At 43.4% G+C, this 241,133-nt stretch overlaps 2 protein-coding genes across 6 annotated transcripts in view; both read right to left on the reverse strand.

Annotated features, from left to right (window-relative positions):
- Window positions 1-1,867: 1,867 nt before the first annotated feature.
- Window positions 1,868-148,345, reverse strand: rnf128b (ring finger protein 128b). Of its 5 annotated transcripts, none has more exons than XM_072595569.1 (8): window positions 147,998-148,345; window positions 147,413-147,884; window positions 52,307-52,554; window positions 16,544-16,615; window positions 14,610-14,692; window positions 7,990-8,086; window positions 5,012-5,192; window positions 1,868-2,393 (listed from the first exon to the last, which is right to left on the reverse strand). In XM_072595569.1, exons 2-8 carry the CDS (start codon window positions 147,825-147,827, stop codon window positions 2,275-2,277), a joined length of 1,215 nt encoding a protein of 404 aa, XP_072451670.1. In that variant the 5' UTR covers window positions 147,828-147,884; window positions 147,998-148,345; the 3' UTR covers window positions 1,868-2,274. The 5 variants fall into 5 exon arrangements, with proteins under 5 accessions (XP_072451670.1, XP_072451669.1, XP_072451673.1 ...); XM_072595568.1 differs by having other exon boundaries at window positions 147,979-148,345; XM_072595572.1 differs by having other exon boundaries at window positions 148,275-148,337.
- A 26,334-nt stretch (window positions 148,346-174,679) lies between these two features.
- The window catches only part of radx (RPA1 related single stranded DNA binding protein), an 88,227-nt gene continuing 21,773 nt past the window's right edge, over window positions 174,680-241,133 (reverse strand). The window contains exons 5-17 of the mRNA XM_072595573.1: window positions 230,620-230,728; window positions 227,776-227,867; window positions 227,567-227,689; window positions 226,090-226,203; window positions 218,366-218,533; window positions 215,350-215,507; window positions 207,522-207,682; window positions 203,540-203,608; window positions 203,335-203,418; window positions 184,997-185,082; window positions 182,428-182,718; window positions 180,851-181,039; window positions 174,680-175,026 (exon numbers count right to left, since the gene is read on the reverse strand). Coding sequence (XP_072451674.1) covers window positions 174,902-175,026; window positions 180,851-181,039; window positions 182,428-182,718; window positions 184,997-185,082; window positions 203,335-203,418; window positions 203,540-203,608; window positions 207,522-207,682; window positions 215,350-215,507; window positions 218,366-218,533; window positions 226,090-226,203; window positions 227,567-227,689; window positions 227,776-227,867; window positions 230,620-230,728 — 1,769 coding nt within the window. The 3' untranslated portion in view covers window positions 174,680-174,901. The remainder of the gene's footprint in view (window positions 175,027-180,850; window positions 181,040-182,427; window positions 182,719-184,996; window positions 185,083-203,334; window positions 203,419-203,539; window positions 203,609-207,521; window positions 207,683-215,349; window positions 215,508-218,365; window positions 218,534-226,089; window positions 226,204-227,566; window positions 227,690-227,775; window positions 227,868-230,619; window positions 230,729-241,133) is intronic.

Below are 241,133 nucleotides of genomic sequence, written 5' to 3' on the forward strand. Positions count from 1 at the left end.
AGATTTGATTTCTACTTTGCTCATTAGAAAAGCAACTCCTGCACAAGTATTCCACTTTTGTCGAATGTTACTGCCTTTTTGTAATAAGAGTTATTCTGCATTCTACATTCAATCAAAAAAAAAGCTCTTCATTCAAAAACAAATTTCTGTGGATGTCATCTCAAGCCTATGCATGGCTCATTTGATTCATGATTAATCGAGGGAAGCAATTTTTACTTCATTGATGTCTGGAAAACCAAGCAACTCTTAAGAAAAAAAACGTTCTTGTATATAAAACAAAGATCAACAGCAGACAACGGGCAAACGGCATGACTTAGCAAACTTTACTGAACAAATTACTCACTTCTGTGATACTCCCTCCTATCGTAATCAGTTATAACATGTCCAACTAGCGGAACGTCATCCTACTGAAGTAGCACAGAGCAGGAGTTGTTCATTATACTGGAACATTAATGCAGCGAGTAATATGCACTCAATTTTGATGGTTTGCATTTTCCAGCTCCCAAGACCCCTCCCACACAAATGTCAACCATGAAGCCGCTGATTTTGGAAAGCTGCTTGGTACTAAAATCAAAAACTCAAAAGCACATCACCAGGCCAGTACATCTGGATGTAAAATCTCCGCTCACTTAGAAAAGAGAGAAGGCCCTGTGCAAAATGTCCAAAACATCCACTAAGACTGCTTCCACCCAATTGTGCAACAGCACTGTACAAGCCAGATATAAATCAAGACAGTAGTGGAATCACAATTTAAAAAAAAAATTAAGTTAATCTGAAATTCCACACTTTCTTACCGCTTCTGAACCTGCACTGTGTTAGCAGCTGCAGAAACTATTGCTTTCTTGCCCTGCCTCTTCACAAACAACTATTCTTTGGAATTTGAAGAATTAGACTCAAGTTTACTTTGGGAAGTGATAGAAAAACTAGTCAGTTGCAAAGACTCCATTGCAACTTCTTCCTCTCCCAGGCTTTCCTCCCCTTTTATTCTTGTTCAACCACATTAACTACTCAACGCATTTCAATAAACTATCCACAAAAGTGATTTATCTCCAAAACAGATTGACTTTATTGAGAGTTAAGAGGATTGCTTTCAAATAAAAAGGAAGAAACAATAATTTGTATAAAGGAAGCCAATTCTACTTCTGATCTGTACTCAGAGAAAGGTCTTTGACCACGAGGTGTAACAAAAGGCACCTGAAGCAGGGGCCAAATAGATTATCAGTTTGTTTTAGGATTCTGAAAATAGATGACTTTAAAACTCAACCATTCCACTGTTTCAGAATCACACACAAACTTCAAAAAGAATGTAAAGATAGCTATTCCTTTCAGTTGAGCAGAACATTGGTAAATGCATCACTAATCGTGCAGGAAATCTATCAACTGCACTGCCTTTTACATAATGCAAATGATAAATCAAAAAATCCTGTTCACATCAGGGATGCAATTAGCCAGGAGGGACATCAACAGACAGCACAGGCTTTGTTTGCATTATGGTCGACTTATATTAATAGGGTGACAATTAACCTTTTGCTTGCATTTTCATCAACATGTAGTGTAGTGTAATTTAGTGCAGCAGTCAGCAGAGTGCAGGAAATAGATTAAAAGCGCAGAACTAATGGATTCCACTTTACACACTTGTTCAAGCCATAGATTTTCAAAATGGGGTTTTCGACAATACAAAATTATTGTCAAGAATCCTATCAGGGCTGTAGGACATATTGTTGTGTCCTTTGTTACTGATGACTTACTGGCATATTATGCACCTTTCAGTTAAAAATAAATGGCATTTTGTTTGCAAGGTTTATTTTCCCTGATGAAGTTGGAATCAAAAGTTCCCAGGAAAGCACTGGCATTTGTAGAAGGCCCATTCTTCTCTTTCCCAACCTCAAACCCTCTTCTCCCCCACCTCCACACAGAAAACAAGAGGTTTCAGCAAACTGTTATTGTCTTAGCTTTGTGTGTTAAAAAAATAATGTTCAACAGTCTTGGTCTCCATTGCAGCCTTGTGGTCACCAGACATCAGTTAAATTAACTGCAGTTATTGCATGAAGTGCTGAGAATTTCAGCACAAGGACTAATTACGAGCTGCCTGTTATACTATTGAAAAATCATTTGTCTCTTTATAACATTGGCATTAAAAAATGCAGAAAAAATGTAGACTGTGGGTCACTCCAAAGTCTTTGTTTGAACAAAGCAGTTCATTTAAGAGATGCTCCCTGCACATTCAGTTGATAGTTGGCTTTATTTTTCAGGGTTTTACTTCTTTGGGACAATTCACGACTTTACTTCATCCTGTAGATCAATCTCTTCATATACTGGGTTGTCCTGTGGCAGAACATATACAGACAGAGAATTCGCTCGCGCATCATTATTGACCAATTGCTGCTCTTCACCTGCAGAGAGAGCAGAGAAAAAAACAGCATTAGTAAAATGAAAAATAGATCACTCTTTAAACATCAATGAGCATAGAGATACAGGTTTGTAAGCAAAGGAAAGAAATAATCGTTTAATCATGTCTGAGGAGATGCAGGTCAGAGCTTTATGTCTTAACCCAACTTGAGAAACGAAAGGAGGACGTGTGAAGAGAACATTGATTGGTTAGATTATGGTGGGCATGGGGATGCAGCAAGAACTGTTAATGATAGTAGTTAACTAAATAAATTCAAACCAGGCAGATACTTAAACACATGAACCAACAGGTTCAAGAACAGCTTCTTCCCTGTTATTAGACTGCTGAATGGACCTCTCTAATCTCAATCTAATGTTGACCTAGTTTGGTGCACCTCCTGTGTAGTCGTCCTGGTGTGCCTTGCTCTGTCTAAGCACCCTATGATCTGTGTACATCTTTGTTTGCTATGATCTGCCTGTACTGCATGCAAAACAAAACTTTTCGCAGCACTTAGGTACATGTGACAACATTAAAGCAAATCAAATCAAATCAAATCATAACTAGGATCGGTCAAGGTGATGCCTTCAGAGCCCTTTCCTCAGTGAAAATGGTGGTGTTTGGATACACTGTTCTTGCCTACAAAAGAAAAAGAGCCCTTTATGGGAATAAATGTAACTTAGGCCATATGAGTTAGGAGCAGAAGTAGACCATTCTGCCCATCGACCCTGCTCTAGCATTCAATAAGATCAGAGCTGATCTGACAACCCATCTGCATTTCCTGCCTTTTCCTCCTAACCCTCTATTCCCTCAGTGGTTAGAAATCTGTCTCACATCTGGAACTTGTAAATGAGTCACATCGTGAGCCTGGTAAACATCAATGAATTTCCCAGCACAATCAGGATTATTTAGCAAAATGTAGTCCAGTAGCAGTATCCGACATTAAAATGTGATTATTTATGCTGGGTTTGAGCATGGTCTGGACGCTGCTCACTGTTAAAAGGGTTGTGTTATTCTTTCTGCTCACAAAGAGCATGTCGACAAACCAACTTCCTAAATGAGGAAAGCACAAAGACAAACATCCCTTGCTGCATTCCCATGGCAATTCCCTGACCAGAAATTGACTTTCCTGATTTGAATTTAAATCAGTGAACTCAGGATGTGAGCAGTTCAAGCTGCATCTCCATGCCAACCACAATCAAAGCAAAGCAATCAGCATCCTCTCATGCTGAATGAATGGTTACTCCTGTTTGAAATTGGTTTTTCTTGTGTTTCAGTCCCTGATGAGTGCGAGGTGAAAACTTTCAACTCCACCTCTCTTTGAAGAATGTGAGCATTGCTAAAATCACCAGCAAGTGATTATCAGTTAGCATTTATAAACAGGACAGTTAGAACATATTGTCAAACATGTATGAAAAAGTTGAATATTCAGATGGGATATATTCCTCTGTGCATAGGATATTTTGAATACTGCACCACCTTGTTAAGGAAAATCAAGTAATTTTTACATCCAGTTTTGAAAACAAAAGCACTCAAATACATGCCCAGTGTGACAATTTTTAACAACACAGGGGCAGCACGGTGCCTCAGTGGTTAGCACTGCTGCCTCACAGCGCCAGGGACCCGGGTTCAATTCCTGCCACAGGCAACTGTCTTTGTGGAGTTTGCACATTCTCTCCGTGTCTGCGTGGGTTTCCTCCGGGTGCTCCAGCTTCCTCCCACAATCCAAAGATGTGCAGGTTAGGTGAACTGGCCATGCTAAATTGGCCAGTAGTGTGAGGTGCAGGGGTAAATGTAGGGGAATGGGTCTGGAGGGTTGCTCTTCGGAGGGTTGCTGTGGACTTGTTGGGCCGAAGGGCCTATTTCCACACTGTAGGGAATCTAATCTAACCTAAACCCTATTGCTTAATTTAAACCAGCAACACCGAAAAGATTTATCCTGCGCAGTACTTTGTGAAAATTCAAGAGGCCAAGAACTATTTAAAGTAAACATTAAAAATTTCATTTATTAAAGTATACAGAGAATAATTAACTAACAACTATTTACAACTCCTTTCTCTAACCTATCTTTTACCTTCCCTTCTATAATGGTAGTCTATTAAAACCCCTGATTAAGATTTACCAAAAATTCAAGTTTTTAAAATCAGCCAGATATCAAATCTTTTCTTCTGCTTAGGGATTTCTGTTTCACAGGTTACTGATCGATAAAGGTACCTTTGAGAGCACTTTTTTTCAGGCAGTCTCAACATGTTGGTGGTGTGGCAGTTCTCCTCCCAATTGTTCAATTGTCCCCAGTCTTATACTCCCAAAGCATTGGATTGTCTCAATGGCTTTTAAGATTGTCAATATACTAAATTCAAACTTGATGATTGGAGTTTGGTTTTTTTAAAGAAAGAGTGTAATTTAAACTGACTGGCCTAATTTGAATCTATTTTTGTCTCTAGGCAACCAGCTATCCTAGCTACTGGATCACATGTTACATTATATCTTATTCAGAATACCTGGTGCTGTCAGGTAGTTTTGCTCACTTTTAACTCTCTTAAAGGTACAGTACACTCACATCGTTGTAACACAATCAATCAATCTCAGTTTAACCAGACCCACCGGAGACAAAAGATCACTCACTGAAATTGTGATTATCCTCAGTTACAGGAGATTCATCCAATCGACGCTCAACATCAAAAGCAGCTGGTAGAGTATAAATGGCACTCTCGGGAACCTCGGTGTGTCTGTCCTGCCCTGTTCTTTGAGGATTGCTGGATGATTGCTCAGGTGCCGGGGTCTCTTCAGCTTTTTCTATGTCAATCTGTGCCAAATAGAAACAAATGAAACAATTGGGGAACAGAAAAGGCTAGGTGGAACGAAGAAGCTTATATATCAGATTTGAAAGCTGTTGAAGTCCGTAAAAGACATTTGGACATGCAATTCCTAACTGGAGATACTCAAAAGGAGGCTTCACTGGCCACATTAAATCGACAGATTGACACAGAAGTGGCGCTGGATGGTTTCAGTAAATATTCAATGCTGTCACTCACATCTTGGAAATAAAGGACCTTGGGTTTCAGGCTGACTCCAGAATATTGACGGTGACTTAACTGAAGTATTTGAGAACCTTAAAACGGTCGTGACAAGGTGAGAATGCAAAGAGTGTATTCCCTTGTGGGGGAGTCCAGAACTAGGGGAGCTATGTCTAAAAATTAAGGACCACCTTTCTAGGTCAGAGAGGAGGAGAGACTTTACACCTCTCTGCATCAGAAGGAGGTGGAGTCATGGAATATTTTTAAAAGCTGGAGGTACCCATAGATTCTGATTAGGGAAGAGAATCAAAGGTCATAAAAGAGCTAGATGGGAATATGAAAAGAAAAATAAAGAAAGAGAACAGATCAGCATGACCTTTTTGACTAGTGAGCAGGCTTAAGGGGCTGAATGGATTAATGCTGCTCTTAATTATTTCACACGAGACAGGTGATTCTGCCGCCACGAGCATGAATTCAAGATGGTTTGTCACCTCCCTGGCATCAGGGTCAAGACAGCTCAAAGTGGTTGCAGCATATTGTCAAGGCAGAGTGAGAAGCCAGAAGTGGTTGTTAGAATGACACAGTTAGGGAAAGAGTTGAGGCTTTGCAGAGTGAATATAGGAAGTTAGGCAGGAGATTAAAAAGCAGAACTTCAAAAAGGTAGTAATCTCTGGATTACTCCCTGTGCCACATGCTAGTGAGAATAGGAGTAAAATAGGGCAGATAAATCAATGGCTGAGGAGAAGGTGCAGCAGGCAAGGATTCAGATTTTTGGATCATCAGAATCTCTTCTGGGGCTGAAAAAACCTGTTCAAAAGGGACGGGTTTCACTTGAACTGGAAGGAGATCAATGTCCTCGCAGGAAGTTTTGCTAGTGCAATTCGGGAGTCTTTAAACTATTAGGGAGGGGCATGTGGGGGATCCTAAGTAGTAGTGAGGGTAGAAACAGATGAGGGTGGTTCTGAAGTTAAAGGCAGCAAGTTAATTAGAAAAGGCAGACAAGAACAAGTCAGAGAGCAAGGTAACTCTGAAAAATTAAACTGCTTTTATTTCAATGCAAGGTGTCTTACAGGTAAGGCAGATGAAGTCAGGGCATGAAGGGGAACAGGAGACTGGCACATCACATCTATTACACAAACATGGCTGGATAGGACGAGTAGCTCAATATTCCAGGGATTCTATAGGAAGGATAGAAAGAGGGGCAAGAGAAGAGGGGGCGTGGCGTTTTCAAAAGTTGATTGAGGTAGTCTGTTTGCAAGTAAAGGTACAACTGGCAAGTGAGAGGCTTTCAAAAGTGAGATAATGAAGAGTTCAGAGGTAGTATGTTCCTGTTAAGAGTGAAGGGTAAGGATAAGGAAAACATCGCTGCTGTTCTCAGAGAAGATAATTCTGAAGAGTTTCCTAGCAAAGCTAAAAAGAAGAAAGGATGATCACCTTGATGGGATTGTACTATAGGCTCCAAATAATCAGTGGGAAATTGAGGAACAAATATGTGGGAAGATCTGAGATATATGTAAGAATAATTGGGTTGTAATTGTAGGGGCTTTTACCTTTCCAAACACAGACTTGGACTGTCATAGTGTTAAGGGCTTGAGCAGGAAGGAATTTGTTAAATGTGTTCAAGAAAATTTTTTTCATCAATACATAGATGTACCTAGCAGAGAAGGAGCAAAACTTGATCTTTTCTTGGGAAATTAGGCAGGGCAATTGACTGAAGTTTTAGTGGGGGAAGCACTTTGAACTAGTGATCATAATTCTAGTCTTTTCAAAATAGTTATGTAAAGGGATAGGCCTTGCATACAAGTTAGAATTCTTATTGGACTGAAGCAAATTTTGACAGTGTGAGACAGGAACTTTCAAAAGTTGACTGGAGTAGCCTATTTGCAGGTAAAATGTACAACTGGCAATTATGAGGCTTTCAAAAGTGAGATAATGAAGATTTCAGAGGCAACTTGTTCCTGTTAGAGTGAAAAGCGAGTCCGGTAAGAGTAGGGAACAATGGATGACTAAAGATATTGAGGCTCTGGTCAAAGATAGGGAGTCGTATATTAGTTACAGTCAATTAGGATCAACTGAATCTCCTGAAGAGTATAAAAGGCATGTGGGGGCATTCTTAAAAGGGAAAATCAAGAGAGCACAAAGGGGAAATGAGATAGCTGTATCTGCCAAGGCCACATCTAATACAAAGAGATTCTACAAGTATGTTAAGAGCAAAAGAGGAACTAGAGAGAGAATAGGGCCCCTTAATGTTCAACAAGGTCCTCTAAAGAGTAGATAACCTAGGTATCCAGGTCAATATTTGACCAAATCCTCTTAAAAAACAGACGACCTGGTCATCATCACATTTTGGAATTGTGCAGAGTGTAAATTGTCTGCTACATTCTCCTATATTGAAAGAATGCTTACACTTTGCCTCATGGGAAATTGGTTAGTGATCAAGAACGATCACAAATGGTGCCTTGCAAATTAAAATCCTACTCTTCAGTATGTTCACCCTTAAAAAGATGGAGTGCACCACTGCAGTTATTTTAATTTCCTTACTGACAGCTTTAAATCATGACATTAATGAACCCATTATTAACTTACCTCAATTCCAAGAGCTTTCAGGATGTCACATTTACACATGGGGCAGGTTCTGTGCTCCAGAAGCCATGGATCGATACAATTCTTGTGGAATATGTGGCTGCAAAGAAAGATCACTGAATATGAAACATAGTGCCCTGGGTTTAAGGGCTGACAACATGCATTACCAATCCTTAACTATCTTATTATATGGCTGTGAACAACTGAATGCGCATATGAACATTTCTTCATAAATTTCTGAACTGTTTACTTGTTGTGATTAAAAATATTGAAACGATGGTATGTCCATTTTCCCAGAATAATTTAAACATATGACATGCATGGGCTATTTAAATCTTGACTGGGTATTGTCTTGGCCATTACTGGTCTCTCTTACTGGTGAGCGGCATGGTGGCTCAGTGGTTAGCACTGCTGCCTCACAGCACCAGAAACCAGAGTTCAATTCCTGGCTCAGGCAACTGTGTGTGGAGTTTGCACATTCTCTCAGTATCTGTGTGGGTTTCCTCCGGGTGCTCCAGTTTCCTCCCACAGTCCAAAAATGTGCAGGTTAGATGAATGCCCGTAGTGTTAGGTGAAGGGGTAGATGTAGGGGAATGGGTCTGGGTGGGTTGCGGGTCGGTGTGGACTTGTTGAGCCAAAGGGCCTGTTTCCACACGGAGTAATCTTATCAAATAGTACCTTCAGGAAGATCAAAACAGGCCATACTCTCACTTCTTTTAATACTGTTTGTACCATCTCCCTGTGAGTACATTTGTTGCCATGGTCACAGACATTAAAAAAAACACAGTGGTCGCATTTCAAAAGCGATTCATTGGCTGCGTAGCATCTTGGGACGTCTGGAGGACAAAGTGACTCAATTTATTTGCTGTTCAAGTAGGAACTCTCTCTAAAGAAGCTGATGTCACAAACAAAAGCCGTTTGGCAAAACTGTGTAGCTTGCCCGGCCATTTTTGAAGCATTTACTCCCATTGCTGTGGGTCTGGTGTCAAATCAGGACGACGAGTTCCCTTCCCCAATTGTGAACAGGTTGGGTTTTCTCCACATTTGGATAAAATGTCACATCCACAATTACCAATAACTGGCTTTTCAATCCAGACGAATTCAAATCTAACCTGATAATGTGATTTCTCACAATCCCTGTGCAAATGGATCTTTCTTCAATGCTTTTGTTTTTCTTATTATAGAGTAACTTATCCAAGTGCATCTCAATCGGGATCTTATGGCATATTAAAGATTTCTCTATTTTTGAGCAGACCACAACAAATACATTCAACTGCACTGTTAGCAATTTTAATCCTCTGTTAACTTGTGCTATAAACTTCATGCTTCAAGATTTTAAGGTTGTTCGGCTTTGTGTGGCTGAATTATAGAATCCCTACAGCGTGGAAGCAGGCTATTCTGTCCATCAAGTCCACACAGACCCTCAGAAAAGCATCCCATCCAAACCCACTGCCTACCCTAACCCTGAATTTCTAATGGCTAATCCACCTAACCTGGACGTCCCTAGACACAATGGGTCAATTTAGCATGGCCAATCCATCAAACCTGTGCATCTTTAGAATGTGGGAGGAAATCGGAGCACTCTGAGGAAACTCACACAGACGTAGGGTGGCACGGTGGCTTAGTGGTTAGCAGTGCAGCCTCATAGAACCAGGGATCCAGGTTCGATTCCAGCCTTGGACGACTGTGTAGAGTTTGCACATTTCTCCCCATGCCTGTGTGGGTTTCCTCCCACAGACCAAAGATGTGCAGGCCAGGTGGATTGGCTATGCTAAATTTCTCAGTGTTAGATTGGGCAGAAGGGCCTGTTTCCGCACTGTGGGGAATCTAATCTAATGTGCAAATTCCACACAGTCACCTGAGGCTGAAATTGAACCTGGGTCCCTGGCATTGTGAGGCAGCAGCGCTAACTACTCAGTCACCATACTGCCTGATTGCATTTGTAAATTCAGGAAAAATGAGGCTGGATCCATTCTGAAATTTGCCTCAGAGCAAGCCTGGGTTGGATTTTGAGAGTTGAAAAGGGACGCTCAGGCTGTTATTCTGGGAAAGTAGCTGCAAGGGATTTATATTTGGAGACAACGGCAGCAGCATTTGAGCCAGATTGGAAGGTGGATTAAGAATCTTCAAAGTCCCCCAACAAACTGTTGAACATGTCAAACTGTAAGCTTTAAACTGTCCATTTAGATCTGAGGTGAAAGTAGATATTTTCTAATCAACCTGTGGAGAGATGTAATTCCACAGTGAGGGCTCTCCTGGAGTATTATGTCCAGTTCTGATTGTTCTGTTATAGGAAAGTTTAATATTAAACCGTTGAGGACTCAGAAAAGATTTACCAGAATGGAGGACTTGGGTTATAAGGAGAGGCTGGGATCTTTTTCTTTGAAGCACAGGAGGTTGAGGGGTGATCATGTGGAGGTTTCTAAAATTATGAGGGGTATAGATAATGTGACTGGCAGATGTTGTTTCCCTAGGATTGGGAACGCCATGTTTTTTAAGTTGAGAGGAGGGACAACTTTTTTTTAAAAAAAACACAGTGGTTCATTTTCGGCATGAAGGAGAAGGTGGGACTTGAAGCTAGGTCTCCTGGCTCAAAAGGTAGGGACACTACCACCACATTACAAGTGGCTGTCCAAGATGCAAGTAAGCCGGGCTTTCAAGGATGGCTAATTAATGTTGAGACCTGGACACTAGAATCATGTGATTCACATTTATCTCCAATAGTCTCACTATGGGGACAGAGAGCAGACAGAGAAAGGAGAGCAATGAAGCGATGGAGAGAGGAGAGGGGAAAGAGGAGAAAATGGTCTGATTATACTACAGTTACATCCCGATTTATGCTGACTTGTGTAAGATTATTGCTCAGAGATGTGTAACTTTAATTAAATCCAAATAACAGATTGAAAAAAAAATCAATAAAATACATAAAGTTGTCACCGAATTGAAAACTTTCCTCAAGGGGTTGCCTTAATTCATGAAGTAAAAGGGGCATAGCTTCACAGGTAATGGAACTGACTAGTAGGCCTCCCTAAATCCTTCTCAGGAAGGGTCACTGGACTGGAAATGTTAGCTCTGCTTTTTCCTCCACTGATGCTGCCAGACCTGCTAAGTTCCTCCAGCAAATTCTGTTTTTGTTTCTGATTTCCAGCATCTGTCGTTCTTTGGTTTGCTTGTCCCTAAACCATTCCCTGATGGATCCATACAACACCTCAAACAGCAAGCTCCTCTTGCAACTAATGAGAATAGTTGCGATTTGGGTTTTACACACACACACACACACAGCCAGACAGACAGACAGACAGACACGCGCGCTGATGCACGCACACACAGTAGTATCCGCCTCCATTTCACTGCACTGAAGTTTTACTTGTTTATAGCGAAATAAAGGTTTTACACCTGGATCAACAAAAATTGCCAGAATTTAGGGCAGATTTAATCCTTTCCTTTAAATGGTAATATATTTTATAAACCTATCTTCTTATTAAGCAGCACTATGTTTATGCCTGATAGACGCAGAGAAAATGATTTCAAAAATAGCCAACAGATTGTTCGATAAACCCATCAGGCGTGGGGAGGGGATAAAAAACGAGATCTTAAGATGTGCACACATCAGTGTGGCAAGCCTTTTACACGATCACACTCATTGCTTGCCAACAGGTAAACAAAATATTTTCCTGACACATTATGATGATGCAGCAACAAGAATCTATTTGCAAACAGGCTTGTGGTGATCTTGTGGTTGTGTTGGACATCACTCACACTTTGGCACTCCTTTTCGGTGTCTTACACACGTCATGCATGGCATTTTCACCTGTAGCACTTGGCATAGAGACAAAATAAATACTCAAAGCAAGCAGGGGTTGCCCTAAGTCTTGAAGTAAAAGGGGCATAGCTTCGATGACTTGAAGCTGATTGTTAATGCTTCAATGCACCACAGGTGCTTTAAACAGGGCAATAATGATATTGGGCACTTCTGGCTTTGATGTTGTTGTAATTCAATCACAGGATCGCTCGGTGTCAAACCTTCAGTCACAAGATTACTCCCACTCAAACCTCCAGTCACACGGTCAGGCCCCAAGCTGATTACGTTTTTGTTTAGATCACTAGAACAGATGAGGGCTTTACATAAGAGACCAGTTTAGCAGGGTAGGCTTTTCCCCACAACTCACAAGGGGCTCAGGAAATAATAGCACCTATTCATTTGATTTTGCCTTAAGACAGGCTGTTAACTGCGTTTGAAACCACTTACGGTGTATACGAGGCACAGCATTCAAAGGAATAACTGTTTGACAGTAGGATTAAAACGGAGACAAATTGGCCTTTGAGCAGAAACACGGACACCACTACAAGTGTACAGTTGTGCAGATACTCTCAGTCAATTACACTGAAATATCAGATGACTGAGTAGGATATAGTTTTCTTCGTAGAGTGTAACTAATTCTCTAAAGAGAAAAAAATCACTGGGTCCCTTGGAACAGGCAAACTGAAGCTGAAGTTTTACATCACAAAAGAATTTGCATATTCTTTTCAGGATTTTGCATACTGCTGGACCAACCAACTGTAGCAAATCCTAATCACCTTCTATCTACCACATCACTATGAATCTGGAGTCACATGTAGACCAGACCAGGTTTCCTTCCCTTGAGGAACATTAGTGAACTAGATAGGTTTTTAACAATAATGGATGATCACTTCCTGACCACTATTTAGGCTGGCTTTATATTCAAGATTTATTTGTTGAATTTAAATTCCCCGGCTGCCATGGTGGGATTTGAACCCCTAACTCTCACGAGCATTAGCTTGAGGCTCCAAATTACTTGTCCAGTGACAGTACTACCATACCAACTGTTGAGAACTGAATGCAAGAGACTGAAATAGCTAACTCTAAGTACATGCACACGTGTTGTTGAGCAACAATTAACTACAATGAATATTCGGTCAGAAGGGGAACTCAGGGTATAGGAGCAGTCTCTCTCCTGGAACCAAACTATAACTAGAATAGCAAAGATCAAATTAGCAAATTAGGCATCATGGTTATTAAATAAATGAACATAATGCACTTCAAACGTTTAACTGGTTGTGTATCACGTTGGAACAATATTAAAGATATAGTAAGGTGCTGTAAAGTCGGTCTTTTTTCGGTTCTTAGTTCCGGAATGATTCTAGCTTTGTAAGTCTACCTGCCAACAGGAGACCCGTGCTGGAGCTGGCTGACACTGGGATATGTAAACAATGCTTCAAACCAATCTCCATAAAAGCAAACAATTAGCAGTCAGCCTAGACCAAGTGAGCTCTCCAATTTACACCATTTCACTAGCACTGAGCAAACAAACACAAGGGCATAATGATCTTTCTGAAAATGCCATTTTTTAAAAAATGAGTGACCTTCCTGACCCCCCCCATACACATTGCCTCAATCTGCATCCCTTATAATTAGTGTCCCGTCCTCACCAATAGTCACATACCATTGTCATTGCACGTCAAAATTTTTAATGAGGTGGAGGTGCCAGCGTTGGACTGGGGTGGACAAGGGCAGAAGTCACATGATGCCAGGTTATAATCCAACAGCTTTATTTGAAATCACAAGCTTTCAGAGGACTACTCCTTCATCAGGTGATGTCACTTCACCTGACAAAGTTGCAGTGTTCCTAAAGGTTGGGATTTCAAATAAAGCTGCTGGACCATAACCTGGTGTCATGAAAATTATTCACATTTAGTATTTCATGCTATTTCTATTTCTCTACCTCCAATACCCTGTAAAATGTTCCTACTTCAATAGGATTTCATTTCAGGTTTTGTTCATTCCTGGATACTAGTCACTACACATAAGTATGCTCCATATTCCAAGTTAAAAATCACATAGCACCAGATTATAGTCCAACAGGTTTAACTGGAAGCATTAGATTTTGGAGTGCCGCTCCTTCATCAGGTGGTTGTGGAGGATAAAGCAGTGGTGCTCCGAAAGCTAGTGATTCCAATTAAACCTGTTGGACTATAACCTGGTGTTGTGTGATTTTTATCTCTGTACACCACAGTCCAACACCAGCATCTCCAAGTCATGGCGCCATATTCCAGAACTGGCCCAATGAGGTTTTGCTCCAGCCAGCTCTTCCTCGGTGATTTGACCACTACGCTGATCAACATCAGCTTACAGCACCCATGCTAACCATTTATGGATCTGACTCAAGCATCAATTTCTGCAACTCGACGATACAACTTGTAGCTGTCACAAGAGTATTGGCAAGGTCCAGAAGCATTACAGCTAACCTCATCTGAGGAAAATTCAATTCTCACCTGGATTTCAATCACATTTATTGTGCTGCCCCAGGAAAATCTCTACATATCTATTTCACAGCACTCCTTCATGAGTTAATTCTCATGCTTGAGTTTCAACACATCAGCATTAGCAACATATTTCAAATGTTCAATGGGGGAAGAAATCATTCACAGTTATTGATTTTATTTACTCATACACAAGTTTCCTTTTGGCATGTTATAAATTGGATAATTTACCGTTTGGCATCAATCATTAGATTATAAAAAACAACTTACTTAATCAATTCCCTCCATATGATGGATTCTGGATGCTTCAAACAATTACATATAAATTATGGAGTACTTACTTGCAAGTCAAGATGCGAACAATATCATTGGGCTTGTAAGCTTCAATGCACACAGCACAACTATCAGCATCCGGACCAGTCTCCTGAAGATCAGAACCAGAAAGATTAAGTTAAATCTGCTTTCAGTTGATTGCTGATACAAGGTCCATATCCACTAGACACCAGCAAGAGCGGCGACAAACACATTAATGACCAGAGACCAAACTGTGAGGAAACTCAAAATCGCCAGCTCAAAAATCAGCATATATACAAAAGTAACAACAATGGAGTTCCAATAATGCACTTACTTGACAAATTGTGGAAAGACCCAAGTGAAATATCTAAACTAAGAAAAAAAGGGGCAAGATTCTCTCTTGGTAACGAGCTCTGAACATGGTCACAACAGAACCTCTTCTGCACAATTCTTAAAACATCACTGAAGAGGTCAAAGCTATCTCTCAACTGAAGACAGAGCTTCACACAAATCAGACAGTAAACACAAAATGCAGGCAAAACCTGGGCAAGCACCAAACACATCCAGACAAATTTGTTGGGACTGCACAGACCTGTATTGTGGAAATGTCAGAGACAGTGCACTGACTTCCAAACAATTCATCAACCTAACCATCCAAGCACCTCAACGCCCCACCTCAGACAGACAGTCATCGAGTCATAGAGACATACAGCATGGAAGCAGACCCTTCGGTCCAACCCGTCCATGCCAACCAGATATCCCAACCCAATCTAGTCCCATCTGCCACTACCCGGCCCATTTCCCTCCAAACCCTTCCTATTCATATACCCATCCAAATGCCTCTTAAATATTGCAATTGTACCAGCCTCCACTTGGGTTCAGAAATGACTGATTAATCCATCGAAGTCCATCTGAGAGTGGACATAAGTTCAGCTCAATGCTGAGGACACACCTCATAAGGGCAGTGGACCCCACTCTGGTGAATCCCAGACTCAAGAATGAACAAGCAGAAAGGGAAAAATAGTCTCATTCTGCAGCTGGGCTTTGGAAGCTAGCCATTCCACCCAAAATGTGACCCTTGCAACTGGATGAAATGCCAGTTGCTCATTCACAGTAATCACTTTTTGAAAAGGTCATGTGTATTTTATAGGACTTCTTCTCTCGAGCTGCATATCATACAATAGCTCCCTTACCCACCCAACGTCCCGCCCCCCTCAAGGTTCTAATACCATATAATGCAATCATGGGTGATAGAAAAGGTGCAACATTGCATTAAATCATAGTATCCGTACAGTGTGGAAGCAGGCCATTCGGCCCATCAGATCCACATGGACATTCCAAAGAGCAGGTCATCCAGACCAACCCTCCTTGTAACCATGCATTCCTCATGGCTCATCCACTTAACTGGCCTATCCCTCAACACTATGGATAATTTAGTATGGCTAATCCACCTAACCTGCGCATCTTTGGACTGTGGGAGGAAACCATAGCACCTGGAGGAACCCCACACAGACACGGGGAGAATGTGCAAACTCCACACAGACAGTCGCCCATGGTTGGAATCAAACCCTGGTCCCTGGCACTATAAGGCAGCAGTGCTAACCACTGAACCACTGTGCCACCCCTTAAAATGGTCAATTTCTGATTTAAGCTTAAACCTGCATTGATGCAAATTATTTCAGACCACCCAAAATTGCACAAGTTGATTAACTCCCAAAGCAAGGACTTTTCTTTTGGCTCTTTTAGAGAAATACTGGCTCCATTTCAATAAGAAAAGCATGAGCACACACGCCATACAAATGTTTGAAAATGATAATTTTTACTCATTTTACAAGAAGATAAATTAACTTGTGAACTGGCTCTCCGTTTTGGCACCCATTTGTACTCAGACACTACTTCCCTGCCAAATGCCAAACAAAAGATTCCATGAATATCCAGCATTTATCCTTCAGTCATGTTCAGGCAGCTTATTAATACACACCTGATCTCCATGCTTCAAGACACGTAGGTCCAGTTGGTTAATAGCTTTCTTGGCTTCATGTTTTAGTTGCTTCTGCAAAAATATTAAAAATACTATGACCGAAACATGACAGAAGCAAGTTTCCAAAATATGTCACTCAATTTTGACTTTTGTGACACATTGTCTTCATTAATAGGACACACATTACATAAGTAAATTTTAACAGTATTCTCTATCGAGAAAAAGTTTGAAAACAACTATATTCATTTCTACAATAACAAAAGCAAAGTACGGCAGTTACCAAAGATCTGACATAAAAACAGAAAATGCAGGAGAAACTCAGCAGGTCTGGCAGAATCTGTGGTGAGAGACAGCATTTCAAGTCCATTAGGTCACTTCTTTGGAACTAAAGGGATTGTTTTAGGTATGTTTTAAAATCAGCCTGTCTTCAGACAGGTTATGAGACACTATTAGAGTGGTGCTGGAAAAGCACAGCAGGTCAGGCAGCATCCGAGAAGCCCTGATGATGGACTCATACCTGAAACGCCGATTTTCCTGCTTCTCGGATGCTGTGCTTTTCCAGCACCACTCTAATCTTGACTCTAATGTCCAGCATCTGCAGTCCTCACTTTCGCCTAGCTGATTTTAACCTTACTGCGAATCCTCTTGCAAGGACGCCTACCTTGAAGAAGTTCTCCTCCACTCTCCACAAAGATCTCAGTGAGTGTCTCTCTCACTGCAACCCCAGGTTGTCTCCTCTGCCTTGAAGCTCTTCAACCACGTCGTGAAACAGACTCGCTACCACAGCCACATCTGCTTCCTCAGTGCCTGCCTACGCAACCGACTTTTCCCGCATGGTCTCCAGACTACATTCAGACCTGCACAGTTTGGATCCGGACAAGGACAACCAGTACAGGCACCTGATGAAGGGCTCCTGCCCGAGACATCGATTTTCCTGCTCCGCGGATGCAGCCTGACCTGCTGTGCTTTTCCAGCACCACACTAATCTTGACCCAAAGCTCCAGCATCTGCAGTCCTCACTTTCACCTATGTTATGAGACATCGTTGGAGCAGACAGGACTTGAAACTAAACCTTGTGGCTTAGAGGTAGCGATGCTGCATCACCAGAGTATTCAAGACATGGGTTGTACACTGTGGAAAAACAGAGTGGAGGAGCAGGAAGTGTAATGGATGGTAAAGACACTCCATAGCAAAAGGCAAAGGGGGTGCAAATAGTAGAGCAAATGAAGAGAGTAGATGTCAATAGCTCAGCTTCACTGAAAGCAAACCCACACAAGCAAGAAATGGAGTTGAGTGATGGGAAGGGGAGGGAAATGCAATCAAAATGGGGGATGGAGGTCACTGTCTAAAATTGGTGATCTCAATGTTGAGTCATAAAAGGTTGTGGAGTGCTTAAAATGGATGAAGCCTCAATGTTCTTTGTGTTGGGCTTCACAGAAACCCTGCAGTGGATCTCGAACAGAAAGGAAAGCAAGTACTAGCTCTGCCCTTCGTTCAGCAGCATCTCGACCATCTGTTCCTCCTCCTCTGATTTTTCCACAGCTTAAAACCGGTCACTTTTACAGCCCCTTCAGTTCTGATACAAAGCCATGCTGCACTTTCGAAATATTAACTTTTTCTCTCTCTGCAGAAGCTGTTCGACCTGCTGAGTTTCTCCAGCCTTTTGGGTTTCTCCTTGATATTTATTAAGAAAGCACCTTTAACATCAGGAAGCATTCCAAGGCATTTCCCAAGAGAAACACAAAATTTAACACCGAGTAACAGAGATATTAACCCAGTGACCAATAACTTGGTCAAAGAAATAAATTTTCATGCATGCTTTGCATATACATAAGAATGTTTGCAATAGGAAGTGAAAGCCAAGATACACTTTGGTGAAATAAATAATTGTTTTGAAAGAAGGTGGAGGAGTACGTAGTTACTAAGTTTGCAAGTTATTAAACTGCATTTCTCTGGCTCTTTAACATCTTTGTCAGAATGTCCCAATGCACATCAAGTGCACTTGATTATTTCAAATGCAGCATATTATTGCTGCATATTCAAATACGCCAATTATTTTGCTCAGTAAAGACAGCAGAATTAGTGAAGCGAGACTTTCTTTGGTAGTGTTAGTCTAAGCAATCTAGGTTTGTTTAATATATTGTACCAGTTGCATGCATGACGGTGTGATCTTTTGCCATAAATTCTGTGTCTTATGATCTTGCTCCACATCCACCTGAAGGAGCAGCGCTCTGAAAGCTAGCACTTCCAAATAAACCTGTTGGACTGTAACCTGGTATTGTGTGATTTCTAACTTAGTCTAAGCAAAAATAGTGATCACTTCTCTTCTGAGCTGTTGAGCTTTCGAGTCTACCCAAACAGACAGGAGGGGCACAGATTTTTCACAGAATTGTTACAGCACAGGAGGCCATTTGGCCCATTACACCTGCACAGGGTGTTCCACTGGGTTTCATTACAGGTAGAAGAGCCTTTATCCAAAATGTTCGGGACCAGCTGCTTTGCAGAATTCGGAATTTTTCGGTTTTCCGAATAAGTGGCAGTTTAATGGTGAAATTTTAAAAAATCTTACTGGAGGAGCTGACTTCTAAGTAAAAAACAGGTGCTTGGCCACGTACGTTTCCCCCCCCCCCCCCCCGCCCCCCAAACATTGCACCTGAGTGACACATATCGAGTGGGTGTTGATTTGGGTTAACTGTTTGCACGCCAAACAACCTTCAGAAAAACCCTTCAGATTTCGGAGCTTTTTGGATTTTGAATGTTCTAATAAAGAATCTTCTGCGTATTCTTTGGGCCAGTTGCCTACTTCCTCAGAGCCAAATTTTTTTGAAAAATCAATCTGATTTAATGGGCAGTGCAGCAAAACATGAAAAATTGCATTTCTACAGAAACTCTCAATGTGTTTTGCAGCAAATTAGGTACTTGAAATACATTTACAAAATGTAGGAAAAGCAATAACAGCAAGGTTTCGCACAGCAGCTCCCCACAAATAACGATGTGATGGCAGCAAGACAATCAACGCTCATGCCTGCGGTTGATCAGTCAATGTTGGCCAGGACACCAAGGGAATCCCCCTGCTCAACTTCACAACAGTGTCACGGCCAACTTTGAACTCCACCAGAAACGGCATGTGGTACTCCATTTGACAGCTCATCTGACTTACAGCATCTTCATCAACTCAATGCTTCTGTGGCCGTGTGCTGGAATCCTGGCCTGGAACCAGCAAAATCTTCACTGAAGTCGAGTGTGCTATCATGTGAATGTTACATGAGAAAACAATTCTTTGTACTTGCCCTATCACAGATCTCAACACTTCAATAAGGCATTTGATAAGATTCCCCATGGTCGTCTGACGAAGGGCTTTTGCCCGAAACGTCGATATTCCTGCTCCTTGGATGCTGTCTGAACTGCTGTGCTTTTCCAGCACCACTCTAATCCAGAACATGATGGAAAGTGAAGTCGCATGGGGTCTAGGCTGTACTAGCTAGATGGACAGAGAGCTGGCTGGGCAAGAGGAGATAGAGAGTAGTAGTGGAAGGGAGTTTCTCAAAATGGAGAACTGTGACCAGTGGTGTTCCACAGGGATCTGTGTTGGTACCACTATTGTTTGTGATATACATAAATGATCTGGAGGAAGATATAGGTGGTCTGATTAGCAAGTTTGCAGATGACACTAAGATTGGTGGAGTAGCAGGTAGTGAAGGGGATTGTCAGAGAATGCAGCAGAGTGTAGATAGATTGGAAAGTTGGGTGGAGAAATGGCAGATTGAGGTCAATTCGGGCAGATTCGAGGTGATGCATTTTGGAAGATCCAATTCAAGAATGAAATATAGAGTAAATGGAAAAGCCCTGGGAAAAATTGATGTGCAGAGAGATCTGGTGTTCAGGTCCATTGTACCCTGAAGGTGGCAACGCAGGTCGATAGAGTGGTCAAGGCGGCATACGGCATGCTTTCCTTCGTTGGGCGGGGTGTTGAATAGCAGAGTTGGCAGGTCATGTTACAGTTGTAGAAGACTTTGATTCAGCCACATTTGCAATACTGCGTACAGTTCTGGTCACCACATTACCAAAGGATGTGGATGCTTTGGAGAGGGTGCAGAGGAGGTTCATCAGGATATTGCCTGGTATGGAAGGCACTAGCTATGAAGAGAGGTTGAGTAGTTTAGGATTATTTTGATTAGAAAGAGGAGGTTGAGGGGGGATCTGATTGAGGTCTACAAAAATCATGAGAGGACAGACAGGATGAATAGCAAGAAGCTTTTTCCCCAGAGTGAGGGACTCAATTACTACGGATCATGAGTTCAAGGTGAGAGGGGAAAAGTTTAAGGGAGATATGCATGAAAAATTCTTAATGCAGAGGGTGGTGGGTGCCTGGAACGCGTTGCCAGCAGACACGGTAGAGGCAGGCATGATAGCATCATTTAAGATGGATCAAGACCGATACATGAATGGGAAGGGAGCAGAGGGATACTGATCCTTAGAAAATAGGCGAAAGATTTAGATAGAGGATCCGGATCGGTGCAGGTTTCGAGGGCCAAAGGGCCTGTTCCTGTGCTGGAATGTTCTTTGTTCTTTGCTGGCCTGGGTCATCAGATGCATGATGGCAAGAGCACAGCAGCTTCTGAGCCTTAAAAATCCACCAGATGAGGCCTACTCCTTGGGGGAATCCACTGACAAATACTATTTTGTAGTCTTCTTCTTGTGGGGTAGAGGTCAGGGTAAGAGGGAGGGTCAGAGATGAGAGCAGGCTGCCACCAGCCATGCCTGTGATGTTGGGGGGGGGGGGCAATTGAAGATCCCCAACATCACAACCTCAGGTCACCACTGATTCCTAGTCTGGAATCCGGTCACCATTCTTACCTGCTGGGGATTTTAGGAATTGGAGACATGTTGCATCAAGGCTTTTAAGTGGTCATTAATTGACCTTTTAAAAGGACCTCAAATCGGTGAAATTGGGAAAGCAGCCCTGGGACCATATTGCCTGGTACAGAATAAGAGGGAAGGTGGAGAGTTTCTCTCCAAGGCCAGCTCACCCGACTATTTCCACTCCTCTCCACCTCCAGGGAAAACTCTGCCCACTGTTTTCTTTTATTGGTACTGCCTCTAAATGACTGCAAGTTTCCATTAAAAGCACATCAGGAGAAGATTCAACTCACTGACTCACTCTGGGGAAATTCCATACACTTCCAATTAAAAGCTCAGTGCTAATTCAGACATCAAGCCTCGTAACAAAAGGAGGTTACGCCAGTGACGCAATTTCTGGAATTCTCCAAATATGGTGTGACCCCCTCAAACTTAAGAGATAAAATTGGCACTAGAGGAAAAATAATCCCAAAGATTCAGCACATACATGCAAAAACAATCCATGATGCTACCTAACCTACTGAGATTTTCCAGCAATTTCTGATTTCCAGCATCCATAGTTCTTTGGCTTTATTGTCAAAGAAAATTAATTTTTTGGGTGGGTATGAGAGAAGGAAGAAAAAGTACGGGGAAAACCAACTTTAATATTTGAAAAGATACAATGTCTTCTCGCAACAACAGGATCTGATGCCTCAATGAACACATTCTGTACTTTCCAATACTTTCTGCCACACATGCTAGAGTTGTCAGAGAGTCTAATCCTTTCTTTAAAAATATACGGTATCATGGTTTATAATTACAGAATGCATATCTGTTTTGCATTTGAGTCCATGTTTCCCTGGCCTGGACAATGATTATCAAGTACCCTACAGTGTCATTGTTTATCTTAGCACAAATTTTACTTGTTTATTTTTGGAAATATCTTTTGCGAACAAAAACTGCAAAAGACAAATCTTGTGGGTACATGTACATTGAGTCATTAGCTCATAATTTCAGCACTAAACTAGGAGTGACAGGGCTACAAGGCATGGGTCACATACTCCACAAGTTCAGGGACACAGGCCTAGACTTCTTTATTTCAGTTTGCTCAGACTGAATACATCTTACTTTAAAAAGGGTTATTCTTAGCAGTTTTGCCTTACTGAAAGGTTGTCAAGACACCAGAAGTGCAGTGGCTTCTGTAATCCCACATGTATAGAAATTCTAACAAACATGCAATGCAACTAAATGGCCCATTGGACTGGAAGGTTTGAAGCCTTGTATCAAACCATCAGTAATCGTTAGTCACATATGAAAGATTTCTTTCCTGTTTCTAGAAGTGTTGGTGGTGGGGGGAGGGGGGGGGGAGAAAGAGAGAAGGGGGTCACCTAAATTGATGTGCAAGCACCGAAAAGCTCTCTCTGGAGTGAGTGTGTTTTCAGAATAACACAAAGAACATCTCTCGAAATCCACGAACAAAAATTAAATAGTTTGTGGCAGAAAATATCTTGGCATAGCTTGCAGATTCAAACAAAATATAATTTGAGTTATGACAAATTCACTATAGTTCAAGCTCTTGCACATATAGATATTAGGGCAGAAAAATCTACTGTGAACTTATTGGATTAATCAATTAATAAATACTGTGACTATCAGACACATGCAGTCAAGAGAAGATAATAAGTTCCGAATAACTCCCACTGAAGTTAATTCCTTTCCACGCCTTTTGACTTGAGCATACATTCCCTTGGACTTTCTGGTTGAAGCAATGAGGCTATCGGTGCTCAGAAGTTTAAATGTGCAAAGCAACTTCATGTGACTACAGAAACTCAGTCAAAACAGAACCAATCAACAAGCTGCTGTTGACATTTCCTGTTCTTCCAGAGGTCATTGTGCTGAAATAAGTATCTAATTGTCTTGCCTTTGCCTTTGCATGCAAATACCGACAGAAAATCCCAGGGCAAGTTTGCATGACAAAGGGCTGGAGGCATTTGCACATCAGTGACCTCAAAATCCAATCCATGGAGTCTAAGCCTGAACCCATTTAACACAAGTCCACTCCATTGGGGGTGGTCATCATGTCAAGGAGTTTCCAGATCAGTGGATGCCAGCCTGCTAATGAAAGGTCCTCTGTAAACACCCAGTGAGCGTCAAGATAATATTCTAGCAACAAACACGTCTCACACCTCTCCAACCACTTGACTGAGCGCTGTGGGAAATAAAATGAGGTAATTAGGAAGTAAGCTCTTCAAACTTGCTTTGCTTAGCATGTTGATAAACAATATTTAGGTTACTGTTTCCAAGTGCATATAAATGTAAAAAAAAACTTGATTCTTAATCTCATGAGTAGCCATATTCTATAGCACAAACTCAAAGATGAAATTATTACCAGTAGTCAGATTGCTTTAAGTGTTAAGTGTTATAATTGGCGTGCATGCGTGTGCACACGTGCACATATATGTCCTTACATCCACATCTTCCTCTAGATATTGGTACTCGATGATAGAGCTGGACACAATAGCCGAGCCAGTGCAGGTACAGTGGGGCTGAATAGCCTCTATCTGCAGCATTACCATTCTATTATTTCGGGAATTGTAGTAGCTTTACACATTGAAGATGAAAGATCATTTCACCTAAATTGAAAACATTGTTTGGAAGGAAATACAACTTTTTTTTTAAGAAAGCTGGTTTACACACAGTTTAAAAGCTTTTTGTAAAAGATTCAAAACAGTGTTGTTAAGAGGATCAACAGAAACTGTAAAAGTAATTTAACTGAAATGGATCCAAGGTCAGAACTGGCGTATTGCAGAAGAAATGTTTAGTAGTCCAAAATATAACAAGGTATAACTAATCAAAACAAGAAAAATACTTTTGATTCTTGCACAATCTGATCATAGAATGTAAAAGCTCAATTCTGTGTACAAACTGAAAAATCTGTGAAAAAAAAAAGGATAGTTTTGATTGCTGTTTAAAAATCCTTCGAAATGTTTTGATAGGAATGAAGGACAAGGTGAAACTGTTACCACTAGCAAGAGAATTGGCAACTAAAGGACACACAGCTTAACAGGATCAGCAGGGAGGTGAGTTTTCTTTTTGGTTAAACATTTGAAAAACACAATGAGTTATGATAATTCGGAAGGCACCAAAACAAACTGCATAAACACTTAAATAAAGGAATAACAGGGAACGAAGGGGCCATCATACGAATTGAATTGCTCCTTCATAGTGACAGCATGGGTATGATAGGTCAAGTGGCCACCTTCTAGATAAGTATGTCCTGTAATCTTGGCACTAAATGTAGTTATGTTGCATAACACAGAACCGGATTTGTCAATTTATAGAACTGAACCTGGTAAAAAAATTCATTGTATAATTGAAGAATCTACTCACGTTCCTGCATTGCTTATAGAATCAGAGAGTCATGGAGCATGGAAAGAGACCCTTCGGTCCAACTGGTCCACACTGACCATGTTCCCCAAACTAAACTAGTCCCACCTGCTGCATTTCGCCCATATCACTCCAAACCTCTCCTATTCATGTACTGTTCCAAAAGTCTTTTAAATAATGTAACCGTACTCACACCCGCCATTTCCTCTAGCAGCTAGTTCCACACACGAACCACGGTGTGTGTGAAAAAGCTGCCCCTTGTGTCCTTTTTAAAAATGTTCTCCTTTCACCTTAAAAATGTAATCCTAGGTTTGAGCTCCCCCTAACTTGGGAAAAGACTGTGGCTGTTCACCTTATCTATGCCCCTCATTCTTTTATGGCCAGGAAGAAAGGTCCCAACCTATCCAGCCTCTCCTTATAACTCAAACCTGCCAGTTCCGGTAACATCCCAGTAAATCGTTTCTGCACCCTCTCATACTTAGCCACAGCCTTCCTAGAGAAGGGTGACCAGAATTATACACCAGACACCAAAAGTGGTTGCATCAAGGTCATCCTTCAAACTCCTACGCTCCAGTGAAATAAAGTCAAACAGTTTAATTTGTTCAGCATCAGTCACTTTTATAGAATGATGGTATAGCAGATCCATCTTTGTAATGTAGGCTGTAACAAGCAGGTCAAACTAAACAACATCATTGTAAAAATGGCCATTTGAATCCATCTAGTACCTAGTATTAGGGAAGTAATCCCAAAGTAAAGAATCCAGATCTTAAATGTTAACCTCACACTTCAAATATTGCCTGAGCACACAAACATTTTTAGTATTGTTTTGAAAGTTTTCTTAAAAAACATTTAACATAAAATTCTACACTGTATTCCTGATGTCCAGGAATTTGCTGAGATGGTTTATTCTAGGATATCTCAAGCCAAATTAATCAAATTAAGCAATATTGTACAGGGATATGACTTTCAGTAGCTTCACGATTGACAAGGGTTGACACAGGGACAGGTAAAGCTGATCCTATCCTTATCAAAATGTATGCAAACACAAATAGCCAAGTTGATAATACTGCCGCACAGAGAAGCTGTAACCGTCACAAAAAACCTACACAGATAGAGCCATCCAAACAAAACATGAATATGGGTGGACACAGTCATGTGATCACCTTTAGCAAGGTCACGCATACTGTAAATCCAATAGAAACTTGTAGCACAAGATGTAGAAAAAGGTACAGTTCGATTAAATGGTTTTTTCCCCAGGGAGGGGGAGAAACAATTGCTGGGAGGTAAATTACCCTGACAAAGTACTTGTCTAAAAGTGCACTATCAAAACCTGTTCAGCGAACTTACAGCAAGCTATCTGCCTACACAAACATTTTCACTGTGACAACCTGACAGGAGTGGAACGGGAACAATAAATCATTGACAAGACTGGTTTCTGCTTCCAAAGATTGCTCAGCCTTACTCAAAACTTACAAAAACAAGGTTCTGTCTTTTAACCATGATGTGGAGGAGCCGCTGTTGGACTGGGATGGACAAAGTTAAAAAAAAAATCACATAACACCAGGTTATAGTCCAACAGGTTTATTTGGAAGCACTAGCTTTTGGAGCGCTGCTCCTTCATCAGGTAGCTGTGGAGCAGGGATCATAAGGCACAGAATTTATAGCAAATGATTACAGTGTCATACAACTGAAATGATACATTAAACAAACCTAGATTGATATTAACATTTTCTTTTTTAGAATGGGTTGCAGGTTTCGATTCATTAATATGTACATTCTGAGATTTACATATTAGTGAACCGAAATCTGCAACTCATTCTAAAAATGAAAGACTTAACAACAATCTAGGTTTGTTCAATATATCATTTCAGTTGTATGACACTGTAATCATTTGCTATAAATTCTGTGCCTTATGATCCCTGCTCCACAGCTACCTGATGAAGGAATAGCGCCCCAAAAGCTAGTGCTTCCAAATAAATCTGTTGGACTGTAAATAGGTGTTGAGATTTTTATTTTGTAACCATCACATAGCTACTGCCCTGATTTAATGATTGAGCATTTTATATGGTATTTTGTGGTTCAGCTGAAATGTAAAGCATGAGGAAACAATTTAAACCACAGATTGCGCTGTAATCCTTTCAATTGCTTGTGCCCCGACTGAAGTTCTTTTCCGTATCTCAGCAATATTTGAAATTGGCAGTTCATTAGTTTTTATTGGTCTTCTGAATAATCCTTCATCAAACCTTTAAAAGGGTAAATCTATATCACAAGTTAAAAAGAGTTGACCAGTTCCTCTTGAAGAACCTCAAAGGCCACAGTATATGTACCACATGGTTACAGACAGTACTTGTATCATTTATGAAACCACAACGGATTACAAAAGATCACTGCAAAACAAAAAAAAAGCTGGCTATCTTTGTAAAGCCAAGGAATGGCAATCTTCAATAACAAGCATGGAGAAAGTGAGGGCTGCAGATGCTGGAGGTCAGTGTCGAGAGTGTGGTGCTGGAAAAGCACAGCAGGTCAGGCAGCATCCGAGGAGCAGGAGAGTCAACGTTTCGGACAGAAACCCTTCATCAGGAATGAGGCTTGTGGGTCGGGGCTGAGAGATAAATGGGAGGGGGTGGGGTTTGGGAAAGGTAGCTGAGAAGGAGATAGGCTTCAATAACAAGTGTTGCTGGTAGAAGTAGCTTGAGGAAAGATTATGAGAATATGTGAATAGTTAATTGCTTTGAATGAAAGGCTTGTACTTAAGAGACTCTTTCACAACCTCCAAACCGTCAAGAGTTGCTTATGTAGTGATTGCAGTGTGTTTTGAAATGTAATCACTACTAGTGGAGACCTTGTCTTGCAGTGACTACAGTCCCTACCTCTGAACCAGAAGCATCAGGTTTCAATTTGTGCTGCAGGACTCATTGACCAAGGAAGGTGCATTCAGAACATGACCAAGCAAGCATCAAGGTACAAACTCATCCAAGATGTGCCTGTGGCACACAGTAAAAAACAGGAGACACACCTGGTTAGTTAACACGCAGAAGACAATGGTAAAGAACTGTAATATCTTGTCAAACATAACCATGGAGTGACCATGGTTGGCAATAGACTGTGCCCCCAACATGCTGAAAGAGACATGGCAGCCAATTTTCTAATGGCAAGATCCCACTAACTGCAGTGGGATAATGACTAGATCGTCTGCTTCCAGAGGCATTTGTGGATTGAAGCTATTCATCAGGTCTTTCTCATGTAATGGGATCCTTTCCATCCAACTGAGGGAGCAGACAGATTTAAAATCCTCAAGTCAATCCTGGTATGGATTACAGACAAAACAAACTGCAGATGCTGGAATCCAAGGTAGACAAGCAGGAGACTGGAAAAACACAGCAATCCAGGCAGCAGCAGGAGGTGGGGAAGTCCAACGTTTTGGGTGGATCTCTCCTTCAAGGCCTGCAGAAGGGTTATACCCAAAACGTTAGACTTCTCCACTTCCTGATGCTGCCTGGATTGCTGTGTTCTTCCAGCCTCTTGCCTGTCTACCGTGCTGCGGATTACATACAGACAAGGGAATCAAAGGCAATGGGTGGGGGTAGGGGGAGGACTCATGGAATTGAGGCCACAACCAGAGCAGCCATGAGATTCCTGAATCGTGCAGCAGGTGAGAGGGGCGGAATGGCCTACTCTTGCGCCCAATGCCCGTGTACACTCAAATGCAACATAGACACTGAAGCTCTGGTTTTAAGTAGCAATCTTTAAATGGAAAGCAAAGATGGAGAGTGTTCAGAGGACTGGGTTTGCTCTCCAGTTTCATCGTGCAGTTGAGACGGTGAAAGCAGCTGCAATATCATGCTGTTGGGTTCAAACACAGTGAAACCTCTCACTGGAGGGTAAAGCATGGTTTAATTTCTAGGCCGCTGTGACTGTAGTGATTAGCAAAAGCTTTTTTGTGCGATCAAGTTTGTTCTTTTAGAGGGAAAGGCATTTTTGCTTTGTCAGTGAAACATCTTGGTGGTGGAAAGAATATTACACTTGTCAGATTAACAGCAGCTTTCCTATGGCACAGGTTCCCAGAGATACAGTTCATGCCACAGCTGATTCAACTCCACTCTACTGGTTCGGACTGGATGTTTGAACAGAAAGGAGACTGCCTTTTGTTGGATTGCTAATGTTTCCACAGAGTGTCCTGTTACTCAGTGGGAACAGTAGATACACCAAGGGGATATGTCCACTTTAATAGACAGTAATGGAATTGTGAATTTGTCTATGAAGACTGGCCTCTCTCATTACGGGGGGGAGAGAGAGAGAGAGAGACTGTGTGTGTGTGTGTGAGAGAGAGAGAGAGACTGTGTGTGTGTGAGAGAGAGAGAGAGAGAGAGAGAGAGAGAGACTGTGTGTGTGTGTGTGTGAGAGAGAGAGAGAGAGACACTGTGTGTGAGGGAGACAGAGACACTGTGTGTGTGTGAGAGAGAGTGAGTGAGAGAGAGAGAGAGTGAGAGAGAGTGAGAGTGAGAGAGTGAGAGAGAGAGAGAGAGAGAGAGAGAGAGTGAGAGAGACTGTGTGTGTGTGAGAGAGAGAGAGAGAGAGAGACTGTGTGTGTGAGAGAGAGAGAGAGAGAGAGAGAGACTGTGTGTGAGGGAGACAGAGACACTGTGTGTGTGTGTGAGAGAGTGAGAGTGAGAGTGAGAGTGAGAGAGAGTGAGAGAGAGAGTGTGTGTGTGTGAGAGAGAGAGAGAGAGAGAGAGAGAGAGAGACTGGGTGTGTGTGAGTGAGAGAGAGAGAGAGAGAGACTGTGTGTGAGGGAGACAGAGACACTGTGTGTGAGAGAGAGAGAGAGAGAGAGAGAGAGAGAGAGTGTGAGAGAGAGAGAGACACTGTGTTTGAGGGAGACAGAGACACTGTGTGTGTGTGTGAGAGAGAGAGAGAGAGAGAGAGAGAGAGAGAGAGAGAGAGAGAGAGAGAGAGAGAGAGAGTGTGAGAGAGAGCGCCTGCCAGCTGCTTTCATCCTAAAATACCCATATAGTGGAAACAGGCCATTTGGCCCATTGACTCCATATTGACCCTCTGAAGATCATTCCAGCCAGACTAACCCATTCTCCATATAACACCACATCTCCCGTGGTTAATCCACCTAACCTGCACATCCCTGAACACTATGGGCAATTTAGCACGGCCATCTACTTAACCTGCACACCTTTGCAAGAAACCCACACAATCACTGGAAGAAAGTGCAAACTCCACACAGGTAGTTGCCCGAGGGTTGAATCAAACCCTGGTTTCTGGTGCTGTGGGGCAGCAGTGCTAACCACTCAGACATAGTTTTCCGTACATGTTTAGATCATTACAGAGACTGATGGGAAAACACAGAGTGCAAGAGAATAGGAGGGAGGTAAAGGCAGAAGATGCAGGGCATTGTGAAAAAGTGAACCTTTCTGCTTCCAGAGAAGGCAGAAGGATTTTTAAAAATATCTTCAGTCATAGATTGGAACATGACCATCATTTGCGAGGTTAGCAGTTATTGCTTCGCCAAAATACAAAACCCAAAGGGACTGTGGATGCTGGAAATCAGAAACAAAACAGACATTCTGGAAAACATCAGCAGATCTAGCAGCATTTGTGGAGAAAAATAGAATTAATATTTCGGGTTGAATGAGCCTTCTTCAGAACTGAGTTCTGACATTTCCGCCCCCCCCCCCCCCCCCCCAAATCATGGCCTATTTCAACTTGTGAAGTCAAATGTTGAGTGGGACTTGTCTAACATACAGACTGAACTCTGGCAGATTATTGACACTATTCAGCCAGATGGGCTTTCTGTAACAATGCCACAATTACCACAAAGGGTTTAGAGGGATATGGGCCAAATGCTGGCAAATGGGATTAGATTTATTCTGGATATCTGATCAGCATGGACAAATTGGACCAAAGGGTCTGTCTCCGCGCTATAAGGTTTCCCATGGGAGACTGATTAGCAAGGTTAGATCTCTTGGAATACAGGGAGAACTAGCCATTTGGATACAGAACTGGCTCAAAGGTAGAAGACAGAGGGTGGTGGTGGAGGGTTGTTTTTCAGACTGGAGGCCTGTGACCAGTGGAGTGCCACAAGCATCGGTGCTGGGTCCGCTACTTTTCGTCATTTATATAAATGAATTGGATGTGAGCATAAGCAGTATAGTTAGTAAATTTGCAGATGACACCAAAATTGAAAGTGTAATGGACAGCAAAGGAGGTTACCTCGGATTAAAATGGGATCTTGATCAAATGGGCTGAGGAGTGGCAGATGGAATTTAATTTAGATAAATGTGAGGTGCTGCATTTTGGTAAAGCAAATCTTAACAGGACTTATAAACTTAATGGTAAGGTCCTATGGAATGTTGCTGAACAAAGAGACCTTGGAGTGCTAGTCCTTAGCTCCTTCAAAGTAGGGTGCCAGGTGGATAGGATAGTGAAGGCAGCGTTTGGTATGCTTTCCTTTATTGGTCAGAGTATTGGGTACAGGAGTTGGGAGGTCATGTTTTGGCTGTACAGGACATTGGTTAGGCTACTTTTGGATAATTGCATGCAATTCTAGTCTCCTTCCTTTCAGAAGGATGTTGTGAAATTTGAAAGGGTTCAGAAAAGATTTCCAAGGATGTTGCCAGGGTTGGAGGCTTTGAGCTATAGGGAGATAGGGAGAGGCTGAACAGGCTGGGGCATTGGAGGCTGAGGGGTGACCTTATAGAGGTTTATAAAATCATGAAGGGTGTGGATAGGGTAAACAGACAAGGTCTTTTCCCTGGGTGGAGGCGGGGGGCGGGGGGGGGGAGAAAAGAGTCCAGAACTAGAGGGCATAGGTTTAGGGTGTGAGGGGAAAGATATATAAAAAAAGAGACCTAAGGGGCAATGTTTTGAAGCAGAGAGTGATATGTGTATGAAATGAGCTGCCAGAGGCAGTGGAGGAGACTGGTACAATTACAGCATTTAAAAGGCATCAGGATGGGTATATGAATAGGAAGGGTTTGGAGGGATATGGGCCGGGTACTGGCAGGTGGGACGAGATTGGTCTGGGATAGGAGTTGGGCTGAAGGGTCTGTTTCCGTACTATATTACTCTATTAACACCAGCATTTCATTTCTAGAATTCTTCAATTCACATTTGCAGGCTAGAAATTGTAAACTTGCCCAAAACAATTCATGGACCCTACGGGCCACTTCTCATTTTGTCATGTCACCCTGCCAACATACCCTTATGTTCCCTTCGTCCATCAGTACTTCTCTATTCCACCTGCATTCGCTGGCAGCTGTGACGCAGTTGCTGATACCCTCGAGCAAGAAGGTATGCACAAAAAACAGTCAGGGCTGATGCCTCTTACAGTACCAGGAACAGCTATACTTTTGGAGGTGGACTTAAACAGTCCTACTTTGAAGAAAAACAGTAAATGTCCAAGCCACTATCTATGTGGAAATCAAAGGACAGAATATCTGTTCATTATCACATTGCAGTTCATGGGAATTTACTGGATACAGATTTGCATGTTTCCTTTATTTCTAGAAATACTTAATTGACTATCAGATGGTTTGTGATGTCTAGCGGTCATAAAGAGGTGCCTCCTAAAAGTCTCTCTTTCCCAACAAGTCATAGGGAGTTTCAGCATCTTGCAAAATCCTCTGATAGCTGTGGCTAGTAAACTAGGCTGTCCAAATATTTGCTGTTGTGTCTCATTATCCTTCAGTTTCCCACTGTCTGCAGCTAGCTGAATACCTGTGGTCATTATTAAAAGCAGCACAAATAGGAATGCTATTGCCAACAATCCTTGACTGGTCTGACTTCTGCCAAAGCTAATGTAGCCCTGTGTTACAAATCAACAGACAAAAACTGAAGTAATTAGTGCCATTTATTTGTCACCATTAATATCATACCTTGGCTTCGGAAGTTAAAAAAACTCGCTAAGGCTGATTCATTATCCCTAATGTTCATCAACAACTTCAATTTCGAGATCAATTGTTCCTGTTACAAGAATTTTCCATTTAATATTGCACAGTTCTATATGCTTCACACAAACCTCTCTTTACGTAACCAGTCACGTGTCCATAAGACTATCAGACAAAAAAAAGTTAGGCCATTCAGCCCATTGAGTCTGTTCTGCCATTCAATCATGGCTGATAAGTTTCTCATCCCTTTTCTCTGCTTCCTCCCTTAACCCTTGATTTGCTTTGACAATCAAAAGCCTAATGTATCTCAGCCTTAAATATACTCAATCACCTGGTCTCCACAGCCAACTGTGGCAGTGAACTCCACAGATTCACCACTCTCTAACTGAAGAAGTTTCTTCTAATCTCCACTCTAAAAGGTCTTTCCTTTACTCCAAGGCTATGCCCTCAGCTCCGAGTAATGGAAACATTTTCCCAACATCCACTCTGTCCAGGCCATTCAGTATGTTTTAATTAGATCCCCCCATATCCTTCTAAATTCCATCGAGTATAGACCCAGAGTCCTCAAACGTTCCTCATATGTTAAGCTTTTCATTCCTGGGACCATTCTCGTGAACTCCATGGAACATGCTCCATGGCCACTACATTCTTCCTGAGATACGGGCCCAAAATTGAGTCCTTCTGTACCATTCCCCCAAACTGGGCAACAAGTGATGACTTTACCAGGAATGCCACATCCCCCAAAAGAATGCAGAATTGATAGGCTGAATGGCCTCCTTTGGGACTGTAATATTTAGACCATAAGACATAGGAGTGGAAGTAAGGCCATTTGGCGACATCGAGTCCATTCCGTCATTCAATCATGGCTGATGGGCATTTCAACTCCACTTACCCTCATTCTCCCCGTAGCCCTTAATTCCTTGTGACATCAAGAATCTATCAATCTCTGCCTTGAAGACATTTAGCGTCCCGGCCTCCACTGCGCTCTGCGGCAATGAATTCCACAGGCCCATCACTCTCTGGCTGAAGAAATGTCTCTGCATTTCTGTTCTGAATTTACCCCCTCTAATTCTAAGGCTGTGTCCACGGGTCCCAGTCTCCTCGCCTAACGGAAATAATCTCCTAGCGTCCACCCTTTCCAAGCCATGTATTATCTTGTAAGTTTCTATTAGATCTCCCCTTAATCTTCTAAACTCCAATCAGTACAATCCCAGGATCCTCAGCCGTTCCTCATATGTTAGACCTACCATTCCGTGTGAATCTCCGCTGGACACGTTCCAGTGCCAGTATGTCCTTCCTGAGGTGTGGGGACCAAAACTGGACACAGTACTCCAAATGGGGCCTAACCACAGCTTTATAAAGTCTCAGTAGCACAATGGTGCTTTTATATTCCAACCCTCTTGAGATAAATGACAACATTGCATTTGCTTTCTTAATCACAGACTCAACGTGTATGTTTACCTTTAGAGAATCCTCAACTAGCACTCCTAGATCCCTCTGTACTTTGGCTTTATTAATTTTCTCACCGTTTCGAAAGTAGTCCATGCTTGTATTCTTTTTTCCAAAGTGCAAGACCTCGCATTTGCTCACATTGAATTCCCTCAGCCATTTCCTGGACCACTCTTCCAAACTGTCTAGATCCTTCTGCAGCCTTCCCACATCCTCAGTACTCCCTGCCTGCTGACCTAACTTTGTATCATCAGCAAACTTCACTAGAATGCCCCCAGTCCCTTCATCCAGATCATTATTATATAATGTGAACAGCTGCAGCCCAAACACTGAATCCTGTGGGACACCGCTTGTCACCGGCTGCCATTCCGAAAAATAACCTTTTATCCCAACTCTGTCTTCTGTCAGACAGCCAATCCTCAATCCATACCAGTAGCTCACCTCGAACACCATGGGCCCTCAGCTTGCTCAGCAGCCTCCCGTGTGGCACCTTATCAAAGGCCTTTTGGAAGTCTTGATAGACCACATCCACTGGGTTTCCCTGGTCTAACCTACTTGTCACCTCTTCAAAAAACTCCAACAGGTTTGTCAGGCACGGTTACTAAATCCATGTTGACTCATTCTAATCCGACCCTGCTCTTCCAAGAATTTAGAAACCTCATCCTTAATGATGGATTCTAGAATTTTACCAACAACTGAGGTTAGGCTAATTGGCCTATAATTTTCCATCTTTTGTCTTGATCCTTTCTTGAACAATGGGGTTACAACAGCAAACTTCCAATCATCTGGGACTTTCCCTGACTCCAGTGACTTTTGAAAGATCTCAACCAACGCCTCCGCTATTTCCTCAGTCACCTCCCTCAGAACTCTAGGATGTAGCCCATTGGGGCCAGGAGATTTATCAATTTTAAGACCTTTTAGCTTTTCTAGCACTTTCTCTTTTGTAATGGCAACCATACTCAACTTAGCCCCCTGACTCCCTTTAATTGTTAGGATATTACTCATGTCCTCCACTGTGAAGACTGACACAAAATACTTATTAAGTCCTCCTGCTATTTCCTTATCTCCCATCACTAGGCTTCCAGCATCAGTCTGAAGTGACTCAATGTCTACTTTTGCCTGTCGTTTGTTTCTTATGTATTGAAAGAAACTTTTACTATCATTTCTAATAATTACTGGCTAGCCTACCTTCATATTTGATCCTCTCCTTCCTTATTTCTCTTTGTTATCCTCTGTTTGTTTTTGTATCCTTCCCAATCTTTCCCAGTGCTCTTGGCCACTTTATAAGATCTCTCTTTTTCTTTAATACATTTCCTGACTTCCTTTATCAGCCATGGCTGTCCAATCCCTCCCTGGATAATCTTTCTTTTCTTGGGGATGAACCTCTGTACAGTGTCCTCAATTATACCCACAAACTCCTGCCATTTTTGCTCTACTGTCTTCCCCGCTCGGCTCTGCTTCCAGTCTATTTTCGTCATAATTACCTTTATTTCTCCCTTTCAAACTGCAAACTATATTTCTGCTGACTTTCAAACTATATTTCTGTGTTTATAACTGTGGTCATCCTTAAACATGTTATTCATCTCTTATTGATGGGCTTTGCTATACACGCTTCCTGCAGTGCCTATGAAAATAACCCTGTTACAAATCAACTGAAAAAAAACAGAAGTAATTCGTGCCATTTATTTGTCACCATTAATATCATACCTTGGCTTCTGAAATTTAAAAAGTAATCTTACTAAAAAGGGAGAGCATTTTAAAAATAATACTTGATTTTAAATTTGACAGGTTAAAGGTGCAGTTTAGAGTTCTCCCTGTGCTCTGGCCAAACCCCGCCCCCCCAACTAGCATATTTGAGAGAGATTATCAGGTTATTTACTTTGTTACTCAATTGTTAGGATTTGGAACGTGCTGCCTGAGACAATGGTGGAGACAGATTCTTTGGGATGTTTCCAAAGAGAGCTGGATATACATTTGAAAGTAATGAAGTTAGACAGCAACGGAGATAGGGCCAGAGAGTGAGATGAATTGGGTAGCTCTTTCAGGAGCTGGTACAGATTTGATGGGTTGAATGGCCTCCTTGTATCATCGAATTTGCCAGTGCACAATGATTTATCTCAGTGCATTGGAGAGATGACAACAGAGGAACAAAGGGGGGATATGGACTGAACGCAGGCAAGTGGGACTAGTTTGATTTGGGAACATGGTCTACATGGACTTGGACCAAAGGGTCTGTTCCCATGCTGTATGACTCTCTCTAAGGCAGGAGTTTCTGGCATTATTCGGGTGGTACAGCAGAAATTTCTCCCAAAGAGGGGGAAACATACTGGAGGGAGGACGATTCAAGAGTGTGGCACTGGAAAGGCACAGCAGGTCAAATAGCATCTGAGGAGCAGGAAGATCAACGTTTTAGGCATAAGCCGTTTATCAGGAATTTGCAGGGAGAGGAGGAGAACTTCAAGGTAGCATTCTGGAGAGAGGAGGAGAATCTGAGAACCTGAGGCTGGCAAGGGAAGGCAGGGACAGCACAAAAGCAAAATAAAAAGCAGAGAATGTTGCGGAGCTTCGTGGGAAGCCAGAGATTTGGAAAGTCTTTAAAAAAAACGCATAGGATAACTTAAACAAAAAACAATAAGCAGGGAGATGATGAAATAGGAGGGAAAGCTGGCTAGCCATACAAAAGGAAGCTTTAAAGAGGTTTTTTTTAAAATCCAAAAAGGTAAGACCGAGGCAAGGCTGGACATTGGATCACTGGAAAATGCGGCTGGCGAAGTAATAATGGGGAACAAAGAAATGGCAGATGAACTGAATAGGTACTTTGCAACAGTCTTCACATTGGAAGACACCAATAGCATGCGGGAGCTTCAAGAGAGTCAGGGGCAGAGGTGAATGTGGTGGCCACCATGAAGGAAAAGGTGTTGGGGAAGCTGAAGCATCTGAAGGTCGTTAAATCACCTGAACCAGATGGACTGCATCCCAGAGTTCTGAAGGAGATAGCTGAGGAAATTGCGGAGGCACTGCTAGTGATCTCTCAAGAATCACTGAAGTCAGGGAAGGTCCCATAGGACTGGAAAATGGCTAATATAACACCCCTATGTATGAAGGGAGAATACCATAAGACAGGAAACAATAGGCTAGTTAGCCTGAACTCTATCATTGGTAAGATTTTACAGTCCCATTATTAAGGATGAGATTGCAGAGCACTTGAATGTGGATGATAAAATAGGGCTAAGTCAGCATGGCTTCTTCAAGGGAGGTCATGCTTGACAAATCTGTTAGAATTCATTGATGAGGTAACGAGCAAGTTAGACAAAGGAGAGCAAGTGGACATGATCTATTTGGATTTCCAGAAGGCCTTTGATAAGGTGTCGCACAGGAGGCTGTGAAATACAATAATAGAACATGGTATTGAGGGCAACGTACTGGCAAGGATAGAGGATTGGCTGACTGGCAAAAGGCAGAGAGAGTGTGAAGATAAAGGAGTCTTTTTCAGGATGGCAACCAGTGGATTTCTGCAGGGGTCTGTGTTGGGACCACAACTATTTGCATTATACATTAAAGATCTGGATGAAGGAACAGAGGACATCATTGTTCAATTTGTAGATAATACAAAAGATAGGTGAAAGGACAGGTAGTGTTGAGGATTTGGGGAGGCTGCAGAAGGACTTGGACAGGCCAGAGGCGTGGGCAAAGAAGTGGCAGATTGAATACACTGTGGAAAAATGTGAGCGTGTGCACTGTGAAGGGAAGAACAGAGGTATAGATTATTTTCTAAATGGGGAAAGGCATTGGAAATATGAAACACAAAGGGATATTGGAGTGCTAGTTCAGGATTCAATTAAGGGTAACATACAGTTTAGTTGGCGATTAGGAAGTCAAATGAAACATTGACAATCATTTTAAGAGGATTAAAATACTAGAGCAAAGATGTACTGCTCAGTCTGTATAAGGCTCTGGTCAGATTGTATTTAGAATATCGTGAGCAGTTTTGGGCCTTGTATCTAAGGAGGGATGTGCTGGCATTGGAGGGGGATTTGGAGGAGGTTTACAAGAATGAGCATGGGATGAGAGATTGCCATATGAGGGGCTGTTGAGTATTTGGTGTTTACACTCCGAGTTTAGAAGGATGGGAAGAATCTCATTGAAACTAATGGAATATTTGGAGGCCTGGATAGAGTGGAAGTGCAGATGAAGTTTCCACTCGTAAGAGAGAGACTAGAACCTGTGGCCACAGCCTCAGAGTGAAGGGATAACCCTTTAGAACTCAGATGAGGAAGATTTCTTCAGACAAAGGGTGGAACTCACTGCCATAGAAAGCTGTGGGGGCCAAGTCATTGAATATATTTAACACAGAAATAGATAGGTTCTGGATTAGTAAGGGAATCAAGAGTTTTAAGATTAGATTACTTACAGTATGGAAACAGGCCCTTCGGCTCAACAAGTCCACACCAACCCTCCAAAGTGTAACCCACCCAGACACATTCCCCTACCCTATATTTAGTCCTAGCTAATACACCTAACACTATGGGCAATTTAGCACAACCAATTCACCTGACCTGCACATCTTTGGAGTGTAGGAGGAAACTCACGCAAACACAGAGTTGCAAATTCCACACAGACAGTCGCCCAAGGCAGGAATCGAACCCTGGCACTGTGAGGCAGCAGTGCCAACCACTGAACCACCGCGCCACCCTATACAATACAATACAGCCTATCAAGCCTGCACCAATTCCTATTCCTTATTTAAATATGCTACTTATTGCCCACACAATTTCTATCCCTCTGTTTGCCTTGTTTTCATGTGTTTATCAAGATGTGCTTTAAATGTTGCTAACATGCCTCCTTCCACCATCTCCATTGGCAATATGTCCCATAAACCCAGCACACAGAGAGAAAAACTTTCGCCACACTTCTCCCCTAAACGTTCTCCCTCTCGCCTTGAACCTGTTCCCCCTTGTAGTTGATCTTTCCACCCTGGGAAAAAGCTTCTGACTATCCATCCTATCTATGCCCCTCAATTTTGTAGAGCTCTATCAGGTCACCTCTCAGCCTCTGTCTTTCCAGTGAAAACAATCAGAGTTTATCCAGCCTCTCCTCATAACTAAAACCTTAAAATATCTTGGTAAACCTTTTTGGCACCCCCTCTAAATCATCCATGTCCTTCTGGTACATAAATGATAGAATTTGAATTCAATAAAAAAAAATCAGGGAAAAAAAAATGGCTTTTTAATATTACATAGACCATTATAATCCAGTACAGGCCCTTTGGCCCTCAATGGTTTCACAGGTCAGCGCAACAATCTGAAGCCCAACTAACCTACACTATTCCATTTTCATCCATATGTTTATCCAATTATCATTTAATGTCCTTAAAGTTGGCGAGTCTACTACTGTTCCTACTCTGAGTAAAGAACCTACATCATTCCTGAAGAAGGGCTCATGCCCGAAACGTCGATTCTCCTGCTCCTTGGATGCTGCCTGACCTGCTGCGCTTTTCCAGCAACACATTTTCAGCTCTGATCTCCAGCATCTGCAGTCCTCACTTTCTCCTACATCTAACCTCTGTTCTATATCTATCACATTTCAATTTAAAGCTATGTCCCTTCGTACTAGCCATCATCATCTGAGGAAACAGGCTCTCACTGTCCACCCTATCTAATCCTGATTATCTTATATGTCTTATATGGGGAGAAGGCAGGAGAATGGAGTTGAAAAACATATCAACCATGATTGAATGGCAGAGCAGACTCAATTCAGCTTGTATACCTTATGGTCACCCTGTCTATCCTTCTCAAACAAACACTGACTACAGATTCAATTTTCAAAAAAAAACTGATCCCCAGTCTCAAAAGTATTTTTCAAAGGGAAGAGTTGGAAAGGCATTTGGATTTACACTCCCTTTCAAAAAAAAGTGAAGTGTTTCCAGTTCCAGGCTTGATAAAACTTTGAGCTGACATTTAATCTTCCAACATGATCACTGATTGGATCAGTCCACTGCAGTTTACTTGTGCAGTGAATCTTGTATTGCAGTTTATTTTACTGATGCAATTATCAGGACAGAACACAATTCTCAGAAAAGGTGACAATTATTGCTCAGATTCCCACATCGCGTCCTGTACCCAGTTTCAGCTCGACTTGGATAAGAACACCCTTGACGGTGCCAAAAAGCCGGTGGCTTCAAAGCCAGCTCCTGGATTTGACTACCTGGAGTTCAGCCAATGCAGTTTCTAAAGAATATTGCACACTTCTCAAAGTTGCTCTATTGGTGAGACATTAAAACCAAGATTTTCACAGTTTAAAAAAAAAATCTCACAGCACCAGCTTTCGAAGCACTGCTGCTTCATCAGGTGGTTGTACTGCACTCTGAAAGCTAGTGCTTCCAAATAAACCCGTTGGACTATAACCTGGTGTTGTGTGTTTTTAAACTTTGTCTACCCCAGTCCAACATCAGCACCTCCACATCAAGATTTTCAAACAATTTTTCACATCATCAGATTTTCACAAAGGGTTACACCTTGTATTTTGGCCACTATCTGTCTTTCCAGTTGGGTAAACTAACCTGTTTTAGTTATGCTTATAAGGGACCTGTAATTGTGTCAGCCAATTGGTGCACACTTTCCATAGCTGAGAGATTACTTATTAAAAATAAGTAATAGTCATTGTCCCGGAATTAAGAAAGATGTTGCATTAAACAACGGTCTTTTTTCCAATCGAACATTTCTTAATAAAACTACAACACATTATGAATTTAATAAAAGCAAAGTGCTACAGATGTTGCAAATCTGAAACAAAAACAAAATGCTGGAGAAGCTCAGCAGGTCTGGCAGCATCTGTGGAGCAAAAAGCAGAGAGTTAATGTCTCGAATCTGATGGGATGCTTTGGCACTGAAGAGGGCTGGGTGAGGGATGGGTTTGAGAAAGTAGTAGTAGCAAAGTGTACCAGATGGTAAAGTTGGCCCAGAGTAATATAAGGAATTGCTGATGGTAGTACAGAAGCGCGATACAGAGGGTAGAGTTTGGGATGTAGGTTTGCTCGCCGAGCTGAAACGTTCATTTCCAGATGTTTTGTTACCTTACTAGGTAACATCTTTAGCAGACCTCATACAAAGCAATGCTGAAAATTCCTGCTTTCTCTTTATATGTTTGGGTTTCTTTGGGTTGGTGATGTCATCCCCTGTGGTGATGTTATTTCCTGCGGTGAAGTCACTTCTTGTTCCTTTTCTCAGGGGGTGGTAGATGGGATCTAACTCGATGTGTTTGCTGATCTAACTTGATGAGTGTGTTTCCTGATGAAGGGCTTTTGCCCGAAACATCAATTTTTCTGCTCCTCAGATGCTGCCTGATCTGCTGTATTTTTCCAGCACCACTCTAATCTTGACTCATGAAACAATGTGGGCACATTCAAATTTCCAGCTTCTCCTTATAGCTCCCTTCCTCCAGACCCAGTAACATCCTTGTAGATGTTTTTTGCGCCCTCTCCAAATTAGCAATATCCTTCCTATAGCAGGGCAATCAGAAGTAGCCTCAATGTCCTGAAACATGACGTCTCAATTTCTATACTCAATGCTGAGAATTGAAGGCAACAGTGAGAAAGGAGGTGGCAAAAGGGACATGTGTTACCATCAGCAACTGCCTGGGAATGTACCGTGGAGGAGCTGGTGTTGTGAGTGACAGAGGAGCAGACCAGGCTGCTAATTTAATTAATTTTAGGGCCGCTGAGAGGTAGGGTAGGTATGAAACAATGTGGCGAAAGTGAGAACTGCAGATGCTGGAGATCAGAGTGAAGATTAGAGTGGTGCTGGAAAAGCACAGCAGGTCAGGCAGCATCTGAGAAGCAGGGAAATCAATGTTTTGGGCAAAGTCACTTCATCAGGAATGAGGCCTCTATTCCTGATGAAGGGCTTTTGCCCAAAACGTCGATTTTCCTGCTCTTCAGATGCTGCCTGACCTGCTATGCTTTTCCAGCACCACTCTAACCTTGACTCACGAAACAATATGTGCACATTCAAATTTCCAAGGCATCATTTGACTAGTTAGGCCAGATAACATCAGTCACGTGAAAGTAGCACAGCTATTTACATCAGGTACATTAGAGTTTGTACAAGCTTATCTCGATCTCTATGGCTCCATAAATTTATATGATCATAATGAATTATTTAAAAACTTGGACTTCCTTATCTAATTGCTTGAACAGTCAGCAATCCATTAGCTGAACAGAAGTATTTCAACATTGTTCAAAATGCAAGCATTATGATTTAAAATCTTTAAAATAATCAGTTGGTTAAAAATGTCAAGCAAAAGGACAGATTGTAGGATTTTCTGTTGACTGTAGATATTTTTAATTTCATTGCATCTACAGAGTCACCCTTGGTCACTCAGAACAGCTAAATACAGGAAAGAGACACAGAGTGCATGGTGACACCATGTCAAGATAACAATCTCTCCCTCAGCCCCACGAAACAGCTGACCATTGATTTAAAGGAAGCAAGATGGAGGACACGCCCTTCTGCATCAATGGAGCCGAGGTGCAGATGGTGGAGAACGTCAAGTTCCTCAGAATGATGATCACCAACAATCTGTCCTGGTCCACCCAAGGTCAAGATGCTATAGTCAAGAAAGCTCAATAATGCTTTTACTTCCTCAGGAGGCTTCACCCAATTTGATTGACAAGAAATGGTTGGAGCCACTGGGTAGTGCTAAAACTACAGGTACTGACAACATTCCAATCACTCTCACCTCACCTCTTGACTTCAGATCATTCATTCCATGATTAGACCAAGGCTGCAAGGAGGTTTCAGGATTTCAGGCCTTTCCTTTAGTTATTTTGCCATATCTAGAACATGTCTCATAAAATCTTTTGAGTCTGTGCTTACAGTTGTTTTGTCAGCAAAATCAAACCAAATAACTGGAATTACTCAACAGGTCTTGACAGCATCTGTGATGAGATAACAGAGTTGATGTTTCAGGTCAATCAAAGGTCACAGAACTGAAACATTAACTCTGTTTTTCTTTCCATTGACGCAGCTAAGCCTACTGAGTTTCTCCTCTACTTTGTCTTTACTTTGTTTTCGTTTTGATTCTGCCACGTGATGTGATTGCCTGCAAACGGGGGAGGGGGGGGGGCTTACTGGGCCATTTCAGAGGAGGGGTTAAGAGACAATCATGTTTTTATGGTTCTGGAGTCACAGACAGACCAGACCACGTAGGCATGGCAGATTTCCTACCCTAAAATGGACATTAGTGAACCAGATGGGTTTTTACAACAATCAACGATCGTCTCACAGTCAACAGAGAGACTAGCTTTACATTTCAGATTTATTAATGGAACTCAAATTTCACCAGCAGGATTCAAACTCATGTCCCCAGGGTTTTTGACCAGGCTTCCAGATTACTAGTCCAATGACACTACCATTGTCTCAGTCCGAGACTTTGACTACCCACTGCATTTTGCTTTTAAGCATTGCCTATTTAAATTATGATGTCATACATAATGTGTAGTTCCTGCTTACAATATTTCATTTTCTTTTCAGCCATCTCAAATGAAAAGTGTGTATAAATAAGTAAATTCTCCAAGAGCTCAAAATATCTGAGTCGGGACATCTCCCGTCCCCACAAACTCAGCAAGTCTCATCGTGGCAGCAGTTTCTCAATTGACAGACAAAAGAAATGAGATTTTATAGCCATGAAGACATACTCATCGCGTTCACAAGGTAGAATGTTCTCTTCCATTGTAAATCAAAGTAGAATCAACAATAAGTGATCGCTCAAGTACAGGTCATTCTTCTATAGCACGTTTCATTAATTCACGAATTCGCTATAACACGATTGACGAATTGGGGAGACTGTTTCTAAAGCGCCAATTTTGGTTATAATGCAATTCCCACCCCCTAGGTTCAAAAGGTGCTGCTGTTATGTGACTTTCTTACAACACAGGATTGCATGAGACTGGAACTACGGTATTATAGCAGAACTGACTTGCTTTAAAAGCAGAACTAGTCAAACTAATGTTGGTAGAACAACTTTTCTAGAACAAAGCTGCTCACATTGTGACAGTGGCCGTTTAACACGTTCATTTGTGTACATTCCCTATCTGCATTACTCACAACTGTTAGAAGTCCTAGGCCAGGGATTCTTGGAACCTGGTTGTGTGACACCCTCCCTCAGATTCAGAGATCATAATTCATCCCAGACTAACATGCTTGGGAGAGACTTGTGCAATGGCAGAGATTACTTTGCAGCAAAACAAGCTGGACTGATCTGTATACAATCGATAAGTTAAATATTATCTAACTCACTGGAGTTACCTTTGAATGCAATTGTGGAGTGAAAAAACAGTTTAATTGTGATGAGTAGTGGTCTGGGACAGTCAGATAACCCACTTTTGAACAGACCGTTATTGCAAGCTTTTGATTCAGGAATATTGGTCACACTTGAATTTTTGGAATACTGTATTAGTTGGCGTGCCATTGTTGCACACTTCATGTTTTCAGTCTGAAGTCTGGGCAAATAGAAGGAGAAAGAGGAAATGGATAAAGATTAAACAGGTAGCAAGGGGAGACCTGGAATGGTAACAGTCTCCACAGGCATTGCCTGACCTGCTGAATCTTTTCGAACAAAGAACAGTACAGCAGAGGAACAGGCCCTTTGGCCCACCAAACCTGCACCGATACATGATGCCTTTCTAAACTAAAAGCATCTTGCCTCTACGTGGTCAGTATCCCTTTATTCCCTGCCTCATCATATCTGTCAAACTACTGTTGTAATCACTTTCACCACCTCCTCTGGCAGTGCATTTCAGGAACTTACCACCCTCTGTGCGAAGACTTGCTTCTCACATCCTTTAAACTTTTCCAGTTTTCCCCTAACCCTATGACCCCTAATAAATGACATTTCTATCTTGAGAAAATAGAGATTCCGACCATCATCTATCTATGCCTTTCATAACTATGTTAACCTCGATCAGGTGACCCCTCAGCCGCCAATTATCAAGTGGAAACAAATTTTTCCAATTTTTCCTCATAGCAAAAACCTTCCAAACCAGGCAGCATCCTGGTAAACCATTTCCATACCCTCTCCAAAGCCTCCACACCCTTATGGTAGGGTGGTGACCAGGACTGTGCATAATATCCAAACTTGGCCGAAAAAAAGTTCTATACAGTAGCAATTCGTCTTGCCAACTTTTATAGTCTATGTCCTGACCATAGAAGCACAAAACCCCTGGAGTGTGTAAGCAGGCCATTCGGCCCAAAGAGTCCATACCGACCCTCTGAAGAGTGTCCCACCCCACCGACCCTATCCCTGTAACCCTGCATTTCCCATGGCAAATCCACCTCGCCACACATCCCTGGATACCACAGGGCAATTTAGCATGGTTAATCCACCTAACCTGCACATTTTTGGACTGTGGGAGGAAACCGGAGCACCCAGAGAAAACCAACACAGACCAAGGGAGAACATGCAAACTCCACACAGACAATCGCCTGAGGCAGGAATCAAACCCATGCCCCTGGCTCTGTGAGGCAGTAGTGCTAACCACTGAGGTACCGTGCCACCCTTTGATGAAGGCAAGTATGCCATATGCTTCTTGACCATTTTATCCACTTGCATTGCCATTTTCAGGGAACGGTGGACCTGGATGCATAGATCCCTCTGTATATTAACGCTTCTAAGGATTTTGCCATTGACTGTATATTTCCCTCCTGCATTTAGACCTCCTAAAATGCATCACTTCACATTAGTGTGGATGAAATTCCATCTGCCATTTCACCACCCAGTCTCCATCCTATCTATATCCTGCTGTATCCCCTGGCAAATCCCCTAATTTTGCGTCATCCACAAACTTACTTATCAGACCACCTACGTTCTCTTCCAAGATCTTTTAAATATATTACAAACATGTGCAGCGATCAGTGCTGGGACTCCTGGAACATCAGTGATCATAGATCTCCAGTTTGAAAAACACCCTTCCACCTCTACTCTGTCTATGACCAAGCCAGTTCTGTATCCATCTTCCCAGCTTACCACTGATTCCATGTGACTCCACCTTCTGTATCAGCCGGTCATGAGGAACCTTGTCAAAGGCCTTGCTCAAGTCCACACAGACAACATCCACCACCCTGTCCTCAAATCATCTGAAAGAAAATGCTATCAAGTTTGTGAGGCACAACCTCTCTTGCACAAAGTCATGCTGCCTGTCACTAATTAGTCCACATATTTCTAAACGTGAATAAATCCCAAGAATGTCTCGAAGAATTGTCACCAATAATTTCGCTACCACTAACAAAATATTCACCGGCCAGATTGTCCCTGTTGGCCTTCTTAAACAATGGAACAACTTTGGCTATTCCCTGGGACCTATCCTGTGACTAAAGAGGATACAAGGATTTCATACAAGACTGCAGCAATTTCCTCCCTTGCTTCCTTCAGCATTCTGGGATAGATCCCATCAGGTCCTTGTGATGTGTTTACCTTAATGCTTTTTAAAAGACCCAACACCAACTCCTTTATTATAATGACATGCTCCACAATATCAAGAAACCCCTCCCAGGCCTCACCATGCACCATGTCTTTCTTCTTTGTGGATATCGATGCAAAGTATTCGTTAAGGACCTCACCCACCTCATCTGGCTCCACACCCAAATTCCCTCCTTTATCCTCGAGTAGCCCGACTGTTTCTCTAGTGACCTTTCTGCTCCTTATTCAAGTTTAAAAAACATTTATCAAATCCTCCGGTTCTTTGTGGATCTCCATATGACTACTCCCCACTTGAACTGCTGCTTCTCTGACCTTTAACACATAACGCTCATCTAAATAAGTCATGAGATGCCTTAGGATTTTCCTTAATTCTATTTGCAATTTAGCCCTCCTAATACCTTGCTTAAATTCTTTTCTGTTTCACATTCCTCGAGGGCTGTGTCTGTCTTTTTTCATCTCTCTATTTTTACTTTAAGATGGGAGCTGTTTTACCAGCATTTCTTTTCTGAAACAATGTTCGTTATGAGCATCCATTCAGTTTTGAGTCACAATTGACTTGAGTAAAAGGCTAATCACCAATTTATGGCCAATAAATTGCTAAAGGTCAAGTGTATTGTGGTGAAAGCCTTTCTGGTAACAATTAGAGTCAGACATGTACAGCATGGAAACAGACCCTTCGGTCCAACCCATCCATGCTGACCAGATATCCCAACCCAATCTAGTCCCACCTGCCAGCACCCAGCCCATATCCCTCCAAACCTTTCCTATTCATATACCCATCCAAATGCCTCTTAAATGTTGTAATTGTACTAGCCTCCACCACATCCTCTGGCAGCTCAGGCCAAACACGTACCACCCTCTGTGTGAAAAAGTTGCCCCTTAGGTCTCTTTTATATCTTTCCCCTCTCACCCTAAACCTATGCCCTCTAGTTCTGGACTCCCTGACCCCAGGGAAAAAACTTTGCCTATTTATCCTATCTATGCCCCTCATGATTTTGTAAACCTCGAGAAGGTCACCCCTCAGCCTCCGACGCTCCAGGGAAAACAGCCCCAGCCTGTTCAGCCTCTCCCTGTAGCTCAGATCCTCCAACCCTGGCAACATCCTTGTAAATCTTTTCTGAACCCTTTCAAGTTTCACAACATCTTTCTGATAAGAAGGAGACCAGAGTTGCATGCAATATTCCAACAGTGGCCTAACCAATGTCCTGTACAGCCGCAACATAACTTCCCAACTCCTGTACTCAATACTCTGACCAATAAAGGAAAGCATATCAAACGCCGCCTTCACTATCCTATCTATCTGCGACTCCACTTTCAAGGAGTTATGAACCTGCGCTCCAAGGTCTCTTTGTTCAGCAACACTCCCTAGGACCTTACCATTAAGTGTATTAGCCCTGCTAAGACTTGCTTTCCCAAAATGCAGCACCTTGTGTTTATCTGAATTATACTCCATCTGCTACTTCTCAGCCCATTGGCCCATCTGGTCCAGATCCTGTTGTAATCTGAGGTGACCCTCTTCGCTGTCCACTACACCTCCACCTCCAATTTTGGTGTCATCTGCAAACTTACAAACTGTACCCCTTATGCTCACATCCAAATCGTTTATGTAAATGACAAAAAGTAGAGGGCCCAGCACCAATCCTTGTGGCACTCCACTGGTCACAGGCCTCCAGTCTGAAAAACAACCCTCCACCACCACCCTCTGTCTTCAGCCTTTGAGCCAGTTCTGTATCCAAATGGCTAGTTCTCCGTATTCCATCTGACACAACATCTAGATAGTTTTACCAATGTCCTGTAGAGCTGAAGCGTTGCCTCCCTACTCTTGCATGCAATTCCCCTCATAATAAACCATAACATTCTCACAGCGTTTCTGATTACTTGCTGTGCTGCATCCAACTTTCAGCAATTCATGCGTTAGGATCCCCACATCTTTCTGCATCTCAGAACTATGCAACGTCTCACTATTTAGATAACACTGTTATAATTTTCTTTATCCCTGATCACTGTTACTTCTCAGTCAATAACCTCTTTTTACAATAATTGGACAGGGCAAAGCCTGCTTACATCCGTTTACAGTGGACCTGGCTAACAGTTTATTTGTTAAAAGAAAGAACCCCCTTTAATGTTTTGAAGACAATTTTGATTTGTCATGATATCAAACTGGTCACCATTATAAAAAAAATGTTGATTTTTCTATTCTGAGGGGGAAAGATTGAGTATAAAATGGATGCTAGTTTGACATTGGCAATTCTTCAGGATCATTCAAACAATTATACAACAGCAGACTGTGACGCGGGTGCACAGCTCATTGTGCCTGCACACACCAACCCACAAAGTCACGGGTCAAGTCTTTTGTGTGCTGCAGTGCTCCAGTGACCAGCCAATCCCAATACCTAACACGGTAACCGAACCATCAATGAGGGAGAAGCAGATATTCAGCCTAGTTCAAACCTCAAATGTTGTTCAGACTGCACAGCAGACAAACAATTGTGCAGCAGCTTGGAACAATGTTAGAGCTTGGAGCTAGTTTAAAAAAAAAGGAGTTTTACGCACAAACCAAAGGAATTTTGGCACATTGCTGCCGCCAAAAGATGAAATTGAAAAAATGTGTCAATGAATATTGTCAGAATGACTCCATTTCTTTGACGTTTGTTTTCCTGAAACCAGCAAAAAACATGGTGCAGATCACGAAGGCAGCTCTGACTGATGTACCAGTCTTACAGCACAGGAAGAGGCCCCTTGGCCCGTCGTGTGTATGCTGGTCATCAAGCACTGATCCACTCCAGTCCCATTTTGCAGCACTTTGGCTCGAAGGTTTGTGAAAGAGTGAAGAGACACAATTTTGTCCTGCCACAGAAGACCGGGATTTCACACTGTCACTCAATAGATCTTGATGACATGCTTACACAGCCACTGCATCGTCTGCTATGTCATATTGTTTTCCGGATGTGAAAAAAACTGAATGACATTATAAACATCTGTACATTTTTGTTTTTGAGCTTGATATGTCCAAAGATGCACAAATCAGGTGAATTGCCCACACTAAATTACCCATAGTGTTAGATGCATTAGTCAGAGGGAAGTGGGTCTGGGTGGGTTAATCATCGGAGGGTCAGTGTGGACTTGTTGGGCTGAAGGGCCTATTTCCGCACATTCATTTTTTTGCACTACTTTGGTGGACAGGGTTGGCAGGAACAGTCTGAGCTGTAAGTGCTGGGATAGCAAGGTGATGGGAACACAGTAGATTTCAACTCTTCCAGACTATTACACACAAAGAAGCTGATCACTTGCTTTTTGACTGAAAATTTAGGTCTTAGAAACTTGATTTTTTACACAAGGAAATGGAGTCGGTAAAACCAGGTCCTTTGTGGGATGAATTTTAAAAAAAGATGCTAATGGTGACCTGAGTAGCTTAAGAAATGAGAGGCTGGCAGAAATAGTTTCAAAATGACCACTATCCAGGATGTAACAATACACGTGGCCAGGAATCAGTGGAGAACAACATTCCTAAGGAGAGGATAAACCCATAATGGGTGGAGATGGGGTATCCACAACATGTGTGACCTCACAAGCAGTTAAGTTCCGATTGATACGACAACTCACAGCTTCCTGGAAAACTGTGCCACCGATGAGAAAAAGACTCAAAACAGAAACAAAAACCACAGTTTGAGCAGTCTCATAGCTCCTGCCAAGGTTTCCTGTGGAACATTCAGGAATGTTCCAGTTTGGAATCACGTCATGCCAAGCAAGATTCCTATTAGTTTTCCAAAGCTGAGATGCAGTGAGCCTTCGCTCCTGGGGCTGAGAGTGGGGCATTTCTCTATGCAGTGATATCGGTGAGGAGCACTTACTGAACACCCTTGTGATAACTGGCTCTTGGCCCAACAGCGAGAGCCGTGTGGCTATCCCAGAGTGGTGGTTTTTGTTGCTCAGCAGAGCTGGCTCCTCCTGGGAAGAGATGGTCTCAACACCAAATCAGGAAAAAAAACAAATCTGTGCCGCTTGACAGAAAATGTGACACAAAAATGTGTTGCTGGAAAAGCGCAGCAGGTCAGGCAGCATCCAAGGAGCAGGAGAATTGACATTTCGGGCATGAGCCCTTCTTTACTAATGAGGAAAGTGTGCCAAGCAGGCTAAGATAAAAGGTAGGGAGGATGGACTTGGGGGGAGGGGCATTGGAAATGTGATAGGTGGAACGAGGTTAAGGTGAGGGTGATAGGCCGGTGTGGGGGTGGGGGGCGGAGAGATCAGGAAGATGATTACAGGTTAGGAAGGTGGTGCTGAGTTCGAGGGTTGGGACTGAGACAAACTGGGAAATGAGGAAACTGGAGAAGAAAATGTGACATTCCAAGCAATGAAATCTCTGGCAGTGTTGATGATGAAACAGACAGGAGAAAAGGCAACATAGATGTTAAGCTTAAACCCAAACGTTTCTTCACTTAAAACATCAAAATCAAAATAATTCATGAAGTAAAGCATTTGATTTCAGAACTAAGCTTCTAGCGAGCTCTTCTTCAACAGGAGAAACAAAGTACTCAACATAACCAGACAACCAGCGACCATAATTACTATGTACTAAATTACTACATTTGCTTCCACTGCATAAGTCAACTTAAATCTTGTTGTTTGGAACTCGAACCAGAAAGCATTAGACTCCAAAATCAGTTTTATTCAGGTTTAAAGAACCTATCACTTCTCTCTTCAACAAACACCAAAATAAAGTATTTTCAAGCAATAGGGTTGCTCAATTCAACTGGAGTAAGTCAATCAGCCCTTCAAACGTATTTAACCTAATCATCCACACCTTAGGCTCCAGTACATACCCCAGGATCTTGGCACAGCCTGGTTTGGAAGGAAAAAGAAAATCGCCAATATGCCACAAGGTGAAAAATATTATTTTCTTCATAATTTTTTTAACTTTTAAAATAGCCAATTTTCAAAAGTTTTACATAAAGCAATCACTAAATATTCACATTTATGTTTTTGATGATAACTGAAGTCGTCACAAGCTGCCTTAAAATAAAGAAACCATACTTTCTGCTCTTAAAATACAGTGTTGTGGCCAAAACATGGCTTGATTTACAATGCAAACCTCAATGCTGGCATGAAAGCAATGCTGTCCTAGAATAGAAGCTGCAAAAATCACTTTGATAAATTCATACATTCAACAATGCAAACAAGAAAAATTCCTGACCAATGCGTGAGCTACACAACATTTTGAGTTGCTGTTCCTGTACATGTAGACCTTGATTGTGTGCTGTCTTCTGGAAATGTGGTAGAGGCAGGTTCAGTTGTGGTATTGGATGTTTATTTAGATAGAAATGGCTGGACTGCTGGTTTGTGAGGCACCAACAGTGCAGGTTCAATTCCTGCACCGGCCAAGGTTACCACAAAGGTCCCTGCTTTTCAATCGTGCCCCTTTGCTTGAGGTAACTTTCAGGTTAACCCACCAGCAGCTGTCTCCCTCTAATGAGTGACCCCTCCAGTGGTCCTCTGGTAAGGTCATGGCCTTACCTTTACTTATTTAAACAGAGGCATGAATTAATTTGAAACAAAAGCTTGGGGTTAAAATGTTGCAGAAACAAAGTTGACGCAAGCTTATTAAACAGTCAGGAGATCAAGAAGGTAACTTACAGAATGTCTCCATAGCTGGAGCAAGAAAGAGTCAAGCTTGCCCAGCATCGTGTCACGTTGCTCCAGAACTGAATAAACATACCTGTTTCCTTGACTGAGCCCTTGCAAGCCGCAGTCTTCTTGCGGAGTAGAAGATGAAATATCCCACCGTGGCAGCGGTGACGACGAAAAAGGAAACTGAGACAAAGAAGATGGAGTATTGGCTCATCCATGGTCCATGCTGCTTCCCAACTTCAATCACCATGGAAACGGCAATACCTTCCCTCACCAGCGCCAAAATCTCACTGCCTTTGATGTTGCCAATCATTACTGCAACCATGTTGCCCGTCCCTGTGAAACAAAAGGGCAGTAAGCATTTTGCAAGTTTTTATATTGAATATTTTGCATTAATATACTGCTACACACAACAGGGACATATTCTTATACAAGGTACGAGCAACATTGGGAGTCTACAGGGAGACATCTGCTGGCGTTCTTCACTGGATTGCGTTTGCATCCCGCGAGTGTGGCTGAGGCAGAATTAGTTGAGGCTTTCAAATGGGATTGGAGGGTTAACTGAAACTAGCAGCTGACATTAAGGCTGCAGCATTATTACCCAACAAGTTTAACATAATACAGAGGAGGGGGGTTAAGCAGCGGGGAGTATGGATGATCAAACAGTAGCAGGGATTCATTCAAGTTGAAGTCAAGTCCTAAATTAAATTTACTACAAAATAGGTCACTCTGATGGCTAATCCTCTCAAATCAGATCTGGAAAGAAATAATTTGGCGGAAAATCATGCTGTAGAAGAGCAAGTCAAAACCATAGCAAACAGCCGGTTAAACTTAAATAAGAACACAATTATTGAGGAGACTTCAATCAACAGTTTCTTGGGTAAACAATGTAGGGTCAACTTTACAAAACTGCAGTAAAATTGTTCAAGTATCAAATCACAGTCTCAATCTCGGAAATATCAGGAACAAACAGCTTGAAAGAAAATAATTTGAAGTTTCTGAAACAACCTCAAGTCAGAAGATTTACACAAGGACCTGATTTAAGCAAATGGATTGTGTTCAGTATTTCTCAGACAAACAGGAATTCAAGTTAAACTCAAGTAAAACTATATCTTCCAGTACCTTCACTCTCTGCATGAGAGAAATTCCTCATCTCAGCAAAAGCCAAATATGGTACAAAATGGTTGTACATGAGCCAAGGTTAATATGCACATGCAAGGAAGGCAAGTGGTACTCCAGCTTTTACTCTGAGGGAGTTGGAGAAAGAAAGTTTTCTTGCAATTATAAAAGAGCTGTGGTGAAAATGTGTTGGTTGTACTATGCACCATTTTGATCCCCTTATGGAAAGAAGACTAATCCTGGGAAAAAAGATAGGACGGTCCTAACAGACTGTGTGTGTGTGTGTGTGTGTGTGTGTGTGTGTGTGTGTGTGTGTGTGTGTGTGTGTGTGTGTGTGTGTGTGTGTGAGTGTGAGAGAGAGAGAGAGAGAGAGAGAGAGAGAGAGAGAGAGAGAGACTGCGTGTGTGAGAGAGAGATTGAATAGAATACTGGAGTTCAGGAGAAAAGGGAATCTCATCAAACTGCATAGAATTTGTACAGGCCTTGGCAGGATAGATGTGAAATGCTGCTACACCCAACCAGTAAGAGGTTATGCTAAGATAAGGAGGAATTTCACTAAGGCTTCTGAACCTTGGGAATTCAGTGTAGAGTGTGAGAGAGAGAGTGAGAGATTGTGAGAGAGAGAGAGATTGTGAGAGAGAGTGAGATTGTGAGAGTGAGAGAGAGTGAGAGTGAGAGACACTGCGTGTGAGAGAGTCCACATCCAAAAGTTTCACTTGCACATCCACTAATATCATTTATTGTATCCATTGCTCCTGATGCGGTCTCCTCTACATTGGGGAGACTGGACGCCTCTTAGCAGAGCGCTTTAGGGAACATCTCCGGGACACCCGCACCAATCAACCACACCGCCCTGTGGCCCAACATCAACTCTCCCTCCCACTCTGCCAAGGACATGGAGGTCCTGGGCCTCCTTCACCGCTGCTCCCTCACCACCAGACGCCTGGAGGAAGAACGCCTCATCTTCAGCCTTGGAACACTTCAACCCCAGGGCATCAATGTGGACTTCAACAGTTTCCTCATTTCCCCTTCCCCCACCTCACCCTAGTTCCAAACTTGCAGCTCAGCACTGTCCCCATGACTTGTCCAACCTGCCTATCTTCCTTTCCACCTATCCACTCCACCCTATCACCTTCATCCCTGTCCCCACTCGCCTATTGTACTCTATGCTACTTTCTCCCCTCCCCCACCCTCCTCTCACTTATCTCTCCACCTTTCAGGCTCTCTGCCTGTATTCCTGATGAAGGACATTTGCCCGAAACGTCCGATTTTACTGCTCCTCGGATGCTGCCTGAACTGCTGTGCTCTTCCAGCACCACTAATCCAGAATCTGGTTTCCAGCATCTGCAGTCATTGTTTTTACCTCGTTAAATTTACAACAGTAAACCTAACTCAGTTTTCAGGCATTGAGTCTTTCAGAGCAGGCAAGGTCAGAGCCAGTAAGAGTGATGATGGTAGCTCACAGAATGAAAAAGACAAACTTTTTTTTTAAAAAAGGTCAATCTATTTGTACTTAAAAAAGGAACAAACAAGAATCAAATGGTACTTACGGGAAGTGGTAAAACACAAAGCACTGAAAGTTAAAAAAAGACTAATTGATGAGCCTTGCTCACCAGTGATATGACTTCCAAGGGTTATAACAGAATTGAACCAATGTGTCTCAGTTAAAAACTGACAACAAAATCAATCTGTCATCATGTACTATAAGTGCAGAGGGAAGCAAATGTTTTGAACGAGATCTGAAATAACTGCACAGAGGCTGATATTCCACACCAAGTCACCTTTATTCACATGTGCATGGTACATGGACTCTGACCAGCCAGCTCAGAGCCCATGTCTCATTCCAATCACTACAGCCTCCCTTTACAATCTCCCCAGTACCTGGCTCTCTCTCTTCCTCATCCCTTTTGTGTTCAGACAGGAATAAGAAATAATAGGTCATTCAGACCTTTGAGACAGTTCCACAAAAGGACAGAATGGCCTCATGCTATGCTGAGAAATTTTATGCTGGGTTGGCAGCCCATACATTCACAGTAGAATTAGTAGGCCCTATATGGGCCTTTGTCCAGATTTTATTCTGTGACCTACACCCCTAAAGTTTCTGGAATTTAGAAGCGTAAATTCAGTATTTTTATCAGGGTGACATGGTCATGGCCCTACAAGTTACATTAGCCATATGTCAGAGATGATGGACTATTAATCCAGAGACCCAGGTAATGTTTTGGGGACATTAGATGTCAGATTAAAGAATAAAATTTGGAATTTGGAGTCTAATGATGATGAGACAACAGTCTAATGAGAAAACTGTTGCTGAGCGCAGGGTAAAAAACCCAGCTTGTTTACTAATGTCTTTTAGGGAAAAACAACTTCTCTGGGCTATATTTGACTCCAGGCCCACACAAAGTGATTGATGAGGGAGAGCAATAAAAGCTGGCCTAACCAGTGATGCGCTCATCGTGTGAATAAATATGGCAAAAATACTCCAGGAATTTCAGGCCCAAGGATAGAGATTATTGGAATCCCAATACTTTATACATTAAAACTGAAATGGACAACATCTTTTCTGCCGAGGTGAGGGAGTCCAGAACTAGAGACCGAAGGTTTAGAGTGAGAGGGGAAAGATTTTAAAAAAGGTTCAAAAGGGACAACTTTTTCATGCAAAGGGTGGTGCGTATATAAATCATAGAATCCCTACAGTGTGGAAACAGGCCCTTCAGTCCAATAAGTCCACACCGACCCTCTGAGAAGATCCCACCCAAACCCCATTCCTTTACCCTGTTACTCCACATTTACCTCTGACTAATGCACCTAACCTACACATTCCTGAACACAATGGGCAATTGAACATGGCCAATGCACGTAACCTGCATATCTTTGGACTATGGGAGGAAACCGGAGCACCTAGAGGAAACCCACAGAGAATGTGCAAACTCCAAACAAACAAAGTCACCAGAGACTGGAATCAAACCCAGATCCTCAGCGCTGAGGCAACAGTACTAGCCACTGAGCAACCGTGCCGCCATCACAGAATGAGCTGCCAGAAGTGGTGGTGGAGGCTAGTACAATTACAACATTTATAAGCCATCTGGATGGGCATATGAATAGGAAGGGTTTGGAGGGATATGGGCCAAGTGATGGTAAATGGGACTAGATTAATTTAGGATATCTGGCCAGCATGGACGAGTTAGACTGAAGAGTCTGTTTCCATGCTGTACATCTCTATGACTGTGACAAAAGGAGCCTAGAGCCAAAAAGAGCCTCCCATTAATGTGGACTTAGCTCTGAAGATGCACTGAATAAATTCACAAGTGCCAATGATCTTTCGAGGGGTCTTGGTCCCCACCCTCCTCTATGCTTCAGATACGTGGACCGTGTACAGCAGATCACTGGAGAGTTATCAGCTTTTGTAAAATCCTGTAAATCCACTGGCAAGATAGCTGTACCAATGTGAGTGCCTTCTCCCAGTATCAAGGCACTGGTCACACACAACCAGCTATGAGATGCGTGCCACATTGGTACGCATTCCCGGCACAACTCCCTGAACACAACTCCCTGAACAAGTGTTCTCTCTTTCAGTTCCACAATGATTAAGCAATCACTAGGAGGGCAGAGGATACACAACACAGGACACCCTCAAAGCTTTCCTAAACAACAGCAACATCCCCACTGACACATGCCTGCCCGAGAATAACACAAACTAGAGAAGACGTGTCCGTGAAGGTGCCAATCATAAACTATGGAAAGAGTGAACATAATGCGAATTATGTTACTCATCCACCTGCCATGGTAGATAGTATGCAGCTAAAAAGATTGTATTATTCAGCTCCCGTTGAGCCCATCCTGCCCTGGAGTGGAAGTAAGTCACCCTTGACCCTGAGGGACTGCCCAAGAAGACGACACTTCATCACAAGATGTGCGACAGTAACTCCACAAGGCTCCACAGATAGCAACTCAACAAACAAAGACAGGAGCTCAAAGTCTCTACCTAGTGCCCGAACTTGGAACGGTATAACCATTCCCTCATTGGCGCTGGGTTCAATTCCTGGAACTGCCCACCTTAACGGTATCCTGCTGCAAGAAGTGCAGCAGTTCAGGAAGGTAGCTCCCCATCATCTTCTCAAAAGGACAATCAGAGACAATAACCTTGCGGTGGTGTCTCAGATCCCATGAATAAATGTAAAGAGATGTTAGGCTGGGACCTCAAGGCCACGCTGATATGCTTTTACAGAAAACAATTTTCATACAACAGAGTTTGATTTTGTTCCAGCGTTCTGGCATCTAGCTATTTAAACACCTGCAAATACTGATAAATGTCTACAATTAGCATTCAGCAAACTTATTTCTCAAATTCAGCTGCCAGTGTAAACATATAACTTGCATGTGATTATGTAACATCAGTTGCCGTAGCAATAATCAGCAGAAGCTTATGTTGATGAGCTGATTACCAACTTGCGAAAACGGTAACAGGTTGTCGACACAATGGCTCTTAGCAACAGGCCACATTATGGCATTACTCACACCAATAACTGCTAACGTTTAATGTCGGAAAGGTCAGTAACCCAAAACATTAACCCTAATTTCCCCTGTCCACAGATGCAGCCAGTCACACTTGGCGTTTGCTATATTTTCTGCTTTTATTCTCAGATCTGGAAGATTTTAGTTTGAAACAATCAGGAATAAAGGCCTGAATTTATGTATGATACCCCAAAAAATTCTATAGGCAAAGTACTGAGAAAATGCAGTCACTGCTGTCATGTAGGAAATAAAGCAGCTGAACTTGCTCTGTGTGTAAGCTCCCACAAACTGCAATGCTTTAAACTGAGGGCTGTGTTAGGACACGGGGTAATTTAAACCCAGTGTCTTAATTTAAACCTCTGCTAATTTAAACCCGACACAGAGAAGCTCACCTCACGCCATAATCTGGTAAATTTCAAGAGGCAAAGATCTTGCCCAGAAGTCACTATTTAAAGTAAAAATTAACAATTTTATTCTGTAAGTCCAACAGAGACCATTAAAACCAACAACTACTTACAACTCCTTTCTCATAAACCTATCTTTTACCTCCCACTCTACAATTCTGGTCCGATAAGAGCCCCAGTTAAGACTTACAAACAAAATTCAAAATTTCAAAACCAGCCAGCTGTTGAATCTTCTCTTTGTATGTCCCTCTGTAGATTTTCCTGTGTTGTCTTTTCTTCAGTATTCTGCTCCCCAGGTCTTTCATATGAACAGGTACCTTTCAGACAGCTATTTGGCTAGCAGTCTATACTTGTTGGTTTTCTTGGCAGTTCTCCCATTGATTCAATGTCATCACAATGGCATGGTGGCTCAGTGGTTAGCACTGCTGCCTCACAGCACCAGGGACCCAGGTTCAATCCCCATCTCGGGCAACTGTCTGTGTGGAGTTAGCACATTCTCCCTGTGTCTGCGTGGGTTTCCTCCCACAGTCCAAAGGTGTGCAGGTTAGGTGAATTGGCCATGGGAAATTGACTAATGCACCTAACACTACAGGCAGAGGTAAATGTTGGGAATGGGTCTGGGTGGGTTGCTCTTCGGAGGGTTGGTGTGGACTTGTTGGGCCAAAGGACCTGTTTCCACACTGTAGGGAATCTAATCTAAACTCAAATTCAATTGGATTTTGGTAGCTGGGGCATAATTCAAACTTATTGGCTGAACTTGAATTTGTTTTTATTCCATGGCAACTGAACTCCAGTTATTTGTTTCAACCAAGTCTTACATTTTTAAATTATTGAGGACACCCTGTGCATTCAGTCAGTCCATGCTAGTTTCCTCTCTCAAAAAGGTACAGTACACACCTGCACCTTCATAACTGGGGGAGGGGAAACGGGGTTGGGGACGTGGGGCCTATGGTTTACGGTTATGTGAAACCTTTCAATTCCGCATTGCCGCAATGGAGTCAGCCTGGATTGCACACACAAGTAGATAGATCACGTATCAATAAACAATGATAGTCAGAAGGAATCCATTAGAAAAATGAAGTTTGAAGTGGAGGGGGTCTTGCTAGAAGTAGAAATCGGTTTCTTGAGGACAAATGACAAACGGAAGATGGAAGGTGTGACGCAAAAGTTAGAACGAGGACAAACAAAAGGTAGCCAGAGGCAACTTTGTGAAGATGAACAATCAGAAAAATAAACAAGAAAACTCAAGCTTAAAAGATGGAAAAAAATCCCTCAAGATTGTAATATCTATCCACTTACTTGTACACACATAAATCTGAATAAGAAGTGAAAATCTGTAGGAGAAAATAGAGGCCTTTAAAGTATGGATGCGACGAATTCTCAAGCATAATTAGAGCAGAAGACACCATAAAGAGGAAATTGAAATTGCGAGAACAAGATGAACTCTAAGTGCCAGTCAGAAACAAGAATGTCATGATTGTGGCCACTTGTTCAGAGGTGAAAAGTGACAGAGATCTCCCCTTGAGGACAGCAGCAAGAGGGGTCAACACGGGCATGCACAGGAGGTAAAATGGATGCGAAAAAATCCTGCAGGCTACCATTTATTGCCCATCCCCACTTGCCCTCGAGAAGGTCTTCTTCTCCTAAATCCAAGTGGCAGAGATAAATCCCATAGAGTGCTGTTTGGATGCAAGTTCTGGGTTTTGACCCATCTAAGTAAACAACTCACTGAGCTCTGACCATGGGTGATAGTCCACTTTCCAGATTTGGAACAGGAGTATGGAATTGGAGGCTGGGAATACTGTAGTGAAACCTAATCAAAGACGCATGTATAGAATTAAGTCAGCTGCCACATTGTGTATGCTCTGCCATTCCATCATGGCTGATATGCTTCTCAACCCCATTCTCCTTCCTTCTCCCTGTAACCCTTGATCCTCTTACTAATCAAGAACCTATCTATCTCTGTCTTAAAGAAGCTCAATGACTTGGCCTTTGGGGCAAAGAGTTCCAAAGATTCACGACCTTCTTGCTGAAGAAATTTTTCAGCATCTCAGTTTCTAAAGCATCATCCCTTCACATTGAGGTTATGCCCTCAGCTCCTAGCCTCTCCCCCACGTCCACTCTAACCAGGCCTTTCAGTATTCTGAAAGTTTCAATGAGGTGCCCACTCATCCTTCTAAACTCCATCACGTACAGACCCAGAGTCCTCAAACTGCTCCTCACATGAGTAGCCCTTCACCCACTCCAGGATAATTTTTCTAAATATCCTCTGGACCCCCTCCTTTGCCAACACATTCTTCCTTAGAGACGGGGCCCAGAATCTCCCAAAATTTTCCAAATGCAGTCTAATCATACCTTTATACAGCCTCTGCAGTACATCTCTGCTCTTTTTATTATAGCCCTCTTGAAATGAATGTTAACATTGCATTTGCCTTCCTAATTGCCGGCTGAACCTCTATGCAAACCGTAAGAGGATCTTGAGCTAAGAGTCTTTAGTTCCCTTCTGCTTTAGATTTTCAAAGCTTTTCCCCATTTAGAAAATAGTCCACCACAACATACAGAAGCTGAATTAGGCCATTCAGCCCATCAAATCTGCTCCACTAAGTGATCATGGCTGCTATATTTCTCAGCCTCATTCTCCTGCCTTCTCCCCATAACCCTTAATCTGGTCTTCCTAATTATCCGACCAAAGTGCATAAACTCACACATTCCCACATTGCATTCCATCTGCCAATTTCTTTGCCCATTCTCCTAGCATATCCAAGGCCTAGTGCAGCCTCCCTGCTTTGACAACACCACCTAGCTTTGTCTCATCTGCAAACATAGCTAATCTTGTATCCATGTTAGTACCTTGCCATGGACTCTTATTTAGCAGCCTCCTATACAACACCTCGTCAAAGGCTTTCTGGAAATACACAGATAAATCACACTCACTAGCTCTCCTTTGTCTAACTTGCTCATTACCTCCTCAAAAGATTCTTACAGATTATTCACACATGACCTACTCTTGACAAAGTTGTGCTCACTCAGTCATACTTTAAAATGCATTTCCAAGTACTCTGCAATCTCATTCTTAATTATGGACTCTGAAACCTTACCGAGGTAAAAACAATGACTGCAGATGCTGGAAACCAGATTCTGGATTAGTGGTGCTGGAAGAGCACAGCAGTTCAGGCAGCATCCAAGTAGCTTCAAAATAGATGTTTCGGGCAAAAGCCCTTCATCAGGAATGAAGCCCTGATAAAGAGCTTTTGCCTGAAACGTCGATTTCGAAGCTATTTGGATGCTGCCTGAACTGCTGTGCTCTTCCAGCACCACTTATCCAGAATCTGAAACCTTACCAACAACCAAGGTTAGGCTAGCTGGCAAATAATTTCCCATTTTCTACCTCCCTCCCTTCTGAAACAGCTATTTTCAGGAATTACTGACTCCAGTAATTCCTGAAAAATAATCACCAATGTCTCTGCACTCTCCTCAGCAATCTCCTTCTAACTGGGTGTAGTGCATCCAGTCCAGATGATCTATTCAACTTCAGACCTTTCAGCTTTCCCAGCACCTTCTCCTTCGTAAACGGCCACTCCACTCATCGTGGCCTCCCGAGTCTTATGAAATTCTGGTTTGCTACTCATGTTTTCCACTGTGAAGACTGACGCAAAGTACCCGCTCAGTTCCTCCAGCATTTCGTTTGCCCCATTACTACTTCTGCAGACTCATTTCCCAGCAGTCCAGAGTTCCTCTCTTGCCTTTCCATTACCTTTTATAAAACTAAACAAACTCTTGCAATTTTCTTTTATATTACTAGCAAAGGTTACCCTCATGTTTCAGCTTTGCCCTCCATTGAGTTTTAGGGCTATCCTTTTTAAAGGCTCCCTAATCCTCAGGCTTCCTACTAATTTTCACTACATTCTACACCTTTTCCTTCACTTTTATACTGTTCCTGACTTCACTTGGTAGGCATGGTTACCTCATCTTCCCCTCAGTAGGTTTTTCTTTCTTGCTTGGGATGAATTTCTGCCATGCCTCCTGAAATTCCCACCAATGCTGCCCGCTATCTACCCTGCTCGGCTCACCTTCGAAAAGACTCTGGCGAGATCCTCCCTCATCTTTTTGTAGTTACCTTTACCCAACTGTAATACCATCACATCTGATTGCAGTTTCTCCCTGTTAAATCGCAGGGTGAGTTCTATCATATTCTTGTCACTACCCACTCAAGTCTACCTCATTATACTGAACCTCCTGATTCCCCAAAGCCTGCTCACAAGAAATGAGTCAGGATATGATGGACTACTTTCTATTTGCCTGGATGGGTACAGCTCAAACACCACTCAAGAAGTCTGACACCATCCAGGACTAAGCAGCCTACTTGACTATTTGTAGATGTGGTGCCAGTCAATCTATCACTGACGTTCATTGGCAGCATTCTGGGTACTACTTACAAGATGCACTGTAGAAATTCACCAAGGCTCCTTAGACAGCATTTTCCAAACCACTTCCATCTAGAAGGACAAGGACAGCAGATACATGGGAATACCACCACCTGCAAGGTCCTCATCAAGCCACTCACCATCCTGACTTGGGAATATAATGTCATTCCTTCAGTGTCGCTGGATCAAATCCTGGAATTCCCTGCCCGAGAGCGTTGTGGGTCAACTTACAGCAAGTTCAAGACAGCAGTTCACCACCACCTTAAGGGCAAATAAGGACAGGCAATGAATGCTGGCCCAGCTACACACGTCCCATACGTGAATAGGGAAAAAAATATCCACAATGAAGGTGTTCAAAGCAAATGAACATCTGACGTTTGCTGTCCGCCACATTGTTTTAACAATAGTCCAGTGGATTGTAACCAACTCTGATTTGGGGAATCACAGATTCAAGACTCTTTCAGAAAATCATCACCATTCATTGAGAAAATGTGCACAGAAGTGCTACCTCTTGGTGAAAACGTTAGACCTCTCAAGTGGGCTGAAAAGATTCCTCAACTATTTCAAAGATAACTGGAGCTGTCCCGTTGTCCCAAACTAATATGCCATCCTTCAGGGGCTAATTAAAACCAAATTAACTCAGCATTAACACAATCGCTGGCTGTGGATTTCCATGTGTCAAATATCTGCTGAATTCTAGAATCAAACAACGGCTACAGCACAAAAGAAGAATAATTCCATTTGGCTGGCCATATTCACATCAGACGGATACAAGCTAGTCCCATTCCCTCACCCTTTCCGATTGCCTTGCGAATGCTTTCTTTAGACGGCTTATATTCTCTCATGGGAATTGGCTGTGCCATCATTTATCAGGTATCCCTAATTGCCCCAGAGTAGTGAGTGGCGAGCTGTCATCTTGAACCGCTGTAGTCCGTGGGGTCTGCTGTTAAGAAAGAAGTTTTGGGATTTTGACAGTGACAATAAGTGAACAGCAATATATTTCCAAGTCAGGATGGTGTGTGGCTTAGAGGGGAACTTGCAGTTTGGTGTAGTTTCTGTGCATCTGTTGCCCACGTCCTTCTTGGGGGCAGTGATCTAGGCTGTGGAATAAACTGTAGAGAGTAGCCTTGATGAGTTACTGCAGTGCATCTTGTTGACGGGACACACTGCTACCAGTAGGCGGAGTAAATGTCAAAGTTGGCAGCTGGAATATCAATCACGTGGGCTGCTTTATCCTGGATGGAATACTCCTTCAAAGCTGCACCAGGGTTAGGGTCAGACCTTGATACCACACTGAGGGTAGAAACTAACTTCCCATTCTGGAAGTCACAACCACACATGGACCTTGGAGGTTCACACAGCAACAGGGAAAATGAGAAGGAACATGGAGCTTCAGGTCATCAAGGTCAGAGCTGTCAGAGCTGCATTTATTCTGGCAAGTGAAGGGTATTCTAGCCCACTCCTACCTTGTGGCTTCAAAATGGTGGAGAGATTCCCATTTCCTGTTTCCATTACACAATCAATCAGAGGATAGGAAGGGAGGTAGGCCATTCAGCCCTCCAGGCCTGCTCTGGTATTCAATAAGATCATAGCTAATTTGATGACAGCATTAACTCCATTTGTCTGCTTGTCACACCCAAACTGCTCAATTGAAAATATTCAGATTATTCAACTACAGAGTAAAGCTGAAACAAACATTGCCTGAGAATACAGTGGAGTTGAGTCAATGCATTCCAGATTCTAACCACTTGTGGCATAAAGAGGGTTTTTTTATGTTGTCATCGTTTCCTCTGCCAATTACATTAAATCACTGGCCCCTGCGTATTGATCCACCTGCCAATGGTAACAGAATTTCTCTTACGTAGTGTACAGACATTACATGGTGTTGAACACCTTCATCAAACATTCTGTCAATCTTCTCATTTGGAAGAGCAACCCTAGCTTCTCGATTCTGCCCCCAGAACGGAAGTACCTCATCCCCAGAAGAATTCACCTTCACCCTGTGTAAAATCTTCATACCCATTTTTTTCCAAAAATGTCCAATGCCCAGACTGGCTTCACTTTAATGACGACCGACTTGACACTGACATTTTTTACAAACCCACCAACTTCCACAGCTACCTGGATTACACCTCTTCCCATCCTACCTCCTGCAAAAATGCCATCCCCTATTCCTAATTCCTCCGCCGTTATCTGCTCCCAGGAGGACCAATTCCACCACAGAACACACCAGATAGCCTCCTTCTTTAGAGACCGCAATTTCCCTTCCCACGTGGTTAAAGATGCCCTCTAACACATCTCATCCACATTCTGCACCTTCGCCCTCAGACCCCACCCCTCCAACTGTATCAAGGACAGAACGCCCCTGGTGCTCGCCTTCCACCCTACCAACCTTCGCATAACCAACTCATCCGCTGACATTTCCGCCACCTCCAAACGGACCCCACCACCAGGGATTTATTTCCCTCCCCACCCCTTTCTGCCTTCCGCAAAGACCGTTCCCTCCGTGACTACCTGGTCAGGTCCACGCCCCCCTACAACCCACCCTCCCATCCTGGCATCTTCCCCTGCCACCGCAGGAACTGCAAAACCTGCGCCCAAACCTCCTCCCTCACCTCCATCCAAGGCCCCAAAGGAGCCTTCCACATCCAAAGTTTTACCTGCACATCCACCAATATCATTTATCGTATCCGTTGCTCCTGATGCGGTCTCCTCTACATTGGGGAGACTGGACGCCTCTTAGCAGAGCGCTTTAGGGAACATCTCTGGGACACCTGCACCAATCAACCACACCGCTCTGTGGCCCAACATTTCAACTCCCCCTCCCACTCAGCCAAGGACATGGAGGTCCTGGGCCTCCTCCACTGCCGCTCCCTCACCATCCAAAACCTGGAGGAAGAACACCTCATCTTCCACCTTCAACCCCAGGGCATCAATGTGGACTTCACCAGTTTCCTCATTTCCCTTCCCCCACCTCACGCCAGGTTCAAACTTCCAGCTCAGCATTGTCTCCATGACTTGTCTTACCTGCCTATCTTCCTTTCTACCTATCCACTTCACCCTCCTCACTGACCTATCATCTTCATCCCCTCCCCCACTCACCTTTTGTACTCCATGCTACTTTCTCCCCACCCCCACCCTCCTCTCAAATATCTCTCCACCCTTCAGGCACTCTGCCTGAAGTCCTAATGAAGTGCTTTTGCCCGAAACATCGATTTTGCTGCTCCTCGGATGCTGCCTGAACTGCTGTGCTTTTCCAGCACCACTCTAATCTAAACTCTGGAGTATTTGTGTCCAAACCAGAGTTTTATGAAAGAATTGTGATCTACAGATTCTCTAAAGTTGCTGCAGGGACTACGCCACAAATTGGCTGTGCACAGCTTCAAGATATCCTGACATGCAAGTTCTTTCTTTAGCATCAGGATCTCAGGAAAGATAGCAGAAAAGAACAGTGTTTATGGAACCACACCCAGGGGACTCATTTGGATTCAAGGCCATTTAAAGTTCTTCAGAATGTCAGTGAACCTATATAAGGGTGTAATTAAAATTATATCTCAGTTACTGGAAAAAACATTATCCCGGTTATGTACAAGTGATACTGATAAACAGTTGTATTGCACTTATTTCTTTCATGTGTGGTGTTACTAATTTACATCTCACTGGCAATTAAGAATTTGTATCATGTAAAAACAGTCTGATAATCAAAGTAAGCTATTATGAAATACCATACACCAAAACATCAAGACAGAGTTTCTCTCAGTCACACATAAAAGTGATCATTTCAGTATGACTAAGCAAAGACAGCAGCTCTGATTCATCACCAATCTTTTATTAAACCTTCTGCATAGCTCTGACGTAGGTCATGTAGATTAAGTTGTAATAGTGTCAACTCACCCTGATGGATACAATAATTTGCGACACCATCCAGGACAGGGCCCTCACAGTGCACTAAGCAGCTACTTAGGAGAGTCATTTCCCCATAATCTAAAACAACTCCTGTTGAATTGGGAGTTCATTTGCTTGCCCATCTGCTTTTCATTTCCATTTAAGTCACCGTCACCTAGTGACACAGGAGTCTTGACAGGATAAATGTGGACAGGATCATTGAACTTTAGAAGACTGGAAGGTGATCTCATTGAAACATACAGATTTCTGTAGGGGATTGACAGGGTAAATTTTGAGGGAATGCTTACAGGATCCTGGGGAAAGGGTAAGGCAGTGTGGAACTAACTGGATTGCTTTTTCCAAGGGGCTATCAGGGCACTATGGGCCAAAAGCCCACTCCTGTGCTCTTGCTTTCTTCGATTCCAAGCAGGAGAAGGCTGAGATTTAGCCGAGTGAAGTTGTAAAGCCGGCTCAACCGATCTCCCATCAAGTGTGAGGGCCGGATGACTTCACCCTTGAGAATCTAACTGGTGTTTACAATAACAATGCACAAGAAACCAACAGGCCTTGTGGGAAATATCTGGGGCGAGGAGAGTTTCTATTGGCAATCAGGTACAAGTTTCAGCAACTGTACAATGTTCCTGTTGTATATCCTTGAAGTTGAAAAACATACGATAGATTAAGGAGACAATGCAGGTGAACAAGCCAAACTAGTCAGTACTTCTCAAACAAAGCACTTTAACCTGGAAAATGTGGGCTGGTTTAAGCTTGTTTGACACCCTGTTTTAAACAGAATCGTGGTACTACAATATGAATTAAACAAAGTCCCTTAGATATTTCGGTTTATTTTGCACAAAGGTCAGCAAGATTTTTTCTAAATGGATATGATGTGCAAGACTGTCACAAATTGAGCCACCGTTCCCCCATTGTATTATGTAGTACAGTACTGTTACTGCTTGCTGTATTTGAAGCCAACATTCCTGACAAAGGTCTTTTGCCCGAAAATGTTGATACTCCTGCTCCTTGGATGCTGCCTGACCTGCTGTGCTTTTCCAGCACCATTCTAATCTTGACTCTTTTATACTTGACCAGAGTTTGGTTCTTGTCTCACTACCAACTGCCAAACCAAACTGGACATTTCATCAAAGTAAGAAGTTGTAAGAATTAAGAAGTTGTAAAACACTCCTCTGATTTTAATGGTGGAAACCAACTTTGGGGAAGAGGGCAAAGAAGCTGACTTTTAAGAAGATGGAACATTGAAAACATACTCAGTAGAGTACACCTTAGTTCCAGAGAAGAGGAGATTGTCTTATGAAGAGAGATTGAGCAGTTTAGGCCTATACTCACTATACTAAAGAAGAACAAAGGGGAGGTATACAAGATGTTAGAAGGGATTGACAAAATAGACATGGAAAGGATAATTCCTTATTTGGGACAACCTATAATGAGAAATCATAACTTTAGCATGGAGGGGGGGGGGGGGGGGGGGGGAGCAGATTAACACAGAAAGGAGGAGAAATTACTTCTCTCAAGGTGTTGTAAATCTGTGAAACCATATAGTGAGGTGGATGCTGGGAGACTGAATAAATTCAAGGAGGAGATAGACAGATCTTTAATGAGTAACAGTTGAAAAGGTTATGGAGAGCAGGGAGGAAAGTGGAATCAAGGCAGAGAGGAGATCAGCCATGATCATATCAAATGGCAGAGCAGGCTCATAGGGGCTGAATGGCCGATAGCTGGTTCTTATGTTCCCTGTGAGCACATCAATAGCCACCTCAGATTTCACTGTTAAATGGGAGCAGCTCACTCAAAACCAGAATTAACATGGCAGTGAAAAGCGGGGGATAGAAAACAAGGACAGAATATAAAGACGGTGCAGAGGACCAGATTGTTAAAAGCAAATCCTGATTTCCAAATGTTGGAACTAGTATTCAGTTACATTGCACCATGCGTACTGTATTTTATTCATACTTGAGGACAGGAACATCAACTACTTAGGTGAAGTAAAACTTGTTGAGATGAGAAAAGGATTAAATAGAAAATAAACCGAAAATTTATTATAATGCCAGTAACAAGTTGAGAGATGAGTACAAACAATGTAACATTACACACAAAGAATTACTTATTTTTGCCCTAACAGGGCAATCCCCTACACAACTGCTTTTTTTTTATTAAACCCCCTCTTCCCTCTATAAAAAGACACAGCTGAAAACCACACAGTTGTGTCCGTATTTGGCTCTGTGCCAATTTTTTAAATCTTAAAAGCTCCTTGGACATATTATAATGTTACAGACATCCACCTGCTAGCCACTGCAGAAGGATGCATAAATGTTGTGAGACAGCTGCTCAAGTCTTCAGTGTGTCATACAAAAAAAATAAACTAATGACTTTCAATTTTCATCGCGTGATTCACTACCCTGGACCTTCATGGATCAAAAAACAAAATCACTGAATTCGAATAGTTAGAGCAATCAACTGGCTGCATGAGACAGTCAAACGGAATAAACATAAGCATCTGATCCAAAATTAATATTTTCTATCAAAAAGGTATGAAGTTAGTCAGGCATGTATAGACTTCATCTATTTTAATTTACACCTGTATGATAAGTTTCACATGTTGGAGATGGAAGACATTGCCTACAATTATCAAGCTAAGAAACAAGGAACTCAGACACGGAAATACACAAACCAGCTCTCTTTATGGCAACTGCTTTTAGTCAAGCAAAGGGGACTGATTCTGCTCTAAAACAAGAAAGGCCTCACTTTCTCTCTGCATTTCAGCATCACAAAAAGATAAAGTGCCTGGTGACAGAGCAGACTGCAAAAACAAAGAGCACTGAAAACTCAAAAGTACAGCTGAAATATTCACACTATTAAGAATACAAGATGTTTCTTAATCATGGTCTCAGTTTAAAACCTTTACATCTAAAGTCCATCCTAAGGACTTCCTTTTGCACTGAAATTTTCTTTTGTTAAAAACCTTGCACCTGTTTGTGTGCACACAATCACGTCTTTACCTTTTTTCTCAGGGATAGTGGATAGCAATTTTATGCTTTCAAGAAAAAAACTTTTGATTGGGTAACCGCATTTTTATTGGTTAGGAGCTAACTACGGAGAGAGATATAAAAAAAATAAAATCTTTATTGCAGTCAAATGGGGAGGTTGAAAAGCAAAGAATTGGAATTGTTCTTCGAGACGAGGACATCATTTATCGCCCATCCCTGAGGGCAATTACGAGTCAGTTGTATTGCTGTGGGGTTGAAGTTACATATAGGCCAGAACATAAGGACAGCAGTTTCCTTCCTAAAGAACCAGGTGGGTTTTTCCTGACTGTTGACAATGAATTTATGGTCATCATTCGACATTTAATTCCACATTTTTAAATTAAATTCAAATTCCACCATTCTGGGGCCCAGGATTCAAAACTGGGCCCCAGAACATAACTTGGGTTTCTGGATTAACAGTCCAGCGATAATACCACTAAGTCACCACCTCCCATTAAATTTGAGGTAAAAACAATGACTGCAGATTCTGGATTAGTGGTGCTGGAAGAGCACAGCAGTTCAGGCAGCATCCAAGGAGCTTCAGCTTTTGCCTGAAACGTCGATTTCGAAGCTCCTTGGATGCTGCCTGAACTGCTGTGCTTTTCCAGCACCACTAATCCAGAATCCCATTAAATTTGCCCCATTGCACCTGCTCATATGCACTGGTAAACTAATTTTGCCATCAAAAGCAGGAATGTTGCTATTGCAAATACTTTGACTTTTTAAGTTGAGCATGATAATTGCAGACTGCAAAATATTGACAACATTTTTGTTTGTGACTATGTCATCTAAACAAATGACGTCAATTCAAATCCACAAGTACTCCCAGAGGAAAGAAGTTTCAACTCAACCCAAAATACAAGGGGTGATTATGAATATAGTGCTATTAATTTTTCACACACTTACTGAATAAAATGCATCGCCTAAGTAGAAGAAAAATAGACCTGCATTCATAGAACAGGGAAGGCTTTAGAAAAATATGGGGCCAACTGCTGCAAATGAGACTAGATTAGTTTAGAATATCTGGTCAGCATGGATGAGTTGGACTGAAGGGTCTGTTTCCATGATGTACATCTCTATGACATTTTCCCGAGATCATAAACTATATGGAGAAAGTGAGGACTGCAGATGCTGAAGATCAGAGCTGAAATTGTGTTGCTGGAAAAGCGCAGCAGGTCAGGCAGCATCCAAGGAGCAGGAGAATCGACGTTTCAGGCATGAGCCCTTCTTCAGGAATGAAGAATTCCTGAAGAAGGGCTCATGCCCGAAAAGTCGAATCTCCTGCTCCTTGGATGCTGGCTGACCTGCTGCGCTTTTCCAGCAACACATTTTCAGCCCATCATAAACCATATGCTTTATAACCTTTTTAACCAAAGAATATTTTGGATTTATCAGGGCATCCCAATGTAGTACAAGCTGGATGCCAGTTTTATACCCTGCATGACAGTACTGATAAAGGACTACAATGGATAGAGATTGAAATGGGCAGCTGACCTTATTCAATAGCATACCTGTCAGCAGATATATGTTAATATCTGGTGCAGGAACCAGAACTTAAAACTATGCCACACTCAGCTGAGTCACCATTTTTACAAGTGCCAATTTCACGGACTGAATTCTATGTTGACATTCCAGTGCAATGCTAACGGAGTGCTGCAATATCAGAGGTGCCATTCAAGAAACGCCTCACCTGCCTTGTGTGTGGATATAAAATGATCCCACAGCACTATTTCAACAGGCAGGGGAGGTATCCCTCGTGCCTGGGCCAATATTTGTGTGGCAATCTCTCCCTTTGAGTGATGTTGATTATCCAGTCATCATCAACTTAAGAGCTTGCTGTGCACAAATTGTCTGTTGTATTTCCTGTACTGAAGAAATTAATACACTTTTTTAAAAAAAGCATTTTTAAGCCACTAGAGTCAAATATACAGTGATGGTGCTTTTTAGCATCATAAGCCTTTTCTTTGCTATTAGAAGTCAAACTCCTACAGAAAAAATCAGTGCTCAGCAATTCATTGAATGTGAAGTATTTTAGGAACATCCCAAGACCACTTTGTTGATATCCACCTTCATTTTGTAGCTCCACTCCATTCCTAAGCAGGGTTCAACAGCATACATAAGCACAGGCATACTAACATCAAACTCGGGTTGCACGGTGACTGAGTGGTTAGCTCTGCTACCTCACAGTGCCAGGGACCTGAATTCAATTCCAACCTCTGCCTGTGTGGAGTTTGGCAATTTTCCCTGTGTGTGGGGGTTTCTTCCTACAGTCCAAAGATGTTTAGATTGGGGTAGTTTGGACATGCTGATTTGCCAATAGTATCCAGGGATGTGCCAGCCAGGTGAATTAGCCATGGGAAATATAGGGTTCGAGAGACACGGGGGGGTTTGGATAGAATGTTCTTCAGAGGGTCAGTATGGGCTGAATGGCCTGCTTCCACACTGCAGGATTTCTGTGAAAGAAGTCCCTCTTTGTTGAAATTGTTAGAATTGGCAATTCCTGGTAGGGACAAAGTTGTCATACAATATGCCCCAGATTTTTCAACTTCTAGATCCTTTTTCACTCATAACTAACACAACACTGTTCTCTTTATCTGACAAATTCAGTCATTTGTTCCTGTTAATATAAATGATTTTAGTGCAAAGTGCTAAATATGGCACTTAATTCAATAATTCATACTTTTTCAGTGCGAACGAAATGTGAAATTATCTGTATGTTATCAACTCATGCCTCATGATTACATTTCACTTTTTCTGTACATATAGCAGTAATTCATACAACCTTTACTGTAATCTTTCAATTGTACAGAACACAGGAACCAAAAGATATCTGCACAGTAGTTATCATTGATTATGATGCTGCTGCAAAATTATTCAATTTCATGCTTATTGCCTGTGAGTAAAAACCTATTGGTCATGCGTGCAACCAAACATAAAGGACATTAAGTCAAAATGTTCCTGCAAATGTAAATCCACTTCAATTGCACAAAAGAAAATAGAATGTAGAGTGCAAGCCCATTATAACAACAAGGGAGTTGGCATCGAATAAGTCCAGCTGTAACACACAGTTTCACATGTTAAAGAAAACCAGAAGTTTTCTTTAAAACTAGTAGCATGAAGATCTTAAATAAAGCTTTAGCCCATTTGACCGTGTGTATGCAAATCTGCAGGAAACTGAACCACGTTATAACAGACTTCTACTGTACTCAAAAAGAAAAAAAAGAGAATTTGCATCAAATACTTAAATGTTAAGCTCTTTCCACATTGTTCCCTCACAATAGTCACTGCCAGAGAACTGTAACAGGAATTCTCCACCCGCTTGCCAATAGCTCATTGAAACAAAGTGACAGAAGGCTGCGGATGAATTCCTGGAGTCTGCCCTGCCATTCAATTAGGACGCAACACATCTGCACCTTAATTCTATTTACCATCCTTGATCCCATGTTACTGGATGCTCCTAGTTAGAGGATTGCAGTCTTGAAAACATCCCAACATGTGCAACTTTTTAAAAGGGGGAGGAAGTTCAGATTTCCACCACCATACATCAATAATTAATTTGACTCCTCAATGGCCTGCTTCCAAAATTCAAGTTTGCATCATCCTGTTTTTGTTTCCTCCATCGGACAGAAATGTTTTATCAACCTTTATGAAACACCTCTACTGGATCACCCCTCACTCATTCAGACTCAAGGGTCCACACAACCTGAAAATGTAATCCTTTAGCTCTGGACATCACCCTGGTCACTTTACCCTAAGATCGTAAATTTTGTGAAGTGCAGGGACTTAGTGCGAACATTGCACAGTAGTTCTCATTGATTATGATGCTGCTGCAAAATTATTCAATTTCATGCTTATTGCCTGTTAGTAAGAAACTGACCAAGGCGCTGAACTGAAACAATTTATAGAAAGAGGGAAGAGATTCCCTCCTACTCTCTCAGGCAATGAGCTGCTTTGTAATGCCTGACTAAGTCGATATGCAAGATAAGCACCACTCAGCAAATGCCATGCAAAGCAGATTGCATGGAAGGGGACAGCAACTGAGCAGCCAGATTTAGTTCCTCTTCTTAGTTGCTGAGATGCAATACAGATCCTGAAATTTTGGTTTAAAATGCATTCATTCAGGGAATGTGGGCATTGCTGACTGGGCCAACATTTATTGCCCATTCCTAACCTTACTCGAGTTACAGAATCACAGAAATAGACCCTTCAGTCCAACAGGTCCACACTGACAATGTTCCCAACTTAAACTAGTCCCACATGCCTGCGTTTGGCCCACATTCCTCCAAACCTTTCCTATTCATGTACTTATCCAAATGTCTTTGTAGACCTTGTAACTGTAGCTGCATCCATTACTTCTTCTGGCAGTTCATTCCACACACAAAAACCACTCTCTGTAAAAATAAAATGCCCCCATGTCTTTAAATCTTTCTCCTCTTACCTTAAAAATATGGCCCCTAGTTTTGGCTTCCCTCCAGCTTAGTGAAAAGACCTTTGGTATTCACCTCATCTAAACCACACACCCCAACTCATGCTCGCCCATTTCAGAGGTAAAAAGCCACCATGATCTTAGGGCTGCTCGATCAGTGGTGGTGGTTTAAACTAAGGGTCATCGGGCCTCAGGCAAAGGGAGAGATTGAGAAGCGGAGTCCTTTCCTCAGGGTAAGATTAGATTACTTACAGTGTGGAAACAGGCCCTTCGGCCCAACAAGTCCACACCGACCCGCCGAAGCATAACCCACCCATTCCCCTACATTTACCCCTTTACCTAACACTACGGGCAATTTAGCATGCCAATTCACCTGAAGTGCACATCTCAGGGTAACTTCAGCCAGTGTGGGAACTGAACCCACGCTATTGGCACCACTTTGTATCACAAACCAGCCGTTCAGACCACTGAATTAACTGATCCCAAATGGGGCAGTTGAATGTCAATTAATTTGTTGAGCATCTGGAATCACAAGGTGAGCAGATACTTTCCCTTAAAAGGATTTCAGTGAAGTTGATGGGTTTTTATGACAATAAACAATATTTATGAGATCATCATTAGACTAGCTTTTAATTCCAGCATTTCGTGAATTTAAATTTCACCCTCTGCCCATCTGAAGCCTTATTCTCAGAACATTAGCCTGGTGTTCTGGGTTATGAGCTGAAACCGTGTTGCTGGAAAAGCGCAGCAATCAGGCAGCATCCAAGGAGCAGGAGAATCGACGTTTCGGGCATGAACCCAGCATCTGCAGTCCTCACTTTTTCCTAGTTCTAGGTTATGAGTTCATTGATATTATTACTGTACTATCACCTTCCCAGAGTAAGATCAGAGTCTGTCTGGAATGCTTTAAAGCAGAGTTCCTCCCTCTCCCCCACATCAGAATTGTTCTGGTCTGGAGGATGGCATAATGAAACTAAATTGCAACTTCCAAAAGAAAGATTGATTCCCTACAGTGTGGAAACAGGTCCACACCGACCCTCCGAAGAGCCAAACCCATTTCCCTCTAATGCACCTAACACTATGGGCAATTTAACATGGCCAATTCACCTGACCAGCACATCTTTGGACTGTAGGAGGAAACTGGAGCACCCGGAGGGAACCCACGCAGACACGGGGAGAATGTGCAAACTCCACACACATAGTCGCCAGAGGCTGGAATGGAACCTGGGACCCTGGTGCTGTGAGGCAGCAGTGCTAAACACTGAGCCACTGTGCCACCCAGAAAGCTGGATATTTACATGAAACAAAAATAGTGTCACAGGCTCTAGTCTGACAAGAGGCAAGCAAAAACAGACTCCTAAAGCAGCTCTAAGCTGTGAGCTGCATCAAGTGACCTTCCATTCAGGGGATATGGCCAGCATTTATTACCCATCCCTAACTGTCCTTGGATATAATTGGATGGCTTGGCCAATGCAAGTTTGAAAAAGATCTTATTCTCATTGCAAGGCAGCACCCACAAGGAAGCCAAATTCAAAAAGATTCGCTGCTTATCATGTGGTCCAACAGATTGTTTTAACAACTGCTTTGAATTGGCAAAGGCTAAGTTCCATCTGGGACACAAGCTGAACAAAAAGGAATTCAAAACAAAGCAACAGAAAGGCTGTGGGGAATCACCTTCAAGAAATGGATACACAGGTGGTTCAAAATAGTTACTGTTCTTTTAAGGATAAAGTGTTTAAAAATAAACCGAAACATAAAAAAAGGAGTAACCATTATACAGCAAAAGCTTTCAGAACTGAAGATCAAGAGGAACAGAGTGGCAGAGCTAAGCAGAGGAATTGAGTGATGAGAAGTACAGGACATTCGTTAGGCCACTTTTGGAATATTGCATGCAATTCTGATCTCCTCCCTATCGGAGGGTTGTGTGTGAAACTTGAAAGGGTTCAGAGAAGATTTACAAGGAAGTTGCCAGGGTTGGAGGGTTTGAGCTATAGGCAGAGGCTGAACAGGCTGGGGCTGTTTTCCCTGGAGCGTCAGAGGCTGAGGGGTGACCTTATAGAGGTTTATAAAATCATGAGGGGCGTACATTAGATAAACAGACAAGGTCTCTTCCCTGGAGTGGAAGAATCCAGAGCATAGGTTTAGGGTGAGGGGGCAACTTTTTCTCACAGAGGGTGAGGAAGTTAAAATGTCACAGAGGGGTCAGTTCCATGCCTTGCTTCTCCTTCAGGGCGCATTGGGGACTGTCAGGTTAAAAATCCCTTTCTCAAAAAAAATCTTACTGCAACAGCCTGTACTCTTTCAATCCATACGTATGAATTCCCCCATTCCACACAAGTGGGCCTAGACAAGACCTTTGTCCTTTCCAGACGGACTAATAGCACTGACCACGACCCAGTTAAATGGCTCCTTCTCCCATTGTCTTCATATTAGCACAGGTATGTGAATCCCCATTCAATTCCTCTCCATATTAACATAGGTATGTGAATCCACCCAGTTACCTCTCCTCCATAGGTATGAGAGTTCCCTATTTGTAGCAGGCAAAACCTGTCTGCCTTAATTCATTTCCATTAACACATAATCGTGGAAGATACAATAATTGGTTTCTATAGTCCATTCACACATTATTACAGGACATTGACATTCATCAGAGTTTGTAAAATCATAATTGCCTACTTTAAGTTATGTCAATCATCCATGCGACTGATAAGTCTTTGTTCAGTTCCTTTCAAATATACTGTCTCTGGGTGTAAGGCAGAGATTCGGGAAGAAGAGTTGGCCCTAGTTGACACTCAGCGACTTTAGTGACGCCTTGACTCTCTCGCCGCTTGTCCAATAATAAAGCTACTACTGTTGAACAGACAGACAATTTGTCCATGCCTACTAGATATTTGATATAAATCGAGTCCCAGTTGCCAGCACTTGGCCCACATCCCTCTAAAACCTTCCTATTCATATACCCATCCAGATGATTTTTATGTACCAGCCTCCACCACTTCCTCTGGCAGCCCATTCCATACACGCACCACCCTCTGTGTGAAAAAGTTGCCCACCAGGTGCCTTTTAAATCTTTCCTCTCTTACCTTAAACCTATGCCCTCTAGTTCTGGTGCCCCCACCCCACGGAAAAGATCTTGTCAATCCATGGTCCCTCATGATTTTATAAACCTCTAAGGTCACACCTCAAACCAGAACTGGCTTTCAAATCAAGTCAGATTCAGGATCTAATGATTAATTAACATCAACCCTTAAATTGTTTTGTTTAAACTGGCAGAGACATATAAACAAACTGAAGCAATCAGAAGAAAGGGGAACCAGCTCAATTGTAAGAATTCTCCATAACTGGTTATTTAAGCCAACATATTGGGCCAGTTGGTTAAGAAAATGGGGATACTGGATGAGTGGTGCTGGAAGAGCACAGCAGTTCAGGCAGAAAATGGGGACGCCATTAATACAATTCAACAACTGCTGACGTTATTCACAAATAAATAAACCAAGAGCGGACAATGTGGGAGGTCAGAAAGTATCGTCAGGGAAAGTCAAATTTAGGAGGATGGTTGGTATCCTGATGAGAAGTTGCAAATTCTCAATTGCAGGACCCCAAACTGTAGGAGGTTCAGTGGTCAAATTCCCATTCGATAAAGAAAACGAGAGCAAGACATACAAAAAAAGTTAATCTCCTTCAACGGCGTACCAACTGGCCCAGGTTCCTCTGACGAGTAACTTTCCTATGTACAGTAGCAGCTCCTTTGGTATGATGGAACTAGGTTTTTCTAGGTTAACAGATACGTTGTTAAATGTTAAAAGCCACTAAGTATTACTGTGGTTCTTTTCCATGTTAAAAAGTAAATCAGCTTCTTTATTTACAATTGGTTTCATTTCATTCAAGTGCTCATTAGTGTATCTCTCAGAAGGCAAGAGAGAGAGGCATCTTGACTTTGAATAATGATCACTATCTTAACTGCGGCAAAGTCCTTGAACTTGCTACCATCACTGTGCTGACCCTTCAACAGCTGAAGGAATTCAGCAGCAAAAGATGACAACTCACCACCACTTTCCCTGGGACGTATTTGGGAAGGACAATAAATGCTGGCCTAGCTAGCATTGCACCACTTCCTGTAAAAAGGTTCTTGCCATTTGTTTGGGAACTCGCCAACTCTGTCAGCACTTAAATAAGGGCGCGCCCACACCCCCAAACAGTATTTAGAACCCGGCTGAGTGGCCAGTTCCCAACCTGCTAGGCTTAACATGCACTTCCGCCACCTCCAAACGGACCCCACCACCAGGGATATATTTCCCTCCCCACCCCTTTCCGCCTTCTGCAAAGACTGTTCCCTCCGCGACTACCTGGTCAGGTTCACGCCCCCAAACAACCCACCCTCCAATCCTGGCACTTTCCCCTGCCACCGCAGGACCTGTAAAACCTGTGCCCACACCTCCTCCCTCACCTCTATCCAAGGCCCTAAAGGAGCCTTCCACAGCCATCAAAATTTTACTTGCACATCCACTAATATCATTTATTGTATCCATTGCTCCTGATGCGGTCTCCTCTACATTGGGGAGACTGGGCGCCTCCTAGCAGAGCACTTTAGGGAACATCTCCGGGACACCCGCATCAATCAACCACACCGCCCCGTGGCCCAACATTTCAACTCCCCCTCCCACTCTGCCGAGGACATGGAGGTCCTGGGCCTCCTTCACCGCCGCTTCCTCACCACCAGATGCCTGGAGGAAGAACGCCTCATCTTCCGCCTCAGAACACCTCAACCCCAGGGCATCAATGTGGACTTCAACTGTTTCCTCATTTCCCCTTCCCCCACCTCACCCGAGTTCTAAACTTCCAGCTCAGTAACTGTCCCCATAACTTGTCCGGACTTGTCCTACCTGCCTATCTTCTTTTCCACCTATCCACTCCACCCTCTCCTCCTTGACCTATCACCTTCATCCCCTCCCCCACTCACCCATTGTACTCTATGCTACTTTCTCCCCACCCCCCACCCTTCTCTAGTTTATCTCTCCACGCTTCAGGCTCACTGCCTTTATTCCTGATGAAGGGCTTTTGCCCGAAACGTCGATTTCGAAGCTACTTGGATGCTGCCTGAACTGCTGTGCTCTTCCAGCACCACTAATCCAGAATCTGGTTTCCAGCATCTGCAGTCATTGTTTTTACCTCGTTAACATCATTCCTGCTGCTCTAGAAAGCAAGACTGGTCTCCATGGGACACATGCTGCCTTTAACACCGAGTCATGGACCAAGGTGGGGGGGGAATCCACTTTGGGGTTTCCAAAGCCTTGCCCTATGTCCACTGTGTGCAGTGGCCCCTGTTTCAGAAAGTAGTGGAGTAGGTACGTTTTCAAAGTTACAACATTGGCAAAGCAAAAATCTACACAGAACTTAAGCAACTTTCTGCAGAGTGAGGAACAGTGAGAGAGAAAAAGAAAGAGAAAAAGAAAGCAAAAGAGAAAAAGAAAGAAAGAGAAAAAGAAAGAAAGAAAGAGAAAAAGAGAGAAAGGAGAGACTGTGTGTGTGAGTGAGAGAGAGAGACACGCAGATCATTTCAAAACAATGGAGATTGTTATCGAGGTCACAGCTATGTAAGGTTGTTATTTAAACTGAGTCCCAATGAGAGGAATGCTGTAGGGATTAGCAGTTCTCCAATGAGATCACTGATTTTGTTTTAAAAAGCTATCTTCACCATTTGAGACCTGTTGCAATATTATTGAAAGCAATTATTCAGCTCTTGCCATATTCTGTCTGAAGCGATCGGCAACAGAACTCTCTTATTTAATCATCTATAACAAACAAAAACCCAGAGGCTAAAGAATGATCCTCATGGATGCATTTGTTACTTCAAGATATGTCATGTGGATTATTCAAATCAAAACACAAATCAAATCAATTTTGCCACAATAAGTAACAAATCACAATGAATAATATTTCCATACTGTAACATTCCTGTGGTATTTATATTGTATAAAAACATTAAAACTAATGCAGGTTTTGACCCTACTCATATTTGAACTAGGTCTTTCATTGCAATAAATTAAAATTCACACAGCACCAGGTTATAGTCCAACAGATTTATTCAGAAGCACTAGCTTTCAGAGCGCTGCTCCTTCATCAGGTAGCTTTAGAAGAGGGCCATTAGACACAGAATTTATAGCAAAAGACTGTATTGCAATTTTTAATCAAAGACCAAGCCTCTCCTTATCTTACAAATTACAATATTTTCTGAAGATACAATCTAAGCTTGGAAGGACTGAATCTCGTTCCCCTCTTCCTCACTCTCCAGTTTAAAGAAATTTTCTCCAAAACATTTGAATGTTCACAATATACAGATGGGGGTGCAAATTGCCCACGTGAAAATTGCAGACTAATAAATTTCTCCTTGGAATGAACTGCATTAAAAGGCAAAAAGTATCAACTGTAATAGATACACAGCCGATGGATTTGGTGTGCCTTTCCCTCCCAACATGGACCACGTCATGAGTGTTCAAATTCCACTCCGTGTCAAAAACAAAACTAAAGTCACATTGCTCAGTTGGTGGCACATTACACAGAAGCAATGGTAAATCCAGGCATGAATAAGACTAGGTAAAAACAAGGACTGCAGATGCTGGAAACCAGAGTCCAGATTAGAGTGGTGCTGGAAAAGCACAGCAGTTCACGCAGCGTCCGAGAAGCAGTAAAATCGATGTTTCGGGCAAAAGCCCTTCATCAGGAATAGAGGCAGGGTGCCTGCAGAGTGGAGAGATAAATGAGAGGGGGTTGGGGGTGGGGAGAAAGTAGCATAGAGTACAATGGGTGGATGGGGGTGGGGATGAAAGTGATAGGTCAGAGAGGAGGGTTGAGTGGATAGGTGGAAAGGAAGATAGGCAGGTAGGACAGGTCATGGGGATGGAGCTGAGCTGGAAGGTTGGAGATGGGGTGAGGTGGGGGAAGGGAAATGAGGAAACTGGTGAAATCCACATTGATGCCCTGGGGTTGAAGTGTTCTGAGGTGGAAGATGAGGCGTTCTTCCTCCAGGTGTCAGGTGGTGAGGGAGCTGCTGTAGAGGCGGCTCAGGACCTGCATATTCTCGGCTGAGTGGGAGGGGAAGTTGAAATGTTGGGCCACAGGGCAGTGGGGTTGATTGGTGCAGGTGTCCCGGAGATGTTCCCTAAAGCGCTCTGCTAGGAGGTGTCCAGTCTCCCCAATGTAGAGGAGACTGCATCGGGAGCAACGGATACAATAAATGATATTGGTGGATGTACAGGTAAAACTTTGATGGATGTGGAAGGCTCCTTTGGGGCCTTGAATGGAGGTGAGGGAGGTGGTGTGGGCGCAGGTTTTGTAATTCCTGCAGTGGCAGGGGAGGGTGCCAGGATGGGAGGGTGGGTTGTTGGGGGGCGTGGACCTGACCAGGTAGTCATGGAGTGAACGGTCTTTGTGGAAAGACTACCCCAACACATGCGCGTACACACACACACACAATGGGCTGATTTACAAACATTATTAACAGGACTATGTAATTTCTCTCTGCTAGCCCGCTCTGCCATCAACAAAGTACACAGAATCTCTACACTGCAGAAAGAAACCATTCTGCCCATCAATTCTGGACTGACCCTTCAAAGAACATCCCACCCAGATCCACCTCCTAGCCTCTCCCGTACTCCTGCATTTTGCATGGCTAATCCATCATTCTGCACATCCCTGGACACGATGAGCATTTCAGCGTGGCCAATCCAACTAACCTGCCTATATTTGGACTGTGGGAGAAAACACACGCAGACACAGGGAGAATGTACAAACTCCACACAGACGGTCACCTGAGGATCCCTGAAGCTGTGAGGTAACAGTGCTAACCATTGAGCCACTGTGCCACACTTTAGAGCCAGAGATGTACAGCATGGAAACAGACACTTCGGTCCAACTCATCCATGCCAACGAGATATCCCAACCCAATCTGGTCCCACTTGCCAGCACTTGGTCCATTTCCCTCTAAACCCTTCCTATTTATATACTCATTTAAATACCTTTTAAATGCTGTAATTACACCAGCCTCCACCACTCCTCTGGCAGCTCATTCCATACACACACCACTGTGAAAAAAAACTCACCCCTTAGGTCTCTTTTATATCTTTCCTCTCACATACTAAACCTATGCCCTCTAGTTGTGGATTCCCCCACCCGAGGGAGGGAGAGAAACCTACTAAGCTATGGCTGAGATATGAACCTGATAAAAATGGTTTCTGTTTTCCTTTGATTGTTAAAAGCTAGAAAGTGCTGTCATCTTGATGGGGCTGGAACGTAGAAGCTGCAGGAAATAATGGAATTATGAAGTCATGTTGTCCCACAATGCCCAGTAGGCAGAGGCCATTCTCACTCAGTTTACTATCCCAGTCAATGACAATCACCAATATACAGGATCTTTGAGAGTTGCCCCTGACGTGCCTGAAGCAATGGTTTAGAGGGGCAAAGATCAGATGAATACCAAAGATCTTTTCCCTAAGGTGGGGGATAGTTTTATGATGAAAGGAGAAAGATTTGAAGAGGACATGAGGGCAACTCTTCCTGAAAAAAAACAGACGTTCATATGTGGAATGAACATGCTAGATGAAATAGTGGATGCAGGTGACATTACAACATTTAAAAGACATTTGGATAAGTACATGAATAAGAAAGGTTTGGAGGGATGGGAGCCAAACACAGGCAGGTGGGGCTAGCCTCATTTGGGAACATGGTCAGCTTGGACAGGTTGGGATGAAGGGTCTGTTTCCCTGCTGTATGACTGTGAATCATTTAAGTGGCCTGGAGGTAGCTTTCTTTCAATTGTGTTTAACGACACTAAAATGTGTTTGCTGATCAGAACATTGATTGGGACAACTAGCTTATGGCACCTAACTGATAATGAGAACCATTATTTCAATTTACAAAAAACGATTGACAATATTCATGCATGGTGCGTGTTTACAAATCCACCTGCATCACAAATCCTTCAGTCACCTTTTTAAACTCCTGGAATGACTCCATGTGTACCCCGAATCCCTGGATGCATTTGTTCCACTGTGATAAACTTGACTCAATTTGACTTGATTATTTTCAAATGTCAGTTTAAAAATCAACAAGGCATTGATTTCAGCATCTTGGACTGCAGTCACTGAAGATGGACCTTAACCTGAATGGAAACTAAATTGTATGGAGAGATGAAAAGGGGGGGTGGGGCAAATAGATAGGAACAGATAAGGCATGTGAAATTAGTGGAAGATTAAAGCAATAAAGCAATTTTTAAAAAACCTATATAACTGACAGGTCCCAAAGTCTAGGTATTGATATATGCCAGTGTTAATTACTGAAACTTACAATGTAAATAAATACTGGGATATGAAATCAATTGCCATTTTCTTTTACCCTCCCCCTGAGAGTGAGCAAGATTTGATCAGTCAGTAAAATGCAGCTCAAGGAAGACAAATGTCATGGGAAATTAAAATTCGGACTGTGTTAGAAGCCGTGAACGGAATGCAAGAACGGGAAGGCAGCAGGGCACTCGAACAACAACAAAAAATATCTTTGATTCAGCAGCTAACTCTAGTCAGCATTTGGGTGGGAGAGTCACTACTTTTTGGGTTATTTTCCCTCCCCCTGAGAAAAGGAGAGAGCTGGAGTATTATTGCCTCCTCCCCAACAAAATAAATTAGTTCACAACAGCCAGAAAGACCAGGTATTCGTGGTCTGTCAGTCCCTGCAAAAGGTCCCAACAATACGCACTTGTGAAAACCCTGAACTTTTTCACCACAGACAAAGCTACTATTGAAGCCTCCTGTTGAAATGAACCCAGACTGCAGGTCAGCACCATTGACAACCACTTACAACAACGCCAGCAAAACGAACAAACTTTTCTTCATAGGCCATGGGTACGCAACCAACTTTCTCTTTTGATATAGTCATCTATTTCATTGACATCTATTTTCTTTTTAAAAAGAACAAAGTATTATAGATATAACCCCCTAATAGCCCCCCTCCCTCACATTCCAACTCCAACTCCCCCGATCCAGAAAACATTTATTTTAGTTTGATCAGAATTGGAAAACATAACTGGTCTATGGAGTGACAGAGTTACAGCCCCACTAACCCTAGTTTCAGCTATGTTTGCTGTGCCATAGTCTAATTGTTGATGGTTTCCAGTGGGGAAATCATGCCAAAGGTCTTAGGTATTCCTGCTATTACAAAAACAGAAGACCAGAGAGGTTTCAAAATAATAGCGAGTTTAATGCAACGGAGGTCACCATGAAAATTCCACTTTCTCAACTTTTTCCCCTCACCTGAGCCTCAGGTTAAACCACTACCAGGCGTGTCACTCTCTCATGACAAAGCAGCTGGGATTATGGCGATATTTTAAATTTTATATTTCAGGTTGCTGAGTATCCTGAGATTATGAAAATCAACACAGCTACCAATCTTTAAAGTGTTCACTGTCAATGCCACTAATGCAGTAAATTCCTGAACAAAATTTGTTAAACCTACTCATTAGTAATGGACAGAGGGTCGAAATGCAAGCACTTAATGTCAAAATAAACACAGCAGCAAAGGCAGAAAATCTTCCCAAGATTGACAGTCTGTCAGTTAGTAACTGAATCCAAGCAAATGTCATAATGGCAGCTAACAATCGTCAAACTACTGGATCATTAGTTAACATGCATTATCAATGAAGAACACCGAAAATTTATTCAACATCCAGGTACTAGCAGTTTCCTTGACCACTTCTGAAGCGTTCACAAACTCATTCTTATGTACCATGCAATTGGTTTTGAAAAAGAAAACACACTGCATGGAAACCCTCTACAAATAATGGAATATTCCAAGCAGCTCCTTCTCCCCCACTCCAACACCATCCCCCACCTTGAAAATATTGGCAGAATCCCCAGGTCTTTTTGTCCCAACTTGGCAAAACAATCTATAAACACATCAGGTTCTGAATGTCTGCTAACGGTAGCCAACACTACCTCACTGCCATCTCTCTCTCAACCACTGCCTCTAGTCCGGCTGCTTGTCCGATACCCAGTCAAGACGAGTTAAAATTTAAACACCACAAACTCCATTCCCTCATCGCCAAATCCATTTCCTTCCATGACAACTGTCTAAAACCGAACGAGACGTTTCACAAAGCCAGCACCGAGTTAAGCATTTGACCCATGTCCTCTCCATCAGAGAGGACTCGTTTGCAATCTCTCGCCATTGCATACCTCTGTCCCTGCCTCAGCTCCTCTCTGCCGAAGCACCCATCCATGATTTTGTCACCTCCAGACTGCATTAGACCAATACCCTCCTGGCCAGTCCCCCATTTACCTCTGCATTTATACTGGACCTCAACAATATGCTGCCGAATGGGAGCACAGGAGGTTCACTAGGTTGATTCCAGAGTTGGGAGGGTTGCCTTGAGGATAAATTTAGCAGACTGGAACTATACTCATTGAAATTTAGAAGAATGAGGGGGCATGTTCTAGAAACATACAAAAACTATGAAGGGAATAGATAAGATAGAAGCAGGAAGATGGTTTCCACTGGGGGGGGGGGGGGGGGGGGGGGGGGGGGTGAAGCTAGAACTAAGGGGCATAGCCTCAAGGGCAGGGGCTTTTGGACTGAGCTGAAGAGGAATCTCACCCAAAGGATTGTGAATCTGAGGAATTTCCTGCCCAGTGAAGCAGTTAAGGCTACCTCGTTGAATATTTTTAAGGCAAAGATAAATATTTGAACAGAATTAAGGGCGATGGTGAGCAGGCAGATAAGTGCAGCTGAGGCCACAAAAAGATCAGCCATGATCTTACTGAATGGCGGAGCAGGCTCAAAGAACCAAGACAGCCTATTCCTGCTCCTGATGTTCTTGCATTCTTTGCAACTTACCATACACCAGTCCCATTCACCCATCACTCAGTGGTCACTAACCTATATTGAGTGCCGCTCCCCAAACACCTCCAAATTTAAAACTTGCAACTTAAATTTTGCAAAAAAAAACCAAAACCATATCGTCTCTCCAAGAGTAGTGCACTCCTCCAATTCTGGTCACAAACATTGCCCCAACATTGGCAGCTGTGCTTTCAGCCTTGCAATCCTCTCCCCAAACATTCACATCTCTCAAGCAGCAAGAATACAACTAAAACATTGCAGCACAAAAAAATAGCTGATTTAGCCCAACAGGTGCGTATTGGCATCCAAGTTCTAGGTCAGTCTTATAATTTAATTTTCATTCATGAAATAAGGGAGAGAGAACATAGTAAACTGTTCGCCTCCTGACAGTCATCAGGAAAACATGGAATTTATTATTGAGAATGTCTCAAATGATAGTTTAAAAAAAATCAAAGCATGATCAGACAAAGTCTATATGGTTGTATGAAATGAAAACTGAAGTGAATTAAGTTAACATTGGCAAACAAAACTTTACACAGCAAGTGGTTAAGGTGTGGAGTGCACTGCCTGGAAATGTGGTGGAACAGGTTTAATTGGGGCATTCAAGAGGGCAATAGATTTCCTTTTGGACAGTAATGATGTACAGCTATATGGGATAAAAGGTAGATGTCTGTCATGAGATAATTGAGCTGGTGCAGGCACAATCGGCCAAATGTAATAATTCAGAGTTTGATCTTTTTATTCGAGGCTTTTGAGATTGTAACTAGTAGATTAGATAAAAGGGAAGTTAGTAGATGCTGCAGACTTCAATTTCCAAAAGCCATTTCATAAAAGTTCCACACAAAAGATTAAATATACAAGGTAAGATTTGAGACGTTAAGGGTGATATGTTAGCCTGCATTGAACATTAGTTAACAGACAAGCAGAGAGTAGGGATAAATGGCATACTGCTCTTTTAGCAGGCGGAGACTGCTACAAGGATCTGCTCTGGGGCTTTTATCTAGTTACAATCTATATTAATGATTTACACAAAGTGACAGAGTAATGCATGCCGGCTTGCAATTCAAACAAAGCTAGTTTAGCATAAACTATGAGGATGCAAAGAGACTGAAGAAAGAGCAAAGCAGAATGAAGTAAACAGAGAGTATGGAGGCAGTCAGAGTATAACTTGAGGAAATATCAGGTCATTCATCTCAGAAGGAGGAATAGGAAAGCAAAATATTTTTCAAAGTCGGGAAATTTGTTCCTGTCAATGTGAAGTGACTTGGGCATACTTACAGAAGGCATGAAGTTAATGCCTGGGTACAGCAAGCAGTTAAGAAAGCAAATAACACATTGGCCTTTATTGCCAGAGCAATAGAATACAAGATAGAAACAAATTACTGCAGCTGTTGGAATCTGTACTGAAAACAACAAATGTTGGAAAACACAGTGGGACAGGCACCATCCATGGGGAGAAAAGCAGACTAACAGTTAGCTTGCTTTCTCTCTATGGATGCTGCCTGACCCAATATGACCTCCTTCATTTTTTGCTTTCAACAGAGTACAAATATAGAGACATCTTGCCATAATGTCAACAAACTTTGGGGAGCCCACCATTGGAGTACTGTGCAGATTTTTGGTCTCCTTCTTAAAAATGAGGAAATCCTTTTACCAGAGGCAGTAATAGCGCTGATTGGTGCCTCGGGGACTGTCTTCCTATGATGAAAGCCTGAGTAAATTGGGCCTTTATTCTTTGGAGTTTAGAAGAATGAAGTTGAGCTCATTGAAACATAAGATTATGAAGGGTCTGGACAAGGTAGACACAGGAACATTTTTTCTCCTGGCTGAGGAATCTAGAACAAAGGGCCACTGTTTCAGCACAGGGGCTCGGTCAATTAAGATTAAAATGGTGAGAAATTTCTTCAATCAAAAGGCTGAGAAATCTTTGGACTTCTCTGCCCTAGAGGACTGATGGGGTTTCTTGAATGCACTCTGCTTTCTCCCTCCACAGAAGTTGCCAGTTCTGCGGAGTTTCTCCAACAAGTTCTGCTTTTGTTTCAGATCTCCAGCATCTGACAGTTCTTTGGTTTATTTATCTCAGAAAGTCACGGTTCAGTTGCATGAAGACTTAAGAAAATTATAATTTGGAGGTGCCAGTGTTGGACCGGGGTGTACAAAAGTTAAAAATCACACAACACCAGGTTATAGTCCAACAGGTTTATTTGGAAGCACTAGCTTTCAAAGCGCTGCTCCTTCATCAGGTGACCACCCGATGATAGAGCAGCAGTCCGAAAAACAGTGGTTCCAAATAAACCTGTTGGAAAGAAATGATCAGTGTCTCAGGATTGGAATTGAAGCATCTGCTGAGTTAAAGCCTAAAAGAGTGATGTGAGCACTGTAAAGGACTGCTGTTGGGATTAATGGCATTGCATTTTAGAGGGTGCTTTGATAAGTTTAAACTTGTATTATATATAAAGGAGTAGGGCTTATTCTTTAATTATTTTGCATAATATTCTGGTTTACTGCTAAAATTAAATCTACACAATTGCATGTTGTATTTCAGCAGAAACAAACTAATTACAATTAAAAAGAAATTTATCGAGCCAGATTTCAGGCTGGCACAAAGTTATGCAGTAATAACATCAGCAGGAATCAGATCCTAAGCCCACACCTTCTTGTCTCAGTGCGAAAGGTCCCATACCAATGTGTGAACAGCAATGGTTGGGGGTGGGGATTAGGAATGATTTGCAGTGCCTGAGGCAACAGGCCTCTGTCAAGAATAAACTGGTCATTATCAGGTATGGGATCTTGCTGTGCAAAAAAATGGCAATAGGTTAGCATGACTGCCTTTCAAAGCTTATTTAAGTCAGCTCTGATGACACAAGTTCTAACTTTAGCCAGGAAAAATATGCAAATGTAACATTCCGCACTGATGGGAAGTGCCGTATTCTGCCCATCTGATACTGATGTGGATTTTAATACAACATTTTTACATAGAGCTGGAGTTCAGAACAAGAGCTCTACTTTATTCTCTCAAAAACAACGTAGTGTTCAGAACTAGCCTGCTTTCGCATTCTCCTGCTTCTCAAGTCCATAGTGACTCTGCGCTGGAGTATTAGAAATCTGTCCATTTACATTTTAAATGCTTCAATGGCCTCAATCATTCAGTATGGAAATTATCCAAATTGCGTTTAGCTTGCCATTTCCTGAGCCTAACTACACCATGTACCCATTATATACAACCAAGAGGAATGAAATAATGTGTTTCTCAGCCTGGCTTCTTTCCTGAATATATGGGTTTGAATTCAGTTCCCTTTCCTCACCCTCGTCCTTCACTTCTTGGGTTACTGCTCAGATAATCTCAACAATTTACAAACAAATGAAGGGTATTCCATCCCAAAAGTTTGTTCTACAATTCCATTGGAAAATCCGTATCTTAACCCCACGCCACCTTCATGCCTGTGCCCAACCCAAATCTATCGATTCAAAAACAGAAACTGTTGGAAAAGCTCAGCATGTCTGGAGCATCTGTGGGGATATATCAGAGTTAACATTTCAGACCAAGTGACTTTTCCTCAGAACGGATGGTAGCTATGAGAATGCCAGTTTACGTGCAGAGGATAGAATGAGAGGAGGGACTAAGGAGTAAACAATAGATGGGGAGAGAGTCCAAAGAGAGGGAAGAACAGTTGGACAAAGGAGTGGATAACGATCTGGCTGGGAGGGTGAATAGCTGGTAATGGAGACTGTTAGCGGCTAACAATGGGTTGTGTGTCATAGCAGACTGTGTGTTAACAAGTACTGGATTAGTGGTGCTGAACGAGCACAGCAGTTCAGGCAGCATCCAACGAGCAGCGAAATCAACGTTTCGGGCAAAAGCCCTTCATCAGGAATAAAGGCAGTGAGCCTGAGAGAGAGGAGGAAAACTTCTTCAAGGCAGGCATCCTTGCAAGAGGATTCGCAGTAGGGTTAAAATCAACAAGGTAAAAACAATGACTGCAGATGCTGAAAATCAAATACTGGATTAGTGGTGCTGGAAGAGCACAGCAGTTCAGGCAGCATCCAACGAGCAGCGAAATCAACGTTTCGGGCAAAAGCCCTTCATCAGGAATAAAGTAACAAGGCCTGGTGTGCACCGGTTGGGGTAAGAACATGGGAGAACTCAAGCCCGAAAGTTGCTGAACTCGAGCTGGACTTCAGAAGGCTGCAGGGTCCAAGTGGAAAATCTAATCAATCACACTCCTGAATATTTCAATTCATCCAGCACCTACACAGCATACTTCCACCACCGTGTGTGTGGAAAAGTGCTTCTTGGCTTCAATCACCTGGCCAGGTTGTCATTTTATAATTACTGTATATCCTCTTGTTATCAATTCAGCCAGCGTCTCCATGTCTAACCTTCAAAATCTTAAATCACCTCATTCAGATTACCCATTAAAAAAGGGTTACGAGCCAAACTGCCTTGCTGGATCGCCTTGTGTAATTAAACTACTTTTCTATTCAGCACCTTGCTAAGTGTAAAAGTTTATTGAGAAGCAGGTTGCTGGCTGTTTGCATTGTTAAACCTAGTTTCTGTTGATTGGCAGCAGACTTGTATAGCAAGTAAAACTGGGTTTACAAAATCTGTCTTTCTGCTCAAATCGACAGCAATTTTAACAACACAAATGCTGGAAACAACTGGCACTGGCCTCCAGATGAAAAGGCCTTAAAGAGCTTGGATCAGTAATCCTGCAAATATCCTCAATTGGCCTTCAATAGCTGCAATCTACACAGCACCTCCAATCCAGGAGCCCCGATGCAGTGAAACGGCTCTCCAAGTGACCAGTGGAGTGCCACAAGGATCAGTGCTGGGTCCACTGCTTTTCATCATCTATATAAATGATTTGGAGGTGAACATAGAAGGTATAGTTTGCAGGTTTTGCAGATGACACGCAGAGAGTTGTGAATGCATGGAATGCATTGCCAGCGGTGGTGGTGGAAGCAGAGTCATTAGGGACAGTTACGCAACTGCTGGACACGCACATGGATAGCAGTGAATTGAGGGGTGCATAGGTTATTATGTTACTTTACATTTGGATTAATCCTCAGCACAACATCGTGGGCCAAAGGGCCTGTTCTGTGCTGTACTTTTCTATGTTCTATGACACCAAAATTAGAGGTGTAGTGGATAGTGAACAAGGGAGTACAATGGGATCTTGATCAGATGGGCAATGGACTGAGGAGTGGCAGATGGAGTTTAATTCAGATAAATGCGAGGTGCTGCATTTTGGAAAAGCAAATCAAAGCAGGACTTCTACACTTAATGGTAAGGTCCAAGGGAGTGTTACTGAACAAAGAGACCTTGGAGTGCAGGTTCACAGCTCTTTGAAAGTACAGTTGCAGTTAGATAGGATAGTGAAGAAGGTGTCTTGCATGCTTTCCTTTATTGGTCAGAATATTGAGCACAGAAGTTGGGAGGTCATGTTGTGGCTGTACAGGACACTGGTTAGCTACTTTTGGAATATTGTGTGCAATTCTGGTCTTCTTCCTATCGGAAAGATGTTGTGAAACTTGAAAGGGCTCAGAAAAGACTTACAAGTAGGTTGCCTGAGTTGGAGGAGTTAAGCTATAGGGAGAGGTTGAAAAGACTGGGACGATTTTCTTTGGAGTGTCAGATGACCTTATAGAGCGTTATAAAATAATGAGGGGCATGGATAGGGTAAATAGACAAAGTCTTTTTCCTGGGGTAAGGGAGTCCAGGACTGGACGGCATAGGTTTAGGGTGAGAGGGGAAAGATTTAAAAGGGACCTGAGGAGCAACTTTTTCACACAGAGGATGGTACGTGTATGGAATGAGCTGCCAGAGGAGGTGGTGGAGGCTGATACAATTGCAACATTTAAAAGGCATCTGGATGGGTATATGAATATGAATAGAGGGATATGGCCAATTGCTGGCAAATGGGACTAAATTAGGTTGGGATATCTGGTTGGCATGGATGAGTTAGACTGTAGGGTCTGTTTCCATGCTGTACATCTCTATGACTCTAAGCTATTTAGTGACTTTGAGACTGGTTGAGCACACCATTCTCTTTCAGTGCTTTTCCCCAGTTGTATTCTGGTCCATTCTATCGTGATTGTAACAAGGTCGGCCGGGTGGACTTCATAGAATATGAGCTCCCTGATTGGACCAGGTTAACCTGGTCCAATCAGGGAGCCCTGGCTGACAGATATAAACAGAGGTATCAGAGGTTCTGTTAAAAAAAATTAAAAACAGGAGTGTCAGAGGTTCTGTTCTGAGAACTGGCTCTGAGGGAACTGGATCAGTGTCAAAGACTCTCCGATTTTAAATAAAGGGTAACTTGGTGGCGGGATACCAGCCTCTGTTAAGTTATTTCATATCCAGTGGTAGATCGAGCTTCTCTTCCTGCTCTCACATCATTGCCCTGATATTCCTTGGCTACTTCCTGTTCCTAAACTAATCGCCATCAAAAACAGTGCCAATTTCTACATATACTAATGACACGACTGAGCATTCTCTCCTCAAGTCCTTTCTTTTCGATTTCTCACACTGTTTGTCCAACATTCACAAGTGGATGAGCAGAAACTTCATCAACTAAACTTTTGAGATCAGCAAGACCTTCGTTTTCAATCTTCACCACAAATTGCATTCTTAAGGATGCAACCTCGGATGCTATCCTTCTGCCTGGAAAATGCCTGAAAACAACAGTGTGTTATGTTTGACCTTGAAATGAGCTTCTAACCACATGCCTGTGCCTTCACCAAGACTGCCTCGTTACACTATCGCTTCCCTTTGTCCCTGCCACAGTTTAGTGGCTGCTGACACACTCATTCAGGACCAGCCAGCATTGCACAATCTATCTTTGAGAAACTGAAAGGTCATTTAAGTCCCTGTGACCAGCATCGTAACTCTTTCCAAATCCTGTAAACACACTTGCTCCTGATTCTTATTGAGCAACACAGACACCCGGTTAAACAGTGCCTCAATTTTTGAAAGGTTCATCTTTTTTTCAAATCCATACATGAGCCTCATTCCTCTCCACCTTTGTCAGTTCTTTCAGCCCAACCACTCTCAGGAGACCTTGGTAGGTCCTCGTCCAAATCAGCTCTCCACAGCATCCCTGATCTTAATTTGCATGATCACAGTTGGCTATGCTCTTAACTAGGAGAAAGTGAGGACTACAGATGCTGGAGGTCAGAGTCAAAAAGTGTGTTGCGGGAAAAGGATAGCCAGTCAGGCAGCATCCAGGGAGGAGAAGCGACATTTCAAGCATAAGCATATTCCGGAGCCAAAACGTCGATTGTCCAGCTCCTCAGATGCTGCCTGACCTATTGCTCTTTTCCAGCACCACACTCTGACTCATGCTCTGAGTTGTCAAGGCCCACTGCAAATTACTCACAGAAACTTCCTCTTTCCTCCTTCAAGATGCTTCCTGTAAAAGTACGTCTAGCCAGGGTTTTGGTCACTTGTCTGAATATTTTACGTTGGCAAGTATCGTATTTTGTTTGACATTTCTGTGGATCACCTCGTGATATTTTACCACAGTAAAGTCACAACATAAATCCAAGTTGTTACTGTTTGAGGACTTGCTTAGAGAGAGAAAGGAAGAAAAAGGGCTGAGCTGAAGAGGTTGATATTGTAGTGTCAAAAACCGAGGTATTGCAGGAGGAGGAGCTATTGTTGTTCAGTGGATCGGGAGTGACAGGGGAACAGGACTTGGTGTTGGTTCGGGGACAGGTTACAGGATTTTGGTACAACTTGGTTTTACAAAGGATGCAAAGGGAGGGAGAGTTGGCCAGGAGAGTTTTCAAATCAGGCATTAGAGCTGATATGCAGAAAAACTCAAGTTTAGAGATAATACAGAAATAATGAAGCAAAATGCTGGAAATATTCAACAGTCAGACAGCATCTGCAGTCACAACAACGAGCTTAACATTTTAGATCCCTTTGTTTTAAGTGGAATAAAACGTGCACTATAACCTAAAAGGACTTGAGTGTCTGTTTTCACCACAGGTGCTGCTTAACCTGAGAGTTTACAGTATTTTCATGTTTTTTGATCCTCAGAATTTCTCTCCAACCAATCATTAAATTTCTAAACAGGTTTGAAGAGAGGCTTTCAACTTTAACTGAGGATTTTACCACCATCAGAAAACCAACATGCAAAGCCATTATTTGCCCTAATTTCAGATTGAAGATCAATTTCGCTCCACCAGATCAATAGCTACAGAAGGTGGTAAAGGAAAAAGGGAACGATAGGCTGCAGAACAAAATTTCATCATGTAGTCGCCTGTTTCCTGCTATTTCACAAGTGTGGGCTTTCACAGATTATACAATGGAAAGTTCATTACAGAAGCTTATTTCAAAGCCAGGTTCAATTCAATTCCCTGCATTACAACAGTGGCTACACTCAAACCATTCCCCACCAGCTGTAAAATGCTTCCAGACAGCTGGCCATTGTGAAAAGTGCAAAATTAATTCGATTCTATTTAGACTGGAGCTTTAATCATGGAGGTCAGACGAGAACAAGAGGAAATGAAAAGATAGACAATAATTACAGAACATTTGTGTTGCTCATCTTGTTTGTAATTCATATTAGCAGAAATAAAGTTTATGCAGCAAAATTGAATGATTGTGGTGCATTGTCTATGTTCCCATTCTCTGGGAGTACCACATCCATAAATCTCTAAAACTTTGGATCCTGTGTTACACCATTTAGTTTTGAAGCTACGAGCCTATAAAGAGAGTAGATTATCATGTCAACATGAATGGGACCTGTGGAAAACAATTGTCCATTAGGGAACAGGGTATGAAGTCCAGTCCGATTTGTCAATCCAGCAGCCCGCTGAGGAAATGGACACAACTGAATATAATCCTCTCCCGATCAGGATTGCAAACCGTAATCCAGGCAACCACCCTTTCTTCACCAGCACAAAAAGGAGTCAAGTTGCAAATGTTTGAAGGTCTCATTAAAAATTCAGCAATGATCTCGCATATACTGTACAACCTTAGGTTAGAGAAGAGCATTAACATAATACTTTACATTATCCATGCTAAAGTCCATTAAATAGATTGCGTGCATCAATTCAACTGGACCTTCTCTTATAACAATAAAAAGGAAATGTTTTGAATGGAAATTGGAATGACCAATTCCAGGGGAATGAGGCCTCAATTTAGAAAATGTTTAGTGCAGAGTTCAAAATATCTTTTTTATTTGCCCTCATAATGTTCATCGCTTGATTTAAAGTACTCATCAAGTCCTGGAAAGAACCATTGTAATGTACAAATTAAAGTCAGAGAGTCATACGGCTGTAGAGCACAGAAACCCTTCGGTCCAACTAGTCCATGCCGACCAGATATCCTAAGTTAATCTAGTTCCATTTGCCAACATTTGGCCCATACCCCTCTAAATCCTTCCTATTCATATACCCATCCAGATGCCTCTTAAATGTTATAATTGTACCAGCCTCCAACACTTCCTCTGGCAGCTCATTCCACATACCCTCGATGTGGTCTCTTTTATATCTTTCCCCTCTCACCCTAAACCTGTGCCCTCTAGTTCTGCACTTCCCCACCCCAGGGAAAACACTTTGCCTATTTACCCTATCCATGCCAGTCATGATTTTACAAACCTCTATAAAGGTCACCCCTCAGCAACCAATGCTCCAGGGAAAAACAGCCCCAGCTTATTCAACCTCCCCCTGTAGCTCAAATCCTCCAACCCTGGCAACATCCTTGTAAATCTTTTCTGAACCCTTTCAAGTTTCACAACATCCTTCCTATAGTAGGGAGCCCAGAATTGCAGGCAAGACACCAAAAGTAGCCTAAGCAACACCCTGTACAGTCGCAACATAACCTCCCAACTTCTATAATCAACGCTCTGACCAATTTGTAAGGAACTGTTTCAAATCTACAGCTAATATTCTGGTACAATGTTCAAGGAATCAAGGGATGGTAAAGACATAGGACAGATAGACATACAGGAGGAGGCAAAATTAAAAGGATACAAAGGAGTATCTACATAAGTGATCTCGAGGAAAACACGGCTGGTCTAATTAGTAAATTTGCAGACAATACAAAGACTGTGGAGTTGTGGATGGTGAGGAGTATTGTCAGAGGATATAGACCAGATGGAAGCAAGGGCAGGAAAATGACAGATGCAGTCTAATCCGGATAAATGTGAGGTAATGCATTTCAGAAGATAAAGTACAGGTGGAAATTATACAGTGAATGGCAGTACCCTTAGGAGTATTGATATGCAGAGGGATCAGGGCGTGCAGGAAATGCCTTTGTTGAAAGGGGCATCGAGTATAAAATTAGACAAGTTATGTTGCAGTTTTATAGAACTTAAGTTAGGCAACACTTAGAATATTGACAACAGATCTGGTCACCACACTACCAGAAGAATTGGATGCTTTGGAGGAGGTACAGAAAGGGTTTACCAGGATGTGGCCTGGTAAGGGAGGACTCTAGCTATGAAGAAAGGTTGGATAGACTGGGTTTGTTTTCGCTGGAATGCAGGAGGTTGAGGATAGAATGCAGGGGTGACTTGGATGGAAGTTTTTAAGATTGCGAATGGCATGGATACTCTGGCAAGTATAAGGCATTTTCCCAGGATGGAGGCGTCAATTACTAGCGGACATAGGTTTAAGGTGCTGGGTTTTCAGGGTGGGGGGTGTGAGGCACATTTTTCACGCAAAGGGTGGAGAGTGCTTGGAACGTGCTGCCAGAGCTGGTGGTGGAAGCAGATACAATAGCAGCAGCTGAAAATGTGTTGCTGGGAAAGCGCAGCAGGTCAGGCAGCATCCAAGGAACAGAAGAATCGACGTTTCGGGCATAAGCCCTTCTTCAGGAATATAATAGCAGCAGTCAAGTAGCACCTGGACGAATCCGTGAATAGAAGGATATGGATCAGGATGAAGGGCTTATGCCCGAAACGGCAATTCTCCTGCTCCTCGGATACTGCCTGACCTGCTGTGCTTTTCCAAAACCACACTTTCAACTCTGATCTCCAGCATCTGCAGCCCTCACTTTCTCTCTCTTACCATTTGGGAACTTGGATTCAAAAGGTGGAGGAGAGATAGATTTTAGGTTCCATATCTGCGAAGGTGACTTTTTCCTTAAAAATGAAAAGGTTTGAAATTCATTTTGAGCAGCAAACTGAAGACAACATGCCTAAGAAAGCATGTGACTCAAAATAAGTTATTTAATGAGCTACCCAGGGAGTTCACTGCCAAACATTTACATTGTTGAGTTTTTATGATACAGAAACAAAGGTCAGGGGCCACTTATGGTTTGAGTTCAGAAGAGAAGTTCTTAGTTGAAGGGCAGTTTTTTGTTTAGTTCACTATAGTGAGAAACTTGGTAGAAATCTCTAAAGCTGTCAAAATTAGAATTCAGGCCATTTCAGGATGAACAAACACTGCTTCGACAATCTAAAGGAAATGTTGGAAAGAATAAACAGAAGTAAAAAGTTAAAGTGCTAGATAGGAATGCTACTTTACTAGCATTGAGTGATGTTTATACATTCGCTCGTGAGACATGAAATGTAAGTGTTTAGATCACAGTGGTGCTGGAAAAGCACAGCAAGTCAGGCAGCATCTGAGAAGCAAGAAAATCGATGTTTCGGGCAAAAGCTCTTCATCAGGGATAGAGGCAGGGAGCCTCCAGGGTGGAGAGATAAATGGGGTGGGTGGGATGGGGAGATGGTAGCAAAGAGTACAATAGGTTAATGGGGTGGGGATGGAGGTGAGAGGTCAGAGGGGAGGGTGGAGTGGTGGGAAGGGAGTTTGGCAGGTAGGACAAATCATGAGGACAGTGCTGAGCATAAGGTTGGAATTGAGATAAGGTGGGGGAGGAGGGGAAATTAGGAAACTGGTGAAGTCCACATTGATGCCCTGGGATTGAAGTGTTTCAATGCAGAAGATGTAGGTGTCACTGGCTGAGCCAGCATTTATTACTCATCCCTAGTTACCCTTAAGAAGGTGGTGGTGAACTGCCTTCTTGAAGTGTGTTAAAAATTTCATAACACCAGGTGGAAGTCCAACAGGTTTATTTTGCAGGTACTAGCTTTCGGAGCGCTGCTCCAGCTACGTTATGAAGGACCAGTGCTCCGAAAGTTAGTAGTACTTGCAAAAATAAAAACCTGTTGGACTTTGACCTGGTTAACTGAGTCCACCCCAGTCCAACACCTGCATTTCCACATCATGCCTTCTTGAACTGCCACAGTCCACTTGCATGGACCCACAATGCCCTTAGGAAGGTAATTCCAGATTTCTGACCCTGCAACACCAAAGGAACGGTGTAGATGGTGGACCGGCTTTGAGGAGTCAGGAAGCAAGTTACTCACTGCAGTATTCCTAGCCTCTGATCTGCATTTATATTTACACGGTTAGTCCAGTTCGGTTTCTGGTCATCCGGTTTCGGATGTGGGGGGTTGGGGATTTAGTGATGACAACACCAGTTAATGTCATGGGGTGGTGGTTACGTTGTCACTTACTGGAGATGGTCATTGCCTGATATTTGTGTGGTGTGAATATTATTTGCCAATTTTTAGCCTTGCTTGCATATTGCCCAGATCTTGCAGCATCAGAACGGTGGACTGCTGTTAACATGCTGTTTTCTTTTCCTTTGTAAAAAAGGACACTCGCAGCCTTACGTTCAGTGGCTGACCACAATAGTTGCCAAACATCAAAACCAAAAGAAAACACATGGTCTTTCAAACAGTTTCACTCCATAATACTGGACAGATTAGACTGCAATCAACTGGGAGTGTAACATGCCAAAACAGCCCAGCTATTAATCTAGCCACTTTTCTATCATGCATTCAGAAGTCAACCACCCAAGCCAACTTGGATTCTTAGCTTTGAAATATGATGTCAGCTCGCCCTTGAATGTATAATGGAGCAGATCAAATAAACTGAATAGTTTAATTTTAAGGCCATCTTTTATATTTCTGAATCCCTGACACTGTTCTCCAAATTTTCCCACGGGCAAGAACATTCTGAACAATGAAAATCCAACTCTCCACTGCAATATAAAACAGTATTTTGCCAGTAGGTTCAAGTTTTATTTTAAGAATAGTTATGGAAAGTACCTGTTTGTTGCCCGAGCAGTAATCAAGCTGTGGAACACAGCTGCTTTACAAATGTTGTGCCAATTCACACTGGGAGAAAATTAAGTTCGTTTGGTGCCAGTGTGTTACTACCTACAAAATTACACTGAAAAATGCAATAATTTTTTAAATAGATGTTTTATGCTTTTCTGGGGGTCATTTGTGATCTTGAAATATGTCCAAGAAGCCTTTCCCATCTTATCTGAACACACCAAGGATGATAGCAATCACCATTTAGGGATGGACAATAAAAGCTAGCCTTGCCAACGATACTCAATTTAATAATCTGATTTGGAAATACTGGTGTTGGACTGGGGTGTACAAAAAATTTTTTTAAAAAATCACAACACCAGGTTATAGTCAAACAGGTTTAATTGGAAGCACTAGTTTTCAGAGCTTTGCTCCTTGGTTGTGGATTACGTATTTGTAAGACAGAGAATTTATAGCAAAAGTTTACAGTGTGATGTAACTGAAATTATACATTGAAAAATACCTTGATTGTTTGTTAAGTCTCTCATCGGTCAGAATGACCATGTTAATTTCACTTCTTTCATATGTAAAAAAAAGTTTTGTGATTTACATATGAAAAAAAGTGAAACTAACATGGTCATTCTAACAGATGAGAGACTTAAACGTATGTTTAATTTCAGTTACATCACTTTTGCTATAAATTCTGTGTCTTACAATTGTGTACTCCACAACCACCTGAAGAAGGACCAGCGCTCCGAAAGCTAGTACTTTCCAATCAAACTTGCTCAACTATAACCTGGTGTTGTGTGATTTTTAACTTCAATAAACTGGGGCTGGGGAACATGTCAAAATGGTCAAGAAGTGGATGCTGTAAGGTATTGCTAGTGTTTTCTTTTCCCCTCATGACATCAAAAAACAAATTATTTAAAAAGCTAAGTCAGCTTCAGTTATAAAATGACATCCCGCAGACCACAAGAAATGGGAGCAGGAAATGTCTCTCCAGCCACTTGAACTTGTTCCGTCATTTAACAAGACCACGGCTGATCTTCCACTTCAGTAACGTCTCCCTGTATTCGCTTATATCTCTTGAATCTCTTAAGATTCAGGAAACTGTCAACTTCTGTCTTAAATACACCAAAAAGCTAAGCATCCACATCCCTCTAGTAGAGAATACCAGAGGCTCATAATTATTTGACTGAAGAAATTTCTCATGTTCATTCTAAGATGGCTAACTTCTTATTCTCAGACTCTGATACTTAGTTCTGGAACTGACAACATTGACACAATGATGTCTCATAAGAAGTTTATAAGCTTCATTGAAGTCACCTTTCATTTTCTAATATTCAGGTAGTATTGTTCCAATCTGTTCAATCTCTTAATTTGGATTAATGCTCACACTTTAGTGAACCTGAATTACACTCTTGCTGAAAATGTGTTGCTGGAAAAGCGCAGCAGGTCAGGCAGCATCCAAGGAACAGGAGAATCGATGTTTCGGGCATCAATTCCTGAAGGGCTGATGCCCGAAACGTCAATTCTCCTGTTCCTTGGATGCTGCCTGACCTGCTGCGCTTTTCCAGCAACACATTTTCAGCTCTGATCTCCAGCATCTGCAGTCCTCACTTTCTCCCCGAATTACACTCTTGCCAAGGGATATTTATTCTTTAAAGTCAGAGACCAAACTGTATACTATATTCCAGGGTTATTCTCACTAAGACGATAGGAGTTTTTTTTAAAAAACTCTCAGACTTCCATTGCTTCGTAATTGTGAATAACAGATCATTCAGGTTATTTCTCAATCACTTTAAGTAAAACAAAATATCTGCTGTATAACTAAAGAAGAAAACTTTAGGTTTTTCCAGATTACATTGTCACATTCTTGCTTATTTACCAAAGCTGCCCAAATCCTTTTGCAATCTCTTTGCTTCATCTGCAAGCTTTACTTTCCCAACTTTGCATCATCAAACTTTAACATACTACACTCAGTCTCCTCATTGAATGCATTGACATAAATTTTAAATTAGATGAGTCGCAAGCACTAATCCTTGTAATACAGTCAATTTCAGTGCATCAAATTTAAGACACATTTACTCCTATACTGTTTGATAGCCAATCCTCAATCCATGTTAATATTTCAACCTCAACCCAATGCACTAATTCTTTTTAATGACCTTGCTTGGCACTTTATCAGAACACTCTTTGAAAATCCAGTTATGCTACATTCATTGGTTTTCCCCTTATCTACCCTAATTATATAAAACTCCAAGGTGTGTCAAAACATGATGTCTTTTTTAATCGATGCATACTAATTTCCTCCATGACATAATGATCACCTACAGTATGCATCTTGTTTCAGAACCCTAATAATGGAATCTACTATTCTTCCTACAATATACATTAGGCTAATTGGCTAACAGCATATTGATTTTTCTTTCTCTCCCTTCCTTAATTGAGGTACACACTAACTTCCAATCATTGAGGAACATACCAAAGTCCAAGGATCCCAAAAATGTCCAAATCTTGGCGTACTGATTACTACAATTCTACACTTTCTCGAAAAGTTGCTTTGCTGAAGAGTTTGATGACTATATTAAATTTACTCAACCAATGACTTTTTGCCCTTGTTTTCAAGGCTTTCCTCAATTACGTACTTGGGTATAAATTACCCTTCAGAGGCCATTGATGCTTTATCACTAGGTTGATATGCAGACTGAACAGAACCAAATCATCAAAATGGAACTATTGGATAGCTATAGGTTATAGCAAACATGAAAACATTTGGACAGAAAGCTAGGTCCACTTTAAAATCAGTGTATTCACTATAATTCTGGAACTAACACTCTTGTTATTGCTTATTACTTTTGAAAGGATGTGAATATATACATTCTCCTCAAAGACTCAGCTCACATTAATTTAATAGATGTGGATGTGTGTCCGGAGATTGATCACTTCAAAAAAAGATATGAAATTCTGGATCGGAGAACCCTTCCTGACAATTTTATGACAGTAAAACAAGTAAAAAAAAAGATAATGCTGATATAAAATGCATTAATCAGTAATTAACAGTTGGTCAACAAATAAAACATTGCCATACAAAAGGGCTATATCGAGCTATGTGGGTTTGTGGTATGCAGTATCATAAGCGCAGTTATTGCAAAACTAATTGAAAAGATTGGAATTATTTCCCTTAGACTTTTAAATGCTGATTCAAACAACATTGATGAAATTGCCAAAGATGTTCATATTGCAAATGACAAGATTTTCAAAAGGAGAAACGATTTTATACTTTCGACTGAGACAAAAACAAGATTTTCTATTGCCACCTGAAATGACAGCCTGCAATAATCAAAGAAACTGTTGAGATATTCATATCATCGATAGTCACAGATGAGGTGCCAGAAGACTGGAGGTTCGCAAACATGGTGCCACTGTTTAAGAAGGGCAGTAAAGACAAGCCAGGGAACTATAGACCGGTGAGCCTGACCTCTGTGATGGGCAAGTTATTGGAGGGAATCCCGAAGGACAGGATGTACCTGTATTTGGAAAGGCAAGGACTGGCTTTGTGCGTGGGAAATCATGTCTCACAAACTTGATTGAGTTTTTTGAAGAAGTAACAAAGAAGATTGATGAGGGCAGAGCAGTAGTTGTGATCTATATGGACTTCAGAAAGGCATTCGACAAGGTTTCCCATGGGAGACTGATTAGCAAGGTTAGATCTCATGGAATCCAGGAGAAGTAGCCATTTGGATACAGAACTGGCTCAAAGGTAGAAGACAGAGGGTAATGGTGGAGGGTTGTTTTTTAGACTGGAGGCCTGTGACTAGTGGAGTGCCACAAGGATCAGTGCTGGGTCCTCTACTTTTTGTCATTTACATAAATGATTTGGATGCAAGCATAAGACGTACAGTTAGCAAGTTTGCAGATGACATCAAAATTGGAGGTGGAGGTGTAGTGGACAGCGAAGAGGGTCACCTCAGATTACAACAGGATCTGGACCAGATGGGCCAATGGGCTGAGAAGTAGCAGATGGAGTATAATTCAGATAAACACAAGGTGCTGCATTTTGGGAAAGCAAGTCTTAGCAGGACTAATACACTTAATGGTAAGGTCCTAGGGAGTGTTGCTGAACAAAGAGACCTTGGAGTGCAGGTTCATAGCTCCTTGAAGGTGGAGTCGCAGGTAGATAGGATAGTGAAGGTGGCATTTGGTATGCTTTCCTTTATTGGTCAGAGTATTGAGTACAGGAGTTGGGAAGTTATGTTGCGGCTGTACAGGACATTGGTTAGGCCACTGCTGGAATATTGCATGCAATTCTGGTCTCTTTTCTATCAGAAAGAGGTTGTGAAACTTGAAAGGGTTGAGAAAATATTTACAAGAATGTTGCCAGGGTTGGAGGATTTGAGCTATAGGGAGAGGCTGAACAGGCTGGGGCTGTTTTCCCTGGAGCGGAGGCCGAGGGGTGACCTTATAGAGGTTTACAAAATCATGAGGGGCATGGATAGGATAAATAGACAAAGTTTTTTTCCCTGGGGTCAGGGAGTTCAGAACTGGAGGGCATATGTTTAGGGTGAGAGGAGAAAGATATAAAAAGAGACCTAAGGGGCAACTTTTTTCACGCAGAGGGTGGTACGTGTATGGAATGAGCTGCCAGAGGATGTGGTAGAGGCTGGTACAATTGCAACATTTATGAGGTATTTGGATGGGTATATGAATAGGAAGGGTTTGGAGGGATATGGGCCGGGTGCTGGCAGGTGGGTTGGTTTGGGATATCTGGTCGGCATGGACAGGTTGGACTGAAGGGTCTGTTTCCATGCTGTACATCTCTAGGACTCTAAGAAACGCTTCTGCTCATCACCAGAAGCTATAGCCAATAACTTACAAACATAGTAGTAGAGTAATATCTTCATACATCTGACACAGCAAGAGTTAAGAAAAGTTAAGGAAGATGGATTCATGAGAAAGTAGGCTTCGAGTGGGTCTAATTGGATTTGACGAGGTTAAGAATTGAGTGAACTGATTTAATTCAGTAAATTGTTTAGTAAGGTAAAGATCTGCAGAAGGCAAGTTAAAATCAGGAAAAAATAATGATGGACAGAGAGTCAGGCAGAGCCCTTCATCAAAGTGCAAATGACTGGAATATGTTAGCAAAGTGCCACACCATAACCAGCATATATTCCTGTGGACATAATGAATGTACACATAAAAGCAGGTGGAAGGTTTAAAAGATTGTATGCAAATAAAGTCACAAGGAACGCTAGTCTGAATTGATGAATAATGATGCAGAATTTAACAGCATAAATCACTTCACAAATAAAAAAGGTTAACGTGAACTCTTCCAATACATCATTCTAGAGAATGCCTGAACATTATGAAGTTTTTGAGGGATGTTATGTGAAAATCGCAAGTTTGAATATTGTTCTAAATCATACAGATACTGATTGCAAAATACTTAGCATAGCACACTGAAGTTCATAGTCTTTATTTGTGTGCTTATTTGGATAGAATATTCGGATAGAAATTTCTATTCGACAGCAAGATACAGTAGGATTAAAAATATGCAACAAAAAACAGCCACATCCAGCCTTGCTTTGACACTTCACACAGTGACAATAATTTAATGGATGCAAAAGTATTCTGGGATGCCACAAGATCATACAGGATACAAGTTCTTCCTTTCTCTTTATAGACAATATGAATACATATAAGAAAGTGCCTTGAAAGATAAATGTCAGAATCCATGTCCCACTAACTTACATACAATTCAGGTTGCTGTGATTGACATATCTCAGCATCCTTACTCTGGACTGTCAGTGTAGGAAAATCCCATGGTTTATATATATGTATATACACAAAGCAGAGCAGAGCAATGGAGTTTCAACAGACGCCCTGACTCACATCTACAAAAGGCACTACATAAATGAAAATCCTTTCCTTTACTTCCATCCCAAACATCCAGGCCCATAAAATTCACACAGGCCAAATTTACAAATGCAAGGGTAAGAATGCACAGTGGGCAGTTGAGTCTAAATGTCACAGTTTAAGACACCTTAAGAATTAAATAAAATTCACTTGCTACACAATGAATGTTAACACAAACTGAATGACAACCCAAGCACCAAGGTACAGCAGAAACTCTAAATAAATTGAACAAGATTCAAATTGAGTAACTAAATCCTGTTGCTTTTGTATCATTCACAATTGAGCAAGAACCCACATTTACTAGTTCTGCTGATCCCTGATTGCCTTAGAGAAGATGAGGCAACAACTGAGTGGCTGCTAGGCCAATTCAGAAGGCTGTTAAGAGTTGAACACATTGGTGTGGAACTGGATTCACCGAGACAGCACACTTATTCCTAAAAAGGACATTAATGAACCAGTTGGATTTTAAATCCAAATTCGAGTGTATCAAAATAAGTGAGAATCTAACCAAGTGTCAGAGTTACGAGATCATGTCCAACTGTAGGACTTGATGTCACAGCAAGGCTGACACTCCAGCACAGTAGTGAGGGAGTGCTGTGCTATTGAGAGATGCCGCTTTGTGGATGATAGGTTAACCTAATGTCCCACCTGCCTGCTCAGGTGAATCCAGAAGATCCCCAAGCACTATTTGGAAGAGCAGCTGAGGACTAATTGCCAGAGTCCTAGCCAATATTCATCCCTCAAACAAACAAACCTCACAGAAACAAATTATCTTAGCTATACATGGCAATTCTTAGTTATGTTAATTTTAATTATTTCTGAAAACTGAAATCTAATTCCCAAACTTCCACGGTAAAATATGAATATATTCACAGGACTATTTAGGCTTCCAGGACTATTTCGGCTTCCAGATGACCAGTTCATTAATAAAATCACTATGCTCAGACCGGACGGAAGTTCACATTGGCCCCAAGGTCCCATTCTTCCCGCGGGAGCCTGTGCCCCACAACCTGAGCCACCTCCGGAATTTTAATTTTGTTCCCTTCCAGGGGGTAAAAAGGAGGGCCCTATATAGACTGCTGCTGCACACCGTCCACCTCTTCTCCCTCATCCACCGTCCGAAGCCCATTTGCCACCGGGCGATGGGGATCCCCAGTGGAGGGCTCTCTACGTGGGAGTCCTCCCCCTTTCTCTCGGGGATCTGAGGTGGAGGGTGCTGCACACAGTAATCCCGTGCAACCGCAGATTGCAGTGGTTCACGGACTCCCAGCCCAACTGCTTGTTCTGTGGTGCTGTGGAGTCCGTGGACCATGTGTATTTTGGGTGTGGGCATTTGCACTCCCTTCTTGATTTTCTCAAAAACCTCCTCCTCTGCTTTTGGTTGCACTTCAGTCCCACGCTCCTGATCTTCGGGTACCCGGTACGGAGGAGGGAGCGCAGGTCTGAAGACCTCCTCGTGGGTCTGCTCCTGGGCCTGGCCAAACTGGCCATCAACAGGTCCAGGCAGCGAGCCATGGAGGGGGTCGTTAGGGCCGACTGCATGCCTCTCTTCCGGGGTTACGTTAGAGCCCAGGTGTCCTTGGAGAAGGAGCACGCGGTGTCCACTAACACCCTGGAGTCGTTCAGGGAGAGGTGGGCGCCGCAGGGAGTGGAGTGCATCATTTCTCCCTCCAACTCTATTTGATTTAGTCCCTACCCTCCCCTTCACTGTTTGATCACACAGCATTGCCCTTTGATGTGAAGGGCACTGCTTTTTACTGGCCACCCGGGTGTTTTCCTATCTTCCCGGTGGTGGAAATTGAATAAAGATTCGTGCACTTTGTGTCTCTCACTGTGTCTCACACCTACACACACACACACACCGTGGGTGCTGGGGACAAAATAAGCACTACCACAGTTAGGCGGCAGTGTTGGGGGAAGAGAAAAAAAAATAAAATAAAATAAAATCACTATGCTAAGGCAGCTGTCATGCTTTGAGCAAGTGTCCCTTCCTTTGAACCAGGAGGTCTCATTTCAAATCCCACCTACTTCAGAAGTTTACAGTAACATCTGCAAACAGGTTGATTAAAAATATCTAAGTCCCTGTACAGGCATAATCATAAACCAAATCAGTCTCAATATGAAAAACTTTTCAAAATCTGAAGTTATGAGATTAAAGTTTGTGTATACTGGCATCCTCTATCACCCAAGAAGCGAAATGCTATTCTAACTTGGATAAACCACACTCACTTCTGATTACTTTGCCATTTTGCAAAGACACAACTTCTTTCAAGGACTGGCAGCACTGGATAAAATTTGTCCCTGCTAAATTGAGAGGCACTTAGGTCTTTAATTCTACCAGAGACTGACCGAACTAATTCAGCTCATCAACACCAGCCGCTGCTCAACTCATCTACTTCATCTCAAACCTCATCAATGTGGCTCAGTTAATTGCAATGTGTTGTTGACGGGGCATTTATACAGCACTGTTACTATACAAGGTCCCTCACTGGAGTGGTTACTCAAACAAATTTGAGATATGGAGATGGGTTAACAGCCAAAGCTCTCAAGTCCAAAACAGGAGTGGACACAAGAAGTTGATGGGGCTCTCTTCTCGGATGTCAGATCAGCAGTCTGAAGACATGGTTGTAGATGGAGAAAAAGAAAAATTAGGAAGCTCCAAAAAGATCAGAATTGGAGAGGAGCACAGACAGCCAAAGCTGTAGGTGGTCATGGCAATAGTAGAAGAGAGACCACAGAAGGATTTGAACTCCCTGGGAAAATCTTCTGCAAACTGGCCTTCATATCCTAGAACTGTGATGATTTAGTAATTGCCAGGTCTCACCAATCATCAGAGCGTATGAGGTAACTTCAGGTAATCTGATGCAAACCTGATCTGTGCTTGCATTCACACTTTTATTATTATACAGCCCCACCTGACAGTCCCAAGGAGCCTTTGCACTGCTCAAAAGATTACTTCAATGCATTTGCTACAAAGTTATAAAGCACTGAAAGACAGGCCCTTCTGCCCATTATGTCTGTGCTGCCCTGACACATTAACTCTAACAGTGCCTGAATACTATGTCACAGAGGGCCTGACACACAGGGGTTGGATTGTGGAGGGATTTGGTGGGGGTGGAGGAGGAAAGGGGGTTGGTTGGGCAGGGTTAGGGAGTGGATTGGGGGGGGGGGGGGTTGAGGGTTTGGGGGCATTGGATTGTGGGGGGGGGGTGAGGGTTTGGTGGGCGTTGGATTGTGGGGGGGGGTGAGGGTTTGGTGGGCGTTGGATTGTTGGGGGGGGGGATGAGGGTTGGGGGGTGGTGGATTGTGTGGGGTGGAGAGAGTTGGGGGTATTGGGTTGTGGGGTGGTGAGGGTTTGGTGTGGTGAGGGTATGGGGGGTGGTGTGTGTGTGTGTGTGGGGGGGGTGGTGAGGGTGTGTGTGTGGGGGGGGTGGTGAGGGTGTGTGTGTGGGGGGGGTGGTGAGGGTGTGTGTGGGGGGGGTGGTGAGGGTGTGTGTGTGGGGGGTGGTGAGGGTGTGTGTGGTGGGGGGCTGGTGAGGGTGTGTGTGGTGGGGGGCTGGTGAGGGTGTGTGTGTGGGGGGGGTGAGGGTGTGTGTGGTGGGGGGTGGTGAGGGTGTGTGTGTGTGGGGGGGTGGTGAGGGTGTGTGTGGGGGGGGTGGTGAGGGTGTGTGTGTGGGGGGTGGTGAGGGTGTGTGTGGTGGGGGGCTGGTGAGGGTGTGTGTGGGGGTGGTGGTGAGGGTGTGTGTGTGGGGGGTGGTGAGGGTGTGTGTGTGGGGGGTGGTGAGGGTGTGTGTGTGGGGGGGGGTGGTGAGGGTGTGTGTGTGGGGGGGGTGGTGAGGGTGTGTGTGTGGGGGGGGTGGTGAGGGTGTGTGTGGGGGGGGTGGTGAGGGTGTGTGTGGGGGGGGTGGTGAGGGTGTGTGTGTGTGGGGGGGTGGTGAGGGTGTGTGTGTGTGGGGGGGGGGTGGTGAGGGTGTGTGTGTGTGGGGGGGGGGTGGTGAGGGTGTGTGTGTGTGGGGGGGGGGTGGTGAGGGTGTGTGTGTGGGGGGGTTGGTGAGGGTGTAGAGAGGGTGTAGGGTATGGGTGGAGACAGGGACACACACACACACACAGACAGATCTGTCTCCTTACCCGGGTGGGACATCTGTACCACCTCATTGGCCGGAGTCGGGTAGTTGAAGATGACCACCGCGCTGGCCCCTTGCTGAGCGGCATTCAGGATCTTCTCGGCGAAGGTGCAGCCGTCTCCCCGCTCGACCAGGGCCACCCAGGGCTGCGAGGGATCGGGCCGGAGGTAGGGCACCCCGGGCTCACAGCCGTAAGGCCGGGGGGACTCCGGGACCCCCACTAGCCCGTGCACACTCTCCAGCGGCGAGTCCTGGCCGTAAACCCCGCTCTCGGTCTTCTGCCAGAGAGTCCGGTTGCTGCTGGGCTCGGGGAAACTCACATTGATGTAGGCGGTCCAGAAGGAGCTGGCCACTGAGCTGTACAGACACAACCACTGCCCCACAGTCAGGCTGAAAGCCCGGGGGGAGACAGAGACTCCCAACAAACTCAACATTCTCCCCTCAGCCAGAGCGCAGGCTGCGCTTTCCCGATGGTTAAAACAAAACAAAATAACAATCTGTACAGATACAGAGCGACAACAGGACAACTCCTACTCCCAGGTGTCAGCTTCCACTGCGGATGTAGGAAGTTTAAAAAGCACGTTCCTCAAATGCTTGAACCTGCCCCCAGGTATGAACAGCAGCGAGTCCTGAAACCCGATCCAGTGCACACCAGCCTCTCTCTCACTTAAAAAGGCAATGCACCGTCGGCTTCCTCCTGGGACCGACCCAATTTCCAGCCGGGAGTCAGCGGCTGCTCTGGCGAGACCCAAACTAAAACACAGACTTTGCTTGTCTCGGCTCCCTTCCTTTTTGTTTCAGTTCTTGGTTTGATCGGGACAAAAATGCCAACATTTCCCAACCGCTTTCCTCTTGTCAGCAGCTCAACAAATGTCTGTCTGTGTGTGTGTGTGTGTGCGCGTCAATATACTGTTGGCAGAAATGATACTGATACAGCGAATTTTCATTTCAAATTCGTTATCTTCCTTCCCTGCGCAGTTGAATTCAAGTCCATGTCCTGGCTGCTTTTAGACCCTTCGAGGAGAAAGTGAGGACTGGAGATGAGAGCTGAAAATGTGTTGCTGGAAAAGCGCAGCAGGTCAGGCAGCATCCAAGGAACAGGAGAATCGAAGAAGAAGGGCTCATTCCCAAAACGTCGATTCTCCTGATCCTTGGACGCTGCCTGACCTGCTGCGCTTTTCCAGCAACACATTTTCAGCGCTGATTTGAGACCCTTTCCCACATTTCTCCCGATCTCTTCTTTTACTATTTCTTTATTTGAAAGTTTGCAATCTCACCCAACTGAGTTTCCTGAAGACAAAAAAATAGAAATTGGTGGAAAAGCTCAGCAGGTCTGGCAGCGACTGTGGGGAAAAATCAGAGTTGACATTTCAGTTCGAGTGACGGATCCTCAGTCTTTGAATCCAGTGACCTTTCTTCAGAACTGAGAGTAGCTAGTAAAAAGGTGGCATTTATAATATAACCATGAATGCCTAGCTGCTAACAGTTCTGAAGGAGGGTCTCTGGATTCAAAACATTACCTCTGTTTTCTCTGTCTACTCAGATCTGCTGAGTTTCTTTGCAATTTCTGTGTTTGTTTCAAATCTTCAGCATCTATAGTTCTTTGTTTTTTTTGACTCGATCAAATGTTCTGTCCCTGCCTCAATTCAGAGATTATCTTGTCTCTTTTCAGTTCCCACAGATCACTCTTGACCTCATTAACCTCTGGCTTTCAATCTGCTATTGCATTCTCCTCTTCATGTCCTGGTGTCTCCTATCAGATGAGGGCAGTTTAATTTCCCTGAAAACTTTAAAAACAATTTAATCATGACATTCTCCACAAAACATGTTGGCAATATCATAGTCTGAGCACAGCAAGGTTCAGTCATTGCACAATAACAGATCAATAAAGCAAATAAATATTCAGCTAAACTGAAAATTTGTTCATAGAATTCTCCCTATGGCCTCACTCCTTCCTGCTACCTCCATAGTTTAATTCTTTGAGATTTCTGACTTCCTCCACCTCTGACCTCTTGTTTATCCCTGATTTCCCTGTCCACACTTTGGGCAGAATCTAGAACATGGAATGTAACAGTGCAATACAGGCCTTTCAGGCTTTGATGTTATGCCAACCTATGAAACCAATCTGAAGCCCATCTACAATTCCATTTTCATTCACATGATTATCCAATGACAAATCTAAATGCCCTTTAAAGTTGGTGAGTTCTACTACCGTTGCAGGCAGTGTGTTCCATGCCCTTACTACTCTGAGTAAAGAAACCACCTCTGACATCTGTCCTATATCTATCACCCCTCAATTTTAAGCTGTGCCCCCTTGTGCTAGCCGAGGAAACAGGCTCTCATTGTCCACCCTATCTAACCCTCTGATTATCTTCTCTGTTTCAGTTAAGTAATCTCTCAACCTTCTCCTCTCCAGCCAAAACAGCCTCAAGTACCTCAGCCTTTCCTTGTGAATCTAATCAAGTTAGATTGGATTCCCTACAGAGGGGAGGAAACAGGCCCTTTGGCCCAACCAGTCCACACCGACCCCCCCGAACCCACCCAGGCTCATTTCCCTCCGACTAATGCACCTATCATTACGGGCAATTTAGCAGGGCCAATTCACCCAGCCTGCACATCTTTGGACTGTGGGACGAAACCAGAGCACCCAGAGGGAACCCACACTCCTGTGTGCAAACTCCACGCAGACAGTTGCCCGAGGCTGGAATTGAACCTGGGACCCTGGTGCTGTGAGGCAGCAGTGCTAACCACTGTGCCACCATGCCACACGAGTTACTGCAGTACATCTTGCAGATGGTAGACATTATTGCAGTGGTGTGCAGTGGTGGTGAACAGAATGAATGTTGAAGACATTAGATGGGGCATCAATCAAGTGGGATGCTTTGTCCTGGCTACTGTTGAGGTTATCGAGTGTTGTTCAAGCAACGAGAGAGTGTGGTTCAACCAGAACATCTTTAGCATGACCAGTTGAACAATGTGCATTTATATAGCACCTTTAACATTGTAAAACATCACAAGGTCATAGTGTCATAGAGATGTACAGCATGGAAACAGACCCTTCGGTCCAACCCATCCATGCCTTCACAAAATGTTATCATACAAAAAAACTGACCAAGTGTCCTTCAATGGTATCTTCCAAACATGTGTTCTCTATGACTTAGATGCAGAAGGGCAGCTGAGAACCTGCAATTTCACCTCCAAGTCACATAGCATCTTGATTTGGAACTATATCACTGTTCCTTCACTGTTTCTGGGCTAAAATCCTAGAACTCCCTACCTAACAGCACTGTGATTATATTGATATATCATGGACTGCAGCAGATCAAGATAGCAGCTCACTATTGCCTTCTATTGGGCAATTAGGGATGTTCAACAAAAGCTGGCGCAGCTTTGAAAAAAACCTAACAGCAATTCACCATAGAGCGATGGTAAGACAAGTGACCAAAGACCAAGGGGGTAGGTTCTAAGGACTGAACAATGAGAATGCTGGAGAAACTCAGCAGCTCTGGCAGCATCTGTGGAGAGGGAAACAATTAATGTTTCAAGTCTAATATGACTCTTCTACACAACTTCTTCAGTATAATGTTCTGAAGAAGAGTCATAGCAGACTTGAAACGTGAATTCCATTTTACTCTCCACAGATACTGCCAGACCTGCTGAGTTTCTCCACTATTTAGATTAGATGATATTCCCTACAGTATGGAAACAGGCCCTTCAGCCCAACAAGTCCACACCGACCCTCCGAAGATTAACCCACCCAGACCCATTTCCCTCTGACTAACATACCTAAACAATGGGCAATGTTCGAGGACACCCAGATCCCTTTGCATTTCAGGGATCTACGATCTTTCATTTATCATTGTCAGAGGGTTTCTTGTAGTTGGGGGAGGACAGAGGTCAGGACACTGGGTAACCAGACAGGGGACCATTTTTAGTGTCCAATACATGGCCAAAGCCATCCAGAGGCTCCTGGCTGTGGCAAATTGCCCTAAGAATGTGCAAAAGATCAAACGGACAGTGAGCCTCCAGATGAACTGATTTCCCATCCGTCCATAATTTGACATTGACTCTGCAAACTGAACCTTCTAGCAGGATCCTACACTCCACAATCTGAACTCAAGGAAAGTTCCTTTATGTTCCTCATAACAACTTGAGAGCTGTTCTTGTGGGCTGCTGTTGCTGCTGACACAAACTTTCCAATTCTTCACCTTTCTCCACTACCTGAATATACCTTGTTTGAATATCCTACCATCCTAAGCAGGGCTGCCCACTAGAGTGCTCTATATAAAGGATTGCTCTCTCTTTCTCTTTGGGAACGGGAGGGAAACAGTTGCTTTCAGTCCTGCACAATAAACATTTAAGTAGGATTGCACGACACCAAAGAAACTGTTTTTAATGGCTTGGAGGAAACTGTTTCTTATATTACCTTCAATGTTTTTGTTCAAAGCCGATATCGAGTTTCTTTAATGGGACTTCAACTGGCCCTCGGCCACATGCTCCTCTTGATGGACACCATGTGGAGAATGGGGCAAATTGGAGCAACTTCTGGTGGGTCTGGTCAATATGGCCATCAACAGGTCCAGGAAGGGAATGGGGTCCCAGTATCTGACTGCCTGACTCTCCTCCATGTTTACGTCCAGACCTGGAGTCCACTGGAACAATGAAGACCTTCTGTGGGTGTTTCTGGGCTTGAGGTGCATCCTCATTCCTGTTAATGACAGTTTGATTTAATTTTGATGTGTCTCCACTAATCTAGATTCTTTTGCTCCAGCACTCCTGGAGGGTCTTTGCGACTTGTTGAGTGCTTATTTTAAAAAAAAAGAGTAGAAAACCAGTCCCATGCTTGTCATCTCATTATCGTGATACCAGATCTCATTCGTTGATGACTTTCAGGGAAGCAGATCTGTCATTCTTACCTGCTCTGGCCTACATGAGACTCCAAACCTACAGTAACATGGTCGACTCTTAACTGCCCTCAGGGCTACTTGGAATGGGCAATAGATGCTGGCACAGCCACCAATGTCTCCATCCCGTGAATGAGAAATAAAACCCTCTGGTATGGACATGATTGACACCATCTTGGAGGTCCCTCATTTTTGTATCTGGACTCATTGACTCTGCCAATACCCAACACCTCCAGGACCCAAGGCCCTTTCCACTCCACTCCTCCATGCACCTGACCTCAGCCTCTGCCCCTCTCTTGGAACCTTCTTGCATTCCTCCACACCTCTGACCCACTCCACAACTCCCCCAACCTCCTGCTCCTCCCCACTGACATCACAACCATGACGAAGAGCTTATGCTTGAAATGTCAACTCTCTTGCTCCTCGATGCTGTCTGACTGGCTGTGCTTTTCCAGCACCACACTCTTCAACTCTGATCTCCAGCATCTGCAGTCCTCACTTTGACCTCATGACCTCCCAAGCTGGGTCCCTGACTTTATGGAAGTTGCTATTCCATTACTGCCTTCGCCTGTGTCGTTGTGTTAAACAAGCTAAAACTTTCCACACCACTACACACTGCCAACCAGTATGCATCATAGAGATGTATAGCATGGGAACAGACCCTTCAGTTCAACTCATCCATGCCAACCACATATCCTAACCTAATCTAGTCCCATTTGCCAGCACTTGGCCCATATCCCTCTAAACCCTTCCTATTCATGTACCCATCCAGAAACCTTTTAAATGCTGCAATTGTACCAGCCTCCACTACTTGTTATAGCAGTTCATTCCATATGTGAGCAAGATTCTCATGACCGTGGATTTTATCTTGAAGGTAAGACATCATTTATGAAGTTTTATGCTAACAAGTATTTGCAACAGGCAAATACATCGCGTGAGAACTTACTAAGAGTGTGACATTAGGTTTGACAGGCCACAGACACACCACTGACTTAATCTCCACATCTCAACTCGTCTTGGTTGGTTTACTAACTAACAATATACTTAGCATTAAATATAATCAGTAAGGGAATCAAGGGTTAAGGGGAAATGACAAGAAAGTAGAACTGAGGATTATTAGATCAGCAGTGATCTCATTGAATAGCAATGCAGACATGATGGGCTGAATGTCCTACTTCTGTCCCTGTGTCTTATGATCTAGAAATCAAAATTTCGGCTTCGGTCTGAATCCAGCTCCTGCTGGATCCATAAAATCCCCCTGATACACTGATAAAAGTGTCTGGAAAAGCTGTTAAAACGTAAACCCTGCAGGTTTATTAACATGCGCTAGGAAAAGAAACACACTATGCTTATGTAGTTGGTCCACAGCCTGACTTCAGTTGCACAGCATCACTGAAGTAACCTAGGAAGACATTTGCTCCAGCATGTCGCTGCAGATAAAGAAGAAAACGCCACTTTCTCAGAGTGACAAGAGATGGGCAATACGTTATCTACGGTGGGCACATCCTGGTAATGAGTTCATAATTCACTGGCTAAAGGTCAATTGACTGCAAACTGTACCACCCATGGATCATCCCAATCCTCACTATTATTTTCCCTGTGGCAGGGGAAACGCTACATCAACTCGGTAGCCCTGGACTTAATTCCCTTATAAGTACCTCGATTGAACCAGCCACTGGATATTAATAGTTCCACCATCGGTGACTGTGCTTTCAGCTGCCCTCAGGCACTAAGCTCAGGAACCTCTTCCTGCCTCAATAGCACTGACATTCAAGACAGCTGCCTGCCTCTGATGGGGTATTACCCCACAGTAGGGGTCCTGATGCCAGGGAAAGGTCTGAAGCTGCCTGATTGGCGCACACAACTACAGGGAGATAGTGAAGACTGCAGATACTGGAGAAGTTAGGGTTGGTGTTGTCAACTCTTTCATTTCGCTTACAGTCTGAGTTAAATGATTTATACTGTTCTGAACATGATTCAGGTGAAGACCTTCCCAATGGTACAGCACTATCCTTCCAAAGTATTGGTGCCAGTCCCTCTGATTCAAAAACCATTTCACCCTTACCCTTTGTAATAGTGAATACTTGATACAAAACAATCTTATTTACCCTATTTCAATTTGCTCATAGCTTGGTTGGAATCCTCCAGAGATTATTTATTTCAGAATAGAAATTTACTGTGACTTACACTTTACATGAACAATACAGTGAAATGTTTTGTCAGCTGCCACACCACGGCTCCTATATTAATGACAGAAGTCATATGTAATAATAAAAAGAAATAAAATTAAGACAAAGTTCATCACAGTTCAGTTGTTACAAGAAAGCAAAGGAGGACCTGCTTTAAAAACTTATTCCTTAGCTGCTCATTCTTGGTAGAACCTTGTTCTCAGTCCTCCCTATGTCCACATTGTCCAGGTGGATCATGACAGCAGTGCTAACCCACTGTTGTTTTCTTTGGAGTGTTGGAAACTGAGGGGTGGTCTGATTGAGGTTTATAAAATCATGAGGGACATAGATAGGGCAAATAGGCAAGGTTTGTTTTCCCCCTGGGATGGACAAGTCAAGAACCAGAGGGCATAGATTTAGGGTGAGGGGTAACTTTTTCACACAGAGGGTGGCGCATGTATGGAATAAGCTGCCAGATGATGTTACCTAGTATGGTGACAAAATGTCTGAAAACGAACATTCCAGCTCATTGAGCAAACCAACATCCATGGATAGGTTAATTAGACAAAGTCTGTTCTCTAGGATGGGGGAGCCAGAACTAGAGGGCATAGATTAGATTAGATTACTTACAGTGTCAAAACAGGCCCTTCGGCCCAACAAGTCCACACCGCCCCGCCGAAGCGCAACCCATCCATAACCCTTACATCTACCCCTTACCTAACACTACGGGTAATTTAGCTTGGCCAATTCACCTGACCTGCACATCTTTAGACTGTGGGAGGAAACCAGAGCACCCGGAGGAAACCCACGCAGACACGGGGAGAATGTGCAAACTCCACAGTCAGTCGTCTGAGGGCGGAATTGAACTCGGGTCTCCGGCGCTGTGAGGCAGCAGTGCTTACCACTGTGCCACCGTGCCACCCAGATTTAGGGTGAGAGGGGGAAGATATGAAAGTGCTAGCAAATGGGACTAGATTAGTTTGAATATCTGGTCAGCATGGGTGAGTTGGACTAAAGGGTCTGTTTCCGTGCTGTACAGCTCAATGACTCTATGACCACTTGAATAGTTTCCTGCACCACAGTGCTGTGGTCCATTTGTTTCGCACTCCTTGCAGTCTCTTCAGTGCCTCATAGTCATGTCAGTATGATGGAGGAGTCTAGTGAATGCAATTGAAAGCAGAATGGTTGGTGGTTCTCAGATGGGATGGGGGACCGGGGGGGGGGGGGGGGGGGGGGGGGGCGGACAGGGGGGGGGTTGGTCAGAGCATAGCAGGCATTTCCTTTTCGATGCAATGTGAAGGTGACTCAGCCCGAGCAACAGCTTCACCAACTAGGTGCACAGGCTATGATCCAATGCAGTAGGTTACACCACCCAGTTTTATACTGTCTGGTCTGGTGGAGGGATCTCAAGTAGAGTCCAGACAGAATGCATTGCAACAGCCTGCAGCACTATGCTCTGCAGCAAGAAACCAGAAGGTCGGAGGATGCTGATGAGCCGGGGTCAATGGGAACAGTTGCCTAAGGAAAAGGATGAGGACATTGAGCTGGAGGAAGCTCTCCCTGTGGATGATGGAACTCAGCTGCATTGTTTCTTCCTTGGCCAACCGGATCTCAGTCTCAAGAGATGTGTGCTAGTTGCAGAAGACCATTGTGGTTGATCGAATTCTTGATGCCAATATTTGATTTACAGTGCGGTTGTGAACTGCAGCCACTTTCCATTTGCTTTGCATTCTCGTTTGGTAACTGCAGATAAAAGCTCATGTTTGGACTTGTACAAATGCTTGCTGTCTGTGACCATGAAAAGCGGAGGTTGGGGAATGAGTATCAGGGAGTCAGGGAGACTCTTCTGATGGGGTGCATCTAAGGACAACAGCAACTAGGGTGACAGAAAAGGGTTGTACCTGCAAAAGAGTGGCACCGCTGTGTGGCATTGTGGCTGCTATGACATTACATTGCCAGGGAAGGGCAACACGAGATTGCCAACATTATTTGCATGCACACTGGCCTCACAAAGATGGCAGAGGCATAAGGGGTGCTGCTTTTTCCAGCGGATACCCATTGAGTGGTGAGTTGTTCTGGGACTGGAATGTGTTGAGGTATGACATGATGGACACCAAAAGAACATGATGGGTAGTTAATGCAGCAACTTTGGTAATAAACAGCGAGAAATTCTTCTAGGCCTCACAGTGGGAATCTCTCCAAAATGCTCATCGCACTTCGCCAAGAAAAGATTCGGCTCACTACCTTAAATCTCACATACTTTCTCACCTGGCGTTTTATACTCTCTGGTGTCTGGAGGCTGAAATCAATGAAGAGCACTTCCTGCTCCCCTCTGCGCAGAATTGCCAAGTTAACACCCACGCCTCAAATTTGTGTGGATCATCGGAATTTGAAGCGGAATGCAAACTGTGAAATTTTCAGAGGCTAGCAAACAAGGGGGGACTTATGGAACCATAGGAGGCAGCCAAGAGACCACAGAATGCACTAAGAAAATATGTAAATGGATCAAACAAGGGTCAAGCAGATAAAAATGGAATGCCAGCAAGTGTTAGACACAGCAAAGGCAAAACTGATCACATGACAGTTACTGAACTCAGAAAGAATAAATCTAAAATAGATCTTAGCACATCACCATGACACAGCAGCAATATTTAAAGCCAGCAGTAGATGGGGTTGCATAGTCAGTATATTTTAATCTGAGGTATAATGGTCAGACTATGCCTTGAATATCAAATCCACTTCTGGCCAGTGAGACACAAGGGAAACACTCAGTGTAAGAGGGAGTACAGAGAAGAGTCATGAGGCTGACACCCACTGTCAGATTTACTGCTCTGCATGGTTGGATATCCTTAGTGTTGAGTCCACCCAGCTTTCTCATTAAACTTCAGGCGTAGTTATTTCAACAGCATTCATTGTGTTAATTATTTTTGCACCTTCCAGGCAGCACTTTGCACTTGTCTCAAAGTTAGCCTGCCAACATATTTTGTACAATGCATTTGATCTCCTGAACTGCTTCCTCCAATCTTCCAACCTCCCTCCCATCCCCTCCAAGATTTGACAGCATGCCCATTATTGCAGTATCATAGACAGAAACTCACAGCTCTCCCAGTGAAATATCAAATTTAGCCGCAATAGGTGTGCTTGTATTTTATTTGAAATTTGTGTATCAGTTCTGATGTTCATACTGATACATTCGGTTCTAATTATTAAGCTGAATGTATGCATTGTAACTATATGTAGACTGCTGTGCTCTGACACGGACTTGACACTAGGGACTCCGCAGTTCCAACGCTCAATTTGCTGGTGATCTCAGTTTTTGAAAGAGCTGGGAATTCACCCAGGAAGTTTCAGAGCCGACATCCAAGCTTTCAAAATGGATTGCTATGTTGTCAATATTAAGAAGTCACCAAATCACAGAATTATTAGAGAGTGCAGAAGGAGGTCATGCTGACTTTAATGTATTCCCACCAAGGTGAAGAGCTGTAATTATACAATGTAGACTGTACTCTATAGTGTCACAAAATACTGACAGGCTGACCTTTTGGACCTTCCAATTGCAATTCCTTTAAATCCTAACATTCAGCTCGCTCATGAGTTTGCTTCAAAGTGTAACTAGCCTCCCTCCCATGGAGGGTCACAAGGGCAAGACTCAAACTTTGCTTCAGCCAACATGGTTTGAGGAACAAACACAATTCACAAATAGAAATTAGACTGTGTAATTATTGAAACTGCAACAAAAAAAAACTTCCCCAAAAGCTGATCCTCATTTCTGGTCCATTGCCAGTAGCTGACCGACACATCAACAATGCTCCTTGTGTAGCCCAGACATCATGTGGGAGGGAATTGGATCAATTTACCCAGCTGTCAAATTCAATAGAGCTAAGCAACCAGAATAATATTTCACTACACATTGAGGTCACGGGCAGTGATAACAAATGCAGCTCTAACCTGCTATTGTTAAACACCAGCATCACCTGGAAACTCTTCTGAAAGATATTTTAACTGTGCATATATCTTGGGGACAACTTGCTAAGGACTTTCGCAACTTTGATTGAAAAATAGGGTTATAAGTCATAAAGATAAGTTAGTTTGAAGAAACGCAATAAGGAAAAGAGCAGTTAAGGATGGTTGGCTTGACATTCATAGTCACAGTCATAAAGATGTACAGCACGGAAACAGACCCTTTGGTCCAACTCACCCATGCTGACCAAATATCCCAACCCAATCTAGTCCAACCTGCTAGCACTTGGCCCATATCCCTCCAAACCCTTCCTATTCATATACCTATTCAGATGCCTTTTAAATGTTGCAATTGTACCAGCCTCCACCACTTCCTCTGGCAACTTATTCCATACATGCACCACCCTCTGTGTGAAAAAGTTGCCCCTTAGGTCTCTTTTATATTTTTCCCCTCTCACCCTAAGTTTGATGAAAGGAAAATATAATGATTAAAATAAAGTTTAGAAAATGCATAAAAATCATTGCAACAAACTTTGGATCCTCCTCCTCAATTTTCCGATATTTGTCACTTCTTCCTGGGGATTACCAATTTTCTCCTTTCTGTGTGTCTTCCCTCTCCTTTCTTGGTTTACTCACTCATCCATTTCTAAATTTCTCTGCAACCACCCCCCATCCCTTTTCGTTTGCAATTTGTCAAACTCTCTATTCTTTGCATGCCAATATTTCTATTTTTTGCCCACTCTCCTCGTTATTTCCCTGCCATTTTGTTCTCTCCCGTGCTCTTTGCTGGATAACTTCCCTTCACAATTGCATCATGCCCATCTCTTCTTCATTTGCCAATTTTGCCTTCCTTTGATGGTTCATTCCCTTTCCCTCTTCTCTTGCTTGCTGGAGCTGTGCCCCTTCTGTAATTCCAATCATTTCTCATTTTCGATGCAAAATATATTGTTCAGCGGGAGCAACACAATGAGGAAAGAGGAGAAATGCGCACTTAAGAAATTTTACAATCTCAACGCTTTTCACCAGCTTCTACTGCAATTTAGTTAATTGCTTGATGGGTTAAAAATCACATTTCACAAGGTGCAGACAAAAACCACGAGATAATCTTCAGGTCACATTTATTTTCAGTCTCATGCTCTTATAGTCTTATGGAAGTGAACTCTCAATGATTTCCATAATGACACCCACCTAACCAATTAACGAGGCAGGCAGCTTCACTCTGCCACCCAACACCCAATTCATTCCCTCACCACCCTGCATCAGTGAGAAATACATGGAGATAAAAGTTGGAGTAGGCCATTCAGTCCATTGATCCAACTCTGTCATTCAGTTAGACCCTGACTGATCATCCATCTTCAATACCATCTTCCCTCTCTATCCCATATCACTTAACATCATTAGTATCCAGAAATCTTTGAATTCCTATCTTGAAGCTGCTCAACGATGGACCTTCCATTGCCTTAGGACCCGAAGATATGGGAGAGCAAAGAGGCCATTGAGTCTTTTCCACCATTCAGTGAGATCATGACTGATCTGATAATCTTCAACTCCACCGTCCTGAATTTTCCCCATGACTTAATAATTGGAAAACTGTCTATCTCAGCCTTCTACAGTAAAGAATTCACTACCCTCTGAGAGAAGAAATACCTTCTTATCCATGTCTTAAAAGGGGTGACCCCTTACTCTGAGATTACAGTTCTTCTCCTGGACTCTCCAAAATGGGAAACAACCTTTTCATGCTTTTCCTATCAAGTCCACTAAGAATTTTGAATATCTCTCATTCTTCTAAACTTCAGTGAGTACAGGCCCAACCTACTTAACTCCTGTTCATAAGACAGACCTTCCAAATGCTGAATAAACTGAGTGAACATTCTCTGGACACATTCCAATGCCAGCATATTTTCCCTCAGATAACAGGAGCCAAACCGTTTACATTATTCCTATCTTGTAAAGTTCCCTATTGAAATAAAGGCCAGCATTTCATCTGCCTTCTCTATTACCTGCTAAATTTGTATGCTAGCTTTTTATTATTACAATTAGAATGCCTACAGTGTGGAAACAGGCTCTTCGGCCCAGCAAGTCCATTCCAACCCTCCGAAGAGTAACCACCTAGATCCATTTCCCTATATTTCTCCCTGACTAATTCACCTAATCTGTACATCTTTGGATTGTGGGAGGAAACTGGAGGAAACCCATGCAGGCACGGGGAGAATATGCAAACCCCACACAGACAGTCGCCCAAGGCTGGGACCCTCGCTCTGTGAGGTAGCAGTGCTAACCACTGAGCCACCATGCTGGTAAAGAATTTATGATGAGGAATTATCCCAAATCCCCCATTTTAAGCATTTTCAGCTCCTCTCTTCTTCCTGCCAAAGAACATATTTTTCCACATTTAATTTCATTTGCCAAGATTTGCCCATTCCCTTAACCTGTCTATATCCCTTTGTAGACTCTGCCTACCTTATAATTTGCCTTCCTGCCTATTTGGAGTCATCTGCGATAAAGAATTCCAAAGATTCACCACTGTCTGAGTGAAGAAATTCCTCCTCATCCCAGACTGATGTGGCTTGCCCGTTATTCAGAAGTTAAGTTTCCTGGTTTTAGACTCACCAGGCAGATGCCTTTTCTCCTTTTCTCAGCCACACTGTCACGCGCTGTCAGAGTTTTGTAAGCTTCAATGAGATCATCTCTCATGCTTCAAAGCTCTGGAGGATATAGGCCCGGTTTCTTCAACTTCTCCCTCATAAGACAATCACGTCATCCCAGGGAACAACCTGATGATCTTCCATTGTATTTCCTCTGTGGCAAGGGTGTAGTTGCTCAGGTGGACGACAAGGTTGTACACAATACTGCAGGAATTGTCTCACCAAGGCTCTAAACAATTTCAAGTGAATATCTTTACCCCTAATATGAGTCCTTTTATAATGAAGACCAATTTACCACATGTTTACTAACTGATTTTGCACGTGTAGGGCAACTTTTAATGAATCTCAAAATCTGTGTCTTTTGGAATAGAGGGAAAAGAGGAGAATTTTAAGTTCCTGGTGTGACAATTGCCTTCAACCTGTTATGGACCAAACCAAATCCCCATAAAACACGTCAAGGAGATAGTACAGATCTGTACTACTTCTTACTTTAAAGGGCAAGTGCCAGGCATCATATTCTGGACGCAATTCAATTGGTCAAACTTTCATCTTGATCAATTAGGTCAACGGGCTGAAGAGTAGCACATGGAGTTTAATTTGGATAACTGCAAGGTGTTGCATTTTGGTAAATCAAACAAGGGCAGAACTTGTACAGTTAATGGTTAGGACATGGGTAGTGTTGTAGAACAGAAACACTTAGGGGTTCAGGTACATAATTCTTTGATTTTTGCATCACAGGTAGACAGGATGATTAAGAAGGCATTTAGCACACCTGCCCTCATTATTCAGACCTTTGACTATAGGAATTGGGACATCATGTTGAAGTTGGACAGGACATTAGTGAGGCCTGTTCTGGAGTACTGTGTCCAGTTCTAGTTGCCCTGTTATAGGAAGGATATTATTAAACTGGAGAGGGCTTAGAAAAGATTTACCAGGATGCTGCTTGAATCGGAAGGTTGGAGTTATAATTATAAGCTGGTAGGCAGAGACCTTTCTCACTAGAGTGTAGGAGGTTAAGGGGTGACATATAGATTTATAAAATCATGGGGGGCATTCATAAGGTGAATAGCAAAGGTGCTTTCCCTCAGGTGGGGGGAGTTCAAAAATAGGGGGCATATTTTTAAGGTGACAATAGAAAGATTTAAAAAAGACATGAGGTGCTACTTATTTACACAGATAGTGGTACATGTATGGAATGGTCTGCCAGAGGAAGTGGTGGATGCAGATACAATAACAATGTTTAAAAGGTTTGGAGAGATAAGGGCCAAATGCAGGCAGATGGGACTAGTTTAGTTTGGGAACATGGTTGGTGTGGACCGACGGCTCTGCTTCCATGGTATATGACTCTATGACTATGATTTAATAAAACATGCTTTACACAGACAAAGTAAAAATAAAATAAAAGTATTGGTTAACTATAACTCTTTTGAAATACTTCATAAAGCAATAAACTACTTAATAACTGTTCCAATGTAGCATCATCCCATAAGCACCCCCTTAGCAAAAGCAAGGTCAGTAAAATAGATTGTCTCACATACAATTCTCGCAGCATTTTCTTCTTAACCAACACCTGACCAGGTAGTACATTCTTTTGCCATTTTTTAGCTTCCACTGTGCTTTCCTTTACTACTTCAAAAAAACTCACTACCTTATGCTGTGTTCCCATATCCGTCCTCTCAATGCTTTTGCTAAACCACCAATACTGCAACTTCATGTGACCTACTCTATTATAGTGAAAACACCTGAGCTTTTTTTACTGCTGTCTCCCCCTCTTGGGTTTCCTATTTACCTGTGGTAAACTATCTTTCCTATCTTCAATGAGATTTCCTTTTTGCATACCATCTGAGGATTTCTCATTCCCCAATTTCTATCCCTCACAGATTGTCGGAGGCCAAACTTTGATTTATGAATCAACTTATAATTACTAGCCATTTCTGCTGCTAAACTTGCTATCTTTAGTCTCTGCTTTTTCACATGAGTTCTCACTACTTCAGCAAGTGAATTTTTGAACTCCTCCAAAATAATCCTCTCTCTAAAAGCGTCATATGTCTGATATATTTTCAATGCTCTTCCTTGCCTATCAAAATTACCTTTGTTTGTTCCATTCAAGTTTAATGTATGTTTGACCAGGTTCCCTCCTTAGATTCCTGAAATGTTGCCTGTAGGCCTCCGGTATTACCTAATATGCACTGAAGATGGCATGTTTCACCTTTTTTAACTCCCCAGGTATCTCCTCTGATAATGATGTAAATACATCACTAGCTCTACCTATGAACTTTGTTTGGATCAACAATACCCACATGGTCAGCGGCAATTTCATTTGTTTAGCCACTTTCTGAAATGAAATGAAAAGGGCTTCTATATATTCTTATTCTCATGCATATGACGGTTTTTGGTGACATTATAAGTCTTTGATAAATGGAGACATTTGAACATCAGACCAGTAATCTTAATGTCAGTTTTCTGAGATGTTCAAAGCCACTGGAGCTTGCAGGGACTAGGAACAATAATGACAGTGGAGGTGAATGCAAAACGGTGTGCAGCCTTAATGGTAAAAGCTCTGCATTTATTTTGATGGGTTTAATTATTCACAAAGTAATCACCTTAAGGGACTGTTTGTATAATTAAAAAGCAGAAATTTTCTAGGATGTGCAAGTGGAACCAATTATATTAGCTGTTTCAAGGAGCTAGCATGGGCTGGATGAGCCAAATCGACGTTTCGGGCAAAAACCCTTCATCAGAAATGGACTTTTGCCCGAAACATTGATTTTCCTGCTCCTTGGATTCTACCTGACCTGCTGTGCTTTTCCAGCACCACTCTAATCTTGACTCTGATCTCCAGCATCTGCAGTCCTCACGTTCGCCTGGATGAGTCAAATGGCCACCTTTTCTGTACGAGTTTATGATTCACTAAGTACACTAATTTTGTCTTTTATAAGGATCTAAATAACATTACATTAACCAACCACTTTCCACCACTTGTGGGAATCATTGTCACTTAAGCTCCAAATGGGTTTTTTTTTCCCTCATACAGTTGAAAACCAGCACTTCTGCTTTACCCTGTTCAACAGTCCTTTTAAAGCCATTGCACTGTCATCAAGGGACATTTTGTGCAAGTTTGTGGAGAAAAGAACTGTTATATTCCTACTGGTATGAGTTGAGGAACTTCTTGCATAAATACATTAATGAAATCAGGATGAAGGGAATCAACCAACTGTGCATGTGACAGAACATTCCAGAACCTGAGGGCTGTAAGCTGGAAAATCAGCAACTGCCCTCTCTATAAAATGGCAGCAGAGAAGCAACTTGGAGATGTTGCTAAATAGATTTAGCTTTGAGCATATGAATCTTGTTGGTGATGCTGGCATTTATTACCTGTCCTTAGATTACAATTACGCTACTTGCTGGGCCATATCAGGGGACAGTTAAGAATTAAACACACTGGCACTGAGCTAAGAATTGAAGGAGGAAAATTAATTGGCCATATGTCCATGTTCATATCCACTGCTATTTCTCTCTGCCTTCTTCTTTTTGACTTAATCTCTCCCATTCGCAGTCTCTCCTCTCTTCAGCCACCATATCTCCTATTTCCCATGACCCCAGTTTCTCTCCCCATCTCAATTTGAAGCAAAATCTTGATCTCAGTTTGGAGTCCACAAACAATTGCAGATTTGTAATATTCCATTCACTGCCACCTAATGGAGATTGACTTAATGTCTCAATCTTTAATACTCGTTACAGAGTCTGAGATCTCCACCCCTCAAGGACCTTTGAGGGGAGGTGATTGCCTAGTGGTACAGGTCGTTCTGCTATAATGTGACACTTGTATTCAATCTGCAACCTTTCACTATGGAAAACCGCTATAGAAAATCATGCTGTAGACCACCACTAACAGAAAATTGCTTTACCCATTCAGTTGAAAGTCCGTGTTATCCAAACAATGTCCACAATTCGTCAATCATGTTAAAGCAAGTTGGGCTGATGAACCATGCATTATAGCAGAATGGCCTGCATTATTGCTGGATTGTGAATCCAGAGACCCAGGTAATGTTCTGTGGACCTGGGTTCAAATCCTGCCATGGCAGATGGTTGAATATGATTTCAATAAAAAAATCTGGAAATAAGAGTCTAATGATGACCATGAACCCATTGTCAAAAAATGTGAAACCTTGGGGAGTTTGGAGTTTGATGCAAACTGCAGGGAGAATAGACTTTCTACTGGCAGGAGGGTTCTGATCATACCACATTTGGAGTATTATGTCCGGTTTTGGGCCCCATATCTCAAGGAGGACATACTGGCCCTGGAGTGGGTTCAGAGAAGATTCACAAGAATGATCCCAGGAATGAAAAGCTTAACATATGAGGAACATTTGAAGACTCTGGGACTACATATGATGGAGTTTAGAAGGATGAGTGGGGAATCCAATTGAAATTTACAGAATATTGAATGGCTTGGACAGAGTGGATGTTGGAAAGATGTTTCCATTGATAGGAAAGACTAGGTCCTGAGGGCTTAGCCTTAGAGTAAAGAGAAGACCTTTTAGAATGGAGCTAAGGAGAAACTTCATCAGCCAGAGAGTGGGGAATCTGTGAAATTCACTGCCACAGAAGGCTGTGGAGGCCAGGTCATTGAGTATATTTAAGATGGAGAAAGATAGGTTCTTGATTGTCAAGGGGATCAAGGGTTATAGGGAGAAAGTGAGAGAATGATGTTGAGAAACCTATAAGCCATGATTGAATGGCAGAACAGACTCACTGGGCTGAATGACCTAATTTCTGCTCTTATGTGTTATGGTTTCTTATGGTCTTAAACAAACAATGAAAACTTATGCAAAGTATTTAGTTCCTTTGTTTTTGGACTGTAGGACTCAATTAGGAAGATACTGCTTTAATCCAAGCAAACTGTGCAAAGAGATGGCTGCAGTCTTAAAAGTCATATTTACTGGCATTGAGTGAGTTGTACACTAAATGTACATTATGTGTTTCCTGGGAGCAGTCATCAGGGAGCCGATGGGTTCTGAGCGAAGGAAATCCGCCTGACAACAGTGTTTTAAGTGGTTTCTGACCAGGTGACCATAGCTTGTGTGGAGCTGTGCAGCAGAGAACCATAAAACTTAGAAAGAGGAAGTATTGAAACATCTCCCTCTCTGTCTCTCGTGTGGAGGTACTGGAAAGCTTCCAGATGTTTGCTGCTCACTTTTTGTTCTGCAAATCCCCAACTGAAAGAAAAATTAAACACCTTCACAGAGAATGGAAGGATGAATTCTCAACCAATGTATGAAAGAGAGCTTCCCCATGCAACAACCTTGTGTCAAAAGCAAAGAATTCAAAAGGATTTGAAAAGGAGAGAAAGAAAACATCTCATCAAATCCAGAATGCCAGACTGGTGTTACCAAACTGTTTTTCACTGGTGTTTTTCCTTTTTCAGCTTTAATGACCATGTCTTATCTGTTTTTGTATGTCTGCTTGTGAATGGGGGAGTTTAAAAAGAGATTGATTTTAATTCTTGGCATTACAACTTAGCAATTTACATTTCCTAATTGCTGTTGGTCAAAGATAATTTGTTCACAATAAACAGCTATTTTCTTGTTAAGAACAGAAGCTGGGTGACTGCATTTTTTCCTTCAGTTCATCAGTCAGATAAATTCGGGCCTTTGGATAGTGTGACTAAATCTCCTAACATTTGTGATAGTGGAGCTTGATTTGCAGAATAATACCCCAATGAGAGTGACACTTCAAATTAGTTGTAGAAGGGTATGAGATGAAATAAGCAGCATTATTTTAATTCTGTGAATTGTTGTGGATTGGAATGTACTGACTGAAAGAGTGGTGGAAGCAAATATAATTTTAACTTTGAAAAGGGAATTGGACATATCCTTAAAACGGAAACATTTACAGGTCTGTGGGGAAAGAGAAGGGACTAATTGGTATCTCTTTCCAAGGGTTGGCACAAGTGGAAAGGGCTGAAGTTCCCCAATGTATGTCATGATTGAATGACCTTAGACCTGTCTCCTACGAGATAGAAACTACTGTCCCGCTCACTGCCTCCTCCCATGCGGGAGCCTTAGATGAATCTCAAACTATGGAAATTAGATTAGATTACTTACAGGCCCTTCGGCCCAACATGTCCACACTGACCCACCGAAGCGCAACCCACCCAGACCATTCCCCTACATTTACCCCTTCACCTAACACTATGGCCAATTCACGTAACCTGCACATTTTTTTGGACTGTGGGAGGAAACCATAGCACCCAGAGGAAACCCATGCAGATATGGGGAGAATGTGCAAACTCCACACAGTCAGTCACCTGAGGCGGGAATTGAACCCAGGTCTCTGGCGCTGTGAGGCAGCAGTGCTAACCACTGTGCCACCGTGTCGCCCACGAATAATTTGTGCTTTGAATATGAAGTGACAGCAGCAAAACACCCATTCAACCTTTTCTATTGCAAACTGCAAAATGCAATATAAGTGACATTCACCAATGCTGAAATAAGTCACAAAAGTTCTTCTAAAACAAGGCTGATCCATTTATCAAGGAGAAGTGTAGTTGCTGATATAATGCTGGATGCATGGGGGAGTTGTTTCCATGAGGGAGGACTGGAAAGCATTGGCTGGAAGAAATTATATGATTGTGTCTGGTGACAATGGGAGCCTGAACAGTGTGTTCAGCAGACAACACTGCTCCCTTATGGTGCGTTTTGTCTTCTTCAGCTTCTTGCCTTCTTTATTCCAGCCACTTTGCCATTAGACCTTTGACACAGATATGGCTAATCATCTTCCTGGCCTTTAGCAATCTTTTATACTTGAGAATAGACCTTGATCAGTCTAAATAATGAAGTTGCATTGCTAGGATATCAAGATGTAACCCACGTGGCTACACAGGTCACACTGTACCTCTCCCCAGCTCTGACTCTTGTGTATCACATTGGTTCCATGAGCCCCAATGGCAAATGGTACCAAAAACAGGAGGCCATACTCAATCAGGAAAGACCAAATATTTGCTGGAGCTCTTCCCTTTCGAAAAACAAGCATGACTTTCCCCTCCCTGAAGGTTGCATACGGGGTGGTTAAGTTCTGGAGGAGAAGGTCCATCGATGACTTTCTGACCTGCCACCAATTAAAGCCCTTATATGGTCAATGAATGGTCACATTAGGGTAAGAACTCACCACCTCCCTGATCGACTGTCTACCCTATGGTGTAGAAATCTGGCTAGTTACCAATCTGTGAACTGCATGTCAGTGGATCATTTCGAGGGTGGGGAGAGGGTTAAGAATTGTGCACACGTCTGATGGAATTGGAGTCTGAATTGATGCCAATGACGGAAGCAAAAATGCCCTGGATGTCTCGCCCTCTTCCTCCCACACGCGAGGGGGCCTCTGCAAGTCTGGGAGCAGGAGCAGAGGCCTCACTTACACAGTATTATGAAGCAGGTTTCCAAATTTCCAGTCTCACTCTGGAGAATATTGGATGGCTGCCTCCAGTCCTCCCCCCCCCTCAGAACCCCACCAAAAATGTTACCTCGTTCTCATTAATAGGCTGATCCTGTGGGCTGTTCCAAAGTAAATAAATAATTGGCATCAGTCAGGCGAGTGCCTCTTCGGTCAGATGATTCTGTTTGAGTGATTACACACAGCCTGTACACTAGGTCGGACGTGTGGCCTTTCTCTTCATGAATAGGCTGCCTTTCGGCACAATGATGCACAATGTCGTGTGTAGCCCTGCTTTGCAGCTGTCTGTTGGTAATGAAATCTCTGACCCTGGAAACACTGCGGCAATCATCTGCTTGACGTAGTTGTGGACTGTGGGTTAGGAATGTGACAGGGAGCTCTCTCATTTGCCAAGAGAGAACCTGTGTCAAAGTTCAAAGCAACCTTGGCAGTTACTGTCAGGAGTTTCCTTTGAGTTGGAAATTACTGTCAGGCTTGGTGAAAGCGCTGTGCATCATTTCCAGTAAGTTTCCTTTGGGGATCGATGTCAGGAGTTTCAGTAAGGATTTTTTTACAGGTTTGGAGACAGTGAGGACTGCAGGTGCTGGAAAGTCAGAGTTGATAAAGTGTGGAGCTGGAGAAAGCATAGCAGGTCAAGCAGCATCAGAGGAGCAGGGGAGTTGATGTTTCAGGTTGGAATCTTTCATCAGGATTCTGAAAAGGTTCTGACCTGAAAGGTTGACTCCCCTGCTCCTCTGATGCTGGTTGACTTGCTGTGCATTTTCCAGCTCCACATTTTATTGATTCTTTATTACAGGTACCAACGGGAGACTTTGCTGTACTGTCACAGTATCATACAGGAGAGGTCACAGGAGACCCATCGCCATTTGCTGGCTCTTTCCCCCTGTCCTCCTACAGGCTGCAGACATTTTTTTTTCCTTCCTTCCACTTTCACATCCTTTTATTTTATAATAGCTGTTGTGTCTGCTCCCTCTGATTCACTGTATTCCACTGCACAACAACCACATGCATTCAACAATAACTCTAATTCTTAGCTGGTTCTTTTGTCAATGATCTTAAAATCTCATTCTCTGGCGACTGAGCTTCCAGCCAGTGGAAATAGTTTCTCCATATTTCCTCTATCAAAAGTCTTTATAATTTTAGACAATTCTAGTAAATCTTTACTTAATTTTCTCCGCTATAAGAAGACCAATCCCAGACTCTTCTGTGTTTTAACCGACCTGAAGTCCCTCATTTCTAGTACTATTCTAATAAATCTGTTCAGCTTCACCCCTCCGAGGTCCTTAGCAATTTGTGCAATTTTAAGATTTCCTTTGTGATGCCAAAACAATGCGTTGCGAAGAGATATATGGAATTCTCCTATGAAAAGAATAGACTGAACTGAAGTAACATGGACATCTGACAGGCTGGATTTAAAACAAATGTTTAGTCTATTTGGGATTGCCCTCAAATTACATTACAGTGCACCCAACCACAGCTTATGAAAATAAATCAGCTATTATGAACCGCAGATGCAGTATGTGCTCAGATTTTAAGCATATACTGGGCACTTTGGAGTGCTAGCCATTTCAGGCATGGAGCAGCCTTTTGATTTCCACATATAATACACAATGTTGGAGTTTCCGACCAGTTATCGGTTTTTAGGAGATGCATACACAACATGCCAATGTATGTATCTAGTTTACTACCCCAGAGATCAGAATCTGAGATTCTCAGTCAGAAAAATACAGTGCATTGATTACAGACCTGATGGAAGTAACTATCATTGTACATTTTACAAACTTCAGAAAGTCTATTAAGTTCATGAGGAAAGTCCATTATAATCTGCTCAAGGGCACCCAGGGGATGGGCAATAGGCTGGCCTTATCCTGAGAATGAACCAAAATCAAAATCAAAATGGAGGTGAAGCTGCTCCAATTGGCTACGGCTTAGACCTGCGGCAAAACAAAATCTATATGTTTTAAAGCACATCAACTCTTAAGCGAACCTTCTATAAAATCATCCTGAGACAGATTGTACCATTATCATTGTCACTTTACCTCAGCAGCAAATGACTCCAACAACCGAGTGACAAGATGAAAGTGCAAGTAATGTTTTGGCGTTAATCAGTGACTGTGTGTTTGCGTGACAGGATAATAGGACAGATCTTAACTCACGATTTAGTATTCAACCATCTAGTAGAATTGATGAGTAACTCGGAGTGGAAGAGCAATAAGTTCTGATAGTTATTGAATGAAGAGGTTTGAAGTTACTTTTGGCACAGGGTGTTATGTCTATGATGCAGCATTCTGGAAAGAATTACGTGGGGAAGGTTTAATCGGGAGATCGAAACAGAAAGCAAAACAAGACAGGCATAAGAAAACTGTTTTCTTTTAAAATTTAAGTGAAGGGAAGTTATTTATCATAGAATATAATCATAGAACCCCTACAGCATGGAAACAGGCCAATTGGCGCAACAAGTCCACACTGACTCTCTTAAAAGCAACCCGTCCAGACTCATCCCCCTACCCTACAACTGTATTTCTCAAGGATAATTCACGTAACCTGCACATCCCTGGACACTATGAACAATTCACCTAACCTGCACATCTTTGGACTATTGGAGGAAACGAGAGCACCTGGAGGAAACCCACGTAGACACAGGGAGGATGTGCAAACGCCACACAGTCAGTCACCCAAGGGTGGAATCGACCCCAGGTCTCTGGTGCTGTGAGGCAGCAGAGCTAACCACTGAGCCATGGTACCACTCCATTCTTCAAGAAAAATGCAGAAACACATCACCGCTGAGATCAATGAGTTCTTTGAGGAGGTCAAGCAATGGATGTGGTGTATATGGACTTCAGCAAGGCATTTGATAAGGTTCCCCAAGGTAGGCTCAGTCATAAAGTCAGGAAGTATGGGATACAGGGAGATTTGGCCATCTGGATTCAGAATTGGCTGGCTGACAGAAGGCAGACAGTGGTTGTAGATGAAAAGTATTCTGCCTGGAGAACAGTGTTGAGTGGGGTCCCGGAGGGTTCTGTTCTTGGGCCTCTGCTCTTTGTAGTTTTTATAAATTACTTGGACGAGGAGGTTGAGGGGTGAGTTAGTAAATGTGCAGATGACACAGAGGTTGGAGGTATTGTCGATAGTATAGAGGGCTCCTGCAGGCTGCAGCGCGCTACAGATAGGATACAGAGCTAGGCTGAGAAATGGCAGATGGAGTTCAACCTGGAGTTCAAAGTGATGCACTTTGGAAGGTCGAACTCAAATGCTGAATATAGGATTAAAGACAGGATTCTTGGCAGTGTGGAGGAACAGAGGGACATGAGTGTTCAAGTACATTGATCCCTCAAAGTTGCCACCCAAGTGGATAGGGTGTTCCCTCATCTTCCTCCTCAGAACACTTCAACCCCAGGGCATCAATGTGGACTCCAACAGTTTCCTCATTTCCCTTTCCCCCACCTCACCCCAGTTTCAAACTTCCAGCTCTGCATGTCCCCATGACTTGTCCTACCTGCCTATCTCCTTTTCCACCCATCCACTCCACCCTCCCCCCGACCTATCACCTTCATCCCCTCCCCCACTCACCCATTGTACTCTATGCTACTTTCTCCCCACCCCCACCCTCCTCTCACTTATGTCTCCACCCTTCAGGCTCTCTGCCTGTATTCCTGATGAAGGGCTTTTGCCCAAAACGTTGATTTTACTGCTCCTCAGATGCTGCCAGAACTGCTGTGCTCTTCCAGCACCACTAATCCAGAATCTTGTTTCTGGTATCTGCAGTCATTGTGTTTACCTTGTTAAGAAATCATATGGTGTTTAACAGGGGGATCGAGTTTAAGAGTTGTGACGTTTTGCTGCAGCTCTACAAGTCCCTGGTGAGACCACACTTGGAATATTGTGTCCAGTTCTGGTCGCCCTACTATAGGAAAGATACAGAGGCTTTGGAGAGGGGGCAAAGAAGGTTTACCAGGATGCTGCCTGGACTGGAGGGCTTGCCTTATAAAGGAAGGTTGAATAAGCTCGGACTTTTCTCTCTGGAGAGAAGGAGGAAGAGAGGAGACCTGATCGAGGTGTACAGGATAATGAGTGGAATACATAGAGTCAATAGCCAGAGACTTTTCCCCAGGGCAGGATTGACTGGTACGAGGAGTCATAGTTTGAAGATATTAGGAGGAAGGTATAAAGGAGATGTCAGAGGTAGGTTTTTTAAACAGAGAGTTGTGAATGCATGGAATGTGTTGCCTGCAGTGGTGGTGGAAGCAGTGTCATTGGGGACATTTAAGCGACTGCTGGACAGGCACATGGATAGCAGTGAGTTGAGGGGTGCGTAGGTTAAATTATTATATTTTACATTAGGATTAAACCTCGGCACAACATCATGGGCCAAAGGGCCTGTTCTGTGCTATACTTTTCTATGTTCTATGTTCTATCAATGTTCAGTCAATAAAGCAATATCTAACCTACAAAGAAGCTGACTTTTTTTTAAAAAAACGATAGAATGAAAAAAATTGTAGTGAGCAATAAAATACATACAGAAGGATATAACAAAACAAAGTATTGAAGAGGGTAAGAGAGAACTGTGCAATGGTACAGTGATTAAGGACTTTGCTACTATGTAGCACCCAGAACATTCTAGACTTGTGCAAATTACTGAAACTCAGATTGGTAGCTTTTCAACAAGTCTTTAAATGGTTTATTTATCCCCTATCAGGATGGGGTTTTAAAATGTACTGCAATCCCATTTGCTGGCCAGTGTGTATGTGTGTCTGTCAGATGAGGAAAACACCAGGGCTTGGTTAGCTACCTCTATCGGTCGAATCATCTGCTGTCACTCATACCTGAAGGATGGGTGTTCGGGAGCTTGAAGTATTTTCTCTGCCCTCCTGATAATCTCTAGCCCTGACAAAGGTTTAATTAGAGACATTGTTTTGGAAGTCTTAAGTCTGACGAGCAGACAAGGTAGCCTGTCGAATACAGCTGACTGATACCTCTAGATCCATGCAAGGAGGATATTAATAGAGAAAGAGCAACCAAGTGGTCTCTGAACTCTGAAGCACTTGCCCAGTTCTTTTTTTATCTTTCAAAATCAATTCCTTTATTATCTACCGCTTTTGCAAAGGTTTTAAGTAATTCAGGCAATATAGTGAAATGCTCCAGATGTTTGGACATACTGCACACACATTTTCAAAATTAAAATCGTAATTGTAATAAAGCAAATCTGCTCAGATCATAGTTATCGATATGTAGAAGATGGAAACAGACCCTTCAGTCCAACTTGTCCGTCCTAAATTAATCTAGTCCCACATGCCAGCATTTGGCCCATCTCCCTCTAAACCTTTCCTATTCATATATCCATCCAGATGCCTTTTAAATGTTGTCATTGTACCAGCCTCCACCAAGGAATTTGTTCAATTAACCAAACTTCAATTTGAGCAGAACATCTGGCTTCTTATAAAGCCACAATTATATACAAGATTTAAAGATATAAATGCCACATGAAGCTCTGCATAAAATCTTACTTTGCACTAGAATTCACTGCATCATTTTTGAAGTTGAAATTCATATACACACAGACAACAGGAAAGATTTACATTTATAAAGTTTCCTCTGACCGCAGTGTTCCCTTCATATTTCAGCATCATGTTAAATATAGGGTAAATAACAATTCCTCTACATCACCATTTCTCCCAAACCATCATTATATAGCCCCAGGACAAGTACAACGTGGGGTTAGCTGCAAAGTATAGCTCCTCTACACTGCCCCAACAAAATCTCCCAGTTGTTCCCATTTTGACTATTGTCTCCTTCTGCTACTCCTTGCTTTCTTTCAGTCAATTAATTGTTTAATCAGAACCAGCTCGTCCTCACTGTCATCTTCAGGAGCAGCCATTTATGTAACTGCTGTTAGCACATTTCTGTTGCTAAGTTGGCTCCTCTGTTTGCTGCATTATAACTGACTACCTGTGATATACTTCACTACTTTGGAACAACCAGAGGTTTTGAAAAACGCTCCATGAATTCAAGTCCATCTTTTAAATAAGAGCTTTGAGGACACAGTTTAGAGAAGGCGCACTGACCAAAATGTTTGAGGTCACCTGACAAATCAATCAGTAATGAATTAACAAATTAAGTTAGCATTGCCAACAGCACAGGTTCAAATCCCACAACTGCTGAGGCTACTCTGAAGGACTTTCCTTCTCCAACTCTCCCATCATCACTACCAGTCGACTGTTTTTAATGAGCAAGCAGCCCTATGACCTGGTAAGACAATGGCAACTTAACCTTTTACTCCACTGAACTATGACTGTGTCTTCTCAAGTCAACATTGATGATGCAAACAACGACACAAGCATTTTGAATTTATGTCGGGTCTTTAACGTAATGAAACAAGGAACCTGATAGCACCCTAATTAGATACAACCTAGAAGGCAAAGCCATCAAAGTAACAAGGCAGAAGTTTTGTGACTCAGTCACAAACTAACAGTGTTTATACAGTGAATCTCTTCAAGAAGTAATAATTTATTTGGTCATGCAGAACAAATAATTGTGCTCAAAGAACGCTGTACACCTGAGTTCCCAGCTTAATGGTTTGATGAACACTGGTAAGCAGATTTACCATGGTGCAAGTGACTGTCACTTCCAGCGTTTTACAAGACATCCATAGCACTGAAACAGGCATTCCGTCCGATAGGTACTTTCTGATATTTTTAATGCACACAAGATGACGCCCAAACTTCTTCATCTTATTTCACCAACATATCCTTTTACTCTTTTCTCCCTGATGAATTTATTTGTTTCCCTTTGAACGCATACCTGTTATTCTCCTCATCTGCTCCCTGTGGTAGTGAGTTCCACATTCTCATCACTCTCTGGGTAAAGAGGTTCCTCTTGAATGCCCAAATGGATTCATTAGTGACTAGGTTTTATTTATAGCTTGAAGTTCTCATCTCACCCAAAAAAGTGGAAATATCTGCTTGATCTCTACCCTATCAAACTGTTTTATGATATGAAAGTCCTCAACCTCTGTATTTTTCTGGAGATAAGAGTCCCAACCTGTTTAGTCATTCTTGATATTAGAATCTCTCAGTTCCGGTATCCTTAGACTAATTTTTTTTTATACCTACTCCTGATCTATTTATTTTCTATATTTATTTTCTGTAATATGGAGAACAGAATTGCTCATTGCACTCCAAGTGTATAGGTTTTATACAGGTTTGATAAATCGTCTCCAATTTTCAATTCTATTCTTCTGGAAATGAACTCCAGATACATTTTTCTTCTTTCTGGTTGTATTAATGTTGTAATTGATTCAGTAACATGCGTATCTATAGTCTCAGATCCCTCTGGTCTTTACCTATATCTGGATTACTTACCAAAAAGGATATGACTTCTTTACTCTCCCAACTAAAACACACTCCCTCACTATTTCTCTATATTCATGTTCTTATGCCAATTTTACTCTCATTCTTCAAGATCATTAATATCTTCCTGTATTTTATTGCAGTTCTCATCTAGCTGCAAGTCCCAATTTGGTGTCACCTGCACAAGATGAAATTCTGATTCTTGAGTTTACGTGAACAATGAATAACAGTACTGATCCTTATGAAACACCACGTCCCACTGTTAATCCATTCAAGTGACAAAATTCAATCCCTACTCTGTATTTTCTGCTTTGCAGATGGCCTTTGTAGATGTACCCTTCCACCACAATTTCAGAGCCTAGTTATGAGTTCACTATACATTAACGTATAAAAGGCTTTTCGGGACTCAGAATAGATTATCTGCTACATTAATGTTATTGATGCTTTCTGCAAAGAATTTAATAAAGTTGACAAGCGCTACTTTCTTTGAAATTTATGCTGACAACTGTTTAATATATTTTCTCTTTCTCAATGTCTTCCTGACTGCACCCCAAGATCAAAGAATCAGCTACCTTTTCAATCATTTGCAATCTTAAACTAATTGGTTAATAGCTTCTTGGACTTGATCAAGCTCACTTTTTATGTATGAGAATCATATTATCTGTACATCAGTCACCAAACTATTTATTTTTCTCATGCTTTTTAAAAATATATATTGTAATACCATCATTGGTATCTCTTCCTGAATTTCATTTAACTCATACAGATTTTGTGTTCTCTAAATTTAATCAGATTATTAATTATCTGTTTCCTTCATTTGAATTTTCCTCAACAAGCTATCATGAAAAGCTTCCAAAACACAGTATATAATTATGTCTCAGGATGTAAATCATGAGAAATATCATTGTTATCCTGGTTTGGAACTTGATCAGATTGGGTGCTTTTTCCGACTTAATTTGTTTGTTTGTAGAGCAGGGACAACACCATTGTCATCCATCAATAAATTAAATAATGCAAATTTCAATCATTGTTCCTTTCCCCAGGAAGGTCTGAATTTAACAGTAGTTTGAAAGCAGTTTTAGTGCCCATTATAGCCCTATCTTTTCAGCATTTCTTTGCTATTGCATACATTCTGAAAAGTGCATGTTTTAGAAATTTCCCTCATTGAAATGCAGTCTGTTATATTCAACTGTCCACCACCACCCTTTGAAACAAAGACTATCAAGAAGACACTTGTTTGCTTATGTCGGTTGCCAATAAGGGAAAGCAGTAAGCTTAAGTGACCTTAACTTCCTGTTGGACATGTTGACTTACCAACAGTAGCATGATATGAAGCAGTAAATCACAGCTGTCACTGCTTTCAATAACTGTACCAGCCTAAAATGTAGGTATGGTTACTGCTTTAGAGGTAGAGCATTTATTCCTTGATAAGTAAGACCCGCAAACAAAACTTTCCACTGGTCTTCGATCAAAGGTAAATAAGCCTTGCAGGGTTATCTCAAGAATAATATATATCCTGTTCTGGAAACACTTTTTTGGAACAGAGAAAAAGGGGACGAAGGTGAGGAAAGGAAGATAACAATGAAAAGAAGATAGGGAAGGAAGGGGAGGAAAGGGAAGGGAGAGAGGAGGAAGGAATGTGGAAGCCTGCTTAGCAACTGTTTCAACTTGCCTGAGTAGCTTCAGAATTATGCAGGTGAATTGCAAAGACCCGCTGCGCCAATACTCTCCTCAAAGTTATACTGTTGTGCCTATATTGTCAAAGTTTCTTCGACCAAAATGCATTATTTCTCTGCATTGAAATTCATCTGCCTGGTGCCTGACCTGCCCTTGACAAAGCCATGTTGACTGTCAAGTATTAACTTGTTTTTCTCTAAGTATATATTTATCTTATCCTGTAATGACCTCCACCAATGTCCCTACTGTCGATGACAAGCTAACAGATCTGTAATTTTCTGCTAATCCTTTGTCCCTTTCTTAAATAACAACATCACGTTTGCAATCTTCCATTCCCCTCGGATTAATTCTGTGTTCAGGACACCTGGAAAATTAATGTGAAGTAGCTCAGCAATCAAGGATATATCTATCCAGGTCTGGCAACTTCTCTACATTGAGTGCTGCCAACATTTTTAGTCACAGAGTCAGAGCGATGTACAACAGACCTTCGGTCCAACCCGTCCATGCTGACCAGATATCTCAACCCAATCTAGTCCCATCTGGCCCATATCCCTCCAAACCCTGCCTATTTATGTACCCATCCAGATACCTTTTAAATGTTGTAATTGCACCAGCCTCAACCACTTCCACACAAGCACCACCCTCTGCGTAAAACAGTTGCCCCTTATGTCTTTTTTATATCTTTTCCCTCTCACCCTAAACCTATGCCCTCTAGTTCTGGACTCTCCTTTATCTGTCACGATATTGCTCAGTTGCTTAACACTCACATTTCCAACTCTGGCATTGTCACCACTTCCTAATTTGGTTAAAAATAGGAGCAAAGTACTATTTAGTATCTCTGCCATTTACTTTGCTTCAATTAACAGTTTACCCTGCTTGTTCACGATAGGCCCTACTCTCTCCTTCACTAATTTTTTATGATTATTATATTTGAAGAACATTTTACCATTTGTTTTTGCTCAGCCTGCTATCCTTTCATCATGCTTCCTCTGAACCTTCCTTATTTCAGCCTTACCGTCTCTCCTGCATTTGTGATACTGTTCCTGATTCCTATTGCTATTATTGTTCTAGTATGTATCATATGCATCCCTTATGTTCATTATTTTTTCATCAATATCCTTAGTCATCCAGGGTACTCTAGCGTTGACACCATGTGGATTTTTCTTCATTCACAGGATGAGGCATTGCTGGCTAGGCCAACATTTATTGCCCATCCCTAATTGCCCAGAGGGGCGTAGTTAAGAGTCAGTCACATTACTGTGGGTCTGGAGTCACATGCAGGTCAGATCAGGTAAGGATGGCATTTTTCCTTCCCTAAAGAACATGAGTGAACCAGATGGGTTTTTCCATCCATTGACAATGGCTTCATGGTCATCATTAGACTCTTAATTCCAAATTTATTGAATTCAAATTCCAACATCTGCGATGGTGGGATTTGAATCCATGTCCCCAGAACATTATCTGGGTCTCTGGATTAACAGGCTAGTGATAATACCACTAAGCTTTGTTTATGTACCTAGCTTGCACCGCATTCATCAGGCCTTTAAAATTCTCCCATTTTTCATCCACTGTTTTATCCACTAAATGCATTTCCAATTAATCTGCTCCAGTTCAAATTTGCCCTTTTCCAGTCTGAAACCTTAATCCTTGTCTGATTTTTATCCTTTTTCAACTTAACCTTGAACCTTATTGGACTGTGATCATTATTTCCGAAATGTTTCCACACCTGACATTCACCACTTAGCCTACCTCATTTCTGAGGACCAGATCCAGCACAGATCCCTCCTTGGTCAAAGTGGAAATGTACTGTTCCAAAAAGTTCTCCTGGACACGTTGCAGGAATCACTCCCCTTCTGTGCCATGGTCTACCCTACCGTAATTATCACAACCCTTCTTCACACGGAGATTTCTATAATCTGCCTACAAATGTTCTCTTCTACTTCCTCCCCACTAATACTCAACAAAGTCACCGCTTCATTCCAGTTTGTCACCTCCAACCGTAACGATTCTAATTCAAGAACGGCATCTCATTCGAGGACAATGATACTATATTTGACCAAGACTGCTTTACTTCCTCCCTTTTTACCCACCCTATTCTACTAAAAACCTTATAATCGGGGACATTAAATACCCAGTCCTGTTCCAGCTGGGGCCACATTAGTGTCAATGTTACTATGTCATAACCCCCCCACAGCGATTTCTTCTTCCAGTTCCCAATTTTGTTCATGGTACTCCCTGCATTTATATACAAAGAATGCCCATACCTCTTTCTTGCCCATTAGAAGGTGACCATTTCTTTGCTCACTATCAACACTAGCCTTGCCTCGTTCCTTATTCTGTATTGCCCATCTTCTCTCTTTTGCCCTCACTTTCCTACACGAGGCTCATTAGTCAACCCACCCCTCTGCCTTACAAGTTTAAATCCACTCCCACTATACCATTTCCTTTCTCTGCCAGGAGATTAGTTTTATGAAGCCCATCTCTTCTGAACAGCTTTCACCTTTCCCAAAAAATATCCCAAAATCCCAAAAATCTAAACCATTCCCTTCTTCACCATCCCTCGAGCCAGGCATTTCACTTCCTGATCAACCTTTGCTTAAATTATGATACTTGTGACACAGATGATCACTACCCTGCAGCGCTGCATTTCAATCTACTCCCTCATTCCTGAAACTTATCCTCCAAGACCTCCATGCTCTCCCTGGATATGCTGTTGGCTCCCATGTGAACTATAACCATTGGTTGTTCACCCTCTCTTCCATTTGTTTATCCAGTCGTTCTGATATGTCCTGAACATTTGCACCCATGGTGTTGATTGTGGAATCTTTTATACAGGGAGCTTGGATATCTTTAGTCCTCTAAAAATACCGTAGGACCTCTTCGAACCATCTGAGTAGTTCAATGGATCATTGACATAAGCACTGTGATATTACTAGTATATCAATATATTATCCCGCTGAATCCAATCTGTACCACTTTGGGTAATTTTTCTGTGTGTGGCAGCTGGACAACAAAGGAAGAGATTAGTTTAAGTACATCTTCCTCATTCTTTCAATATTGTTTATTTTCCACTTATATATTCACCACTTTCTGCCTGTATCTCAGACATGTAGCTAACAAATTTGAAGCATTTTAAAAAATATATTCTTGGATCAAAGACTTGTTTCCAGAGATCCACAGGCAGGATGCTGGAAGAACACATCAAGCCAGGCAGCATCAGGAAGTGGAGATGTCAGCATTTCGGGTGTAACCCTTCTTCAGGACTGGGGGGTGGGTGTGGGGGAAACTGCAGGCAAAGAGGGTGCTGGAGGCAGGATGGTGAGGTGGGGATAGGAGAAGACAGGTAGAGGTTACAACCTGTTTGGTCAATGGGAGGAATGAATCTGGTTGGTGCCAGTAAGCAGTGGAAGGGAGGGGGAGGGGTGGAAATGGAGCTGGGGGATGGGGAGGGAAGTTATTTGAAATTGGACAACTCAATGTTGAGTCAACTGGGCTGTAGGCTGCCCAGGCAGAACATAAGGTGTTGTTCCACCAACTGTCTTCATCTATCCCCACTTCACCACCCTGCCCTTGCCACCCACTTTACCTGCAGCTCCCTCCACACTCACCCCCAGTCCTGAAGAAGGGTCACATCCAAAACATTGACTTCTGAACCTCCTGATGCTGCATGGCTTGCTGTGTTCTTCCAGCATCCTGCCTTCTACCTATATATTTTGGATTCCAGCATCTGCAGTTTTTTATTGTCTCTAACCTTGCTTTCAAAGGTATGGATTTTTTTCCCAAAGAAAAATCAAGTTTAGCTTTCTGTTGATACTTTTCAATAGGGCAGGATTGTTTGGTGACTGAGCTTATCTCTTGCTAACTTTATGACATCTCTTTCTATTTCCTTCGTAAACATGGTGATAAATGCTGAACATTAATCTACCATCTCATACACTGTCAATGACATAAACTCTCCAGGGGATCCTTGCTGAGTAACCTTAAAGTCTGCCTCTACCTTCTTCCACATAAAGGACTGCACGGGTAGACCCATTGTTTCAGTTTACTCTTCACCAACAGAGCTCATGTCTACCTATCTTGACTCATTCTTTTCTTCTTACCAGTCCACTATCTTTCCACCTCCATCTTTTGATGTCTTCTGGCAATTCCCAATTGTTTTGTCCATACTATTTCCTTTTCATCATTAATATCCAGTCCCACTGCATGGTTGTCCCTTACCACGCTCTTTGCTTCAAGGGGGCAGGGAGACAGTGGTAATGTTGACACTGGGCTAGGAATCCACAGGACTGGTTTCCAGATGAAAACTGTGGAAACCAGGGTTAAAAATTCACCAGGACAGCCGGTCAAATTGTAATTCAGTCAATAAAGCTGGACTACAAAGCATGGCTCAGTAGTAGTGACTATGACAATTACCATTCATGTAAAGGCCCATCTGGTTCACTAATGTCCTTTACAGGAGACAATCTGCCATCCTTACTTGGTTCCTCCAGCCTCCTGCTTGTCTACTTTGGATTCCAGCATTTGCAGTTTTTTTAATCTCTAATCCTTACTTGGTTTGGCTGACTCTTCTGCTCCCTCTGATATAACTGAGCAAGAGGACCAACAGGAATGGGCAACAAAAATGGCCATGCCTGGGTTGCTCTTCTCCCAGAAAAACATAGCAAAAAAAAAAAATTTCCTCCAAATAAAATGTATCACTTTTATGGATCTGTAGGTGGAATGTTCTTTGTTCCAGCCTTACATAGTTCTTCCCCAACACTTCCATCTTCTCATTTTCCAGTGTCAATATCACTTTTGGTCCTTCTCCTGAACAGAAGTATTTCTTTTGCACTGCTGCTAATTTCTACCTCTCCCCAGCCTTCTCATGGACCACTTCCAAATCATCCCTTCCCCCTTGTGTACTCTCTTTCTTAATGTCTGGAAATAGGTGTCAATTAATATTCAGTAGCAGCCCACTGGGTCACACAATTCTTTGACTACACTTTCTTACACTCAGCTTTCTGTTGGGAGATTTTCCATTCTCCAGGATTTCCCTCTCCATTGCATCTGATCTGACAATGCCGTCTTTTACACCAATGCTTTCCACATCTCTCTTTCTGCTCAACCAAGTATTCCCCTCAACCCTGGTTCATAAAGCCACTGACCTTGCCAGTTCTGTTCCCCACACTTCCACTCTCACTCCTTCCCTTCTTTTGCAGAGACGTGATAGACTTCCTCGCCTCACAACTGATCAATCTCTGCATATAATGGATAATTTGCTGCTATTTACCATTTCCGATACAATAGCACCCCAAATCCTTCTTTTCAGCCAATGCAGAGGGCCCATACCCTCTAAGACAACTGGGTTTATTCTATAATCATCTTGAACAAACCTTTCTCTTATCATAATTTCCTGCTCAATTGCATAAGATGTAGCACCTGTCCTTTTATCTGCTCTCTTTCATCTATCTGTGCCCCAGATACACTTTCCAGAGTAGTGTACTTCTTTCATGGGGCGGCATGGTGGCTCAGTGGTTAGCACAGCTGCCTCACAGTGCCAGGGACTCAGGTTCAATTCCAATCTGGGCAACTGTCTGTGTGGAGTTTGCACATTCTGCCCGTGTCTGTGTGAGTTTCCTCTGAGTGCTCAGGTCTCATCCCACAGTCCAAAGATGTGCAGGTCAGGTGAATTGGTCATTCTAAATTGCCTGTAGTATTAGGTGCGTCAGTCAGAGGGAACTGGGTCTGGGTGGGTTACTCCCTGGAGGGCCAGTGTGGACTTGTAGGGCCGAAGGGCCTGTTTCCACACTGTAGGAAATCTAATCTAATCTTTCAATTCAATGCTCACAATGAGGTCTCTTCAACACTTTTAAACCAACTGTAAAGTGATGACTGCTTTGCTGTAAATCACTGGTCAGTTCACAAATGCTACCTTAAGCTTTCAGACACTTACTATTTTAATTCCTCATCATAGTTCCTCCCTTGATCACCCACATTGTTTGGCTGAAGTTCAATAAAACAAGAAACAGTTCCTTGTCTTTTGCTTAAGCATTTCCAGGCTCCACATCTAGTTGAACAATTTCAGATCATAACCATTGCTCCCAGCTTTTTTGTGAATGGCTCTATATTGTCATTTATACTTCCTGGAGACCCATCATTTGTCACTTTGCTTTACCGCTTCCATTTACCTTATCATTGTCATTTATCATTTCTGTCTTCCATCCCATCACAGACTCTTGCTTTAGTTATTTCCTTCCATTCACTGCTTCTCTTGCCCCAAGTTTTTGGACCAGGTCATTATTTACTAGCACATTAGGTTTTAAAGTTTCCACATTAATCCATCTTTAATATGACATTATTCACCAGTTTCTACAGTTGTTTGCACACATCTTACAATCAAGTCGGGATACTAAAGCATTCAAATGCCTTGGTCTTATTGCAAATTGGGATACTATCAGGGTAGGTGAAAGATAGCAAGTACAGAAATGGTGTAAAACGAGGGGCCAATGAGTTTTGAATGAGTTTGTGTTTGAGGAAAATCAGTCCTTATATTCACCAGGATTTACTTAATAAACTGAATTGCCTCCTCTGCTATGATGACTCTATAGCACCTTTGCTAATGATATATGAACAAAATCAGGAACCAGCACCAAACAACAGCGGTAATGTAAGGCACAAGATAAACAGAAAATCAAAGGTGAAAGCAACTAATAAAATATTCATTGTGCTAATAAAGTAGTCATAGTGGATTTTAACCTCCATATAGTTTGGCTAAATAAAATTAGCACTAATGCTGTGCCAAACAAATTCCTGGAATGTGTACTAAATGATTTTCCAGAACAGCATGTTGAAGAACCAAGTACAGATTGGGCCATTTTAGATCTGGTATTGTACATTAGGAAAGGGCTAATTAACAATGTCAAAGTAAAGGAGCCCTTAGAGAAGAGTGACCATAATCTGCTGGAATTTTTCTCTCAATTCAGTCTGAAACTATGATTTTAAGACCATAAGAGATAAGAATAGGAGTCAGCATTCTGCCCTTGAGTCTACTTTACCGTTCAATAGGATCACGGATGATCTGACATTCCTAACGTCCACCTTCCCAACCTTTCCCTGTACCCCTTCATTTCCCGATTGATCTAGAATCTTATCAATCTCAGTCTTAAATATAAACAATGAGTCTGACCCCACGGCTTGCTGTGGTATGCAGTTCCAAAGACTCACAACCCTCTGAGAAAAGAAATTCCTCTTCATCTCAGTATTGAATTGGTGCCCATTTACTCTGACAGTCTGTTCCTAGACTCTCCCATGAGGCGAAATATCCTCTCAGCATTTCCTCTGTTTAGTATCCAATATGTTGCAATGAGATCACCTCTCATTTTTCTAAACTTCAGTGAGTAGAGTCCCAGCCTGATTACGCTTTACTCACAAGACAATCCCTCCATATCAGGGATCATCCTATGATCTGAATGAATGCAGAGCAGCTTCATATGGCTGAACTCTCTCTCTCTCCCGACACCATAATGATCGAGTCTGTTGAAATATAGCCCAGTGAGTGACAAACCTATTTACAGCAGGGTTAGGAAAATCTACAGGTTATTAGGAAAGGAAATGTCATCTAATTTTGGATATGGTTGGCCTTTCAGCAATACACACTCAAAATGCTGGGGACACTCAGCAGGTCAGCCAGCATCTGTGGAGACAGGGACAGAGTTAACGTTTGGAGTTCAGGGTGACTACCTCAGAACTGAAAGTTGCTGGAAAACAGATTTCTTTTTACGTCCGACAGATGTTAATAAGCAACTTCACTGGCAGCAGACAGGCACCTACAACAATCATTCACATCAAAGCTACATCCAATAGAATTACTCAGCACTGTTCTCAATTCGGAGGGACTGGTGTTGGACTGGGGTGGACAAAGTTGAAAATCACACACCAGGTTATAGTCCAACGGGTTTAATTGGAGGCACTAGCTTTCGGAGCACTGGCCCTTCATCAGTTGGTTGTCCTAGATGATGAAAGAGCAGTGCTCTGAAAGCTAATACTTCCAATTAAACCTGTTGGACGAAAATCTGGTGTTGGGTGAATTTTAACTTTGTTCTCACTTCATTCACACTGAAGGCTCTCAATGAAATGACAGCAGAAAGTGCTGGAGAAACTCAGCAGGTCTGGCAGCATCCGTGGAGAGAGAAACAGAATGTCCAGTCCAGCATGCCACCCTGAGAAGCCAGTGAGGGAACAGCAGAGGGACTTGGCTCTTACCGTAATGGATAAAGGGGTCAGTCCTGTTGCCCTTTCCTGCTGAGTTGAAGATGACGACAGCGGCAGCCCCCCGTCTGATCCCATTCTCGATCTTCTTGGCGAAGGTGCAATTGCCCCGCTCCACCAAAGCGATCCAGGTGCTCTCGGTGGCGCTGAAGTCCACGTTCTCCTCGCAGGCGAGGGCATCCTGTGTGGTCGGGATGCCCACCACGCCGCTGGCCCCTTTGACGGGCGAGTTATTGCCGTACCTGCCGGGCACGCTGGTGGTCAGCGTGCGGTTGGCGCTGGCGGAGAAGTTGGTGACATTGACAATGGCAATAGACTGCGCCAGCTGCACTCTTACCGCTGCCTGGCACAACACTGCCAAGTGCATCAACCACGCCATGGGTGGTCCATCACCCTGGGAGCCCTTCATCGTCCGCTGGAGAACACCTCCTTCTCACAAGCCAAGCTCCGGAGTATTTGTAAATATCTAAAAACAAAGGCAAACAAACATTGAGGTCAGTGAGAGAGAGCGAGAGAGAGACAGCTGTAATGACGCTGAGAGGTTTAACGCAGTAACTAACCTGTGTGTGTGTGTGTTACCTTGTCTCTCTGCTATTTAAATGAGCTTCCTACACGCAATGCATTTGGCATTGTTTGCAAAGTAGTTGTTCAGAAACACTCAGTTTGATTTCTGCAGCCTTCGATCCCAGTCCAAAGATACAAATTTAAGTCCTGGCTTAGACAATCACTTGGTTCCGTCCCCAGTGCAACTGCAATTTGACAACACAAAGGCTGTTTGTTTTTTTGTGTGTGCAGGGGGAGTGCTTGGGGGTGGTTCCAGTTAAAACCTATCCTCTCTCCACAGAAGCTGCCGCACCTGTTGTGTTTCTCCAGCAACTTTCGTTTCAGATTTCCCGGCGCTATTCTTTTTGTTAATTTCCCGCTGGGTGGCCGCGGGTCGCACAAGTCGAGAATCTAGCCCGCGCTTTCTGCTCTGCCTTCTGTCTAATAATGTAACCCGATAACCGTGTCATACAACACTCCCTCCCTGCAGATAAACCTGGCCGCTAAGTTTCAAAGGACATTTATCGTTGCTCAGAGTGCTGCCAGGTGAGAATAACCATTGGGCTTTGAATTTCACTGCCTCCCCGCCCCCTCCACACACACACACACACTCCTATAGACACACTCCTGGACACACACACACACACTTCTGTATACACACACATACACAATCCTGTTTATATACACACACACACACTCCAAATACACACACACACCTGTATATACACACATACACAATCCTGTTTATACACACACACACACACTCCAAATACACACACACACCTGTATACATACACATACACAATCCTGTTTATACACACACACACACACTCCAAATACACACACACACACCTGTATACACACACATACACAATCCTGTTTATACACACATACACACACACTCCAAATACACACACACACATACACTTGGACACACACACATACACACTCCTGTATATACACACAAACTCCTGTATACACACACACACTCCAAATACACACACTCCTGTATACACACACACACTTGGACACACACACATACACACTCCTGTTTATACACACACACTCCTGTATACACACACACTCCAAATACACACACTCCTGTACACACACACACTCCTGTATATACACGCACACTTCTGTATATACACACACACACATACTTGGACACACACACATACACACTCCTGTATATTTACACACACACACTCCTGGACACACACATAACTTCCCAGACGCTGCCTTCGCTTTATTTTCTCTTGGCTCCAGACGTCAAAACACAAAACTGCAGAAACAAACCACTTTTCCCCTCACATTATAAATAGAATTTGGTTTGAGAGATAACAAGGAGAGAGAAAACAAAATAAATCTGCCTTCACAGTTGAAATTCTCTGAACTTGACCGGCCCCTCGGATTTCTATCCCAGACGTTCAGAAATCTTCTCTTAAATGGGAACTGAAATTTGACCGATGTTTTAAAAATCCAGAGTCCAGTGTGAACAGACTGCCTTTAAAACAAAAACAAAGGCATTTTAGCAGTGACTGAGGTGAACTTCCATTGTCGAAGCCTCACTCTTGTGGCTCAGTGTAGTACATTTCAAAGTTCTCAACCAACGCGGTTGTTCTAATTGCTGGATGCGTTTGATGTGGAACAATATTCAACAAAGTTAAAAATCACACAACACTAGATTATAGTCCGACAGGTTAAATTGGAAGCACTAGCTTTCGGAACACAGTTGTGTACTCCACAGCCACCTGATGAAGGAGCAGCACTTGACATAGAATCTTCAACGAACACCTCATAATAACAATCGAACACAGGAAGAGGCCATTCAATCCATCACTTTAGCACCGATCCTTTGAAAGATGTATGTTCTAGGACATACTCTTTCCATCGCCATCTGTAATCTGTCCGAGTGCAGGTATCCCCCATTTAAAGTGTGTTCTATTACCATGTTTTCATTCAAGAAATAAGGCAAGTTTTCAAATCGCACTGTCTCCATTTTAATTTCATGGAGTTAATGCGGGTGTAATTCTGGCATGCACCAAAGATCATATGCTCAGTCTGGCTTCTATCGTTGCTTTGGTCACCAGATCTCCACATCCCTGCCACTTCCCTCTCACAATTCCCTCTTTCCTTCCCTCTCTCAATCACCTCACTTCCTCCCACAATTTGTTTCACTCACACTCCCTCCCTACCTCCTGGTCACTACCCCTCTAAAACTCTCACTATCAATAAAGGCACTGGAGAGAGGAGGTAAGAGGTAATGCTCGGGCACTGAGCGGATGACAGCAGTCAGGAGTGAGTGAGGTGGCCAGAGGAGCAGTGTGTTGGAGTGAGTAAGGGGGTTAGTTGTGGGAAAGAGTGAGCAGGAGGATTGGGTGAGGTGGCAGGTGGGAGACAGCAGGAAGTTATTAAGTAGGACACAGTGAACTGTGAGTGTGACTTGAGTAGAAAGGGTGGTAGCTGAAAATGTATTGGTGGAAAAGCACAGCAGGTCAGGCAGCATCCAAGGAGCAGGAGAATCGAGCCCGAAACGTCGATTCTCCTGCTCCTTGGATGCTGCCTGACCTGCTGCGCTTTTCCAGCAACACATTTTCAGCTCCACCAGATTCTCAGGCACAGCATTCCAGACTCTTCACCACTCACTGAGTGCAGACTTTTGTTTTACATTCCCCTACTTAATTAACACATCACTTCAAAAACTTCCTTTTCAGAAAGTGATTTTCTTTTAGCATGGTCCTGCTCAGCGCAATGTGTTTAGAAACTCATTAGGACCACTAATCAAAAAAAAAGCAGCAATTATCCAATTCCCTTTACAGAAGACTATTGTTGAATTTGGGTCCACCACCTTTTCAGACACTCCAGATCATAACAATTTGATGTGTAAAATATGTTTCTGCAAAAAGAACATTGCTTCCAGGATTACCTGAACTCACTTGGTGAATAATCACTTTGCCACAGGAAACAGATTCCCCTTTTTGCTGTATCAAAATCATTGATAAAATAGAGCAATTCCTTCAAATCTCTTCAATTTATCCTGGTTTGAGGAATACTTAATGACAAAGATCTTACACGAAGATATGATGAAGAGAGATTAGACAGACTGGAATTGTTTTCATTAGAGCAGAGGAGGATGGGAGGGGGTTTACAAATTTAAAGTAAGGAGGAGGAAGTTTGGAGGATATGTGAGGCAAATCTTTTTCACCCAGAGGTGCTGGGAATCTGGAACACACTGCCTGTCAAGGAGGTAGAAACTCAAATAACATTTAAGAAGTACTTGGATATGCGCTTGTGATTCCAAGCCATACAAGGTTATAGACCAAATGGTGAAGAATAGGATTAGAATAGTGAGGTGACTGTTTTTAACTGGAATGGACACAATGGGTTGAAGGGCCTTTTTCTTAGTTCATAAACACATACAATGTAGGAGCAGAATTAGGCCATTCAGCCCATCTAGTCTGCTCTGCCATTCGATCATCGCTGATATGATCCTCATCCCCCATCTTCCTGCCTTCTCCCCACAACCCTTCAACCCATGACCAATTAAATATCTGTCTAACCCCTCTTTGAATTTACTCACCATCCCAGCATCGAGCACACTTTGAGGGAGAGATCTCCACAGATTCACAACCCTTTGGGAGAACTAGTTTCTCCTCAAATCTGTTTTACACTTATCCGAAGACTATGACCTCTCTTCCTAGAATTCCCCACAAGAGGGAGCATCAGCTGCACATCTATTTTATCCTCACCTTTTATCACCTTGAATAACTCAATTTGATCTCCCCTCTTTCTCTAAATTCCAGAGACAATAAGCTTAAACTGTTCAGTCTCTCTTCACATGGTAGACCCCTCATCTCTGGGATCAATCTAGTGAATCTCCTCTGAACTGCCTCCAATACCACTACATCTTTCCTCAAATAAGAGGACCAAAACTGTGCACAATGTCCCCGGTGCGATCTCACCAATTTCTGTGCTGTAGACCTCTATGATGTATGCACCATTGCTAGCTCATGGCAATGATACTGTAGTTGATGACAACACAGATTCCAAAGGCAAGTTAAAGTACCTGCATTAATCATGAACAGTAGCGTACAATCAATCGTTAAAGTAGTGGGCTGCCTCTAAATTTCAACATATTAGAGTCCATTGATTAATTTATCGATGATTATTCATTAGACTCATTTCTTATATCAACCAGCTGCTGGTTCCCCTCCAAGCCACTCACCATCTAGATTTGGAAATATATCTCCTTCCCTTGACTGTTGCTGGGTTAAAATCTGGGAATTCCCTCCCTAACAGTATTGTTGGTCTACCTTCAGCACATGGACTGCGGTATTTCAAGAATACATCTCACCAACACCTTCTCAAGAGTAGATAGGGGTGGGTAATAAATGCTGGCCCATTCGGGTGATGCCCATGTCCCAAGAGGGAATAAAAAACATTTGGACAGCAGCACCCCGGGTTATCCGAATTCCAGATCAATTAAAAGGAAATATTTACATTCCATTTAGCTTATATACAGTTCATGCAGGGCGAAGGACATTTTAAAATGCTTCACTGGCATCAAACTAGTATTTCTGATGTGCAGACAATGAATTATGAATAAAATGGCGATACTTTAACTCTGGTTAGAGAGCAATGACACAAAATGGTGTCTGATGAAAATCATGTCATTGAGTGCAAGGAGACAAAAACAAAATCAGGTCTCAGTTGCAATATTAGAAAGCCTTGGATTCCATTATTTTAGAAGACTTATCAGCTTGTCCTGATATCTTCAAAGATTTGTGTACATCAACCCATATGTCTCTCTGTTGCTCCACACCTTTTAGAGTGATGCCATTACTTTAAATTGCCACCACTCACTCCTCGTCTAAAAATAAACGTAGGAGTGGGAGGAGGCCATTCAGCCCATCAAGTCTGCTCTGCCATTCAACAAGATCGTGGCTGATCTGATAATCCTTGAATGTGCAACACCTTATTCTGAGTTTATGCTCTCTGGTCCTAGACTTCCCCAAAAAAGGGTGATTATCGCAAAAATGATGTTTCAAAAACAATTTGAAGATAGTATTGATCCAATACTTTTTCCATGCACTCTACCAACATAAGATCAGTCCAAATGTTATTTATTCCCTCTTGGGACATGGGCATCACCTGAATGGGCCAGCATTTATTCCCAACCCCAGTTACTCTTGAGAAGGAGTTGTTGAGATGCATTCTTGAAATATCGCAATCCATGTGCTGAAGGTAGACCAACAATACTGTTAGGGAGGGAATTCCCAGATTTTAACCCAGCAACAGTCAAGGGAAGGAGATATATTTCCAAATCTAGATGGTGAGTGGCTTGGAGGGGAACCAGCAGCTGGTTGATATGAGAAATGAGTCAGCAATGAATAATCATCGATAAATTAATCAATGGACTCTAATATGTTGAAATTTACAGGCAGGCCACTGATTTAGTAGTTGGTTGCACGCTACTGTTCATGATTAAATGCACGATCAGTTGGTTGCCTTTTACGTTGCCTATACATCTATGCTCGAAATCTCCATGAGTCACTTAACATTTCCTTCCTTGATTATTCTCAGTAAGTTTTGCACTCAGCTTTCTCTACTATATTTTGAACTCAAAGTTTACCACTGCTTCTTTTTTTTGCCTCTTTGGATTAGTGACAGCCTTGTGAAAAACTCTTAATACTTCGTATAAAGCTTCTGCAAAATGCAATCTGCAAAAATATAGAACTTCTTTAATATTGCATTGAAGTGTTAAACTGGTCCATCCATTTAAACAAGAGAAAGTGAGGACTGCAGATGCTGGAGGTCAGAGACAAAAAGTGTGGTGCTGGAAAAGTGCAGCAGGTCAGGCAGCATCAGAGCAGCAGGAGAGTCAATGTTTTGGGCATAAGCCCTTCATCAGGAATGTCCGAAATGTCGACTCTCCTGCTCCTTGGATGCTGCCCGACCTGTTGCGCTTTTCCAGCGCCACATCGTTTTGACCCCAATGCATTTACACATCTACCTATATCCTGTTACAATCTTTCTCAGTATTTCCAACATTTCTGCTTCTGACTGAGTGGCTTATGTTCTTCGTTGAGATGATTTTAATACTTTGTTTCACAGAAGGGGTTTAGAAGAATGCAGTGCATTTTTAGTCTGAAAGGTTTATTTTTCAAGGCAGTGTTTTTACACAAAGTAACACATTGGTATTATGACCAACTCACTATCGCAGCAGCTAAAGTCGCCCATCATGTGACTTCCTCTTTTGTTCCAGCCTTTACATTTTTGTCACTTCTGCAGCAAGTGGTTCCTCTCTGGTGGCAGTTTGCTTCAATTTGAGGTCTTAATGACTAAAATTGCAACACAAACTGGTTGCAGTTCCAGATAGAAAGTCAACTGCTGATTTTAAGTTTCTCTTTATGTGTGGGTTTTCTAGTAGGGATCATCTGAGGCCAGATTTTCCAGGCCAGACATAAGAGCACAAGTGATATGCCCAGAAGTAGACCTTATCACCCAACGATCTTGCTCTGCCATTCAATGGGGTCATGGCTCATCCTGGACTTTAACTTTCATTTCTTCTCCACTCCCTATTTCCTTTAACTCCCTGAGGGACCAAACTCTGTCTATTCTAGCCTTAAATTGATTCATTGGTGAAGCATCCATGCTCCTTTGGAATAGAGAATTTCAAAGATTCACATGCCTTCACGTGGCCTATTATCCTTTGACTGTGCCCCCTGATTTTACATTACAAATCAAAACCTCTCAGTATCCATCAATCAAACCAAGCAATAGAGGAGTGATAATATCACCGAACGAGTAATCCGGAGGGCTCAACTAATGCTCAACCGCCAACATGGAAGATGTTGAAATTTGAATTAAATTTATTTTAAAAACTTGGAATTAAAAGCTAGCCTTGTGGCAATTGTCATAAATACGGACAAATCTGCCATTTGTACATGGCTGAAATGTGGCTCCAAATACATAGCATTGTGGTTGATTCTTTATCTGCCCTCTGAAATGCCAAGTGAATCACTCAGTTCAAGGTTTGGATGATAAAGGGAAGCCCATATTCTATGACTAGGTTTCTTTATAAAGCACTTCCATGAACTTGAATGCTTCAATGTGATCACCTCCCATTTTTCTATATTCTAAAAACCTCATGCCCAATTTACTTTCTAACTTGATAGGGTCATCTTCATATTAAAGATCTCTGTCATCATATTTTTGTTTCAGGGAGTTGCAGACAGATGGAGCCCCTCCACATCTTTCCCATACCTCCTTCCCACCCATACCTCATGACCTGTTTGATACCTCCATGCCTACCCCTGCCGCATAGAGTCCTTATGCTCCCCTCATGAGCTCCATTTGGCACCTCACCCAAGATCCATGGAGCCATGTCTTGGATGTGAATAATTAAAAAGTTAAAATGGTAACAATCTGGCAGGGCAACTCAAACTGAAATTAACCTGAGAACCATTAAAAGAAATTACATTCCCACAAACCTTAGTTTTTAATTAAATGTATAAAGGTTAAATGTCAGATTGGAAACTAATGTAGATTGATATGTTAAAGAGGAACTCTTGAAAGTTAAGCCAGAAGGAGTGACATGGTTGAAGTGAAGCAAGTTTGCTGATGGGTAACTTCTTGATGTGAGCCATAGCTATGAATCTTAGATGGAATGTGCTAGCAGTGAATACGGTTTGAGGATCTTAATTGATTGCATGTAAATGTGACAGATCTTTCACTGAGCACTTTGGAACTGCACGTGGTGCCATATGTGAATTACACCACTACATGTAATTTCATTAAAAATATCACTGTCACAATTGCCTATTGAAATGAAACTCATTGCTTTGTGTGAAAATTAATTTATGTTAATTCTGAAACAAAAACAAAAATTGCTGGAGATGCTCAGCAAGTCTGGCAGTATCTGCGGAGAGAAATCAGAGTTAACATTTCAGATCAGGAGACCCTTCTGGCAGACGCTGCTAGACCTGCTGAGCTATTCTAGCAATTTCTGTTTTTGCGTTTGATTTACAGCATTAGCAGATATTTCAGTTTTCATTTGTATTAATTCTGATTCATGCTAAAATAAAAGTTACGAAGAGTGAAATTTTGTCAGCAATTTTTAGACAAGTTCCTGCTACTGGGCCCCTACTGGGGAAATCTTCCATTGTTTTAATTTGGGAGTCACTTGATAAGTTTTGTTATTTTGATTCACAGTTTCCCAAAGGATTGGACCAATGATATTAAACACAGTACACAAATAAACGTCTTTGCTATGTTGTTGACTTAAAACAATCCTTCTGATGCTCAAGTTCCTGCCCTTTCCAAACTCTGATGTCCCTCAATTTTGCTCTTTTGTAATCCTCATCTCTTCTTCAGTGAGGTATTAGACTAGATAAGATTCCCTATAGGGCGGAAACAGGCCCTTTGGGCCAACAAGTCCACACCAACCCTCCGAAGAATAACCCACCCAGACCCATTTCCATCTGACCAATGCACCTAGCACTATGGGTAATTTAGCATGGCCAATTCACTTGACCTGTACACCTTTGGACTGTGGGAGGAAACCCATGCAGACACAGGGAGAACATGCAAACTCCACACAGAGAGTCACCCGAGTCTGGAATCGAACCTGGGACTCTAGTACTGTGAGGCAGCAGTGCTAACCACTGAGCCACTGTGGCGCCCATTTATACACTTTAAACTTTTGAAATTCCACTCTAATTTTCTCCTCCTCTTTCTCCTTTTTTTTAAAAGACTCTCAGTAAAAACCTACCTATTAGGCAAACTCCCTCCAATGAATCTTTCTTAATATCAGTTTCATTTTCTTTTTGTCAAGTTGTATTTCTGTGAGTTATGCAGGGCAGATTGTTCCAAGTTAAAGGTGTGATATAAGTGCCAGTTGTACATTTCCTGATTGTGTTTCATGCAGAAGTACACTGTGCAGTGGCTGCAGGAAGTGTGAAGGCAAAAATAGTTTGTAATTTTTTTCCGCATGAGTCACTCACCTACTCTATCCAAGCGTGATTGCCAATGAGCCTCGATCGTAAACCATGATTAAAACTGGCTGGATTCATTTCTCATCGGACCCTATAAGGTAAAATAGGCCTGCTGTCTCAAGTCGATGTAGATGATGCCCAACACAAGGTTGAAAAAGAGTTGAGGAATTTCCATGATGTCCTGGCCAATATTCAGCCCTTGATCATTGAGGCTGGATCCGTCCTTGGGCTTTTGGGCAGAGTGGAAGTGGGAGGGCTGGCAACTTAGCAAGCAAAGGTTTTTGGCGAGGGATAGACAAGCTCCTGCTACTGTGCCCCTACTGGGGAAATCTGCCAATTTTGCGACTGCCTGCTAAAATGCCCACTTGAGAACCACTTAAGGCCACTTCCCCCTGCTGAGAGCATTGGGAACTTCGGGAGGTCAGGATGGAAATTGAATCCCAATGCCTCCAGCCTAGCTAGGGTGAGGGGATACCTCATGCCCCTTGGGGGAACCAGCATCACTACAAATACGGGACCTTAGCTATGCAACCACTCCATGCTTGATTGCTGGGTCCTCCTTTTTTCCCACAACCTACCCTCCCACAACTATTCCTGCCGTTCTTCAAGGGTTCTTGATTATTGAGGCACTCCCTCCATGGACCTTCAAGAAAAGTGCCACCCTCAACGCTGCAACATGCTTTCAGCTTGATTGCCAAGACTTATATTGTGTCCAGTTCTGGTCTCCCTGCTACAGGAAGGATGTTGTGAAACTTTTTTTTAAGTTTCCCTACAGTGTGGAAACAGGCCCTTCAGCCCAACCAGTCCACACCGACCCTCCAAAAAGTAACCCACCCAGACCCATTTCCCTCTGACTAAAGCACCTAACACTATGGGCAATTTAGCATGGCCAATTCACCTGACCTGCACATCTTTGGACTGTGGGAAGAAACTGGAGCACCGCAGGAAACTTGAAAGGGTTGAGAAAAAATTTGCAAGAATGTTGCCAGGGTTGGAGGGTTTGAGCTATAGGGAGAGGCTGAATTGGTTGGGACAGTTTTTCCTGAAGCATTGGAGGCTGAGGGGTGACCTTATAGAGGTTTGTAAAGTCATGAGGGGCATGGATAGAGTAAATAGACAAGATCTTTTCCCGAGGGTAGGGGAGTCCAAAACTGGAGAGCATAAGTTAAGGTGAGAGAGAAAAGATTTAAAAGGGGCCTAAGGGGCAACGTTTTCATGCAGAGGGTGGTACATGGATGGAATGAGCTGCCAGAGGAAGTGGAGGAGACTGGTACAATTACAACATTTAAAAGGCAGCTAGATGGATGTACGAATAGGAAGGGTATATGAACCAAGTACTGGCAAATGGGACTAGATTAATTTAGGATACCTGGTCGGCATGGAAGAGTTGGAACGAAGGGTCTGTTTCCATGCTGTATATCTATGCGACTCTATGACAAAATGTGGTCCAACATCATACAAGCAGATAATCGTGGTTGTGGGCTTGACTGGCAACAACTGGCTGCTGTATTTCCTTCATTGTATGTAAATGCTTTGAAACATACCGAGGTTGGGGAAATCCTTTTCTTAGGGAGTCAGCAATGAATTCTGCCCCCCTCAGTCTGGATTTGAACCCAAGATCCATATGACCATAAGGATAGGAGCAGAATAGGCCATTCGGCCCATCAAGCCTGCTCCGCCATTCGATCATGGCTGATATGTTTTTCAACCCCATTCTCCTGCCTTCTCCCTGTAGCCCATTATCCCCTTACCAATCCAGTAATGAAACCACTGTATTGTCCATTCAGTTTATTTTTCTGTTATGTGATTTATTTTGCCACATGGATTATCCCCAGTTTATCATTTAAAATGAGATCAGCTTTGGGTTACACCGCTTTAGGTAACAGAATAAACCATACAGGAACAGCTGGAAATTAAATGGTATCCAAATCCAAAGGCCTCTATTTAAAAAAAAACACACCAAAAGAAAAGTTATAAATAGATTGCAGCAATCGATTCTGGAGTGAAAACTTAGGACAAAAAAAAACTTCTTCACCGCACTGACTAGGATACTGCTTTTTTTGGTTTAATTGTGCATCATTTGTGGCTTCCTGATTAAGGACACACAGACAGCAAGCAAACTACATGACTCTAAAAACTACAAGTCTTTAAAGAACACATGCTATATTTAGCTTAGGTGCCTTGGTTTTATATAACCTCTTCCTGGAACAAGAGGCCTAGCAAATAGTTTAGGCACTGCTTGGTAATAACCAAAGTCTCACCCTCATATTAGAAAGAGGCAACTGATGGAGGATTAACCCATGGGTCAGCACACCTCAGGCCATAGGTGAGGTAAGAAGGTAGGACCTTCATGGTGACCCCAGCTAATTTAAGAATTGAACCCCTGTTGTTGGTATCACGTACCAACTGCCCAGCTAACTGAGCTAACCAACTTCACAGGGTATAAGCTCTGCAACTAAAGATGAAGGCCTGAGGATTTCCGGATGTTCAGCATAAATAACTTGAGCAAACCACACTGTTAGGTGTTTTGAGCCAGATCCAAGTCGTGAATTGTGTTCCCCTGCTTGATTCTGTGCAGATAACATAGAAACATAGAACATAGGAGCAGGAGTGGACCATTAAGCCCTCAGAATATGCTCCACCATTCAATATCATCACGGTTGATCATTCAGCTCAGTACCTAGTTCTCACTTTCATCTCATATCCTTTGATCCCTTTAGCTTCTAGGATTACATCTAACTCTTCCTTGAAAACATACAATGTTTTGACCTCAAACGCACTGACACCTGGTACTTAACACTCTCCAGGCCTTACAGTTCACCATCCAACTTTCTCCTTAAGCACAGCATTGACCTGGAAGTTAAAATTGGAAGAAAAACAAAATACTATTGATGCTGGAGTAGTTTTCCAACCACTTGTTCAATCATGGTTCCCACCATTTAACCTTTCCTTCCTTCCACACTATGAGTGAACTTTCCATTTGTTCCCTCCTGCTCCCTTTGCCTGTTCATTTGTCTGTTGCAATTGCATAAAATGTTTTATGTCTCTACCCTTTTCCAGCCTCCTTACATTCCCAATTTTAATCACTCCATCACTGGTGCCCTGGAATCAGTTGCCCTGGACCTGTTAAGTTCTTACCCCTGAAGTTCTTCTTCCTGCGATTTTGACACACTTGATGCAACTAAAGCACACCAACGTCCGTGAACAACAACCAAAATTGAATAAGCACATACAGTACAAACTTTGGAGAAACTAGTAACACACACCTCACAGGGCTTGCAGGGTCATGTCAAAGCTCTCTCTGAACAAAGGAAACAGTCCACTCTTTATACAAAATCTTTTCATCACAGTCAGTAATGTCCACAAGACAACCCACAGCCATTCCCCCACAGTCACATACCTTACAAGACATAATGCAGTGATCTGACCATCTCCAGAAACAATATAATGTAAATCATCTCTTAATCTTTTTTTTAACTACAGGGAGTAGTCAAATTCCAACTATAATGTTCTTATTGATTTCTGAATAGGAGATGATGGCAATGTAAATAGTGGCAGATGACAACGTAAATTGGCTTCTGAATAACTAGGAAATGGCCAGGCAAATGGCTTTGAATGGCAAGGGATGAGAATGCAATTCCTTACAATCTATCTGCAAGTCAGAGGCATCCCACCTTAGCCTTGGGACATCCAATTTCCTTCAGGTCAGCACAGCAAATTATCTCTTTAATATCTCAACCTGAGCTTTGGAATTTCCTCTCTCCATCCCTCCACCTCCTTCTCCTCCTTTTAATTCACTCAACCTACGCTTTCGACCCAGGTTTTGATCTTCTGATCAAATACTTTTCGGAGTCCTCTTTTGTTTTTAGATGCTTCATGTTTATATAGCGCCTTTGACAGAATAAGTTGTTGTTGTTCTCACAAGAGATCAACAGCCCAAAACACCAACTCTGCCTTCCTCTCCATAGATGCTCCCTGATCCACAAATATTCAGTATTTTCCGTGTTCATCTTAGTTAATGTCATGCCAACCAAAGCAGAAAGGATACCAGCCGACAGAAATGCAAATTTTAAATTTCCTTTCTCAGCTCTGAATGTTTGTGTAGCTTCAACTTAGGAGAAGCAAAGTGACACGTCATCAAAAAGAGGAAAGCATTTTTTTCAGTTCAACAGATCCTCTCTGGGAATTAAAGGTTGAAAAAAAACAGGATCAATGGAAAACAAGTGAGGATACTGGAGATATGCAGCAGTAAAAGAATAAACATGTCTCAGCTTAGTTAATCTTCTCTGGACTGCCTCCAAGTACAATATATCTTTCCTTAGATAAGGCGGAACCAAAACTATTCACAAACTCCAGCTGCAATCTGTCTAGTAGTGCCTTATATAGTTTTACTGAGATGTCCCTATTTACTAAAATACAACTGAGGCAGTTCCTCTTTGCTTCTAGGAACCATTTCATTCTTTCCAATGGATGCCTTCATATGTTCTATTACGGTCCCAATCACACCAAGGCAACCAGATAATAATGAACATTTAGGGTGTAGGTTTGCTCGCTGAGCTGTAGGTTTGATATCCAGACGTTTCATTACCTGGCTAGGTAACATCATCAGTGGCGGCCTCCAAGTGAAGTGAAGCTGTTGTCTCCTGCTTTCTATTTATATCTTTCTCCTGGATGGGGTTCCTGGGGTTTGTGGTGATATCATTCCCTGTTCGTTTTCAGAGGGGTTGATAGATGGCATCTAGATCTATGCATTTGTTTATGGCGTTGTGGTTGGAGTGCCAGGCCTCTAGGAATTCTCTGGCATGTCTTTGCTTAGCCTGTCCCAGGATAGATGTGTTGTCCCAGTCGAAATGGTGATTTTTTTCATCCGTGTGTAGGGCTATGAGGGAGACAGGCCAGAGAATTCCTAGAGGCCTGGCACTCCAACCACAACGCCATAAACAAACGCATAGATCTAGATGCCATCTATCAACCCCTCAGAAAATGAACAGGAAATGACATCACCACAAATCCCAGAAAGGAAACAAACTGAACACACAAGAAAAGAAAGCCCTAGAAAACCTCAAAAAAGACAAAAACATCGTTATATTACCTGCAGACAAAGGTCGGCTCACAGTCATCCTGAACAGAAGGGACTACATAGAGAAAGCCAATGCACTACTCGCAGACACCAACACCTACCAAAAGGTGGCGCTAGACCCAACCCCACAACTAGGAAACAAAATTACATATCTCTGAAGAAAATTACACAATTCCAGACAATTAAACAAGACGGAATTCCAGAAAATGAAACCCGACGGGACCAACACCCCACGATTCTACAGACTACCAAAAATGCATGAACCAGGAGCCCCCCTCAGACCTATAGTCTCACTACCTGGAACACCAACTTACAGACTGGCCAAAGAACTACACGCAAGACTGAAGTACCTAGTAGAAGAGTCACAGCACTCCATCCACTCCACCCAGGAATTCCTAAAAATCATCAAAAACACCAAAATAGAGGAAGACGAAGCAATGATCTCATTTGACATAACACCTCTATTCACCTCCATCAACATCGACCTGGCAAAGGAAACACTTACCACACTTTTAGAAGAGACCATCACACACACACCAACCACCAATCACATTACTAACGAAAACATCATGAAGCTAGTGGACCTGTGCCTCACCACCCACTTCACTTTCAACAACAGTCTACAAACAAACCAACAGCACACCCATGGGATCTCGGCTATCAGGATTGATAGCAGAAACGGTAATGCAAAGGCTAGAACAAACAGCCCTACCAACCATCAAACCAAAAATCTGGGTCACCTTTGTCATCACAAAACGAAACAAGATAGAAGAGACATTCAACATCATCAACAACACCTCACAGGCATAAAGTTCACCAAGGAGGAAGAAACCGACAACAAACTCGCATTCCTGGACGTCACAGTCGAAAGAAAGGACAATGGAGAACTACCAACCTGCGTATACAGAAAACCGACAAACACTGACCAAATACTCAACTACACCAGCAACCATCCCAACACAGACAAATGAAGCTGTATCAGAACACTATTCTAATAAGCCACCACACACTGCAGCACAGACGGATTTCGGAAAACAGAGGAGAATCATCTATACTACGTATTCAAAAAGAACGGATACTCAAATAATACAGTGCGCAGATTCCTCAGGAACAAACCACGACAAGCAGACCAAACACAGCCAGAAACCCTAACCACCTTACCAAACATCAAAGAAGTTTCAGAAATGACAGCCAGACTACTAAGACCACTCAGAATCCTAGTAGCACACAAACCCACCAACACTCTCAAACAAAAACTAACAAACTTAAAAGACTCAGTACAACCCATAGGCAAAACCAACGTCATCTACAAAATTCCATGCAAGGACTGCCATAAACACTATGTAGGACAAACAGGAAGAAAGTTAGCCACCAGGATACATGAACACCAGCTAGCCACAAAAAGACATGACCCTCTCTCCCTCATAGCCCTACACACAGATGAATAAAACCACCATTTTGACTGGGACAACACATCTATCCTGGATAGGCTAAACAAAGACATGCCAGAGAATTCCTAGAGGCCTGGCACTCCAACCACAACGCCATAAACAAACGCATAGATCTAGATACCATCTCTCAACCCCTCAGAAAACGAACAGGAAATGACATCACCACAAACCCCAGGAACCCCATCCAGGAGAAAGATATAAATAGAAAGCAGGAGACAACAGCTTCGCTTCATTTGGAGGTCGCCACTGATGATGTTACCTAGCCAGGTAATGAAACGTCTGGATATCAAACCTACAGCTCTGCAAGCTAACCTATACCCTAAACCTCAACCTGAGCTACAAACCTTCACAAACCTTGCATAATGAACATTAATTGTACAAATCAGTTATTTAGATTTATGATCTGCTTGGTAGAAAACAAAATGACTGGTTCGGTACAGAGATGAAAGAATATTGAGAGGCCTTTTTGTTTATATGCAAACAGATGAGATTTCAGGCCAAAGTGGTCATGTTTTAGAAGTGACCTATATAATGAAAGGGGAGTGGGCTAAACAGCTCACTCCAGAACTAGTTAGGAGTTCACCTGTATGGAAACAGGCTCTCTCTCTCCTTCTGCCCTTCTAACCTCAACCTGTAAGCATTTGTTCCATTTTTACAGTTTTTTAAGGGGGTTTGTTTATTGGGACTGTTGTGTATATTCAGAACAGCATAATTACATCTAGTTTGGATATACTGAGTTCTTTAGGGGTTCTTTACTCTGTTCTTTGTATTTTATTGTGTTACTTTGTTTTAAAACCTGGTACTCAACCTCGCTAATGTACGCCAAGTAATTCTCACTATGTACTGACCGAGAAAAATTTGCGAAATCATGGTCTGGATTGCCTGCTGCAGAATGTTTTGCGTGGTCTGGCCTAGTCCATAACAACAAACACACACACTTAGATTTTGTATAATCTAAGTTTGCCACCTTGCATTCAGTCTCTAAATGCAGGTCATTGACATTAACAAGAAACATGGAGTTCCCAACACCAAAAGCCTGGGTCACCATGCCCAGTAGTCTTTCCAGTCCTCAACTGACAGTCTGTAATGAAAACCTTTTGTATCACATCCTGCAGCAAGCTTGTAATTAATATCTTTGTTGCCAATGGCTTTGAATTTAGCCATTAGCTTTTTGTGTGGAACCTTCATTAAAATTTTTCTGGAGTCATCATTGGTATTGTTTACTGATGACTGAACTGCACTTTCAGCAGGAACACATAATAATAAGCAGGGGATTAATCAATGGCCTGTACAGTTGAATTAGTACGCATTGTAACTGCCAAGCACTTCTTCCCTCTTGACACCAGTACAGAACTAATAGTACTTCAGGCACAGGAGAACCTATCAACTAAGGTGCCAGAAGGAATACCTTGTGCAAAATCAATGAGAAAACAAAAAATACTTCATAATACATTTCCATTCCCAGTCCACTCATTTAAGCTTGTGTTCATATTTCCCATGGTCTGACGGATTTATTCTGCATATCAACAACCCAAGGCACATCTAACAATGGGATATTAACTAATGTTCTTTACTAAAGCAAATTACATGTCAAAATACTGCTGTCTTACCAATACAGCGATTTTATGCTTAAATTAAGTGGATGTGTCCGAGGATTACATCGGAAGAGATGATCAGCTTGCTCTATCCGACCCCCAGTCAATGATTAGACCACCTCGAGTTAACTACCTATGCTCTGAGGCAAGCTTTCTTATACTTTTTTCCCACATAGACAGGTGCTGCATTCAAACTTTGCCACGGTCCAGTTTCCAGCTATTTGATCAGTTTGGACCACTGGCAACATCACATATGTGCTGTGTTTCCCACTGCTGGTTTTATCAATTGCTTGTTTCGAACTTGCTTGTTTCCCTGGAAAGAGGCTTATCTTCTGATTTCAATAAACTTTGACTTCAGCCTTAGCTTCCTCATGTTGTTGCCACCTTTGTTTGCCATCCAATCAAGATAATGATATTTACACAGTGCAAATCTGCCATCAAGCACTCTGTTCACTGATAAACAAAAACCCAGAATATCACATCTAATGTCCTGATCTGAATAGAACTTCAGCCAGATACCGAACAAAAAAAACCCCAAAGAACCACAGATACCATGAATCAGAAACAAAATCAGAAGAAAGGTCACTGGACCTGAAATGTTGACTCTGCTTTCTCTCCACAGATGGTGCCAGACCTGCTGAGTTTCTCCAGCAATTTCTGTATTTGGTTCAGCCAGACACTCTGTGACAGTTCAGTTATCACTGCCAAGTTTTCAGCACTTGATTTAAATACACATATTCCTTAGAAAAATACAGAAACACAATAAGACCAGTGACATTTCTATTCATGAGACCATCACCTGACCATTACTGTTCAATCGAGCAAACATCATATGTTCTTGTTTCTCCATTTCATTTCGACTAATTCAGCAAATTCTAGGTTAATATCTACAATGGCGCGGGTGAATCTTTCCCAATTAACTTAACCTCAGCTCATTGCACCGTGGCTCAATGGTTAGCACTGCTGCCTCACGGTGCCAGGGACCCGCATTCAATTCCAGCCTTGGGAGACTGTGTGGAGTTCGCATATACTCCCTGTGTCTGGGTTTCCTCCCACTGTCCAAAATGTGCAGGTCAGGCGAATTGGCCATGCTAAATTGCCCATAGTGTTCAAGAATGTGTGCATTAGGTGTATTAGTCAGGGGTAAACATAGGGGAATGGGTCTGGGTGGGTTACCTTTTGGAGGGTTGGACTGAAGAGCCTAATTCACACTGTAGGGATTCTAAATAAAAGCAAAACTCTTTAGAAGTTGGAAAAATTCTGAATAAGAGACATACTTGACTCAATACATTAACTCTGCTTCCATTTCTGCAGGTGCTGCCAGACCTGCTGAGCGTTTTGAGCACTTCCTAAATTATTGTACTCTTATTGATTGGCTGTCATTTATGTTATCACAAAACTTGCCTCTTTGATATTCCAGTTAAAAAAATTGTTTGACTTCTGACAATTTTGGAATGAAGGAACAGTTTTCTTCACGTTATAACTGGGGCTTTGCAGATTATGTTAACTTTTTGAAAGCTTTATGATGTGACTTTTATTAATTTTAGTATTTACTAAAGCTAATGTAAGTTGGCAGACTCACTAGCTGTGTCTCCCATAGTTTAACGACAGAGTGTAAACACAGTAACTGGCTACGAGAGGAGAAGTAGGGAGATGTGCTACACCTTATCAATAGACAATAAACAATAGGTGCAGGAGTAGGCCATTCTGCCCTTCGAGCCTGCACCACCACTCAATATGATCATGGCTGATCATCCTTAATCACTATCCTGTTCCTACCTTATCTCCATAACCCTTGATTCCACTATCCTTGAGAGCTCTATCCAACTCTTTCTTAAATGAATCCAGAGACTGGGCCTCCACTGCCCTCTGGGGCAGAGCATTCCACACAGTCACCACTCTCTGGGTGAAGAAGTTTCTTCTCATCTCTGTCCTAAATGGTCTACCATTCCAGGAATTGACCTCGTGAACCTACGCTGCACTCCCTCAATAGCCAGAATGTCTTTCCTCAAATTTGGAGACCAGAACTGCACACAATACTCCAGGTGTGGTCTCACCAGGGCCCTGTACAGCTGCAGAAGAACCTCTTTGCTTCTATACTCAATCCCTCTTTTAATGAAGGCCAGTATGCTATTAGCCTTCTTCACTACCTACTGTACCTGCATGCTTATCTTTATTGACTGGTGTACAAAAACACCCAGATCTCTTTATACTGCCCCTTTATCTAAATTGATTCCATTTAGGTAGTAATCTGCCTTCCTGTTCTTGCCACCAAAGTGGATAACCAGACATTTATCCACATTAAACTGCATCTGCCATGCACCACTCACCGAACCTGAACAGAAGAAGGGCTTCTGCCCGAAACGTCGATTCTCCTGCTCCTTTGATGCTGCCTGACCTGCTGCGCTTTTCCAGCAACACATTTTTCAGCTCTGATCTCCAGCATCTGCATTCCACAGTTCTCCAGGTCATCCTGTAATCTCCTGACATCCTCCTCACATTTCACCCTGCCACCCAGCTTAGTATCATCAGCAAATTTGCTAATGTTATTACTAATACCATCTTCTAAATCATTTATATTGTAAAAAGCTGCGGTCCCAATACTGATCCCTGCGGTACCCCACTGGTCACTGCCTGCCATTCCGAAATGGAGCCGTTTATCACTACTCTTTGTTTCCTGTCAGCCAACCAACTTTCAATCCAATTTAGTACTTTGCCCCCAATACCATGTGCCTACATTTGCTCACTAACTTCCTATGTAGGACTTTATCAAAAGCTTTCTGAAAGTCCAGGTACACTACATCTACTGGATCTCCCTCATCCATCTTCAGAGTTACATCCTCAAAAAATTCCAGAAGATTAGTCAAGCATGATTTCCCCCTCATAAATCCATGTTGATTCTGTCCTATCCTGTTACTACTATCCAGATGTGTTGTAACTTCATCCTTTATAATAGACTCCAGCATCTTTCCCACCACTGAGGTCAGATTAACTGGTCTATAATTTCCTGCTTTCTCTCTCCCACCTTTCTTAAAAAGTGGTACAACATTAGCCACCCTCCAATCCTCAGGAACCGACCCCGAATCTATTGAACTCTGGAAAATAATCACCAACATATCCACGATTTCTCCAGCCACCTCCTTCAGTACCCTGGGGTGTAGACCATTAGGTCCCGTGGACTTATCAACCTTCAGACCTAACAGTCTCTTCAACACCAATTCCTGGCAAATATAAATTCCCTTAAGTTCAGGTCCTTCAGCCATTGTTACCTCAGGGAGATTGCTTGTGTCTTCCCCAGTGAACACAGATCTGAAGTACCAATTCAATTCTTCTGCCATTTCTTTGTTCCCCATAATATATTCCCCTGTTTCTGTCTTCAAGGGCCCAATTTTAGTCTTAACCATTTTTTTTTCCTTTCACATACCTAAAAAAGCTTTTACTATCCTTCTTTATATTTTTGGCCAGTTTACCTTCGTACCTCATTTTTTCTCTGCGTATTTCCTTATTAGTAATCCTCTGTTGTTCTTTAAAAACTTCCCAGTCCTCTGTGTTCCCACTTATCTTTGCTATGCTATACTTTTTCTCTTTTAACTTTATATGTTTCTTAACTTCCCTCGTCAGCCACGGCATCCCATACCTCCTCCTAGGATCTTTCTTCCTTTTTGGAATGAACTGATCCTGCCTCTTCTACACTATACACAGAACTATCTGTGGGCAGCATGGTGGCACAGTGGTTAGCACTGCTGCCTCACAGCGCCAGAGACCAGAGTTCAATTCCCGCCTCAGGCGACTGTGGGGAGTTTGCACATTCTCCCAGTGTCTGTGTGGGTTTCCTCCCACAGTCCAAAGATGTGCAGGTCAGGTGAATTGGCCATGCTAAATTGCCCGTAGTGTTAGGTAAGGGGTAGATGTCGGGGTATGGGTGGGTTGCGCTTCGGCGGGGCGGTGTGGACTTGTTGGGCCGAAGGGCCGTTTCCACACTGTAAGTAATCTAATCTGCCATTGTTCCTCCACTGTCATCCCTGCTAAGGTATTGCACCATTGAACTTTGGCCAGCTCCTCCCTCATAGCTTCATATTTCCCTTTATTCAACAGAAATATTGTCACTTCCGATTGTACCCTCTCCCTCTCAAATTGCAGATTGAAGCTTATTGTATTGTGGTCACTACTTCCCAATGGCTCCTTCACTTCAAGGTCCCTGATCAATTCTGGTTCATTGCACAATACCAGATCCAGAATTGCCTTCTCCCTGGTCGGCTCCAGCACCAGCTGTTCTAAGAATCCATCTCGGAGGCACTCCACAAAGCCTCTTTCTTGAGGTCCAACACCATCCTGATTCTCCCAGTCTACCTGCATGTTGAAACCCCCATAAACAACTGTAGTAACATCTTAGCGACAGGCCAATTTCAGCTCCTGATTCAACTTACATCCGACATCCAGACTACTGTTTGGGGGCCTGTAGATAATTCCCAAGAGGGTTTTTTTACCCTTAGAATTTCTCAGCTCTATCCATACTGACTCTACATCCCCTGATTTTAGGTCCCCCCCGCGCAAGGGACTGAATATCATCCCTTAACAACATGGCCACCCCACCCCCTCTGCCCGTCAGTCTGTCCTTACCATAGCACGTGTAGCCTTGAATATTCATTTCCCAGGCCCTGTCCACATGAAGCCACGACTCAGTTTTCCAAAATAGCCTCAAGCCCATCCATCTTATTTGTAATGCTTCGTGCATTCATATATAGTATTTTTAATTTGTTACTGCCCTCACCCTTCCCATCAACTCCTGTTTCACTCAACCTTACAGCATGATCACTTTCTGAGTTTTCTGCCTCAGTGACACAGTTGTCTTTCTTGACTTCCCTTGTTCTAACTTTTCCGTCAATTTCCTTCTTAAACATCCAGTTTGTCCCCTCCCCCCCGCTACTTAGTTTAAACGTAGCTGTGTTGCAGTAGCAAACCTGCCTGCCAGAAAGCCAGTCCCTAACCTATTAAGGTGCAAACCTTGTATAATTTATGCTTATCACAAAACATACCCCAGTGATCCAAAAATTTAAATCCTTGCTTCCTGCACCAGTTTCCCAGCCACACCTTCAAGTCCCTTATCTCCCTGTTTCTGGCCTCTCCAGCCCGAGGAACTGGAAGCAAACCGGAGATAACCACCTTGGACGTCCTCCTTTTCAGCCTTCTTCCTAGTTCTCCGAAGTCTCGCTGTAGTATGTTCCTCCTCTTCTTCCCGACATCATTTGTGCCGACATGTACCACCACCTCTGTCTCTTCACCTTCATCCTTGAGGATTTCCTGCACTCTGTCTGTAATGTCTTTAACCCTGGCACCAGGAAGGCAACACACCATCCTTAAGTCCTGCCTGCTGCCACAAAAACCCTGGTCGGTTCCTCTCACTATGGAGTCTCCTATTACCACGGCTCTGTGCGATGTGCGACTCTTCCGCTCTGCCTCCACGCCAACTTTTGATTGACAGACCTGGCTGCCTCGCGGACTGGCAGTGTCATCTGTCTCTACTGTTTCCAAAAGATTCAACTTGTTCCTGACATTCACCATTGTTCAAAGCTCCCACCAGATTGGGGTGACTCAGTGGTTAGCGCTGTTGTCCCACAGCACCAGGGTCCTGCGTTCAATTCCAGCCTCGGGCGACTGTCAGTGTGAAGTTTACATGTTCTTCCCGTATCTGCATGGGTTTCATCTGGGTGCTCCGGTTTCCTCCCACAGTCCAAAGATGTGCAGGTTAGGTGGGTTGGTCATGGTAGATTGCCACATAGTATCTAGGGGTATACAGCCATGGGTTACAGGGGAAGCTTGGTGACGCGGGTCTGAATGGGATGCTCTTTGGAGGGGATGGTGTGGATTCGATGAGCCGAATGGCCTGCTTCCACATGTAGGGATTCTATGGACAGACCCTGTCCACTGCCTCAACATTGCAAATCCTCAGCAATACCTCCATACTGTCAGAACCTGAACATCCCAAATGGTTATCGGGTAACAATGCACTCTAAGATCCTCTAAACTGCAACACTTAGACCCTAGAACCTTACTTTACTTGCATGTCCCTGGATTGTATTTTCGATGCTCCCTGATCCTAGTACATAAGTAAATATTTACAATGTGGAGTTTGGGGTGGGGGGAGCTATCTTTGGGCACAGTGGGGCCAAAATATGTTGTGAATGCTGAGGGCATCACTGAGAAAATGCCCAATTTGAGGCACACACTGGTTTCTCTGACACAGAATCACAAATATGCACTTAACCAGTGAACAAAGGAAATTACAGTAGCAGAGGCTTCAATAATATAATGGCTTTGCAACTGGATTTGCAATCCAGAGTCATGGATTAATAATCCCGAGAAGTGAGTTCAAATTCCATGGCAGCAGCTGAGAAGTTTAAATTCAGTTAATTAAATCCATCTAGTACTTGTAACAATGAACATAGAACTAGTGATACTGACATAAAGTCCCAAATGGTTCACTCATTTCCAACAGGCAAATAAACCTTATGCATGTGCATTCATGAACACCAACTAGCCACTCAACACCACAACCACCTATCCTTAGTATCTGAACACATAGGTGACAAGGACGACAAATTCAACTGGGACAACACAACAATATTAGGACAAGCCAAACAGAGGATAGTCTGAGAATTCTTAGAAGCTTGGTACTCATTCACAGATTCCATCAATAAACACATTGACCTCAACCCCAGACACCGACCACTGCAACAAACAACCGGAACTGGCAACTGGAAGGAGCGGGAATGAAACCAAATAAATTCCAACCAACACAATACAGCAGCGCTTCACAGGAGGGTCCACAGCACTGAGGATGTCACAGAGAAAGGGGATGAAACACCTGCAAAACCAAATTCCCAACTCGGCGAACATACACACAACTGCTGAAGTCACAGATGTTGCCAGATCTACCCTATTTAGAGTCACAGAGATGTACAGCACAGAAACAGACCCTTCGAATCCAACCCGTCCATGCCGACCAGATATCCCAACCCAATCTAGTCCCATCTGCCAGCACACGGTCCATATCCTTCCAAACCCTTCCAATTCACATACCCATCCAGATGCCTTTTAAATGTTGCAATTGTACCAGCCTCCACCACTTCCTCTGGCAGCTCAGTCCATACACTCATATACGCACCATCCTCTGCATAAAATGGTTGCCCCTTCGGTCTCTTTTCTATCTTTCTCCTCTCACCCTAAACTTACACCCTCTAGTTCTGGACTTGCCTACCCCAGGGAAAAGACTTTGCCTATTTATCTTATCCATGCCCCTCATGATTTTATAAACCTCTATAAGGTCAACTCTCAGTCCCTGACACTCCAGGGAAAACAGCCCTAGCCTGTTCAGCCTCCCTATAACTCAAATCTTCCAACACTGGCAACGTCTTTGTAAATCTTTTCTGAACCCTTTCAAGTTTCCGATAGGAAAGGTTTGCTGAGTTTTTTCAGCAATTTCTGATTTCCAAGCATCTACAGTTCTTTTAGCTTTTCGTTTAGGCCAGAAAACCCCCTACCCTTATCTGCTCTGGCATTTAGAATCCCTACAGTATGGAAGCAGGCCATTCAGCCCATCAAGCTCCTCTTCTATCCCAGTTACTCTGTACCTCCCAAGGCTGAGGCACCTAGCCTGAACACTACAGGCAACTTACCATAACAATCCAACTTTGGACTGAGGGGGGAAACCGGAGCACCTGGAGGAAACCCACGCAAACACGGGGAGAACATGCAAACCCCACACTGACAGTTGCCTGAAACTGGAACTGAATTCGGGTCCCTGGTGCTTTGAGGCAACAGTGCTAACCACTGAGTCACCGTGTCACCTGGTTTTACGTGATTTCACACCCAAAATAAAGTTGCTGACTGTTAGCTACCATCTGAAATGGTCTTTGAACAAATAAAGTTTTTAAGGATGGCCAGTCAATGCTGGTTTGCCAGTGGCACAAATATCACATTTGCACATAGCAAGCTGAATTCACCAGGTACCTGCTCTGGTTTTATATGTTCAGATTTCTCAAATGTCTTGTTTATTTTGGAAGTTGGTTGAGGTAGAATGTTGACTAGTAAGGAGGTGAGTTGAGCCAGTAACAAGGCAGCTAATCAGCAATAATTCCCCTTCCTTAGCAAATCATTGCTACCTACCGAGAAACCTACCACACAATTTGTGAAAAGCAAAAAAGATGGAGTGAGACAATCTCCATGCTGAGATTGGCCTTGCTGGACCTCTCATTGAATTCTGTTACTAATCTCACCGTAGCCCACGTTACTCAGACCCTTATAAGAATTTCCACACTTCATGTGCCTGGATTAGGCCAAAAACAATGTCTTTGAGCAGCAAATATTGAGACACATAAACGGAATTACTCTCAAAGGAGAAACTTCATCAGTCTTTTTGTTGCTAATTCCCCACAAATTTTGAAGGAAAGCTCACAAACCTTAATTTGTCACGTTTGCTGTCTTTCATTATACGTGAAATGTATCATTGCTAACAAGATGGGTGGAAATGAGACCATTCCAAACAGATTGCCGGATGCCAACTTGTTTACTATTGTGACTCATTGACCACTTAACATGTTGGCCACAAAATAAAACAGCAGGCGAGAATCACACATCCTACAGCTCAGTTGAAGCTGGTGGTGCAGTACACTAAATTGTACCGAAACATTAAACTATAAAGCATGCTGCAAGTGAACAATATTAACCAGTTTCATTGCTTCTAGCTGCAGAATAAAACCCACAAGCCTATCCAAAAATAAAAAGAAATCACAAAGGTTAATGTGTAAAATTAAACCAATCCAATGATTATGGTCCATGACTTGGGCATTTTATATCATCAACCTCCATCTTCCACTGATCCTCCTCTTCCTGTTCTGAGGGGATTTACATGTTTCACTTCATCCAAGGATAACCTTCATTTGTGGCTATTGTTAATGAACCTGCTCAGGTGGATCATGATATGTCTTGGACAGTTAAGACTTGAACCTAGGCCTTTCAAGGACACTAGCACTGTGCTACAGGAGTTGTTTGTCTTCATTTGTAAGTTTAGACATTGAGCGTCAAAAGCTGTTGCTTCACACAAGCACCAAAGTCCACCTAGCCTTGTTGTCCAATGATGTCCCCTACTTGGGGTCACTGCAGAGAGCTGGTGTTCTGTCAAGGGGTTGAATTTAGACCCACATCATATGTGAATGACACAGAACCACATGAGGACTTAATCACGCATTGGTGGCATTGTCCCATTGAGCATTGTCTTTGGACAGACTTTGTTCATGGCATTTAATGCCAATCCCAAATTGCTCTTGAGAAGGTGATAGTGAGCTGTCTTGAACCGGTGAGCAAAATCACATGATGAGTGCCAGCCTGCGAATGTGCATGTATCTCCTACATGACCAACATTGATAGAATTGTGTAACACAGTGTTAATGTTACTGGACTAGAAATGGACTGATCATCCAGGGTAACCCACCAGAGCAACAGCAAATTTAAAATCCTTGGGTTTGTAGTAAAAAAGCTAGCCTCATGAACTCATCAAGCAATTTGATTCATTGATGCCATTGTTCACTCTAGACCAGATTTAATCCATAGATTTATTTGAATATGTACACAACCATTGGTGAAAGTTTAAGTTAAATAAACTGCTACAGAAAATATTTATGATAAAATACTATGAAGTCTTCAACTTGAGGTTGTCATTCTAAGGCAGTTGCGGGAAAGGTAAATACAGTTTCTGGAATGCAGGAAAGGGAGTGCATGTTGTTGAAATTAAGTCCTCAAAATGGTCTTAGATGATTTTATTCAGTCATTCTATACATTTTGTGTAGAATCACTTCAGACTTGCCCTCACCGTGATGGCACACATCAAGGATACAGATCACACGTGTATTGTCCAGGTCAGCTGCTGTCTTTATTATCTGATCTGCAAGGAAGCAACACAAGAAAACTCTTAGTGTTTTGGAATGTTGTTTCGTCAGACAATCCCAACTCCAAGAGAGCCCTGAGCGTCAAGAAGCAAATTACAAAATGCTTTTCCAACTGCTTCACCTGAGAAAATGGAATTGTGTTGAAATTGGTGACAGATTTTGATTGAGTAAATGGAGAGAAATCAGTTTCCACTGGTGGGAGAGTCAGGGACCACAGAACATGGATCTGAGGTGACTGGAAAAAAAACCCAGTGATGACATGAGCAGTTTTTGTTTTTTAGCTCCAAGCGGTTGTTGTCTGGAATGTAGGTTTGGTGGTAACTTTCAATAGGCAAATGGTCAAATATTTGAAAAGGATTTTCAGGGCTGCGGTGAAAGAGCAGGGGAGCCAGACTCATTCTTTCAAAGAGCTATCACAGACATGATAGACCAAATGGCCTCCTTCTTTACAGTAGGTTCAATAATAAGCTACTGAGTTAAATCAAGTGGGAAACCTTTCATAGCTACATGACAGACAAGTATTTTCCATATTCTAATACAATCAGGTTATATGCTGGGTAACAAAATTTCTGTGGGGCACATGCCCACTTTTCTGCCCATTAATCACACCCAAGTTTCCTTTGCCTAGTCCAGCGAGACTGTACTTGCTGCCCCAGTGTAACAGAGGAAACTCTACTGTCCAGTCACCCCCTCACAGCCAAGCTGCTAACCACAGCCTCAGCGTCAACTGCACTGCACAGGCATGCAGTGCTCTCTCTCTTTAAAAACACTTGGTTAAAATTTTAACCAGTACGTTCAGTGAAACGCAAGGTTTCTCATTGACAATTTTGACCAGCCATTTTATGCAAAACATTTGCGCTCCCTTAAAGCTTTCAACTCCTGAAAGAATCCTGTGACAAATAATTATCTGACAAAAAAAGACACCCAGTCAGAGAAGAGCAGACCAGGGCGGATAGCCAGAGGCTTGGTCAAAGAGTTTGGTTTTAAAAAAAGGTGTTGGCCTTCTCTTTAAAATCCTTCTGTGTTATTATCCCACTTTGATCCAAAAACATTCCCTTTGAGCGCTGACTGGCTTCTCAACCTGACTCTTCTCAACCTCACCACCTCTATCTTTGGGTGACACAGTGGCTCAGTGGTTACCACTACTGCCTCACAGCACCGGGGACCCGGGCTCAATTCCACCCTCAGGAGACTGCCTGTGTAGAGCTTGCACATTCTCCCCGTGTCTGCGCGGGTTTCCTGTGGGTGTTCCGGTTTCCTCTCACAGTCACAAAGATGTGCAGGTCAGGGTGGATTGGCCATGCTAAACGGCCTGTTGTGTTTGGGGATATGAAGGCTTGGTAGATTAGCCATGGGAATTACAGGGTCGGGGGGGGATCGGGGGGTCGGGGGGGGATGGGGGGATCGGGGGGGTCGGGGGGGGTGGGGGGGTCGGGGGCGGGGGAGGGGAGTGGAATCCTCTTTGGAGCGTTGGTGCAGTCCCAGTGGGCCGAATGGCCTCTTTCTACACTGTAGGGATTCTATGATCTGTCTTTGAAGGCATTCTTCATCGCAGCTTTTCGATCATGCTTCCGGCCACCTTTCCTGCCTGACCTCATCAGTTGCTCCTTCATTCCTTTAAAATAAAAACAGAGAGATACTTTCCACTTCTCCACTTCTGGTGTTGCTCAGGGAGATCACAGCTTTCCTTCTACATATTCCCAGTTGGGATTTGGGGCGGTATTACTGGGTAGCAATTACAAAATCCCCTTTGGAGCAGCAACTCTGGCTGATGCTCCTTTCCATGTTACATACCCTCACCCTCAGGAATAAGCGAGCTGTTCAAGCCGAATTCGAGTCCCAGTACGATACTGTGTGTACCTTGCCAGAATGCTTGCAACAATCCCTACAGAACTACTACCTTGTTCAAACATGACGTACATTTCAGTTGTACAATCCAGAGAAAGCAATCTACACAGACTGTATTAAAAAAATTAAAGCACAGAAAAAAAAGCTGGAAAAACTCAGCAGGTCAGGCAGCATCTGTGGAGAGAAACTCCACAGTTAACATTTAAGTTATCATCATGAGGACTGAAGACAAATTCGGTAGACTCATTTAAGATGCGTCTGGACAGATGCACGAGCAGGTGGGGAGCAGAGGGATACAGATGCTTAGGAAATGGGCGACAGGTTTAAACAGTGGATTTGGATCGGCTCAGGCTTGGAGGGCCGAAGGGCCTGTTCCTGGGCTGTAAATTTTCTTTGCTCTTTCTTTGTCCTTTGCAAATCATTGGAGTTGAAACGTTAACTCAGTTTCTCTCTGCACTTGCTGCCAGACCTGCTGAGTTTCTCCAGCATTCTGTGTTTGTTTCAGATGATGATCATCAGGAGTATCTTGCCCTTACATATAGAACATAGAACATTACAGCGCAGTACAGGCCCTTCGGCCCTCGATGTTTCGCCGACCTGTCATACCAATCTGAAGCCCATCTAACCTACACTATTCCATTACGTCCATATGCTTGACAACTTAAATGTACTTAAAGTTGGCGAATCTATGACTGTTGCAGGCAAAGCATTCCATACCCTTACTACTCTCTGAGTAAAGAAACTACCTCTGACATCTGTCCTATATCTATCACCCCTCCACCATCACCACACTTGGAAAAAGGCTCTCACTGTCCACCCTATCTAACCCTCTGATTATCTTATATATCTCTATTAAGTCACCTCTCAACCTTCTTCTCTCCAACGAAAACAGCCTCAAGTCCCTCAGCCTTTCTTCATAAGACCTTCTCTCCATACCAGGCAACATCCTAGTAAATCTCCTCTGCACTCTTTCCAAAGCTTCCACATCCTTCTTATAATGTGGTGACCAGAACTGTACACAATACTCCAAGTACAGACGCACCAGAGTTTTGTACAGCTGCAGCATAACCTCATGGTTCCGGAACTGGATCCCTCTATTAATAAAAGCCAAAACACTGTATGCCTTCTTAACAACCCTGTCAACCTGGGTGACAACTTTCAAGGATCTGTGTACATGGACACCGAGATCTCTCTGCTCATCTACACTACCAAGAATCTTACCATTAGCCCAGTACTTTGCATTCCGGTTACTCCGACCAAAGTGAATCACCTCACACTTGTCCGCATTAAACTCCATTTGCCACCTCTCAGCCCAGCTCTGCAGCTTATCTATGTCTCTCTGAACCTACAACATCCTTCGACACTATCCACAACTCCACCGACCTTAGTGTCGTCTGCAAATTTACTAACCCACCTTTCCATGCCCTCATCCAGGTCGTTTATAAAAATGACAAACAGCAGTGGATCCTTGCGGTACACCACTAGTAACTGGACTCCAGGATGAACATTTCCCATCAACCACCACACTCTGTCTTCTTTCAGCAAGCCAATTACTGATCCAAACTGTCATATCTCCCACAATCCCATTCCTCCGCATTTTGTACAATAGCCTACTGTGGGGAACCTTATCGAACACCTTGCTGAAATCCATGTACACCACATCAACTGGTTTACTTCTCATCTACCTGATGGGCACCTCAAAGAACTCAATAAGGTTTGTGAGGCACGACCTACCCTTCACAAAACTGTGCTGACTATCCCTAATCAAATTATTCTTTTCTAGATGATTATAAATCCTATCTCTTATAACCTTTTCCAACACTTTGCCAACAACTGAAGTAAGGCTCACTGGTATATAATTACCAGGATTGTCTCTACTCCCCTTCTTGAACAGGGGAACCACATTTGCTATCCTCCAGTCTTCTGGCACTATTCCTGTAGACAATGACGATTTAAAGATCAATGCCAAAGGCTCGGCAATCTCCTCCCTGACTTCCCAGAGGATCCTAGGATAAATCCCATCCGGCCCAGGGGACTTATCTATTTTCACACTCTGCAGGATTTCTAATACCTCTTCCTTGTGAACCTCAATCCCACCTAGACTAGTAGCCTGTATCTCAGTATTCTCCTTGACAACTTTGTCATTTTTTAAAGTGAATACTGTTGAAAAATATTCATTAAGTGCTTCCCCTTTCTCCTCTGATTCCACACACAACTTCCCACTACTATCCTTGATTGGCCCTAATCTTACTCTCGTCATTCTTTTATTCCTTAAATACCTATAGAAAGCCTTAGGGTTTACCCTGATCCTATCCACCAACAACTTCTCATGTCTCCCTCTGGCTCTTCTGAGCTCTCTCTTTAGGTCTTTCCTGGCTACCTTGTAACCCTCAAGCGTCCTAACTGAGCTTTCACATCTCATCCTAACATAAGCCTTCTTCTTCCTCTTGACCAGAGATTCCACTTCCTTTGTAAACCACGACTCCCGCACTCTACAGCTTCCTCCCTGCCTAACAGGTACATACTTACCTAGGACACACAGGAGCTTTTTCTTGAATAAGCTCCACATTTCTAATGTGTCCATCCCCTGCAGTCAACATCAAAAGTTTAGGTTGAATGCTTAAAACTGGACTGTACTTAGCAACAAAAAGTACAAACATGCATTTGCATAGTAACTTTCCAAACCTCAAAAGATCCCAATGTGCTTCACAGCCAATTCTGAAGTATAATCACTGCTTCAATGTGACAGTTGATTTGTACACAGCAAACCCTACATCCAGCAATTTGATAATGACCAGATAATCTGTTATGATAGTGCTGTTTTGGAATAATTCTGCTGACCAAGGCTTTAAGGAAGATCTGGCATTTCTGCTCATGTGGAATCTCTTACGCTGGTTGGAGCTGGTATTTGTTATCGTCTTTAAATAGTGCGGCACTCCCTCGATATGGCACTACTGTGTCAGCTTGGATTTTGTGCTCATGTTTCTGATATAAGCTGTAAATCCATAATTTTCTGACTCATGGGGAGAATTCTACCACTGACTCCAGCTCAGGCACCATGGTGACTCAGTGGTTAGCTCAGCTGCCTCACAGCGCTAGGGACCCTGGTTCGATTCCAGCCTCAGGTGACTGTGCAAAGTTTGCACATTCTTGCCGTGTCTGCGTGGGTTTCCTCTGGGTGCTCTGGTTTCTCCCACAATCCAAAGATGTGCAGGTTAGGTGAATTGGCCATGCTACATTGCCCATAGTGTTCAGGGATGTGTAAGTTAGGTGCATTAGTCAGGGGAAATGTAGAGTAATAGGGTGGGCACATGGGTTTGGGTGGGTTACTCTTTGGAGGGTCGGTGTGGACTTGTTGGGTTAAATGGCCTGTTTCCACACTGTTGGGATTCTCTGATCAACTAAAGAGCATTTTAATGACACAGCAGGGTGGTGCAGTGATAACACCACTGGACTAATAATGCACAGATTTGGTTAACTTTATGGTTCACCTGTCCCCATCTCAGCCAGCAGAATTTAAATTTGATTAAATGAGTAAGTTGTGGAATCGAAAGCTAACCTCAGGAATGGAGACCACAAAACTATTGTCAGTGGCCATAAAATCCCAACTTGTGTGAAATTTAATTAATTAACAAATTGTGAAGGTGTAAACTCGCCTCAGTAATGGTGACCGTGAAATTATTGATTGCCGTAAAATTCCATCTCATTCACGAATGTTCTTCAGGGAAGGAAATCTGCCTTCCATTTTTGGTCTGGCCTATATGAGAGTCCGGGAGCTACTGCAAAGTGGTTGATTCTTAAATGCCCTCTGAAACCTAAGCTACTCAATTCAAGGGCAACAAGGCATGAGGGCTGGCTTTGGCCACACGTCATGAAGGAAGAAGAGGAAATGCTTGCACATCAGCACTTCAAGTCTATCGATTAGTCATGCTAAATTTTTTATTCAGATCAGTGCTGCAGTCCGATTGTTACCTGGATAGGAAGATATCTGTTTCGGCCGGTCATTATCTGCAGTCTGTTTATCACAAATGTAACCACTGGTCATCACTGAGGCTACAGTGTTATCATGAACATCCATCGATAGACCCAACATGCGATGACTGTTATGACTCATCACAACTGGGAGAAACACAACATCAACTGCTACTTGGTGGTTGACACCTGTATCAAAACAACAATCTCTCCTTTAGAACAGACAACCCAATACTTGAAATTATTATATGCTCATATCTCAGGCTGTTAGCTGCATGCATTGCACCAACTGAGGAAGACTTTGGATACACTGAATAAGCAGAAGTAACTCTAGAAAAAGGCTGTTTCAATGTCTGATGCTGAAATTCTGCCATCAAATTCCTGTGTATAAGTGCAGAAATTGACATTTGTCTCTGCCATATTAGCAGAGATGCTAGCTCACTGATATTTACTGAAAAATGCATTGCTGGGAAAGTGCAGCAGGTCAGGCAGCATCCTAGGAGCAGGAAAATCAAATCCAGGAAGAAGGGCTTATGCCCAAAACATCGATTCTCCTGCTCCTTGGATGCTGTCTGACCTGCTGCGCTTTTCCAGCAACACATTTTTCAGCTCTGATCTCCAGCATCTGCAGTCCTCACTTTCTCCCACTGATATTTACTTCTTGGTTGCAAGTTTAACAAGTTCAGTGTTTCCCTCTGTGTATGAAATGTGAATTGAGAGTAGAAGCAAGGAAACTTGACAAAGTGTACCTGATGTTGCCCACCATGGTGTCAGGAGTAGTAAGTCTATGACTTTCACGTGAACTGTTGTTACTGGAGGATGAGCTGCTACATTTGCTACCTGAAAACTGGATGTTCAGATAGATTTTCTACATCTAGAAGTTGCACAAATAGGAATGTGGTAATGACTAACGAATCAGCTCCATTGGTGTTTGTTTAGGGAACAACCCCTGGCCAGGACCAGTGGTAACTTCCTGAGGGAACAGATGGCTTTAGGGAGGCAGGGGGCAGGGAGGAAGGTCTGGGATTAACATCCTTCCTTCCTACCTTTCACTGCACCTTGTCACTGTTTCTGTTACATGTCCAAGACCAGATCACCATGTGTTTTCTCCAAGTATTACTTGAGGTATAAATATTATCCAGTACAAGTGAGATCATTCCAACTTTCTTTTTCAAACTGGGATCATTTATGCTGACTTGAGGACAAACAGGGCTTTGGTTTAATGTCTTATTTAAAATGTGGCACCTTTCTGTCAATGCAGCATTCCCTCAGCACAGTATCAGTCTCTGGCTCTTGCATTGGGACTTGAACACACACCATTACCTTGACAGATCTCTGAACAGGTAAGGAATCGAGGAATACAAACAGTGTAGGTGAAAAAGGATTTTAGTTCAGAAAGGGATCATGTGCCGGTGCAGTCTCAATGGGTTGAAGGGCCTGTTCCTGTGCTATACTGTCCTGTAAAAATTATGACTCAGAGATGACAGTGCTACTCAATAAACCAAGCCTGACACCACATACGATATTACAGTGCATTCAAAACATACAACTGAATCTTTAATTTTGTGTTGCCTTACCAACCATCGTCACGGTGTAATAGCCATGGCAACAGGCAGACGCGAAGCTCTGTAGCTCCATATTGGAGACGGCTGTAGCGGGACTGCACTCTGTGGCCTGAAGGTTATGCTGCTGCATCAGGAAGTCCCGGTGTTTGTAGACAAACCTCCGTGGAATGCTCTCGGGAAGAAGCTGGCCAAAGTGCAAGTGCTCTGACAGGTGTTCTCTGATCTCTGACCAGGTAGGGCTTCTCCACGTATATTTTGAGTTGCCATCAGTTGTAATCCCTGTATCACACCTTCCATAATCATCTGAATTGAAATTAAATCCATCAGAAACACATGGATGACAATTATTTTGAACCGTGACTGAATCACAGCACAATGGCCCTACATATAGATAGAGGATATGACTAGAACACTGTCAGGTTCTAGAGCGTGGTGCTGGAAAAGCACAGCAGGTCAGGGAGCATTCAAGGAGCAGGAGAATCGACATTTTGGGCATAAGTCCTTCATCAGTAAGCATTCCTGATGAATGGTTTATGCCCGAAACGTCGATTCTCCTGCTCCTCGGATGCTGCCTGACCTGTTGTGCTTTTCCAGCACCACACTCTCGACACTGAACTCCAGCATCTGCAGTCCTCACTTTCTCTAATGTCAGGTTCTGACAAGATACCACAGTAATCACAGCATAGGTTCCAAGTTATAAAGGTCATCTGGATCCTTTAGTATTTTAGTCACTGGAGTTTAGAAGACTGAGTGGGGGAATCTCATAAACCCAGAAAATTCTATCAGAACTAGACTGAGTCAACTCAGGAAGGAGATTCCCAATGACAAGGGATTTTAGAACCAGGAATCACAGTCTAAGGATATGGGGTAAGCCATTTAGGACTGAGATGAGGAGAAATTTCTTCACCCAGAGAGAGAAATTCTCTGTCACAGAAAGTGATTGAGGCAAGACATTGAATATTTTCAAGAAAGAGTCAAATTTGGTTATGAGAGCTAAAGAGATCAAAGGGAATGGGGAACAGAGAACTGAGTTGGATGATCAACCATGATCATATTGAATGGTGGAGCAGACTCAAAACGCTCAAACGGCCCACTCCTGCTCCTATTTTTTATGTTTCCAGGATAATGCCACTTTGCACATTCAGCGCATGGTACTACCTGAATGTATCAACCACTAGTTTTCTGCTAACCTTTACTGACCTTTCACATATGTTGTACAGCCCCAATTGTTCATCAAGCAGAAATAGAATTCGAAAAAAAACTATGGAGTATATGTGTCATTGGGTGGGAAGTGAAAGGTTGTCACTGAAGTGCAAACTTTCTAGTCAACTGCTGAGCTGGCCAACCTCATTCTTGTGAAAAAGGATACAAGATGGAATGGGGACAATTCAGCTCATTGTGCTTGGACTGCTTCTCTGAGGGAACAACATGCCCTGTTTATTCTTTCACGGGTTGTGCCTTTCAGAGGGAAGTGAAGATTCAACTATACTGTTGTGGGTCTAGAATCAGATGTAGGCCAGACCAGGTAAAGATAACCAATTTCCTTCCCTACTTCTGTTTGCCGAATGATTGATAGTGACAGTGGTTAGTATTGCTGCCTCACTGCAACAGGGACCTGTGTGTGTGTGTGTGTGTGTGTGTGTGTGTGTGTGTGTGTGTGTGTGTGTGTGTGTGTGTGTTGGTTTCCTCCAACAGTCCAAAAATGTGCATAATGTCCATGGCTCTGCTGGCTAGGTGGATTCACCATGGTGGGTAGGGGGTGGGTCTAGGTGGGATGCTTTTCAGAGGATTGGTGTGGACCCAATGGGCCAAATGACTTGCTCCCACACTGTAGTCATTCTACGATGGGAAGTCCGTAGCTTCATCACTGCAACTAGCTTTCAATCCCTGGTTTATTAATTACATTTAAATTCCACCAGTTGCTGCAGTGGAATTTGAACTCATGTCCATTCCCACACTCTCAAGCATGAGCATGGATTACATTAATGCTACGCCACTGTCTCCTGTCATGACACTTTGCCCTCTTCTCTTGAGAACTTGCACACAGTTAGATCCTATTCTGTGTGAAACAAAAACGGAAAACAATATCATCTATTGATATAGAGTCCAAAGCTCTCTACAGCCAATGAAGTCCTTTTGAAGGTGGAGAACATTGTCAGCGTTTGGACCCCCAAGGTCCATGTGTGACAGCAGCTCCTTGGAAGCAGAAACCAAGAGGTGCTATATAAATGCATTTTTTCTTAAAAACTGAGACACAGCAGGAAAGGACAAAGCTCTCACAAAAGGTGGATGCCAATGGGATCTGCCCAACATTGGGTCCACTCCCTACTGATTCTGGAACCCCAGCAGTTTACCAGTCTGAGTATTTCCACGCTGATCTGACAAAGGAATGTTTAAAAACTGAAAACAACTGCGGGTGCTATAATATCTGAAACCAAAACAGAAGTCGCTGGAAAAGCTCAGCGGGTCTGGCAGCACCTGTGGAGAGAAATCAGTTCACACTTGGGTTGAGTGACCCTTCCTCAGAACGAAGAGGGTGTTTTAGTTGAGCCTGGGCTGGTTGAGAACAATAATGTCATACCTTCGTTGGGTGGCACAGGCTGTTCTGCAGCTTGGGAGGATCCTTTGGTGCTGGCTGCGACCTCAGCATCTTGTGCAGCTGCTGGCCTGTTAAACAGAACATCACTGAAAACCAAGTCACAGCAGGTAAGGGGAGTCACCAGATCACACATCAATCCCACCCGGTAATTCTGCGTCAGCATTGGCTCACTGGTAGTACACCAAGACCTACCTGTCAGAGTGACTGATAAATACAAACATTTAATGATTGATTGATTGATTATTGCCGTACGTGCCCAAGTATAGTGAAAAGCTTTGTTTACAAGCGGTACAGGCAGATCGCAGTGAGCAAGGATGTACAGATCAAAAAGACTTAGACAGAGGCATACAGGTTACGTTGCTTATTGAGGCTACAGTGCCCGTTCATCAGTCTAATAAAGAAGCTGTTCTTGAACCTGTTGGTGCATGTGTTCAAGCTTCTGTATCTTCTGCCTTCAGGAAAGAGGTTGTCGGGGAGCATGATCATATTGAATGGCGGTGCAGGCTCGAAGGGCTGAATGGCCTACTCCTGCACCTATTGTCTACTGTCTATTACCAGGGTGTGATGGGTCTTTGAAGATGTTGGCAACCATTCCGCGAGCTGTGTAAGTGGAGTGAATGGATAGAAAGTTGGCTTCAGTAATGGTCTGAGCTGTGCACACCACCTTCTGGAGTTTCTTAGGGTCCTGGGCAGAGGAGTTGCCATACCAGGCCATTATGCACACGGACAGTACACTTTATATAGCTCCCGTCATGATTTCAGGGTGTCACAAAGTGCTTCATCACCAGTCATGGAGGGGTCGCCCTGTTAGAGCAGAGGATAAGGGGAATTATTTTTTCCTCTCTGAGGATTGTGCGACTTTGAACTCTCTGTCTCAGAAGGTGGTGGAGTAGGTCACTGAACATTTTTCAGGTTGACCAGGGTGGGTTCTTTTCAGGGCAGGCAGAGTCAAAGGTGTTCAAGAGTTGGATGAGGACGTGGAATTGGGAACACAAGCAGAACACAAATGACCTTCTGCATAACACAGCCTGCTTGAAAGGCGAATGTCTTATTTCTGCCACAAATTCATACACAGAGGAACCTCGATTATCTGAATATCAATTATCCAAATTTCGGATTATCCGACGGAGATCTCAAGATTCCGATAAAAACATTATGTCAAAGAGCTGTTTCAACCTGGATCCTGTCTCTTGTTTACAGGTACAATGATTAAAAACAAACTTGGCTCACTGAAATGCTGCCAAGAACAGTCTTGGACATTGGCTGGAGCAGACAGGGTTGCGGGAGGCTGGCGTGGGGTGGGAGCAGAGAGGTAGGGGTCAGGGTGGGGGTGGATGGGGTTTGGGGGCTGGCAGAGGGAGCGAGGTGGAAACAGATGGGTTCTGGGGCCGGCGGGTGGGTTTGCAGCAGATGGGATTTGGGGCAGGCGGGTGGGGGCGGGGCTAGCAGGTGGGTGGGGGCTCACGTACAGTGTGCTACTGCCTAGTCTCCTGAACAGGGAGCGGACTTAACAGAAAACTCTGCGGCCCAGAGGAAATCAATTAATCAAATAATCAATTATCCGAATGAAATAGTGCCCGCCCATCTCGTTTGGATAATCGGGGTTCCTCTGTATTGAATTGATTTGAGTTTTTATCGTTGCATGCACTCAAGTACAAAAGTACGACAGCACAGTTAAAAGTACAATGTCGCCACACAAAATGTTCCATTTTAGGTACAAAATAAGAGACGGTATAAAGAAAGAACAAAGTTTAACGTTTAACATGGGAGTAATTACAGTACAGGTACACAATTCTTTATCCGAAATCTGAAAAGCTCCAAAGTCCAAATTTCTTTTCATGGAGTTTGGAGTGTCATTTTTGTGTGAGAACAGGTGACCCAATTCCACACACACTCTCATCACATCACTCAGACCCAGCATGACCCAGCCCTGGCAAGCATCAATTGTGTCTCAGCGCTTGTACTATTCACATGTACACCTGCTGTTAGGTCATTATTTTTTAATTTCACTGTGAAATGTGTCATTTATTCCAAAATCTGAAAAATTCCAAATTCCAAAAAACAACTGGCCCCCAAGGATTTCGGATAAAGTATTGTGCACCTGTACAGTGTAAAATATACCAGGTAAGTTTAAAGGTTACAGATGACGGACCTTCTTTGTTTTAAGTAGAAAATAGAGTAAAGCTGAAAGTTCAAACATTACAGTCTTTCTCAAGTGCTCAGCCATGGTGGGACCACACTCCGAGGAATCACCTCGAGACCAGATGTCCACGCTGAGGTCATGCTGGGCCGAGAGACCACCACGTACCTCTCAAAGACTGCCGTGCTGGGCCGAGAGACCACCACGTACCTCTCAAAGACTGCCGTGCTGGGCCGAGAGACCGCCATTGGAGTTGCATCCAACCAGCGAAGTGGGGAATATTCTATCACATCCCTGACCTGTGCCTGTAGATGGGTAGGCTTTGAGAAGTCAGGGGTTGAGTTACACGCTGCAGGATTTTCAGTCCCTCACTTAATAATTTTCAGCCCAATGTTTGCTCTTACATGGTTATATGTGGTTGGTCCAGTTCAGTTTCTTTTTTTCAAATGAAAGTAGCAATGGGATATGGTAGCACAGCAGTAATGTTACTAATCCAGATTAACAATCTAGAGGAACAGTTTAATGTTCTGGGAATATTTGTTCAAACCCCACCATGCTGGCTGGTGGAATTTAGATTCAATGAATAAATCAGGAATTGAAAGCTAGTTTTGTGTCTTTGATTGTCATGAAAGCCTCTGTGGTTCACGAATATCATTCAGGGAAGGAAATTTGCCATCCTTACCTGGGTTGGCCTACATGTAACTCCAGACCCACAGCAATGTGATTAACCTGGCCTACTCTCTGAAAGAGGCCAGTAAGCCATTCAACTCAAAGGCAACTTGACATGGGCAAGACCAACCTGCAGACCATTGAAGAATTAACAAAGAAATTTTGCCTCGGACAAAGTGAGGACTGCAGATGCTGGAGATCAGAGTCGAAGAGTGTGGCGTTGGAAAAGCACCCGTCTGGTACAAACAGATTTAACACAAATTGGAAAGATGTGCCATAGGATGTGGGGAAAATCGAGGGGAGTGGAAGCAAGTTTGATCCTTCTTTCAAAAGAACCAGTATAGATGGGCTGAATGGACTCATCCTTTCCTGTGTGCTTCTATGCCAGTTTGTTGGCCAATTATACTCAATTGACCCAAGTGTTCAAAAAATGCAAGTCACTCTCAGGATCGGTTATCTTGATTTGGAAGCTGGGTGTAAGAAAACAATGCCACTATTATAACCGTCTGGAGTCATTCATCACAAAAAAAAACTTCTGCAGCTCTCTGAACAAGAAGTACAAAAACCTCTATGTATGAGCTCTATTCCTAACAGTGCTCTATTCCCATCACAGAGGGTGGTAGGTGCTTTGCCAGCAGAGGTAGTAGAGGATTCATTTAAGGTGTGTCTGGACAGACATACGAGTCGGTAGGGAGCAGAGGGATACACATGCTTAGGAATTGGGCGATAGGTTTAGGCAGTGGACTTGGAGCGGCTCAGGCTTGGAGGGCTGAAGGGCCTGTTCCTGGGATGTACATTTTCATTGCTCTCTTTGTTCTTTGCTTCAGATCCTCAACCAAGTATGCCAATATGTACTCCAATTTCTGAGGAATGGTCACTCAACTTGAAATGTTAACTCTTGAGTTTTCTCCACAGATGCTGCCAGACCTGCTAAGCTTTTCCAGTAATTTCTACTTCTATGTATTAAACCTGATTGCTTTGTTGAGATATGAATTTTTCCAGGGTTAGTCATACTGCAATTCAGTCATTGGGCAGTGAATGTATTTCTTGAGTAAAGTACAATTATTATTATGAGGCATTAGCAAGAATGTGAAATAACAGTGCTACATTACAGCTCTGCTTAATCACAAAGTCCTTGTGTTCCGAACATATAAAGGTGTGGTTCCCTTTCAAAATGTACTTTAAAAGTGTGGGTCACAAACTACTTTAAAGTCATCAGATAAGACAAATACGTCATCTATTCACAGACTACACGTCACAAATTCTCAGAAGAAGCAAAGTTTCTTGAAAAAGGGCACAGAATTATCAAAAGCTTTCTTTTTTTTTCTGTTTGGCACTTCTCCTTTTAATAGTTTCCAAGAAGTTGAGTGACATGGATTAGTACACTATTCATTGTCCAGGCCAAGCTGACCTGAGACTGCTGTAGAAAACAGCTCACAGGCTGGAAATAAGAACAGAAACTTCTGGAAAATATCAATGGCAGCTGCAGAGAGAAACTGAGTTAATGTTTCAGGTAAAATATGACTTTTTTTGGAACTGGAGAGAGAAGTGTAATTCAAAACAGAAAGTGCTGAAGAAACTCAGCAGATCTGGCAGCATCTGTGGAGAGAAAAACAGAGTTAGCATTTCAAGTGCAGTAAGCCTCTTCAGAATTGGATGTTACAGACCCCATTTATTTTTTCTCTCCACAGAGGCAGCCAGACCTGCTGAGTTTCTCAAACACTTCCTGCTTTCATTTCAGATCTCCACCATCTGCAGAGTTTGGCTTTTACAGAGAGAGAAATGTGATGGGCTTTAGATTGTTGAAGATGATAGGGAGGCAGAGGAAGGACAGAGAGGTAGCTCAGGGATAAGGGAGTGAGTGGGAGAGATCAAATGAGAAAAAGTGCCGTGGAATAGAGGGCAGAGTGAGTGGCTCTCTCTGTTCACCCAGTTTCTCTCTTTCCCCTGGCATTCTGCCTGACCTGTTGGACGCTTTCCACCATTTGCTCCTGATGACTAGAGAGTCTAGAACTGGGGATCACAGGCTAAGGATACATAGTTGGCCATTTAGGACTGAGATGAGGAGAATTGCCTTCACCAGAGAGTGGTGAGTCTGTGGAATTCTCTGCCACAGAAAGTGGTTGAAACCAAAACATTAAATGTTTACAAGAAGAAATTACTCATTGTTTTTGGGAGGGAGCAAAGGGAATGGGAGATGGTGGGAATTGAGGACTGAACTGGATAATCATGTTGAATGGTTGAATAGCCTGCTCCTACTCCTATTTCCTATGTTTCTACTTTTGTTCCATTCGCAGATTCAGATATGAATTAGATCTCTCAGTTGGATTGAATATTTTGTGAGAATTACTGCTATTTGCTCTTCCTCAGCATCACTCCAGTCTCCAAGAAAACTTCAAGGTTGTTCAACAACAAACTGCACTCACATGCAACTCTTGGCATAATAAAATGTGGCAACGCACTTCATGTGTGTGAATTAAACGAAATTTGATACTGATCCACACAGTTAGGACGAGGCCAAAGAGGCAGGTTTTGAGCAGCATCTCAAAGGGGAAAGAGAAATAGAGAAATAGCAAGAGAGAGAGAAAGAAATGCTGAGGGAGAGATTTCCAGAGCTTAGGGCCGGGTTGCAGGAAGGCAAAGTCACTGGTAGTGGAGGAATTACAATCAGGATCATGAAACAGATCAGAATTAAAGGAGCACAGATATCTTGGAGAGTTGCCCGGCTACAGGAGACTACAGGTTCAGGGAGGACTAAGGCCGAGGAGGGAGCTGTAAACCACACTGAGCATTTCACACAGGAGGTGATGCCAAACCAGGTCACTCAAACCACTGACAGTCTTCTCCAGTGTCAGAACTGCTACAGCCTAGTTTGCTGGGAACTGGCAGACATTACACACTGTACCTGACCCTGAAGATTGCGACAGAGCCTTTATTTTTCCACTGGCTTTGGTTTTCTCATGTCTCATTGATGATTAACTGGGTAATCTACATGGCAAATAGTCAGAAAGGTGAAGCAGTGCCAAACGGCATCTAATTGTGCTGGCATCACCCAGCTCTCGAAACAAGCTGAGTGAGCCTGATGTAAGTCTGTGACCACTCATTCAGAGGGGCTGTAGGGAAAGACTTGTCTTTACCCGAGTCCTCAGTGTGTTAGACAGCAGCTCCAAATCCAGCCTGCAGCATCAATGCCCATACTACGGGGAATGGCAGCTTCAATGGCTGACATATAATCCATTCACATTCCCAGGACAGCCCAGAGCACTTTATAAACGGTGAAGCATGTTGCAAATTTATTAGATTAGATTAGATTACTTCCAGTATGGGAACAGGCCCTTCAGCCCAACAAGTCCACACCGACCCACTGAAGCACAACCCACCCAGACCCATTCCTCTACATTTACCCCTTCACTTAACACTATGGGCAATTTAGCATGGCCAATTCACCTAACCTGGTAAAAACAATAACTGCAGATGCTGGAAACCAAATACTGGATTAGTGGTGCTGGAAGAGCACAATAGTTCAGGCAGCATCCAACGAGCAGCGAAATCGATGTTTCGGGCAAAAGCCCTTCATCAGGAATGAAGGAAATGTCGATATCGCTGCTTGTTGGATGCTGCCTGAACTGCTGTGCTCTTCCAGCACCACTAATCCAGTAATTCACCTAACCTGCACATTTTTTGACTGTGGGAGGAAACCAGAGCACCCGGAGGAAACCCACGCAGACATGGGGAGAATGTGCAAACTCCACACAGTCAGTTGCCTGAGGCGGGAATTGAACCCATGTCTCTGGTGCTGTGAGGCAACAGTACTAACCACTGTGCCACCGTGCTGCCCATTGCCACCGTGCCGGCCATTACAGTCTCCCTGATACCTCTTTATCATTCACCTGCAGAACATGGGCATCACTGGCTGGGCCAGCATTTATTGCCCCTGCGAAGGTGAGGGTGAGCTGCCTTTTTGAACCAATGCAGTCCATGTGCTGTAGGTTGACCCACAATGGCCAAGAATTTGACCCAGTGACATTGAAGGAACAGGGATATATTTCCAAGTCAGGATGATGGAGGGGAACTTGCAGATGGTGATGTTCCCATGTATCTGCTGCCCTTGTTCTTCTAGACGAAAGTGGTCGTGGGTTTGGAAGGTGCTGTCTGAGGATCTTTGGTGAATTTTTGCCATGCATCTTGTAGATAGTACACACTGCTACTACTGAGCTGTGGTGGTGGAGGGAGTGGATATTTTTGGGTGTGGGGCCAATCAAGCAGGCTGCTTTGTCCTGAATGGTGTCAACCTTCTTGAGTGCTGTTGGAGCTAATTCCATCCAGGCAAGTGGGGAGTATTCCATCACATGCCGGATTTGTTCCTTGTAGATGGTGAACAGGTCTTGGGAAATCAGGAAGTCAGTTACTCGCTGTGGTATTCCTAGCCTCTGACCTGCTCTTGTAGCCACTCTGTTTGTGCTAAGTCCAAATGAGTTCCTGGTTAATGGTAACCCCCAGGATGTTCATGATGAGGGATTCAGGAATACAGGGAGAACCAGCCATTTGGATACAGAACTGGCTCAAAGGTAGAAGACAGAGGGTGGTGGTGGTGGAGGGGTGTTTTTCAGACTGGAGGCCTGTGACCAGTGGAGTGCCACAAGGATCAGTGCTGGGTCCTCTACTTTTTGTTATTTATTATAAATGATTTGGATGTGAGCATAAGAGGTACAGTTAGTAAGTTTGCAGATGACACCAAAATTGGAGGTGTGGTGAACAGCGAAGAAGGTTACCTCCAATTACAGCAAGATCTTGATTAGATGGGCCAATGGGCTGAGAAGTGGCAGATGGAGTTTAATTCAGATAAATGCGAGGTGCTGTGTTTTGGGAAAGCAAATCTTAGCAGGACTTAGACACTTAAAGGTAAAGTCCTGGGGAGTGTTGCTGAACAAAGAGACCTTAGAGTGCAGGTTCATAGCTCCTTGAAAGTGGAGTCACAGGTAGATAGGATAGTGAAGAAGGCATCTGGTATGTTTTCCTTTATTGGTCAGAGTATTGAGTACAGGAGTTGGGAGGTCATGTTGTGGCTGTACTGGACATTGGTTTGGTCATTGTTGGAATATTGCATGCAATTCTGGTCTCCTTCCTATCGGAAGGATGTTGTCAAACTTGAAAGGGTTCAGAAAAGATTTACAAGGATGTTACCAGGGTTGGAGGATCTGAGTTACAGGGAGAGGCTGAATAGGCTGGGGCTGTTTTCCCTGGAGCGTCGGAGGCTGAGGGGTGACCTTATAGAGGTTTACAAAATTATGAGGGGCATGGATAGGATAAATAGACAAAGTCTTTTCCCTGGAGTCGGGGAGTCCAGAACTCGAGGGCATAGGTTTAAGGTGAGAGGGGAAAGATATAGAAGAGATCTAAGGGGCAAAGTTTTCACACAGAGGGTGGTATGTATATGGAATGAGCTGCCAGAGGAAGTGGTGGAGGCTGGTACAATTGCAACATTTAAAAGGCATTTGGATGGGTATATGAATGGGAAGGGTTTGGAGGGATATGGACAGGGTGCTGGCAGGTGGGACTAGATTGGGTTGGGATATCTGGTCAGCATGGATGGGTTGGACCGATGGGTCTGTTTCCATACTGTACATCTCTATGACTCTATGAGTGTCAAGGGGTGGTGGTTAAATTGTCTCTTATCGGAGATGGTCATAGCCTGGTATTTGTGTGGCATCAACGTTACTTGCCACTTGACAGCCCGGACCTCAATATCGCCCAGATCTTGTCGCATTTGAGCATGGACTGTAGGAAGATGCAACAACAAGGTCCTTTGGACATATGAACAGTAGTCAGCTAGTCAGCCCTTTGAACCTGCTCCACATTCAATGGGACCTTGACTGATGGGTTTGTCCTTTGAACACCACAGTCCCATCTATCTCTCACTAATAATCTTTCATTCCCTTGCTGAATAAGATTCTACCTACCTCAGTGATGACACAGTATTAATGTTACTGAACTCATAATCCAGGCTAACGTTATGGGTTCAAATCCAGCCATGGTAGATGGTCAAATTAAAAATCAATATTAAAAGTAAAAATCTCGCTGCTATCAACAGTCATAAAATAAAATCCTTTGAGGACTCATGCTCTGTAAGGAAAGAAATCTGCCATTGTTTACCTGGTCTGGCCTACATACAACTACAAGCAAATGGCTTCTGTCAATAAACACAGGCCCAGGCAGCAAAATCTCTTTCCCCTGAATAAATTATAAAAATATTCAATGAGTTTTCTTCTCCCACCTTCTAAGGTAGGCTACTCCAAAATCGTATAACCCTCTGAGGAAGAAAGAAACTTCCTCTTCATATACAGACTTCTTGTTTTACATGAGTGCAGTGCCAGGTTGATGTCTCACCTAAAGAACAGTACACTCTCAGCACTGCAATGAAGTATTCCACGCTTCAGACTGCAGCTCCAACCCACAAGGGAATTGTTAAAGACACAGCGACAATCTCTCGGCATCAGACCCAGGCCATTCAACAGAATATGCACAGGTTACATAAACTGTGTCATTGATTGACAAATTTACCAAGAAATAAACACTGTTTCAAATTTCTCTGAAGACGTTCGACCAGGAACTCCAACTGAGACGTTGATGGTGAGCTACATTGAGATATACAGTATGGAAACAGATCCTTTGATCTACCTCATCTGTGCTGACCAGATATCCTATACAAATCTAATCCCACTTGCCAGCATTTGGCCCATAGCCACCTAAACACTTCCTATTCATGTACCCATCCAGATGCCTTTTAAATGTTGTAATTCATTTTCTTACTCTTAAACTATTCAAAAATGGCACTGGGCTATGGAGACAGTGGAAAAGCTTTTCACTGCATTTTACGGTTTATCTCACTGTAAGATACAAATGACAATAAAATCATTCACATTTGCAAAAAAAATCATTGATATTAACGTCAGAGTGTCAAATCTGCTTTGGTCAACTTAAGACCATAAGAAATAGAAGTGGAAGTAAGGCCATTCGGCCCATTGAGTCCACTCCGCCATTCAATCATGGCTGATGGGAGTCCCTATGATCTAGAAATGCCTCTTACAGGATTTGTTGATGAAATTGGCCATTCCGAGCTCTTTGCTCTCATCTTTCTGATGACCAATTCTGCTGTATTCCTATACCATTCCTTTTGGAATTCATTGTCCTACCTTAGTCAATCTTCCCCTACTGTCCTTTCCCTCTGTGGCTCGTCCTCAGCGTGAAAATAAAATCCTCCATCAAATCCGTCTAAAGTTAGTCTCAAGCTGTGACTGTTGACCCCATCAAAATTTAGTCACGCAAACCCCTCAACACCATTCTTCTTCATCCTGCTACACACACCCTGCTACTCATCACAGAACAAGCTCAGTACAGGTCCTTCCACACATCGCTCAGTGGGAACATTGTCCACGCACTTCGCTTCTGCTGTCCTGAAAGTAATGCATCACACTTTACTTTCTCTGTCCTGGCAAGGATTACAAATCTTCAGCAAAGTATTCTTCAGGCCTTCAGTTCTAAAGGATAACATTCCCAGTCTGTCAAGTGTCCCACACAGCCTCCGAGCCTGGATACTTGTAGTGCCGTGACCCAACACAGTTACCCGAGCTCCTTGCCTTTATAAATCATTTACTTTATTCTTTCGTGCGATATGGGCATCTCTGGCAAGGCCAACATTTGTTGCCCATCCTGAACTAATGATTTGAGACTCAGACACATGGCTGTCAGTCTGGAGTCACATGCAGGCCAGACCAGGTAAGGATGGCAGATTTCCTTCCCAGAAGGACATTAGTGAACCAGATGGGTTTTTCCAACAAATGCTGGGAGTTTCATGGTCACCCTTACAGAGACTAGCTTTACATATTCCAGATTTTGTTTTTAATTCATTCCACCAGTTGCTGCGTGCCCCCGTACCACTCTCCTGAGCCTCTGGAAAACTAGATCTGGAGTTCCAACCAAGGGGATAAACTCTGTTGCTCTCTCTTCAGATGCTGTCAGAACTGCTGAGTTTCTCTGGTATTTGTTGATTTTACCTTGGGAATACAAATCCAGTGACATTACTACAATGTCACTGCTTCCCTCACTTCCTTATATCACCCTCGATTATTTTTGTGAGCAGCTACTTGTCTAACCTCATGAAGACACTGACAAAGTCCATCGTAAGTCTCAGAACCATGTCACAGACATGCAGTGACTTTGAGAGCAGTCGTTATTCTCTCAGCCAGTATCTTTTGCAAGATTCCCACAGGAGCTGGCTGAGCAGTTAATTTACTTTTGGGGTAGCGTCAGTCAAGGGAGAACACAGTCCCTTTTTTTCAAGTTGCTCTGGAATTTTAACATGCACCTGAACTAATGGATTATGCAGCCAAGGTTTGCAAATAAGCATTTCAATTGAACGATGCCACCTTCAATAACACTGCACTCTCTCAATATCACAGTGGTTGTCAGCATGGATTATACGCTCAATTAATCACTACAGCATTGCCTCTGATAGGAGTCAGGTCCAGATGTCTGACAGCTTGTGGCAAACAAATTCTTCCAATTTCAATCTCTTCAATCTTTGCATTCATTTCTCTGGCCTGACAAACACATTAAGTTAATTAAATTGATGCTTTTTTTGACTTATACTGGTCATATCCAGAACTTACGCTTTTTGTTGCTTGTCAAAGCAATCTACTGCATACCCATTAATGCCAGTAGGATTATATTTGGTCTATGTGCGGAGTGGTGGTGTTAGTTGTCTCATTGTCCAAAGTGGCTGACTGATAAGACGATGGAACTGTTAAAATCAAATGGTGCAGTGTGAAAAGGAGAATTCTGTTTCAAATTTCTTGAAATTGAAAGCAGATGACAGCACAAAGCTGTCAAATTGTTGTTCAAGACCTATCTGCTGCACTAGTGCCCTTATATAGTATGGTCAACATTTGACTCCAGATTTACAGCAACAGGGCTAACTCTTTCTTGCCATCTGAAATGGCCAGGACAGCTGACAAATATCACGAGAACTTTAAAAGGAAGTTGTCTGCAGTGTTAGTGCTTTTTTTTTTGGTGCAGTCGCTGCATCAAGGTCAATTTTCAATTTGCTCCCAACACTTAGAACATAGAACAATTCAGCGCAGAACAGGCCCTTTGGCCCTCGATGTTGCACTGACCTGCGAACTAATGACTCTGAAGAGCGTTTAATTCAAATTAAACTTATTTCAAAACGTGGCTGTGACCATTTAAATTCGGAAGGTTTTCTGCCCTGTTTTCTTTGTAACTTCATAGAAACAGAAAACAGCATCAGGATTCAGCCATTCGGCCCATCAAGCCTGCTCTGCTATTCAGGCTGATCATAGCAGATCATCCTAATCTGTACCCAGTTCCCATTTGGTCCTCCTACCCTTTTGTGCCCTTAGTCCTAAGAACTACATCTACCTTCTTATAAAGTCATTTTTAAAAACGTTCAATGCTTTGCTGGTTCATGTGACAATAATTAATCAAATCAAATCAAAAACTCTCTGTGGCAGAGATTTCCAGAGGTGGGTGGGAACCACAGTGTACATTTGAAATGTTTTCTTTTGTCTGATACAGTCATCAATGTAGCGGAGGAAAAGGTGGGGGGTGGTACCAGTGGAGCTACAGAAGATGGACTGTTCCACATATCCGACGAAGAGGCAGGCCTAGCTGGGGTCCATGCGGGTGCCCATGGCTACTCCTTTGGTTTGGAGGAAGTGGGAGGATTGGAAAGAGAAGTTGTTCAGGGTGAGGACCAGTTCAGTCAGTCGAAGGAGGGTGTCAGTGGAAGGGTACTAGTTGGTTCGGCAGGAAAGGAAGAAGCGGAGGGCTTTGAGGTCTTCGTGATGGGGGATGGAGGTGTCTAGGGACTGGATGTCCATGGTGAAGATAAGGCGTTGGGGGCCGGGGAAGCGAAAATCATGGAGGAGGTGGAGGGCGTGGGTGGTGTCCTGAACGTAGGTGGGGAGTTCTTGGGCTAAAGGGGACAGGACTGTGTCAAGGTATGCAGAGATGAGTTCGGTGGGGCAGGAGCAGGCTGAGACAATGGGTCGGCCGAGGCAGTCAGGTTTGTGGATTTTCGGCAGGAGGTAGAAACGGGGGGTGCGGGGTTGTGGGACTATGAGGTTGGAGGTGGTGGATGGGAGATCCCCTTAGGTGATGAGGTTATGGATGGTCTGGGAGATGATGGTTTGGTGGTGGAAGGTGGGGTTATGGTCAAGGGGGCAGTAAGAGGAGGTGTCCGCGAGCTGGCGTTTAGCCTCAGCAATGTAGAGATCGGTGCGCCAAACTACCACTGTGCCTCCCTTGTTTGCCGGTTTGATAGTGAGGTTGGGGTTGGAGCGGAGGGTTTGGAGGGCTGCACGTTGCGAGGGTGAGAGGTTGGAGTGGGTGAGAGGGGTGGACAGGTTGAGGCGGTCAATGTCACGGCGGCAGTTGGCTATGAAGAGATCGAGAGCGGGTAAGAGGCCAGCACGGGGTGTCCAGGTGGATGGGGTGTGTTGGAGGCGGGAGAAGGAGTCAGAGGGTGGGCGGGAGTCCTGGTTGAAGACGTAGGCACGGAGGTGAAGGTGGCAGAAGAATTGTTCGATGTCTCGCCATGTGTTGAACTTGTTAATCCGGGAGCGTAGGGGGATGCAGGTGAGGCCTCTGCTGAGGACTCCCTCCCTCTGCTCCAACCTCACTATCAAACCGGCAGACTAGGGAGGCGCGGTGGTAGTTTGGCGCACCAATCTCTACATTGTTGAGGCTAAACGCCAGTTCGCGGACACCTCCTCCTACTGCCCCCTTGACCATGACCCCACCTCCCACCACCAAACCATCATCTCCCAGACCATCCATAACCTCATCACCTCAGGGGATCTCCCATCCCACCACCTCCAACCTCATAGTCCCACAACCCCGCACTGCCCGTCTTCCGGAGCTAGACTGGCACCACCCCCCACCTTTTCCTCCGCTACATTGATGATTGTATCGGCGCTACCTCGTGCCCCCACGAGGAGGTTGAACAGTTCATCCACTTTACTAACACCATCCACCCCGACCTCAAATTTACCTGGACCGTCTCAGACTCCTCCCTCCCCTTCCTAGACCTCTCCATTTCTATCTCGGACGACAGACTCAACACGTACGTTTATTATAAACCGAATGACTCCCACAGCTACCTAGACTACACCTCCTCCCACCCTGCCCCCTGTAAAAACGCCATCCCATTTTCCCAATTCCTTCGCCTCCGCCGCATCTGCTCCCAGGAGGACCAGTTCCAATACCAAACAACCCAGATGGCCTCCTTCTTCAAAGACCGCAATTTCCCCTCAGACGTGGTTGACGATTATCTCCACCGCATCTCCTCCACTTCCCGCTCCTCAGCCCTAGAATCACGCCCCTCCAATCGCCACCAGGACAGAACCCCACTGGTCCTCACCTATCACCCCACCAACCTCCAGATACATCGTATCATCCTCTGTCATTTCCGCCACGTCCAAGCAATCCCCACCACCAAGGATATATTTCCCTCCCCTCCCCTATCAGCATTCCGGAAAAACCACTCCCTCTGCAACTCCCTCGTCAGGTCCACACCCCCCACAAACCCAACCTCCACTCCCAGCCCCTTCCCCTGCAACCGCAAGAAATGTAAAACTTGTGCCCACACCTCCCCCCTCACTTCCCTCCAAGGCCCCAAGGGATCCTTCCATATCCGTCACAAATTCACCTGCACCTCCACACACATCATTTATTGCATCCGCTGCACCCGATGTGGCCTCCCATACATTGGGGAGACAGGCCGCCTACTGGTGGAACATTTCAGAGAACACCTCTGGGACATCCGCACCAACCAACCCAATCGCCCTGTGGCTGAACACTTTAACTCCCCCTCCCACTCTGCCAAGGACATGCAGGTCCTTGGCCTCCTCCATCGCCAGACCATGGCAACACAACGGCTGGAGGAAGAGCGCCTCATCATCCGCCTCGGAACCCTCCAACCACAAGGGATGAATGAGATTTCTCCAGCTTCCGCATTTCCCCTCCCCCCACCTTATCTCAGTCCCAACCCTTGGACTCAGCACCACCTTCTTGACCTGCAATCTTCTTCCCGACCTCTCTGTCCCCACCCCCTCTCCGGCCTATCACCCTCACCTTAACCTCTTTCCACCTATCGCATTTCCAACGCCCCTCCCCCAAGTCCCTCCTCCCTACCTTTTATCTTAGCCTGCTTGGCACACCCTCCTCATTCCTGAAGAAGGGCTTATGCCCAAAACGTCGATTCGCTTGCTCCTTTGTTGCTGCCTGACCTGCTGCGCTTTTCCAGCAACACATTTTTCAGCTTTTTTTATTGATGCAGAGTAAGTGAAAGGGAATTGTTTCATAAATGGAGTCACAAGGAAGTGATGCTGAATAGAATCAAAGAATCTTTACAGGAAGCAGGCTATTTGGCACATCAAGTCTTTCTGAAGAGCATCCCATCCAGCTCCACCCTATCCCTGTACCCCTGCATTTCCACCTAACCTGTGCTTTGGACTGTGAGAGGAAACCAGCGCACCCGGAGTAAATCCACGCAGACACAGAGAGAATGTGTAAACTCCACACAGACAGCCACCTGACGCTGGAATAGAACCTGGGTACCATGAGGCAGCAGTGCTAACTGCCGAGCCACCGTGCTAGCCTTGCTGCACCCTTGGATTTGGCTGCCTTTCCTACATTCCAACAGTGTGTACACTTCAAAAGTGTTCTGTTAGTCATGAAGTAGTCCTAAGATTGCAAATGAAAATGCAAGTCGTATTTTTACCCAAAATGCCAACAGTTCACAGGCTTAGGCCTTTGTAGTGAACTCAAAAGTACAGACATGTCAAACTTTTTGACCTGCAGTAAAGCAGAAATTGCTGGAAAAGTTTAGCATCTCTGGTAGCATCGGTGTGGAGAGAAATCAGAGTTAACACTTCAGGTCCTGTGAGGGTTACTGCAACCAAGATATTAACTCTGATTTCTCTCCACACAGATATTGCCAGCCCTGCAGAGATTTTCCAGCAATTTCTGCTTTTGTTTCAGATTTCCAGCAACCGCAGTTCTTTCAGTCTCTTGTCGGTTTGAAGGCTACTGAACAACCAACTCGGCATAGTGAACTATGGCAACATCCATGCATTTTTCTTTAGTACCCTTTTACGATATTTAAGTTAACAGATTGTAACACTTCAGCACCAAAGATATTCCACTGCTGGCTAAATTTGATGCTGCCCGCTATTAAGGGTAGGGGCTTGTTGTGAGGGCCTCAAAAGAGGATTTTGGAAGAGTAGCTTGGGTTTTGTTTCAGTCAGAGATTGAGACGGAGTCTGAGAGATGACTCAATGCTGCTATTAGCTGGCTCCATGCAGATGGGGCAAAGGACTGGCTTGTGGACACTTGATTAAGTGGTTAGGGAGACAGAATCATACTAGTGATTAGATGCTGACGTGAAACTCCAGTGGGATGTTGTGTCTGGAGAACAGATTGAATGGCTGGGATTTGAGCAATTGTTGGCACAGTTAATGAGTTGGGACCATGCCTGTATTTAGATGTTGGAGTCATGCCTGGTAAAAAAAAGGGGGCAGTGTCTCAGAAGAAAGTGAACTCAGTGGGAAGAGAAAACAGGATTTGGGAACTCAGGGGCAGTACTATCTCAGTCAAACTAACTGGTAATTAAGTGCTTACAAGGAATGTCAGGAATCCTGGAGATTGTGATGTTGGGAAAAGGAATTTCATTGCCAGGACGCATGTAAGTCATTCAGGCATAATGATTTGGAGTAAGTGTTCAAAGTCGTGTTTGGGTCTAGATCTTCAAACATGAAGAATTGGAATTTTTTGTTGAGGTGCTAATTATCAAACTAGATTTGGTCACTAATGTCTAGATGTATCGCTGCCAAATCTGTGCATTCTGTCTCGATTAATGTGCTATTCAATGTGGTCTGTAGGGTGATGGATGATATATTGCCTGCTAACCCACAGTTAACTCATGTTAATTATGAATGTCAGAGTATAAGTTGTATATATACATAGCATCGACTTTCACTCTTCCAAGTTTGCGTTCACTTAATAATGTCTGACAACTGATGGTTACACGTTAATGAAAAGATAACTTGGTGACAACTGGGTGTAAATGGGGAACATGTCATCAAGTGGAATATTATTGCGGCCAGAAGAAAAAAATGCCTGGGTGAATTTAACATTTGACCATTTATATTTAACAACTTCATAATGTAGACTTCAGCATGTTTATTCAAAATTGTGAACTATTGTGGCTTTATTCTCTTAGCAAGTATCTAGGAACACAAACTTTCCCTCCTTTAAATGAAAAATAGTTACTCAACTCTAACTAGATCGCATAAGAATTCAAATATCACTGCAGCAAGATATGACTTTCATTTCCATCAATGGTTGACTAAAGTCCTTTAAGGAAGGAAACTACCATCCTTACTTACTCTGGTCTACTTGTGCTTCTAGACTCACAACATTGTGATTGGTTCTACATTGCTCTCTAGATGTCCCGTGAATAAATCAGAAATAAAAAGGTTGTGGGTGAGCACCAGATAACAAATCAGGATGAAAGCTGCTGGAGTATTAACAAATACCAACCAGATGATGAATTAGGAAGGGACCTTGCCATAACTGGTCCTGTCTGGCCCACAAATGACTTGAGGCATGCTTTATATGGTTGATTACAAAATGCCCCCAGCCCACCACCGAACTGTACATGCAATCATGACGAGGGCCGGGCTTAGCCTAGTGGTATTATCATTAGACTATTAATCTAGCGACCTCGGTAATGGACTGGAGACCCAGGTTCAAATCCTATCCAGGCAGATGGTGGAATTTGAATTCAATAAAAATCTAGAATTTACCATCTCATATTGACCCACGAATCCATTGTCGTCAGGAAAAACTCATCTGGCTCATTAATGTCCTTTACGGAAGGATGATTTGGAGATGCCAGTGTTAGACTGGGGTGTACAAAGTTAAAAATCACACAACACCAGGTTATCGTCCAACAGGTTTAATTGGAAGCACTAGTTTTAGGAGCGCTGCTCCTTCACTGCCATCCTTACTTGGTCTGGCCTCCATGTGACTCCAGACCCACAGCAATGCGGTTGACTCTTAATTGCCCTCTGAAATAAATGGTGGCTTAGCCAGTGATGCCATGTTCTGTGAATAAATTGTAAGAACTAGAAACTCACAATGACGTTTTCTTAGGGAAACTAGGGATAGACATTAAATGCCAGGCTTGCTAGTAATCCCCACATTCTAACTGGGAAATAAAGAGTTTGCTTGGGTTAATGAAAGACCAGCCATGAGGGGCAGTGCATGGCAAAAGAGGCTCAAGGGGCTAAATAGCTCATTGCTGTTCCCATAAAAGATACAAGTTACAGACCTCAGCACAATCTCTCTGCACTGCAATGCAACTGTGCCTTTGAACTGTGAGTGGTGTTACATTGGCACTTGATTATGATGCTATCATTAAACTAACCTCTTTGATGACAGGGCCCTCATCTGTCGGTTCACCGTCCTCTTCTGCTTTGGCATGCCTGTTGGTGGATTTGACAACTTCTTCCTTGAGTTGATGGATGACAAGAACAACATTAGCTTCCCAGTGCAATCTTCTCTCCCCCACCACCCTAAAAGCAATCATGGAGCGAGGACCAGCCATGAATGGTAATAGTGTGTAAACATACCTGAGTGGTTTGTGGGCTTGGCATTTGCTATCATAACTCTTCTGCAAGTCTCGAAGTGGATACCTATTTCTAAACAAAGATGGAGGCATTAGCATTCAATCCCACAGTCAGTTTCTTGAATACTGGCATAGAATGTAGTAGATTGGAATGAAACGAAGTTCAAGGGCTACATATGAATTAAGCAAATGTGGCCTTTGGCCCTTCAAGCCTGCTCCACCATCTGATAAGATCATTACTGATTTGATTTATCCTTAATTCTGTATCCCTTCATAACCCCAATGCCATCGGATCCTTATCAATTGAGTATCTACACATCGCAGTCTTAAAATATGTCCCTGCCTCCACTGCTCTCTGCAAAAGAAGCTACCACAAAGCAAAGAATTCCAATTGCCTTTTCAGACAATAAAATACACTGTTTTGCTGACCATCTTCAATTTGGCAAATTTTACTTTAATTTCTCTAAACCTCAGTATCTGAAAATATTTCAATAGAGTTAACTAATGTCAGCTTGAATCACTGGGAAACCTAACTGGAATTTGGCAAAATCTTAAATCACCGTGCGGATAAGTGGGTATTAACCAACTTCCTTCTCCCACCATCATTGTCTGATCAGTCATGGAGGTCTACGGCACAGAAAAAGGCTCTTCGGCCCATCAACTCTGTGCCTGTTAAAAACAATCACAAAAATAATCAACTAATAGCATCATGAAACCCGCACAGTTTTCAGCTGCCCTGATTGTTTCTCTTCAGGGGTTAGCTTCCAGCAGGTACAGATCCGTAATTCCTGGAGATTCCAGGCTAATTCAGGAGAATTGGCAACCTCAGTTGAGTCTAAGCTGAGTTTCAGTCCAGTCTCAAGGAGGAAAAAAAAATCTAACCCCAGAAAAAGTCACTTTGATTCAATTCAAAATGTTCACTTATACTAAAACTGAACGCAGTTAATGCTTATTTATTAATACCTATTTCACACTTGGGGAAAAAAAACCTGTCAGAATGCATTTTCATTTGCATTTATCAAATGAGGGATGTTAGGACTGGGGAACAGGATAAACCCATGTTCGGATTACAGTATGGGTTAGTCAAGGTAAAGTCGCCACGGGCCGAGTGGACTACAGAGCTGGTCTCTCATCAGAAACGACTGGTAGCGACTTCACCTGAGGGTCACTATGTCTCAGGTGAGAGGACAGTTTGAGAAGGAGAGTCCTTCATGGTAACCTCAGCCAATGCAGGAATGGAACCCACATTAATCTGCATCACAAACCAGCTATCCAGTCACCTGAGCTAACCAACCACCTATGGGCAAGATAGTCAACTTGACTAACTGTAGCTGGGATGCCAGTTCAGACTTCCCTCAGTTTAATTTAGCTTGGATCCCAGTAGCTGTAAAGGTAAGGAGACTTTAGCGTTTGGTGTGGCATGATTGCATGTCCTTGTTTTTACCTACTTGATTTTAACGCTACTGCGAATCCTCTTGCAAGGATGCCTGCCTTGAAGAAGTTTTCCTCCTCTCTCTACAAGAATCTCAGTGAGTCTCTCCACTCTGCAGGCACCCTGCCTCTTTTCCTGATGAAGGGCTTTTACCCAAAAAAAATTGAGTTTTTTTCCAAGTTAATTATTTTGACTTCATTAGGCAAGTGATGAATTAAATTATATTCTGTTTGAACATGTATTTTACAACTAGACATTTTTTCAGGAAAATAACAAAAGGAAGGTAATTGTCTTATGATATTATTGCTGGTTTAGGATTCAGGCCAATATATTCTTAGGCTTACATACAAGAACGCTTTGGGGTAAAATGAATTTTACGTAAAGACACAGCCATGTTTTACAACAGTTTAGATTTGTTATAGCATTTGTAGCAGGCTTATATATACATATACACCAAAACACACTTTGGAATTAGGATTGACAATGTGTTTTACCGCCTTAGGTATTCTTAGGTCTATGGATTGGGACATTTGGGATGATAGTTAATCACTAGTAGTTGATGCTATGTATTCTAAGCAGACACATAAATTGTTTATTGGTGTCACTTTATCTTTGATAAAGATCAATGGAGTTGGAAGCCCAAGAGAGAAAGCCATTACAAAAGGGATGATTTTATAAAACGATTGACGCTAAAGAATGAATCCCGAGATAGTTGGAAATGATGCAAGCAATTTAACTCTTACTTTAAAGAAACCAATCAGCAATTGGGCGCACACTACTTAGTCAGTCTGGGACCAGCCATGAACTGTTCATTCATTATCAAACGAATGAGACTTCAGGACGCCTTTGATCATTCACACGAGATAGTTACTCACAAACCTGACTAAACCTTGCGTTTTTAGTGGTTGGACTCACAAGAAGGAAGATGAAAGATTGAAGAAGAACTTCAGTCAACAGAACAGGACATCTATGTACGGACATTCAGTATAACAAACTGGTATCCTCAAACCCATGGCCTGTAAAACCACTGCTTTTATTAATTATTATTTCTTTTGTACTTATCATGATAAACTTAATAAATTCTGTAAAACTTGTCAAAAGGTATTTGTACCTGGAATGGATTATGCAACCAAACATTAGTATCGCTTGTTCAAACTCCGCCTATGATTCTAATCACGAGTTCTTGTGGTGCACCGGTAGTGTCCCTACCTCTGGGTCAGAAGATCTGGGTTCATGTCTGACCTGTCCCAGTGGTGTGTTAAAACGTGTCCAAATAAGTCGATTCACATAAATATAAATGTTACTGAGGGCCTGTTGTGCAAAATTAACATCCCTAACTCAGGGCAATGTGTAAATTTAAATATAGTTGAATAAGGTCTTACAACTAAAAACAAATCAAATCAAAAAATCTTCGCCTTTTGAAGATTGCAGTCAACTTGTGCTTCAGTTGAGTCCTGTGCTGTGGTCTTGCCCCATGGGATGCCAGTTCAGACTTCCCTCAGTTTAATTTAGCTTGGATCCCAGTAGCTGTAAAGGTAAGGAGACTCTAGCGTTTGGTGTGGCATGAGCGCATGTCCTTGTTTTTACCTCGTTGATTTTAACCCTATTACAAATCCTCTTGCAAGGATGCCTGCCTTGAAGAAGTTTTCCTCTTCGCTCTACAAGAATCTCAGTGAGTCTCTCTACTCTGCAGGCACCTTTGCCTCTTTTCCTGATGAAGGGCTTTTACCCGAAATGTCGATTTTACTGCTCCTCGGATGCTGCCTGACCTGCTGTGCTTTTCCAGCACCACTCCAATCTAGACTCTGGTTTTCAGCATCTGCAGTCCCTGTTTTTACCACCATGACTGCATGTCCTCAAGGTGAGACAAACTGAGCCTAGAGCACTGGTATGTGCATTATCTTTAACACATCACCCTCCACAAGGACACAGGAATTTGGAACAGGAGGCAGCTTGAGGTTGCTTCACCATTCAATTGGATCATGGCTGTCTGTCCCTGAAATCCCCTCTCAATCAAAAATCCAAAGCATGCAGCCTTGATTGTGTTCAATTATCTGACCTTCCCTGCTCTCTGGAGGAAGTGAATTCCACTAAAATAACAACACAGAATCACTGCAGTGTGGAAGCAGGCCATTCAGCCCATCAAGTCCATACCAACCCTCTGAACAACATTCCACCCAGACCCAATCCCTTCCCCTAATCCTGTAACCCGGCCTTTCTCGTGGCTCCCCCTCTCACCTCATCTGCACACCTTTGGACTGTGAGAGGAAACCCAAGCAGACATGGAGAGAATGTGCAAACTCCACCCAGACAGTCACCTGAGGGTGGAAGCAAACCGTGGCGCTCTGGGGCAGCAGCGCTAATCACTGAGCCACTGTGCAGCCCCACTCTTAAGAGTGAGAGAGAAAAAAAATCCACTTCCCACTCTGAAGTGGGAGATCTCTTATTGTTAAACTGTGCGCCTTCATTGCAGACTCAGCCCACCAGGGGAAACAGTATCATAACATCCAGCTTGGTCAGCTCCTGGGCAGGATGACTGGCTCTGGTACAATACCTCAACCAGTAGCGGGTAAATATTGGCGTTGACTGTCTCTGATGATGCCTCACTGGATCTACACGAAGCTGCTCTGTTTGCCGGATGACTCTTGTGTCCTTCTCTGGGCTGTGCAGACATCTGACTGGTTGTGAAGTCGAGGCCCCGAAAGCATCAACCTCCTGCAAAGGCAAGTCCAGTCCATTTTGAATTCTTTGTTTGTGATATATTTAACTAAAGCAAATACTGCAGATGCTGGGAAACTGAAACAAACACAGAGAACACTGGAGAAACTCAGTAGGTTTAGCAAGCATCTGTGGAGAGAGAGAAAAAGAGAGGCAACATTTTGGGTCTTCTGCAGAGTCATATCCAAGACTCAAAATGTTAACTCTTTTGCAGATGCTGTCAGACCTGCTGCGTTTCTCCAACATTCTCCATTTTAAAAGGAATTTAGATTAGATTCCCTACAGTGTGGAAGCAGGCCCAACCAGTCCACACCAACCCTCCAAAGAGTAATCCACCCAGGTCCATTTCTCTCTGACTAATGCACCTAGCACTATGGGCAATTTAGCATGGCCAATTCACCTGATCATTCAAGCTGAGCAATGGTTTCTCAGGACAATGGGGTTTGAATTCAAGAAGAATGTTAATAAGGGTGTTAAACAAGTAGGAGCCAGTATTAGATTCCAAACAGATCAGGCAGACTGTGCAGGATGGTAGGGAAGGAAGTGGCCCACATCCTCCAGTAACAGACAGGCAGCGAGTTGGATGAATACAGAGGATCCTGGTAGATCAGGAAAATCTGCATAGTGGTGAAAAATGGCGCGGCTGGGGTGAGACGATGAGGTATAGGAGCCGAATTAGGCCATTCAGCCCAGTGAGTCTGCTCTGCCCTTCAATCATGGCTAAGAAGTTGTTCAATCCCATTTTCCTGTCGTCTCCCTTTAACCCTTGATCCTCTTCCCAATGAAGAATCTACCTACCCGTTTTAAAGACACTCAATAACTTGGCCTCCACAGCCCTCTGCAGTTATCAGCTCCACAGATTCACACCCTCTGGTGGAAGAAATTCCTCTTCAACTCAGTTTGAAAGTCACCCTTTCATTCCGAGGCGGTGCCCTCAGGTCTGAGTCTCTCCTACTGGTGGGAACATCTTCTCCACATCCATTCTATCCAGGCCTCTCAGTATTCCATATGTTAAGGTAAAAACAAGGACTGCAGATGCTGAAAACCATCCTCTCTGACCTATCACCTTCATCCACACCCCAATTCACCCGTTGTACTCATTGGTACCTTCTCCCACCCTCCTCTCTAACCTATCACCTCTATCCCCACCCCCATCCACCCATTGTACTCTATGCTACTTTCTCCTCACCCCCACCCCCCTCTCATTTATTTCTCCACTCTGTAGGCACCCTGCCTCTATTCCTGATGAAGGGCTTTTGCCCAAAACGTCGATTTTCCTGCTACTCGGATGCTGTCTGTCCTGCTGTGCTTTTCCAGCACCATTCTAATCTAGATTCTATATTTTAATCAGACCAGCTCCCCTCCCCCACCCTGTCCTTCTCAACTCCACCGAGTATAGACCCTACATCCTCAACCACTCCCCACATGACAAGCTCTTCACGTGCGGGATCATTTTTGAAAACGTCCCCTGGATCCCCTGTAATGCCGCCACATCCTTCCTTCAACATGGGCCCAAAATTGCTCACAACATTCCAAATGATGTCTGACCACAGCTTATATAGCCTCAGCCATACATCTCTGCTCTTGTTTTTTAGCCCTCTTGAAATGAATACCAAGACTGCATTTACCTGCTTAATTGACAACTGAACCTGTATGTTAACCTTAACAGAATAGAACATAGAACAATACAGCACAGAACAGGCCCTTCAGCCCTCGATGTTGCGCCGACCTGTGAACTATTCTCAGCTTGCCCCCTTACACTATCCCATCATCATCCATGTGCTTATCCAAGGATTGTTTAAATCTCCCTAATGAGGCTGAGTTGACTACATTGGCAGGTAGGGCATTCCACGCCCTTACCACTCTCTGCGTAAAGAACCTGCCTCTAACATCTGTCTTAAATCCATCACCCCTCAATTTGTGGTTGTGTCCCCTCGTACACGCTGACGGCATCATCCTAGGAAAAGGACTTTCACTGTCTACCCTATCTAATCCTCTGATCATTTTGTATGTCTCTATCAAATCCCCTCTTAGCCTTTTCTTTCCAATGAGAACAGACCCAAGTCTCTCAGCCTTTCCTCTTAAGAGCTTCCCTCCAGACCAGGCAACATCCTGGTAAATCTCCTCTGCACCTTTTCCAATGCTTGCATATCCTTCCCGAAATATGCGACCAGAACTGGACACAATATTCCAAGTGTGGCCACACCAGCGTTTTGTATAGTTGCAGCATAATATTGCAGCTCCAGAACTCAATCCCTCTAACAATGAAACCTAACATACCGTATGCCTTCTTAACAGCACTATCCACCTAGGTGACAACTTTCAGGGATCTATGTACATGGACTCCAAGAACCCTCTGCATATCCATACCACCAAGAATCTTTCCATTGACCCAGTACTCTGCCTTCCTGTTATTCTTCCCAAAGTGCATCACCTCATATTTAGCTGCATTGAACTCCATTTGCCACCTTTCAGCCCAATTCTGCAGTTTATCCAAGTCTCCCTGCAACCTGTAACATTCTTCTACACTGTCCACTACTCCACCAACTTTAATGATCTAGCAGTCCAAAACCTCTTTGTGTTTCAGATTTCCAAAGCCCTTCCCCATTTAGAAAATAGCCTACACCTCTATTCTTCCCACCAAAGTGCAGAACCTCACATTTTCCCACATTGCATTCCATCTGCAACTTCTTTGCCCACTCTCCTAAACTGTCTAAATCTTCCTGCAACCTCCCCACTTCCTGAATACCACCTGTCCTAGTATCATCTGCAAACCTAGCAACAATGCTCTCAATTCCTTCATCCAGATCGTTAATGTATAATGTGAATAGCTGTGGTTCAATAGGAACCTTTGCACAACTCCACTAGTCCCTGGCTTACCAAACTGAAAAAGATAGGTTTATCCCTACCCGCTGCCAGTCAACCAATCATCTATCCTTGCCAGAACCCTGCCCCAAACACCACGGGCTCTTATCTGATTTAGCAGCCTCCTCTGCAGCACTTTGTGAAAGGCCTTCTGGAAATCCAAATAGATCACGTCCACTGGCTCTTTCATATCTAACTTGCTCATTACCTCCTCAAAGAATTCTAACAGTTTTGTCAGGCATGACCTTCCTCTGATGAAGCTGTGCTGACTCAGCCTATTTTACCACACACTTCCCCGAGTACTTTGCAATCTCATCCTTAATTGTTGGACTCTGAAGTCTTACCCATCGAACAAAGCTTAAAGTGTGTTGCTGGAAAAGTGCAGCAGGTCAGGCAGCATCAAAAGGAGAAGGAGAATCGACGTTTCGGGCATAAGCTGGCCTACAGATTCCTGTTTTCTGCCTCCCTCCTTTCTTAAACACGGATGGTACATTAGCCATTTTCCCATCTTTTGGGACCCTCCCCTGTCTTGATTTACTTATTGTCATGTATATTTTGTTATAAAATACAGTGAAACGTGTGGTTGTATAGTGTTGCAATTCTCCAGTGCCATCTTAAAACAAAGAAAAATAAACCAACACATTGAATATAAAAGCAGAAAAATAAAGAAATAAAGAAAAAAGATTCTGGAAAGATAACTAACAATGCCCCTACAATCTCCTCAGCCAACTTCTTCAGAACTCTAGTCCATTTAATCCAGATGATTTATGCACATTCAGTCCTTTCAGCTTCCCCAGCACCTTCTCCTTATGACAGCCACTACACTCTCCTGACTCTCAAAGTTCTGGTGTGCTGCTAGTGTCTTTCAGGGTGAAAATCGATGCAAAATACCTATTCAGTTCCTCTTTTATTTCTTCATTCCATTTTACTTCTTCCCCGGCCTTATTTTCCAGGGGTCCAATGTCTGCGCTTGTCTCTCTCTTCCCTTTGAGATATCTAAAAAACAACTCTTGCAATTTTCTTAAATAATACCAGTTAGCTTACTCTCATAGTTCATCTTCTCCCTCCTTATTGCTTTTTTTAAAGTTATCCTGTGCTGGTTTTTAAAAGCTTCCTAACCCTCTGGCTTCTCACTCATTCACCACATTGTATGGTTTTCATTTTGCTTTTATGCTATCCCTGATTTCTCTCGTCAGCCATGGTTGTTTCATCCTACCCTTAGCACGTTTCTTCTTCCTTGGATAAACATCTGTCATGCCTCCCGAATTAACCCCCAGAAACTCCTGCTGTTGCTGGTCCATTATCTTTCCTGCTGGGATCCCCTTCCAATCAACTCTGGCCTGCTCTTCCCTCATGTCTTTGCAGTTACCTTCCCTCAACTTTAATACCGTTACAGCTGATTCCAGCTTCTCATTCTCAAACTGGAAGGTGAATTCTGTCACATTATGGACACTACCCCCTAGAGGTTCCTTCACCTTAAGCTCCCTAGTCAAGTCGACCTCATTACATATCATCAAACTCAGAATTACCTGTTGGGGTCGAGTACAAGCTATTCCAAAAAAAAAATTTGTTGACATTCTATTAGTTCCTTTTGTTGGGAACCATTACCAACCTTATATCCCCAGTTTTCCATGCTTACTGTGACAGTGCCCTTCTTATGTGCCTTTTTTATGTTCTGGTTTATTTTATGGTCCACTATTGCGAGGAGGCTGTACTAAACATCGATCAGAGTATTTTTCCTTTTGTGGTTCCTCAACTCTACCCACACACAATTCTATATCACTTACTGCATTTGGTTTAATTTCATTTCTTACTAACACAGCAACCCTCCTCTGAGCCCACACTCTCATCTGCCTGACCTCTTGATAGGACATGCATCCTTGGATATTTAGTTCCCAATCCTGATCCCCTTGCTACCATGACTCTGTCATACCCACCAATTTCAATCTGTACCACAAGATCATTTTACCTTGTTCCATATACTGTGTCCATTTAAGTACTGCACCATCATTTGAGGGGTGATAGATATGGGACAGATGTCAGAGGTAGTTTCTTTACTCAGAGAGTAGTAAGGGTATGGACTGCTTTGCCTGCAACGGTAGTAGATTCGCCAACTTTAAGTACATTTAAGTCGTCATTGAACAAGCATATGGATGTCCATGGAATAGTGTAGGTTAGATGGGCTTCAGATTGGTATGACAGGTCGGTGCAACATCGAGGGCCAAAGGGCCTGTACTGCGCTGTAATGTTCTATGTTCCAATCATTGACTGTGTCCCCCTTTTCATTGTTGCCCTCTTGCCTGCTGCACCCAAAGTCAGATTCCTGACCCTTTCCAAACTCTCTGTCCTTTTACTTGTTCTGGAAACGTTAACAATCTCTGCTAAGCCCACCTTCCCTTTAACTTTTTTCATTATTTTCCAAATAACTGAACACTTGCCTATCCATAGCCCTAGTTAAGCAATTCGCCAGGATTCTTGTCCCAGCATGATTCAGGTGGAGCCTGTCCTATTGGAACATCTCCCTCCTTCCCCAGTACTCCTGCCAATGAATTTGAACCCCTTTTCCCCACATCAATCTTTGAGCCACACATTTGTTTCTTTAATCCTGTTGACCCTGTGCCAATTCGCTCATGGCTCAGGTAGAAATGTAGAGATTATTATCTTTTTGGGTCTGCTTAATAATTTAGCCCCTGACTGTTCATATTCCCTCAGCAGAACCTCGTTCTACCTGGAATGTTGGTACCTGTGCAGACCATGACAACTGGATCTTTCCCCTCCCACTCTAAGTCCTCTGCAGCCCAGTTCAGGTATCCTTAACCCAGGCATCGGGCAGGCAACATAATCTTTGGGACTCTCGATCCTGGCCAGTGGAACAGTGTCTATTTCCCTGACCTATACGGTTCTTGATTACAACGACATTTCCCTCTTCTTCCCTCTCTTGAATGGATCCCTGTACCACAATCCTATACACAAGAATCTCGATTATCTGGCATTCAATTAACTGCATTTTGGATTATCCGAACAAGATCGCAAGGTCCCGATGCTTGGCTAACTATGTTATCCAACATATGATTATCCAGCATTCACTTAACCCAACGAAATGCTCTCTGCCCGTGTCCTTCAGATAATCCTCTAGTCAATTTACCCATCCCTGCTACAGCCCCTGCTCTAATCCACACAGGGAGCAAGAATCTCAAACCTGTTCAACAGGCTAAAGGGCTGAGGTTCCTTCAGCACTACCTCCTGGATCCCTCTATCTTTCTCACTTGTAGTCCCACCCTCCTGTCCCTGATCACTGACCATTGAGGTGGTTTATCTAAGGGGTATGACTGCCTCCTGAAACACAGCATTTTGGTAACCCTCTCTCTCCCTGATGTGTTGCAGTGTTCAAAGTTCCAACTCTGAGCCAGAGTTCCTCAAGCAACCAACACTTGCGACAGATGTGGTCACTATGAATCACAATGACAGGGGAAGCAAAGTTCATGAAATGTAAAATGTTGAGTTGGCAAAGCCAACTCATGTAATATTTACTGGTTGGAGAGTTCCCTATTTGCAGTGTGACTTGGAATGAGTTTCACTCGCCTTTCTCAACATTTTGCGTAAAGTATCAATATCAGAGTTCTCTCATTACAAACAATGCCATGAAACACATCAGAGGAGTAAGGTTAATTTATTAGGGTGTATTCCTAATGCAAAAAAATTTTAATTGATTAGAGATAAGAGTTAGCATGACGAATAAAACAGGTCAGGTGTTTAATTGCTGACAAGTCCACTCATGGTGACAACAGCAACTTCAGGGATTGTACAATGATTGACACCATTCACAAATTCTGGATAACACTCAGAATCAGACTGACAGATAGTCAGTAACATTTGTGCCACAGAATTGCTCGGAATGACCATCTCAAACAAAAGAAAATCTAGTCATCTCCCTTTGATTTTTAATAACATTACCATCGCCAAAACCTTAAACTTACAACATTTTTGTCGATGTCATTGAACAGAAACTGTACTTCATCAGCAGCGGCTACAAGAACAAGTCAGAGGTGGGAATTTTGCAGTGAGTAACTCACCTCCCGACTCCCAAAAGCCTCTATTCCTGATGAAGGGCTTTTGCCCGACATGTCGATTTTCCTGCTCTTCGGATGCTGCCTGACCTGCTGTGTTTTTCCAGCACCACTCTGATCTATACTCCCAAAAGGCTGTCTACTGCCTACAAGGCACAATCAGGAGTATGATGGAATATTCTCCACTCCCCTGGATGGGTACAGCACCAACAACACTCAAATAAGTTGACATCATCCAGGACAAAGCAGCTTGCTTGACTGGCACTACATTCCACTGTGGCAGGCATGCGTACCATCTATAAGCCGCACTGCAACTACTCGTCATGGTTCTTTCAACAGCACCTTCCAAACCCATCACCTCTACTACCTAGAAAGACAAAGGCAGCAAATACATGGGAAACCAATTCCTGCAAGTTCACTTCACTGTTCTGACTTGGAAATGTATCGTTGTTGCTTCAGTGCCACTGGTCAAAATCCTAGAACTCCCGCCCTAGCAGCATCTGGGGTCTACCTACACCAGGCGGGGTCGTGACATCTCTGCTCTGCCATCACTTTCTCACGGGCAATTCGGACTCGACTTCAAATGTCAGTAGTGGGCACATTCTGTGAAAGAATAAATGTCACTGGAAAGGGTGCCAGGTTGCAGATTTGAGGGACATGATTATCTCCAGTGGCTTCAAGTAAAACCACTGGTAAGTACTGAACCAAACTTCAGCAGTGAGCTAACCATACCTGAATGGGCACTGCTCCCAGTCTCACAGCCGGCTCTGTGTGACAGACGTATTGAACAGCAACGATGGTTCCCTGAAGGATAAACCTCTTGTGCTCTTTATAGTGCAGACTTTCAATCTCCTTCTTCAATTGACTGGTGGAGGTCAAGAGAGCCTCAGCTGGAGAATTAAAACCCATTTTGGATATGAGGTTAAACCACCAACAGCCTCATAGTAAACACAAGCACTTCATAAATAAACAAGTAAAACATTATCTGCTGCAGGGCCACAACTGGGCTTTCTGATGTTTCAAAGCAGTGACAGATTTTTGTAACTGACAGGATTAATTCAGGTTTCTTATCAAGGAACTATCGGTCAAAGATGACACATTTGTTGAATGTATGTGACAACACCAGTAAACACTTCCATATGAATGATAAATGGAAATGATAACATAGTGCCAACATTACCAGAACAATGGTAACACAGTGCTTATGTTACAAACAGTGGTAATATAGTGCTAGTATTACCAAACCAGTGGTAACAGTGCTTATATTACCAGACTAATGGTAACAGAGCATTTATATTACCAAACCAGTGCTAACACAGTGCTTATAATACTAGACCAATGATAACATAGTGCTTATATTACTAAACTAGTGGTAAAATAGTGCTTACATTACCAGACCAATGGTAACATAGTGTAGTATCACTGGACCAGTGGTAACAGTGCTTATATTACCTTACTGGCGTTAACATAGTACTTATGTTACCAGATCAGTAATCCAGAGGAAATCAATACTGTGTTTCCCTCACCAATAATGCTTCCAGACTTGCTGAGACTTTCCAGCAATATTTTACCATTCCAAAGGCCTAGATTAATAATCGACAGACTCGATTCAGTGTGGTAGCTGGAGGAATTTAAATTCTATTTATTAAATAAATCCAGAATAAACCATTATTGAAAGTAATGGTGCCCAGAGAATGTTACACGTTGGCACAAAATCTCACTTGGTTAGCTGAAATCTTTTCAGGAAGGAAAGCTACCATTCTGGTCCCATCTGGCCCACAAGTGACTCCGGACCCATAGCAATGCGGTTGACTCTTAATTGCCCTCAGAAAGGGCCAAGGAAGATGGTGAAGAAGACACCTCACCACCTGATTCTGAAAGGGCAATTCAGGAGGGTGAATCAATGCTGGTCTTGCCAGCGATACCCACAGCCTGTGTATTAATTGTGAAAAAAAGGCTGAGGTTTTTTTAAAAAAATTATTAATTTGTGGGATGTGGGTGTCACTGATGTGGCTAGCATTTATTTCCCGTCCCTAGTTGCCCTTGAGAAGGTGGAGGTGAGCTGCTTTCTTGAACCGCTGTGGTCCACATGCTGTGGACTGACCCTCAATGCCCTTAGGGAGGGAATTCCAAGATTTTGACCCAGTGACAATGAAGGAACAGCGATATATTTCCAAGTTAGGATGGTGAGTGGCTTGGAGGGGAACTTGCAGGGGGTGGTGTTCTAATATATCTGCTGTGACAAAGTGAGCTTTATTGGTGAGCTTTATGGAAGCATTATTGGTGAGGGAACCACAGTATTGATTTCCTCTGGATTACTGATCTGGTAACATAAGCACTATGTTAATGCCAGTCTGGTAATATAAGCACTGTTACCACTGGTCCAGTGATACTAGCACTATGTTACCATTGGTCTGGTAATGTAAGCAGATGCTGGAGATCAGAGTCAAAGAGTGTGGTGCTGGAAAAGCACAGCAGGTCAGGCAGCATCCGAGGAGCAGGAGAGTTGACGTTTCAGGCATAAGCCCTTCATCAGGAATGACTGATGAAGAGCTTATGCTTGAAACGTCGATTCTCCCGCTCCTCGGATGCTGCCCAATGAGCTGTGCTTTTCCAGCACCACACTCTTTGACAATATATCTGCTGCCCTTGTCCTTCTCGATGGAAGTGGCTGTGGACTTAGAAAGTACTGTCTAAGGATCTTTGGTGAATTTCTGCAGTGCATCTTGTAGATAGTACACACTGCTGCTACTGAGTGTCAGTGGTGGAGGGAGTGGATGCTTGTGGATGTGGTACCAACTAAGTGGGCTGCTTTGTCCTAGATGGTGTCAAGCTTCTTCAGCATTGTTGGAGCTGCACCCGTCCAGGCAGGTGGGGGGTATTCCATCACACTCCTGACTTGTGCCTTGTAGAATGTGAACAGGAATTGGGGAGTCAGGAGGTGAGTTATGCGCTATGGTATTCCTGACCTGCTCTTGTAGCCACCTGTGTTTATAAAGACATAAGGTGCTCTCACAAAGCTGCACATGTTTGCATCAGACTGATTCAGTGATAGCTCACAGCACAGTAATGTTTAACCAGTCCGAATCAATGTAGAGCCAACCCTGTACTATGCCCAGTATTTGCTTTTGGTCATCCTCCGCCGCAGATTCTGAAAGTTGAATACAGCAAGTTGGAAATCGTAGGGCAATCCATTATCCTTCATAATGCCCTGAGAGTCAAGATCATCCTCTTGCGTAAAGAAAAACAGGATTTGCATTTTTATAGTGATATTTGTGACCTCAGGAAGTCCCAAAGCACTGTACAGCCATTGAAGCACTTTGGAACACAGCAGCTCAATTTGTGCACAGCAAGCTTCCACAAACAGTAATGAGACAATAACCAGATAACCTGACGCTTTCTTTTTGCGTTACTGATTGCAGGATAAATATTATTCAGGACACCAGGGGTAACTCCTTTGGAAAAGACCCATGGGAGCTTTCATAACACCCGTGAAAATGCACAGGGGCTTTATTTTAATGTCTCAACCCAGAAATGGACTCAACTGGAGGACACAAGGATCGATCAAAGGGGGGGGGGGGGGGGTGGTGTGGTGAGGAGGACCGATGGTACACAGAGCAGCCCCGGGGGACGTTCTGCCTCGGACACGAAGCTCAATCGTTTTCCTTACTAGAGTTCATTATTTTGACAGTAGGTCAGGGACACCATCAAGGAATTCAAGGTGCAGAGAGTCCAATACAATTCTTACCATCCAAATTTTTACAGTATTCCTGAAATAACTTTGGGGCTGGAGGGAAGGAATAGTAACCGCCAATTACAGAACTCTTCATCACATCCTTCTCGTGCTGCCCTTTTACCCACCGGATGAAGCCCTGGACTTTGGGGTCCTTTGTGTATGGCTGGCCTTTGTGATGCCCTGAAAATGAACATCATGAGAATGAGTGCAAGGAGGTCAGTCAGAACAGCACTGGTCACCGTACAGCAATTATTACCAAGCAGCTTTAACACTCACATCATCAAGAGGTTACTGTGCTCAACAAACAGACTCATTACCTCAGCAACATCATGTGCTAAGGAGGCCATTCAGTCCGTAGTAACAGCGAGGATCTATTCAGACAGAGTTATTCAGTCACCTTTTTTTAAAATTCATGGAACAATAGAATTCCTACAGTGTGGAAGCAAGCCATTTGGCCCATTGCGTCCACACTGACCCTCTGAAAAGCATACTACCCAGACCTACCCACATGCGCTATCCCTGTAACCCTCCATTTCTCATGACTAATGCTCTGCACATCCCCGGACACTGTGAGCAATTTCCCATGGCCAATCCACCTAACGTCCACATCTTTGGACTGTGGGAGGAAACCCACGCAGACATGGGAAGAATGTGCAAATTCCACACAGACAGTTGTCCAAAGCTGGAACCAAACCCGGGTCTCTGGCGCTATGAGGTAGCAGTATGAACCAATTTAGTTCCTTCACGGGATGTGGGTCTCACTGGCTATGCCAATATTCATCCCTATCCCTAATTACCCAGAGGGCAGTTAAGACTCAACCACATTGCTGTGGGTCTGGATTCACATATAGGCCAGACCAGGTAAGGATGGCAGACTTCCTTCCTTAAATGATTTAAGTGAATCAGATGGGTTTTTTCCTGACAATTAATAATGGTTTCACAGTCATTGGACACTTTGTGAATTCAAATTCCACCCTCTGCCATGGCAGAATTTGACCAGAGTCCCCAGAACATCACCTGGGTCTCTGGATTAATAAACTCATAATGATCCCACGAGGCCATCGCCTCCCTCTTACTTGCACTCCCTTCCTGTTTGCCTTTAACCCTTTAGCTTGTTGAAGGTGCAGAGAATTACTACAACAATAGCAGGGATGAGGGACTTCGCTTCTGAGGAGGGACTGCTGAAACAGGAATGGTTGCCCCAGAGCAGACAAAGGAGATTTAAATGAAGTTTTTAAAATTATGAAGAATTTTGATGGCATAGACTGGAAGGTAATGGCCCAGATTTCTGGATAGGGGGCGGTCAGATGTAGCCTGGAAGATGCACACCTAGAATATGCAGAAATCCCAACGTACTGACCATGCGGGAGGTGCCCAGGAACTTGACACTGAAATTTCAGATGGGCAATTACTTGGCATCTGCAACCCACTGAGAAAGTCTCCTCCTCCTTCGGATGTTTGCGACTGACTTTTTGGAATAGTTAGCCAGGAAATGTTAGAGGATTAAAAGCCGCTTTAACTCCTGGCTTACTCCGAGAGGGATGCCCCTGACCCATACCCAATGTCAGCACTCTTTGCCCTGAGTCCAAACGCAACTCCCTCTGAACCCAATGCCTCCCCCCCCACCCCCTCCAACTCCCATGATGCCCAACTCCAAATCTGGTCCAGGTTCCCTTCCCCCCACCCCCCCCGCCCCTCCCCCCCACCCCCCCCCAAACATCTCTCCACTCTCTTGCCTGAGCCAACCCCTAACCCATGCCTACCACCCTCTCTCTATGCACTTGGCATCTTTGCTACCTCACCCATCCACCGTCCGGTCTCCTGCCAGCTCACTACCTTATCAACCTGGCACCCATCTACTTGGCATTGTACCCCCAACCACCTGCAATCTTATACCCCTGGATCCTCCGGCACTTCACCCACCTGGCATCCAACCCCCACCCTTGGGTAGGTGGAAAAAGTAATCTTGCAGTGACAGCCCACATAAGCACCTTTCCAGGAAAGCCCACATCAAAGGATATTTTAAATTGAAGGTTTATCTTGGGATTAAATCTGATGACAAGTTTGTGAACAGTTGATATTCACCAGAGTTGTCAGGGAGAGAGATGGAGATGGGAGCTGAGTGTTTGTAGCAGGGATCAAAGCCAACTGGCAAAAGAACAGAAGGGGAGCTATGGGGAATCTATCAGTGGGCTGTAAATTGTAATGATCTGGAATACACTGCCTTTAAAGACAGTGGGAGAAGATTCACACGTAATGTACTAAAGGGCATTGGTTAACAACTTCAAACCCGCAGGGAGGTGGAGAAAGAGAAGGGGAACTGGGTCCAATTGGACAACTCTTCTAAGTACCAGTGCAGACACAATGGGAAAAATGGCCTCCTTTTATGCTGTTACATCTCTACTGAATTCACCTCTGGTAGTGTGAGTAAAGCATCAAAATTGAGTTGCAATGGCAACAATCTTTGCTCATCCCGAGAATTAAATGGAACTAATTTCAACTTGTCCACTGCTGGATATCAGACAAATAATTTGATAATTTGGAAACCATGGAGATGACGAGGGAGGAATTGGTGAGGTCGAGCTGGAGGTCATCCACATGGAAACGGACACTGCGTTTTCAGGTGATGTCACCATGGAGCAAATTGTAAATGAGAAATGGAAGTGGGCGGGCAGCAAAGGAGATAATTAATCATGGATAATTATCCCTACACAATTACTTGGGTTCACCAAAGGTAAATGAAATTTCAAGCAAAAATGATTCATCCTTAAAGTCACCTTTACTGGTGTATTTCACAGTTTGAAACATCATTGCTGAGCCTTTTGAAATTATAAAGTATTATGGAACATTGGGAACAGTTCATTTATAATTTATACTCCAGGCTTCAAATGACAACACAGCTTCTCAGCAGTGGGAAGCCCAAATGAATTGTGAGTCATTTGAATCCCATGATTAAATTACAGGGTTCTATTCATGCGCTGCAATTTATTTTTAATATATATGAGCTGCACTTTCTAAACTGAAGAACAGTGCAAAGGACAGTATAATGTAACACTGAAACGCGGTTGATTGAAACAGTCACCGCGGCTGAATAATAAAGACAGCTGAGTCACAGTTTAAAGACCACACAGCTATTGGCAGGTTTCACATTCACTAACGAGTGATGGCAAATTTCACCTTTACACCAGTGAATCAGAGTGGAAGAAGAAAGGGTATACATTGGGCGACATGGCATGTTGGACTTGCTTTGTCCTCATCGCCATATTAATCTTGAGTTATTGAAACCCAACATCAAGAGTGATAGAGCATGGAAACAGACCCTTTGGTCCAACCAGTCCATGCCGATCATAATCTCAAACTTAACTAGTCCCATCTGCCTTTACTTGGCCCACATCACTCCAACCATTTCTTATTCACGTACTTATCGAAATTTTGTAACTACCTCCATCCATCACTTCCTTTGGAAGTTCATTCCACACATGAACCACTCTCTGTGTAAAAATTATCTTTTTAAAATCTTTCTCCTCTCACCTTAATAAATATGCTCCCTAATAGTGGGTGGCACCGTGGCACAGTGGTTAGCACTGCTGCCTCACAGCGCCAGAGACCCGGGTTCAATTCTCACCTCAGGCGACTGACTGTGGAGTTTGCACATTCTCCCCGTGTCTGCGTGGGTTTCCTCCGGGTGCTCCAGTTTCCTCCCACAATCCAAAGATGTGCAGGTAAGATGAATTGGCCATGCTAAATTGCCCGTAGTGTTAGGTAAGGGGTAAATGTAGGGGTATGGGTGGGTTGCGCTTCGGCGGATCGGTGTGGACTTGTTGGGCCGAAGGGCCTGTTTCCACACTGTAATGTAATGTAATGTAATCTAATCTAATCTTGAAATCATCCATCCTAGGGAAAGACATCTTCCATTCACCTTATCTATACCCCTCATAATTTTATAAATCTCTATAAAAAGATCCCTCAACTTCTTAGGCTCCAGTGAAAAAATGCCAGCCAATCTAGTCTCTCCTTATAATTCACTCTCCATTCCCAGCAAACATCCTGGTAAATCTCTTCAATTTAATAATACCCTTCCTATAACAGGGTGACCAGAACTGGACAGACATGAATGAATGGAATTGGCAAAGGAAACTGAGGTGAGATGAGAACAATTTGTTTTTGTTTTTGGGGCCATGAATTGTTATGACTAGAAGTGGGAGTAATTGATTAGTAACTTTCAAAAGGGTATTGGATGAATATCTCAAATGAGAAAATTCAGATGGACACGAGGGAAGGAAAGGAGGAATGGAACCAATTGGACAGATCTTTCTAATCACCAGCAGAGCCACAAACGGACACGTGGTCTCATTCTGTGCTACATGTCTTCGTAAAATTTACATATGGCATTTTGAATAAAGGGCTTAAAAGCATCAAAATACATTTGTAGGAGCATCCTGGTTCTGTCTTGCTTGCTCAGTCCGGAAGTGTATCACCAGTGAGGCTAATGTTTATTACAACAAAGAACAGCACAGCTCAGGACTCTTGACCCATCAAGCCTGTGTTGACACATGACCCCTTTCTAAATTAAAGAACTTTGGCCTCGACATGGTCCATATCCCTCGATAACCTGCTCGGTCATATATCAGTTAAAATGCCCCTTAAATGTGCTATTGTATCCACCTCCACTGGCAGCACACACCAAGCACTTACACTCTCTATGTAAAAAACCTGCCTTTCAAATCTCCTTTAAACTTACCTCCTTTTATCTCAAATCCTCCAATAATTGACATTTCTAGCCTGGGACAAAGACGCTGATGATCCATTCTGACCATACCACTCATGATTTTGTAAATGTCTATCAGGTCACCCCTCAGCCTCTGGTAATCAAGGGAAAACAAACCAGGTTTGTCCAATCTCTCCTCATAGCTTATACCCTTGAAACCAGGCAACAGTTTGGTAATCTGTTTCTGTACCCTCTTCAAAGACTTCTGCTAGTGTGGTGTAAAATTACCTCAAATGCGGTCTAACTAAAGTTCTATACAGCTGCAATATGACTTGCCAATTTTTATACTCTAATCTCCAATTGATAAAGGCAAGCATGCCATATGCCTCTTGACCACCTTATCCACTTGTGTTGCCACTTTCACGGAACTGTGGACCTGCACGCCTAGATCCCTCTGTATGTTAATGCTTCCCAGGGTTCTGTCATTTACTGTATGCTTCCCTCCAGTATTAGATCTTCCAAAATGCATCACCTCACATTTGTCCGGATTAAACTGCATTTGCCATTTCGCCACCCTTTGGAACTGTCCTCAATATCTGCAGCCACTGCAATCTTTGTGTCATCAAAAGACCTTATTAATCAGGCCACCTATATTCTCCTCCAAATCATTTATAAAAATTCCAAACATCAGGGGTCCCAGCACCTATCCCTTAGGAACACCACTGGTCACAGGTCTCTAGTCGGAAAACACCCTTCCACTGCTACTCTCCATCTTCTCTGACCAAGCCAGTTCTGTATCTATCTTAACAGCTCGCTGTGCATCTCATTTGACTTCACCTTTTGTATCAGCCTGCCATGAAGGACCATATCAAAGGCCTTGCTAAAAGCCATACAGGCAACATCTACCACCCTGACCTCATTAATCATCTTTGTTAATTCCTCTAAAAACTCAATGGAGTTTGTGAGACATGGCCTTTACAGCTCAAAGCCATGCTGCCTATTGCCAATAAGTTTATATTTTTCCAAATTTGAGTAAATCCTATCCCTAAAAAACTTCTCCAACAATTTCTCTACCTATCACTCACATAAGGCTCACCAGCCTGTAATTTCCCGGATTATCCTTGTTGCTCTTCTTAAACAAAGGAACAGCACTGACTATTCTCCAGTCCTCTGCGAGCTCTTCTGTGATTAAAGAGGGTATAAGGACTTTGTACAAGGCCCCAGTATTTTCTCACCTGTGGACCTCAGCATTCTGTGATAGATTCTGTCAACTCCTTGGAACTTGGCTACTAATGCTTTTTGAAACACCCAACACCTTTTTTTTATATTGATATGCCCCAGAATATCAACATATTCCTCCCAAGCCTCATCACCCACCATATCCTTCTCCTATATGAATACCAATGAAAAGTATTCATTAAGGGGCATCCCCCCAGCTCTACATATAAATTGCCTCCTTTGTCCTTGAGTGGACTTATCCTTTTCCTAACTACCATCTTGCTATTATTATATGTATAAAACATCTTGGGATTTTCCTTAATCCTGTTTACCAAAGACATTGCATGGTCCCTTTTAACCCGAATTCCTTGTTTGAGTTCTTTCTTGCTATTGTTATATTCTTTGGGAAACTGTCTATCTTCAGTTTCCCAAACCCTATGTATGCTTCCTTTTTCTTTTTGACTGAGCTCTCAATTTCACGTATTATCCAAAGTTCCAGAATGTTGCCATCCTTACCCTTCATTTTCACAGGCCCTTTTAAAGATTCCCATGTGCCAGATGTGAGTTCACCCTCAAACAGCCACCTCCAAACACATTCCCCAGTTCCTACCTAATATTATAATCTGTCTGCCCCCAATTTAATACTTTCACCTAATGATTCCCTTATCCTTATCAGTAAGCAATTTAAAACTTATAGAGTTATGTTCAACGCTCCCGAAATGTTCGTCCCGTTGAAACTTCAATCACCTGGCTGGGCTCATTCCCTAATACCAGGTTTGGTGTGGCTGCTTCCCAAGTTGGAGTGTTTACATACTGTTTCAAAAGACCATTCTGGATCCACCTAACCCCGTCCAAGCCCCTGACACTAAGGAGTCCCAGTCAAATACAGGAAGTTAAGATCACTCACTACAACATCTTTCCATAATTTGCCAACACATCTGTTCCTCTATCTCTCGCTGGCTGTTGGGAGGCCTGTAGTACAATCCCAGCAAAGTGACTGCACCCTTCCTATTCCTGAACTCTACCCATCAGGCCTCGCTGGATGAGCCCTCCAAGATGTCCTCCCTCAGTACAGCCGCGATATTCTCCCTATTCAGTAACACAACTCCCCCACTCTTTTACATCACTGTCTAACTCACCTGAAACATCTAAATCCCGGAACGTTAAGCTGCCAAACCTGACTCTCTCTCAACCAAGTCTCTGGAATAACTACAACGTCATCGTTATTTATGGAGAAAGTGAGGACTGCAGATGCTGGGGATCAGAGTTGAGAGTGTGATGCTGGAAAAGCACAGCAGGTCAGGCAGCATCTGAGGAGCAGGAGAATTGACATTTTGGGCATAAGCCCTTCATCAGGAATATGTTATATGTACTCATCAAGCTCTTAGTTCATCTGCCTTACCCGTTATCCTCCTTGCATTACAACAAATATACCTCACACTGCCATTCCCACCATGTTCAGCAACCTCCCCCTGCCTACTTTTCCTCTTAGTTTTATTGGTCCGAGTCTCTGTCTGCTCTTTGGTCATTTTACTGGCTGATCTACTGCTCCAGTTCCCACGCCTTTGTCTATCTTTAATGTCCCTTGAGATGGTGGTAAGCACCAGGCTTCCTTGAATACAACGTCAAGGTGAAGTTCCTGATGAAGAGTTTATGCCAAAAACATCGACTCTCCTGCTCCTCGGATGCTGCCTGACTGGGTGTGGTTTTCCAGCGGCCACACCTTTTGACTCTGTCCTTGACTACAATGTTCGGAAATGGTCAAAGTTTCTCACGCACGTGCACAGAGCTGGAGGAGCAGGGAACCCACCTGAGATAGAGATCTGACTTTCATTGGAGGTAGTGAGATAGGGAACAGTGGTAATCACTCCACCAGGTCGCAATTCTCGAACCAACCTCATCTGGGTGCACACCAAGTAAGTCACTGCAAAGGAAAGTACTGTCTGTAAGGAGGGTTGCTTCCATTGGCACAGCTCTTACGGTTGCCCCAAAACGAGGAGCAGCATTCCCTCGAATATTCTTACCGGCTGGATCCAGACATCAATGCTGCAACTGGCGTGCTGACATCAAACGCCATGCGTGGACCATCAGAGCAGCTGTCCGCGCACACAGTTTACAGGGAACGCTGATTGGGAGGGGGAGGGTGTTCATTGTGAAGATGGAAAAGCAACAACACGTGCACACAACACACTCCCAGCAACCCCGATGTGGTAATGACCGGGCAATCTGTACTTTCAGCCAGGACACCAGCAATGGTGCCAAGAAATATTTTACGTCAACTTGAGGGGGCATATAGGATCTCCATTGTTAATGCTAAAGGATCTGGCTTTCTCGGATTTGACATCAGTACTAATTTTAAAGGCCATGTGGTCAGCAATATTAAGTTTAGATGCTAACTCTCCTGCTATGGAGTATTACAGTGCTTTTTAATTTTTGTGGTTTTCAATACTGAACTGTGCATTGAAATAAGAAGGAATTGTTTTTAAAAAACAGAGTTCTGGCAACGGTGATGTATGTTTTGAAAGCAAGTAACTGGACACCTGTGCCAGGCAGCGTGTAAATAACTGTTCGAAGAAGAAGCAATTGAACTTCAAGTTACAGATCATTTTAAGCCAAGGAAGTGCCCAGATGAACATATTGCTGGCAATACGAAGTTGACTGGTCTATGGACTAGTGACTATGGAAAGAAACGCTTGCGCCTCTGCACCACCAGCTTCTCCAAGTATCTGTCTGTAAAGTGGGTGCACTAATTCACCCTTTTATGCCATCTCCACAACAACTCACAGCGACTGGGCAGGGCAGCTCCTGACTGGGCACACAGTGGCCTTTTACAGATGGCACTGGTGCCAGGGATCCCAAGACATCCTTCCACCTGTGGTGAATGGGAGAATCGGGTAACATTCAAGGACCGTGGTGCTATAGAGGCATGAGGGCATAGGTAATGAGACAAATTTGGGACAATTGCATGGGAAAACTCACTAGGCCTTGCAGAAAGAAACCATCCACAAAACTCACTGAAAAATTACACTATTTCCAGTAAGATGTAACTCATCTTGTCCATTTCTCTTGCTACAGAGGCTACCCAGATCAGAGGAGTATTTCCAATATTTCCCTTCTTATTTCAGATTTCTATCATATTTTGCTTTTACATGCATACAAATTGTTATTAAAGGTAATGCAAGTTACTGTTAAAGGCAATGCATAACATGCACATTGTTCATTTTGGAACAAGTTAGTTAATTCCAGTCAGTTGCAGCTGATTACCAAAAAGACAAAACATAACTTACTCGGATGAATCTGTTGAAAGGTTTCTGGCTGTGAAGTTGCAAACAGTTCCAGGACAAAAGGTTGCTCAGTGCTACCATCTACAGCATGCACCCAGCGGTACAAGTAGAAATCCTCACTGCTGTCTTTGTCATGGTAAAAAAGAGATGGGAGTTAAACAGGGTATTGTCATACTGAATTTTTCCCACTGTCAGCACGTTGAAAAGATTACCTTCCCTTCTTATTCGCTGACATCTCCCTACAAAGGTGACAAGTCCAATAATATCGCATGTGAAACCCTCAGACAACTGATCCAACTCCAGCCTGAAAAAACAAGTTAAGATGAAACAGCTGACTAGATCATTTTGCAAGCTGAACATATACTGAACTATTGTAAATGTGCAGTTAGTTGATTCACAGAAGAATTTGCCTGGAGCATTTATTTTCTGAACAGGAATCCATTAGAAAACATCATGCGTACTTCTTAATAAAAAACAACTGCACTCACTGATTTGAAGTGCATGCAAATGTTATTTCTAAGACTGGCAAGAGAACACAGATTAGAACTAAAAGACAGACTATAGTGAGGGAACTGAGGAGGAAAGGTTGGCCACAAAGAGTCTTCATAATGTGGATTGGTCCACAATAACAAATACTGTCTATCCACATTCCAGAGCATCATTTGCAGTGGCAGAGCACAGAATGCCTACACAGTGTGGAAGTAGGCCATTTGGCCCATTGAGTCCAGAGCGATTCTCTGAAGGGCATCCCACCTAGACCCAGTGCCTACCCTATCTCTGTAACCCTGCATTTTCCCATGACTAAACCACCTAGTCTGCACATCCCTGGATACTATGGGCAATTTAGCATGGCTAATCCAACTAACCCCACACCTTTGGACTGTGGAAGGAACCGAAGCACCCAGAGAAGATCAATGTGCAGACTTGGAAAGAGTACAACAGTGTTGGAGGTACCTTCACTCAGGGGTGTGTTCAACCCAGGCTTCCGGTTAAGGTAGGTGTGGAAGATTATGTGTCTTCAGGAACAACAGAAAAGCTGCTTCCCCAGTATCCTGCCTCCACAAACATGACCACTACCAGCACAGAGCAAACCGCCATTGTTTCATCTGCTGCTCGAAGGGTCTGCTGCTCACAAACTAATCGCGAGAATCTGCCCACTTTACAGAAGTGACCGTATTTCAAAACGCCCCACTGTGGAACATTTCAGGATATCCTGAGGGTGCAGGATAAGACACCACTGAGACATTGAAGATTACTTACAGTGTGGAAACAGGCCCTTCGGCCCAACAAGTCCACACCGCACCCGCCGAAGCGCAACCCACCCATACCCCTACATCTACCCCTTACCTAACACTACTGGCAATTTAGCATGGCCAATTCACCTAACCTGCACATCTTTGGAGTGTGGGAGGAAACCGGAGAACCCGGAGGAAACCCACGCAGACACGGGGAGAACGTGCAAACTCCACACAGAGAGTCGCCTGAGGCGGGAATTGAACCCGGATCTCTGGCGCTGTGAGGCAGCAGTGCTAACCACTGTGCCACCGTGCTGCCCATTTTGCCCATTGCTGTCGACTAAAAGGTTTGTCCACATATTGTTTGTGGCTTCTATTAAACTTCTGGACAGACTGTCATCACCCAGCAGGATTGCGAGGCTGCCAAGATGGCTTTCTGAACAGGCTGGGAGAATAAATCATAATAGAAATAAATGCTACTTGTTGGGTAAGCAGGAGACATGTCACAGTGTCATGGCGAGATAGTGGTGAAGTGATAATATCACGGGACCTGCAATGGAGACTGATGGTCTCAAGACAAAGGATTCAAATCCCACCACGGCAGCTAACGGAATTTAAATTCAATTCATAAATCCGTTAAAATCCTGCAAAAATTATTAAAATCAATCGGTTTTCACTATTGCACCTTAAGGGAAGGAAATCTGCCATCCCTATCTGGATCGGCCTACATGTCCTAGTTGATACATCCCCTCACACAATATCTAAAACAGATCACCCAGCCATTCATTGCACCCATGACAGTACTGCTCTCCTGCAGTAGTTCACTGAGTAAGGAGGGACAGATGTGTCAGAGAGGGATTGCAATGCAGGTTCATCCCTGGGATTCATGTATTGGAGGCATTCCAGAGAAATTTCATTCACGGTGTGCAACAGGATCGGTGCTAGGTCCATCGCCTTTTGTCATCTATGTAAATGATTTGGATGCAAATATAGGAGACCTGGTTAGTAAGTTTGCAGATGACACCAAAGTAGGTGCTGTAGTGGACAGTGAAAAAGATTATCGCAGAATACAATGAGACCTGGATCAAATGGTTGAAATGGCTGACGATTGGCAGATGGAGTTTAATTTAGATAAATGTGAGATGTTGCGTTTTGGTAAGGCAAACCAGGGCAGGACTTATACACTTAATGGTCAGGCCCTGGCGAGTGTTGCCGAACAAGGAGACCTAGGGGTGCCAGGTGCCTAGTTGGCCTCACCGACATCCTGTACAGCTGCACCAGGATGTCCAAACTTCCATACACATTGTTCCGACCAATGAAGGCAAGCGTGGCAAACACTTTCTGCACCACCAACTCCACCTGCAAGGCCACTTTCAGCAAAACACTCACCTGGATACTTCCAAATTATTTCTGGACCAGACGTGATGGACTGAATGGCCTATTGATGCACCTAAATCTTTTGGTTTTAGGTGACTCCAGACCCACAGCAAGGTAATCAATTCTTACGTGCGCTCTGAATTAGTCGAGAGAGCTGAGAGAATTGGGAATGGGAAACAAATGTTGGCTTTGACAGCTTTGGCTCACATCCAACAAATGAACAAACATGGTGTTTTGAAATACAATGCCGTGTAAGTCCAGGTACATGAGGAAATGATTGTTTACTGTGTGGGTAAACTTAGCTCACTGCACATTAGACTGCAACCAGTTAGTGTAAGCTATATCACTGACATAAAACCATTGGCATCGCTTCATGTGTTTAGCAGTAGCCACCATGATGCAGTGGTGATGAATTTCAAAGGGAATCTAATACGGGAATAGTACCTCGTGATAAAATTGTACTTAATGTCAGGTAACCTCCACTCTGCTTTGACTTGCTGATGTGGCACGATCTGGATTTCAGCACGAGGGTCTCGCGGATTCAGGCAGATCTCTGAAATCAAATCCAGCAGAAAGTTAACGGAAAACCTTCAGAAATAACAGATTTTCTGGAGACTAGCTGATGGGGGAAACCCGTCGGCACTCTGTAAGGTTTCTGAATCAAGGTGCTGAGACAGCCACAGGCCAGTGTTTGACTCATATGAGGTGCACTCTCTCTCTCTCTCTCTGTTTTCTTTATAAACATGTCCAACTTCAAGATTTGTAGCACCTTTCATTATGGCAGGCTGTCCCAAAGGGTCACAAGCCTTTTAAACATTGCTGTAATACTGGTACAAGGATTACATACAGAAAGGACCGACAAACAGCCGTGAGATAATGACCAGATCATTCATCTAAATAGTATTTGTTGATGAGATAAGTATTGACTGTGTTGAGTTGCAGCTTGGCAAGGACTAAGGCTTAGGGATAATCCAAGGGTGACTCTAAGGGTGAAATACTTTTGGTGTTTAATTAGCTCAACATGTAGCTACCAGCAAACAACAGCAGTCCTCTACTTGCTGCTCGTCTTTCTAGGGTGCTCTGCCTGACTGAGACACTCTAGATCAGACTTAACTCAAGTGGTAGCACATTCAGTTCAGTCAAGAGGTTCTGGTTTCAAGTTCCACTCCAAAGGATGAAGACAAACCCCAGACTGACACTCCAGTGCAGCACTGAGGAAGCTCTATACGGCCAGAGGTGTCTCATTTCAGAAGAGCTGTTAAACAGAAGTGAGGTTTCCCCTCTTCAGGTGGATGCAGGTGGCACGATTCATAATTTCCCCTTGTCCTTGCTCCCTCAAGCAATACCAGATGACCTGGATAGTCATGGCACCTATAACAGTGCAACTTGCTCTCAGTACTTCACTAAAGGAGAGATATACTAATCAGGGAGAAAACGCATTTGGGATTCACCACCATGGTGCGACTGTCTTTCGAGGAATGCTTGAGGAGTCTGATCGCATTTCCAGAAGTTCCAAAGAATGAGAGACAACTTCAGTGAAGCTAAAATAGTTTGCACAGGCTGTAACGGGGCGGAAAGATGGCTGGTGCGTCTAAAACAAGATATAAGCTCACATTGAGTCGAGGGGGCACCTTTTCATTTAGAGGGTGATAAATCTTTAGAATTCTCCAGAAAGCTGTGGAAGCTCCGGTTTTGGGTACAATTCAACACTGTGGACTCATAATGTCAGGGGATGGCACAGGAAAGTGGCAGAGATGGTTAGCCATGATCGGTGGAATCAGCTTAACATGCTGAGTAGGTGTATCCTGTTCCTATTCACTTTGTGCTGAGGTATTCTGACTGGGAATAGAACTCTGGGTTCTGCCAACTCAAAGTCAAGTTTACTCCCACTGGGCTACTGCTGTAAACCTGGGACAAAAGCAGAAATTGCTGCCAAAACTCAGCAGGTCTGGCAGGGAGAAAGCAGAGCTAACATTTCGAGTTCAGAGGGTCTTCGGAGTTCTGACAGAAGAGTCACAGGACTTGACTGCTTTCTCCCTGGCAGACCTGCGGAGTTTCACCAGCAATTTCTGATGTTCATTTCAGATCTCCAGCATCTGCAGTTCTTTGTTTGATTTGAGAGCTGAAACCAGGGAATCTGACATACTGTGCTCTTTCAGGAGTAGAGCTTGATTCAATAGCCAATGCATGCCATGAGCACAGCTCTATACTGGAGGTGTCCAATGGCAGGATTGTCCATTTAGAGGTTTGGGAAATCATATTAATACCAGCAATCCGATTCTCAAAATGTTCAGACAAACCTCCTCCATCTACTTTATCAACATTTGTTTCAAACAGTTTTGATAATCCCAATGATATACTGGCATTGGAGACCATCCAGAGGAGCTTCACTAGGTGGCACTATGTACGAAGGGACTGTCTTAGGAGAGGAGACGAGAGATTCATAGAATCCTTACAGTGTGGAAACAGGCCCTTTGGTCAAACTGCATTTTGGGAAAGCAAATCTTAGCAGGACACGTACACTTAATGGTAAGGTCCTAGGGAGAGTTGCTAAACAAAGAGGCTTTGGAGTGTAGGTTCATAGCTCCCTGAAAGTGGAGTCGCAAGTAGATAGGATAGTGAAGAAGGTGTCAGGTATGCTTTCCTTTATTGGTCAGAGTATTGAGTACAGGGGTTGAGAGGTCATGTTGTGGCTGTACGGGACATTGGTTAGGAACACTGTGTGCAATTCTGGTCTCCTTCCTATCGGAAGGATGTTTTGAAACTTGAAAGGGTTCAGAAAAGATTTACAAGGATGTTGCCAGGGTTGGAGGATTTGAGCTACAGCGAGAGGCTGAACAGGCTGGGGCTGTTCTCCCTGGAGCTTCAATGGCTGAGGGGTGACCTCATAAAGGTTTGTAAAATCATGAGGGGCATGTATAGGATAAATAGTCAAAGTCTTTTCCCTGGGGTGGGGAGTCCAGAACTAGAGGGGATAAGTTTAGGGTGAGAAGGGAAGGATATAAAAGAGACCTAAGCGGCAACTTTTTCATGCAGAGCGTGGTGCGTGTGTGGAATGAGCTGCCAGAGGAAGTGGTGGAGGCTGGTACAATTGCAACATTTAAATGGCATCTGGATGGGTATATAAATAGGAAAGGTTTGAAGGGATATGGACCATGTGCTGGCAGGTGGGACGAGATTGGGTTGGAATATCTGGTCGGCATGGACGAGTTGGACCAAATGGTCTGTTTCCGTGCTGTACATCTCTATGACTCTAAGCCCATACCGACCCTCTGAAGAGTAACCCATCTCAACCCATTCCTCTACATTTACCCCTGACTAATGTACCTAACCTACACATTGCTGAACTGCATGGGCAACTTAGCGTGGCCACTTCACTTGAGCTGCACATCCTTGGATTGTGAAAGGAAATGGGAGCACCCAGAGGAAACCCACACAGACACGGGGAGAATGTGCAAACTCCACACAGACAGTCGCCCAAGGCTGGAATCGAGCATGGGTCTCTGGTGCTGTGAGGCAGCAGTGCTAACCACGGAGTCACCTTGCCACCCCTTATGGGTCCACAGATTGGGTCTGTGTCCATTAGAGTTGAGAAGAATGCAAGGTAGCCTGAATGAATCATCCAAGATTCTTAGAGCAGTTGACAGAATAGATGTCAAAAGGTTATTTTCTTTTCTGGTTTATAACCGGAAGGAATAATCTTAAAATAAGGGGTCACACATTTACGACAGAGAGAGAATTTCCCTCTCAGTGAATTTATGGTATTCTTTACTGCAGAGGGCTATCAAGATTCAGTCATTAAGCATATCCAAGGATGAGATAGACAGACTTTTAATCAGGGAACCAAGGGCTATGGGGAAAATGGCTGGAAAATGCAGTTGAGAATTATCAGATCGAGCAGGATCTCATTTAATGGTGGAGTAGTATTGATAGGCTGAATGGTCTACTTCTGTTCCCACATCTTATGGTCTTATTAGAAGAGAAGACAAAGGAGTCTGTTATTGACACATTCAGTGGTCACATTAAAATGTGGGTGGTATGTTGGTGAGGGCATGGATCACACTGAATGACCCTATCAGTTAGCACACACATAATGGGCCAAATGGCCTCTTTCTCAGCTCCATGATACTATTTCACAGGGAGATTTGTGCAATCCTGTTCAAGGGAATTGGAAACAACAAACCAGAAACAAAAAGAAGAGAAAAAGCCAGAGATGAAATTGGATTTAAAAAATCACAAAAAATATGATTTGACAACAAGGTGCATGAGCAATATAATTAGCATGATTCAAATGGACTTCTGCAAAACTGACTTTTCAGGCATTCTAGACAAATAGAGTTGGAGAGAGTCAGAGAGGAGAGAAAGAGGGTAAAGCAAGAGGTGAAGTGAAGGAGACAAAGAAAAGAAAGGCAAAATGAATTATTAATAGAAAAGGGAATTAAAAACAGAATGAATCAGAAAAGTATAGACAAGGACCAGAGTCAGAGAAATGTAAAGCTAAATAAGAGGCACAGTTGGATAAAAGTTAAAAAGGGAGAGATTTAGCTAGATAGTCATAGGGTAGGGCAGAGACAGTGAGATAGAGAGAGAGAAGGGGGGGGGGAAAGAGAGAGAGAGAGAGAGAGAGAGAGAGAGAGAGGAAGACAGAGGGAAGAGAGGGGGAAGGGGGAGTGAGGGGGGAGAGAGAGGAGGAGAGGGGGAGAGGGGGGGAGTGGAGAAAGGTGGGATGAGGGAGAAAGGCGGGAAAGAGAGAGGGGGGAAAGGGGGGGAAAGGGGGGGAAGGGGGGGGAAGAAGAGAGGGGGGAAAAAGAGAGGGGGGGCAAAGAGAGAGGGGGGCAAAGAGAGAGGGGGAGAAAGAGAGAGGGGGGAGAAAGAGAGAGGGGGAGAAAGAGAGAGGGGGAGAAAGAGAGAGGGGGAGAAAGAGAGAGGGGGGCAAAGAGAGAGGGGGGCAAAGAGAGAGGGGGGCAAAGAGAGAGGGGGGCAAAGAGAGAGGGGGGCAAAGAGAGAGGGGGGCAAAGAGAGAGGGGGGCAAAGAGAGAGGGGGGCAAAGAGAGAGGGGGGCAAAGAGAGAGGGGGGCAAAGAGAGAGGGGGGCAAAGAGAGAGGGGGGGCAAAGAGAGAGGGGGGGCAAAGAGAGAGGGGGGGCAAAGAGAGAGGGGGGGCAAAGAGAGAGGGGGGGCAAAGAGAGAGGGGGGCAAAGAGAGAGGGGGGGGCAAAGAGAGAGGGGGCCAAAGAGAGAGGGGGCCAAAGAGAGAGGGGGGCCAAAGAGAGAGGGGGCCAAAGAGAGAGGGGGCCAAAGAGAGAGGGGGGCAAAGAGAGAGGGGGGCAAAGAGAGAGGGGGGCAAAGAGAGAGGGGGGCGAAGAGAGAGGGGGGCGAAGAGAGAGGGGGGCGAAGAGAGAGGGGGGCGAAGAGGGGGGGGGGCGAAGAGGGGGGGGGGCGAAGAGAGGGGGGGCGAAGAGAGGGGGGGCGAAGAGAGGGGGGGCGAAGAGAGGGGGGGCGAAGAGAGGGGGGGGGCGAAGAGAGAGGGGGGCGAAGAGGGGGGGGGGGCGAAGAGGGGGGGGGGGTGAAGAGTGGGGGGGGTGAAGAGTGGGGGGGGTGAAGAGTGGGGGGGAAAGAGTGGGGGGGAAAGAGTGGGGGGGAAAGAGTGGGGGGGAAAGAGTGGGGGGGAAAGAGTGGGGGGGAAAGAGAGAGGGGGAAAGAGAGAGGGGGAAAGAGAGAGGGGGAAAGAGAGAGGGGGAAAGAGAGAGGGGGAAAGAGAGAGGGGGAAAGAGAGAGGGGGGAAAGAGAGAGGGGGGAAAGAGAGAGGGGGGAAAGAGAGAGGGGGGAAAGAGAGAGGGGGGAAAGAGAGAGGGGGGGAAAGAGAGAGGGGGGAAGAGGGGGGGGGAGAAGGGGGGGGGGAAGAGAGGTGGGGGGAAGAGAGGGGGGGGGAAGAGAGAGGGGGGGAAAGAGAGAGGGGGGGAAAGAGAGAGGGGGGGAAAGAGAGAGGGGGGGAAAGAGAGAGGGGGTGGGAAAGAGAGAGGGGGGGGAAAGAGAGAGGGGGGGGAAAGAGAGATGGGGGGGGGAAAGAGAGGGGGGGGGAAAGAGAGAGGGGGGGGAAAGAGAGAGGGGGGGGGAAGAGAGAGGGGGGGGAAGAGAGAGGGGGGGGAAGAGAGAGGGGGGGGAAGAGAGAGGGGGGGGAAGAGAGAGGGGGGGAAAGAGAGAGGGAGGGGAAGAGAGAGGGGGGGGAAGAGAGAGGGGGGGAAGAGAGAGGGGGGGGAAGAGAGAGGGGGGGGAAGAGAGAGGGGGGGGAAGAGAGAGGGGGGGAAGAGAGAGGGGGGGAAGAGAGAGGGGGGGGAAGAGAGAGGGGGGGGAAGAGAGAGGGGGGGGGAAGAGAGAGGGGGGGGAAGAGAGAGGGGGGGAAGAGAGAGGGGGGGGAAGAGAGAGGGGGGGGAAGAGAGAGGGGGGGAGAGAGAGGGGGGGAAGAGAGAGGGGGGGAAGAGAGAGGGGGGGGAAGAGAGAGGGGGGGGAAGAGAGAGGGGGGGGAAGAGAGAGGGGGGGGAAGAGAGAGGGGGGGGAAGAGAGAGGGGGGGGAAGAGAGAGGGGGGGGGAAGAGAGAGGGGGGGGAAGAGAGAGGGGGGGGAAGAGAGAGGGGGGGGGAAGAGAGAGGGGGGGGAAGAGAGAGGGGGGGGAAGAGAGAGGGGGGGGAGAGAGAGGGGGGGGGAAGAGAGAGGGGGGGGAAGAGAGAGGGGGGGGAAGAGAGAGGGGGGGAAGAGAGAGGGGGGGAAGAGAGAGGGGGGGAAGAGAGAGGGGGGGAAGAGAGAGGGGGGGGAAGAGAGAGGGGGGGAAGAGAGAGGGGGGGGAAGAGAGAGGGAAAGAGATGGGGGGGTGAAAGTGGGGGAGAGAGAAGGGGAGGGAGGGGGAGAGAGAGAGACGGTGAGAGAGAAAGGTAGACAATGGTGGGGGAGTGGGTGCATGGGGAGGGAGAGGGAAATGGAGGGATAATCAAAGACAAAAGTACTGAAGCTTTTATGCTCTGATACTAATGGGTGCCAGCTAACTGACCAGTAAGCTGGTTTTTGTGCTTACAGAATAAACAATGTGGGATATCTATGTCGTAGAATAATACTTAATGCACAGTGCACTTACGTTAGATAACAGTGAATGTGGTACTCTCACCTATGGTTCTAAGACTCTTTATCTGTGGGTCACGTGGAGTGGCCCAGGTTCTCATCTGGTAACTGTGTTTAACTGAGTACCGGTGCAGCAGGAGAACTGTGCCAACGTGCAGGGACTGGTACCATTCAGGACACAAAGAGTTCCACAAAACCAGTGGCATCATACCCGACTGATCAGCTACTTCAAAGTAGGCCTACAGCAAAAGCCAAAAGGAAATCTTAGACACAGTCACAGTCCGATGGGCGGGATGTACATCACCATCTCTACAATGGGTTTGCTTTACCCCAAATGCTGTACCACACCATTACAACCCTTTACCTCCGGGACCACAGGTAAACCTAAAACAAGAAATTACACCTCTAAAGAACACATCAAAAAACCCCAGTGGCTTTTAACAAAGTCAAAAAGTAAATACAAAGGGTTTTTTTGAGGTAAGAAGTTCAACTATCTGTATAGATATCAGTGAAGATAAATTAAGAACAACTTGTTGATACTGCATAACTGAACAGATATACTGCTTAGCGTTTACTGATCGATGCATTAATGTACAGATCTCTGTACAACAGGATGGAGAGGGTCAGGGGATAAATGGCAACATGGCAATTGTTTGTTCATCATTTATACGATGACAGACATTCTGATGCCTGAGAGTCCCTCTTCACACAGGCAGGCCATTTGTGAATATGTTTAAATCAAGTTGCTGTAATACAATTGGGAGCTTGATTGCAAACTAGTGTCAATGGTTTATCAGAGGTTGGAAAGCCCAACAGGGGGATTCCAGTGACACTGTGGTAATATCCCTACCTCGCGACCACGAGATCCAGGTTCAATCCCTCCTGCTTCAGAGATGTGCCTGAACAGGCTGATTAGAAAATATTGAACACGTAAAGATAGTGGTGGGGGCTGCGTGTTCTACAGGGTGAAGAGGCTTTTCCAGCACACAGCTTGTGGGTGAGAACCTTAACTTTGCTCATGTTATGCAGCAAAATTCAATACTGAGCCACATAAAGCAGTCAGGGAATGATAGTTTATCAGGGGAGGTGATGGCCTACTGGTATTATTGGTTAGCTTGTTAATCCAGAGACCTGGCAATGTTCTTGGGACCTGGGTTCAAATCCTGTCTATGGCAGATGGTGGAATTTGAATTCAATAAATATGTGGAATTAGGCATCAGTTGATGAATCCATAGTTGATTGTCAGAAAAGCCCATCCATTTCACTAATATCCTTTTGTGAAAGAAGTTGCTGTGCTTCCCTGGTCTGGCCTACATGTGACTCCAGACCCACAGCAATGTGGTTTGCTCTCAACTGCCCTCTGGGCAATTAGGTTGGGCACTAAATGTTGGAATTGTTTTGCAAAACATGAAAGTTCAGGATCAGGATTTAAACAGAGGAACATTTCAAAGCCTTCAGAACATCGGGGAGTGAATACAGATGGGATCACTGACCTGATATGGAAAGTCCACCTTTGTTTGGGGTCGTCCATAATAGCGTAGCCTGGACTTGTGCATTATTCGCACCAGAAGACGTGGAAATCCAACATTCGTTCTCCAGGTCATTGACAGGTCTTGGAGGGAAATGAGTCCGAAGCCTGTCAGAAAACAATGGGAATGGAATATTAGGTTTTCTTTCAAAATGAAAGGTGAAACATTAATTCTGCTTCTCTCTCTCTCTTTCCACAGATGCTGTTTAACTGGCTGTGTATTTCTAGCAGTTCCTGCTTTTTAATCAGTATTCACAGTCACCAATTTTAAAATGAGTTTGGATATGTATCGGTCAGTGGATAAGTATGGATTTGTGACGGTCAGATAAGTCTCAGTCTAATCCAGATGAACTGCCAAGGAAATCTCTAACATGGTGGACAGGGAAATGTCTTTGCATTGTGTCTGTATTGATTTACAGAAGGGACCTGAGAAAAGATTGTGAACAAAGAATCAGCACACAAAAAAAACTAGAGGTAACTTTGTGACAAGTGTCAGTAATTTGCTCTAATTGTTCTTTAATTGGCACTATGCGTCAAGTGATGTCACCCAGGGGTCTGTAACGAGGCCTCAGCTTTTGATTACTAACATTAATGACTTGGATTAAGGATGAAGGATATCCAACTTCATCAGTTACACAACCTTTGGAGTCATTGAATGTAGCATAGATGTGAATGTGTAGCTACACAGGGATAAAATATAAAGTAAATGAGCAGAGCTATGGCAGATGGAGTTCAAGGTTTATAAAATCATGATGGGTATGGATAGGGTAAATAGACATGGTCTTCTGACTGGGTTGGGGGAGTACAGAAATAGAGGGATATAGGTTTAGGGTGAGAGGGGCAAGATTTAAAAGAGACCTAAGGGACATGCAAAGGGTGGTGCATGTATGGAATGAGCTGCCAGCGGAAGTGATGGAGGCTGGTACAATTGCAACATTTAAAAGGCATCAGGATGGTTACTTGAATAGAAAGGGTTTAGATGGATATGGACCAAGTGCTGGCAAATGGGATTAGATTGGTTTAGGATATCTGATCAGCATGGATAAGTGGACAGAAGTGCCTGTTTCCGTGCTGAACATCTCTCGGCCTCTATAAGTCAGAAAGGTGGTGAAATACTCCCCATTTGCCCAGATGAGTGCAGCTCCAACAACATTCAAGAAGCTTGACATCATCCAAGTCAATGCACCCCAGTTGACTGGTACCACATCTACAAACATCCACTCCTGCCATGAGGATGTTGACTTGCTCACTGAGCTGAGTTTGATCGTAGATGTTTTGCCACCATTCTAGGTTACATCATCAGTGCACCTCCAGTGAAGCATTGGTGTTCTGTCCCACTTGCTATTTATGTGTCTGCATCTGCTGGGGTTGGTGATGTTATTTCCTGTTTTGTCGCTGGTTCTGTTTCTTTGTGGTTGGTATATGGGGTCCAACTCGACCTGTTTGTCAATGGACTTCCAGGTCGAGTGCCAGGCTTCCAGCAATTCCTGTGCATGTGTCGATTTGGCTTGCCCTAGGATGGATATGTTGACAGGAATGCAGGCAACAACAACACCAACACCATTAGCAAAGACAGCACCTTCAACCTCCTGGATGTGTGCCTCACGACTCACTTCAGCTTCAATGGCCAGGTATACCAACAAATCAATGGAGCACCCATGGGATCACTGATATCAGGACTAAGAGCAAAAGCTGTCATGCAAAGACTGGAAAGCACAGCACTGCCTACTATCCAGCCAAAACGGTGGATTGACTACGTAGATGACAGCTTGATCATTACCAAATGCACACAGCTAGAAGAAACCCATCAACTGGTAAACAACATCCTTACCAGCATACAACTCACCAAGAAAGAAGAGAACAACCGACTCCCCTTCCTGGACAGAATGGTCGAACACATGGCCAAGTGGGAGCTGCAGACCAGTGTATACAGGAAGGCCAGCTACATAGACCAAGTACTCAACTACAGTAGCAACCATCCCAACACCCACGAACAGAACTGCATCAGAACATTGTTCAAGAGAGCCACAATACACTGCAGCAGCCTAGAGCTGTGCAAAGCTGAATAAAAACACCTACACAACGTCTTCAGAAACAACAGGAACCCAGAAAGCATAGTCCACTGATATCTCCACGACAGACCACAACAGGAAGACACAACATGTCCGGATACACTGGTCACGCTGCCATACATTAAGGACATATCAGAAATGACAACCAAAGTACTTCGACTCTTGGGTATCATGGGAGCCCACAAACCAACTCCCAAATTATGACAGCTATTAATATGTGTAAAGGATCCCTTACTGACAAACTATAGA

This window comes from Chiloscyllium punctatum, chromosome 25 (assembly GCF_047496795.1).
Source record: "Chiloscyllium punctatum isolate Juve2018m chromosome 25, sChiPun1.3, whole genome shotgun sequence".
Taxonomy (NCBI): Eukaryota; Metazoa; Chordata; class Chondrichthyes; order Orectolobiformes; family Hemiscylliidae; genus Chiloscyllium; species Chiloscyllium punctatum.

Excerpts from the sequence above, each read along its gene's own strand:
- rnf128b (XM_072595567.1), bottom strand. The coding sequence starts at position 109,453 with ATGTTGAGTTTGTTGGGAGTCTCTGTCTCCCCCCGGGCTTTCAGCCTG. Across the intron at positions 52,555-109,023 it reads GGTACAGATGTCCCACCCGG|GGACGGGCAACATGGTTGCA; the intron begins GTAAGGAGACAG and ends TTTGTTTCACAG. Across the intron at positions 16,616-52,306 it reads GGGCTCAGTCAAGGAAACAG|AAGCAACTAAAACATGAAGC; the intron begins GTATGTTTATTC and ends ATATTTTTGCAG.